We start from the raw sequence: 288358 nt of genomic DNA on the forward strand, positions 1-288358 counted from the left end.
GCCTTCCTCTCTCTGCCCCTCCCCTGCTCATGCTCTCTCTCTCTCTCTCAACATAAATAAACATTAACAAAAAAAAAAGTTTTTTCTCCCCACTGAAAATGAATAATTTGGTGTCCAGATGTAGAGCCAATCTTGCATAAGTTTAGGCCCCAGGAGGCAGTTTCTCAGGTTATCACCGTGGGGCTCAGAGTCTGAGACGCTTGGATTCCATAGCGACCTCGCCGTGGTAAAGCTCAGTGACACTCACGGCCAAGAGCCACCTGACCGGATGTGTTGCACCAGTTAACCCCAGCTTTACTACTGGTGAAGTCCTAATCCGGAATCGGGAAATCTCTGCCTACCTTTCCTTTAGGTCCCCAATTATTTTAGAAGGCCCCGGAAGAGCAGAAATTCGAAGTCGGTTATCACAGCCTGTATGTATGGATACGCTTTACAGGAATTGTAGTGTGTCCTACAAATCATTGGCCCTAGAATGTGGAATTCTGGGGGAAAGGAGACGACTGTAAGAAATGGAAGTGACCAGAATTCTACCTATGGTGGATTGAATATTCCGGGACTGACCCATTCTTGCCTAAATCCATTTTTTTTTAAGTTTATTTTTTAGTAATCTGTACACCCAGTGTGGGGCTCAAGCTCACAAGCCCGAGGTCAAGAGTCCCACGCTCCTCTGACTGAGCCAGCCAGGGGCCCCTCAATCCATTTTTTATATCGGCCTAAGGCCAAGAAATCCTTACCGCAAATGTTTGTCCTTGAAACACAGTTCATCGCAGCCTATCCGGTCACATGCTCTGAGGGCAGACCCATTCTTGCTCTTGACTTCAAACTAAACTCGAAGATTTGGAAAAATGTTTCAAAATCAGCCTGCTGTCAGCAACTAAAAACGTAGAGAAGCCTTGAAGGAGAACTCAAAAAACGATTTCATAAACCCCCATACACTGTATCACAGTAGAGGAAGGGGAACTTGTAATTGTTTTATTTACAAGGACAACATTGGGGAAGTGGAACTTGCATTCAAAAGAGATAGCCCGCCAGGGCCAAAGGGAAATATGTTTTGCTCACAATGTACCAGGGGCTGGAGAAGAAGATCTTTTTTTTTTTTTTTTTTTTTTAAATTATTTATTTTGAGAGCGAGCACGAGCACGAGCTGGGGAGGGGCAGAGACAGGGGGACAGAGAGAGAATCCCAAGCAGGCTCTGCTGACAGCGAACAGCCCAACTTGGGGCTCCAACCCACGAACTGTGAGGTCGAGACCTGAGCGGAGACCAAGGATCAGATGCTGAACTGAGCCACCCAGGTGCCCCTGGAGCAAAAGATCTTTAATGTGCCTCCTAAACTTAAGATATATAGATATATATCCCTCAAGGCTTATTAAAATACTATCACCTTTACTTGTTCCTTTATCCTTTTTCTCTCTTATCTCCATATTAGAAAATGGCCATAGATTTAGTTTATAATAAGAAAACACGAAACGTATTTAAACACAGACAACAAAATTAGGCTCCGGTGATCTTTTCGTAACTTAAGTCCGATCACGTCAACCTGTTCATAACGCTGCGAGTGTTCATAAAGTCCTTCCTGAGCTTCTACGTGATCCCAACCTTCCCTACCTCGCCGATTTCAACCTTGACCCCTCTCCCTGCGTTTTCCTCACACCACGTTCCTGATAGTACCTCCAGTGAGCCATACAAGCTCCTGTCTCCGGGTCTGTGCCTTCGATGTTCCCACTGTCAGAATTCCCCTTCATCCAAAGGGCTCACGTTGTGAGTTCAAGCCTGCGTCGGATGTAGAGGTTAGTTAAAAAAAAAAATAAAAGCCTTGTAAAAAATGTATATTTTCAGGGCACCCGGGTGGCTCGGTCAGTTAAGCATCCGACTTTGGCTCAGGTCATGATCTTGAGGTCCAGGAGTTCGAGCCCCAAGTCCGGCTCTGTGCCGACAGCTCAGAGCCTGGAGCCTGCTTCCGATTCTGTGTCTCCCTCTCTCTCTCTGCCCCTCCCCTGCCTGCACTCTCTCTGTCGCTCTCAAAAATAAAATACAAACATAAAAAAAAAATTTTTAAATAAACAAAAAAATAGGAATTTTAAAAAATGTATTTATTTTGAGAGAGAGAGTGAGTGGGGAAGGGGGAGAGAGAGAGAGCGGGAGAGAGAGAGAATCCCAAGCAGGCTCTGAGCTGTCAGCATGAAGCCCAATGTGGGGCTCGAACTCACAACCCTGACATAAGAGTCACATGCTCTACCAAATGAGTCAGCCAGACGTCCTGTAACAGAATTTTATTTTATTTTTTAGTTTATTTTTTTCCAGTTTTTTTAAATGTTTATTTACTTGTTTGGAGAGAGTGTGTGTGTGCATGTGAGCAAGGGAGGGGCAGAGAGAGAGGAGAGAGAATCCTAAGCAGGCTCTGATGGCTCTGAGCTGTCACCACAGAGCCTGTGGCAAGGCTTGAACATTCGAACCCTGAGATCATGACCCGAGCCAAAACCAAGACTCGGATGCTGAACCAGCTGAGCCACCCAGGCGCCCCATATCGGAATTTTAAATGTGCACCTCCTTTGCCCCAGGAATTCTCCATCTTTGATTTTATACCGGAAGCTAATCTGGGACGTGTGCAAATATTTTTGTACACAGCGCGTTACCATGTCATTCACATTAGCAGGAGGAGGAGGAGGAAGAGGAGGAGGAGGAGGAGGACATAAATGGCCATCAGCTAGGGAATGGTTACATAGTCCTTGAATAGTTGATCCCGAACAACACGGGTTTGAACTGCACAGGTCCACTTATATGCAGATTTTTTGGTCTTTGTAAGTAAGTGTCACACCCAATGAGGGGCTTGAACTCACGACCCTGAGATCGCAACGAGAGTTGAGATGGAGAGTCAGCTGGTTAACCAACAGCGCCACCCAGGCGCCCTACAGATCTTTTACAGTACAGTACTGTAAATGTATTTTCTCTTCCTTATGACGGTATTTTTTTTTTTTTTAACATTTATTTATCTTTTGACAGACAGACACAGAGCGCCAGCAGGGGAGAGGCAGAGAGAGAGAAGGAGACACAGATCCGAAGCAGGCTCCAGGCTCCGAGCTGTCAACACAGAGACCAACGCGGGGCTCGAACTCGCAAACCGTGAGATCATGACCTGAGTTGAAGCCAGACCTAACCGACAGAGCCACCCAGGCGCCCCTCTAACCTTTTTTTCAATGTTTATTTTTGAGAGAGAGAGAGAAAGCAAGAGCGCCAGTGGGGCAGGGGGAGAGAGAGGGAGGGACAGAGGATGCAAAGCAGGCTCCACGCTGACAGCGGACAGCTCAACGCGGGGGTCCACTCACATGAGGAGATCATGACCTGATCATGACTTTGGACTGAGCCGCCGATTTTAATCTCTGCCACCCCTGTCTCCAACTCTCCGTGAAGAATCATTGGCATCGTGGGACCGTGACATCCTTAAGCCCAGGGCATGGAGAAGAGAACCGGAAGAAACTCGGGGGGCCGCAGAGGCAGCAAAGGGCATCCCGCCAGGTGCCCGCTCAGAAAGCGCCCTGGGAACTCATGTCACTCTCTGTCCTTTGCAGCCAAGCCGCCCTCAGTTCCTCTGTCATGCAAGCTTGCCACATTTGAAAATGAACGTGTAAACGACCGGAAGTATCACAGCCCTGGTGTTCTCCATAGCACTTTACGTGCAACGTGTTTCCCACAAATGAGCAGCTCTCACGGATCAACAGTGTGTATTTTGGAATTGAAACCAAAAGCGTTCACTGACAAAGTTGTAACGGGACCTCGGATGAAAGCTTTGGCCTAAGAAGAGATAGAAATACTAAACTGTGCAAATTTATTACACTTTGATTCTTTGGGAATTACTGTTTGCTTTTTGTGTTTGCATTTTTTTGATTATGAGACTAACACATGCTCATTGTAAAAGATTTGCAAACTATGCAAGAGCGTAAAGAAACAGAAGAGCATGGGGCGCCTGGTAGCTCAGTTGGTTAAGCACTCGGACTTCGGCTCAGGTCATGATCTCACGGTTTGTGGGTTCGAGCCCCGCGTCGGGCTCTGTGCTGATAGCTCAGAGCCTGGAGCCTGCTTCCGATTCTGTGTCTCCCTCTCTCTGCCCCTTCCCCGCTCAAGCTCTCTCTCTCTCTCTCTAAAGTAAATAAACATTTAAAAAAGAAAAAGAACCCAGCCTCAATTGTGTTATTCACTGGCCATGGTTAATATTACGGCATTTCCCCCCAGTCTTTTTGAGATCATACTGTTTATAATTTTGAATACTTTTCTTCACTAAGTATTAAAGTGGACTCATTTCCCACTGGCAATAGCATTTTAATAAGTGTGAAGAAAGACACGTTTAGGCTTTCAATATGAAACCAGCCAAAATTGTATTTTCAATACCACAAGGATAATCAAGGTAAAAATATATGACGCTGAAACCCAAACATTGGATTAGGCAGTATCTTTCAATCACATGGTCAGAAGATTTCTTATAATCAAAAGGAACGTCTTTGGGGGCTCGAGTATGAAATATGCTATCGGTGAACAAAATGTTATTCACACCCTTTGTGACATTTCAGTGATTGACAAGAAAGTTAAAATTCTATTTAAATTTTATATATAGGCCAATTTTAAGGCATGAAAAGAAAACAAGATAAAAATCTGTCTTCCCTTTCTAGTTCCAAACTTATTCAATAGAACAGATAATTTAAATGTCAGGAAAAGGCTTTTCAAAAGCTTCCAGAAATATTGAAAATTGCATAAATAACCTTTGCTTGACTAATATTTTTGTCATTTGAGATATATTCTTACTCTATGGAAAAAAAAAAACCCACTGAAGTCTTTACTTCAGTGTTACCTGTTAAACAATAGTACTATTCAATTAAAATTCAAAGCAAATTTATATTTAGATTTCAATAGTACATGTTCATCCTTAAAGGTTATAATTTGTTTTAAATAGCACAGCCATCTGTCCTGTGATGGCTCACATGAGTTTAATTATTGGAGAATTCTGAGTGGAAATTACACTCTTGAGTTCACCATTTTTAGTAGTGCAAATCACTAATGCCTGATCACTAATCACCTTATACATGCATACATTGTATCGTACATTTTTCAGAAATTTTTCTTTTAATGTTTACTTATTTTTGAGAGAGACGGAGACAGAATGCGAGTGGGTCAGAGGCAGAGAGAGAGGGAGACACAGAATCCGAAGCGGGCTCCGGGCTCCGAGCCGTCAGCACAGAGCCCGATGCGGGGCTCGAACTCACAGAGCGGTGAGATCATGACCTGAGCCGAAGTCGGACGCTTAACCGATAGAGCCACCCTGCCGCCCCTGTATCATACATTTATAAGGCAGTTACTACTTCTAGAATTTTCCCATTCGTGATTGTTCACCTGTTATTGTCATGAGTGTACATTTGTCCTATACATAGTTTTCACTGTATAGAGTTGTGTAACAGATTGCAGTTAAGCAAAGTTAGTTATTTTCTTAAGGTAGTCTCTACGCACAACATGGGGCTCGAACTCACCACCCCGAGACGGAGAGTTGCGTGCTGTACCGACTGAGCCAGCCAGGCACCCGGCAAAATCAGCTATTTGGAATCAATAACTTGAGTCCCATCTGAAAATGCATGCCTATCCAATTCACGGGTATCACAGAGCTTTGGGGTAACATTACTACCAGAGATGAGAGAATGAAGATTCGAAAGATCTCGGCCGGCTTCAATTAAAAGCCAGTACAGCGAGGATGGCAGCTCATACCTCAAAGCGTGTCTTCCTCAGGATTCGCCCATACGGGAGGGTATCTAGATCCGCAAGACGACCGGAGTAGCTGGGCGTCTAGAGAAAGGGCTTGCGGGGCCTCACCGGAAGGAAGTCACTTAAGGGATGTGTCAAGGCCCAGGGACAGTAATCGGGCTCGTGATCAGAAGAGAGAAAGACCTCGGGTGCAGTAGGCCCAATAGTTCATTTATTAATTCATTCCACAAACACGGAGCCCGTGTAATTTCCCAGACACCGGGCCAGCTACCGGAAGGCCTGTGGGGAGCAAACCCAGGCAGGGCTCCCATAAAAGTGACAGGGTGAGAGGAAATATGCAAACCAAGGAGGATGCTATTACTTGATCACACGTGGGCGGGGCCTCCTTGGTGCCAGGGCTCCTTCTAAGTGTGTCGCATGAGCCGCAGACACTCTTCTCGTTTCCAGCCTATGCGTGAGCAGCCTGATGCCCATGGATATTGAATGACTGGCTCAAGGCGACCCTGCCAGTAAGTGGCAGAGTCCACACGCTGAACTCTTCTGCTGTACTGAGGATGACAAGGGGTGGGTAAAGGTGACAGACAGTGAGTCCCACAACCTTCAGGAGGTGTTCACTCAGTAAAGACAGTGGTGAACAAAGCTGATGTTTTAAATGATTTTTTAAATGATTTTTTGATGTTTATTTTTTGAGAGAGAGAGACAGACAGACAGACAGAATGAGCAGGGAGGGGCAGAGAGAGAAAGGGAGACCCAGAATCGGAAGCACGCTCCAGGCTCTGAGCTATCAGCACCGAGCCCAACATCGGGCTCAAACCCATGAACCGTGAGATCACGACCTGAGCCGAAGTCGGACGCATAACTAGACTGAGCCACCCAGGTGCCCCCAAAACCGACTTAACACCTGCCCTCAATGGAGGCTGCGACCCAGCACAGAAGGAAGATGTTGAACAAGTGACATGAAAAGGAAAACACAGAGTGTGATGGGAGCAGAGAGCCTCGTCCCCTAACCCAGGTCAGGGAACAAATGTCTCTGTCACTCAGGTTGTCCTTTGGCTCAGGCCCCTCGAGGGATCAGGCCCATGGGCTGGTAAAAGAGTTTTTGCAGCTGACATTAAGTTAAGCGTGTCAAGATGAGATCACCCTGGATTATCCCTGTGGGCCATCAATTCAATGACAAGTCTTCTTATAAGATAGACACAAAGGTGAGACACAGGGAGAAGAGAAGAGAGGACCAGGTGAAAACGGAGGCAGAGATTAGAGCAATGCAGCCACAAACCAAGGAACTTCTGGAACCACTGAAAGCAGGAAGAGGCAAGGAAGTATTTTTTTTTTTTTTTGAGAGAGAGAGAGAGAGAGAGAGAGAGAGAGAGCAGGAGGGGAGCAGAGGGGGAGAGAGAGAGAGAATCTCAAGCAGGCTCCATGCCCAGGACCCTGGGATCATGACCTGAGCTGAAATCAAGACTTGGATGCTCAACTGACTGAGCCACCCAGGCGCCCCAAGGAAGAATTCTTATGGAGCCTTCGGAGTGAGTGTTGTTCTGTTGACACCTTGGTTTCAGACTTCTAGCCTCCAGAAAATATCTGGGCCAATGGCACGATGTGGGAGTCTAGTCAGAGCCAAGTGATCAGGAGGGCGATGGTTCTGGAAGGCTTGTCATAGACGATGAGTTGACAGCATTGGAGATGGGAAAGGCTGTCTTGTCAAAGAGGGAGTCATCGCGGGGCATCCGGGTGGCTCAGTCGGCCAAGTGTCTGAATCTTGGTTTCAGCTCTGGTCGTGATCTCATGGTCATGAGATTGAGGCTCTGAGAGGTCCTGAACGTATATAAATATATGTGCGTGTGTATTTAAAAAATTTGCGGGGCACCTGGACAGCCCGGTTGGTTAAGTGTTGGACTCTTGGTTTTGGCTCGGGTCACGATCTCACAGCTTGTGAGTTCAAGCCCTGTGTTGGGGTCTGTGCTGACAGTGTGGAGCCTGCTTAGGATTCTCTCTCTCCCTCTCCCTCTCTCTCTCTGCACCTCCCCTTTCAAAATAAATAAATAAACATTAAAAAAAAGAAAAGAGGGAGTCATCTTGCTTTGTGAGGCTCCGGGAGGCAACATTGCGTCCATCAGGTGGAAAGCAAAAATGGAAGAGAAGTCGTCTAACAACCACTGATTGTAGAAACTCAAGACACTGAAAGTATTTGAAAAGGGGAAAAATATCGGCTTCGTAATTCCAGAAGTATGGCATCTGGTTCTGCCTCTGCCGTTAATTGGTTCGTGGGACTCTGGACATATCATTTCCCCTTCTTTGGACCTCGGTTTTCTTCTACGTAAAATGAAGGGGTTGAATTGGATGCTTTCCCAAAGTTGGCTTGTGGCTACCTCCCATTTTAAGGTTTAATAATGATATGGATGTTTTACAATTTCTTAGTACCTAGTATGTGCTAAGGCTGGCATCTGTGCTGGGTGTTTTCACATGCATGATCTCATCGAACCCTCTCCACCCTGCGGGGTACGTATGTTACCCCCATTTTACAGATTAGATCACTGGGAGATCGTGACTTGCCCAAGGTCATACGATCTGTATGTAGCTGAGCTGAAACTTGAACTCAGGACCTGCTGCTTCAGAGCCTAGAGCAGCTTCTGATTCTGTCTCCCTCTCTGCTCCTCCCCTGTTCACGCTGTCTCTCCCTCTCTCAGAAATAAATAAACGTTAAACAAAAGATAACATGAGGGGTGCCTGCCTGGCTCTGTCGGTAGAGCATGGGACTCGTGATGCCAGCTCGTGAGTTCGAGCCCCATGTTGGGCGGAGAGCTCACTTAAAAAAAAAAATTATATGAAAGGCAGCTGTTAAGGAAATGCAGCAAATATATGTAAAAATACATTTCTGACCGCACCTAGCCCCCATCCTCCTGGGCTGCCTCAATAAAAGACTGGGTGAATGAATGAATGGAAAGCGTTCTTCCTTGGGCTCCCCTCTCCTTACGGATATTCTACACTTCTGGGAGGCCGAGGGCACCTGTGTCCTCAGTCTTCCTCCCCCCAGATTACCACCCAAGAGGTCCATTGTCCCAGTCAACCTGGTATCTCCTGGTTCTTGCCATATGGAAGCTTGGAAGTGTCTCCCGAGGCTGGGTGGCCAGGATCCTGTCAGCCTGGAGGTACCCTGTGTTGATCTCTGTTTCTGCTGTTTTCCTGAATGTGCTGCTCAGCCTGAAAGCCAAGGTCCTGCCTGTACTCTGCCCTCAAAGACCGCTTTCTTATTTCTCCCACCCACAGTCAGGGGAAAGGCTTCCGTAATCATTCATTTTCCAAGGCACTCTATGCCCATGATCCCCCTTTTCTCTCTCTGCTGCAAACCTTCTACGTTCTTTTTTTTTTTTTTTAATGTTTATTTATTTTTGACAGAGACAGAGCACGGGGGGTGGGGTGGGGGGGTGGCAGAGAGAGAGAGAGGGAGACACAGAATCCGAAGCAGGCTCCAGGCTCTGAGCTGTCAGCACAGAACCGGACGCAGGGCTCGAACTCACGGACTGCGAGATCATGACCTGAGCCGAAGCCAGATACTCAACCAACTGAGCCACCCAGGCGCCCCCAAACCTTCTACAATCTTAATGGTGTGCCTTTGGAGCACAAAAGCCACGAGGTGAGCTGTGCAGGCAATTTTGTCTCTCTGGTGCTATGTATTTTTAAGGTAATGAGCTGGGGCTGGCTGGCTGGCTGGCTGTGTGAATCCGGGGAAGGTAGAGGGGGAAATGTGAAGAACATTCTCCCCACCTGTTGTCATATTACCTCTTCCCTCTGAGTTCAGAGCAGGTTGAGAAACGGGCGAAGGCATCAATCGGAGATAAAAAAAAAAAAATGTATTCGATCAGCACAAAATACAGCAGCGCCTAAAGCAGACACAATAGCCAGCTATTCTTTGCAAAGTTACATTTTCAAACAACGGCCTCGCTGGAGGTCAAAATGACCTTCCTTGAATTGAATGTATCCATTCGGTCAGAAACTTAGTGGCTGAAAGCCTGAAGCCATCCGGTCGGCCTGCCAATCTGGTCCCCTACCCCCGAACCCCAACGGGCTACCTGCGAGGAAGATGCAGGAACAGAGAACATCTAGTAGCCTGCAAGCTGGTCGCTCTGAAAGGGAAAGGGCTATCGTGGGCTGCACACACACACACACACACACACACACACACACCCCACCCCCCTCTCCGGGCTCACCAGTTAGCTACCGGTCAGGGGAGAGAGGAGCAGACAGCCTGTTCCGCACGCTTCACGGAGCGCGAGTTCCTATTCTGCCGCTGGAGGAAGGTACATGGAGAGGGGAAAATGACTTGGCAATTAATATTTCAGATTTCTGTCCAGACCCTCACGAATTGATCTTGAATTTTAAATAAACTGTGGGTGACTTGATCTCGATAGGTTCACTCCTTCATTTAGCTCTAGCTTTTCTAACGCCAAAGGGTCTCTATTGTTACTAATTGAGAAGGCTTTATTCCACCACGGCCTTCTACTTCCATTAATCTACACATCCATAAACCATTATGTGGATCGCACTAAGTATATGACAGGAGTGGGTTCAGATGACTTTCTCCACATTTATTTGCGTCTGATTCTTGATTTCGGCGCAGGTCACCTCGTGGTTTGGGAGATCGAGCCCCGTATTGGGCTCCATGGAGCCCAGAGCTGACAGAGCGGAGCCTGCTTGGGATTCTCTGTCTCTTTCTCAAAAGCAAACATTAAAGAAAATATTTAAAAATAAAGTTAAAAGAAGCAAAGTGGCTAGAATGTAGCTCCTTAAAGTGTCACGTTTTATGTTTCTCTACATCCAGTTATAATATGGAATTTGAACCTGGCTCCTTGAGTCCTTGATGTGCTAGCTCGGAGCCTGTTTTCTGTCAGGGCCCTTCCTTGCTGGGCTCCATACTAGAAGGATAGGGAACGCCCCCCTCAACCCGTTCCCCAGGCTCTGATGGTAACTGGCTTCCAGCCAATGGAAGGCACTAGCTGGGTGGGGGTTGGGGGGCAGGTGGGAGGAGCCAGGCGGTTTCTACCTTGGGCTGCGTCCGAAACCATGCTGTGGTCCCAACTGCTCCAGACAGGGCCCCCAGGTTTCTCATTTCTACCAAATGACTAGGCCAAAGGCTCCAGGATCTTCTCTTTGTCCCCTCGGGCCTCAGAGCGCTTCTGGCCTCCTCCCCTAATCGCCGGTTTTCCAGGTTGGACCTCGACTGCAGGTTTTGGCTTGAAAAACTACCTTCAGATCATGACGATTAGTCCCATCAGGTGAGTGCGGAGGAGTGCGTTCAGTGTAGAACCCAGCTATCGCTTTATTTCTTAAAGGTGTTCCATGCAAGACTGCTGTCTGAAGAGTTGTTGTTAGATGGTCTGTGCAAAAAGTGACCCTTGGCTTGGAACATGGAGGATCTAGCAGCCAAATAGGTTTCTTTAATATTAGATCTTTCATAGACTTTAATGTCCTAGTATGCATTGTATCTTGTCTGACAGGGTGCAATCATACGTGGAACTTCCCAAAGCTGCTTAACCAGGGAACCCGTCTATCTTTTCAAGGAACACCTAGTAACATTCCCCAAGACTCTAATGTTTCCTATAACCCAGCTGGGAAAATGCTGAACCACGGTCATCTCAGCCAGGCTTTTGATACGCAGTGGGGTAGAATCATTTCAGGTCGATAGTGCTGGCCACATTCCCACGTTCTTGTTTAAGCGACGTACACACTTGAGGTACCAGGCGTAGGTGGCTAGCCTGACGCCTCATTATTGAAATTGTATGCTCACCCAGATGGCAGGAAACAGGGGTAGGAGGATACAACTTACCTCGGGAAATCCCGGAATAGGTAGTACGGGAGAAAAACCCAGTTCAACAACCATCAAAAACATTTTTTTTTAATCATTTGTTGTCAAATTGGTTTCCATACGGCACCCAGTGCTCATCCCAACAGGTGCCTTCCTTAATGCCCATCACCCACTTTCCCCTCTCCCCCACCCCCCATCAACCCTCAGTTTGTTCTCAACACCATCAAAGTTGATGAAAGGGAAAACCCTGGACTGGGGCATTTTTTTTTTTTTTTTTAAAGATTCTATTCTCAAGTAATCTCCATACCCAACATAGAACTCAAACAACCCCAAAATCAAGAGCCACACGCTCCACTAACTGAGCCAGCCAGGTGCCCCAGGGCCTGGGGCATTTTGAGGCCACCTACTTCATGGTTTCATTTGGGGTATAATGACATCTGGCCCACAGGAAAATGACTGCAGGAAGATTTGCTTTGTGATCATTCTAAATTTTTTTTTTAATGTTTATTTTTGAGAGAGAGAGACCGTGTGAATGGGCGAGGGGCAGAGAGAGAGGGAGACAGAGAATCCGAAGCAGGCTCCAGGCTCCGAGCTGTCAGCACAGAGCCCAGTGCGGGGCTCGAACTCATGAGATCATGACCTGAGCCGAAGTTGGACGCTCAACTGACCGAGCCACCCAGGCGCCTGGTTTTTCGATCATTCTAGACTCTACAAGACATGCTTTTGGGGTCCTGGACAAACTGCACAGTGTATTGTAGGGAGAAACACATTGGATCAGACCCGAGTTCAGTCCTGAAGGACCAGGGCAAGATAATTTAGCTCATCTGAGCCTCAGGTTATCTGTAAGAATCTGGAGTTTAACGTTCTCTACGTGGGGTTCTTGTGGAGATTAAATGAGGCATGTAAAAGCATTCTATGAAATGTTATGCAGATAATAGCTAACAGATTATATTTTAGTATTCTACAGCCAGCTCAATTTAATATCCCCTCCTGTTGATATTTTTATGCTTTACTGTTTGTTTTTTTGGAAACTCTACACCCAATGTGGGGCTTGAACTCACGACCCCAAGATCAAGAGTTTCATGTGCTACTGATTGAGCCAGCCAGGTGCCCCCGCTTTACTGTTTGAACTTCTTTTATTTTTTAAATGAGAAATAATTTCAGACTTACGTTGCAAAATAGTGCAGAAAATTCCCATATACTCTCAGATTCCACAAGATAGGATACATCATCACAATTTCAAGAATCATTTAACACGGATATAACCTATATGAGAACACATAACCTCTATACCATAGTCAGACTCCCAATTACCCTAGGAATGTCCAATTTGTGGTCCAGGATCCAACAGAGGGCCATATGCTGTACTTTGCTGTTAGGTCATTTTCATTTCCTTTATCTGGGTGTTTCTTAGTCTTGGGTCTCTCATGGCCTTTGTACATTTTTTTCTTTCACGTTTTAAAAAGCTGCTCATTTTTTTTTTTTTAATTTTTGTTTTTCTAAGTAAGTTCTATGCCCAACGTGGGGCTTGAACTCACGACCCCAAGATCAAGTTGCATGTTCTACTAACTGAACCGGCCAGGTGCCCCCCTGATCTTTATAATTTTGAAGATTACTAGTCAGATATTGTGCAGATTTATACCTCCGTTTTGGCCTATCATGCTTTCTTATGGCTAGTAATTATTTGCATTAAGTTTGTGGTGGCTCATGTTGACTTATGTCATCAGGGCTGGTGTGATCGTGGAAATACAGTGTCCTAGTTAAGTGCATGGACCCTACCCAGCAAACTTAGGTTCAAAATCTGGCTCTAAAAGGGATGCCTGACTGGCTCACTTGGTGGAGCATGTGATTCTTGCTCTCAGGGTTGTGAGTTCGAGCCCCATGTTGGGCACAGAGAGTAAAAAAAAAAAAAAAAAAAAAAAAATCCGGTGGCTCAGTCGGTTAAGCGTCCGACTTTGGCTCAGGTCACGATCTCACTCGAGCCCCGCGTCGGGCTCTGTGCTGACGGCTGAGAGCCCGGAGCCTGCTTCGGATTCTGTGTCTCCCCCTCTCTGCCCCTTCCCCACTCACACTCTGTTTCCTGTCTCTCAAAAATAAAACATTAAAAAAATTTATCGACAACAAAATCTGGCTCCACCAGGTAGTACAGGGCGGGACTCCTTGAAGGTTGCTTTTCTCAACACCGTTATCGGAAAAAGCTCCCTTTGCAGCTCACTTGTGTCCATTCTCCGTCTCCACTTCCCCAAGAGTCAGTAGTAAGGTCTTCCTGGAACAAGGGCCCCTTGCTGAGGTCAACTGACCTTCCGGGCTTGCCCGGAACTTTCCTAGTGTCAGCACTGAAAAGTTACATGGCCCGGAAGGCCTTTTAGTTCCCCGCCGAGTTGGTGTTCTTTGCTAAGGCCTCCGAAGGTATCCGTGCCCTTCCTAGTTCCTGGAACCCGTAAACATGTTGCCTTAACGTGGAAAAAGGGGTGTTGCAGATGTGACTTAAAGGTCTCAAGATGGAGAGATTATCCTGGATTATCCACATGGGTTCAATGTAATCGGAGGGAATGGAAGAGCGTCAGGCTCAGACAAGATGTGACCACGGAAACAGAGAGCAGAGGGACTGTGGGGATGGCCCAGGAAGGGATCACGAGACAAAGAATCACATCCCTTCTGAAAGCTGGAAAAGGCCAGGGAGCAGATCTCCCCCAGGGACTTCCAGGAAAAACACATCTTGCTTTCAGGACTTCCAGAATTAGAAGAGAAGAGATTTATGTTGGAGGGGAAAAAAAAAAAAAAAAAAGAAAAATCCGGCTGTGCCAGACTGCGTGACCTTGCTCCGTGACTCGGATTCCTCATCTGTCAAATGGAGACATGTTAGCACCTACTTCATAGGACTGTTTGGGTCCTATGAATGTATACGTAAGACGCGGGAACGGTGCCTGGCACAGAGTAAGTGCTGTTTAAGTGTTAAGACGAGGAGTTGTGACTTTAGTGGCTTTCCTGGTGGGAGATCTGTCCTGGCAGATTGACCAAGAGACCAAAGCAGCGGCAGCGGCAGGCGTTTTAAGCACGAACCTCCTGTGCCCTCCCCACACGAAGGGCCAGGGTCAAAGACCTTCTGGCCCACCGAGAGGCGCCCCATTCCGTTCATCCAGAGGCCGGCTCCCCGCACTTGCTCGTAAGCCCCGTCAGAGGACTTCCTTGATCCGCAGAGCGGCGTTTCTCCAGAACGTAAGGTCCGCGTAGGAGGATCTGAGCCCATGTTTCTTTGCCCTTGAGTCGCTGGGAAGACGTGTCAGAGGGATTTTGCAAGTTGTGCAATAACCGAGCCCCTGCTTTTCTGACAACGATTCCCGGCACTCGGGCCTTCGAGCTTCATTAGTATGCGTCCAGCCCTTCGGCCCTGGACACATTCACTGAATAACCATAGTGATAACCTCAGCCCCTAACCTTTGTATGTGCACTTCTTGTTGAAGGGGCCAGACCACTCCGACTCTCACAATACTCACTTTATTGGCCAGTCCTGGGCAGGCTAGGCAGTGAGGCGGCTCCCCACCGGGCTGGATGGGGGAAGGGAAGGAAGGAAGCCCGCACAAACTACATCCAAGACTGAAAGAATCCACCATAGTCCCATCTGCGAAAAGTCCGTAAATGACAGCTATCCATTAAAAAGATCAGGGCGATAAAAATCCCCTTAATGTAAAAGTAGCGATGATTTCATCGGAATAACAAATGGAGTCTCGCAAGGCAGTTTTGATCCTTCGCCTCATCTGACCACCCCTCACCCCCCAAGACGCCATTTTGCAGGTGACGAGAGGGTGGAGAGGAAAATGGCTCTAAGAGCAAAGCTGGAACTTTCACTCCAGTCTCACCTCCAAACACGGCCCGCTTCCCACTTCCCCCAAAATACAAGAGAGACGCCTGAAACTGACAGAACGCCGCGGGTGAGCCATACTGGCATTAAAATAAAAGATAAAGATGAACAAGAGGAAATTCACTAAGTGCAGGTCAAGGGCTTAATGTGATTAAAAGGCTACAAAAACCCAGAGACTTCCGTGTAAAAATGTAACACAACCAGCTCCCGTGGAAAAACTTTTACTTTCTCAGTAGTCGGTAACAGTGGGGTTTTTGTCTTGGAGGCAGGCCGAGCCATGTCAGAGGAATGGGGGAAGGGGAGACAGCGAGGGGCAGGGAGACGGAGGGAGGGAGGGACAGGTGCACGCGCACACACACACACACACACACACACACACACCTTTGACCAAATTTCAAGCACACCGAGACCATTCCAAAAGAGAGGCTAAAATGGCAATCGTATCATACCAAAGTTTATTGATACATCAAACAAAAATTTCTGTAATGAAAAAGGCAAGTTGCATTCATAAAAGATGGCATTCACAGTCATTATAGAAAGCAACGACGTGGATGTAAAAAACTGCTTAAGTGAAAACTGTAGTATTGCAGTCCCATGTTGCAAGCTGAAAAGTGATTTGGTTAACACTTGCATAAAATCTGCACATTTCTATACTGCATGTTATTAAAAAAATTCCATCACGAAATTATTATGGATCTTGCAAATTTTGGCTTACATTTATACTGCTGCTGGTGTAGATGTTGTAGAGAGGGAATTTATGGTTTACGCTCAGTAGGTTACACCTTCAAACAAGGGACGACGGTTGTGAAAATTACAAGGACATCTTGACAGTTTAGAGTGGTTCCAATGATGGGTATATGTGAGCCTGCTATTACATTCTCCCCCTTTCTCTGTCACAAAACAAGGTGGTTAGACTGTCGCGCTAGGAACACCGGGGGACGGCTTACTTCGAGTTGTTCCATCCGCCTCATCCCCCGCTAACCAGTTCTTACTTAGCTCGTTACTAAAATACCTTTCACAAAAGCAAAGTCAGGTCCCTCTCAAGGATCTAGGCCACGACGATCACCATCGTGAATTTGAGCTGCGGCGTAACGCGTAGCTGAGATAGGACCTTAAGTCCCCCTCAGTCACCCTCCTGGCGGCAAGGAATGCGCCACGCCACCAGTTACATGTCCGCTACCCTGCATATTCTGATGAGGCCACTCTCCAGTGGTTTGCGTTAAACGGGCCTCTCTCTGTATTGCGGGTCTCTCGCGTGTGTTCACATCCCATACGGCACTTCTGTAAAACAACAACGGCAACAACACGGCGACAGCCGCAACAAGCAGAAGAACAACAAAAAACGTCAAAAGCTTTCCTGGGTCTGACTTTTTAGCTCTTTGGAATAGGCAAAGAATGTACAGACTTTGTTTTCAGCAGACTACCTCAAACACAGGCTAGCAGAACACAGCGCACTCAGGTAAGCTGTGAAGGACATCCGACAAAAGACTCAAAGATAATACTGATAGACGAGAACAAATGAAATAACGTAAAAGGGTCACGATGATGGAATGGTTTCCGGTAACCGGAATTATGTCCTTCCTAGAATTCAAGAAAAATGACACCTAAATACGGACCCAAATTATATATGGAAGAATCAAATGGGCCACACGGACCACATAAATACACCGGTATAGATTGGGTCCAACGCTTTCCTAAAGCAAGGTACAACAGAAACACGAATAATAGTACGGGCATGCCAGAAAGACACCCAAAAAAGGAAACCGGTATGAAAACACTTTTTTAGAAAAGTAATCTCTATGCCCAACACAGGGCTCAGACGCACGACCCTAAGATCCAAGGGCCGCGTGGCCTCCCGGCCGAGCCAGCCAGGCGCTTCTGAAAACACTGTTTAAGAGCCCATTTCAAGCTAGTAGTCAAATGTAGCCATTTTTATCCCCCAAAATGTGTTTGATTTTGACATTTAATAAAGATATTTCACATTTATTCCGATGTGTTCAGTGAACTCCGTAGGAGGCTAAAGCCTCCTCCTAGTCCAGGAAGTCAAGGCCTTCACCAAGGTGAATCTCACGGTTGAGAGTCAGACCGTCACCTAACCATGTTTGCTAAGAGAAAACATTCAAGTTCAGAGTCATGGCTGCGCAGGCCGAATCGCGGTCTTGGGACGGATCCCTCCTTCCCGAATTGGCAAGTTCAAAACAAAAGTGCTGCATGTATGTACAAACGCAGTCTCTTTCCAAAAATAACCGTGAACAGTTGGAAATAAGCTATTTTTTCACCTCTCCACAGAAAATGATAAAACACGGATACTCAGATGGCTTTAGTTTTACGTGACTATGGTTTTGCCTATCCCACCTCAGACCCCAGGAAAATGAATACTGGAAAATATCCGTTAGATCTTAACTCTTTCGAGGGGCTACTTACTAAGTGACTGGAAATGTTTTATTTTGAAAATAATCTGGTAGCCATCCACGCATTAAGTGGGGTTTAATTCAGAAGAACAAAAATAAGTAGTTTTTGTTGATTCTCACAAAAATATCCAGGATTCACACTCTTTCCACGTAAGGGTTCAAGGTTAGCTTTTGGCAAGGCTATTCCATGAGGACAGAATTAGCATGTGGGTGAACAGAAAGGACGAATTATTCTGATGCACTGATACCATTTAGTCTTCTTGTACTTTCAAGTATTCCTTTCATATGTTTGAAAAAAAAATAATTTAAGATTATCACTCAGCAGGAACAAGAAACAAGAAACAAGAAACAAGGAACAAGAAACGTGATCCAAACAGCCTATGTCTTCTGCCAGGCAAAAAAAGTAGTATTAGCAAAATCTATTCATTCCCATTGTATGACTTCTACTTTATACTATTATATTTAAATCCATTCACAGAGTTCATGGGTTAAAAGAGCACCCACTTGGTAGTTATAGTCGTCTATCTAAAGCCAGACATTCTAATTATTCTTCTTGCTTTCAACTTTCATAGGATTCATAACTTAGAGCTTTGGCCATAACGGCTACTTACGATAACTGTAAATGCTTAAGAGAGTCATTTGGTATTGTAATGGACATTTATTCTGAACCCCAGACACAAGAGAGGGGTTTAGTTTGTTGCATATTGCGTATCCTGAGATGACAACTTTTCGTAGTTGTGTCTTCGTGCTTTCTTTTTTAGCTGTAACCACTGTCAATATGCTTGTAGGACAATAACATAGGCAGTTCAAGATTCGGATTCTGAAAAATTTAAAACATACAGAGTTAAAAGGTTTATTTTAACAATGGCGCGAAGCCATCTGTTTAGCATTTTCCAAAATAAATCAAGTAGTAAATTTTGTTATGAGAGTAAAGGAGCTATCTTCAAGTGCCAAGTTTTATTCACATGCAGGGGGAAAAAAAGGGCGACACAATACCCAGTTTTTCATCCTTGCTTCAATTGTTGGCCGAGTAGATTCAGACTTGCTTTTTGCTTTTGGATTGCTCCAGGGCTCTCTCAGTCATCCCTACCACCAGGACCACCTAGCACAGCCGTGGCTTAGCTCAGCAGGGTCCCTCCCTCTAGCCTGGGAGCTGAAAATAGGGACGTTTCATTGGTCTATCTCCGGCACCTAGCGCCGTGTCCCGCATGCAGCGGATACTCAGGCCCTGGTGAACCGATGAACGGATTACTGTTTTCCAGGGTGTGTAAATTTTGACAGAGGAAGTCTGAAGATCTATCTGCTCCGTTTCGAAAGACTGCTGTGAAACTGTCTTTCCTTTACTGAAAGAAACCGGTTTCTTCCCCATAATGCTGCGGTGAATTTTCTTTTTGGGAGATCATGTCTCTGTAAGTCAACCGAAGCTTCTGTTTCTCTTATTCATCCTGTTTTTTGGAAAGGCCACCACAGAAACCGCCCTAAGAAATCTGTGGATCCTTCTCTGTCCCCTGAACCTTATTCAGTGCTCTCCCAGGGAAGAAGATACACCTGACGGCCCCCTGCTAGTTGGGTTTTAAAAGGTTGGGTTGGAGGCCCCCCCCCCCCAAGACCTAAGACTCACGCCTCTCAACATACCTGATTTATACTCTACAACCCAACCTTTTTTTCCTAACAGTTTTTTTTTCAGGTGGCAGCGTCACGGTGACCGACTCTAACCAAAATAAAAATAAGGTCGCCATTCACGCCGAGAACTTATAAAAGGAGTCGCCCCCCGCTCCCTCATCGAGGGACAAACCCAGGGGCCAGGCCAATTGCCAAATTTTTTCCGTGGAGGAGAAATAACGCCACGTGAAGATATATTCCTGGAGGAAATAACTACGTTGAGGGCAAGACGACTGTTTCCTCACAAGAAAACTTCCCCACTTCTGTGTTAGGCGTTGTAGGACTTAAGGCCCTGGAGAGGCCAAAAGCACAAGCAGCGTCTCAGCCAGCCGGGTCTCCCAAACGCGGACCGAGCTGAAGAAAGCGATCCAGGGGGATACAAAATGAGCTGGGAACAGGAGAGCTAAAAGGCACCATACAGCTTAGGACAAGGCTACCTGGGACAAAAGGGTCCAAGGCTTTGAAAGCCACTGGGAGGCAGATTCGTTACCGAGGGAAGGAAGATCGAGGCAGGTGAGTCGCTCCCAACGGGGAAGGCTAAGAGGTGCGCCGGGGCCAAGGGAGTCTGCGTCCGAAGCAACACTGGGGACGCAGACTGGCAAAAGCCGTAGGGCACAGGAGAACCAGAGCACGCGCTCCATTATTCTCCTTTTTGTTCTTCGCTGGCGGGTGGGGGGGAGTTGACAGCTGACGAGAAAAACGGGCCCACGGGGAGGACTCCCGATGGGGAGTTCCAAAGGCAAGAGGCTCCCGATGACCGTCAGTTTTTCGGTGCACAGGAGAGACGGCCCTGCCCTAAGCTGTATGGAGTTGTTTCCAAGCTGATGGGCTCGGAAACCTCATTCATGAATTACTCTAAATTCCTACGGGTGGAGGAGAAGAGGCCTCTAAAGGTCTGGGACGACGGAGGCCGCCGCAGTGAGTGGGAGGGAGAAAACACACAGAGGAGAGGACACCTCCCGTGCCACGGCAATTCCCCCCCAACTCGTCTCTGAGGGTAAATGAGACAACAGGCCATAAAACGGATTTACTCGTTTTGGGGAAAATGAACTGCGAAGAAGCGTTCCACGTAATTAGGTTAGCATCCCCCTGAATGGCTGGGAAAGATTTGAGCTTTTACCTCTGACAAGTCGAAACATCTAGCTTGAATAAAACTTGACATGAATAAAAGTGATTAGGTTGGGGCATTAATTTGGGGGGTCAGACATGTACGAGTACATTAAGTGTATACCTGCAAACACACAGACACAGCACATGGAGATACAAACACACTGGATTATTTGCACCTAATTCCCAAAAGAACATGCAATGCTAAATTGACTTGACGTTATACAGATGCAATTTTGGAATATTTGTTTTCAGTTTTCCGAATGATCTTTTACAGTCGAGACTGTTATTTCCTAATCGGTATTAACGAGCACTTTCACGGGACGGCTCTGTCGCAAGTCGCCCCTCGCAAATTAAATATGTTTTTTTACCCTCCAGCTCTGCAAAAGGCCTAAAGTTTCATTTGGGAGCTTAGCAAATTTAAAATACCAATTTTCCCCATATTCCAAGTAATGCATCTTTATATTTTTGTAAAGAGTTAAGTATAAAGTTCACCACACCAACAGCAGAGAAAATTTAGAGTGATATTTTCATTTTTGTCTTTATAATGCTGTTAATCTGTTTCTTTAAAGCCAGCCCGCTCGTTTACCACTAGGTACCTGTTACAATATATTAGATTCGTCTGAGAATGTTCGTAAAAGAAGAGGTCTGACTGAAGGTCTGGCGGATAATGAGTCAGATGCCCTTTTACAGCTCAGATTTCTCTGTAATAGTGAGGTAAAGATACTTAAAGCATTTGAAGACTGGTTAACCTACCTGGTGATAAAACGTAGAAGAAAAAGAATCATTTCCTACAGACTACTCTTTTGGCCAAAAGTACAAACGATTAAGCTACAGCAGATGTGGCACATTTCAACGGATACACTTAAAGACCTAAGGAAGTCTCCAACTCGAATTGAACGGTTTTCACGGTATAAGTATACAGATATTAGTAGTATAAGGCAAACTGGGCGTTTTGAAATGACACTGGTAGGTTATGCGGGAGATGAGTCAATATGGTTGGATTAGTAAACCTTACCATCCTTTTGGTGAACACCTCTGAGAGTTGGGCCGGTGCTGTGAGTGTATCGAGCAAAGAGAGATTTGTGCAAAACATTCCTGTCTTCGTGAACACCCTAGCTCTAGCACGCCGTGGCTTCCACTGTGCACCGGGAATCAATGGGGCTAGAGAGTTACGGTCCAAGTGTTCGAACATCACCTCCTCTCCAGTGTGACCATTTGAGAAGGTGAACAAATGATTAAAGGAAAATGACAAAATACTCTTAAGTATCAACAGAAGGTAGAGAAATGAGCACTGAGAAGTCATCGTTCATAAAGAGTCAGAAAAATGGTGTCAAGCAAATGAGAAACGCAGGCAAGTCGGTACATTAAGAAAGGAAATCACCTTATTCACTCCAAGAGAAACTGTGATTGCTGGAAGTTTGAGAAAGCATGAAGATAGTAGATGTTCCTGAGGAAGGGAGGCGTTTCGTTACCTTGTTCACAATTGCACAAGGGGTGGAAAATTGCAGTAGAAAAAAGAGAAATGCAGAAACCAAAAAAAAAAAAAAAAAAAAAAAAAAAAGTAAATATTCTCTGAAATGTAAGACATTTAAAAAGAAACCTGGAGAATTCGAAGTCGAAATGACATGTTAGTTTTGAAGGCATCACTTTCTGAAGTAATAGTAGAGTCAGAGTTAGGAACAGTCCATTATATGTGCAAATGACTATTTCTCCGTATAACAATTTAAAGTTGCTTTGTTCATGGGAAGACGGACTATTCTGAATCACTTTAAAACACGCTTCTCACTAAAATATGGCTTGTTTCTAATCGTTAACTCACTAACCTACATGGTTCGAAATCCATGGGTCAGAGAGCTATGTCCAGGGTCCATCACCAATCTATCCTGAAGTAACTATCTCCCCTATCCAGCTGCACAGATTCAACACGAAGGGACTGACTGCTGTCGGGCCGTGGCATGTTACAAACCTAACAAAACTAACACAATGGGAAGACATTTGGTGAAACCACACTTCGCTCCCATTTACTGCCGGACCAGTGTTTAACTTCCCTTATTCTAACGTAGTTTTTCCAAAAAAGATTTTATTTTTAAGTAATCTCTACACCCGCCGTGGGGCTCAAACTCACAACCCCGAGAACAGGAGTAGCACATTCTACCGACTGAGCCAGCCAGGCGCCCCTATCCTAATGTCATTTGATCGGTTTTTCTCTTTTTTCTTACAGAGACCTCTTCAGCAGGGTAGGCTAAAGGGCTAGGAATTTCTCCTTTAAAATGCCTAGAGAGAGCAATTCTGCTAATCAAGATTACCCATGTTATCTACTCAGTGCCTAATGGAAAGTAGGTCTAAAAAAAAAGATATCAGCTAAAGTATCATATGTATCTAATAGCAGCGAATAAACAATAAAACTCTTACAGGCAAATACTTTGACTTATTCATAGACGTTTGAACACAGCTGTATTTGTTTTCCTGTTCGTATTTTCCTTAAATAAAGTTGGTGATATGTTGGCAACATGCAAATCCCCAATGGATAAGGCTAGAGAAATAAATATGTTGTTTCTGGGAAGAAAAATTTTAAACTGTCCTGTCTTCCATTTTGCGGGCAAAACTCTCATAGTGAGATTAACACGACACCGAGTCCCCCGCCCCCACGTTTAATATTCAACCCTATTTAGTTAAGAGTGCAACCCTAAGCACAGTTTGGTACACTCAAAACCTTATATCCAACCGTCAGAGATAAAAGTATTTCTATGAAGCAGAAATTTTAGGGGTTCATAGATTAGGCTGCTTTATAAAGGAAAGAGAAAGGGAATATGAAAGTAGAGAAGGCAGGAGAGAGCATGGAAAGAAGATCTAAAGCAATCAAAAACCGATATAGCCAGCGACTGGTGGAGGTGGAAGGAAGGGAGAGAATGAGCTAGAAGAGTATGACATTCCCACATTCCTCCGCAGTCACCTGCGTCAAAGAGGCCAATGCATAAAGGTCCGTCTCAACAGCCACAATGTGAGGATTCAACATTTTGCCTGATCCGGTCAACAGGACTGTTATCCTTAGAGGCCAAGGTTGGCTGGGACACTGTCAGAATCACGACAGTAATCAGCCTCGGCACCACCGTTTTTAACAGGATAAAGCGTATTCTCCAAAGTTTGCAAGGTGCTTTCTCTGGCAGAGCTCCCTACGTAATAGAGTCTTTCTTGTTCGTGCGGACATCCCATGCTAGGCATGGCCACGTGGCTAGGGCCACTGCCATCAGAGGACAGCAGTCCAGGGTCTAGCAGGCCAAGTCAAGCCTCCCTCTTGACAGTGGTGGGTTACGCGGGCAAACTTACTTAAAGGTACGCGGGCAAGTCCTCCATCGGAAGTGGCAAGTGGTAGCTACCACATGGCCAGAAAGGGCAGGGGTCAGTTCACTGACTACCACGGAGCCCAGCAACTGTGCTTAGGGGAGACACAACCTGTTGACGCACCCACCGGGGTTCCTACACCGGAAACTTCCTTTAAGGGGTCGTCTTGCCGTTCCGTTGTCCTGCGCTCACGGGTGCTTTCGTCACGTCCTGTCGTGACGGGGATGCAGCTCTGGCAGGGTAGGAGCTAAAGAAAAGCTTTCTGATCCTTCATGATGGGACCTGGGCCTCAAAAGCTAACCACACTGCTGAAAAGACAGCTGAGGAACAGGTAGCTGAAACTAACCTGTGAGTTTAATGACCAAGGGAACCCGTTTGCAAAGACAGCGGGATCCTCTCCGGTGCTGATGTCGGGACGGAACCCGGCTGGGCTGGAGGCTGCCACACAAGCCTTTTTACTGGCGGCTTCCGGAGGTGGCGACTTGGAATAGCTCGGATGTGTTACAACACGCCACATCCCGGAGCCTACTATTCTGCTCCGTGCCGGCCTCCCCAAGGGTTGCGTAAAAATCCTCTTTAGAACTGCGCTGGGGTGGCAGCTCCTCGTGAGCTGGGGCCACGCGTGACTCATCCCTGGATTACCATCACCTAGTGCGGTGGCTAACAGCGGACCCTCACGCGACGTGTATCGAACTGAACGGAATCCAGCAGAAGGCCGCTTCTGTAACTGTTGCGTGTACGTGGCTTAGCTTCTTTTTCAAATGCCAGAGACGTTTTCACCACCCACTGCCGCGTTCCCTCCTGGAGACAGCTGCCAAGACCCACACGAGCACGGCGCTCGCTGGCTATGTGTCCAAAGGCTCCAACACGCTTACTGGCTGAAGTCGGGGGGAATCTTCCAGGTCTAGGCGGGGACACTCACTTTACCACATCAGGGAGCGTGGCAGGAAGGAGGCTGACCCAGCGTAAGAGAATCTTTGGCCGCTCTTTAAAGTGAAGCCAATGCCTTAGCAAGGGATATTACGCCAAGTGGGAAGTCACCCAGGATGCCAGACTGGCTGGCGATGAAGATCCTCTTTCTCCTTCATCTTACAAGTGGCCTCTGCTTCTCTGAATGGCCAAACAGGGCCTCACGGAAACAGACGTGACTTATCAGGACAGCCATGGCTGTTTCAGCTGGCCTTTATGCATTCATACGCGCTACTTTGCTCTTGCGTTTCCTCACAAGGTGGGGGGGGGGGGGGAGGCAGTGCCGCTGAGTGCCCACAACTTTGCGTCTCATCTGCAACTCTCAAAATCCCACAGAGTCTGAAAAACCATTTAGCCTTTCAGACACTGGATGTAAAGAGAGATGTTCATCAGTAGGCGGTTCAACACATGTTCTGGTTCAATGAGGGTAGGGATCGATGAATGAGTGATTGGATGAATGAAGGTGATTATGGGAGTTTTCCCGGTTGTTCTAGCACACCAGCATGCCAAGCTATAGCACAGGCACTATAAATCCTCGTATCGTGGACATAACCCATGGCAAACAAATCGCATGCTGAACCGCATGCTTCCGGCAGAAGTTCGGATTCTACCGTTTGCGTGGAAAGAAAATGTTTTACGTCTTTATCTGGGACTGCTCTGTATCATCCCTCTATTTTATGGCCACTGAATTTATAGAAAAGTCACCTCCAGCCTGTGTCTAAGTTTATTTATTTTTTAATTTAAAACAAAATTTTTTTTAATGTTTCTTCTTGAGAGAGAGAGAGACAGAGGACGAGCGGGAAGGGGGCAGACAGAGAGGGAGAGACACAGAATCCAGAGCAGGCTCCAGGCTCCGAGTTGTCAGCAAGGAGCCCGATGCGGGGCTCGAGCCCACGAACCGTGAGGTCATGACCCGAGCTGAAGTCGGACGCCTAACCGACTGAGCCACCCGGGTGGCCCCCCTTTTATTTATTTTATTTTTTAAAATGTTTATTTTACTTATTTTAAAAGAAGGGGTCTAAGGAAGAGGACAGGGGTGATGTGGTCGAAGGTTTTGATTTCTGAGGTGTTTGTATCCTCTTGAGAGTGGGAAGTTGGGTGTGAGCCATCAGTTAGCAGGAGCCCCACCGACCCAACGAAGAAAAACATTTAGGAGCATTCCCAAAGTGTACTCCCAAGTAAGGAGAATGGGAGGGCACCTCAGAGATCTTTCCCAGACAAATTCTCTATCATAACAAGGCACCAAACCATTTCTTACAGTGACCGTTTTTTTATCGGGCTTGGTGGAAGTTGCTGCTCGAGCCATTCTGGGAAAAACGTGTTGTATCGACCTGTTTTTACCCCTGGTCAACTGATACGGAGGCATACTCAGACAAGCAAATGCCTCCTTCGCATCCTAAGACTAAATCTCAGGCTGGAGGGAGACGGTCAGGGGTCTACTGGAAGGATTAAAGAGTGGACCAGGGTAATGGTATCGTGTTCAGTGCCGCCCGCAAGGCATGTGGAGGCAGGGGGTTAAGGCCAGTTCCGACCACCTGACTGTACAGTGGCTGGCTTTGTGTACCAAGAATCGACGTGGCTCATGCCGCTGACAGTCGACTGCTTTTGACTGGAGCTGATGCCAACCTGTTGATCACGAAAGGTCCTCTTTAACGCGTCTAGTCGCGAAAGGTTTTCTCGTAATCGTTTCAGCTCCTACAACTGCGTGATGCCAACCACCGCATTCTATCAAATCAGTGGGCCAAAACCCCCATCAGACAAGCCAGTTTTGTGGCTCAGCTGGTTGGCAAATTTGATCCAATAGGTCAGGTAGATATACGTTAGACCATTTCCTGAAAATACTGCACTGGGGGCTGTGAGACGGAGGTGCTGTGAATAATGAGACAAACGGGGTTTTGCTTGGCAAAATGAATTAGCGTTGGCAGGAATAGGACATATTTAATTAACCTGTTGGTCAGAATGTGCCAGTTTTATTTTTCAGGCTAATCTACCCCTTTCACTTGAAAGGCTTTTTAGAAATGTTTGAAAGCTATCAGACAATGCAGGGCCAAGCAATTAGGCTGGCAGAGGGTAGTAACTTGTCGCTCCCGCAAGAATTTGGCAATTTAAGCAGCAAAACTAAAAACACACTCATAAAATAATCTGAATTTTTACAAGTGTGTTCAGGAAGGTAAGGATGCAGAAATCACACCCGGGGAGTTCTCTTTGGTTCAGATATACTGCCGGACAGACAGGGCTAGAAGCGATACAGAGATTAAGCAGCACTATAATCAGAGGAAGGGGGAGAGGTTTGAAAGAAGCAAATTGGGAGTATCGACTGAAGAAACAAAAAACAAAACAAAAAAAACCTCTGCAAACAACCCGCAGGGAAATTTCTAAGGTTAAAGCCGGAATGTTGGTGTGGAAATTCCTGGTGTGAAAAGTCTAGGCTAAAAAAAAAAACAAAAAAAAAACCAAAAAAAAACAACAACCATTTTTTCCATTTAAAATTCCATATGGAGCACATGAGATGCTCCATATGGATTGCTAAAGGTCACATAGAACACTATTAAGGAGTCTACTTACCACCTGCATTGGATAACGGAGTTTTTACTATACTTTTTATGCAGAAGAGGAAATTAAGTGATGCACCTGTAAGGAGGGGTTTAACATGCTGTAACTAACGCAGTTCTCTAAATAAGGTTTTTAGTTCATGGCAGATATTGAAGCCCCTTCCAAAAATCAAGTGATAACATAAATTTAGTTCTTACCCTGGCACTTCTTCTTCTGACATTCTTTAAGACTATCAGGAGAATCTCAGGGAAAAGGCTGATAAATATTAGAAGAACTATGGCCAACCATGTAGATACAGAAGATAGCATTTGAGCAAATACGAAATACATTCTCTGTTGTTTGAGAAAAGGCCTAGAGTGGAAAGAAAACACAGAATGGAAAAAGAAATCAGGTCCTGTCATATCAAACAGAGGTGTCATCGAAATTATCTTTTGTAGTTAAAGGGACTCTTCTAAATTACACACCTTAATAAAAACAATTTCCTTTAAGAATATCCCCAAAGTACTACACAGATTTCATGTACTAAACGTTGGGAGGAAAAAGAAAGGATAACTAAAGGGCAAAAACGACAATAAAGTGCATGCAACCTGAAAACAACTAAGCAATCAACTTTAAAACCGTCAAGTGCAGAGTATATATTTGCATTAGAAAATACTGGGGCTTCAAGATACTCAAAAAGAAATGGTTACTTCTTATGCTAAAAGGTATTTTACTTCCTCAGCTGTTTTGTTCATAGGAGAATGGACTGTGCTCTACATTCGGAAATGTAAAAGACGTTTTTACACCCCGCCCGCCCTCCCCCCCCCCCCCAACGTAAATATACAAGGGAGGGCGAGCTTCTCTCTCCACCGTTCTCATCCCCGAATACAGACGGGGTACCCAGGGTGTGCCAACCAGGCTGGCTGGACAGGAGAATGTTGCTAATAGGACACGCGGTCTTGGGGGCCAGATATCTAGGACCCTTCATCCAGATGCTGGATTTCATTCGAAGTCATTCACTGAGCTGTTTGGTGGCCACAGAGAAGCACAGCTAGTTTCCCCAGGCTGAGGCACGGAGAGCCTCAGCAGACTACACGCTGTTTGCAGCAGGGGAGGAGGAAGTGTCCAGGGTTGGGATACACAACAGATTCTCCCTGGATTAGGAGCTCTGGGCGGATAACCACTTGTCTCATTTATTAGGCGATGCAAAGGGCTCGCTGAAGATAAATTTGTTCCTCATTAAAAAAAAAAAAAAAATCGATGTTTGTGCCCTCCTTCTCATGTAACATAATAAAATCAAGCTTGCGGCTCTAGGTACATGGGGACTAGAGTGTGGCAGAGGAAGTGAGCAGAACAGTGAGGTGGAGAAATTCAGGAGGTCTGGGCTAAGTCTTCTAGGGTCCCTACCGTCCAGGAAAGAATTCTGCAGAGCTCTCACTGTAACTCTGAAGGGCACCCTGACTCATTTTCTAGGCAGTTAATGGACCCTAATCAGTGTCCAGTACACAAGTGACAGGGAGTCACAGGGCATTCCACAGAGTACCCACAATACTCTGTCATTCACCGCTCTAGAATTTTCTTTGTCTTGAGGATACCTATGGAGCTTTACAGGGGAACAGCAAAAAGCAAAAGGTATTATTCCTGGATTGGGTTTGGGGCTCAGAAATCATCGTTCTCACTGCCAATCCCCACATCACAGAGGGATGTGTCACCACGCCTCGGGGCTGAGTGTGTCCAGAGATAGTAGCTGGAAGCAGCATTCAGCTCAAGTCTCTCACAGTTTCTGGTCATATTTCGCTGGTTGCTTTATAATGTAAGTTTTATATTCATGTAGTGGCTCAACTCAGCTCTACTGAAGGACAGCACTATGGGCAACAAAATAAAAACAGATTTATCACTATTACATTTTCAGGAAGTATCTCTAATGAATGAAAACAGATGTGACAATGTCTTAATCTTTTGAAGGATTTATTTTCATCAATAAGGGACGGTCTGTGGTCAGAGTTAGAAACTAGCTGGCTAGAAACATTTCATTCTTGTGGAAATTTTGCATTAGTTCAGAAGCTGATTACACGGATTCATAGAATTATGGTGCTCTGGGCAGAATTACAATTGTATATTACATTTGATTAACCAACTTTGATTAATTTGTGGATTATTAAAGACAACAGGGACTTCCGTCAGCTTCACTGCTGCAGAAATTACCTCTTGGAGGTGCCCAACATATGCCATGATTACACTTTTTGGAACTGGTAGTTCCTTACGCGATTAGGCTTTTCATATTTTTATTTCTTAAGGCTTTCATTTTAACAGCTTCTCAAAAGCAGTAAGAGTTTCTTCTAATGAAGTCTCAAGGGACGATAAACACAGCCTCACATCTCCGTGATAACATGGAGCGTTTTGTATGCATGATTTTGCCCAAACCCGTGCAAAGAATGTCCTCCTAGAATTGCACCCTATGGCTTCCTCTAGCCATGCTCTCTGCATCCTTGTCAAGAGAAGCCTCTGGTTAATGAAGGCGGCTACACAACATTTAGGCCTCTGGGAGTAAGAAAAGGAGAGGACAACCTAACTTATTTTCATTCCTTCTAACTCTCCCGATCACAGCTTACACGCCCCTCTCGCTAGATTCTGATCTCCTTTCCGTTTCCCCCAGAGTGCTTCACACAAAAGGGATCCCAAATGAACGTCTACCGAACCAAGATGAACTCAGTGAACTAGAAGGCCACACTGTCCAGTCTGCCTCTACCCACCCCCCCCCCCCCCGCCCCCGCCAGCGAGATGGTGAGGTTAAGATACAACCCTCTGGATACTGAGTGGTATGTATTCCACACCCTGAGCACACCTGTAGGGACAAGACTGACAGTAACAGCCCAGAAACAGACAAGGGAGTCCAAATGTGTAGTAACGGATCTGTTGGCCACTGTGTCACGTAGAAATGTCACAGGATGAGTATTTCCACTGTAAATCACATGGAAGGTCCCTGCTAGAACTTGCGGTTTCACTTCACAGAGAGATGCTTACACACGTTCAAGGTGCAAGATGTGGACGGGGGCTATTAGAAGGGAGGACTTCTGAGTGACTCGTGTAGTCCATTTACTTGCCTGCGAAATCTTACCTGAAATGAGCAGCACTCGGAGCTGAAGTGACTCCCCATCCATGAATATTGAAGACCTGCCATCTTACCTGATCGGCGCTTCGGAAGTATAATTAACGTTTGCATAGACAATGTACATATACACATATCTACTTTGTTATTTACACATTACTCACACGTGTACAGCTGCTTACCAAATAATTCCTCCCCAGAAGAATGAGAAAAATACATAAAAGGCTAAAGAACCCCAAATCACAAAGTGATTTATCCACGTCCAGAAACGAGTATCCAAGGCGAGCTGAAAAGACACAACACAAGAGATGTCGTGATGGGTACAAACTGCACCGGGCAGTAAGTCCACTCTGCCACTCGAGAACTTGAATACCTTAGGATACCTACGGGAGGATCTAGCTTGGGCCAGGCAACTAGAAGAGAGGGAAACTAAAAGAAGAACAGAATCCAGACGTTTCACAGAGCCAGGGCAAGAAAGGGGTTAGCTCTGTCCCAAGGCCTCTAGACCCTACAGTATAGGCTTGGGGGCGGGGGGGGGGGGGGGGCGTGTCAAGCAAGTAGCAGGTGGGTGTGGGGCTGGAGATGCCGCACCCCTGAAGGAGAGGCAGGCATCGAGGTCACGGGAATATCCAGGAGGCTGGAGCCCCAAGTCCTCGGGGAGTGGCGGCCAAGAAGCTGATGACAAACGGACAAGGCCGAGCTGGCACTAGATGGACACAGAAAAGCAGCAGGAGATGGAAGGGTCAGTTAGGAAGAGGAGACGAACTACAGGGAGGTAGCTCCCACACAACAGCCGGGGATTATTAAATGCCAAGGGAACTAGGTCTACACGCCTGGCGCCATGTAGCAATGAATCCTGGGCCTGACCAGGTAGTGCGCCTTTCAATTGTGAAAGCCAGGTCTAGTCCGTTACACGAGTAACACTTTCAGTTGCCTTAGGTGTTAATCCCTCCACGCTTCTGCCAGGGCCGACTGTCTCTTCGGATTGTGGCACCTGAGGTTTTCAAGTGCAATCTAAAAATAAAAAGTATGGTCTGTTCTGCCTGTTTAAAATCGCTGGGCCACGTGGACTAACATCTGGGGATGTTTTTGAACTTTTTAAAGAGGAGGTGGTGTCTCCATTTTGTTACTTGCTGTGACACCCTGGTCCTCCACTCTCTGTTATAGTTTCTCATCCATAAACCTGTGGGCTGCTCGGGAAAAGGTCACAATGATGCCCATCCAAAGATGAGAGAGTGCACGTCTTTCGAGGGACACATGAAAGACAGCACGGTAAGGCCAACTCTGACATCGAAGGGCACGTGGAAGCCCTGGGGCCATAGGCAAGAGCAGGTGAAAAAAAGGTGGGGAGGCCTTCGTTTCAAATCACGATCCTGTGAATCATCGTAATAAATAGCAACAACTAGCATCTATCGTTCTGACCACATTCTATGTGCCAGACACCGTTCTAAATGCTCTGTCTTCACTGAGAGACATCCCACCAAAAACCCTAAGCAATAACGCTTATCTCCATTTTATAGAAGAAATGAAGGTACTGAGAAATGGAGTCACTTGCCCAAGAATACCAGCTAGTAAGTGGCTAAACTGAGATAAAATTGTAGCATTTTCTTTTGCAGCCCTAAAATATTACTGAAATAGTCGATGGAAAATGCAAACGCATGTTGGCTCTGTTGGGTGTGAGAAATGAATCAGGAATAAAAACTTAGAGGGGAGATGATCAGAGGTCCTTTGTCAATCATTCTTCTAGAATTCTAGTTTGGACCACTGGAATTCATTTAAAGATGCTCATTCTTGGACCCCACGTGAGGTGTTCATTACTGGAACGCTCATCAAAAGAATTTGATTATGCTTTCAAGGATAAGAGAGTCCCAAATCGGAAGTCTCAAGGGTCGAATTCAGCAAGCCTTCAGAGTATACTACATGGCTGCACGTTAATGCCAATGACTCCTGTATGCTACCTGCTGTACATTCTTATGCATTTCATCACTAATATGGATACACGTCAGTGATAAAGATATTATATAAAATTTTGTCACTACTGAGCTCTTTTGCACACATTTCTCACTCACGGACATCTATTCGATTGTCGTAAGTACCCAAACTGCTTTGAGGCCTGGTGTTGGCAAACAGATACCTAGTTTTAAAAACTATTCAACTCTTCAACACGAACACACACACACACACACACACACACACTCACACACTCACAGCCTGGCTATATACAGATTTTGAACATAACTATGTGTATGAATTTTTACGGAATGAAATGAAAGAGAACACGTTAACAGACTGGAAAAATGGTTCACAAATAGCATACAAGTGTCTAAATATCTAATATCATACACAGTTTGGTAAAGATTCACACTTGAATGAACAACCTGCAATAAAAATAAAGAGAAGACAAAAAAGACAGGACAGTGGGAGATCAGAAAGTACTACAAAAACGGTATTAAGTATATTTGAATAAATAAAAAATCTAACCTTCAGAGTTACAGTGAATACTAAGACTGTAAAAACAATGGTTCCAAAAGTCCAGTTTCCATATACCTGAAAAACATTTAACAATTACACGCACCATGAATACACGAGCCTACTTAAGCAAATAAAAAGGCAACTTTAATCTTTGGCGTAAATGCTGAGGATTTCCGTAGAAACTGTTTAGGGAAATATGTGATCAAAAGATCAGGCCAAGACGTTGGCTCTTACTGTGACCCTACATTTCCTCGGACAGCTACAGCATACTTGTGGTTGACGGGGTTTATTTCCATTACTTCACGTAGTACTGAACAGGGAACACACTGGTGTCATAAAGGCAGAGAAACAAAAAACCCACCCCTATTCCCACTAACGGTAATGTTCATCAAAACAGGGCATTTGGATGATTCGTGTCTTTGAAGCGTCTGATATGGGCTTTCTCTGCAATACAGAAGTAAAAGCTCTCCGAGGAGGACCAATCTCTAGACAAATGGACTCACATCTTAAAGATAAGGCCTAAGTTTTTGGCTGTAACTATTAGAACTGTCAACAGGTGCACATTGAAGAGAAGCAGAGAGCGTGTATAACTCCATAACTGCAGCAATGAATGGCACATATGCTTACCAAATGCTGTCAAGATCTGAATGCATAGCATTAAAACAGAAAATGAAATGTAAAACGTTTTTAAAAAAAAATCATAAAAAATTAAGATTAACAGAAGCAAAAAAAAAAAAAAGGATTTGATCCAATCATACGTGGTGTCATGTTTAATTGCTGACAACAGTTCTTACACGTACTGTAACTTCAGCAAACATTTAGAAGGATGGCGACATGCGCAGTAAAGTCTAATCCATTTGGCCTTCATGAACTCAAAATGGGTGATGAATGGGACACACGCTGGGCCAAAGCTCCCTGCGCTCCACCCAAAGTCTGCTGAGCAAATGAAACGTGGCACCAGACCGCAGGAGAGTACCCACCTACTTTGCGGCAAACTCTTTTTCAGAAACAGTCAGCTCTTTAGAATTTATGTGCCAGATGAAACTAAAATACAACGTGAACGTCACAGAAGCAGCCGTAAAGCTACGGGGAACTGAGAAATCGTGTGATGTAATCCCTTCTTACTGGTGGGCAAAGCCCAAGGGATTGGCCTACAGAGATTTAGGAAGGTACTCTCCTTGACAAAGGCTACGTGTGCCTACTCTAAAGTCCTAGATCTCTATTTCTCCAGCAGTTACTTGGTGATTTACCATTTTTCTAAAGCGATCTCCATGTCCAACCTGGGGCTCAAACTCATGACCAAGAGTCCCATGCTCTACTGACTGAGTCAACCAGGTGCTCCCAGTGATTAATAATTTTAAGGGACTCCTATTAAACTGCCTTCTGTTAGTCCAAACTGGAAAGGTTTCGTGTGTATGTAGTACCTAACTTCAAAGTATCATTCAAATTCCTTGAGCCCATTACTTCCCTAACAGATGCTGACTGTGCAGGTTGTGGACACAGTCACTGTACTCGGTAAATTCATTTTGAACCTTAGCTTCGCTCTACATGATAAAGAATGAGTGACCATTGAAGAGGAAGCCCAGGAATCGAACGAACGTAGCGAAAGCACATGTGAAGTGCTGGGCTCGACATTCAGCGTGTGGCTGTGAGAAGACCTCACCCCATCAGCAGCTCTTTCCTAGAACACAAGCCAGGGAAAAACCACCCCCACGCAGGTGCTGACTTATGTAGTCGCTTGCCAGGAAGGCACTGGTGGGATTAGTGTAGCCTTTCTGGAAAACACTGTGCTCCCATGTGGAAGGGAAGGAGGAAGAGAAAGGGATTTCCACTCTTCAACTATTGGGCGAATATTGTAAAGATACGGGGGCTACCCCCTTCAACTCTAAGCACGAAAGGCCGCTATAAACAAGAACCGAGTGGGGCCAGACTTTGCCCCTGCTTTGCGAAGTCTTGCGGCCTCTGGCTGGCTCAGTCAGTAGACCATGTGACTCCTGATCTTGAGGTCCTGAGTTCGAGCCCCACGTTGGGGGTTGAGTTTCCTTAAAAAGAAAACATCAGGAAAGGTACAGGGGTCCAAATGCTGAAGTACTAAAAACTCCGTTCAGCTATTAAAAATTACAGCCAAGTTAAGCTTCTAGAAGGTTTGTACACAAGGTCTCTAGTTAGCCATGCGCACAGGAGGTGGCTTACTTCAACACTTCTATCGTTCTAAAAAAGTTGTGGGAACTAAAGACTACACCTTAAGAAAAAGTTGGCAAAATGATTAGAGCTAGATTACGTGTATGAGAAATCCAGTGCCGATAGACAAAAGATAAGCCATGCTTACAATACCAACAGATGGAACGTATATATTTTTTTTTACCTTTGCATTTTCTTCCAGGGATGAAGTCTGAAAGAGAAAGTAGGTCCCAAAGAAGAACACTGTCCCTTCAAATGCAGCCAGAAACGTCCAATATAAGAAGGGCCCCAACTGGAGCATGGCATTGTCAGAGATTTTCCTGTTGGCAAATGGGAAAAGGCACAGGGTAATGAACCTCCAGAGGCTGTCTCTTCAAGGCCACAGTGAAAGGCACACAGGTGTGATGACCCTGTTGTAATGCAGGGCGCTATCCCTGGAGGACCGGAGGGCCATGCGGAGCCACAGGTCTACCTCCCTGCAATCGCCTCCTGACTAAGGCAGCGAGTAAACAGAGTGCCAAGTTAAAATTCTGGCCACTGACAACAACAACCTCACCAATAATAATTAGCTCCCGTTTACGGACTACTTCTTACGTGTCAGTAAGCTGGGTTAAGAGTTTTACATACATTGTCCATTTTTAAAAAATGTTTATTGATCTTTGAGCGACAGAGCACGTGTGCACGAGCAGGGGAGAGGGAGCGGGAGAGGGAGACCCAAAGAGACTCTGTGCTGTCAGCACAAAGCCCGGCACGGGGCTCGAACTCACCAACCGCGAGATCATGACCTGGGTTGAAGTCAGACACTCAACCGAGCTACCCAAGTGCCCCTGCATTGTCCATCTTTATCCACATAAAAACCACACGGGATAGGTATTTTTGTCAGTCTCATTCACAGATGAGCCTCAAAAGGAGTATCATAATGGTTCCCCAACGGTGATGCACCTTGGAATCACGTGGGGATCTTTAAAAACACTGATGCCTCACTCCCACCCTCGTTCTGGCTTCACTGGCATGAGGTGTAACCTGGGCATTAGGATAATTTTAAAGCGCCCCAGGCGACTCCAATGTCAGTAAAGTTTAAAAGTACTAGTGTAGTAGCATTCCTCTTGGGAATTTAAACTTTTTAGGTCTCGGTGTGTCCCTTATATTTTTTGCAAATGAGTCAAATAAGGTTTTTCTGTTTTTTTTTTTTTTGAAGGGGGGGCAGGGAGGGGAAGAGCAAGAGAGGATCTCAAGGCGGCTCTGGGCCCAGCGCGAGGCCCGATACAGACTCGATGTGACGTCCATGAGATCACGACCCGAGCTGAAATCAAGAGTCGGACGCTTAACCGACTGAGCCACCCAGGCGCCGCAAGTCACATAATGTTTCATAAACAGCAGGTGGATCAAAACCTTAAAATCTGTTAAAATAACACAATCTTCGGGGCGCCTGGGTGGCTCAGTCGGTTGAGCGTCTGACTTCGGCTCGGGTCATGATCTTGCGGTTCGTGGGTTCGAACCCCGGCGGCAGGTCCTGTGCTAACAGTTTGGAGCCTGGAGCCTGCTTCGGATTCTGTGTCTCCCTCTCTCTGTGCCCTCCCCCGTTCACACTATGTTTCTCAAAAATAAATAAATGTAAAAAAAAATTAAAAAAAAAATAACACAATCTTCTCAGTGCACGTCAGAACGTCAAATACGGCTACTAATTCTCATGGAGCAGAGCTGCAGAAAGGATGGGTTTATGCATGGAATTCTTCTGGCTTCTATTTCAAACTGCTCTTCACATTTATCAAAAAGGTAGCTAATCACTCAAATGGCACACCTGTTGCAATACTACCCAGAATGTCACCTGGCCGTCTTGAATAAGGAACAGCTTCATGATGGAAACACAACTGATCCTTGTCGCTTGGTACTGAGCACCGAGGGGCTTCCCGAAAACACGGCGGTCGTGCACCTTTTCCCTACTAGCGTTTCCAGGTGTACGAAGGAATGTGAAATTCGGGGGGTGCATAGAGCAACGTGTTGCTGTTTGCCCTAGAAAAACTGCAGGACAGAGGGGGCTGCTTCTTAGAAACAAGCTCTCCCCACAGACAATAAGTCACATTCTCAAGGCAACTGGGAGCCACAGGGAAGGCACCTTCCTAAAGATGCCTGCAGCGTGTGCCCGGCAAGTGCCAGCCAGTGAGGCTTCTGCGAGTGTCACTGAGTGGATCCTGTCTTTCTAGACTGTCTCCCGGAGTTACATTACGCCCCGTGGGAAGAAGGGCAGGGGCATCATGGTATGCTGGGGGATAGGCGAGGCCTTCCAGCTGCACTCGGATGAACGCCGAGGCTGCTGGAAACTCCCAACACGATCGCCGGCAAGCACGAGAACATGAGAGAGAATGGAGATTTGGGGAGCGGCCGCCCAGCAGCTCAGGCCTGAGCACCTGCCATGCTGGGAGGCGGCCGATGTACTGTCCCTCTTCCCTCTACAGACCTACGGTTTCCTATTTAAATTTCTCTTGAACACACGGAAATTAGCCACATTATGCCTCGTTTCAGGTCACGGCGTTTGGGAAGTGCCCCGAGTCACTACATCCCCGAGGGTGAAACCTGGAACGTGCCGTGCGGTTCCGAAAGAAGGATCGGAGCGATCTACACCGACAGTCACAGGCTGAGGTCGGGGTCTCGTGACAGCAGGCGAGGGGGAGGGCGGCATTTTGTGCTGGGCCACAGGTACGCACGGAGCCCATTCACGCGGGTGTGAGCAAGTGTAGCCTCTACGGGAAACCGCGCAGTAACTCCCGGGCTATACTCCTGTAGTTCCCTCACTGAAATTCCACGGAAACCCTGAAAATAATTTGTACTCACTCAGCAGCTTCCTTCGGGTTTTCAACATTCTTAATGCACGGAAGCGCGCAGCACAGGCCTGAAGCTATGGTGGGGGAGGGTGTCAGAGTCAGATTAATAGCTACCATCCCCCTGAGAGCTTCCTGTGTGCCAGGCACCGTGTGCACTTGTCTTACATGCAGTCCCTCCTTTACTCCTTGCAAAAAACGCTGCCGTCACCCGTATTTTACCGAAGATGAAACTGAGTGGTCCACACGCATCCCGGGATGGTACCTACACCCAGGACACAGGCCATCTATCTCCCGGCTGAACGGTACCAGGGGGGCCGCTGAGTCCTTCCTACCTGCAGAGGAAAGGAAACCCACGGTTTTGAGGGCCTGAAGTGGTTTTTAACTCTATGTTCCACTTACATATACAGTCGGGGATCTGAGGCCAGGGTGTCAATGTTGATGTGCTGTTCCAGTAGGCTGTAGGCCAGGATGGGCAAGGATGTGAAGCAGATATTGTACATTGTAAGGTAAGCGGCATCATACAGCGGCTGAAATGACAAATGACAGAAGAAAAAGAAATGTAGGTGTTTGGGAAAAAAAAAAAAAATCACAAGCGAAAACGAGAGAGGATCCTTTCACGTTTTCTTTTTTGTGATAGTAAAGGAAGTTCATAAATAAGGTCTCTCTGATAACTACAGAAAAGAAACATGCTGTGCTAGATCATATTCATATACCCTCCCTTTACAAAGGATCTTATTCAGGATGTTTCCATGCTATCGGCTCTATCTCCCTTTTTGTTTTTTTTAATGTTTATTTATTTTCAAGGAGAGAGAGACAGAGCGTGAGCAGGGGACGGGCAGAGAGAGGGAGACCAAGAATCTGAAGCAGGCTCCAGGCTCTGAGCTGTCAGCACAGAGCCCAACGCGGGGCTCGAACTCACAGACCGTGAGATCATGACCTGAGCTGAAGTTGGACGCTTAACCGACTGAGTCACCCAGGCTCCCCCATCAGCTCTATTTCTAACAGATACTTACTAATAGATTTTGAGAAGATTTGTCGTTGTCAAAGGCCAATTAAGTATAAGCCTGGAGCCCCTCAGGAAACTAAGCATAGGCAGTGGCCAGCCTGTGTCACAGTGGTTCTGTCGTTAATATTTTACAAGGTTTTATTTAAAAAAATCTATTTTTTGAATGTTTATTTATTTTTGAGAGAGAGAGAGCACGCTTGCGAATGGGGGAGGGGCAGAGAGAGGGAGGAGGACAAAGGATCCCAAGCAGGCCCTGCGCTGACAGCAGCAAGCCCGATGCGGGGCTCGAACTCACGAACCGCGAGATCAGGACCTGAGCCTGAGTCAGATGCTTAACTGACTGAGCCACCCAGGCGCCCATTTTTACACGGTTTCAAAGATCGCTATCACCTTCTCCAGGCTATATTTATGACAGTGAATGTGGCCATTTACTATGGATTCTAAATGTATTTGCAAAAACAAAGCTAAATATGTGTATACAGGCATGAGTTTCCCAGGCTCCAGACCAAAATTTCCAACTTTGTGCTGGCTGTCCATAGGCACCTGCAACTCATAATGTCTAAAACCAAACTCATTAACTTTCCCCTTAAATCTGCTTTCTCTTATGTTCTCTACCTCAGTGAGTAGCCCCCATAATGTCTGCAACCCTAGTATCCGCCTAGGTGCTCAAGAAATATTTTGAAATCAGTGATTCTCCTACCTCCATAGCCATTTCTTCTTCTTTTTAATGTTTATTCATTTTTGAGGATGCGCACGACAGAGACAGAGCACGAGTTAGGGAGGGGCAGAGAGAGAGGGGCAGAGAGAGAGAGGGAGACACAGAATTGGAAGCAGGCTCCAGGTTCTGAGTCGTAAGCACAGAGCCCGATGCGGGGCTCAAACACACGAACCGGGAGATCATGACCTGAGCCGAAGTCGGACGCTTAACCGACAGAGCCACCCAGGCACCCCCGCCATTTTTTCTGTCTCCTATTCTTCCCGAGCCCTCTGTTGGGAGTGTTCCAGCACTCACTGTTTGGAACCTCATACTCACTCTCTAGGTGATCCCATCAGCCCTGTGGTTTTAATACCATCCATTCGCTGAACATTCCCGAATATTTATGTTTGGCCCAGACAAGTCCCCATGTATCCAGCTGCCCACTTGACACCTCCTGAACTGAACTCCTGACTTGCCCTCACCTCAAACCTGCCCCTCTTGAAGTCTCCCTCATGTCAGCAAAGGGCAACTAAACCTTGGGTATTAATCACAACCAGAATCTCGGATTCATCCTCGACTCTTCTCTTTTTCACAGCCCACATCGAATCAACTAAGAAGTGTTTGCTGGCTCTGCCTTTAAATACGTTCAGAACCAGATCACGTCTTAGCACCTCCACAGTTACCACCCTGCAAGCTTCCTAAATGGCTCCCTGCTTTGCCTTTGACCTACCGTCTATTCTCAACACAATGGCCTGAGTAGTTCTGTTAAAAAAATAAGTTAAATCAAGTCATTGTTTTGTTCAGACTCTCCAGTGGATTCCTTGATCTCTGAAAGTTTAAAAAAAAAAGCGGGGGGGGGGGGGGAAGGGTTCCTGCGAAGGGGTGGCTATACAGTCCCCACTTTTCTGGCTTCTTCTACCTGTCTGGCTGCGTGTCGTATTTCTCCCAGTTCTTGCTCACTCCACTCCACCAATAATGCCTCCGTCACTCTACCTCCAACATGTCAGGCACACTCCCGACTTTGGACTTCCTTTGAACTGTTGCACCTGCCCGGAACACTTTTCCTTTCGACAGCCTCCCGGATGACTCCCTCACTCACAAAGATCAGCTCAAATGTCACCTTCTCAGAGAGGCCAATCTGGACTTACCTTGCCATTCCCTCTCTCATGGATGCATTTCCCCCTTTATCCTGTTTTTTATTTTCCTATAGCACTAATGGCCTTTTAGCCGATGTTATAAATTTGTTAGTTTTATTGTCTCTGTCATCACACTAGGCAGCCCCCTGCCATCCAGAAGCTCGAGTGCCAGGACAACAACACCGGAACAACAACAACAACAACAACACCAGACAAGGCTATTCTGCCAGGTCACACAATAGTGCCAGGAGCATGAATAACTTCACAGAACAGCAGCACCAGACAAGCTGCCCGGCTTTTCTCAGGCTATAGCTGACAATAAAGTAAATAAAAGTCCCTGCCCACATAGAGCTTCAATTCTAGTGTGGGGGTAATTTTGTGACTCAGCATTTCGCTATTCTGCGACCACGATGGCTCAAGACAAGAACGCAACCTCTCCGTAGTCACACTGAGCACAGAATACAAATATTGTCCAAATGACAAAGTTAACCTCCTGGGTAAGATTTACTGAAATGCTTAGTCACAAAATTACCCCCACTTAGTGACAGCACCCAATCTAGAGCAAGCCTCCTCACCCACACCCTTCCCCAATGACCTAATTCAAACCCAACCCCCCCCCCCCCCGCCCCGCCTTTGAAGATTTTAAGTAATCTCTGCAACCAGCATGGGGCTCGAACTCATGACCTCAAGATCAAGAGGCACGTGCTCTACTGAGCCAGCCAGATGCGCCAACCCCAATCTTCTAAGCCTTTTCTAATATTCTCTTCCTGAGAGGCCCCACCATTCTTCACGGTGCACACTCTTCCTTCGGCATGGAGTACTAAACCTAATATGATCAACTACAGGGGTGTTCCTGGTGGTCTTTGGCTGGTGGTCTTGACAATACAGAGCCCCTAGAACAGAACTTGGCGTACAGAAAACATTCAATAAATATTAAATGAATGAAGCAGGAGAGATTGGAAGTTATAACACACACATATATAAAGGACTGATCCGACACCATGGATCTTTTTTTTTAATGGAAAGAAAATTAAGGTATGCTATGACCCTTGCTTTACTATATTGAGTTCCACAGGTTTCTACAAAGTACTAAATGTTGTCATATAACCATTATATGTGGCCCGAATAAATGAGATCCTATATTCACATGTATGTTCCCACATATAAATGTTTTGTGATTAATAAAATGCATTTAAATGTTAGTGACACAAATGAACAGAATTAGGCGTTTTTCAACCAACGGCTACTAAAGATACAATTACTGTCATAATAGGGGCGGCTGATTCAAAAGGGTTGGGAACAACTTGACTAGAACGTTAGTTCGTTTATTAGTTGACTTCAAAAACACTTGCTGAGTGCTTACTAAGTGACAAGTACTGAGGATAGAGAAGAGTCATGCCTTCCCTGCCAAGGAGCTCAAGTTCTAGAGGGGGAGGCAGAGTGGTGAGTGTGCAAGGAACTAAGGGAGCCCAGGGGAAGGGACCTGAACTCTGGCCCGCAGTAGAGACCAAGCAAGAAAACGCATGCAACGTTCTCAACGACATTAAAAATACGGCTCCTACACAGAATACACGAAGGTTTCAACACAGCAAAAATTATCTAACGAATTAAAAAGTACCTCCAAATAGGTGTTTTGTTCCTTTTAATTCTCAAGGGAGAGGATTAGTTTGTTGGGACACAATACCATGTTTTCATCGGAAACCACCCCATTTTCACTAATGAGAACACTAAAAACAACGATAACAAACAAACAGGAAGATGGCCTGGTATGCAATTTGGTCTTGAATTTCACTCAAACAAAAGAAGCATCAATCTCTTTTTGTTCCACTACGACACTTCGATGTTACCTGAGAGAGAACGGTAATTCTTAGATGGATAATTAGGAGACAGAATGCCCTCAAAAAACCCAACAGGTTTAGTTGATAATACTTTCTTATTAAACCTCTTATAAATGTTTTCTTTTCACAAAGGAAAAAGACCAGTATTATCTTTGCTAAAGAAAAGAGCTGCTTTTTGGGGTGCGTGGGTGGCTCGGTCGGTTAAGTGTCGGACTTTGGCTCAGGTCACGATCTGGCTCTCTGCCGTCAGTGCAGAGCTTGGTTGGGATTCTCTCTCTCCCTCTCCGCCTCTCCTTTGCTTTCACGCACGTGCTTTCTCTCTCTCAAAAATAAACAAACGCTAAGAAAAAAGAAAGGGTTGCTTTTTGCTTGAAGAATCTGAATCCTGGTCCCATTTCTACATTCTCTATAATCCTGCTCTCCAAGTTCTAGGGTCGTGGAGAACATGGGATGTGGACCCGAGTTGGAAAAGGCTTACTACCTGTAGGCACTCCAAACCTAAGTACGATTAGGGCGCCTGGGCAGCACAGTTGGTTAAGCTTCTGACTCCTGGTTTTGGCCCAGGTCATGACCTCACAGTGTGTGAGTTCAAGCCCTGCCTTGGGCTCTGTGCTGGCTCTGTGATCCAGAGCTGGCCTTGGATCCTCTGTCCCCCCCACCCTCCCTCTGCCTTCCCTGCTAGTTCTATTTCTCTCTAAACAAACAAACAAACAAACAAACTTAAAACCAAAAAAACAACAACCACATTTGCAATAACGGTTGCTACATCCAGCACTAGCACAAGGTCAAAGTAAAAAATAAAGATATTGCAAACAGGCCGCCACCTTGGAGAGATCTTTTGACCCGATCCACTTTTTCTCTAAAACGTCTGCTAGCTCCCTCCCTCTGCTCCTTCAGCTCTCCACCCAAATGTCACCTCAGAGAGAACTTTCCAGATCCAGATCATCTTCTCTGAAATAGCAGACTTCTGCAGTCATCTTCTGCCCATTCATAATGCTTTACTTTTTCCTTCAGGGTCTTTATCAGTACCTGACATACTGGGATGACTTTAGTCTCTCCCCTAACGCTATACTGCAGGCTCTGCTGGGGTAAGACTTGGTTTTGATCACTGTTATATCGCCGGCACTCAGCCTGGCACACAGGAGACACTCAAGAGATATTCGTCAAGTGAACGAACCTACCATCTGAGCAACTGAGAAAACCAAACGCCACCTCCCGTGGAGAGCTGAAGAGCTAAGGTCACCTAAGCAGACCCCGGACAGACCAGAGTCCGAATCTCAGCTGGCTTTAGAAGGAAGAAGTCCTTCCTTCACACAACTTGTACATGAGATAACAAAGGACGGCAAAGCAACACCCTTTGAGTTTGAAAAATTAACAACAGCGTTTTAACCAGGTTAAGCCAATTTCCCTTTAGGGCTTTGCTACAAAATCTGAAATTCTTTTTAACACTTGCGTTCATCCAAGGACGCGAGGGATTAGAAACATGTGGTCAGCAGTGATCTGAACGTTCAGACAAAGCAGCTTCATCAGAAATTTAGAAAACTGTAACTAATACTGTTAGTCTTGGATACAAGAGACAGGTCACCTAACGAAGAGGAGGCAAGTTCTAGGGAAAGAGAGCGGTCACTTCCTATTCAGAAGGATACACTGTTTTAAAAATACTGCCCTGGTGCCTGGGTGGCTCGGTCGGTTAAGCATCCGACTTCGGCTCAGGTCATGGTCCATGAGTTCGAGCCCCACGTCAGGCTCTGTGCTGACGGCTCGGAGTCCAGAGTCTGTTTCGGATTCTGTGTCTCCCTCTCTCTCTCTCTGCCCCTCCCCTGCTCACGCTCTGTCTCTCTCCCAAAAATAAAATAAGCATTAAAAAAAATTAAAAATACCGCCAAGAAATTAAAAAAAAAACAAAAAAAAACAAAAAAAACCCAAACCAAAACCACATTGCTTCCTACCAGGAGGAATGAAGCATGCCTTGAAATTTAGAAACTTGGTCCTCTAATACCTGTGGTGATGTCAGGAGCAGCTCAACTTGGCCAAATCATGGAATTGCTTATAGATTAACCACAAAATTTCTCAGTGAGTATTACAGCTCCTGTGTTTGGCTATACTTCCACGAGAAGCAACACAAAATCCATTTTGGTGGTTAAAACTACAAATGTCCATGCCCATCCTGCCGCTTACGGGTCAAAATAACACAGAGCATATTCTTTATGTAACAGACGTTTGGCAAAGAACAAAGGGCAAAAAATGTAGAGACGCTCAAGCCATCCAAGGCTTTATCCCGGGATCACAGCTTCTTGGCCAGTTTAAGGATCGTTTTTCTAGAAAATCAATCTGAGAGGCTGCAAAGGGGTGAGGTTTTGTTCGATAAAGTATTAAACTATACTATTTTAGGATAATTGGAAAACACGGTTTATACTGATTAAAAGAAATACTCTTGGGGCACTTGGCTGGCTCGGTTAGAAAAGCATGTGACTCTTCATCTTGGGGTTGTGAGTTCGAGCCACACATGGGGTATAGAGATGACTTACAAATAAAATCTTAAAAAAAATAAAATAAAAGGAAAACTCTTAAGGTTATCTCAACTCCAACAGGACATAGCAAATAACTTTCAAAAAGATAGTTAATCATAAGAACATCACTAAAGCAAAGATATAAACGTTTGCTATTGTCAAAAGCCAGGCCAAGAAGATCAACTGTTGAATCAAAGAAGAAAAAAAATTAAAAAAAATCACTGGACTTTGAACATACCTCTCTACAGTCCAATACATAAAAAGGTAATTTATTAATAGCCAATGTCAACTACATTATAACAAATAACTAGGGAAACAAACCTGTTGTGAGAATCCACAGAAGAACTGGTACAAAAATTGTGGCAAAATGAAACAAAGGTTCTGGAAAGAAATGGAAACAAGGGTTAATGTTTTCACCTCCCAAACTTTCTAAACTAACACAGGATACTGTACTCCAAATAGTCTAGAGTCAGTCCTAAGTCCTTCTAATATCCTAACACAATCAATCTCCATTAGAGGTTTAAGCAAACAAATCAAAGGCAAACGATTCCATTTACATTAATACCAACGTTAGCTTTACAAGCAGAAAGAGGATCTCACTTTAGGAGACCCTCTTGCATACAATAAAAACACCGAACGGTACTACCCCCTACACGTGAACTTGATTTGCAAAATCGTAAACAGCCAGGATACTGTTACAGTGGATACTGACACTAACGATATCAACTGATGCTTTACTACCTGTATTTCTGTCTCATCAAACAATCAACATACTATTACCGATCACCGATTATGTGCAAAGATCGTATGGTGGGGGATACGAAAAACAGAACCAAACTTCTCACTCCTAAGGGACGTATCGTTTAATTGGGAGAAGAGGAAAAACAAACAAGCAAAAATGCAAGCTGAGAATTCATCAGGCGGTAAACGCCACCAGGCAGGACTATAGATACTGCAATTAACGTCTTCCGGCAAAATGACCAGAACTGGTATTTTCAAATGAGCGCTATCCTTCAAGGTAGGATGTGACTTTACTTCAGGGCTGCTGTCACTTCTTCTGATGTTTCTGGATTCCTCTTTAGGTAGCTCCTTCAAGAGCCCGGTTTTGAGCTGTCAGAAAACCAGTCTCCTTCCCTGTGTCACACACCGTCACTTAGCTAATTTACCCGGCCAGGAGACGCGAGGCTGTTTTGAAAACTCCAATGCATCCTCAAAGGGTGAGCATCTGCCACAGTTGAGGATATTTAGGTGAATATACTGCAGGCTCTGGATGGTGTTCCTAAAGAAAAGTGCTCTACGTGTACTGAACAAGTCCTTATGGCATCAGAGCGTCACAGCTCCCAAAGGCACCTCGTGGGACAGCAACGCTCACATGTATGCATCAGTTTGGGTAGAATGCGATATCATACTTTAAAATTAAAAAAAAAAAAGTGTTCTGAGATTGAAGAAGGGAGTACTGGGGGGGGAGGATTAGGGGGCTGCTTTGCGGGAAGGGGACGTCTGACTCTCCCTCTAGAATTTAAGTCCCACGAGAACAGAGACTTTGCCTGCCTTATTCCACTATGAATCCTTAGGTCCTAAAACAGTGCTTGACACGTGGTAACACATCCAAACACATCTGTTGACGCAATGAATAAAGAAATTAGAATTTGAAGGAGGTGTTAAAGATGGATAGGATACACCGACAGCAGGAACCAAGGCAAGGTGTATGTATTCTAAGCACAGAAGATAAGACAGGGTCAGAATGTGGCGCGCCTTAACCCCAGACGAATCCTTAGACAATGCAGAGTGAAATTTCTGGAGGACAAGTTAAAAAGTGGCATTTCCCAAACATTAATTTGGCTGAATTATGCAGGGTGGATTGAACAGAGGAACAGAAGGCAGGAACACCCGTCCCCGAGGCACTCCAGGAGAGGGGCAGTTATTTGAAGATGCGAGAGCAAGGTGAGAGGAAGGAAGGCTTTTCAGCTCAGCCTAAGAGGGCCGAGTGACAAATCGTCTTGGGACAAAAGGCAGCAGTAAAAAAGAAATCCTGCTAAGTCAGTCACTAAGATAATGGGGGCAGAGATCCGAATGAAGACAGAGGGCATTATCTATACAAATAATCCCCTAAACTGGGAACAGGGATAAGTTAATGACTGACCACAAACAGCCATTTAAATTTTTTTTTTTTTATAACGTTTATTTATTATTGAGAGACAGAGAGAGAGCATGAGCAGGGGAGGGGCCGAGAGACAGGAAGACACAGAATGTGAAGCAGGCTCCAGGCTCCGAGCTGTCAGCGCACAGAGCCCGACGCGGGGCTCGAACTCGCAAACTGTGAGATCATGACCTGAGCCCAAGTCGGACGCTCAACCGACTGAGCCACCCAGGCACCCCCACAAACAGCCATTTTAATGCCTGCTCTGTCTTCCTTAACAGAGCATTCCTTCCATCTGGTGGCAGGTGCTCGAATTGCAGGCCAAAATCTTAAAGACGCAAACCAAGCCCCAGGAATGGGAGAAGGCCAGGCAGATGCGAACGGCAAATCTTCATGGGCTCTCCTACTAGGCGAAAGTGACAGAGAATGACCACCCGTCCCGGAGCGTGATGTACAAATAGTCCTGGACTGAGAGTAAATAAACCTATCGTGGAAATCTAGCTCTGTCACTTCTGAGCTGGGGAGCGAAAGGCAAGTTACGTAAACTCTGGGCCCTGCTTTCCATATATTTTATTTTATGTTTTAAATGTTTATGTATTTTGAGAGAGCACGTGTGCGTGTAAGCGCACGAGCAGGCTGGAGGGGCAGAGGGAAAGGGAGAGAAGAATCCCAAGCAGGGCAGAGCCCAGCGTGGGGCTCGAGCTCACGAACTGTGAGATCATGACCTGAGCCGACTGAGGCATCCGGGCGCCCCTGCACGTATTTTAAATAGAAATAATACTAATTGAGGGGCGCCTGGGTGGCTCAGTCGGTTAAGCGTCTGACTTCGGCTCGGGTCCTGATTTCACGGTTCGTGAGTTCGAGTCCCGCGTCGGGCTCTGTGCTGACAGCTCAGAGGCTGGAGAGCCTGCTTCGGATTCTGTGTCTCCCTCTCTCTCTGCCCCTCCCCCGCTTGTGCTCTGTCTCCCAAAGTAAATAAACGTTAAAAAAAAATTAAAAAAAAAAAGAAAACAAATAATACTAATTGCTCACAGGAAATTCGTGAGGACTAAGAAAATAAAGGGCTTTTGTCAATCAGCAAAGTACCTTACATGTATTGGTTTAATCATCACTATCACCATCATCTGTTCGGCCTGGATACCTGCTGACACTGGATGGCACGGCCTTAGCAAATCCGTAAACCTGGGTTCACACTGATGTATTTCTTTTACAATTTTTTTTTTAAGAAGGCACTGTGCCTTGAACTCACAACCCTGAGATCAAGAGTCACACGCTGTACTAACTGAGCCAGCCAGGCGCCCCTCACAGTTATGTGTATCTTTGAGAAAACACAAAGCTAGTACGACCTGGGATTTCTCACCAAAAACCAACACACGAAAGCAGTTGCTATGCTTTCCCTTCTGCGAAAACCAGCGCATGAAATCCAAACACCGTAATGGTTTGAGTCATTAACTTGCACATGAACTTGGTAATATACCTATAAACCAGAATCTGATTAAGAATTCTGGTGGGGCGCCACACCCCAGTTTGTGGGTTAGAGCCCTGTGTTGGGCTCCGTGCTGTGGTGCGGAGCCTCCCTAGGATTCTCTCTCTCCCCCACCCTCACTCGTGTGCTCTCCCTCTCTCAAAATAAACAAACTTAAAAAAACAAAAGAACTTTGGTAAATTCTTTTCCCTGGTAGACAGAAATGGATGGGCAGGCTCGGTCTAAGATGAACTCTAATGCTTGGTGATAAAAGAAAACCCAGAGTATTGTTGGGGAAATGACCTCAGTGTCCAATCACGGGGGTCTAGGATCCTGCACCATGATCGTATTTTAGGTGAATATTTTAACTGGGTGAGAAAATTGTTCACAACATACGAAGTGAAAAGGGCAAAGCACAAAACAATATGTTTTGGGACTGACTGCTAGCAGGTAGGGGGCTTTTACTGGGGTGATGGAAATGTTCTAGAACTAGGGATGCTTGGCTGGCTCAGTTGGAAAAGCACAAGACTCTTGCTTTCAGGGTTGTGAGTTTGAGTCCCACATTGGCTGTAGAGACAACTAAAATAAATAAATAAATAAACTTAAGGAAAAAAGGGGCACCTGGGTGGCTCAGAGGGGTAAGCGACCGACTCTGGATTTTGGCTCAGGTCATGATCTCCTGATTGTGAAATCATGACATTGAGCCCCGCCCTGGGCTCTCTACTGTCAGCGTGGAGCCTGCTTAGGATGCTCTGTCCCACCCCCTCTCTGCCCCTCTCCTGCTCGCATGGTCTCTCTCAAAAATAATTAACATTAAAAAAAAAAAAAGATTCTCTCTTCCTGTCTCCCTCTGCCCTTCTCCTCCACTCACATGCTCTCTCTCTCTCTCTAAAATAAAAAAAAAAATGAATGAATGAATGAATGGCTTAAAAGCGTTCTGGAATTAGGGGCACCTGGGTGGCTCAGTCAGTTAGGCGTCCAACTCTTGGTTTTGGCTCAGGTCATATCTCACAGTTCGGGAGTTCGAGCCCCGCATCAGGCTCTGCACTGACAGCATGGAGCCTGCTTGGGATTCTCTCTCCCTCCCCGCTGCCCGCCCCCCGCCCCTCCCACGTCTCTGTTTCTCTCTCTCTCAAAATAAATAAATAAACTTAAAAAAACAAGACAAAACAAAACAAAACAAAACCCAGTAGTGTATAAAAACAATATAGGGGCGCCTGGCTGGCTCAGTTTGTGCAGCATCTGACCCTTGGTCTCAGGGTCCTGAGACAACAACAAAACAAAACAAAACACCAAAAACAATACAGACACACAATAATTTACACAGACAAGAGAATAAGTCACGTAACATGTTACCATTGGTTCTCTCTGTGCCTATGATTATCATTACAGGTGACTTCAAAAGCTTCATTTTGGAAAAAGAGCTATCTATGAGGGATTTGACAAAAGTCACCATTGCAGAATTCTCCTTTTGGTTAGAGAATTAATTCAGTAAGCAACATTCTCAGAGAACCCTGTCTTGAGAATGATGCCAATGTTTTACATAGTCAAAAAATAATTAAAATCAATCAAGATTAGAGAGGAAGGACCAAAATGGCATGCAAGTAAAAATGTAACATCACGCTATTACAAATAAATAATCTAACCACGCTGAAATGGTGGAAACGGAAAAAAAGGAACCCTGGAAACAGTATTTTGACTATACACTCCAAGGCTAAAGACAAAAACAGGTACATACAAATATATCACTCAAGTTAGTTAAGTTTGGTTGCTCACGGGGGCAGGACATAGCAATTCTGAAACGACTTTAGGAGTGTCGTAGGACTGAGCAAATCAGTGGACGGACTGAGCATCAGGAGAAGTGGGGTTCTCACCACTGGAGAAGGGAGGCCCTAGACAAGGAAAGGGGAAGGGCAGAAGGAAACCTCGTGGTGTTGGCTGCGATCCAAGGGTTAGGAGAGACTGAGTTCACATTCTTGGTTCCAGCCCGACCTAGTTGTGTGTACGTACACATGCATCTCTACGCAGATACAGACCTGCGGGTATGTGTGCACACACGTCCTAGCTCTGGCCACCGAGAAGGTCCAGAACCAACTGCAGCAGCAGCGATGAGCATAATTAGCACACAGATCTTGAGTTCTAAGTGCCATCTTTTTTTTTTTTTTTAAAGTTTATTTATCTATTTTGAGAGGGAGAGAGAGCACACGTGTGAGTGGGGGAGGGGCAGAGAGAGAGAGAGAGAGAGAGAGAGAGAGGGAGAGAAAGAAGCCCAAGCGGGCTCCATGCTGTGAGCGCAGAGCCCGACGATGCGGGGCTTGATGCTGCGAACTGAGATCATGACCCGAGCCAAAAATCGAGAGTTGGACACTTAACCGAATGAGCCACCCAGGTGCCCCCCTAAATGCCATTTTCGAATAAAAGGAACCAATGTTCCTTGGAGAATGTCTGAATCCAGGACTGGAGCACGAAAAATGTAAGATGCACCTCAGAGGGGCGCCTGGCTGGCTCAGTTGTTTAAGTGACCAACTTCGGCTCAGGTCACCATCTCGCAGTTTGTGAGTTCGTGCCCTGCGTGGCGCTCTGTGCTGACAGCTCGGAGCCTGGAGCCTGCTTCGGATTCTGTGTCTCCCCCTCTCTCTACCCCTCTCCTGCTCACGCTCTGTGTCTGTCTCTTAATAATAAATGTTAAAAAAAATTAAAAGAAAAAAAGTAAGATGCGCCTAGAATATCATGCGGACCAGGAAGTAGGTCTTCGAAGAAGGTTGGGGGTGGGGCAGAGAAGGGAATGGGGAGTTGCTCATGCTAAGCATTCTTATCCCAATCAAAGACAAATGAAAAACGATGGGGACACGTGGAAAGGACACAGGCTACATCTGTGACAATCTAAGTAACAGAATAAAGAACCATAGTCATGGATTTTTCATTCACAAAACAAAGTATCTGTTTTAGTGGCTGAATGCTCTTTTCCAAGGAAATTACACAGACCGATGTCGAAGGGTCTTTAGACTCCCAAACCGCCAGCTGAATTAAGCTGTCAAAGTGAACATGGTCATGAGTGAGACATACGGACAACATGTGCCTCCATCATGATATGATGCACTGAGCAGGTTAGAAACTGCTTCCGGGGGACTGGTGCTAACAAAACGTAACCCGAATCTAATGATAAGCAAACATTAGAGAAACCCAAATTGAGGGGCATTCCACAAAGCAGCCAGGACTCTTCGAGTATGCTGAGATCGTGAAGACAAAGAAGACAGGACATACTCCAGACTAAAGAAGACTACGGAGGCGTGATAACTATGGATCTTCAAAACTATGTCGTGTGTTATCTAAGGCGTTAACAGTAACTCCGCAACTTTTGGAAAGTCTGAAATTATTTCAAGGTGGGAAGTGAAAAAACAAAAACCCTTAAAAGCTATACCGAACAGAACACAGGACAAGAGATCAAGTTCCGGCCCATGTCCGCTGACGAGGATTTTCATACTTTAGACGTTACTTCACCTTCATGCATGCCAAGTTCATTACGCGTACAACCAGCGGCTTGAGCTATACTCATGCGCTCCAAATTGCGCTCTGAGGAAATCTCTGTGCAAGACAAGGAGGTGGCCCGAGGCCGCGGCCCTGGCCCCGGCATCCTTCAGTGAGTGCAATTCGGCTTCTGTCTGCTTTGCCTGTACAATCTCACCTGGAAAGAGGGCTCTGCTACTAACGACAGCAGTTCAGAATACCGTTGAGGATAAAAGGGGAACCAACCATTGATACGGGACACATGGGTGAACCTCAAAAACGCTACGCTAAGCGGAACAGGCATGAACGAGCAGGTGTGATTTTATTCACAGGAAGTTCTTCTAAAACAGGCAAATCTCACGTGCAGAACCGCAGAAGTGGTCTCTAAATTTATACAGGTTGTAAGCATCCTTATATACCGTACAGTAATATAAATCAGATTAGTAACTGGTGCACAGTGGAGCAGACTGACCGGGAAGGAGCACAGGGGAGCTTCCTGGGGTGGTGGCTATGGGGTTGTAAACATCTGTCAAAACGGAACTGGAAGCTTTTCCTGGGTACATGTTGTGGTAGTTAAACTATACTTCGGGAAGGCGGACTTAAACATTTCATCCCCAAACTCTTGCATGGAAAGGAATTCGTAGTTGCTGGTTCATTAGATCACGTATGTTTTGTAGGCCACGAATCTCAGTGCTAGGACAGCAGAAGAAATGTGTAAAATGGAGGAAAACCCTAAGACGATGCCGGGCTAAACGGTGATACGTCAAATTGGAAATACTTTAATAGATACCTTGTAGAAGAAATACTGTACAAGGTGTGCTATTCTCACGTAATATAGATGTCCGTGAGCCAGTAGCAATTTCTTTAAATGTTTAAACTTCGGAACGGCATAATCGCTATTCCTGGCTGCTTGGCGACCTTCTTTGCCTTTAATACCTAAAAAACAAAACAAAACACACAAGAAAAATCTCCATGGCATGAATATTTTATAAAATAGGCAGCCCCCTAATTTGTTATCTGCACACTTTTAACTTGTTAACATGTTAACTTGCTCACTTGTATCGTTTAGCTTTGTTTTTTTTTTTTTTTTTAACCAAACGGAGCTGTAACAGTGAGACTGATCAATACAAAGTAAAATGAAGTTTAACTGGTAAGCACCTAACTATAACACAATATAAAACAACGAACCTGAATCGCTGCTGTAATCATTACTGGGCAAAAATTATCCTGAGGAGAAAATTAAATCTGAAAATGATTTGAGAGGCACTTAGGAAGTGCTTACATGGCCATGCCACTAGATAAGGGGCTGTAGCGAACCAACGAGAGCCCTGGGCTTTGTGGTCTAGGAGCTCGAAACTGAAGAGCTCCAGCGGGACGGTGGAGTCCTCTCGCTGAATGAAACTCTCGAGTACGGAGTATCGAGCTCAAGCAGCTTTAGGCCATGTCCACACCGAATAACCAACGAGTAAAACAGAGGGGCTCCGAAAAGGGTGCCTTCCAAATGGGAAGCGTTTGGGAGGGCAAACTGCGGTGATTATAATCGCCAAGATACTTAATTCGATGATTTCTTCTCTTAACCCCCTCTCCCCAAAACCTGCCGGGCTATGAGGATTGCTGCCTATCGGCAGCCTGGCATGGAGAACAACGGTGCAGGCAGGAGAAAAAGCTGTTGCTGCGTGCCCACAAATAAATTCAACGCTATGGCCCAAAGCGCCCGTAAATACTGCCGCGTGGAAAAGCAGCCAACCAATGAGCATCTCTTAGTCCCAACCGGTTAAGAATCTCAGAAGATACAGTGCAGCAACATAAGCAGGCGATGTGGCCAGGGGCGGAGAATCACTAAACTTTCATGCATGCCGTCAAAGGGAGCGCTGAAGGATCGACTGTACCGCCCGCGGGTTGGGGAAATTCCGCCTACTTGGCTGATATAAAGATGTCCTCTAATTTTACGCTGCTGTGTTCCCACCGGGGGTAGGGCTTTGGGGTGGACATGCTTAGGCGAGGACCTTCATTCAATTGGTGATTATCACTCCCAAGTTAAAAATCCAAGACGGGCAACCAAAACGTTCCCTCTAGAATGTGAGACCATCTACCTGCGGGCGCTGCAGATACCTTACGGATGCCATCTCGTTACGGGCTTCTTACCTATTCCCACGTGGGATTCCAAGATCATACTAACATCGTTGGCACCGTCGCCTATCGACAGTGTTATCGGGCTGCCCTTCAAATTCTTCACCATTCTGACAATCTGGACATTAAGTGCGAAAGAGGTAAAGAAAAGGTCAGAGCAGAACGTGAGGCTATACCACACTGGGGGTCGATGCCTTCTTCACACCTGTAAATGGAGGCCTTGGAAACAAGCAGAAAGGGAGTCGATGCATAGACGTACAATAGGCTTCAATTCTCAGAGGCAAAAGAACACAGCCTTCCCCCCCCCCCCCCCCCCGGTAACACCAGGGTCCACCTGGTTCTAAAGGTTCCGTGCGCACATTAGGTGTCAGAAAACCTTGCCCCCTACCTACAGGAGAGGCCAACGTGTCCCTGTTTTGTCACTGCTTCACACACATCCTTTCAGATGAGGTGTTGAGTGTGAGAGTCAGAGTTACCCAGAAAGCTGGTTTGGGGTAACACGCATAGGGCTACCGGAATAAGAGTGGGTAGTGAGAGAACAACGCTTCTAGAAGCTCTCCATCTCTCCTCCCCGCGGACACAACCACTTCCTTCGGCGCATTCCCATATCCCCGGGGACTTACCTCATGTTAAGTTCTTACACCCATCCGGCGGCCAACTAAACTTCACTAGACCTCCCAGTGCCCGGTATGACTTAATCTCTGCTACAGGCAGCTGCATTTGTAGATGGGGACAGCTTCAAGATGGCTGCGATTTGCAGAAAGTTCCCTGAGATATGTTTATGAAGCCTGTCCCTGTTCCCTGAGTGTCTCTTCAAGATGTGTCAATGACGGGGCGCCTGGGTGGCTCAGTCGGTTAAGCATCCGACTTCAGCTCAGGTCACGATCTCACGGTCCCTGAGTTCGAGCCCCGCGTCGGGCTCTGTGCTGACGGCTCAGCCTGAAGCCTGCTTCCGATTCTGTGTCTCCCTCTCTCTCTGCCCCTCCCCTGCTCATGCTCTGTCTCTCTCTGTCTCAAAAATAAATGAAAACATAAAAAAAAACCCTAAAAACAAAAAAGATGTGTCAATGACGCAGGGCCACTCACTGCTGTGTTCGGGGTGGGCAGCGAATAAAAGTCATCTTGCCCCGGAGGAATGACTTGTAGGAGTATATCGGGTAAGCAGTTACCCTCCCACCCTGGGTTGGGGACAATGACTGCTTTATGTGTCACCCCCCCCAAGCCCCCAGAATCTGGCAGCTTTCAAAAAGCTTACATAATGAAGTAGCTAACTAATGCCTTGCAAAAATTCTGTCCTCGGAATTGCTTTTAGCAGTTAACATAAATAAAACCCATTTCTGACATAAGCCATTAAAAATAATTTACACACGGTTAAGCCGCCCCACAGTCTTTTCTTTAAACAAAATTCAATCAGGTTTCAGTTGTACGAAATGGCGTACAAAAACCCACATCCGATTCCATTTAACACACAAATGTTATCGTGAAATGCCGTCTTTCTCCTATTCCCGCCCATCAGCTTGGTTCTCTTTAAAGTGTTTTAGAAGACTCTGAGAAATAACCTGTAAATAAGTCAAAGATGAAATTAAAGAACCCAAACTAAATTTGTGTTTTTTCTTAGTAAAGTCCAACGTATTCTTCTTTTAAATGTTTACTTATTGATTTTTGAGAGAGAGAGAGCATGCACGAGCAGGAGAAGGGCAGCGAGAGAGTGGGAGACGGGACCCGGAGCGGGCTCTCTGCGCTGTCGATGCGAGGCGCGAACTCACAAACCGGGAGACCGTGACTTGAGCCCAAGTCGGACACTTAACCAACTGAGCCACTCAGGCGCCCCCTAAATTTGATTTCGATGGGCTACAATACTGGTTACCTAACTGCACCGGGGACAGATGTGCAGTAATGATTAGCACCTCAAGGAAGAAAAACTGCAGCCAGGAAAGGTCTAGGGAAAGCAGTAACATTATCAAGGGTGACAGCGTCTGCATAAAAATAGATTAAGAAGATTAAGGGTCGTCCTTGTGGACCGATAAAAAGATATATAGCCACGGACAATCAAATCACGAAAGATTTAGACAGATAAACGTGGTGTTTTTTTCACTGTGCCCCGGGTCACCTGGATTAAGAATTTGCCTTCAATCTCTCGGATAGCTTCATGAAAAAGAAATCAATCTACTAAAAACTATTTATCGATCAACTACAACTGTACACAATCTATCAGGCTGGGCACACACCTTAAGCAACAGATAATGGAAGTACAGAGATAAAGAATGAATACAAGAATATCAGATCATCAGATTAACAAGGAATGCTAACAATGTGAAGTATCTGTGCAAGAGAAGACCTAACGCTGCTAAGTTGGCCACGCGAAAAGGCCTATGATGGCAGAGAAGGGAGAGGACACTACATGCCGGAGTAATGAGGAATGATTTTACGGAAGGAAGAGTCCTTGTATCGAAATCACGAAAGATGGTTAAAGATTTGTGGGGACAGGGGCGCCTGGGTGGCTCTGTCGGTTGAGTGTCCGACTTCGGCTCAGGTTGATCTCACGGTTCGGGAGTTTGAGCCCGGGGTCGGGCTCCGTACTGACAGCTCAGAGCCTGGAGCCTGCTTCGGATTCTGTGTCTCCCTCTCTCTCTGCTCCTCCCCGGCTCACACTCTTGTCTCTCTCTCAGAAATAAAGATTAAAAAAAATTTGTGGGGATGGGGAAAAGGGGCTTGGAGGAGTATTCCAGAGAGTGGGAATGAGCTAAGGCGCATAGCCAGGTGTATATAATATATGCTCAGAAAACCGACTGGCTTGACCACATCAGTGAGTTTTCACATGGGGGGTGGGGTGGGGCACGGACAGGTATATCGGGGTCCAGATCAACAGGGGGTAATATTCTGAAAGTAGGAGTAGGGTGCAGGAGGAATGGGAAGAAAAAGCAAGACTGCAGGCCCAGAGCGAAGTTAGGTGGCTAGTGACGAGAGGAGTTCAGGAAGCTGTTACCAGGCCTGGACCTGGCAGGAAAGCAAAGAATAGATGAATTGGACAATGTCCCAGAGAATGGAAGAATTTGGTGACTGAGACCACACGGAAGGGTAAAGCACGGGGGAGGTCAACAGAGATTTCAAGGTTTTGAATCCAGAAACCTGGAAGTACAGTGAGGTCGGTCACTGATGCGGAAGACCAGGAAGATGGCCCGCTCTAAAGCTGGGATGAGACGGTAAGGACACACCCAAGAAGACAGTTCCGGAAGCAGCTGGAGAAATCAAGTGGAAACCGAGTATCTGGACTGGGGAAGTGACTGGAAGTCACCTATATGGACATGACAGACGAGAAGGTGATATCCTGGAAGACGTGACTCTACCGAAGCATCACTTCCTGGGCAGTGGAGTAGGCAGGATCCTAGTGAGTGATTTGAACAAAAGGCAGTAAATGTAGGGGAAAAAAAGAGATATTGCCTCTGACCAAAGGGACAGGACAGATTTCTATGGATATGGTTCTGGTAGGATCCGCTTCCTCACCTGGGGTGACTGAGGCTCTGAAGGTGGAAGACAAAAAGAAAAGCATCTGATGGTGGTGGGGACTGAGAGTGAGAAGAAAGTAGATGGAGACAATGCCCTCAATTAGGATGGGCCGTGTGTGTGTGTGTGTGTGTGCGCGCGCGAAGTAGGGTGGAGGGCTTGTGTAAAGGGTGAGCGAAAGACACTGCCATCCCCTGGGTCTAGAGCAAGCGGCAGCATAAAGTGAAGAAGCAAAGTTAACACACGTGAAAGAATACAGTGTATACAGAAGCGGCAAAGTGTGTAACTGAGACTCTAAGGTTCTTTGGACCCAGTAAGTACAAAAAAGCAAGGGCAAACAGATCAACGTGGGCTTAGAGGGGCTGGAGGAAACACCGTTCGGGGAATGGCCCTTGAACTGGGTTTAATTAGGAGTAAGATTTCTGTTAGGGCCGAGAGGAATTCAGAGAAAATCCCAGATGAGGAAAGCTTTCGAGGCTGGCATGAGCACGGCATGGGGAAGGGACACAACGGGAGGAACGACCAACAGGAGTAGAGGGTTCGGGCTGGACACGGGAGTGCCAGTGGACACAGAGCACGTACAGACACAGTAAGGGCCAACAGGGGGGAACCCGGGTGCCCCTCATCCCTACTGAAAGTGCTTGAGTCAGAGCAGACGAGACGGGAGAAGCGGTTCGTTTTAACAAGATGGTACCCAAATGAGAGCTATGGCCAAAGGTGGGATCAAGGTGACCATATACAGAGTGAGGGAGGGAGGGAAGGAGAACAGAAGGGCCACAGGTGTTTGGTGACTTAGGGCGCGAGAGAAGGGGAACAGTGGCAACGAGAATAACGAAGACAAGGGAGAAAACAAACCGGCCTGCAGGAGGAAATCAGAAGACCTGTGTTGGACACTAGCATTTAATAGGACAGCGTGGGTTCCACACGGAGCTGTGAAGCAGGCAGCTAGAAATAGGAGATTTGACGTGAAGGAAAACTCAGGGCCAGAGCCTATCCACGAGAGTCATGCCAACTAGTGTGTTTAGAGAGACAGGCTGGAAGTAGAAAGCAGAAGGAAGACTTAGCCCCAGAGAAAAATGATAATTAGAGAGAAGTGAGAAGATGGAACAAAATAAAAAGACACTAGGTTGCCAAGTAGGGGAAAAAAAAAAAAAAGTCAAGATTGTGGACCACAGACAGAAACCAGGGGAGGGAAGTCGTAAGGGGGATACGGCAGAGGGTGCGAACCGCGGCAGGGAAACGAGGAGGCGCACAGAAGACCGCGGGACGGATCTGGCGAGGAGGTCACCGCTCTCCCCTAGGCCATCCCGTGGAATAGGATGAGAACAGAACACACGGGGCTAACGTGACAGGGGAGCCGGGAGCGGCGGGATGGAGGCGGCAGGCGGCAGGCGCCAAGCGCTCATTAGAGAAGGTTCGAAGGCAAGGAACTGGACAGCCGGCTTGAGGGGACCAGAAGCCCGGGTTCATTCAAATTGGCGGGCGGACTCCCGCATTTGACCGCAAAGAAGCAGCCTGCGCAGGTGTGATAAAGGAAAGGGGGCTCTGCGAAGGAAGAAGTTAGAAGTTAAGCGAACATCTGTTTGCCCGTACGTGTACAGAAACCCCCAGAATGGAACATGAACTAGTGTCCAGGTACCTGGGCTTTCTGCAGCGGGGCCATCCGGCAACAGAGCACTGCGGTACACTTCATACAGATCTGTAAGAAAATGCTTTTGTAGTTGTTAGAGCTGGAGTCCTGGCTGGAATTGAGTATGAGCGACAATGTGGAGCCATCGATGATTAATCCGTATTCCTGATGTTCTGTCCATGCTCTGGAAAAGAAAAAACAAGGCTGTAAGGGAATCTTTTATGCATTTCTATTCAGGAACCGGAGTTTTTAAAGAACCACAAAGGGGAGGGCCCCACATAAGAGTCCCCACCGATCAGGTTCCTGGACCTGTAAAGAGGCAAATGTCTCTCATAATGGCACAACAGAGGTTCTCCGTGACATCTTTGGAGACTCAAGATGCCCATATAGGTATTAAGTTGTAAAAGGTATAAAAATAATGGACATTTAGCGGGCGGGCTCTGTGTTAGAAACTCATGGTGAATTTTGGAAATTACACATCAGTTAGTCAAGCTCTGACAGGAAGACAAATCGTCAATCTGAAAACTTGTTGATAATACAGGGAAAAGACAAAATGGCTTTGGGCACAGAAACCACGGAAGACCTCTCTTCCTGAATGACAAAGCCTCGTCGACGGACCTGGCTTCTCAAAAATGATGGAGAACCTAAAAGACGCAGTGTTCATAAAAAAATACCATGGTGATGTGCTGATGTAATGACAGACGTTCCTTAAAGAAGTATCATTTTATACTGGATTAGTGGTTCTTAACCACAGCCTTCCCGTTGGAATCATCTGGTCAGCTTTAAAAAATTGCGCATGCCTGAGGTCTATTCCCAGACAAATGGAAGTCTTGGGCAGTGCTTGGTTATTCAAAGGTAGATGTTCCAGAAAGCTCTGTAGGTGATTCTCACGCACAGCCGGGACGACTAAGAGATATTAGGTGCCAGGAAAGACAAATGGAACAGGTGCCAAGTACTTAAGAAAACCATATGGGGGGACACTTACAACTGCGAAAATTCTCCCAATTAACATTTCATTTTTTTGTAATCAAGAAAAAAAACCAGTGATGAATCAAGGGAACCTTGGATGCCATTTGGGAAGTACTGCAGGATCTCATCGCTATGGATTCGTCTGTCGAATTGTACGTGTTCGGAAGGTTACCGTTTAAGGGACTCTTGGTAAAATTCCTGGGAGTTTTCTTAAAGGCTACGTTCTGACTCACTAGGGTAGGGGTGGGCCAGGAGATTCTGTATTTCTCGCAGTACTACAGTGTCTTTTGTACTCGTCCACGTTCTGCTTCGTAATTTTAGAAGTGTGTTTTATTCACTAATTAAAGAGATACCAATCATGTGTTCGCCTTTGCTTCCCTACTCACAGAGCTGACTTAATGTGCAACAAACAGTGGCTCGGTAATCCATCAAGCAATATTTGTAAACATCAACTGCAAGCAGGACATATAAGAAGAATGGAGAGAATTATTAACCCATCTTTCCTTGGAGAAGAGAAAAACCTCCTTAAGGGGACAGAAGTCTACGTGACGGAATAGACGCAAACGACACTGAAAGGCCACTAATCCAGAGGCTGGGACAATAAATGACGGGAAAGAACAGCGTCGTACAAAGACGGGGCAGAATGAGGTGAGGGGAGAAAATGCGTGCTGGGGTGCATTAGGAAAGCGAGTTGAAAAGGTCACTTGAGGCCTCTGCTGCGACCTCATTCTGCGGGTAACAGAGAACCACTTGTCTGGCAGAGGGACTTAAGGGCTTCCAGGCATGGGTTGCTAGGAATTTGATGTGCAGCACTCACAGTGAGAATGGAAACCTGAATGAGGCTTGGTGGCTGATCTGAAGCGGAAGGGGACAACGACAAAGAGGCAGAAGCTGGCGAAAGTGATCCTGGGTCCGATGCTTCTGTAACTCGAGGGAGGTCTGTGCCCAGCTCCGAGAACATGAACCGCAAGTGGGAATGTTCTGAGATGTTTCATAAGCCCTGGCTTTGCCAAAAGTGCCCCAGAGCCGCGGAATGGTGCCACGGACTGAATTACGCCCCACGCCCCCAACCACCACACGGCAAGTCCTATGTTGAAGCTCTGACCCCCGATGTGACGGCATGTGGAACTGGGACCTTTGGGAGGTGACTAGCTTTGATGAAGTCATGACGGTGGAGCCCTTATGAGGAGATCGTCGCCCTCGTAAGAAGAGACATCAGCACTTCATCCTTCTGCGGCGTGTTAAGGATACCGCGGAAGGTCGCCAGAGAGGGACCTCACCAGAACTCGGCCATGCCGGCACAGCATGACCTCACGCTTCCAGACCCCAGAAATAGGAGAAATCAGTTTCTACTGTTTAAGCTACCTGGTCTATGCTGTTCTGTTACGTTAGCCGGAGCAGACTAAGACAAATGGACAAGGAAAATGTAATTTGGACTGTCTTTATAAGTACCACTTGGCTAAAGGAAGGAAACATTTATGACAGGCAATTAATAAAAACACGTTTACTCTCACTGATGCCCAAGTACCAGAAGAACAACAGCTGGTTTAGAATTGGCCACAGACTCATGAATACGGGGAGATCACTTTGAAAGCTGGTTTAAACGCCAGAGATGGGGATCCAGACACAGCACAGTTGTTAAAACAGCCTAGGCTCTTTGGCTAGACTTGCTCCACCCCGTGTTGGCTATGTGATCTTGAGTAAGTTACCGCATCTCTCTGAGCCTCTCTCTGTAAATGTTTTATTTATTTTGAGAGAGAGAGAGAGAGAGAGAGAGAAGGAGAGAGGGCAAGCGGGGAGGGGCAAAGAGAGAGAGGGAGACACGGAATCCGAAGCAGGATCCAGCCTCTGGGCTGTCAGCAAAAGAGCCTGACACAGGGCTCGAACTCACGGACCAGGAGATCATGACCTGAGCTGAAGTCGGATGCTTAACTGACTGAGCCACCCAGGCCCCTTACGAATTATTACCTTTGTAAAAGTTTATTTATTTATTTTGAAAGAGAGACAGAGAGAGGCAGAGACAGACAGGAAGAGAGAACAAATCCCAAGCAGGTTCCACACCGTCAGCACAGAGCCCAATGCGGGGCTCGAACTCACAAACCGTAAAATCATGATCTGAGCCAAATCAAGAGTCGGACGCTTACCCGACTGAGTCACCCAGGCGTCCCTCTGGGCACTGAATTACTATGCATCAGTGGCTTTCCTGGAGACCCGTAAGTTCTACAAGTTCTTCCTAAGCAGCTAGTTGAAAGCAGAGGTGAAGTGGCCATGTTATTAGCAGGTATCTGGCTTCCTTCGGAGTTCTGGGGCACGAAAATCCACACAGAAAATGGCTCTAGGACCTCAAATTGCATAGAAAATGTTCTAGAGGCTGGTTTCATTGCATCTAATTTAAGAGACCATGAGAAGGAGTATTTTTTCTTATGAGTGCTGAGGGCTAACTACCCAGACCCTAAACATTAAGAAACGGAACCACTTTCCTAAAGCTTGAGAAATACAGGATTTTCTATTAAATTAAAAGAGAGGCAGAAGATGCCATGATCTCAAATGGGCCATTAGCCAAGTTCTCAGGGAAGGTTTTAACATATAAGGATAAAACACCTGCAAACAAAGAATGATAAATCATAGAAGATGGAGCCTTCTGCACAAACGGCTGTGCCTTACACTTACGCTAACGCCTAAATATAAGAAACTGACGCAGTTCCTTACTTTTTAAGGCTTCTAGTACTTTTAGGAAAATCATGCAGCAACTTCTTCCGATATTCTATCAACAATTCATGTAATCGATCCTCCTTCCTTTCACTTTCTTCGATGGTTTTTGTAGTCAGTTCCAAGAGCTCAGTGCTGGTTTGGAAAAGGCGGCACGCATAGCAGGTGGATTTGGCCGTCTCCATCTTGTCCCCAGTAAGCACCCAGACTTTCAGACCTGCTGCATGCAGAGCTTCAATGGTCTCGGCTGCTTGATCTTGTAGCCTGGGAATACAAAGGCAACCTTGTTATCCTCAAAAATACTGGACACAGATTCTGCAAGAAGCCTTGCTAAAGAGAATCTCTTTACAATTCACAGCAATTCTGGAGTCCTGACATGTTGTCGGTTGGTTTTCTTATATATCTTCTACTCTTTCTGATATATCTGGCATAGTTTTACTTACTAAAATGAATTTCCAACAGTGAGGTTTGAAAGAGTTCACGACATCTCTTTAGGGAGCTGGTATCCGATGGCAGAATTGAGAATCATCACTCTTAGCTAAAATGTTCATAAACTCACCAAACATTCTTATTCACTGCCACTTTCACGTATTCCATTATATTTCATGTCTCACCAAAACAAATAGTTAACATGGTTTAAAACAGAAAAGGCCAAACACATTCTACGAGAGATTGAAGCAAGTTAACCAATCCCCATTGCTGAGGAGCTCTAAGAATAGCAAAGCCGACCATCCAGAAAGACAATTTAAGCATAAATCTGGAAGGTAAGGACAGAAGAATACTTTCTTTGAGTTGCCTTTGGCCAGAGAATAACAAAGAAATTAGACTAAATGAATCCCATTAAAATTTCAGTATCTTCCAGTGTGGCTGAAACATACATATGCATGTGTAAATTTTTGTTTGGTTCAGTCTCATAATTTGCATTTATAATTTCTGAAGAACTCCTAAAATATTAAGAGTCTAAAACTTATTCTTTCAGACAGATCAATGCCGGAGCCCTACAATCATGTCTAGTGGAGCTCAGCCTGTAGAGTTAAAGCAAATTATTTGAAAGTATGCAAAAACACGCTCTAGCCTGTTAAACCAGGTTCGACTGAGCTCCTATGTTGTTTGCTCTAACTTGAATTTCCTTTCTGCTCATTTCTGTCCGTCAGAGTCTTACCAATTCTATCAGGCACGAGCTCAAATGATGCCTCGAGCACAAAGCTCTCTAGACATCTCAAGACTATTTTATAAATATTTGCATAAATAAATGGATGGCTTTGCAAACATTCAGATCTCAGAGATGATGGATTCATTCTTCTAAGCCATAAATACTTAACAAAAATCATCACCAGCATGCCTGGGTGGCTCAGCCAGTTTAGCGTCGACTTCGGCTCAGGCCATGATCTCACGGTTCATGAGTTCGAGCCCCGTGTCTGGATCAAGCTCTCTGCTGTCAGCGCAGGGTCTGCTTCGCTTCGTATCCTCTGCCATCCCGCCCCCCACCGGCCACGCATCCCCCACTCATGTTCTCTGTCTCTCTTTCTCTCTCTCTTTCTCCCCCCCTTCTTCCCTCCCTCTCCAAACAAACCTATTCCCACAAACAATTCAAAATCTGGTATATCAACAGACCTGAATAAAACATTTCAAAATTTGAGGATAAATTACCAATGTGGACAGATACCACCCTAAATGACCGGTCATTAAAATAACAGGAATATCACTGTGTAGTTACTTGTCTTCCACTGCAGTGGCTCCAATTAAATTCATATTTGTCTCAATATCATCAAAAACCTTTTCCATTTTTTCTTCTCTGTCTTGTAAGGCCATCTTCGCCTCAATGAGCTGTCTGTTAATTCTTTCATAATCATCTGGAGCGATTTCTTTGAAGGCTACACAAAGTGTCCGATACCCGTCCTAGAAGCGAAGTTATTTCCCAAATTATTTCCAAATAATTGGAAAAACCCCCACACCCTCTTTAAATACTCTTGCTTCACTGTACAAAAGAGAAATTTTGATATATTTTTAGCAAAACGCATACACTAACAGATTGCAACTAAAATGGTAACATTCAAATTAGGTTCAGAACAACAAAACAATAGCTCTCGGGGTTAAAAAAAAAAGGGGGGGGGGCGCAGAACACAAACCAAAAATTCTCGAGAAGACTTCCAGTCTACATATTCTGAACGGATACTTGCTCCAGGATAATGTTTTCCATTAAAATAAGGAAAATAGTATTACTAAATCCCCAAATGTAAAAATAGACCATAAACATGCTAAAATTCATTTAAACATGTAAGCGGCAATCCCACAAAATAGCCATCTCCAGCACTTGTGGGGGAGTGTAGGCTCACCATAGCATTACGTTCCACATGGGCTTTAGTTAACTCAATTTCATGATTTTGCACCCTGGGGAAAACCGCAGAGTCTGCTCCTTTACAAAAGAGAAGTATGTCTCCTAAAATAAAACACCAAAATACTCAACTTAGAATGGTCAGACTGGTGGGTACTGGGATTTGAAGAACAGATACCTTCATGGCGGCCCCTCCCACCCAGCTACGGTGGACCCCGGGTCTGCCCAGCAAGGCTCACCCCAATGGAACGAGACATCTTGACCTCTAACCTCTCAGGACAATGCCCACTACCTCTTTTTTAAAAAAAAATTTTTTTTTCAACGTTTATTTATTTTTGGGACAGAGAGAGACAGAGCATGAACGGGGGAGGGGCAGAGAGAGAGGGAGACACAGAATCGGAAACAGGCTCCAGGCTCCGAGCCATCAGCCCAGAGCCTGACGCGGGGCTCGAACTCACGGACCGCGCGATCGTGACCTGGCTGAAGTCGGACGCTTAACCGACTGCGCCACCCAGGCGCCCCTGCCCACTACCTCTTAAGACTAATATGTACACAAATAATAACTCCGAGTACGCAAGTAGCTCTGTTAAAATATACTTCCTTTCAGTGAATCATGGAAGAGCGTGCTCGTGTCAAGAAGCTGCTTCTGAATTCTCTTTGACAACGTGGTCAAGCCTCGTCTAAAGTGCACACACGGACGGCCTCTACAGGTGTCAAGGGCTAAATCCAAGTGCAAATAAGATAAAATCACTTAGAATACACTAGAGGTTGATTTAAAAACGGTGGCTGGGGGAGCCTGGGTGGCTCAGTCGGTTGAGCGTCTGACTTCGGCTCAGGTCATGATCTCGCGGTTCGTGGGTTTCAGCCCCACGTCGGGCTCTGTGCTGACAGCTCGGAGCCTGGATCCGGTTTCGGATTCTGTCTCTCTCTCTCTGCCCACCCCCCCCCCCTCAAAAATAAATAAACGTTAAAAAAAATTAAAAACGGTGGCTTGACCTTTTTTAATGGAAACTGGAAAACAGCCCTGTAGAGTGCGAGTACAAGTGCGGCTTGAGATCACCCATGCATCCGGCAAGGTAGGCAAGGGTGAGCATTAAGAAAGACACTTCACCCTTATAAGGCAAAGTGCTGAGTTCAACAAGTTCAAAAGAAGTGCAGCTCTGAGGTCTAGACCCTTGGCAGACCACTCCCCCCGGCCACCACGCCATCTGCGGTAGAACGCATGCGTGCACGTATATATTACCGGTAAGGATACCAAGTATTTCAAACGTTCAGCGGCTTTTAAAAACATTTCCCCTCGCACATCCACAGTGGGTTTAAAATTCACAGAGCAGATCCTGCACTCGCATAATGAAATCGATTTCATGACCTGGCAGTCACACCACAAAGTATGAATAAAGTGGGAAATGTTCCCTCAAGGGTCTGTCTCTATCTTCCCATTCTCCCACCAAGGGATGTGGGGCAGATTTAACACCGAAAAGTAAATTACTAGGATACAATCAAGGGAAATTTGAAAAACTACCCAGAGACAGACAGACACAGTCTCTCTCTCTCTCTCTCTCGCACGCACGCACGCACGCACGCATGCATCTGAGGGCCCGCAAATGAGGCAGGAGTGCTCCTCCATGGCTCTCGTTCAACCGGAGCAGAAGGGATCTCGGCCACCATGGCTCCTGCAGAAGACATGGGGACTCCTGGGATGATGGTACCGGTTCCAAAGCAAAAAGGGCAAGCCTCCGCACTCTGTCAGAGAGCCCAGTGAGCTACAGTGAAGCCACAAGACCCTTTCCCAGCAGCCTGGACCTGGGTCATCCCTAGCCTGCCTGTTCCCAGGAAGTATGAAGCAGTGGGAAATGAGGAAGATCAGGCAGGGAGAGCCAACAACTCTCTACACTCAAGAATTCTACTGCTAATGGGGCGCCCGGATGGCTCAGTCAGTTAAGCGTCTGACTTTGGCTCAGGTCATGATCTCGCGGTTCACGGGTTCGAGCCCCGGGTCTGGGGCTGCCAGCTCAGAGCCTGGAGCCTGCTTCGGATTCTGGGTCTCCCTCCCTCTCTCTGCCTCCCCCTCCCCCCCACTCGAGCTCTGTCTCTCTCCCAAAAATAAACATTATAAAAATAAATACATTAAGGCATATACAGAAATTCCTGCTTTGCAGGAGTTTAGGCAATCACATACTATGTAAAATGTTTTCCTTTCTTGAAACACCTCATTCAACATACAACGCTACGAACGGCAAAAGAGAAAAAGCCAAGTCTTTAAAATGTGTACCTGCTTGAGTTTTCACAATTACACTCATACGACGGCGGACAGAATCGAAGTTTAAGGTATGAAGGAGTTCGTACCTTTATGAGAAGACAAATGAGAAAAAGAAAACACCTAGATCACATGGGGAAAATAAAACACAACAGGAACGTCTTGAATAGACTTTCCCCTTTTGGTAAGGGCTGCTGGTTGGGTGCACAGCTGGTGTTTTCCATTTTGTCTTTGAAATTTTTCTGCGCTTAGAACATGGGGTCAGAGGCTACAGGTGTTTGTTAAGGGATATCTGTATCCTCTCGTTACGTGACTTACAATGGTAAGGAGCGAGCGACCATGTAGGAATGGGGCGCAAAGAGTTGCCCGACCAAGCCATTTCTGGAGGGGTCTAGGAACAGTCCCGCTCTGCCAATTATCTTAATCATCTATGGGTGCCTCCTGTGTGTCGAGCACAATGTGAGGGACTGGAAAACAGACAAGAATCTGCCTGAGTCTCTTCCCTCGAGAGGCTCACCGTATGAGAAAGGAAGCAGAGGGGTCATGAGATGATTACCTCTCCACCTGCCATATGATGTAGTGAAGGGAGTCACAGGGGAGACGGGAAAGCACAGAAGGAAGACATCTGCAGGAAGGCTTCCTGGAAGAGGCAGTGCCTGGGCTGTGTTCTGCAGGAGTGACATGATGAAGGTAGGGTGTCATGGCATTCGGAGTAGAGGAAAGGGCATGTGCAAAGGGGTAGGGGGACATGAAGGAGTTCACTAAAGCTTGAAATCTAGTCGATAGGGGAACAGAAAGAGGGGTGAGCAAGGGCTGGGAAATGAGAACACTGTGGGCCATTTCGGAGATTTGGAATTTGATCCTAAGAGTGCCAGGAATCCACTGAAGGGTTTAAAACAGTACAGGGACACGATCAGATCTGTGCTATTAATGAGATGAGAGAATGCAGAAAAGTAAAAATAAGACTTACCTGCAAAAACATGGGGAAATATTTTTTGAAGAGAAACAACTTGGATGTAAGTATTTCACCTACCAATAGTTACTATGAAGGCTGTTTCCTGATGGGAGCGAGCGGGTCACTGGTTCTGGGATGGGGTGTATGAACGGGACACCTACACGTAGCGTATTATTCGGTGTGGACCAGATAGGGGCACTGCTCTGAACTGGCTCCCTCTCTGACTCTAATAATGACTGGACTCTAATAGAATCTGGACTCTAATAATGACTCCGGGCTCCTGGCAGTCAGGCCAAAGCACCTTCCTCCGGCTTCTACGCATCACTTCCCCACGAGGCACATTCCCCAAACACATCCGTACATACTACTACAGGTTTCCGAGATGGGTCTCACGAGATGCTAGGGGCCAGAATGGAAATCACGTAAGCTAATTACATTTCAAATTCAGAAGCAGGAATTCAGATTAATCACAGAACCTTATTAAAATCTGCTATTAAGCCAAGGTGGTTTTGTTCACTGGGATCTCTGTAGACAAGAAGAAACAAAGCAACACTGCTGCCTCGGGGTACCCGCCCCGGGGCTCACACTTGAGCGCCTAGAAGGAGACAAAGTTTTTGACATCAAAGCTGCCATGATTGGCTGGCCTGCCACCCCAGAGTGGCTGGGTTCCGGAAAGCAGGTTTCCTACATGTTCATGGATATTTCTTACAGCATGTGTTGGAGGCCTAAAATTGGCATCTAAATTTCAGAAACAAAGTCCAGGCAGACTCTCATTCAGGCTACTGGACCCATATGTGAGCCAAATGGGGATAATTTCCACCTCAAGTCCCAGTTTCTAGCATCCTATGAGAAATGTCTTCTTTCCAACTACACTTACATAAAACTCCGAGCTGGGACAGCGGCATCTTATGCCTTCATCGAGTAAGATTCCTTTGTCGCACGGGGGACCGTGGGGTTAAGAAGTGATAAACATCGAACACGCAGGGCTACTTACACTTCTATTTCTTTTCTTTGGTTCTCTACTCTCATATGGCCATTCCGAATTCCTACAAACGTGAACCCGTACCTGTCAAAACACACAAAGAGACCTCTGTGTATCTCTAAAGAGCGATTAATTGTCCCTTGCGCTGGGGTTACTCATACTTGTTTAGTATTTTCTTTTCTTTCATGTGAAAAATCTCAGTCCATAACCATACTTCTCTGTACCAGCTGAGATGAAAACACCGAGGAAGTCAAAGCCCAGTCATGAATTATAACCAAAGGAAGAGGCAATTTGTAATTCCAATTCTGTAGCTAACACATCGGGTGACCTTTTAACCACTTAATGATCTCAGGCCTCAAGGGTAAAACGGGGCTGTCAGTTACAGAGTGACGTCAAAATTGCTGCGGACACTTCAGAAATAACATGTGTGGTACAGAAAGTGGCCACTGTTATGTAATTCGCAGAATATAATATGAACATTTGGACTTCTGGCCGGCATGCATAAATAGTCATGGAAGTTACAGCTAGGCATCGCTATTTCCTTTCTGGTCTTAATTGGCTAGGTTTGGGAATTTTTCACACACGTTCAGATAAAGCAGTTCGGGTTTTTGGTAAAGAATATTTATAAGATAAGGTGATTGAAGCAAACAGGAAAAACCACTCCGGTCCTCCCGTGATTTCGCTTTCTCCGGAGCAGTATAAGAAGTGCTTACTCTTTTTTCTTGGTCTTCAAAAATGCTAATGTATCTCTCTACAACTTATGTCGGGGTTTTTAAACCAGCTTTATGGAGGTCTGACCGATACGCAAAGCACAATACGTACTTAACACGTGCAACCTGAGAAGTCCGAACGCACGAAAATAGCCACAGTATCATCGCCACAAGCAGGCTAAGAGGCATATCCGACACGTCTCAAAATCGCCTTGTGACCCACTGGTGTTGTGTTGTCTGTGGTCCACGACCCTTAGCGGACCTCCCCTCTTAACAGATTCTGAAGTGCGGAGTACTGTGTCGTCAGCCACACGTACAGTGCTGGGCAGCAGATCTCTCGATCTCTAGAACTTACTGGTCTAGGTCTAGCGTAACAGAAACGCTTACTTTTTCGCTCCTTTCACCAAAGCGATTTCATCTGGCGAAGAGGACATATACGTCAATTCCGCTGATTCGGGAGGCCCATCCACAGCATCACTTGTTTTAACTTCTACAGTATGACATAAACACAAGGCACGCAGAAAGAGTTCTTCTCGGTTCTGTGGATCAGGAACAGAAAAACGACTCTATGATCTTCCCTTGGATCACTTGGTAGTCGGTGAACAGAGAAAAGGTACCGATGTGAGAAAATGTTACCACCTCCAGCAAACTGAAAGCTCTAAATCTCTAATACTCAAATGAGCTGGCTGTCCTCCCTTGTACCTAACAGCATCCCCGGTTCTCAAGGAAAATACCCCAGGGGCTGCGTTAACTCCTTCAGGCTACCACCGTGCCACCTAATGCTAAATCGGCGGATTCTTTATGGCCTCAAAGAGCTCATTCGCCATCGAATTCACAATCTGGCAACAGCTCAGGTGCAGGGAGACTTGGGTTCATTTAATGTCTCGACGCTCCTGGGACTTGAACGATTTGACAAGACATTATCCTTGGAGCAGCTCATATTTTTAAAGACAAAGCACAAAGGATTCTGCCCGGACAGACGGACAAGGGAAACTTCTCCCCAACTGCCATTTCCACAATTCTGTTTATAAATGCTCCTGGCTTGCAACTTCCGGGAGCGTTAGTGAAACAAGAAAGTTGCAGTCAAAACAACAAAACAACACTTAGATTGACTTTGCACGCTAAAGTGACAACGCAGAGAACGCCACCTTATCTGCTTTGTCAAAATACGTTAAGGGCCCGTCAGTTTGAGAGAGTCCATCAGTCTCCGGAGCTACGCCTTTATACTTGTGGCCGTCTATGCAGCACTCGATGAATTCCATGCTGTTTTCCGTGAGCGTTCCAGTCTTGTCTGTAAATATATAATCCACCTAAAGACAAGGACACACACATAGGCAGTTTTACCTTCTTCAGTGGGATTAGTTTTGAGTGAAGCTCTCAGGCAGGCCTGTTTTCATACCCATAGCAAAGCACGTTTTGTAAGACTTCTGGTCAAATGTCAGCTAATTTACAAAAGCGGCAGTACGGAAAGAGTGGGAAATGAACAAGTACTTTTAAAGACACTGAAACAGTATCAGATGTCCAAGGTAGAAATAAGAATATACTGACCACTTATTACACACACACACACACACACACACACACACACACGTGCGCGCGCGCACACACAATACTTGGGAGGAACCTAAATTAATAGGGATGTAACAAAACTTTTCCTTGAAAAGGAAAATTTACTATGAATATACTGGATTGAAGTAAAATGCACTGTTATACAATGCATATTGAGTCAGACAATATAGACGGTCAGGGAAAATAATAATGTTAAGAGTTAATGAGGAGACATAGTAAGTCTATAATGTTCAAAAGCATAAATGAAATTTCTTTCCACACACCGTGAATATTTTTAGATACTACTGAACACATTTTCTAAGTTTAAAAAAAAACCGTGGAGTTTATAATACTAGGTTAAAGTAGAATAGAAGCAAAAAAAGTATTAGCATACTTTCATAAATAATGGGGAAAAAAATAAGCCAGGAAATAAACTTTCCGGGCAAAATAAACCGTTTTGAGCACTTGCATTTTATCTCAATTTTTATCTCTTCTATTTATAACATCTGGCTTTTTGGAAACCCACAATTTTATCCTCCTTTTTGGTAATTGATGCTTAAATAGTTAAAATGATGGGCTGACAGGACCAAGCGTAAGCACAAGATTAAGGTTTTCATTATGTAAGGGAGAAAGAGACGAACTTCAGCAGTAGTTGCTTTCTAATTATTTTTCAAAGCCTTTCACGGCAGCAGCACTGGCACAAATATAGCATTCCAATCTTCCTTTTTTTTTTTGCTCTGTTAGCCAGCCAAGTTTGAATTCTCTCTTTAAATTAATCCAAGTGGTATTATTCCTGTATCATCTAGATTTTTCCAGTTAAAAGAAAATTCCTTGGGGCTTTTTTCCTGATCCGAATTATTTACCTTCGTATTCCCCTGAAGGTTGTCCTGGGTGATTGCACGTGGATGGGCATTAACCCATTTAGAAATCTTTTAAGAGTGTCAGAGGTGGTGGTTTTAAAAATATATAGTGCAGGGGTGCCTGGGTGGCTCAGGCAGTTAAGCGTCAGACTTTGGCTCGGGTTGTGGTCTCACCGCTCCTGGGTTCGAACCCCACATCGGGCTCTGTGCTGATGGCTTGGAGCCTGCCTGGGATTCTCTGTCTTCCTCTCTTTTTGCCCCTGTCCTGCTCTCGCTCTCTCTCTCTCTCTCTCTCTCTCTCTCTCTCTCAGAATGAATAAATAAACTTAAAAAAAAAAAAAAAACCCTTTAGAAAAATCTATAGTGCAGAAAATGTTAAAAAACAAACAAACAAACAAACAAACTGCAGTGCAGGGGAACCTGGGTGGCTCAGTTGGTTAAGTGTCTGACTTTGGCTCAGGTCATCTCACTGTTCATGGGTTTGAGCCCCACAACAGGTTCTGGGCTGACAGCGCAGAGCCTGCTTGGGATTCTCTCTCTCTGCCCCTTCCTTGTTCGTATGCTCTGTTTCTCCCTCTCTCAAAATCAATAAATAAACTTAAAAGAATATATAGAGAGAGAATGTAATTGTTTCCCTACAATATAACATTTTGTGCAGCATGGATCTATATACAATTAATCTCACAGGTACAGGCCAACAAACGATACCCTAATATAATAATTATCAAATAGTACCACCTATCACACTCACTTACAGGGCTTGTTAAAACTCGGAGTGTTGGTCTCTATTCCCCGGTTTCTGATTCAGCAGTTCTGAGGCAAGGCTAGGTAATATGAATTCTTTTTTTTTTTTTTTTAAGTTTATTTCTTTATTTTGAGAGAAAGGGAGGGAGGGAGAGAAAATCCCAAGTAGGTTCGGTATCGCCAGCACAAAGCCCTATGCGGGGCTCGAACTCACAAACCGTGAGATCATTGCCTGAGCCAAAATCAAGTCTGGATGCTTAACACACTGAGCCACCCAGGTGCCCCCAGTAATGCGCATTTCTAGTAAGTTCCTAGGTGATGCTGATGCTGCTGGTCCAGGGATTCTGCTTTGAGAACCACTGCTCTAGTTATTACGTACCCTATACTCAGGAAAGGGGGGGGGGGGGGGGAGGACAGGATCAGCTGTTACTAATATTCTCACATTTTGTTATCTAGTTTTTTTTAATGTTTATGTATTTATTTTTGAGAGAGAGAGAACAAGTTGGGGAGGGGCAGAGAGAGAGGGAGCCACAGAATCCGAAGCAGGCTCCAGGCTCCAAGCTGTCAGCTCAGAGCCCGACGCGGGGCTCAAACCCGCGAACCGCAAGATCATGACCTGAGCCGAAGTCGGACGCTCAACCGATTGAGCCACCCGGGCGCCCCAAAAGTATTATCACGTTTCATGAGCCAGAGAGCCTACTGCTTGCCCGACTTCAACAGTCTCCTCCTTTCTAGTCCAACCCACCATCTTACGGATGCGAAGCCTGAAGTGAGACAGCTGTTCTGGGGTAGAAAAGGCCCTGAGCTAAAGGTTCGTGAACACGTTGAAACATCTATTTTGTAGGTAAACAAATTTTCATTATCGTTCAACCTAATGGCTCCACCACCTATGAACCTCGTGACCCTGGAAAAAACCCTTCATCCCTGTGAGGTTTAAATATTAACCTTAAATAACCCAGCCTGCTGCACAAGCCTGTAAACTTAAGAAAATAGGGGCGGCTGCGTGGCTCAGTTGGTCAAGTGTCCCACTGCTGATTTCAGCTCAGGTCACGATCTCCTGCTTTGTGGGATCGAGCCCCGCGTCGGGCTCTGCGCCCACAGCGCAAAGCCTGCTTGGGATTCGCTCCCCCCTCTCTCTCTGTCCCTCCTGTGCTCGGGCTCGCTCTCTCAAAATAAATGAACTTAAAAAAAAAAAAAAAAAAAAGACTGGAAAATAAAGTACGATAATAAATGCTTATAAACTGTAAGGTGTCATGAAGATGCTGATCGTCGCTGCCGCTGACCTGACCCAAATCGCACAGCACCTGACTCTTTCCATCATCCCGGAGGCCCTGTCGTTCCGATCACTTATCACATCGCTGTAGTTAAGTACGATATGTGTGTTTCCCTAACTAGATGGTGAACAACTTGAGGGTTCCTTGTTTACTCTGTGATAGCAACCTCAGTACCAGCAACATATTCTTGATATGCAGTGGACGTTCAATAGCTAACAACTGGGCGGAACTTCCGGAATCAGAGTGTCTACTCAGACACGCCATTCGGCACAGCTGGAAGACCTGAAGGGGCTATTTGTAAAACATCAACGTGGGTCATTTTTAAAGAGTGTGAAGCAAGGGTCTGCAATGGTATGGATGGGAACTAACGGGCACTGCTTTTTTGTAACATTAAGTCCCACGGATCTGAAATTACGACTCACCAAAGAGGAAACGGGTTACACTTAATTTTGTGCGTACTGGTCCACTGAATGCTAAATGGCCTGGGAAACGATTTCAAGACTTCTTTGCATTTTCATTCAGGTAGTTTCCACACAGCTAGGCTGGTAATGAAGGCAAGTTGTTGTTACACTGTATAAATGGAAGTAGTGATCTGGCTATTAACTTAGTGATTTGACTCAAGGACCATCACACGGAGAAAGGCAGGTTTGGGTGGGGGAACAACATGGTGGCCGAAATGAAAACTGTGGTTTCTTTTCACTGATCAAATTTACCAGATCGTTACCCAAAGCTCTACTTGACTCTCTGCAGCGTGACTACGGCCTGAATGATAGGAACAAGATTACATTCCCATAGGCAATGTGGATCTGCTGAGGTGGAGATCTGAAAGAAAGAGGAAGAGTCCCATTTGGCGGACCTGGCCTGGACACCCTGCCTGTCCCTGGTGCGCTCGGGGAGTCACACGCAGAATGGTGGCTGTTCTGTTTGCAGTACCCTGGGGCTGTCGCCACGTTCATCCTTAGGGAGGTTAATCCCCAGGTCCGGGTCCTGGATTTGGAATAGGCAGATCTGCTCAACTAAAGCACCTGTCCAGGCAAGTTCACCAGAGGTGGCTTATCACTCAATTTTTTTTTTTTTTTTTGGCATGCAATGCTGCCGTGGAGTGATGCTTTTTATTGGGACTAAAGTAGTTCTATTCAGACAGCTCTGTTCCCGGGATGAAAACTTCTGGTTTAAAAAGGTTACGTAAGGTCAGCCGTGGCAGCTGAAGTCACCTTCAAAAGAGTCTTTCGGGAACAATATCTCAGGGAAAAGCATTTGTTCATTCGTTTCTGGTTCTCTCCTTGGTGACTCAGTATCTCTGTGGGATGCACGTCCCACAGTCGGGGGTTCTGGAGCCGTGCAGTCAGGTCTCAACAAGATGTTATCTGGAGTGTCCTTTCACCCTTGGGACTGTAGCTGTTAAGACCGTCCTGGGGTTTAGGCAGAGGCTGGATAAAGAACAGAAAGGGCAGAGGCAGAGGGGGGACTAAATTCAGGAAGAGAGTTTTGAGGTGCGGATGTAAGTCGGCACCATTTAAAACCAGAGTGAGGCCCTGTTCCAGCCGCGTGGCTCCACGCACTGAATCTGCATCACGCAGTCATAGAAATGACATTTCCGCAGCCTTGACATTCTAAATATCATGAGAATGAAATGAAAGCCAAAAAAAATTCCCACAGCTTGTGAAGATCATTACACGGCACACGGTAAATTCAGACAAAGGGAAAAACTTTCTCAATATTGGTAAGAGAAGCACCTAAGAAGTCATCCTTTGAAGAATGACAGCTAGCCTGCACCGGCTGGGAGAACGAATGAGGCCACGGCCTGGGCTGCACTGGTATATGAAGCGAAAAGCATTTTGAGGAGTGCGTGCCCTCACATTTTGCCTCCATTTAAATTCTTGCACTGGAATAAACAAGCCTGCTTGCTAGGAATGTATTCGTCTGATCAGAAACACATCGAGCAAATGTCAGCAGGACAACACTGGTCAATTCTGTTTACGGAACGAAATGCATTTGCAAAATAGCTTTGTTTACTACCCTAGAGTCCATCCCCAAATGACAACAGCCGGGGACTACTGTCTGTTCCAAAGCAATAACCCATCCTCTAACCACATCACCAGGAGAAGTGATAGGCAAATTTCTCTAACATTCAAATTTAACATACAAACCGGGATACTCCTCAAAAATGCCAACAAAATAACGTTATAGCCACGAAAACCGTGCTTGCCTTCATGATAGGCCGTATAAAGGAATATTTGAATCACATTTCCAAATGTGAAAGGGTCACGTACATTGGTGACTGGCGATCGAGGGTCTAAGAAAAGATATTTTCAATATGTTAACTTCTTGTAAGTACAAACACGTTCTAACCTGCCCAAGTTCTTCATTAAGGTCTGATGTGTTGACCAGGGCTCCTTCATTAATTTCTTCATCATAGAAATCCTTATCCCATGAAATGAAGAAAGAGCCCAAGAATTTCTGCATTTCTACTGTGACATACATGGAGACAGGAATGATGAAGTTGAATAGAACCATGAATGACAGGAAGTCAGTGAACATTTTCAAAACCTAAAACAAAGGAAATAGTTCATACTGATTAGACACACGGTTCCATCAGACAAGTACGAGACAACCAGCTTTCTTTTTATTTCAATGCTGAAAGCACTGCTCTTGCTATAAAAGAAAAATCTTCCTACCAATACTAGGTCAGTGGCCAAAATTCTTATCACAGCATGTAAAATCAACATTTAAGAATACCCCCAATTTTGGGGCGCCTGGGTGGCTCGCTCGGTTAAGCGTCTGACTCTTGGTTTCAGCTCAGGTCATGGTCTCATGGTTCGGGAGTTCGAGCCCCACGTTGGGCTCTCTGTGCTGACAGTGTGGAGCCTGCTCGGGATCCTCTCTCTCCCATTCTCTCTGCCCCTCCCATGCTCGTTCTCTCTCTCAAAATAAATAAATCAATAAACTTAAATCAAAATTTGAAAACACCCTCAATTTTATCATTATTTTTCAGTAAATGTACCTTTTGACTTCATGTTTTTTCACTTCCTTAAATTCTCTGCCCTCCCCCCAATAAGAATGTAGGATCAAAGTTTCTATGTATGGGTCGATTATGTTCCTACCATTATCACAAGCCAGGGATTTCTTGTTCAGCTGTTTAAAACTCTAAACTAAAGGGCCAGAAACAAGCACAGATGTCTAAAGTTAAAAAAAAAAACTATACAACTTCTTCAATATCTAATAGCTTAGGGCTGCCAGACGACGAGGAGAAAACTCAGAAGCTAACAAAAGGTATCACTATCTGAGCAACATTTCAATAAACGGCGGCCTGGTCAGAAAGTGCAAGGGTTAAAATGTCTAGCAAGAGTTAAAAATTGCGGCATAACACAGGTTACCTTCAAAGTCTCCCGCTCTTTCTGAGTCTTTTGGTTATACCAAGGTTCATCGTTATATGGGGTACTTTGCCAAACATACTTTAGAGTCGTGCACACTGCAGCTTTGGCCAGTAAGATGAATAAATACACAATCAGGAAGGCGTTAATGGATCTGAAAAAAATAAGACATGATGGATTTAGAAACCACAGCGTTCTTGACGATATCAACCACATGTACGTGTAACTGTTCCGCTTCCTAAAGCTCCTCCCGTGTGCAGTGTGTAACCATAGCACAAGCCGGTATGTACAAACCTCGGTCATCACCGTGGAAGCGTTATTCCCAGGTGGTAACGTGGAAAGGCCAGCCCCGACCTGTTCATTGGTCACCACTGCTCCCCCAAAATACAGTGGCTAACTAGCTTAACATACCTATGATCAGGATCCAATAGTGATAGGAGACACACACACATGCACATCACCTACTCAACCCTTATAGAAAGACTAGGTCGTTTCCGTTTCCCTAAATCCTAAGGGTTGGCAGTAGAGAGCGGGGGAGCAAATGTGAAATCCTCAAACCGAGGACGGATTCTTTTAATCTGGAAGTAGAGCTATGGAGAGGGTGCCACTGATGTACTGGGTATCCATGGCAACGACACAGTGAGGTCCAATGCTGTAGCAACTGGCTTGAAGATCTAGCAAGTACCACGTCAGTAGTCGCCAGGACACCGTTCTCTATGTTGCTGAACTTCCCCATGTACAGCCAGTAGAGGAACCCAAGCCAATTGTCTAGCAGCAAAACGGAATACATCTATATTTCAACTCAACGTTGCCCTTGAATAGCTACACGAGCTTAGGTAAGTCACTTATCATCTCGGAGACCATTTCTTCATCCGCAAAGCAGACAGGCTGATAGGAATTGCTCCGTAGAGCTGCTCAGAGGATTAGACTCAATCAGACATACAAATCACTGAGCACAAGTCAGTACGCTCGGTATGGTAGCTGCTATTATAATTGATGTTGCTTTTTTGTTATGGTTGGTGTTTGGAATTACTGAGAAGTATCTCTTTCACAGTTCAATCACTACAAAGAAATTGCGGTGTGCACTAACTTTTCAACAGCAGAACGTTTCTGAGATTTCCCTTGGTAGTTCAAAGCCATTTTGGTTTCCATCCCAGTGTAAACAGCAACTCCTAAGGAATAAAAGAATATAATGAAAACTAGGTTGCCAGTGCGACTGCCAACCAACTCCCCACCAAGTGGGAGCTATCAATTTTTTTCCATCTATAAAAGGAAGGATTCTAAGCCTTAGTCTAGTCACCAGCTGACAGAGCGTTTATAATAGAATTTTAACTCTACACGCTTTATTTCTCATACTTCAAGTTAGTTTACCATCTTATAAGTTCCCAACCCCTAAAAACAGGCGTAGGTTGAGTGGCAGTTGTCCGCAACGTTTCATTTTTAACAGGCACCATTTAGGCATGGGCTTGACAAAGCATATTTCTGATAAGCAGATCTTAAAAAATTGCTCACCATATATCTTCTTGGTGTTTTTTAGGGTAGCTCCTTTCAACAAGAGATTTTCTGGTCCCAAAGACCTAAATGAAAAATGAACACAGCTTATCCAAACAGCCCGATACACCCATCAGCATCAACCCTGGGGACGTGATCGGCCCTAACACACATCTATCTCCAAGGGGTTGAGAGTGTGTCTTTGCGCTTATGTCTTATGCTTCCTCCCCAGGATGAGCTGCAAGATCCTTCCGTGTGAAGCTCGTCGAGGGGACGGCCCCCCGCAGACGGAAGCATGGCACAGATGTAGCCAGCAACACACAGAGGTGGAGAGACGCAGAGAGAGAGAAAGGGATGAGGAGGCAGACACAGCAAGAGGGAGAAGGAAAAGGTGACAAATGAAAAGACCGGGAAAGTAGCTGGCAAGGTGGGAAAGACACACGGACACATTTATAAAAGAGCCAACCCGCCTCTGGGGCCATCGCGGGGCACCTGGCGTGGAAATTCCTTGTGGGCGTGGCTATAAAGACCAAGCGGGGACGTTGCGGTGTGGAGGACAGAAGGGGGAAGAAAACCTCCCTTTTTATATAGATTGCTTCATTATAAATGATTAGCCTTCCGTTTTATTTCAGTCCGGGTAATTCTCTCAGCTTTTGAACTGTCCCCCTCATCCCTCAATTACTCTCCCTTAAGCACGGTTCTGCACAGCCAAGAACAAAACGTACAGAGCCCCGAACAGATTTGGGGAGCTGAGTCCAAGTGCCTGGAGCTCTGAGATTTTGGACACCCTCAGGGTCACTTCCAACACCACCCCTTCCACACACACTGGGAGAGCTCCCGCCACCACAACCCTACCAATCCCGTTACTTTAAGACCTACTACCGGGACACTGGCTAGTTGATCCAGCTTTAGTCACCTTTACGTCCCTTTCTATAAAGAAAAGGATTTAGCTATTTTAATGGGCTTTCAAGAGAAATATACCCACCACCACCCAAAAAGGACCGATCAAAGGAACGACAAACTAACCTGGCGACCGCCTCAAGACTATTACTATAGATATTGATCCGCCCAACAAACCTGCGAAAAGAACATAATGGCAAATGTATCTTCTATGTCAACATGAAAATCTATACGTCACAAAAACGGGAAGGGATCGAGATACAAATAATACAAACGAGGTAAGACTGCATGAACTACAAAAACCCATTATATAACCATAAAAAAGTTATGTGGAACCAACAAGGTGTATAACACTGTCGTCTAATTTTAAAAATAGTATTACGGATTAGAAGAATGCAAACCAAGATTCTAAATCGATTTTCACAATCTACTTGGCATTGTGCATGCACATGACACCTCTGCTCATTTACACGTTATATAAATAATTGATCTCTATTTTAGATTTATGTGAAGCAAGGTTTCCGGTGCTAAAATGCAACTTTGAAAACCATCAGTTCGGGAGCTGTTTCCTTGCGCACACATCACAATCACTGAAATGCTTACTAAACCGTAGATTTCTGGGCCCCATCCCCAAGCTTATGATTCAGGTGAGAATCTGCACTTCCCACAAGTTCCCAGGTGCGGCCGCTGCTGGCCCAAGATCACCCTTTGAGAAACACTTGCGTTAGTCTCAGACAGCAAACACTTGGTTACCATCTTGGAAATTTCCAATCTGTGTCTCTCGGCTGACCAATACTGAGCCCGATCTGATCACTTAATACGGCTGCCTGGTAATCTGCGTTTCTCAACAATGGGGTACAAAGGCCGAACTCTCCTTCACGAGAGAGTTACGAGTATTTGGTAACTGGCGTTATAATTTTTTTCAGAAACACTGAACTATTATTCTATATATGTAAAGTACGATGGTCTCCTCATTCATTCGCCACATGTTACTTGTGCCAGTGCCGTGGCGGGTGCTGGAGAGGCACTAATAAGAAGGACGTGTTCCTTGCACAAAAGAGAAACAAGTAAACAGGCAATTACGATGGAAATGGTGACCACTAGGGTGGTACCAGGGCAGGCATTCTGAAGTCACACAGCAAAGGAATTCGATCTGGTCTAGAGAAATCTTCCCTGCCCTAAAACTCTCCTTCCTATTTAGGGTAAGTGAAAAATTTAGGAGTTGCCATATAAACACGCAAAAATGTGTATTATTCTCTAACACAGGCAGAAGTCGTCACTTCATTTCCTGTGATTCCATGGACCTTCTCCTCCCTTCTATTACGTCACTGTACTGTACGCTTAGCTTCAATATTTTATCTGCCTTGCAAACTGTGAGCTCCTTGAAGGCAGGGAACAGCTGGTTTGTTCTGTGGTCCCGGTTCCTACTATCAAGGTGGATACAGAAGAAGGGAAAGAAGAAAGAAGGAATGATGGGAAGGACACTGTTCTTGTAGTAGGACGAATACTTTGTTTTTCCACTACTGTGCATTGGTGTTAAGCCACATCCAACCATTTGGTCCCCCCATTAGGACAATGACTGTTAATCAGCAACTCTGCTCCAGAAGGCCTAAGCAGAGTAAAAGAGAGGAAACGATGCAACTTAGCTGTTTACTGAGGACAAGAAACAGCCCTGTCTGCAATACTCAGTTCATCGTGATCGTCACAAAAATGGATAGAGCGCGTGGCTCCACGTCCCCTTCCTCTCTGTAATGTTGAATGACACATGACGGGGGTCTGTTTTTGTTTTACTTAACTCTGATTAATGCACGAATCTGACAGATCAGCTTTCTGGGATAACATAATCTTAAAATGTGATAGATGGTCATGTTTACAAGTACCAGAAATAAAAGAAAAATCCCAAGGAAGGTCTCTGGGCCCACAATGATGTATCTTAGGCCGGTAGTGTTTGATTCATTTCCCTGCCAGAAGGAAAGAAAGGCTCATAAAAACATAAATGAAGGAAGGCTGGTTAAGGGGCGGGTGTTTTCTTTGCAACACTGGCAGCAAAGGGAAGCAGCGTCGGCCGACAGCTGTAAAGTGAAACCAGGTGAACCTTACTTGTAGAGGTCAGGTTGAGGCTGTTCACATTCAATTGCTGCTCGGAGGGTATCAATGGATTCGGCTGTACATAGCGCAATGGTATCACGCACTGCATAATGTGTCTAGATGAAAGCAGAAGAAAAAGCACAAACAAACAAGTGCTTCTTTTCAGAACCGTATACCCACCTTATTCCAGGAACACGGGATGTTTTCGTAAGAGGCTTTGCCAGGATAATGCAAAGACTGATGCACCTTTCCCACTAACTAAATTTTATGGTATTATTCTCCAAATACGTTACAAACAATTAGAAAGATAACCCTGCTGCAAAGGGATTTAAAAGATAATAAAGACGAAAAGCTTTTCCTGATAGTGACAGCAGGGAGAATTCCATGGGTAGCATGTATATCCTTAACTGAAAACCCAATGAAGAAAAGCAATCCGTTTGTTTTTTTTCTCCTAGTTATAGACCTGAGATCTATTACTTTGCTCACCATAGAGTACAGTGATATAAATATATACATATGAGTTGAACATCAATAACCCTTTTGGTCATAAGAAGGCTGACATTTTGCCAATAGAAAGAAAAAAATTCATTAATAGATACATTCCACAAATAGCATATTTAATGATCTTGAAAACGTTCAGGGGTGCCAGGGTGGCTTAGTCGGTGAAGCGTCCGACTTCAGCTCAGGTCATGATCTCACGGTTCGTGAGTTCGAGCCCCGCCATCGGGCTGTGTGCTGACAGCTCAGAGCCTGGAGCCTGTTTCGGATTCTGTGCCCCCGCCCCGCTCTCTGCCCCTCCCTGGCTCTCACTGTCTCTCTCTCTCTCAAAAATAAATACACATTAAAAAAAAAAAAAAAAAAAAAAAAAAAAAGAAAGAAAATGTTCAAAGAAGCTACATTTTATACGAGGAGCAAGGATATGATGCGTCTTGCTTTAGCCAGACAGAATATTCTACTAGCGTATACTATGCACTTGATTTACCCAGAACTCCAGGCAGGCTCCAATAAGCCCATCTATAAATCATCAAAGGAGGGCTAACACAGACCGAAAGACTGCAACCACTTATGCACAGGGGAAAGCTGTCGCACAGTCTTCTGGGAGTATGACAGAAGTGCTAGAGCTCTATTTAAAACTGTCACCTGATTTTGAAACCCGTGTACTTTTGAGCTGATTTGATCAGATCAACTCAACAGAAAAAAGAAAGCCCTAGAAAGTTTTCTGTCTCGAGGCAACTTTTTCCCCTATTAGGGCAGCTTTAGGTGCATTTCTCGATGTTTATCTGGACATTCCCTCCCTCAAATTCAACTCTGTTTCTGAACGGTTTCAACAGACGACTTCATCACCGTGCCCTTGAAGTACGGAATTCATCATCTAACAGGCGTTTCAGTTCCTGTTTCACATACTGAGCCCTGGTTCTTGACTCCAGATGGAATAAGCAAGCAGAGAGAGGCCTCAAGGGTACACACAGAGGTGAGCACATCAGTGCCCTTCTGTAAAGGCAGCATATAGAGGATGCATCTTCGTGCCCTGTGGAGCTCTGGACAACGGCCAAGAACTGACTGCCAGAAAGTACCACGGAAGTAAGTGATCTTCCAGTTTGAGCAAACTTATTTTAACACATTTATAATCCTTCCTAGTTGCCATAAAACAGACATTCGCCAAACAAAACCCTAAGGTATTTTTTTAAAGAAAGCAATCAAATTACTGCCAGGTAGAGTTTCTATAAGCCATGAGTAAGCATTGTTTAAAGAAAATATTCATTCCTTTTAAAAATAAAAATAGATCCAAGGTTAGAGTGTATGAAGTTATTTTTGTAGTTACATAGTTTAAGCCTCTGAAGACATTCATTTTAAAAAGCCCAAATAGAACACTGAATGGGAGATGTCAATATTAAATGCAAGCAGTGCTACAAAAAAGGTAGTGGCTTTTATCTGGGGCGAGTATTTTCCTCACTGAACTCCACCCTTTTCCCTCACGCTGTGTATCTGCTTAGAAATTCAAAGACGATTCCATAAAAGCGGTCTTTGAATTCAAAACTTACACAAACAGGAAAGAAGAAAAGATGGGGGGGGGGGGGGGCAGTGGGAAGGAGTGCTAGATGATGAACTGTCCCGAGCTCCGTTCGGGCAAGGTTTCCTTTCCATTACCTTGCAATTGGATTCCCCGTCAAGACTGGCCGTGGTAACGTAGCAGGTCCCATCACTGGTACAGGACGACAGAAGAATAAGATCACAGGGGAAGGTTTCATCTGCCTGTACTTCTACCACATCACCAACCTAGTATACGGAGAGAAAGAAATGTTCTTAATTCCAAACAAAGCATTCATTAGATCTCAAACTAAAGCCAAAACAGTAGCAAGAGACCTGTCCCGCTCTTAGAAGAGTGTCTGTGTCCTATGCCACGTGAAAGATAATGAGAGAGTATCACTGTTCAACATTCAGAATCCCCCTTAAGGTCACAAGGACTTAAGGATGCAGTCAGATGTCCTTACTGTTGAACTTGAATGTCAAAGAAACAATTTTGGTACCCAGGGACCCATTTGCCCTCTGATGTTTTGGGCACTGCTGTGCAGTAAGACGCCGAGTATCATCACTTCATGAAGGAATCTAGAAAATCTAAATGTCTCAACTTGAGCACTTCCGGGACACTGGGCATCGTGCATATTTCAATATGCTTTTGCCTTCCGTGTGCTCACAGCGGTTACCGTAGGGCACCAGTTCCCTCTTCAGTGCTCGGAAAAACTTAATCAGAGAGGCATCTATTTTTCCCATGAAAAAACGTTGGGACAAAAACATAATTTTCAAATAGGTCGCTTTCCAATAATCATCTGCTACCAGAACAATCCATTAATACAACCATGAGAAACCATTTCCTATCAGCAAGTCCCCAAAGCTCAAGTGTAGGAGAAACAGGAGAGAAGAAATGAACTATTTCTATTGCAGAGAATTTAATAATGTAGGGAATGAATCATAAGGGCTAAAGGGGAGGACTGTTTTTTTACAGTTCATTTATTTTGAGAGAGAGAAAGAGCACGAGCAGGGGAGGGGCAGAGAAAGAGGGAGAGAGGGAGAGAGAGAGAGAATCCCAAGCAGGTCCCACACTGTTAGTGCTGAACCCGATGCGGGGCTCAAACTCGCAAACTGCGACATCATGACCTGAGCCGAAACCAAGAGTCGGACGCTTGACTGACTGAGCCCCCCAGGCGCCCCTAAAAGGTAGGACTTTTGAACCTGACTTTACAGCTCGGCTCTGCCACTTCCCTATGAGCCTGGGCAAGGGCCTTAGATGGTTGCAACCACGTCACAGGATCGGTCTGAGCGTGACGTGAGGACACAGGTAAAGCGGTTAGCGAAGTACCTGGCACATATTCACCATCCGATGATTCTTGCGAACACCCTGCAACTACTTTACCTCCAGCCTATGGACAGTCGTAAGATGTTGGGGAAGGATGGAAGGAATGGAAAGTTCGGTGCTTCCCAACCTTTTCCGTACCGTGGCACAGAGAGAAAATGTTAGGCGTCAGTTTGGTACAGCCCCTCAGGTAAATGGAGGAAGCTGCTTGTGGCAGAACACAGCCCACTTTGGCGCGTGTGTATGTCAATATCTAGCGCACCAACCCGGACGCACTGGTTGTGAAATGCCGAATAAATGACACACCTGTCGTCTATTTGCTACACGATTTGGCAGACAGAGATGAGGATTTCGAGACCTATTCAGGAACCATTTTATTTTCTTGCCAATCTTAATCAGTAGCCAAGAGAAACAGCATCAATAACTGAACTAATTTGTAAATAATATTTTATTGGCTCTTTCCTTCCTCCCTTACATAAACACTTATGTTGCTTACATAAAACTACAATCTATGATTAAATACACAGACAAGAAACAACAAACAAAATCCTCAATCATCTGAGAAGAAGGAAACACGTATTAAAGGATGGAAGAGGATTCTTAGGCACTGATAAAGACGCGCCACAAATACACAATTTCTTCTACGCCATTTATAATTAAAAAAAATTTTTTTAACGTTTATTCATTTTTGAAACACAGAGACAGAGCACAAGCAGGGGTGGAGCGGTGAGAGAGGAGGACACAGTATCCGAAGCAGGCTCCAGGCTCCGAGCTGTCAGCCCAGAGCCCGATGCGGGGCTCGAACTCTCGAACCGAAGATCATGACCTGAGCGGAAGTCGGACACTTAACCGACTGAGCCACCCAGGCACCCCTAACGCCATTTACGATTTGCTTACGTGTGAACTATAAAGGTCCCTGTACCTAGAGTGCAAGCTGAGGCTGGTGAGGTGGTCAGAGGCCAGATCTCAGAGGGCTGGGCAGAGGCTAGGACTTACCCTGAAGGCAAGGGGGAAGGAGGAAGGGACTTTTAAGGAAAAGGAACAACACGGTCCCCTGAAGTATTCAACTCAGGTTCTACTTCCATTTAGCGTTAGTTAAAAGCATGAAGAGAACATCACTATCCCTTCTGATAAACATCAGAAAAAGCCAGATCATCTGCAAAAGTATGATTTTTTTTTTTTTTTTTAGTTCATCAGAGAGCTGAGGTTGCGAGGCAACCACGTAAACTGAATTTCAAAGGGTGAAAAGTCCTGGTGAGGAGAGACAGGAGAGACAAACTGTTTCACAATTCACAAGGCACAGGAGCACGAGATGACAGCCATAAAAGGGCAGCAGAAGAAAACAACCAGATTCTGTAGCAATTCTTCAAGGCTTGATGGGAGCTAACGTGACAGTTTCAAATCTCTGCGAACCTGACAGAGAAGACGGGATCATAACCACCCATCATTTCTTCTTTACAGGCATCCATCGGGTGCCCCTGAGAAAACACCAGGGCAGGAGGCCGAAAAGAGCCTTCCCTCACTGGTACAGGCATACAGGGTGTGACTGATGGCTGTGCGGAGACAGGTGCAAAATATGCCAGAATCCAGAATCGTGGGCCCTGCTCTCACGGGAGGCAGAAGCCATCTAGGTCTAGGGGACAGGCAAGAAGCCTTCCCTGGCACAGTCTCAGGAAACGTGACCGCTGCTAGAGGAGAGGTAGAAGCAGACACCATTTGCTGCTGGGGATGGGGCAGAAAAGCCGCTGATACCGGGGTCCTAGCGCTAATAAAAGGCAGAGTTCAACCGCCGTTGGAGGAAGGGTGGAAGGACGGCGACAAGGCATTCAGTACCGAGGCGAAGGTGCCCAAGCCCTGCTGAATACGGGAGCAGGAGAACCAAGAAGAAATCGTTCTGTTCTCACCAGGAGCCGCAACGAGTAACAGTAAGAAATAGCAATCTACCGCGGGGGGGAGGAGAAAAGGCACAGACGGGCACTCGGGGTGTCAGGGCCGTAAGGACCTGCCGCAAGCAGAGGGTGGAACAGGAACACTGACGAAGGCCCTCTGGTACCCCGGGCCCCACACAAAGCACAGGGCAATGGCAATCCAGCACTCCCGGAGCTGGAATTTCCAGCGAGGTACTGAATGGAAGTAGCAAGAGCTATACAAGCAAAAACCAAAGCCGGCTCAAGTCCCGACTGGACTCGCTTACCCTTCACACTTCAGAACATAAATACGACTGACCTGGGTCTCTAGCTTTGGTTTACATACGAGGTCCAAAACTCAATACAAAAATACAAGACACATAAAACACAAGACAAAGATGACCTACCACGAAAGAGAGAAAGGAATCAACAGGACCAGTTCCCGAAACGTTGAGATGTTGGATTATAAGACAGGCATGTAAAAATAAAAATAACTATGATTAAGGGGCGCCTGGGTGGCTCAGTCAGCAGACTGGTTGCAAAAAGGGAAATAATCAGGGAACCTGAAGAAACGCTTCTGTATTTCCAACACCAACACCCATACTCTTCCTTACAGAGAACCGTGAGCTCCTTTCACCTTGGGAATCCTCAAGTCCTGTCTGTAGGCTCTCATCTGTCTTCTAAGATTCCATCTAGGCCCATGGCTTCATGTACCATCTACACGTTGATGAAATCCAAATTTCAACTGACAGCTCAAATAGGTCTCAGTTCCAGCCTTGACAATTCCATCTGGATGTCTAATAGGTATCTCAAAATTAACACGGCTAAAATGGAATTCTTGATTTCCCCTTTACTCCCACATCTGTCACAAAACCCATTCTTCTCCCCGAATCTCCATCTGATTTAATGGCACTGGCATTTGGTTTAAATAGCTCAATTTAATTCACCCATCTCCTCAAGCCAAAACCAAGAAGGCTACCTTTATTCTTTTTTGCTCTTTTTCTCCCTCCCTGCATCCAATACATCACTGAATCCTGATGATTCTACCTCCAAAATATATTCCAAATAGATCCATTTATCTTAATCACAAGGCAGGCGGTACAAAGTTGTGGTTATAAGCATGGACTCTACAGCCAAACTTGTTTCAAATCCCAGGCTTTCCACTGACTAATCATGGACAAGTTTCTTAACCTCCCTGAGCCTCAGTTTTAATCATTTGTAAAAGGGAACAGTACAAGTACCTACTTCATAGGACTGTTAGAAAGTTAAGGATTTTTTTTTAATGTTTATTTATCTCTAAATAGAGAGCAAGCAAGAGCATGCGAGCAGGGGGGGGGCAGAGAGGGAGAGAGAATAGCAAGCAGGCTCCATTCTGTCAGCGCAGAGCCTAACGCGGGGCTTGATCCCACGAATCGTGAGATCGTTGGCCTGGGCTGAAATCAAGAGCTGGACACTCAGCTGACTAAGCCTCCCAGGCGCCCCTAAAGTAAGCATTAAATCAGTTAATATAACGTGACAGGGAATACCTGGCATATTTACGTTATATATAAATGTTAACTACTATTTTTATTATCGTTATCTCTACTAGTGTCATCCTGATATAGGCTCTTATCCTCTTTTGCAAGTGACTCCTGGCTTTAACACCCTTCGAAAAATTCCCACTGCGCTGAGGGTACACACCAAGTTACTCTCTTACTCAACAATAGTCTACCCACTCCCAGGCAAGCAATCAAACATTTAGATACTTTTGGTTTATAAGCATTTCTTGCCACACACAAATATTCCAGAAAGGGCCGAATCAAATAGCATTTCACACAATAGCATAAACTGATTTAATTAAGATTATACCTGGCTGAGATCGGCCTCCAGGCAAAGAAAGAAGCCCGAGGAACAAAAGGAGGAAGATGGGGGGCCTTTCTATGTCACACACTGAAACAAGTAATAAAAATAATTCTTCTCAAATTCTTCTTATTCTATAAGGCCAGAATTACTGATACCGTTTTATCAGGAAAAGACAGAGAAGAGAAAAAAACTACACACCAATATCCTCAATGAATACTGATGACCAAATCCTGAACAAAATTCTACCAAACCAAATCCAACAGCACATTAAAATGATTGTACACCATGACCAAATGGGGTTTATCCTTGGGAATGAAGGGATACATACAAAAGTCAATCAGTGTAATGTAACATACAAGAGCAACAACAGACGAAAGCTATATGGTCATTTCGATCAATGCAGAAAAAGTATTTGGCACAATTCAACACTCTTTCATGATAAAAACACTCAATAAACAGAAGAGAAAAAAATGACCTCGACATAATAAAATCCATGTATGAAAAGCCCACAGCTAACATCATAGTCAGTGAGGAAAGAGTGAAAGCTTTTCCTCTAATATCAGGAACAAAGCAAGGATGTCCACTCTCAGTATGACGATTCTACATTGTACTGGAAGTTCCAGCCAGAGCAATTAGACGGAAAAAAAAAGGGGGGGGGGGAGAGAAATAAAAGGCATAAAAATTGGAAAAGCAGTAAAATTATCCTGATTTGCAGATGGCATAATATTATACGTAAAAAACCCTAGATTCCACACACAAAAACCTGTAGAATTAGTAAGTGAATTCAGCAAAGTTCCAGGATATAAAACCAACACTCAAAATCAGTTGTACTTTTATACACTAACAATGACCAATCCAAAAAGGAAATTAAGAAAGCAATCTCATTTTCAATAGCATCAAAAAAGATAAAATAGTCACTGTATGTTAACTAACTGGAATTTAAATAAAAATTTAAGAAAAAAAGATAAGATATTTAGAAATAAATTTAACCAAAGAGTTAAAGGCTTGCACAAGGAAAGCTACAAAGCATTGCTAAAAGAAATCAGAGATAATAAAAATAAGTGGAAAGACATTTCGTGTTCATGAATTAGAAGATTTAAGCTTGTTCAAATGCTTGCATTATTCAAGCAATGACAGGCTCAATGGAATTCCTATCAATATGCCAAGACATTTTTTTGCAGACATGGAAAAAAAATCCTAAAATCATATGGAATCTCAAAGGACCCCAAGTAGGCAAAACACTGTTGAAAAGGAAAAACAAACTTGGGGAGTCCTCACAATCCCAGATTTCAAAACATACTACAAAGCAACAATAATTAAGACAGTATGGTACTGGTATAAAGACAAATATATGGACCAATGAAGAGAGAGCCCACAAATAAATCTTTGCACATACGGCCAAGTGATTTTCAACGAGGGTGCCAAGACTATGCGAGGGAAGGACAGTCTCTCCAATAAATGCCGTTCCTGCATGCAGAACAATGAGGTTCGACTCTTACCTTACACCATATACAACAATTATTCAAAATGAATCACAGACCTAAATGTAAGACCTAAACTTCTTTGACTCCTACAAGAACATCAGGAAAAAGCCTCAGGACACTGGGTTTGGCAATGATTTCTTGGACATACAACGTTAGAAATGGGAATACATCAAACTTAAAAACTGCACCAAAGGAAACAATCACACAAGGAAAAGGTAACCTATGGAATGGGAGAAAACACTTGTCAATCACATATCTGATAAAGAGATAATATCCAGAAAACATAAGGGACTTCTACAACTCAACAACAAATATGCAAATACCCTGGTTAAAAAATGGGCAAAGGATTTGAATAGACTTTCTCCAAAAAAGATACACAAGTGGCCAAAAAGCACATGAAGAGTGTTCCACATCTCTAATCATTTGGGAAGTACAAATGGAAACCACAATGAGAGATTTCACACACGTTAGGATGGCCACTATCAAAAGAACAGAAATTAACAAGTGCCGGAGAGGCAGAGACGCTGAAACCCTTGTACGTTCTAAGTGCAAAGGTCAAATGATACATCCGTTATGGAAAACAGAACGCAGGTTCCTCAAAAAATTAAAACTAGAATTACCACATGATTAAGACATTTTGCTTCTGGGTATTTTGCTCCGGGTATATATCGAACATAATTCAAAGCAGGATCTCAAGTGTATTTGTACACTTGTGTTTGTCCTAGCATTATTCACATAGCTAAGAAAGAGGTGGAAGAAAATGCAGGGGCGCCTGGGTGGCTCAGTGGGTTAAGGGTCTGGCTCTTGATTTCAGCTCAGGTCATGATCTCACAGTTCATGGGACGGAGCCCCACGATGGGCTCCCTGCTTGGGATTCTCTCTTTCTCTCTCTCTGGCCACTTCCCCACATCTCTGTCTCTCTCTCTCTCTTTCTCTCTCTCTCTCTCTCTCTCTCAAAAACAAATAAATATTAAAAAAAAAAGAAGAAGAAAATATAATATATGCACAAAATGGAATATTATGTAGTCTTAGTATTGAACCAGGAGTTGAGGTGCAAGTCACCATTGCAGATGCTTAAATCAACCTTTTTAATAAATTGATTATCAGTTATTTTAAAAAAGCGGGGGGGGGGGGGTCTCTGTCATATGCTCCAACATGGATGAACCTTGAAGACATAATGCCAGTCAAATAAGCCAGTCCCAAAAGGACAAATACTGTATGAACTCAGTCATGGGAAGTCTTTCTCTAAAGTAGTCGAAGTCATAGAAACAGAAAGTAGAAAGGTGTTTAGCAAGGGGTGGAGGCAGGGGGTAGTGTTTGGTGGTTATAAAGTTTTAGTGTTACAAGGTGAAAAGATTCTAGAGATTTGTTGTACAACAACGTGAATATACTTAACACTATTGCAAGTGTGCACTTAAAAATGGTTAAGACGGCGTGGGTGCCCGGCTGGCTCAGTCAAGGGAACATGTGATTCTTGATCTTGGAGCTGTGAGTTCAAGCCCCATGCTGGGTGTAGAGATTATTTAAAAAAATAAAATCTTAAAAAAGAAAATGGTTAGGATGGCTCTCTTGGGTCCTTGCTTCCAAGATGACCAAGAAAGGAAGGAATTACGGTAATGCTGCAAAGGGCCACAAACCACTGCACTCATTGCGTGCCCAAGGACAAGGCCATTACGAAGTTCGTTATGTGTAACACAGTAGAGGCCGCTGCCGTCAGGGACATTTCTGAAGCAAGGGTCTTTAAGGCCTATGTGCTTCTCAAGCTTTACGTCCAACTACATTACTGTGTGAGCTCTGCCATTCACGGCAAGGTAGTCCAGGATCGCTCTCATGAGGCTCCGAAGGCCCAAACACTCCCACCCCGATCTAGACCCGTGGGTGCTGCCCCACGACCTCCACCAAAGCCCATGTAAGGAGCTGAGTCTTTGAGGACGGAAGAAAAACTGTTCTCTGGAAAAAAAATAAAATGGAGATTACACTTTAAAAAAATGCTTAAGAAGGTCAACTTAATGTTATGTGCTTTTTAAATCACAATAACAGAATGAAATAAAAAATAAGTAATACTTTGAGATTGGGATAAAATATTTGTAAAAGACATATCTGATAAAAGACTATTATCCAGGGTATTTTATTTTATTTACTTTTCTATAGAGTATTCTTTTTCTTTTTTGAAGTTTATTTATGGAGAGAGAGAGAGAGAGAGAGAGAGAGCGCACGAGCATGAGCAGGGGAGGGGCAGAGAGAGAGGGAGAGAGGGAGAATCCCAAGCAGGCTCTACACTGTCAGCGTGGAGCCCAACACGAGGCTTGAACTCACAAACCATGACCTGAGCCGAAACCAAGAGTCAGCACTTAACCACCTGGGCCACCGAGACAGCCCCAAAATATTTTTCTAAAAACCTTAAAACTCAACAATAAGAAAATGATCACTCCATAAAACAGTGGACAAAAGACCTGCGTACACAACCTCACGAAAGAAGATATCGAGAGGGCGTGGACACATTAAGACATGTTGAACACTATACATCATTCAGGAAATGCAAATTCAAACAAAAACGAGATGCCACTAAACACCTATTAGAACTGCCAAAATCCAAAACACTGACGACAAACGTTGGCCAGGATGTGGACAAGCAGGACCTCTCGTTCACTGCCGATGGGAACGCAACATGCACAGCGTCTTTGGGGACAGCCTGGCAGTTTCTTACAAAACATGCTTTTACCATAAAATCCAGTAGGCGCGCTCCTTGATATTTACCCAAATAAATGAAAATCTCAGGTCCATGCAAAAACCTGCACATAAATGTTTACAGCAGCCTGATTCATAATTGCCATGACTCGGAAGCAACGAAGGCGTCGTTCAGAAGGTGAATGGTTGGGAAACTGGTACCTCCAGACAATGGGGTTTCATTCAGTGCTAACAAGGAAGGACGTATCAAGACACAAAAAGACAGGGCATGAACTTAAACGCGTCTTGTTAAGTAAAGGAAGCCAATCTGACAAGGCTACACATACTGTGTGTGATTCTAACAGTGTTAATATTATGGAAAAGGCAAAACTACGGAGAGAGTAAAAAGGCTAGTGGAGACCTGGTGTGGGAGGGATGAAGGGATAAAGAGGCAAAGCACAAAGGATGTTGAGGGCAGTGAAACGATTCTGTATGATATCACGATGGTGGGTACTTGTCATCAGGCATTCGTCTGAGGTCACACACAATGTCGAACAAGAGCGGACTCTAACATAAACTGTGGGCTTCGGGTGATAATGATGTGCCGGTGTAAGTTCATGGATCGCAACACATATGCCGCTATGGAGTACTGATGGCGAGGGACGTGGCGCGTGTGTGGGAAAACGGCGTGTGCGTGAACTCTGTGCTTCCCGCCCGATTTTGCTGTGAACCTAAAACTCTCAAAAGTAATGTTTATTATTAACTGAAATAAAATCTGCTGGGAACAAAAAATACTCTTCGATGTGGGGGAGTCGAAAATCTTCCTGACAGGGGTCTCATTAGGTGATAAAAATAATCCCATGGAACGCTCGTACATCGCTGGCAGGATGTAAAACGGTACAGCTGCTGTGGAAAACAGCTTGGTGGTTCATGAAAAAGTTGAACACGGACCTACCCTGTCACCTAGCAATTCTACTCCTAGGTATATACCCCAGAGAATTGACAACAGGTGTTCAAACAAAAACTTGTCCGCGAATGCTCACACCGGCCATGTTCAGAATGGCGAACAGGTGGGAAGAACCCCAAATGTCCATCAACTGGCGAACGGGTAAAGAAAAAATGGTAGAGCCGTGTGATGGAATATTAGCCATAAAAATTAGAATTACTAATATATGCTACAACAAGAATAGAGCTCGAAAACATTACATGAAGTGAGAGAAGCCAGACACAAAAGGCCACACGGCGTATGATTCCATTTATAGGAAATGTAAATACATCCATATCCATCCATCCATCCATGGATACAGATACATCCAAAGAGACAGAAAGAAGATTAGTGGTGGCCAGGGCCCGGGAGAGGGAGGACATGTGGCATAACTACGCATTGCCGATGGGGGCGACCTTTTAGGGCGATGAAAACGTTGTGGAACTAGATAGTGTGGACGGCTGCACAACGGCGTGAATGTACTACATGTTGCTAAATTGTACATTTTAAAATGCTGTGTTTTTACCATGATTAAAAAAAAAAAAAAGAATTAACTACAAACGTACCTTGATTTTTTCACTCTCTTTTCTCACTCGCTTTGCATTTTCAATAATGTAAACAGTGCTTTTGTTGACTTCATTGTCAGCTCTGTGTCTCAGCCAATCCTCATATCCCTAAGGGGATAAAAATAACTATAGTCAAGCTCACATAGAAATTCTTTTTTTTTTTTTTAATTTTTTTAATGTTTATTTATTTTTGACACAGAGAGAGACAGAGCATGAACGGGGGAGGGTCAGAGAGAGGGAGACACAGAATCTGAAGCAGGCTCCAGGCTCTGAGCTGTCAGCACAGAGCCCGACGCAGGGCTCGAACTCACGGAGTGTGTGATCATGACCTGAGCCGAAGTCAGATGCTTAACGTCAGCACAGAGCCCGACGCGGGGCTCGAACTCACGGAGTGTGTGATCATGACCTGAGCCGAAGTCAGATGCTTAACTGACTGAGCCACCCAGGCGCCCCTCACAGAAATTCTTAATAAAGTTCTATAACCCCCCTCCCTGAGTCACCAGTTGAGATTATAATATTAATCTCAACTCAGATCTCTGCTAAAGAGACAACACTGTATATTTTTACAGCAAAACTAAGATACGCTTTCAAAACACCCCTTCGGTAAATAGCTTTACTGTGTTAAAAGGTTTCGCCATTCCATAGATGAGTATCAATGAAAACACAGGCATCAGAACCGTAATATGTGAAGGACTATGACTTATTCTTCTGATTCTACTCTTATTCAAGTTAGTGCTAATTTCTCTACCTTTTCTAAAAAATGTTTATTTATTTGGGGGGGGGGGGGGGACAGAGAGAGAGGGAGAGAGAGAATCCCAAGCCAGCTCCATGCTCATATTGGAGCCTGACAGGGCTCGATCTCACGACTGTGAGATCATGACCTGAGCCAAAACTGGACACTTAACCGACTGAGCCACCCAGGTGCCCCAATTTCCTCACTTTTTAATTTGACAATTTTTTCCCCCTGGGTTTTATTTTCTTACAGACCTAATCACTTAAATATATTCCTCTACAGTAGACTGTTGGGAGCGACCATCTCTGAGGAAATAGAATTCTTTCCCAGGGATAGAGAATAGAAAAGGCAAGATCGGATTATTTTGGCAGAGAATCTATGATAAGGTTTGGACTTCAACAGTTAAACTTCTCCACTGACTTGGTGGTAAAGGAAACTATAAATTGGTGTTCATCTTTTAGAGTTAAAAGTAATCAGGGAAAGGTCTAATGGCTCATTTTTCGTTGGGTTTTTGTATGAAGTAAATTTAAGCCAAAGGAACTAAGGAAAGAGGATGTGCATTTGTTTGAGCATGACCTCTTCTCCTTTTTTTCTTTATAATAATGTCTGTACCTTTTCAAATATAACTGTTTGAAAAAAAAAAAATCCCTTGATCGCCTTCCCTTTTTTTCCCAGCGCTATATTCATTCCTGTTCTGTCCCTCTTTATGACAATGCTAGGCTATCGCTTCCGATGGTACCTTCTGTGATGTCAGTGAGGAAAGAAAGGCCCTAACATGAACTAGTATAGGGAGTAAAATGAATCAGTAAGAGCTTTTGTAAACCATGCAAGCTATTCTTGGAACTGGCAATTCTGTGATGTTAAAGAAAATAATCCTAACAGCCTAAGGGAAAGAACATTCCAAATGTCTTTATTTAGCAACCAAACACTTGATAAAATATTCTTGCAGTTCCCGGTAGGGAAGACAGAAGACCAGATAACCCCTAAGAGGACCGGTAACCTTGTTCCAAATACCATTAAGCAGACCTTCATTTCTGAAGTTCTTTAGGGTAAGTTTTAGAGCTCTTTGATAAGTACTATCTAAAAGTATGTTTGCAATTAGCCAGGTCCTACGGACTGTCCCAGGGCCTGATAAACACTGCCACCCCACTCTTCACCTCCAGTTTCCCATTTCCACTTTCAATTTCATGTGGAAGTTTTCAAAGGGACAATCGTACAAAATGCTCAAAATACTTCAAAGACATCAGCATCAGAAACCATGGCAATCGTCGGCTTTGATGACAAACAAGAATAAAAGTCTCCTCTCCCACCACCCACTTCGGCAGCATCAGGGAACATAACACATATAAAACATTTGTGTTATCGAGTTCTCTGCTTTAGGCGACGACAGCAAAAAATTCACTAGAATGGGAATTTTTCGGATAAAGATATACCACACTGGAAAAATTCGCCTCTCATTTCCTGACTGAGCTGTACCTTCTCCCGACTTTCTTTTCGGGTTACAACCCCCCACACGAATACTCAGGAGCAAACGGGCAAACGAAATTAAAGACGTACCTTCCAGTCATTTTCATGGTTTCGACAGGGGCCGAATATAAACTGAATCCATCAAGGATACTGCCCACTCCATATAAATATGAAAAAGGAACTTTGACAAGAAAATGCACACCAGACAGGAGTGAAATGCACGCGTAATTATGAATGAGAAATTTACCTGCTTGATGGCTGTAACAGTTATGACAAAGAAAAGCGGAAGTCCACTGGTAACGGGGCTCGTTGGCGTGTCTACCGTGACCTAGGGAAAGAAATTCAGTTGGACGTGAAATGAAAACAGGCCATTTGCGTGCACGCGGGACGTACCTGCTGCATCCATTTCAGGCAAAAAGTACAGACAAGACACATTCTGGCAGCAGGGTGAGTATTAACGCTCATCAAAACAAAAGCAATCCGCACAGCAGTTAGTTGAAGATAACAGTTCTAAATTCAGGCTTCGCTTTCAGTCCAGCTTGGATTCACTCCTTCGATGAAATACAACCAATCATTCACCATCCATTTGCTGAGCACCCTTCTTTCAGCCCCTGGGCTCTAAGGGGCTACGCTCTACAGATGTCGCTTTTAATAAGATAGAGAACAGTCCCTGCCCTCCTAAAGGTGGCAGCTGACAGGAAAACCAGACGTTGAAACAAGGGAGACGCTGAGACCTAAAGAGTAAGCGGAAATGAACTAGATGAAGGACGGGCTTTCAGGCACAGTGAACAGCATATGCAAAGTCTCCATGGTTGGAGGGAGTGTAAGGAAGCCAGCGGCAAGAGTGTGGTGTGAGATGGCCGCTGCAGAGGGAGACAGAGGCAAGACCAAGCGGGGCCCTCTAGGCTAGAGTTCATGCTTTACCCCACACTGGGAAATAACGGAAGCTTTTAGGCAAGGAGAGGTCCCATGAACAGCACTACAGTTTGGAGAGATCATTCTCCCTCATTTGAGGCAAGCGGAATGGAAGGGAACAGGAGAGAAGGCAGGGAATGCACTTAGCAGGCTGCTGCCATAATCCAAGTAAAAGATGTTGGCCTGGATAAGGGTGGCCGAAGGTCCACGTGGAACGAACCTCCAGAGATATTTAGGGGTTAACGAGGAATTTCTTGTCAGGGGCGATTAAAGAGATCTTCCAAGTTTCTGGTTAACATGGCTGGGTAGATGCTGTCGTCATTCACCGAAACAAAGGAATACTGAAAGCCAACTAGATCTGAGGGACAGAGGACCAGGAGTTCATTCTGCCCCCCACCGCCCCTAATCTGCCCCCCAATCTCATCTCTGATCCCCACCACGGGCTTGTCTCTGCCACATACCCTGAGTCAGAGCCATAGGCTTTCATGTGGCTCTGTGCCCTCAGGCCCACCCTGAGATACCAGTCTGGCATGCTTCACCAGGTAAACTCGCTCTGGTCTTTCAAGGCTTAGTTCAGATATCATCCACGCATTGAAGCCTTCTTAAGCTCCTTTTGGTCAGAAAGACATATTAACTTCCACCGTATCCCTGTAAGATGTTGCCCAGGCTACTTTTATGACTTGTACTGCATTAAATTAGAGGAATACAGGACCGTCTTCTTGGCTGTACCGAAAATTCCTTAAGGATAGAAAAGTCCTATCTTGATTTGCATCTATTTGCTAGAATCACTGCGAGGCGCACGGTAGGTGCTTGGTACGCATCCACCAAATCCAACAGAACTGTGCTGTGTACCACGTGGAAGGATTCTTCAAGCTTTTTCTGCCGTTGATTTCATGCTGTCCTGTAAGATATCTTACTGTGGATCTAAAGGAGCTCCTTTTCAAATGCCCCATCATTTAAGGCTGAAATTAGCTCTTTCCCATAGCATAACCCAGATTAGTTTTAAGTAGCAGAACTAAATTAAATTACAGTACCATTTACTCAAAGCCTCAAAGTGGATAAACAGAAGCATTTTCCATTAACAAGGCATTTGAGCGATTTCATTGGGATGTTTCTGCTTCGTTTGAAAAATGAAATGAGGAAAAAAAAATTCCCTTACTGTAATAAAGTTTCCTGGGGGTAATCTTGGCGAGGGAAAACTTTTGATAGCTCATAGACTTAAAGATGGAGAATGCAACGTAAGAGGTCTAAAATGTTAAACATAAAACATTAGCAGGAACACAGAGAAGATCAAGTCTGCCAGGCTTTCATACTTAAAAGTAAATGAATGAGGGAGAGCAAACCTGATAATCACAAAGAAAAAAGGATAAACTTTCAATTAAGCTGAAGCTGGTGCTCAACAAAGTAAAACTATTAATTTGAACATTTTTGATTTTGGTGTATGGCACTGAAATTAACGGCACACAATATATGTCCTTCTAGGATGAACAAAGATAGGAAATCAATGAAAGCTTTTAAAGAAAGTAACAAATTCTCAACAGGTTTTCTTTCTTTTTTTTTTTTAACAGGTTTTCTAAGTAAAAATGCTACTTTAGAAATATATAAAATCATATAAATCTTGAAATGTAATATTAGTATTTTAAAAAGTCTTAGTTTTAAATTTATTTATTTATTTGAGTCAGAGAGCGTGAGTGGGGGAGGGGCACAGAGAGAGGCAGAGAGAAAGAATCCCAAGCAGGCACAACACCTGACGTGGGGCTCGATCCCATGACCTGCACTGACATCAAGAGTCAGATCCTTAACAGACGGAGCCACCCAGGAGCCCCTAAAATATCTTATTAAAACAAGCCCTGAAACATCTTTTGGTCGCGGGACATTTGAAAATTACAAATGGATTGAGACTCTGTTTGAAGTGATTAAGTTTCTAAGAGAGGAGCTCTTACCTGTACAAGGAAAATGATGAGAAAATAGAAATTTGCAATTCTTCTAAACTGTTCAAACAGATTCTTTGGGAGGAAGTTCCAAAGTGTATACTGTATGGGAGTAAAAATAAAAAGAGTATGATTAGAAAGGAAACTTGAAAAACCCTAATAACGACTCATAGGGGTCAGATTATCAAGACACTTTGAAAGCACATTTAAAACCCAAACCTCACACATACAAAGAAGCATACACTTAGAGGCATACAGGAGAAGTGACATTTTCACTTTGAGCGTTACAACTGGGCCATCTAGTCTCCAACCTCAGCCTTCCCTGACCTGATCTACATTAGGCTCCTCGTTAGGTGCTCTCATATCATCCTATACTTCCTCGATAAAAACTCGTTACAATGAAGAAGTATATATGCGTGCATTTATTATTAAAGTTTCTCCCTCAGTAGGCAATGAGTTCTATAAGGACAGGCTGTTCATTTGTCTTTTTATTACTTTTTCCCCTGACACCTACAGACACAAGGTAGACACTAAATAAATTAGCTGAATGAATGAATGAATGAATGAACAAATTAATTGCTCTGGCTCAGCTAACGACTGGAGTCTGGACCATTGTCACCAATGTAACTCTGTCCCTATCAGTACCTCCCACCTCCATGACAGCCGAGGTATACACATAACCCTGAGGCATAGAGGGCTTTCACTTTATTTATTTAATTTTTTGAGTTTATTTATTCACTCTGAGAGAGAGAGAGAGACAGAGAGTGTGCGTGCAAATGGGGGAGGGGAGGGGGGGGGGGAGAGATAATCCCAAACAGGCTGTGCATGGTCAGCACAAAGCCTGACGTAGGGCTTGAACCCATGAACCGTAAGATCATGACCTGAGCTGAAGTCAGACACTTAAACTTAACTAAGCCATCCAGGCGCCCCTCATTGTTTATTTTTAAAACAGTATTGAGAGCATAGGAACTGTTTTTTCTTTAAAAAAATTTTTTTAATCTTTATTTTTGAGAGAGAGAGAGAGAGAGAGAGAGAGCGAGCAAGCAGGGGAGGAATAGAGAGAGAGGGAGACACAGAATCTGAAGCAGGCTCCAGGCTCTGAGCTGTCAGCACAGAGCCTGACGCCGGGCTCGAACTCACGGACTGTGAGATCATGACCTGAGCCGAAGTTGGACGCTTCACCGACTGAGCCACCCAGGTGCCCCAGGATTTAATAACTTTAGCTAAAAAGGCACTGTCCAGGGAGTCTGAAAAGATTCAAAGAGATGTCTAATAAATTCTACTGATTCTGAGTTTTAAAATAAGGGAGAATGCTGGTGTAATTTTAGGCTTGAAACTTTAATCCAAGAGTCTTTCACACAGGAGTTCTAAATTTAACCTTGGGCATGCCTTCAAAGAGTTACATGGAGCTCACTGATTCTTTTTTTTTCTTTCTTTCTTTTTTTAAAAAAAAATGTATTTATTTAAATTCAAGTGCGTTAACATGCAGTATAGTTTTGGTTTCGGGAGTAGAACCCAGTGATTCATCACCTACATTTGACACCCAGTGCTCATCCCAATAAGCTCCCTCCTTAATGCCCACCACCCATTTAGCCTATAAAGAGCTCACTGATTTTTTAAATTTTTTAATTTTTGAGAGAGACAGAGGCAGTGCGAGTGGGGGAGGGGCAGAGAGAGAGAGAGAGAGAGAGAGAGAGAGAATTCCAAGCAAGCTCCACACTACCAGCATAGAGCCCGACACGGGGCTCGAACTCCCAAAACCGTGAGATCGTGACCTGAGCCAAAACCAAGAGTCTGACACTTAACCAACTAAGCCATCCAGGCACCCCGAGCTCACTGATTCTTAACCCACTGAAGTGCCTCCAAGATCAAAGCTCAGGGTTTTTAAAGGAAAAAAAAAAAAAAGTATGATGGAAAAATATAGTGAAAACTAAAGATTCTAAAGATCCTAGCAGGATGCAGGATCCCCTCCTTTTGCTACAGAAGGGGATTTCCAAATTTCGTCCCAGCTACAAAATTCTGGTGATTCCCAAAGGTTCTTGCTGATTGTATTAAAATCAAGTAGGAAGGCTGCAGAGAACAGGTTTTGCTAAAGAAAAGTATTGTGTCCCCCGAAGAAGAAAGGAACACTAACTTTGTTACTAAAAAATTTAAAGCAGGTCAAAGTTTCTCTTCAGTGTTCCTGCATTAATAAGACTTATTCCCAGCGTTACACTGACATTACTGATGTCATTTGTAAACAAACAAAAAGCACCCAGTAAGACAAAGTTATTTTCATTACCGAAAGGTTCAAGAACGAAATCAACGCTTGCTACAAAGCTGGAAGGCAGGTAATGTATTCTACAAATTGTACATTTCTTCAACTAAAAGATTCTGGTGAAACATATAAGCAGCCAAAAGGCACGTGAAGAAGGAAAAGTTCACATTGTGAAAATAGTGTTCTCTCCAGAATGGACTGAAAGGCCTCTTTTAAAGATAGAGCACTCCACACAAGCAAAACCCGTGAGAGTGAGGAAATCACTAGTACTTCTCAGGAATGCAGTAATAGTAATCACAGAAACATGAATAACAATACCAGCTACCATCTACTGAGTCTGAGTTATGGAGACTGAGTTACTGAGTTACTACAGGCCAAGCGCGGGGCTTAAGGGCTTTCTGTGGATTCCTTTCTTTCATCCTCACCACAATCCTCTGCGGTAACTACTGTTAATATCTCCTTTTAATAGATAAGAAAACTGAGACACAGAAAAGTTCGATGACTTACTTTAACTTCAAACCCAGGCCTTCTGTCTATAAGGGCGAAGTTCTTCACCCCTACACTGTAAGCTATTCTCTTACAATTATTCATTGTATTAAGAATGAAATCTTAATCTTCTAAACCTTTCTGATTGAAAAAGAATGAAATCTTGCCGTTTGCAACAACATGGATGGAACTAGAGGGTATTATACTAAGCGAAATAAGTCAGTCAGAAGACAAGTATCATGTGACCTCACTCATATGTGAAATTTAAGATACAAAACAGATGAACATAAGGGAAGGGAAGCAAAAATTATATCCAAACAGGGAGGGGGACAAAACAGAAGAGACTCATAAATATGGAGAACAAACTGAGGGTTCCTGGAGGGGCTGTGGGTGGGGGGATGGGCTAAATGGGGAAGGGACATTAAGGAAGACACTTGTTAGGATGAGCACTGGGTATTATACGTAGGGGATGAATCACTGGAATCTACTCCTGAAATCATTATTGCACTGTATGCTAACTAACTTGGATGTCAATTAAAAATGAATGAATGAATGAATGAATGAATAAAATGATAAAAAAAAAGATGTCATTCTTTTTCTGAAGTTAGTATACTGTCAACTCCTCTTTTTCCGCTCTGGAGCTTTTATAAAAAAAAACACATCAGTTATAATGATCAGCAATCTAGAAAGATTGTAAACACGTAATATTTACAGAGAAAAGAGAGCTGGGTTGTGTTTCAATGCAGAAATGTTCACTTCTTTACTCTGATTTCTAATACATATGTACACTACAGAGATATATATATGCAAACCTGTTCAGAAACAATCTTTATTTGCCCCATGAGCTCTTGACTATTTAAAAAAAATATCCTGGGGTGCCTGGGTGGCTCAGTCGGTTAAGCGTCTGACTTCGGCTCAGGTCATGATCCCGTGGTTCGTGAGTTCGAGCCCCGCGTCGGGCTCTGTGCTGACAGCTCCGAGCCTGGAGCCTGCTTGGATTCTGTGTCTCCCTCTCTCTGTGACCCTCCCCTACTATCTGTCTCTCTCTTTCAAAAATAAACAAACGTTAAAAATTAAAAAAAAAAAAAAATCCTAATACATTGTTTTGCCAACTGGCAAAACTGAAGCTAGATAAAATATGGAAAGTATTATAGTAAATACAAAAAGATTTGACAATTAGATGGGAGTCTTATAGTTCTTTTAGAATGTGAAATCACAAGTATACTACAACAAAATGGTTATCGCTCGTTTAATGAAGGTGACTTTACCATCATGTGTTACATTAGCATCTTCCACATTAAACACTATGAAAAATAATTTCCTAGAAACTATTTCATATTTTACTTGATGCATAATAAGAGAGAAAAAATAGATGGGGCACCTGGGTGGCTCAGTCGGTCAAGTGTCCAACTTTGGCTCAGGTCATGATCTCACAGTTGGCGAGGTCGAGCCCCGCGCGTCCGGCTCTGTGCTGACAGCTCAGAGACTAGAGCCCAGAGCCTGTTTTGGATTCTGTGTCTCCCTCTCTCTCTGCCCCTCCCCGCTCATAGTCTGTCTCTCTCTGTCTCAAAAATAAATACAAACATTAAAAAAATTTATAAAAAAAAAAAAAAACAACAGTACGAGAGAAAACCGAGAAAGGAGCCCCCGTGGTACAATGATGTGAAAAGGGCTCTTCACTCAGAGCGACCAGTCCTTACAAAGCAGGTCTGCTCCTGCCTTTCTCCTAACTCTGCTTGGTGACCATGGCACTAACTTAATTTCTCTGCATTTGTTTTCTTCGTCTGTAAAGTCAGCAAGGTGAACAGATAATCTCTCAGGATCTTTCAGTTTTAGAAGCCTAGGAGTCTGAGTCAAAGGACTACTACTGTTATCTTGGATACTATAGGGTGAGATACAATTTTCAGTCAAAGGACTGTTCCCTATCCTGCGCAGGTATGAAAACTTCTGGCTGAGGATAAATTTTTTGCCATAAGGTTAAAGATGAACAGGAAAGACATTTCATCCAAATATACTCAGAATGTTCTATAGGCTAGTAGATACAGGCTCATTAGGCCAACACAGTTTTCACTCATTCTGTACACATTTTACATGTTAATCCCCTATGTAAGTACAATCTAAGTATAATACTACGGGGGCGCCTGGGTGGCCGTCAGTTAAGTGTCTCTTGCTCACAGCTCAGGTCATGCATGATCTCACGGTTCATGAGTTTGAGCCCCGTGTCGGGCTCTGGGCTGATGGCGTGGAGCCTCCTTGGGCTTCTCTCTCTCCCTCTCTCCGCCTCAAAATAAATATGTAAACTTAAAAAAAAAAAAAAGCATAATCTGTATTGCATCACCACGTAAAGAAAAATCACGTGTATTTGAAAACTAAATGTTCATTTTTTTTAAACGTTTATCCATTTTCAAGAAGGAGAGAGCGAGCACGTGTGCGTGAGCAAGGAAGGAGCAGAAAGAGAGGGAAACAGAGGATGTCCCAAGCAGGCTCTGTTCGGTCAGCGCAGAAGCCCCATGTGGGGCTCGAACCACGAACTGCGAGATCATGACCTGAGCTCAACCGACTGAGCCACCCAGGCGCCCCTAAATGTTACCTTTTTAAAGAAAGGGCAAAATTTTATTTCAGGTCCTAGGTGTTTGCAAACTTGCAGCGATCCAACTATCACTAACATTTTAGAACTGCCTTGCCAGGCTACACAAAGAAGTAGGGAAGATTCTCAACTGTGAATCTATCAATTATCTGCCATCTAGCACCTAGTACCTAACCTGGTTCCCAAGGTCAAGATTAGCGAACTAATATTAGTAGAATGAGGACAACTGCGTACTAGGAAGTATAAAGGGGGCTTTCACATATGGAGCATTAGCTCCATTTCATGGATGAGGACATTTAGACTCAAGAGATTAATTTGGCCAAGGTCACACAGCTAGTAAATGGTCAGGCCAGAATTTAAACATGTCTTTAAGACTTGCAGGTCACTGCTCTTAGCACTACACGATGCTGAAGGAAGATGATTATTCAAATGGTGACATAGCTACAGTGATTGAACTCTTAACTGTTCCAGCAATGTGCTGAGCAGAACATACCCTTTAGGACCCAGGAGCGTACTCAAGGATCTTGGCAGTGGAACAGAGGGATATAAATGTCATTCCAGGATAGCACCCTCCCAAAGAACGTAAATTATTTATAGCCTCTTCCATCCACTTTAAGAGCAATTCAGGAAGCTTTGGGCAAGTAAATAATTCCCACTTTTAGCACCCTTTAAGGCTTAAAGTTTTAATATGCAGAATCAACAGGCACTATGAATAATAATGGAAGGCTAGAGAATAATATGTCAGCTGTAACAAGACAAAATGATGCTTTAAAAAAACTCCAAACAAAACCAGCCTTTGGGTGGTTGCTAGACGGTGTTTAAGTGCACATCCACATATGCATATATAAATACATACACCGGCTTCCTTGGAGGCATAAGTAAGTGCATGATCTGGCTCACTATATGAATCACTATATATATCTATTGAATTAAAAAAACAACTTACCTTAGATGAGACTATTCTATTATCACAAAATCTCTGTGCAATGTAAGCTTCTGTTTCTGAAACTGGATGATTGCCAACAAACACTGTGCGTGTACCAACTCTTTTCTCTTCTCCAGCACACTGACCAAGAGAAAGGGGGGGAAAAGTCAGTTTCTTATCAGATTTCTCCATGCTTCTATAGAGCTCAGAATTCTTGCCTAGGCATGCTTCATTACAATCTAGAGAGACCACGTACTAAAGAGGGGAAAAAACCTTGTTAGACTACTCAAACTCCACTAGGCTTAGTCGCTGACTTAGTGAAGATTAGTACGAGTGCTGCTTGAGACAGCAGTTCTGAGGCCAACACGGCAATTCGGAAATGTTTAAATTTTTCTAAATTCCAGAGAAACAGTATTTGTCCTGCCATTTTTCTTTCTTCCATAGAATCTCAACCACCACCATCAAAGCAACGCACTCACTTAGAACAGGTCAGACTGGGAATATTTATCATACAATGACTGAGGGCAATCTTGTCAATTTCGTATCCAAGAGTCCAAAGCAGAGGGCAAATCACTTCTAAACACAAAATAATTACTTGTAAGTATAGAGAAACAGAATGGCTGTCTTAAATGATGACCAACGACTTCTACAAAGAGAAGTTGTTACTTCTTTGGCTTTACAGGGAAGACATCCTTTGTGATTTCTCAGAGCCTACCGTCAAAAAGTCCCATTTCACACTATATGTCTCTAATGCCGCTTCTACGTTTTTTAGAAGTAGATTTGCTGAATCTAGAAGTTCTAAGGTTGAGCTCCATTTTACCTCACCCTTTTATTTCACTGAGGCTTTACTCTGTTGTTGTTTTTTTAAAGATTCTCCAGGAAGTTTATTTTGCAAACCTTTTGCATTTCAGGTTTTATTGGCTTACACTGTTATAAAGAGAAAAATGTATACTGTTTTGAACACTGAACGATTTATCATTTTGTATGTTTCCTTTTAATTGACCTTCAAATGCAGCAGCTCATGAGTTTAGTATAAGTATTCTTGCCACCCCATCCCACGTCACTGAGTCAAAGAGTTGAAGAAGATACAGAAGATACACGTACAAAACACACCCGGGAACACACACACACAGGCCTTCTGTAAAGTAAACAAATCTTTTGTAAGGTACATAACGGTTCCTTTTTGGAACTTTCTATATGTAGTTCATGTCTTTTTTGAAACTGGGATATTCCTAGTTCTCACACACAATCTTTATAAAGCAAAGCGTTTATCTCTTTGCAAACTCAAGTAATTCTTCAGAACAATGTTTTTCTTATTGATTGGAAAAGAAAGGAGTGTGGAAGGTCAAAGAGGAAAAAATCACTTCAAATGGTCAAAACAGAAGAGGACTGAAAAAGAATACATTTAACAGTGTAGGGAGAAAAATTTCACGGACAGATGCTATTAAAAATATTGATACTCAAAGGAATCGCTTTGGACCCATTGCCAAAAACTTAGATTTTTCTCAGTTAATTAAAACCAAGAGTGGTGGTTTTATTTAGGAAGGTACACTGAAGTAAGAATGAAAGGATTGTACAATTTAATTTCTATATAAATGACTGTGTGAATATGCAAAGTATCGAAGAGAAGCACAAGATAAATTGGCAGAAATACTCAACCAAGAGCAATGATTAAGACCACCATTTCAAAGATCTTCTATGTACAAAGAATGAAAAAAATATTACTGGTAGAAGACTTTACAACAGCGCACAACTGAATCCAATCCTAATTCATTCCTCTTATACTTCTTTCTTCTTCAGTATCAGCGGACCCACATCACCTCCTGTCACTTCATTGTGTTTCTGATGTGAAGCATCACAGGCAGGACAGGTTTAGAACGCCATCGCCTATGGTAAGCTGCTTTAGTAGGACACAAATCTTCAATGTTTATTTCATTCAGCACTTTGGGATTTTCCTTTTGTATTTTAAGATTAATCAAGCTATCCTTCCGTCGTTTTTATCCTCCGGGAGGAATGGACCAATTGCAACGTAGCCAAGTGGTGAAAGTACACTAAGGAAAGGCAAGAACTGCAACTGCGAGCTGGGTGATCCCGGTAATGTTCTCAGGCCAGGAAGCCACTTTTGATATGCCGGAAGCTGCACCTGCACGATGCCTTCGCGATGTGGGCCACGCCCTCCGGCACCATCTTTCCCAGCAGCCCCCACTGCTCCCCAGTCGAACTGCCAGGCCGCTACTGGCTACTGGCTTCTTATCTTAAATCAGGGTAATACATTTTCTTATACAAATTGGGGATAGTCTCCTTTGATGGTACTATATTATCGTGTTTGAGACAACCATATATTTAAGTCAAAAAAAGGACAGGAACCAATATCCACGTATGTATTTCCATTATATTTTTTTGTCTCAAATTTTTATTTACATTCTAGTTAGTTAACATAAAGTGTAATACTGGTTTCAAGAGCATAATTTAGTGATTCGTCACTTACATACAACACCCAGCACTCAAAGTAGGTAGGCACAAAGATTCCCCTTCCTATCCTTGACCCCAAAATAATCATTTTAAAGCAAGATTACTTAGAGCTTGCAAAGTTCTCCAAATGTCACCCAAAGGATGCATTTCGATCTGAATTTTTGTATCTTATATTGATATTATAGGGAAAATTATTATTTTTTTCAGTTAAAAAAGTAAAAATCGGGGCCCCTATGTGGCTCAGTCGGCTAAGCATCTGACTTCAGCTCAGGTCATGATCTCGCGGTTCATGGGATCGAGCCACGTGTTGTGCTCTGTGCTGACAGCTCAGGGCCTGGAGTCTGCTTTAGATTCTGTCTCTGTGTCCCTCCCCTGCTCATGCTCTGTCTCTCTCTCTCTCTCTCTCTCTCAAAAATAAACACTAAAAAATTTTTTTAAAGTAAAAATCACCCCAAAGTATAAATAAGACGTCTTGACTCATTATTTTCATTTCAGCTTATTAAATAATTATTTAGTGGGATACTGCTTTCAAACTCTGTAGGGAATCAATCAAAAAGTATTGGGATAAATTGAAGTAGGAGAGATTTAAGCTGTATATAAAAAGGGCAACTTCTGGAAATCTACCCTGGCATGGGCTAACAGAATCTCTACCCATGGCAATCTGGAAAAAGTCAGTCAGTATCCGTGCTAGGCAGCATAGCCACTTACCCACTTGCCCAAAGACAGGGCATTCTAAGACCCAACAGTTCCTGGAAGACGGTAAACAACACCTTTATCAGAATGGGAGCTATATACATTTTGATTCAGGGACTGACTTCTTTGTTTGCAACTGTAATATACAGCCTACTGACACAGCCTACTGATAAGAGCACTAAATTTTCCATAATATGCATTTTGCAAATTGTAAACAGAAAGGGAGTACACCGCAGGGCGCCTGGGTGGCTCAGGTCATGATCTCACCATGATCTCACCCTTCATGAGTTCGAGCCCAGCGTCAGGCTCTGCGCTGACAGCTCAGAGCCTGGAGCCTGTTTCAGATTCTGTGTCTCCCTCCCTCCCTCTCTCTCTCTCTCTCTCTCTCTCTGCCCTTCCCCAACTTGTGCTCGCTCTCTGTCAAAAAATGAATAAACATTAAAAAAAAAAAAAAAGAGCGAGTACACCTTGCTAAAGTCTAGCTCATTCTGATTCACCCTTACCCTCACCTTCCATTGTTAGTCTTCGCTCAGTCTCTACAACAGACCCGAACCTTATAATGTACAGATTTATTTGAATTACAGAAATTGTCAAGTACATACACAGACTGCAATTTACGACCTTTAATATTTGTCTGGTTGGTTAGTTTTTCATGCAACCAAGACACGACGGTAGAGTAAATAAGGACGAGTTACCTTTTATGCCAGTTGTCAGACCATTCTACCAATGGGAAAGGAGGAAGAGGAAAAAGGAAAGGCAGAGGGTCAGTGAAGCAGGATGTCTCCTGCACTGCCAACATACATTGTTCCCCTTGGTTAACAGTGGCCACTTATTAACTTAAAACAAAAATAAACTAGTACTTCCCCACTTCTGAATGGTCTTCACCTTTCTTCTCTGGCAGTTAATAGCATTCCAGAGAACAAAAGGCAGAGACAAGCCTAACACAATTTCTGAGGTCCGTCATATTTTTAGGAATTCCCTACATGTGAGTGGCATTTTCGGTTTTACTAAGAGCTTTCCCCATGCATTATCTCTCTGATCACTTTCAAATAAGGCCTACGTGACTTCTATGTCTATGAAGTTGGGAGAAAACGGATTGAAATTGCTGTGTAGGTTTGGGAGGGCGCGGGAGGGAGGGTCCTGGCAGTGATCATCGTTAGAAGATGAAAACGGGGCCCGAGAGGAGTTGTATAACGTCTACTGAGGGTTTTTTAAAAAAGGGCAAAGTCTCCTCAGCCCCGGCAGGTTTGGGTTTGCAGCTGCCTGGGGCCGGGGCTGGAGCTGAAATAGACGACTTTTCCAGGCCTGCTTCACCCTCAAATCTGAAGAACTTGCAATTTCTGGTGGAATTTGCTCTAGCTTATAATGCTGTTTAGTTTGCATAAAAATGGCAGCGCTGAACTCATGTGTAAATTCACTGTAATTTTCCGCTTGCTGCCAACGTAGTGGTTTTAGTTCCTGTGACTGTGAATAAGGTAGGTGCCTTAGCGAGGGCAGAGAAACTCCAAGTAGGAATCATTAAAAAAAAAAAAAAAAAAAATCTCCCTTTGGGATGGCACACGATGTAGTGTGGCGTGGGAGGATATGATTCCCGCCACCTCGTGATGAATTTTAATTCATTAACAGTCCATCCTGTGTTGAAGTGCTTCCCATCCAAATGTCCTTAGAAATGGCATTTTAAAAAACTGAAATGTGCTGGCACGGATTCTATTCTAATGACACATCATACACTACAATAAAAAGTAAGGAAAAATATAAAAAAGCGCATCTATAATACATGGGCTAATAGAGAAAGCAATTCAATTTTTTTCCTCAAGATAAAAGCGCCACCCTTTTGTACCCTTGATTTATACCTCCATAGAATGAACCGAATATTATAGGGAAAAACAAAGGTAAGTAATTTATACCAAAACATCGTGTCTCAATAAAAATCAGAGTTAAAGGACACTGTTATTCAACTAGTATCATCCTAAAATCCATTCCTTTGCTAGTCATAAAACATAGAAAGCTGTTGAAAGCATAATCTGTTTCTTGATTGCCTCTAGACCAGTTACTCAATAAGAACTGAAAGAAAATAGAGACCTCGATACAAGACTGTCACTATAAAACCTGGCACAGAATCTAAAACAGCTCATGTCCCCAGCCTTTCCAGGTGTTTGCAGACTTAAAATTTTTCACGAAGTCACAGATCAGCGGTTCTTAATTCTGGCCACACGTTGGCTTTAAACGCAACACCGATGCCTGGGTCTTTTATTTAATATTTAATTTTTCGGGAAGCTCCCTAGGTGGCAACTCTAATTTGCAGCCCATGCCTGTGAAAACTGCTACAGACTCTTTCTCTTTGAATCAGTGATCGCTCTTAACTAAGAGTCTACAAGTTTTTAGTACACCAGCCATAACCCTACATTAAAAAAAAAAAAAAAGTTTATTTATTTTTGAGAGTATGCACTTGCCAGCAGGCGTGATTGGGGACGATTGGGGGCGGGGACCGGGATAGGGGGAGGTGGATGGGCGGGGCCAGAGGATCTGAAGCAAGCTCTGCGTCCCAGGCAGGGCGGGGCTGGAACCAGGGACCCAGAGATCACGACCTGAGCTAAAGTCGGATGCTTAACCAACTGAGCCACCCAGGCGCCCCGACGTTTTTAAAGTAATTATAATAATTTAAACAATTTGCTTTCCAGAGGGTAAAAATACAAATAACCCTCAAATAGTGCCCCCCCCTCCAATCACTTTAAGCTGCTCACAAAATGAGATTCTCCTTCAATACTTATTTGGCATGTGGTTAATCTCCCATCAATTATTTAGATCGTCCCTTGCAATTACACCATTATTTTTATTGGTCATCAGACTGCTCTTTGTGAGTTACTAAAGCGAATGTTAAGTAGCTGCGCACAAATGAACAAAAACGAATTATTAAAATTCTGAAAACCTGGCAATGATTTAAAACTGTTCTCGGCACCCCGGCCCCAAAGCTATTTTCCTTTCTGAAGCACTAGTATTTTTGAACGGCATAATCAGTCTTAAAAAGGCCAAATGAACTCAAAATGGAAAGAACGAACTAGCATTTCAGCAACATTTCAGGCATCTATTAAAATGCTCCTAAAAGTCAGTGTTTCTGTTCTAGGGCTGGAGGGGGGAGGTGCCCGGATGGGGTCACCACGCTGCCAGGGAACATTTCCAGCGTATTAAGCCTCTGGGTTAAAATTGCTACAATGTATTCAGTGGTCACGTTGCTGAGGTTTCCAAGCCCACTCCATTATAACAAGCCAAGAAGAATAATCTTGATGTGTAATTTATAGTCATAACTCTAAAAGGAGCCTGAAAATCACACTTTTCAGATTTTGCTTTCACTGCATCTTCTTAAGTGATTAAGCTGTCTCCCTCCTTTGCCAAAGGTAGTGAAGCCAGACCAAGACAAGACATTTTATGTCTTCTTGCCGTTAAAGCTTAATTATGGTCATATCAACCCAAATTCTCAAATACCTGACCAAAAGACAACTGAATATTTACAGCACATCCCTAGTCCCAAAGATGGTCTCTAGTTAGGCATTAGCTGATGGCGGCACACTTAAGTGAATAGAATGTGCTATATAGGAAATGGGTATTAAACCCCACAAAAACAAAAACCTCAATCAGCAACCACAATACTCAGGACCTCCATAAAAAGCCTTGTTGGGAATCTCAAGAGTTAGACTTTGATTATCCAAATGTGATCCACTGAGCAGTTTAATTTCATCAGGGGCAATCAATTCTAAGTGTTCTCCATCTAGTCCCCCTTCCCACCACGCCCTCACTTCAAGGACCTCAGGGCTACAGAAATGCGGCTCTAAAGATGAAATCCAGCTGTCTTACAGGATGGCTAATAACTGATAGACCAAAATACCGTAAGCATTTAGTGACTCAGGATTCTAACAATTTTCTTCATGATTCAGATTCTTCCATTTACAGAGAGTCAATGAGGTTCTTAAAGTTCTGGCTGGGGATCAGCAACTCCACTTTCCTTGTTGACAGACTTTCTCTTACACTAGGGCCTGACAATATGCGCACAAACTTAAGGAGAGATGAACTGAGCACACAGGTCGGTGAGGCCTGAGAAGCTACTTTTCACTTTCACTATCCATATCTACACATCACCTTGCATTCCAAACACTTAAACCTACAAACTCTAAATAAAGAGGTATAGGACTTCTCCGGATAGGAACGGTGAGGCTGGCTGATCATCTTGCTATAAGCCCGACCTGGCTGAAAAGAGATCAGAGTAAAAATATAGATCACAAACCTCAGAGGCAGGAGGGAAAGATGGGACCACCTGCATTGTGACACGCGACAATCTGCTAGCACAATGGCAGCTAAGTCCCAGAGAAAACGCTGCAGATTATCAAGCAACTCGTACCCACCCCCTGTGATCCTTGTAAAGTTTCCCAGAGTTTGGGAAGACAGCCAACTGTGGCTTGCAAGTTTCTGTACCTCCAAGGGAGGCGGCCAAGCAAGTTCTAGGAGATTGCTTTGTTCCTTACGACTCTGAAGCAGCGTTCTGGTGGCGTGGCCTCTGTTTCACACCATTGGACATCTTCTTGTTACTCTTCTCCCAACACTTGATTTGCCTCTGGAGCTTTTGCCTTTAAAGTATCCTTTAAAAATATGAGTCCCTTGCACCACACAGTATTTTTCTCATCTTGCAGCGTTCTTTTCTAACCCATGCGTACGACAGACCGACCAAGACAAGAAGTGGAATTAAAAACCAAACTTTTGACAAAAGGTCAATTGAACTTTCGGTTCTAGGCAGGTAAACAGTATAAGAGGAAGAGATACAGTGCAGATATTCTCTAGGATACCCTACCATGAGAGACGGAAATGCTTCAGAAATGTGTGCCCAAATATATATCTGGCCTTAGCAGATGGTTTTTGGGGAGAAGCCCCTCAAGGCTGGAAGATTTTCTTCACGTTTTAGAGATCTCACAGGTAAGGAAGTTGTATCTCAGCAGCAAGCAGTAATACCTAACACCTAACAATGGCAAGGAAAAGAACCCCTGGATGGATATTAGGGAGAAAAATGCCTTTACCAATATCACTACCTAGAAGAGACAAATTCTCATCCAAATATCACTTTCTAGGTCACCAGAGAAGAATTCTCATTACAGTGTAAGGAGAGAGAAAATAAACCCTGGCTGGAGCAAAAAAATATATTGTAAAAGAGGTACCTGAAGTCCTGAACAGGGCTTTATCTCCCATGTCAATGATAGCACCATTATTTTGTAAAGTGAGAATAAGTTTCCTGGAAAGGTCTAACAGTTCAAATATATGCTGGAGTATGTCCAGTGAAACCAGTGAATGCATTTTTCCCTCTGGTATTGTTAAATATCATACAGAAAGCAAACTAGCTAGAAAAAAAAAAAAAAAAAGGCCAGGTTGTAAATGTAATTAAACAGCACATCCAGGCTATACCTGTTGTTTTAACATACCCAACAAAAGAGGCAGGTAAAACCCAAAATTCCATTATGGAGGATGGCTGAGCTGAACAACCAAGAAAATAACTGGGGGGGCGGGGGGAGGGGGGCCTCTGAGCTGTGACTCAAGACTCACAGAAGGTGGTAGCCACTTCTTCACTGAAGTATTTCTAGCCTTCCATTCAACCATGGTCTCGAGGCAACTTCTTGGCTCAAATTACAGTGTCTTAGGGGGGCCTGGGTGGCTCAGTCAGTTCAGCGTCCGACCTCGGCTCAGAGGTCACGATTTCGCAGTTCGTGAGTTCGAGGCTCACATCGGGCTCTGTGCTGACAGCTCGGAGCCAGGAGCCTGCTTCGGATTCTGGGTCTCCCTCTCTCTGCCCCTCCCCCGCTCGTGCTCTGGCTCTCGCTCGCTGGCTCAAAAATAAACATTAAGAAAAAAAAAAAAAACATGACAGCGTCTTAAAGAAGTCTGTGCTTGAAAACAGCACCTTCCCTATAGGCAACGGCTTTTAGGGCAAGGTTTGGAGGGAACAGAAGAAGCAATAAAGACGTGGCCCTGGGAAGTATTGCCGATACCTATGCTTAGCGACATTATACACACACCTATGGCTTAGTTAGGTGAGCCCCCGCTTCCTTTAACAGTAAAATAGGTTCACGTAACTTAAAAGACGGCTTGCTGTAGGATTAGCAAGACACCCAGGGTTCACTTTAAAGGATCGGAAAGCCTATTTCCTTGAGAAGAGGATGAAGCTTGCAGATACTAACCAACTACGGGAAGACTGAAATTCCAGGAACCGGGTTAGCACACAACCAGGCAACGGCTTCAACGTAATTCGGGTGTAGATGTGTTATTTATAGCAAGAAGGCTTCTGGCTCTACAGCAGGGGCCCAGGCAATTCTGATGTCACCCGTCCACAGTGCGGCACGGTGAATTATGGCCCATTAGCAGACAGTGCTCGGTGCTGAAAACACTGTTCCTTCGTCTGCACAAAGAGGACTACAGTTGGTCAGGGAGGAGGGCAGGTGGCACTCGGACCACAAGTGAGGGCACTCGAGGAGGCCCCTGGAGGCTGTTGTCAATAACAGAAGCCATTCGTCCTTTGGAACTGTTGATCTGACCCCGTGGATGTAAAATTAGCAGATCACCCCTCCCTCTGTGGCAGAGCACATGGTCACTGGGGGACTGCACTGACACTACTGATATAGTCTCGAAATCTCCCTTCTCTCCCCCCAAAAGCTTTGGATCTGGGCGCTGCTATAAATTTAACGGGTGACCTGTAATTATTCCTAAAACATGCTTAAAAGACTAGAAATTAGCAATATGTTTGAAACATAATGTAAACTTTCAGTGTATGTATGGAAGAAAGAAGACCACATCAAATAAATATGGCTTTATGGCTTCATTGTGTTATTTGTGTGGATTATTACTTGTGTACCATAAAAATGGATTTGTGAAACTTTAATATGCCTTCAAGTGATGCCGACTAGAAATGCCACTGTAAGATGGACTGGGAAGACTATGAGACTACATCACGCTACGTTTCCCAAACTGCATTACGTGGGACAAGAATGAGGTTCCTCGGAGAAGGAGAAAGGCTGCTCGTATAATCCGCCCTCCTGGGCAATGCTATTCTATTTCCTACTTCTTCACAATCAGGAATATCGGCAAAGCACTCAAGAGTATGAGGTGAGATAACTATTAAATTTGTGACAATTTCTCTCCGAGTATGCCAAAAATAGATAAGGAAAATTAAGTGTTTGGCTATGATCCCAAGTGGGTGCTTCTGCTTCTGAGGCTTAATTATGAGAGGCAAGAAACCAGGAGATCTTGGTTCTAATTGCCTTCCCCCGATTAGTCTGTGTGTGTCTTGGGGAAGTCCCAGAATCGGTTTCTTCCCAGGTAACGCCAAGGAGAGCTTGACTAAATAATCTAAAAGGACACACGGGAGTTGGGGCCAGATTTCTAGCAATAAAACATGAAATGTGGTTTTGGATGTTGTTACCATTTGCCACCTGGCTTCGGCATGGACCAAAACAAACCAAAAAAATGGTTCAAGGGTGGGAAAGAGATTATCCGCTCGAGGATAAAGAGTAATTTACAAACCAATACACTTGAGAAGATAATGTATTCAGGATGAAATGTATTCGTGAGCTTCAAAGTAGAAAAGGAGAGAAAAATAAAGGAAACATGAAAAGTCACAAAGACCAGGGAAAGACTCCTGTGTCCTAAGGGTGCTAATTTTGGTACGCTAAAAAGTACATTAGCTTTTGGGGGCTTTAAGGATGCCCATTTAAAGCACCACAGTGTCACCTGCTTTAATAGTAACCTTTACATGTGAAAAAACGTATTCCTCCTCAAATGTGCCGGTTACCCAAGGGAGACAGTTTGTTCTTCTGATAAAATAGGATGAACTTCATGTCCCGGCATCCAGGGTGTAAACAACTTCAAATTAGAACAGGTTAGGATTGACCACCATAAGCACAATTAGAAAAATTAATGAACCACTTAGAATTACAAATTTTACCTTTACAAAACGTTTTTACTATAAAATGAAACACACACCCAGATATAAATCCACTGGAAAGAATTCGTATTAGAGCAGACACATTCAGAATCTATGACTTCTCAAAAACAAGCACTACTCAACATTAAAGGTCATACCACCCCCAGACCAAACATTTTTTGTGTGTTTTTTACCAAACAGGACAAGCAGTAGTTTCAGGTTCTGTTCAAGTACATGATTGAAAATAGCAATGAGATATTTCCAAAGCACACACAGGGGGTATTTAGAACAATTATAAGAATTTACAGCCAACATTCAAAATACCTGGCAAGCTTTGAACAGGAAAAACACTTTTAGCTAAATCATGGAACAACACAGTGGTTATAGCATTAAGTGTTTGTTGCCCAGTGGAACACGGCAGATTAGTCATGACGAATACTCGATAATTAAATGTGCACAAAGAATTCTCCCGACTACAATGCATTTCACTCTACTTCACATTATAAAGGGCATATGTGTATCCAAATGTGTGAATACATTTCCAAGTCTATTCTTACTCTACTCTGTAAACTCTAATATGATGTAAAACTTTTTAAACACTAACAAAGAAAACAATGACAGCATTAGTTAAGGGTAGAAAAAAATGGCAGAACCCGACAGAACACAGATGATTCCCAAAGGTCAGAAATGAAAGTGCACCTGCAGATTTCAACCGTTATTAATTAATGAAGGCCAATTACGGGTGGACTGTGGACTGATGACTGTGGATGGGCAGGAATAATCTTACAGGGTATCTGAATATCCTAAGATGGCCTACTTGTGTCCCTGTTTGGTTCCCCGACATTTGCTACAGTCTCTGCCCGAGACCAAAAGCAAGCAGGTACATTTCTTCCCTGGGTGCTGGGCACAGTTCGCTTCAAAAAATTAAAAAAGAGGAATAAAGGGAAACAGAAAGGAAAAGGCAGAAAGATAAATGTGTCAAACCAAAAGAAAATTATCTGTGATGAGAACATTCTGCTGTAAGACTGCATGGGGCTTCCTGATCATTCTCAGCGCAACTCTCAAAAGACACCTCCCAAAGAGAAGAGTTTCTAAGCAACACATACGTTCAGAAGGAAGAAATTTTTTTAGATGTCAGGATTTTAGACCTCATCTTCGATCCTAAAAATGTGGGCAACGGGAAAAGGTAGGGTTCTCCTAATAGTTCCAAGCCTTTCTTAGAATGATGCTGGACACTGATTTTATGGATTTAGAATCCAATTCAGTCCAGTGTGCCTTTGAGCTTCACTGTAACTTTTCATAATACTGAGCAACGATGTGACAAGGTACCAAAATATGAAATAGTCAATGCAAATAAAGGGGAGGTTCACTCATGCATTTTAAAGGTGGAAAACAGTTTGGTGGTTCATCAAAAGGCTAAACAAGGTGGGGGGGGGGGGGGAGCACCGGTCTGGCTCAGTCAGTAGAGCATACAACTCTTGATCTCAGGATCATGAGTTTAAGCCCCACGCTGGGTGTAAAGATTATAAATAAATAAACTTAAAAAAAAAAAAAGCTAAACAAGGAATTATCATGAGTCAGCAATTTTACTCCTATGTCTACATCCCAAAAGAACTGAAAGCAGGGGCTCAAACAAAAACGTGTACGCTGATGTTCAGAGCAACACGATTTATTTACAGGAGCCAAAAACCGGAAACCACTCAAATACCATCAACAGATAAACAAAATATGGCATATCCGTAGAATGGAATATTATTCAGGCATAAAAAGGAATGAAGTCCCGATGCGTGCTACACAACATGAATGAACCTTACAAACATTATGCTAAGCGAGAGAAGACAACAAAAGGTCACATATTGCATGATTCCATGTATATAAAATATTCAGAATTGGTAAGGCCATAAAGACAGAAAGCAAGTTGGTGGTTGTCAGGAGCTGGAAGGAGGGGAGACTGGGGAGTGACTACGTAAATGGTTATGAAGTTTCCTTTTGAGATGATGAAAATGCTACAGAACACGATGGATTTGGTGGCTTCACATGTGAATGTATGAGATGCCACTGAATCATTCACTGTAAAATTACGAATTTTGTTATGTGAACCTCACCGCAATAAAAAAAAAAAAAGTTAACACTCTTGCCTTATAGCAGGTCAAGGGGCAAAGCTGTTAATATGGCTGATGCATCCATTCAACAAATGTTTACTGAGTCCCTACTATGCAAGACACTGCAGATAAAGTGATGAATAAAAACGTGACGCTGTCTCTGCCTTCAAGGAGCTCGGAGTGTAGTGACGGAGACCAGATAGGAAACAAATACTTCTACAAATCAGCTAAGTACCATGAATGATGGCCGTGCAGTGTCCTGAGAGCTGACCCGGCCAGGACCACATTCACAACCACACAACAACGCAAGCCTGATCAGATCACTCCTCCAGTCCCCTGCTTTCATAGTTTCCCACTGATCTTAAAACCGAAAATTAAAAACTTTACTCTGACCTGCAAGGTCTGGCACTGTCAGGTCTCTTCCTCCGGCTCCTCCAGCCTTGTAGTGCCCCCAGGCTCTCCTCCTTGTTTTCTCAGTTAGAGCCCATTGGCCTTCCTTCCATTCTAGGTGAGCCCCAGGCCCCGCCCCCGCTTCACTCCACACGGAATACTATCCCCTCTCCGAGACCTTGACTGTCTTAACCTGTAATTACCCTTCAGATCTCTCAGCTGTCACTTTCGCCTGAAAGCCTTCCCTGATGGCAACTCAAATGAAGAGAGCCCAATGACCTTTTCTCCAAAATCTATGTCTGCTACACAGAATTTACAATGAACAAAGCAAAAAGAAAATCTCAACTCAGCTTTTCAAAAAGCCGTAACTCCAAGTGTCCCCTAAATTCTCCTCCAACATTCTGCCCAAGAAACCCTTTATGAATTCCTTGACTTTGCAGAAAGTGTGTTTTTTTTTAAAACCTTCTGGTTAGTTTCAATAAAAAACAAGGCCGTGATTGTGACAATAAGAACTTTGTCGGTAGACAAGCTCATTAAACACTAATTTAATGTGACTGGTTATTGTGATGCCTTGTTAGCTGATCTATATACACTTCAGACAATTTTATGCAGAGCAGTATTCAGATTCATCATTTCCAGTTGATTAAACATGGTGGTTATGGTCATTTCTGGCAAAAAAAAAAAAAAAAAAGTCAGGCATCAGGCCAGCAATATAATCCTCAATGTAATATTGTTTCTGTGAAGAAAATCAGATTAGACTTCTATTACTTTGACTTCCATGGACATAACCTGCCATAACGTACAAGGACAAGGTATAGAAGGTCTTCAGGAGGGCCCGTCATCCAGCTAGTATGCACTATGGAACAGAGGCTAGGTCCAAGGCAAATACAATTCCAGTCAGCCAGCCATGCACTGGGCTCTTTCCCAGTCTACCTCATTTAATAATCATAAACTGGGGCAGGGTATTTTTTGCAACATTGATTTCTCTGCGAGCAGCAGAGAGAAGTATCACTGACATATATAAAGTCCCCCCACACAAAAGACTGCTGAAGTTGTCAAAGGACGTTTATACAATATTAAGATTATCCCTGTGCTTCTTGGAAGTAAAAATAAACTGCATTTTTTTTTACTTTTATTATTTTTTTTAATGTTTATTCCTTTTTGAAAGACAGAGAGAGACAGAGCACAAGCAGGGGTGGGGCAGAGACAGAGAGGGGGGACACAGAATCCGAAGCAGGCTCCAGGCTCCGAGCTGTCAGCACAGAACCCGACGCGGGGCTCGAACTCCCAGATCGCGAGATCGTGACCTGAGCCGAAGTCAGACGCTTAACCAGCCGAGCTACCCAGGCGCCCCAGAAAATAAACTGCATTTTTGAAAATAACATCTCAGTGATTAACAGATATTTTTTGTATAGTCTTTGGGAGAACAACTTGTAATGAAGCTTGCACAAAGGGTTTACTCGTAAGTGAATCAACAGCAGCATGTAACCGGCACCACTAATTCTTAGATCGCAGCTTCCAGTCTGTAAGAACGCTATCGAGAAATCAACCCCAAATCCGGATACCCTCCTGTGAGTGGAAAACAAGACTAGTAAATTCTTTCAGCAGTTTTCAGGTTGATATGCCTGTTGGTTCAACGGGCTGGGAAAGAAAGCTATTTGTTCAAATGAAACTTCAAATAAGAAGATTAACACCTAACACTCAAGAGCAGCACAGCTGTAAGGAAAATCTCTCCTTCATCAATGCTCAAAACCCATCCTAGTGAATTTCCTCCCTTCAGTTTTTGCTACCCCAAGGCTGAGACTACAGTGGATCTTTTGTGGGAAACAACTCAAACACATAACAAGTGGTCTATTTCAGCCACGAAAATCGACTTACCAAAATTTTTAGCCATTCTGATAGTACGAAAGTAGAAATGAGAAAAGTAGAAACGAGAAAAGTAGAAAGAAAGAAAGAAAGAAAGAAAGAAAGAAAGAAAGAAAGAAAGAAAGAAAGAACGAACGAACGAACAGGTTAAATGCTCTGGAGCTGACAAATAATGGATTTTTTTTTTTTAAGTGGTAATTTCCCTAGGAAAAATCCTTCTTTCTTCCTATTTCCCTTGGCTAACCGTGTTCCCGAGACTGAGAAATCTCTGGTTATCACGCAAAGAAGATGAGCCCCTGGCTCCGTCGGCCCCCCACACCTGGCCTTGCCCAGAGTACATGAGCACATTTGAAATGCCATTGCCTCCACCTGCCCCCCTCCAAGGCTACCGATCCCCCCCCCCCCCCGCCACCCTGCCAGTCAGAGGCTTTCCCCCTCATCTCACTCTTTCACCAGTCACCACCATGGCAGGTCTCTAGTCAGCAAGCAGGGGCAGACTGGAGGACACCCCAATCACTTAGCTCCTTGGTCCTCTGCATGCTACCTCCCACTGGCCTCTGAGCTGGGGTCGCACCCCAATGCAGGCGTCTCATCTCACGGGGTTGACAGGAGAACACGGGAAGGACGGAAGCGAAGGGAGTGTCCAAAGCCATGCGAGGCACACTACGTGACCACGGAAGCAGGAAGGAAGAAGGGGGGCTGCTGAAATGCAGAGACTGACTAGGGCCAGGGAGAGTTGGTCTGGGAAGATTTCCAGGTTGATGCACGTCAGAGCCTTGGGTAACTCTGGCCTCTTTTAATCCCGACTATGATCAAATTCATTTCCACGTCGATTATATATTTCACACGTGCCGTGCTACCAAACCGGAATCTGGATACAGTGACAGGATTTTACTTGTAGTCATGTACTGTGCTTGGTTTCAGGGCTTCTCTAACACAGCCTGACCTTTCCTAGTCATTCCAACTACATTTTCTACTAGTCATCCCCGGCGAGAAGGCTCCGCTCCTACCAAACTGGTCTCCCTCCTCATTTTCCACGCATCTCAGTTTATTCCCAACTGCTGTTCTCCTGGACTGAAATTACCTGCACGAGTCTCCGTGAAAGTAAACTGAAGGTTCAACTATGCCAAATTCAGCCGTCTCATCAAGAGACCCTGTAACATTCAGAGGGCTGTAGATACATAAAACTGGCAAACCTTTACATATTGGCTTCCCCCCTCAAGGTGATTAGCCATTGATTCTTAGACCTCTGTGTCTGATACTTTGAGTATACATTCGTGATTTGCTTCCTCAATAAGGATAAGCCACACCTAGGGGCGCCTGGGTGGCTCAGTCGGTGAAGCGTCCGACTTCGGCTCAGGTCATGATCTCACAGTCTGTGAGTTCGAGCCCTGCGTTGGGCTCAGTGCGGACAGCTCAGAGGCTGGAGCCTGCTTTGGATTCTGTGCCTCCCTCTCTCTCTCAAAAGTAAATAAACATTAAAAAAAAATTAATAGGATAAGCCACACCTGAGTGTGTGTTATAAAGAGATGAAGACTTCTGTAGATGGATAGAAAAATAGATGGACAGAGTGACAGGAGTACAGACAAATCAATATGACTCATCATCTGACTAAACAGCCTGGCCCCATAATCACTATACCATTTAGAGGCATTTGAGATCACCAAGGATCATCAAGCTATGAGCTGAGATGAGGATATGATTTGACCACGACTAGAGTCTCAAAGTTTAACCGTGTCATAAATATCTTCTAATGGGTGTACTTTTGATGTTCAAAATTCAGAGGCATTCTGACCTTTTCATTCTAATTACCTTCTTTCAGAGAGCCTGGAAATTACCAAGTGGTTTCAAAGTGGTTACACAGGGGCACCTCGGTGGCTCAGTCGGTTGAGCGTCTGACTTCGGCTCACGTCATGATCTCACGGTTCGTGGGTTCGAGCCTCACACCGGGCTCTGTACTGACAGCTTGGAGCCTGGAGCCCGGTTCAGACCCTTTGTCTCCCTCTCTCTCTCTGCCCCTCCCCCACTTGTGCACGCACGTGCGCTCTGCCTCAAAAATAAATAAACATTAAAAAATATACATATTCCAAAGAGATGGGGAAGGAAGAGGAGCATGCTGGCTGGGCATGTGGGTTCTGGAGCCAGATACATGGGTTCAAATTCTGGTTCTGCCACTTATTTACAAAGTGACCTTGGGCAAATTCCTTAACCACATCATGTCTCGATTTCCCTATCTATATAAATGAGGATGATGTTGGTAACTTACGAGACAATTAAGAGGCAGTGCCTTCAAACACTAAATACTCAAATGTTAGTTGCTGTTACATAGCACAGGGGAATAGGAAATTCTTTGCTGCCACTAACCTGTTGCTTCCAACACAGATAAAAAAAATGTCCACATAAAAAAATGCAATCCTAAAACAGATAACTGAAATATATCTTCAGGGTTATTATACTTGCAATACGGTGGCACAGATGAATTCAATGTGAACATTTGCGCAACCGGAATAAAAACAGAGATACAATCTTTGTAAAATGGAAGCAGAGGGAAAAAAGCATGCTTATAAAATCAAAATGATCACAAATATTTCCTTAAATGACCTATGCCACACTGACCAGATAATACTTAATGAGCACAGGAGCATAAAACAGAACAGTACATTATGACTTTACTCAGGATTTCAGTGGAACGAGAAGACCTATAGGTCATTCAAAATGCTTGCAAAAAGAACTAAAGCGAATTTCAAAAGGCTCCTCAAAGGTTATGATAAATGACTCAGCTTAGGGTTGGAATTCAGGGAGTATCAGAGAGTGGGAGGGCTCTGGCTGAGGCACTAGGTTGAAAGCAGAAATAAACAGCAAGTGTAATCAAATGTCCACAACGACGAAATAGCACAAGGCTGGGTGCTGAGAGTGACAGGAAAGCACATATGCAGGCAGACAGGGTGAGAAAACGTCCCATCCCGGGAAGAAGGTCCTCAGAAGCAGTGAGCTGCTGGGGACACAGACAGGGCCACAAGGTTAGACCTGGAAACAGCCGGCCTCTGACATTCACCTTCTACTGCCCTTTCAAACCAGGTCAATTAATATGTGCAAAGGGAAGACCCCCAAAACCAAAGCCCTGTCCTTTTCTAGAAGTGAAACAAGTATTTAAAGAGCATCAGAAGAGCTGAGAGCACAGTGATGACCATCATTCCTATGCTAAACATGGAGGCTCTTTCAACAGAAGCCTCATGCTTCACCCTGTTTTCCCATTCACAAAATGTGGCTCCCGGTGAACGGGGGGGGGGGGGGGCACTACGGGGCACAATGCAATCAGGAATCAGGAATCCCTCCAGAGCTTAGATTTAGAGAAACCGCCAGAAATAGTTCTGCTTTCCTGTTAATGTGTTTAACAGTTGATCTTTGTGAATCTTTGGAATCGCTTTTAAAACATGCTTATGCTTGCCAAGCAGGCAGTCCCATTCATCTTTGATATGTGTGAATGGATTTGCTTTGCGAATAATTAAGTTCAAGAAAGAAACTCCGACAGCAAGATGAAAGTTGTAGGCCACTCCGGATTGCTCAGGCCGTGTGATAATCTCTATCATATAAACGTCACTACGAACCTTCTAATTTTAATGTGCTCTTCCAAAAGTAAGATTATCTTATATATTTATACTTAAAGGTTCATAGTAAAGGACTGTACATCGCTTGACCTCAGCCTCTAGCTGTTACCTGGTATATTATATGACAAACAGGAGAAAGATTTACCTTCTTAAATAATACCCCCCACCCCCAAGAATTCCTAAACAGCTACATTGTACAATTTTGTGGTATCTGTGGCTATAAATCTCCCTAATAATCACCACTGGACCTGGGTTAGTAGACTGAAGTCTACCTGATAATCAGGATTAAAGAGCTAATCAAAACTGGCTTTGTAAATGTTGAAGTAAAGTTGAGTTCAGTAAATGTGGCATAATGCAATCCACCAGGTAACTCGTAAGATTTACTTTTGCCATCATTCTTTCTGTTTTCTTTGTAAATAGATAAATGGATATTTATTTAGATGAATAAACACCCAACCACCCAATTGCTATAGTGAAAACAGGATTTGGGCTCTGAGGGTGACCATAAAACACTATGAAGAGACTTCTTCATTTACTCCCAGGAATAAACATTTAAAGCTTGATTAAAAAAAAAAAACGTCACTGCGAGGTGATGGATATGTCAGTGAATCTCATTGTGGTAATCATGTGTGTATATATATATATATATATATATATATATATATACACACATATATATATACACACACATATATATGTATGTATATGTGTATATGTGTATATGTATATGTGTATATATATATCTCTTTTTTAATCATCACGTTGTAAGCCTTCAATTTACACAATGTTATATGCCAACCAAATTTCAATACAGTGGGGGAAAAAATTAAATGTGAAAGTAACACAAAGTATACCAAAACTAAGGATTTTGGCTACACTTCTAAAACAACATGTTTATCGTTACAATTTGTAATTCGAACAAAGCGGACTCACGGTAGTTAAATAAAATGAACGTCAGGGTTTGGGGCAAGAAACACATCAACTCGAACTCTAGTCAGGCTCAGACCCAGACACCAACTGAGGAGGTTAAGGGCTGGTGGGAGGTTCTCCCTTGGCACTCTGGGCTACTCGCCTGGCATCTCCTGCAGATGTCTTTATCCCCCCAAACTTGGCAACCTCCAAACCAATTAGTCCAACCCAGGTCTCCCACCCAACTGCCCATCCTCATGCTGCTACTACTTGGCCCTTTTCTCCACCTCCTGCCCCTGGAGTCCACTGTTCCCCTTCCTTCCCTCTCTCCTAACCCACTGATTAAACTGAGGGCTACCCACTCCGCCATCCTGGTTAATCACAGTCTACACCCTTAACATCAGGAAACCTTCCCTACAAATACTTGCCTTCCCTAAGACTTGGCTTGCTTTCTCTTTTGAATAGAACCATGTTTCATTGACAAGTTAGGGCCACGACGGACAGCTTCCAGAACAGAAAGAAGACCGTCCCAAGGCGATGGAGTTTAAACTTGCGGCAGCCAGGTTAAATATTCCTCCTCACCCTCTCTCAGCACGATCCGCTCCAATCCTCTCCTAATCCTTCTCAAGGGCAGCCAGGTCCTCACGGGCCTCAGAAAACTCTCCTTCCTCCACGCCCTCGTCCACACTGCAGTGAACAAAGGCACGCCTGGCATACGTTAAAGTCAAGCTTGCAGTTCAGGGGAACCCAGGCCTCATCAATGGCTGAGGTGCTGCTCAGTGGGCACATGGCCCGCTGCATTTTGGGACACCTGGCTCTCTTCTGAAGACTCTTTCCCAGAGGGGTATGAGTCAACCTCTCTCGCCTCCTGTGGCTTAAACAGGCCATTAATCCAACCTCATGAAAAGTCCTCCCTTTGGGCTCACGCCATGTGGAGATACAAGCTTTCTCGCCTCTCCTCGTTATGGATATCATGTCTCCTGGACGTTTCCCTTCGTCTGGGTCATTGGCAGCCTTTCCATCCCATCTCCTGCCATCATCCTATGAAATTTTAATGTTCATGTGAACAATGTACTCCATATTCCTTTCATAGTTCTTGGACTTCCTTATCTCTAGTGACCTTCATCATTTCTATCTATCATCTCTGGTCACATAGTGATATCGACTGGAGACTTTGAAATTTAGCCTTCAGTCCTTATTCTCTAGGCCAACTCTTGCCACACCCTTAGAAATTCCATAGTTCACATGGACAACTCACCCAGAAACCTAGATTTTCAAGTCCCACGCTTGTGCTCCGAGGATCTTCATCTTTGCTCTTCTTTAGCCAACTATGCTTTGGTGACGGACTGGGATTTGTTATCGCCTACTGTTTCACCTCTGACACCTCAAAGAACAGCAGCTCTCTCTCGCTCTCTCTCCTTCTCTCCCCCCTCTCAGCTTTTCAGCTCTTTCACTCGCACTACAAAAACACTCTTTAAAAACCTCTAGTCTCTTGATCCCACCCTGTTTCTCAAACTCCTTCCTTTCACTTCCCTATGAAGTCTGAACATCGTGCTGACTCGTGGAACCTATTCTCTCACTAGCTCCCTCAATTCTTTCCCAAAGTGGCCTTCTGCCATAATTCACCTACAAAGCCCTACATCTAGGACCAATCTCAGAAACTGCTTTCTCTACTCCCGCAAGAAGGAAGCAGAGAACAGGTTTGATGAAACCACACTAACGTGAAGAATGATGCCGTTACAAATTCCTCGGGGTCATTCCACAAACTTAGGTGTTGTTCATCCCACTCTCCACTTACACTCGACATCCAAAGCTCCATGACTCCTCAAGCCCCCTGCCACACTCCTCTCTATGTGGGTGAGCTTGCTCCTATATCCCTTAAAAAACTCACGGTCAACTGGTGGGCCTTTCTTCACATTTCCTTGTGCGTGCACATCAACTGTTTCCCTCGTTCCAGAAGACAGGACCTCTTCGCCTGTTCAACACCGCTAATGAGCTTCCCCCTATGTTCCTGATCTCCATGTTCCCATCTTTTGGCACCAATGATGATCCCATCTCCCCTATGTTGTCAGCTGCTTCACATCCACTCTATCTCCCCCTGGTTCCTTAACTTTAAGGTCCTTATTTTTCTCAAACACAAACACACTTTCCTTGATAGAGAACCCGCTTTCACCCTTACCTCACTCCTGCCCTACAAAGGCCCAGTATTCAAAGTAAAGCTCCTTTCAAGCCTGGGTGGCTTGGTCAGTGGAGCCCTCAAGTTTTTTTTTTTTTTTTTAATGTTTTGTTTTTGAGAGGGAGAGAGAGAGAGAGAGGGAGAGAAAATGAGCGTGGGGGAGGGGCAGAGAGAGACCCAGAATTCAACGCAGGCTCCAGGCTCTGAGCCGTCACCACAGAGCTCCATGCGGGACTTGAACCCACAAACCGTGACATCACGACCTGATCTGAAATCGGACACGTAACCTACTGAGCCAGCCAGGCGCCCTGAGGGTCTGACTCTTGATTTGGGCTCAGGTCATGATCCCAGGGTTATGGGATTGAACTCCACCCATGTCAGGCTCCGCACTGAGCATAGAGCCTGCTTGAGATTCTCTCTCTTTTCTCTTTCTTTGTCCCCCCTCTCCCCAGCTCGTGCTTTCTCTCTCTCTCTCTAAAAAAAAAAAAAAAAAAAAGTAAAGCTCCTTTAGGGCAGGGATTTGGGGTTTGTTTTGATCACTGGCACATGGTAGGAGCTCAAGTACTCATTGAATGACGCTTTCTCTCACCTTCTCTTCCTTCTCTCAGCCTGCTGTCCGGAAGCTGCTTCCTGCCCCCATACTCCCACAGCTCTAACTTGCCAGATTGAATGGACACGTCCGTATTTAAGCTTTCTAATACTGACACTAGTAAACTGTCATCTCCTTAGTGCTTTCTCCTTTGCTTCCAGAACATCGCACCTTCTCTTACCTCTCTAGACATTCCTTTTAAGTCTCCCTTGCCAAATCTGCTTGTCCGGCCCCCACACTAAACGACCACAGGTTGGTGTTTCCCTGGATTCAGTCCTCAGCTATGTCTTTCACTACTCTGTGTGCTCTTGCTAAGTAACCTAATCCACATGAGTGGCTTTAACTATCATCTACATGCTAGCACCGAACAAGCTGTCTGTCTTTAGTCCGGACTTCTCTTCTGAGCTCTACAGACATAGAAAACAATGACAACCACTGGCATTTTTAAAAATGTTGATATTTATTTATTTTTGAGAGAGAGAGAGAGAGAGAGAGAGAGAGAGAGAGAGGGAGGCAGGCAGGAGGAGACAGAGGGAGACAGACAGAATCCCAAGCAGGCTCTGCACTGTTGGTGCCGAGCCCAATGTGGGACTCGATCTCACAACCATGAGATCATGACCTGAGCAGAAGTCGGACGCTTAACTGACTGAGCCACCCAGGCACCCCAGCACTGGCATTTTTGAGGGCTTACATTCCAAAGCACAATTCTAAGCTGCTTCTATGTACTTACTCACCACGTAAAGGTGAGGGAGTCAAGGCAGAGAACGGAAAGCAACTTGCTCAAGGTCACATAGCCAGCTAGCAAGCAGTGGAGCTGGTAAAAGAGGACCATGAGTACTTTTTAAAACAACAGCTTTATGGGTATAATTCACATATCATAGAATTCATTTGTTTAATGATGCAATAGTTTTCAGTATGTTCACAATGTGCAACCATCCTCACAATCTAATTTTCGACCATTTTCATCATCCTAAAAAGAAACCTGGTACCCTTTCATTAGTAGTCACTGACACGAGTACTTTTTAAAAAAAGGAATCTCTACACCCAACATGGCTCGAACTCAGCACTCCGAGATCAAGAGTTGCGTGCTCTTTCGGGGGCGCCCGGGTGGCTCAGTCAGTCGAGCGTCCGACTTCGGCTCAGGTCATGATCTCACGGTTCGTGAGTCCGAGCCCTGCATGGGGCTCTGGGCTGATGGCTCGGAGCCTGGAGCCTGCTTCGGATTCTGTGTCTCCCTCTCTCTGCCCCTCCCCTGCTTGCGCTGTCTGTCTGTCTCTCTCTCTCTTTCAAAAATAAACATTAAAAAAAATTGTTTTAATGTACATATATCAGCTGTCACAATAATAAAGATTATTTTTATGTGTTTTCAAGGGAGCTTTCTACCAGGATTCGATTTACGTGTATGCTACACCAAACCCAAAGAAGAAAGAGCTACATATTCCTAAAACTAGACAAATATTGCAGCCTTAATGTGCTACCGGGAGGCAGCCACACTCAATCCTCACAGGAATAACAGTAAAAAGGAGAGTATCTTTAGTAGACTGAAAAATGACCTCTCCTTACAGACACAATTTTACACGACACGTGTCTAGTTACATGAAAAATGAAACCGATTGTTTAAAGCCAGGGAGTCTATAAATGGCAATTATCAACCGCATACATGACACAAATGAAAAGAAACTGCTTAAAAGAATAAAATGAAAAAGGCTTTTTCCAAACGGAGGCGTTCATCAGCCTTCTAATGAGTGTAATTAGAGAATGTATTTCCATGCTGTTCCAGGTGGAAAGATACAACATGAGTAAAACTGCCCTGCTGACGCTCCTTGCCCAGGGACTGCAGAGCACGAATGCGTTATTTCCGATCTAATGTGCCATTTGAAGACTCGGGAGAGACCAAGAAAGAAAAAGAAGTAAGATAGGTATGTAGTTTTTAAGCGATAGGAGGAAAGAACAACCACTAAAGAAAAGCAGCAGCATCTAATTTTATGGAACAATTCTTTCAAACGTCTTGTTTCGCGTTCTTCCCTTTCATATAGACTGTGCCTCGTTTGAGGTTCAAAATGCATTACTTTAAAGTTAATCAGATTCAGATCCCACAGCTCCTAATGATCTTGAAACCATCATTGGTGTAAAAGGGTAGCTCTTTATTCCCATCTGGGATGAAGTATGATAAGGATGAACTCATCTATCAGAGACCTGTAGACATGTTGTTCAATTTAACAATCATTAACTGAGCACCTACTATGCCCTAGTTTCCACACTGAGTGCTGGAGACTAGAGAGGAAGAAGACAGAATCCCTTACCTCACAGGTAAGTAGGGGAGGAGACATATATCTAAGGGAGGCAGAATATCAGACTATAAGTAGCACAGCATGGATTGAACAAGACTACTCTGTTTTTAGACCAAGTTTCGACCCCAAATTTTGTTCTAAAAAACATGGTCAACCCAGCTGCAAAAGCCATGTGAGTCACGGCAGAAAGAGACTGTTCCAGAGGAAATTGAGAGGGGGGGAAAGGGTAAATCTGAGAAAGCATGATGGTATTCCTTCACTCACTAACTCAACCATTCCAGATAGCTGAAGATTAAGTACCTGCTATCTGGCAGGTTCAGAAGATATAAAGAAGAATGAGATGCTGTCTAATCTTCCAAGGCAGTCTCGATTTAGTGAGCACAGGAAACAGTGATACTGCAGGCTGACAAATGGAGGTAATGATGATGATGACCATATTTAGCATCTAGTAAAGATCTCCCGTGTGCCAGGTACTGTCCCGTGTACTTCATTCTATTAACTAATTTACCCCTTCTGACAAACCTATGATGGAGGTAGCTATTAGTTCCCCCATTTTATAGATGAGGCAACTGAAGCACAAAGAGGTTACAGTAAAACCTCTGTTTGGGAGCATAATTCGTTCCGGAAACATACTTGTCATCCAAAGCACTCGTCTATCAAAGCGAATTTCCCCATAAGAAATAACGGAAACTCAGATGATTCGTTCCACAACCCAAAAATAGTCATATGAAAATGATTACAATCCTGTCACAGAATACAAAATAACAAAGAAAATACAAGTTAACCTGCACTTCCCTTTGAAAACTTTCGTGGCTGGTGTGAGGGAGACCAGAGAGAGGAGGGTTATCGTGTAGGACGACTTTCACTATCACGAATGGATGTTGCCTACAGTAGAGGATTAATAAACTCTGGTCTTATACCGTATTTAATGTACGTGGCGATAAGGCAGCAGAGCAAAGGGTCTCTCTCTGCAGGCAGCCTGACCTAGAAAGAAGCAAAGCATCCTAAGCTTACTCTTGTCTGGATAAGCAAAGGACTGTCCGTAGGGGCCTTGAAGGGACAAAAGATACACTAGGGCCAGCTGTGGGCACCTTCCAACGTTCTGAAAAATCACGGATCTCTGCCAAACACTGCACCTGAGACCAAGCATCTGAGCATGGGAGACAATCACCCACAATCCCGCAGAGAGAGACACACACACACACACACACACACACAAAGAAGAACCGTTGGCTCAGTTGTGATCATGTGACATCCAGTGTCATGCACTACTCGTTATTGTAAGACATCGCTCGTTTATCAAGTTGAAATTTATTAGAGACGTTTGCTCGTCTTGTGGAACCCTCACAGAACAAGTTACTCGCAATCCAAGGTTTTACTGGCTGTGACTTATCCTCGGCCGGGTCGGCTAGAGAAGAACAGAGCCAAGATTTGCACGATGACAAACTGACTCAAGCTTAAAACCTTAACCCCAATACCACGCTGTCTTCAACAAATGCCTAAGTCAAGATCCTGTATATCCTGGATAATCAGCATCGCCGCAGAGCTATAAAGTAGGTTTCATCAGCCCCAATTCAGAAAGGAGGAAACTGAGGGGCAGAGGAGATCACTAAATCGCCCCAAGTCTTCCGGCCACGTAGCAGAGCCACAGTACAAATTCAAATCGGCGCTAAATCTCTTTCAGCGTTAGAGACGCCAGCTCTAACCACGCTGGAAAAGTAAACCACCACGCAGATCGTTCTTCCAGAGGAACAGCGTGACACCGAAAACATACTAGTTGTACAAATGCCTCGGGCACACAGTACCTTGGGGAGTACCTGGTGCAGCCTCTGCGTCTGCATTAAACAGCTTCCACAGAAACTAGTCATTCTCCAGGACCAGCAATACACCCTGCACTTTGATTTGCTCTGATAAGAACAGACACCCCCCGGGGAGGGGGAGTAGAAGACAGGCTGAAGGGTTGACATTCCGATGTAGTTGGCAGTGTGCTTGGGTCTGCCGTGGTTACACTGTGTGCCATGCGGCCACTTGTTCGGGGACGAGGCTTCTAAGTTACCTGGGGACTTTAATTTCAAAGTGATTTTACCTATGAATTCTACCACTTAGGAAAACAGATTTGTTCGCATCATTCCCGGGAAGCATGTAAAAAAACATGCTAGGAAGGTTTTATGTTTTTATTTTTATTATTACTAAAAACTTTTTTTTTGATGTTTATTTGTTTTTGAGAGAGGGAGAGAGAGAGAGACTGATCCAGAGTGTGAGTGGGGGAGGGGCTGAGAGAGAGGGAGACACAGAATCCGAAGCAGGCTCCAGGCTCTGAGGTGTCCGCACAGAGCTCGACGCGGGGCTCGAACCCACAAGCTGGGCGATCATGACCTGAGCCGAAGTCAGACACGTAACCGATGGAGCCACCCAGGTGCCCCACTAGGAAGATTTTATTAATGGAAAATGCAATGTTTCCAAAAATTGTTGAAACCACAAGAAAAAATTCCTCAACGTATTCTTAAAGAAAAAGTTATTAGCAAAAAAAGTATTTTAGAATAACAAACATATGTAACCAAGTTGAGGATTCTTTGCATATCAAAAATAATTCTGTAGTTACATTACATAAAATGAATCACAGTGTATGTGTGATATAAATACTAAAGTAGTTTTAGACCTATTAATTTTTACTGTACACATCCAACATACTTTCCAGTATGTTTTTAGGATTTAACTTCTTACAAATAGGGTTACAAGTTTTTTAACTTTAAGAAACGCAAGGTTGGAGGGGGGGAACACCTGGGTGGCTCAGTCGGTTAACCATCTGACTCCTGGTTTCAGCTCAGGTCATGATCTCACGGTTCGTGGGTTTGAGCCCCACTTCGGGCTCTACACTGGCAGCGTGGAGCCTGCTTGGGATTCTCTCTCTCTCTGCCCCCCCCACCCCAATAACTAACTAAATAAAAACTCAAAAAAAAAAAAAATAGCAAGGTTGTTTTTACTTTGTGCCAATTTTTGACAAGTAGCCCAAACTTGCCATTCAGGACAGATTAGCAACCTTTGGGATGAACAACAATGGTATGATTTCTTACCGGAGTATGTCACAGGATACAGACACTGGGGGGGTCAAAAACACCTTGGGCCACAACCCTAGCTCTGCCTCTAATTAGCAAGGTATGTCATATTTTGGCAGGCTACTTAACCACTCTGTTTTCCTCTATGTAAATTGGAGCTGTACTGTATTCCTAAAAGGATTAAACAAAATAACACACATACAGTGCCTGACCCATACATAGTTGGCACTCAGTAAGTGTTCATTTCTATCACCACCACCCACGTCTCCATTTTCTGGGGAGAAAAAAATTAAATACTACTTTTGCCAGATGGAGCTTAGTACACACACAGTTCCACTTTCCAAAATACCAAGATGAATAGTTTTCTGCCTTTTCAGCTTCGGGTTTCAGGAAAAAGAGTGTTTGGCCATCCTGGGCACATGCCAGTCTTTACAAGCCTGGAACAGTTTCTTTCCTACCTGCGAAAGACGGAGGGCTCTGAAGTTGGTGAGAATAAAGCAAGGGGTTAAAAAGGGTCTCTAACGGAACAGAGCCACCAGCCCAGAGCCAGCCTGGAATACCACGACAGCATCAGTATTCCTCCAAAACGGAAAGGGCTCCTAATCTCAGACTCTGAGTGGGCTTACTATTCTCATGAAAGTCAAAGTTCGACGGTTCCCCTTTTCGCCTAAAATGTTCACGGTATTCCTTGAGGTAGTCGCATATCTAAGTTAAGCACAAGCTGCGACAGTAATCATTAAAAATCCCAAACACTAATATGCGGAAGATAAGAGAGTTTGATAAATCTGTTTAAATGCCACTCAAACGTTTATTTCACCAGGAACGACCCGATACCTTCAAGTGTACAATACTAGACCAAGCTTTGGAAACGCAAAGACACACGTGCAGCTGTACTAAGTATCGGGAAGGCCAGCACCCTGAGAGAGGAGTAACGACAGCGAATGCTTACTGAGCATTGACTATCTACCAGGTTCTCCTGTAAGATGCTATACAGACCTATTTAATCTTCATGACAGCTTTGTAGTAAAAATGACTATTAGCCCCGTTGTACAGAAAAGGAGACCGAGGCACAGAGTGATCAAGTAACCTGTCCGCGGTTACACAGATAAAAAGTCACGAGTAGAACTTCCCTCGTGGAGCTGCTGTTCTAGTGCGAGCAGACAGACAATAAACGAGAAGGAAAATATATAGTAATAGCGCTAAGGAGAGCAGTAAATCAAAGAAGAAAAGTGTTGGGGGGCGGTCACAATTTCGAAGGCGGCCTCCCTGAGGAGACATCATGACTAAAGAAGGGACTCCCCACCTTGCTCACACACAGACACGAAGAAACCAAATGAAGATTTCCCCCGTGGCGATAGTCTCTAAAAACTCCAGAGGCAGCAGTGAAGACAGGCACTCACATAGATCATTATAATCCGGTGATGAATGTGAATTAATAATGAAGAGCTACAGGGAAGAGGGGGCAAAAAGGGTGCCTGACTCAAACCCAATTAGGGGTAGGCAACAACTTCCTGAATGTGATGCCCGAAGCAAGTCGTACAAAGATGAGCAGGGGTTTAGACTGAGAAGAGGGCAGATCTAGCAGAGGATGCGGCATGTGCAAAGGCCCAGGGGCAGGAGATGGCATGGAATGATTGAAGGATCTACAGGAGTTGTCCTGTTGCTGAAGGAAAACGTGTAAGGAGAATGGCAAGAGGCAAGGCAGGACAGGGACCAAGCAGTCTACAGTGCGGATGGCGGCACACGTTCCCCTCCAGCAGGTACGGCTGAAGGACTGGACCACAGGCTGCCGCTGCGAGCATGGGAGAGTGAACGGGAGTTATTGGAGCAAAGCACAGACAGGACTTGGAGGTCTAGTGCTGGGAAGACAGTAAATGAGGATACCATCCACTCAACCAGGGAAGGCAGGAGGACCAGAGCTGGGAACGGAGGTGACGAGCCGTTCTGGACGTAGCGCTGCTTCTGGGGAGCCTAAAGGAAAGCCCAAGGGACCTCTTCAGTAGGCAGCCCCAAATACCGGTCCAGGGCTTAGGGGAGGACTGGGGCGGTGATAAGGTCGATGTATTCTTCATCTGCTTACATTTAGCAACTGGGGGCATGACTTTGCAGATCCCCCACAAAAAGAGAGTCAAGGACAGATCTTTTTTTTTTTTTTCTTCTTCTAATAATACTATCGTCAAATTGGCTGACATACAGTGTGTAAAGTGCGCTCTTGGTTTTGGGGGTAGATTCCTGTGGTTCATCCCTTAGATACAACACCCAGTGCTCATCCCCACAGGCGCCCTCCTCAATGCCCATCACTCCCTTTCCCCTCTCCCCCACCCTCCATCAACCTTTAGATTGTTCTATGTATTTAAGAGTCTCTGATGGTTTGCCTCCCTCCCTCGCTGTGACTATATTTTTTCCCCTTCCCCTCCTCCATGGTTTTCTGTTAAGCTTCTCAAGATCCACATACGAGTGAAAACATAGGATATCTGCCTTTCTCTGACTTGTTTCACTCAGCATAATACCTAAGGACAGACCTTGAAGGAACAATATTTTAAGGGTCTTCTGTGGTTTTATAACCTGGACAATATAAACAACCTACACATTTAAGATGTATATAATTCAGTGGTCTATAGTATGTTCAAAGTCGGGCAACCATCACCATGATTCAGTTTCATAACATTTTCATGCCCTATAATAAACCTCTGTAAACCATTACACTCACTCCCCGCCACTGACCCCCTAAACCCCAGCGAATCAATAATTTACTTTCTGGGGCGCCTGGGTGGCTTGGTCGGTTAAGCGTCTGACTTCGGCTCAGGTCATGATCTCGCAGTTGACGAGTTCGAGCCCCGCGTCGGGCTCTGTGCTGACTGCTCAGAGCCTGGAGCCTGTTTCAGATTCTGTGTCTCCCTCTCTCTCTGTCCCTCCCCTGTTCACAGTCTGTCTCTGTCTCAAAAATAGACGTTAAAAAAAAAAGAAAATTTACTTCCTGCCTATTCTGAGCCTTTTGTATAAATGGAATCATACACTGGGTGGTCTTTTGTGTCTGACTTCTTTCACTTAGTGTAATGTTTTCAAGGTCCATCCATGTTGTGGCATGTATCAATACTTTGTTCCTTTCTATGGATGTACAGTACCCATTGTATGGATGTACCACATTTTCTTTAGGTATGCATTCATGGGTTGGTGGACATTTAGGTTGTTTTCACCTTTTGGCTACTATGAATAATGCTGTTATGAACATCTGTGTACCAGTTTTTGTATGGACAGGTTTTCACTTCTCTTGGGCATACACCCGGGAGTAGAACAGCTGGGTCCTAGGGTAATTTCATGATTAACTTTTTTTATTAAAAACATTTTTTTTTTAAGTTTATTTCTTTTGAGAGACAGAGAGAGCAGAGGAGGGGCAGAGAGAGAGGGAGAGAGAGAATCCCAGGCAGGCTCTGTGCTGTCAGCATGGAGCCCAGTGCGGGGCTTGAACTCACTAACTGTGAGATCATGACCTGAGCCGAAACCAAGAGTCAGACACTTAACCGGCTGAGCCACCCAGGTGCCCCTAAAAACACTTTTTAAAATGTTTATTGTGGAGGGGGTTTATTGCGGGGGGGGGGGGGGGGGGAGGGAGGCAGAAAATCCCAATCAGGCTCCTTGTTGTCAGCACAGAGCCTGACACAGGACTCGATCCCATGAACTGTGAGATCCTGACCTGAGCTGAAACCAAGAGTGAAATGCTTAACCAACTGGGCCACCTAGGTGCCCCATCACGATTAACCTTTTTAAGGAACGACCAAACCATTTTTCGCAACGGTTACACCATTTTGCATTCCAAATAACAATGTAGGTGGGTTCCAATGCCTACGCATCCCCACCAGCATTACTTCTTTCCCTTTTTTCTTCTAAACGGTAATCCTAGTGGGCACGAAACAGCGTCTCGTTGTAGTTTTGATGTGCACTTCCTGAACAACTAACGATGTTGAGCACTTTCTCGTGTTCGCTGGCCAGTCGTAGATCCTCTTTGGAGAAATGTCTATTAAAATCCTTTGCTCAGTTTCCGATTGGACTATTTGTCTTTTTGTTGTCGAACACACACTGTTCTGGAGGCTTCACTCTGATGCTTACTACCTGTGGGACCTTGCACAAGTCATTTAACCTTTTCCTAATCTGTTACCTCATCTGCACATTGGGAACAATTTATACCGATCCCCTAGCGTTGTGAGGATTGTATATGACAATGTTAGTAATCATTAAATGACAGCTATTATTGTTCAAAAGAGTATTTAAACGCATTTTTAGATACCTATGTTCAAGTGTGTAATGGTCTTCATTCTTACCGTTCCAAAAGTTCTTTTTACACTGATTTCAAAATTATGAACTCTCAAATAGAACTATCAAAATGTAAACTTTTAATAACATCGTTAGTCCAACTTTTAAAAATAGCTTGTGTGATTCTACAAACAAGAGTAAAGAAAGACGTAGGGCTGTCTGGGTGGCTCAGTTGGCTTAAGCATCCAAATTCAGTTCAGGTAATGATCTCACAGTTCGTGGGTTTGAGCCTCACACTGGGCTCTCTGCTGTCAGCACGGAGCCCTCTTGGGATCCTCTGTCTCCCTCTCTCCCTGCCCCTCCCCCGTCCATGCTTTCTCTCTCAAAAATGTATAAACGTTAAAAAAAAAAGTAAATAAAAATGTAAAAGGATGTTTAATAGCACTGTTTATAACAGTAAAAACATTAACTAAATGAATCCAAGTGTCTCTCAGGAAAGTACTGTTTAAACTAACTACGGAATATCCAAATAATGGACTACTGTGCAACTGTTAAAATACAGGAGTGGCCTGATATGTACCAATATGAAATCATCTCTAACGTGTATCAGGTGAAAAAGCAAATTGAAAAATATGATACTTTGAATGATACCAACCATACATAAAAAAAATCTATGTTACGTGCATGTGTGTGTTTATGCTCACACAAACATGAAAATAATCTGAACACCTAGACAAGAAATCTAACAGTGGTGCCAAGCTTTTTATACCTTCTAGTTTTAAAAATGTTTCGGGGTGCCTGGGTGGCTCATTCGGTTAGGTGTCTGACTTCTGCTCAGGTCATGATCTCACAGTCCGTGGGTTCGAGCCCCACAGTGGGTTCTGTGCTGACCGCTCAGAGCCTGAAGCCTGCTTCGGATTCTGTGTCTCCCTCTCTCTCTGGCCCTCTGCTCATGCTCTGCCTCTCTCTGTCTCAAAAATAAATAAAAACATTTGAAAAAAATTTAAAAATGTTTAACCACAGGGCACCTGGGTGGCTCAGTCAGTTAAGCCTTTGACGTGATTTTGGTTCAGGTCACGATCTCCCAGACTGTGAGACAGAGCCCCATGTCGGGCTCTGCGCTGACGAGGAGTCTGCTTGGGATTCTCTCTCCCTCTCTCTCTGTCCCTACCCTGCTCATGCTCTCTCTCTCAAAATGAATAAATATTTTTAAAATGCTTAACCGCATATAATACTTTGCAATTAACAACACTGATTATTGACTGCCAATCAATTTTGTCTCAATCACATCTGTCCTAGTTATATAAGATACAAATGAAAGAGACAGACCCTAGATGAAATCACTGTTATTAATTTTTAGGATAAAAATTGATCTAAATTTTGTGTTACTAATAAAGTACACTTTAGTCCCTGCTTGGCTGACACAACTTGAGTGCTTTAAGACAATCCAAGGAATTAAAATCCAGGTGTGACATCTTTAAACAACTAAAAATGGATTTTGTCCACAATAACTTTCGAAACAACTGCATCTGAAATGAGCAACAGTAAACTTGATGTAAACGAAGACTCACCAAAACACCGGGTAAAAATCCAACTTTATAACAGTTCCTATAATCTACCAAATACTCCCCCCCCCCCGTAGGTTTCGCGTGGTTCTTTTTTTTCTTTAACTTTTTAAAAAGTTTATTTATTTATTCTGAGAGAGACCGTGACTGCGCAAGCAGGGGAGGGGTAGAGAGAGACAGAGAGACAGAGAATCCCAAGCAGGCTCTGCACTGCCAGTGTAGAGCCTGACGCGGGGCTCGCACCCATGAAGCAGTAAGATCATGACCTGAGCTGAACCACGAGTCTGATGGTCAACCGTACTGGTACTGCCCGCCGATCTGCTCTACAATTTTCAAAGAAATTTGTACTTTCAGGATTTTCCCAGAAAAGACAAGGAAGAGAGGGTGGGGTGGGGTAACTGTTATCTTCCAATGCTTCTGGACAATTCACTTAACAAACTGATGGGGGGAAACAGTGACGTGGGGCTGCCGTGAAAAAGTGGGGCTTGAGCTTCAGAATCAGCACTTTTAGCACAGAATGCTTTGCCTTGTCCAAAGCATCCCCAGATATACAATCTAATTATTTAAAGTTACTGAGCATAATGGATTTTTTAGTCTGATGCAGCAATTTGCATGAATTCATGTGACCAGAAATGTGTTTATTTTCCAAAGAAAATGACCTCCCAAGAGGAAAGGAAACCACCCAGCCAGAGGGCCTGTTTTTCTTTTCAACACAGCTTTCTCATCTCCAAGTTGCCCAATATTAATCTCTGTCTAGTTTTATATAGTGGAGCGGACCTCAAGTGCTTTAAGAGATATGGTCACATGTTGTTTAAGGCATGCGAAATTCTTTTTAAAATGTCTATGGCTTTTTATTTCAACACCGAATACATGTTTGTAAATCTGGGTTTGATGCATAGTTTTTTTTTTTCTTCCTAAAAAAATCACTAGCATGACTATAGAGATTAACATAAAAGTTGACTGGCTCCATCATAAAGACAGAAAGTAGAGCGGTGGCTGATAGGAGTTAGAGGAAAGGGAGAATGGTGGATTATTATTTAATTAGTACAGTTTTGCAAGATGAAAAGAATTCTGCAAATGGATGGTGGCGACTGTTGCAAAACAGTACGAACGCACTTAATGCCACAAAACTGTACACGTACAAGTAGTTAAGGGGCGCCTGGGTGGCTCAGTCAGTTGAGCGTCCGACTTCGGCTCCAGTCACGCTCTCGCGGTCCGTGGGTTCGAGCCCCACGTCGGGCTCTGTGTTGACAGCTCCGAGCCTGGAGCCTGCTGTGGATTCTGTGTCTCCCTCTCTCTCTACCCCTCCTCCTCTGTTCATGATCTCCCTCAAAAATAAACATTAAACAGTAGTTAACATGGCACTTTTCGTCTGTTATGTGTACCACAGTTAAAAGTGGTTTTACAAAACTAAACTTCCTTCTTTCGGAAGCATCATTACCAAAAAAAGTCGACTGTCTCCAAGGACACTGGGGTTAGAGTGCCGCCCCCCCCCCCCCATGAGTCCTGAACCACGATTCCAATTCCTCGAGCCCGAGGACCAGGAAGATCAGAAATACAGAGCTGATGGCAGCAGCTGTGTGCAAGAACTCCCAGCTCTGCTCCAAACTACCGACTTGGACGAGTCGTTTGAACTCTGTCCTTCAGTTTCCTTGCCTGTAAAATATGGAAAATGACAGTACTTCAACCTCACCAGGTGTTTCTGAAGATGTACTGAGAGAATTCCGGTGGAGCACCCACGACACTCGGTTGATTTCCCCCAAATGAAGGGAGAGGCATTCGTGCCCGTCTTGGCAACGGGGTTAAGAGGACAAGTGGATGTGTGTCACTGTATGTCGCCACTCAGGGCCGATTCCAGGCCTTCTCCCCAGTGGCTGACCGATTACAGGGATCTGGGGGCTCTAGGCTGAATCCAGGTTTTCTCAAAGGATGCTTCTGAGACGGTCAGCAAGACACTCCCCGGGGAACCTGGTCAAAATGCAGAGCCCTCTGTCCCGAGCCAAAAACCCAGTGAATCCCAATCTCTGGGGGTGAGGCCTGGGAATCACAACCATACCCGTCTCTAATCGGACTAAATGAGGGGAAGGGGAAACCAAAGGGGGTCTGGCTCTGCAGTAAGGCTTCCTCATTTCTCCCGCTCTGATTAACTTTACTAGCAGATGGTACATGGATCTTGACATCTATTTCCATGACCAGCCAAACGTCTTGTCTATTTTTCTTCTTCCTCCTCCTCCTCCTCCTCCTCCTCATCTCGTTCTTTGATGGAAAAGCATACCAGCCAAATTTAGGACTCAATCCTCTCGCTATCATATCACTTTCATTACCAAATGTCATGTCCTCAGAATAAAATCGCACAGACTTAGGTGACTAGAACGTCTGTCCATCTCTAGGATCTGCCTCGCTTCTCGTCTGGCCACCAGAGTTCTGGTATTTATTGCTCTTCTCACGCTCTTTAGCCAAGGAAAGAAAAGGACCTTTGAAGGACCTTCCTCAGGGTAAACAAGATAACAGCCCGGGGATTCTTTTGAGAACAATGACAATAATCCTGGAGGAGTATTAAGGTGAAGAGCGCCCCGGCCTTTGGGGAAGTGTGGAATTTTCTTAGGAGGCAGGAGGACAAGGTTGTAAAATGAAAAAGGAAAGGTCACAGGTTGGCTCTGAAACGCCCTTCTCGGAGAAGTGCTTCTAGCTCATTCTTCCCGTCCGGTGACCTGCAGCCTTACACGTTTTCCCTGACAAGAAAACACCGTGTTTCATCCACAGTATCAGGAACTGAGCCAAACTCTCCCCATCGGCCACGAAATCCTCCTCTAGTGCTTGGGCTCTAACAGCAAGTAGGGTAGTCTGGGAAAACAAACAACAGCAACAGCACGTAACCTTGAACTCCCATCCCCAGCTTGCTAGAAAAAGTTTTGATAAAGAATCAACCGGAAGAAAATGCCACAGTCGCTTTTCTAACGAGAAGAACGCCAACCAAAGCGGTGGGTCGTTTTCCTCGAATGGCGACATGGAAGTGATCCGAGGGAAAACCGTGATCTCCAGAAGCAGGCTCCGGGCCACACCGAGGTGTTCAAGTTCTCCTTCCCAACGAAGCAGCACGTGAGGCAGAGAGCGTAGTTCCGGTGCCTAACACCACGGATTTCTTCCGAAGGAGAAACCTAAAGCTGCGAGCGGTAACACACTAGCATCCCGAGCTTTCCGGCAGGAACAGTAACACTACGTACCTCCAGGGGTCTGGGACAGGGCTCCAGGAGGTGACCGTGTGCGGAGCACTTTCAACAGCCCCTGGCACTTGCTAGGACAACTGGAAAAAGTCAGCCGCGGTTACTGGTGTCAGCTTTAAGCGAAAGTGACACGCAATAGAAGTCTGGCACAGCCACACCTTCCGGATGCGGCCTGGCGATTTACTGAGATGGAAGGGTGACTTTAAAAGCCAAAATGCAGTAAGAGAGCTCTTCAAAATGCACAAGAAGTGCCAGCAGGTGAGCACTGACCCATCTGTGGCCATACGAACAAGAGGAAGAAAGAAAACACTGACGCTCCCATACACATGCCACATGGGACCAGGCGGCGCGCATCTGTGTTTGTCTCTGCCCACCCGCCAGTGCCCAGCGAGGGCTGAGGTGCCACGGCTGCTGTCCCGGACCCGATCCCTCCAGGCTCCCTGGTCTGGGTGTCCGTGAGGACCGTGGCTCCAGTGTGCTATCAACTAGCGAACCATTCCTGCGCCGGAAGGCACTCTTCCCCGTCATCGCTTCCTTAATTGTTTACGCTTGGATTTCCTTTTAGCGCCTCAAAGGGAAGTTAAGAAATAGCAATTAACGTGAATGATGGACATCATCCTAAAAAGGCACAGTGTCTCACCTGGCCAAGCACAGGCTGCATCATCCGTGGATCTCAGCAACCTCATCTTAGCAACCTCTGAGGCGGCAGCCACGGGCTAAATAATACATGTGGCCGAGACGACCCATGGGGCGACACGAGAGCCATCTCCTTCCTGGTGGCTCAGCGAGCAGCACTGACCAGGCCGCCGCCCATTAGCCACAAGATACACGTCCCTGCCGGCCGGAGAACCCACCGGGCCCTGAACGGGAGCAGTCTGGGAAAGGGGAATAGAGTCAAAGAGCTGACTAGAATCCAGGGAGACCTTGAGTAACACGCTTCCACAAATAATCCATACGCCGCAGATGCCTTTGCAAAAACCCACTGTGTTGCAGCCGGGGACACAAATGTTTTCTTAACGAGAGGGGACGCAGAATGGTAACCGGACCAAGAGTGTTACGTTTCCAGTTGGGCTCCGAACCCTAAGCTCCACCTGGGGTTAAGGCTTTATGACTTGAACTTGTTTAACTTCTCTAACTTTCAGCTTCTGGTGAAAACATGGAGGGGTCAGGAAATAATGCACAGACAGGCCTTAGCACAAGGCACACAGTGGACACTCAATAATTACTAGCCGTTACCACGAAAACCATAAAAATGGCGTGTAGGTTGTCAGAAGAGCCCACAAAGGCCTGTTTGACCAATAATGCGGGCAGAAGAGCAAACGTTAATAGAGGGGAGAGAAAAAAAAAACCAGTAAAACCAGATACTGGAAATATTAGTTACTAACAAAATAAAATCCACTTTAAACAAAATGTGTGTGAAACAGGGATACTTAAGGAAGAGCAAGCTTGATCACAATAAAGTGTATGATTTCTGTGTCAATTCTGAAGAAACCCTGACACCCTGAAAGAGCTTCAAAGGTCGACTGCATAGGTTCAGTCATTCAACAAACATTTATTGAGCATTTACTATATATATCGAGCAAAGTGAGGGACCAGAGACTACGGTAAGTGCTAAAAACAGACGCGTGTAAAATGCTGCAGTGGGGTAGAGCACAGGGGTGGAAGAGATTCATTCTGTCCCAGGTATGTCAGAGACGGGAGACCCAGGACGGCTTCATGCAAGAAATGACATGTGAGTTAGGCCCAGTACTTCCTCAGGGAATGGGAAAAAGGCCACTCCAGAAAGGGGGAACAGCAGGAGCAAATGCCTGGAGGTATCAGGCAAATACCTAGAGGCATCTGAGTTACCTGGGAGCCGGCGAAGAATCCAGTATGGCCGGACTAGGGTACTGAGGAAAGCACCAGTTGTGGACAGGAGGCTCCATGCTAAGCTCAAGAAAACATGAGCGAGTTTCAGCTCCCTCGGGCTTTAGCACAGAGGTAAGTGAATAGGGCAAGACTGATGTTTTGAAAAGGCACCCTCGTGATACAGAACCCCAAAAAAAAATAACTACCCTGAAAGTCAGGGTAGGAGTTATTCTGGATGAGGGCAGGTTGATGATTGGGATAAGGCACCTGGAGGGACTTCTGGGGTGGCTCTCAATGTCTTGTTTTTTGATCTGGATGGAGATTGTAAGTATGCTTGCCTTGAGATACTATAGTAAGCTACATATTTTTTGTTTGGTGTTTTGAATCCTTGCGGAATTTTATACTAAAAAAAAGCTGAAAAAGAAAACACCCTCTTGTGACACTGTGGTCAGACTGGGGAAAAGAGGGAACTGGAAGGAAGATCAGGAAAGAAGTTCTTGCCTCTCAAGAAAAGATGATGAGGGCCAGGGCAAGGACATTGGGAGCGAGAAGGAGATAAACCCGTTCGAGAAACATCTTACCAGCTGACTGCCAGAGGCTTAGAGGAGAAGAGCTAAGTGAGTTCAGATTGGAACATACTGATACCTTTGAGACTTCAAATACTACTTTCCCTCTTTTTAAATTTATGGCTTTCCTTTGCCTTGGTGCATTTATCGATAGTAATATTCTATTCCCTGTCACTCGTAATTCAGTTCAAGTCCTATTTTTGGCTTTCAAGTAGAGAAGACGGGAGTGGTTCTCGATGTAATGTCAAGACTTGGAAGAAAGGAGGAAGACAGATGGTCAAGAGAAATGTGTATAAGCACATAGAAAGGGGAAGCTCGCTGGTGAAATTAAAAACTGATGGGGCGCCTGGGTGGCGCAGTCGGTTAAGCGTCCGACTTCAGCCAGGTCACGATCTCGCGGTCCGTGAGTTCGAGCCCCGCGTCAGGCTCTGGGCTGATGGCTCGGAGCCTGGAGCCTGTTTCCGATTCTGTGTCTCCCTCTCTCTCTGCCCCTCCCCCGTTCATGCTCTGTCTCTCTCTGTCCCAAAAATCAATAAAAAAAAAAAACGTTGAAAAAAAAAACTGTTAGTGAAAGAGGTACACGGATAACGTCGCAAGCGAACTCTTCCACTAACATGGAAAAGATACGTAAGGCAAAGGCTATGAGGTCAAAGCCTCCCAACCTGACCACCAAACATCAGGGAAAGGAACGCATCATGCAACCATCGTATTCTCACATGTCTGGGTCTCGTTAGTTATACGTTCCCTGAAGAATTCGAATCGAAGTTTGAGGGTGAGAGAGACGGGTCGATGAGAAAGAGAAGAAGGTATTCCACACCAGGTCAGAGCACAGTTGAAGAGCAAGTGGGTTTGCAGGTGTATAAGCCAAAATGAACGGTCTCCGCGTGAGACAAGAGCTGGGTATCGGCAAAGGTGTTTGATTCGTTACAGAACGAGCGTAACAGCCCAGGTCCCTAGAGCCCCAGGCCGCCCACCGTATCACAGAACAGGCACTCGCCAAATGCAGGAAGAACCAACTTGGAGAATCCGCACAGAAAAACAGTACCCCTTTACCCTCAGACCCCTGCTTCTACTGCAGAAGGATGATAAAACCTAGCTACCACTTGCGGGATAAATACTCTGTGTCAAGCACCGTCTAAGCCCTTAGCATGAATTACCTGGGGGAACCCTAACAGCAGGCCCATGGTGGAGGCACCATTATTCATTCCCACCTCAAGAAGAAGCAGCCTGCCTCCCTCCAGGTGGGAACTCCGGAGAAACAGGACAGGAGGGACACTGCACAGGACAGACGTGGACCTGGGCGAAGAGGGGCACCTGCTTCGTACGTGGTCGCGCCTCAGGTCACGGGTAGAAGACGACGCAGGGATAAGGGGCTAAATCTCTAGCCGCTGCCACAGTGACTCCGTCGGACCCTGTCATCAGCACGTCTCTGTCCTCCGGCAACACGTGCCGGAGGCAGGCAGGCGGCGGTACTGAGATTTGGAATCCTGGCCAGCGCTCTGTTTCTTTCCATCGAAAATATGACCAGCATCTGGCAGTCGGCAAGCGGCAAGGGTCTCCGCGAATCCATACATCACGGACCGGAGTGTCAGAGCCGGTCCAATTCCATTCCAGAATTACAGTTCAGCTGCACCAAAAGCTAAATACACAGGAGCCATTAGGTGGGACTTTGAAATCCCTCTGCTCGGTGGAAATTTCTATTCTGGTAGTGGTTGTAGGAGACTTGATCTTTATCGCACTTTTCCTGGCAGCAGTAAAATTCCATTTCCATCAACTCCGTTTCCTCTCAGGAAAGAAGTCTCTCAGGAAATATTCAAAACATTGTTCTCAACGAAGTTCTCAAATATGAATCATTTTCAAGTGCCAGGAAGACACTCCTTCCCCCACTGTCTTGCATCATAATATACTCTCCCCCAAATGACGGGCTTTGGACAAGATATTTGCAAAAAAAAGACAGAAACAGAATAGGGTCTTCGTTCTTTCCCCAATATGGCTTTGCTCAAGCAGTTCGCTCTGCCTGGACGAGCTTCAAAGAGCTTCTCCTTTGATCTGCGTAGCCAAGTGCTACCAATTCAGCCATTCATTCAACAAATACTTCCTGAGCACCTGGGTTTTTTTTGGTCCCGTAATAGATGGCTGGGATTCCAATAAGCGTATTAGGAATTAAGTGGGTGGAAGTTAGGGGACGGTCATTGTAGGCCGTGGGACCATCATGTGACATGCTGAAAATTTCCTTCACCAAGTTTCCCAGAAAGAGGAGGGAACATTTAAAGCTGGCCTTTTCGGGACAAGTAGGAGGAAGTCAACGGAAGAAGAAACGCATTAACGGAGGCCAAGAGGAAGGCCTCCGACTGAGCGGCTGCCTCAGAAATCCATTCTAATGTTTGCGTTGAGGCCCTATTTCCCACGGGCTGCACCTGACCAACGAGTGAGTGCGGCAGGGACAGGGCTCCACAGACCTGGATTACCCAAAGGCTTTCCAGAACCTTCCTTCCACTGCGCGGCAGCCTAGAAAGCTTCTCTGCCTAAGCTGCTCTTCTCTTCACTAGGGGTCAGACTTGCATCATGGACTAATGGCACTCCCATCCCTCCCACCTCCCCATCGTCTCTCACCCGGGTGGTGGTTTCCCTTAATAAGATCCTTGCCAGTTTCATCCTAAAAATTGCTGCTTCTCAGAGGACCCACACTAACACAGCATTCTCCGGAGGGCCCGGCAGGAGTAAAACACTCAGAGGCAAGAAAAACCATGGCGCGTTCTGAGCACTGCAAGGACCGGTGTGTGCCCGGTGCTCGCCGTGGAGGTGTGGGTACAGGGGGAGGAGAACCTGGGCCAAATCAGAGAAGGCCTTGTAGGTCTGAGAAGAACCCTGGACGGGGTCCTCGGAGAGACAGGCAACCACCAGCAAGTTTCAATCAGGGAAAGGGTACGTGTTTTCTAAAGACTGTTCTGGCAGCCCGGAGGACGGACTGGGGTAACCATAATATGGAGGCACCTCCACGTACACGTCCATCCGGTCGGCCAGCTCGTGAGGTCCTTCTGAGTAGAATCATACGGCTTGTGTTCATCTCTGTGCCCCTGGAATGACCAGACTACTGTTTAGCACAAAGTAGCTACTCAAGAGGCCCTACACCGAAGCTATCAGGCTCGGCCTCACCTCACGGCCCAACACTTCAAATTCAACCACCTCCCAAAAGTTCGGTGACCAGCCTCTGAACATTCCTGCTCAGGCACTGGAACTCTGTCTAGCCAATCTAGAAAAAGAAAGTTACAGGCGTGAAGAACGGTAGACGTTACTCCCCAAACTGTATCTTCAAACTGTATCTTCTGCTAATTAGTTAGCTCGTGAGCTCTCTTTGAAGCTGGGAATCTAATCACATTTGTTGATACTAATTGTAAGGACAAAGGTCATTAGGTATTTAGTTTCGGAATGTTTACCAGGTCAATGAAGTTTAGAGTCACAACAGGCTCAAGGCCCAGAGGTCTTATGCAAAGAACACGGAACAAAAATCAGAAGTGGATTCTGGACACTGGTGCAATTATCTAATGGTGATCTTTGGGGAAACACATTGCTAAGGTTCTATTTCTTACATCATAAAGTAGAAAGAAGACCTACCTTAGTTGGTAAGGGGAAAACTGAACCAGAAGATGTGGTCAGTGTGCTCTGAAATACTGTACTGTCACTTTGTTAGGACGGTGGATCTCAAGTGAGTTCTTACTCCCCCACGCCCCAAACAAATCTAAGGGCAGGAGCAGTCTGTTGGAGACGGTGAATATGCACATTACCCTGACTGTGGTGATGACTTCGGGGGTGTATGCATATGTTCAGAACTCCTCAAACTGGAGACATGCAATATATACAGTATTTTGTTAACAATCGCACCTCAGTAAACCTGTTTAAAAAAGACTAGTGATTACCAATTCTGATTTACAACACCACCAAGCAGTGCTGTGATAGTCTCCAAAAATTCTCAAAATACAACAGATTTTCCTTTACTTTCATCTGTCACACAGCACTTTTAGTTGGAAGGGTACTGCTAGGAAATCAAATAATAATGAGAATCAGTTCCCAGAAGCGATGGACTGCTGGAGCCAACAGCCTTCCTGAGGTCCTGGGCACTGAAAGGTCCTTTGATGATGGCCTGACGCCCTTTCTCAGACTCAGCCATTTTTCTCATTGCTGCCTCCCTGACTTGACTGATGAAAACACAGCTCTCTCCGGCCCTACTTGGGATAATCAAAACCACCTTACTGAAAAAGGAATCATTACCTTCGAACAGTCTGAAATGCTTTCTGGAAGTTAGGGAAGTGAGTTTCAGTGACTCAGAAACTGTCATATCTGCATGAGCCAGGGCTCTAAAGCTAGCTATCAGTGGCCGGCTGCCCATGTAAAATGAGAAAATGGCATCTCCAGTCCTGCTGGACGAGACCATCACTTCTAGACCACACGAGGATAGACACAGAAGCGTGCACGCCCTCATTTCCAGAGCCCAAAGCATTCAGCAGTATCTTTTAAGCCTTCCAAATTTGCAAGATGATTCAGTAAGTTGGTATTGTTTGGATTGAGGAAGGAGGTGGGTAAAAAGTAGAGGAAATTAGGTCCGTTTTTATAGAAAGGAACTTGGCTCTAGGCTATTTTGGTAAAACAACTAAACTACAAAATCATCCTAAGTCTTATCTGGCATTTTCCAAACCCAAATCAATTATCTCCAGGTATAAAGTGTATTTCATGGTTAAAAAAAAAAAAAATCAATAAGAATGACAGTAATGGACACCACTGTATTGAGCACGTGCTATGTGCGAGGCACTTTACGAAAATCATCTGTATTCCTCACAACAACCTGTGCTAAGTCTGTATTTCAGGCTTAAAGAATGAGTCTCAGAGAGATATATGTGCCACGAATCAAGCAAATGGCAGAGCTGAGATATAAACTAAGATATCTAAAAGCCCAGATCTTCAAACGGCAATAAAAGGCGGTAGAACATTTCTCCCTGGGGCTCCTGGCTCAGTCACAAGAGCATGTAACTCTTGATCCCCGGGTCATGAGTTCAAGCCCCACTCGTTGGGTGTAGGGCTTACTTAACGTAAATAAGAACATTTCTCCCTTTCCTAATCTCAATCAATCTCTCTCTCACACTCCCTCGTCCCTGTCCGCCCCCTCCTGCCCCCAACACCTCCCACACACGCACGCACTACCAGAGAGAAGCAATACAATCTAGTGGGCTGATATGGGTTTTACCAAACAAACCTGCATTTAAGTTCTGACCATGTCATTTACTAGCTGCAAGACTTCAATGGTGCAAATTATTTCCTAGACCTCAATTTCCCATTAAAGAGGATTAAATAAATGTACGCACTGCTTAGTACAAAGACACTCGCTCTATTTGTTTTAATTTCCCTTAATAAAGATGGAAGTGATCCTGGTGACCCTTAAAACACACATATGATTAAGGAATTGCCAACAACTTCATGGCACCTGACCATGGTTGTTATCTATAAAATATAAGAGAATAGTATACAACGGTCACGTGGGAGTTAGTCTAGGAATGCAAGTTCAACATTCAGAACTCAAGCAATGCCAGCGATAATATCAACAAAGGAAGAAAATCCATACATCTATATAGACTCAGAAAAAGTATGACATTTGCTCAACAGCCACTCATGATTTTTTTAAATATTCAATGAACTAGAAATAAAAAAGGGAACTTCCTCGGCCTGACAGAGAGCATCTACGAAAAACACCTATAGCTAACTCATACTTAATGGTGGAAAGACTGAATGGTTTCCCCCCATGAGACCAGGAATAATGCAGGGGAACCACACTTACCACGTGTACTCAACATCATACTGGACAGAAGTTCTAACTAATGCCGTAGGGCACAGAAAAAAATTAAAGGTAGATAAAACTGGAGAGGAGAAATAAAACTGTCTTTATTCACAGAAAACATAATAATCTAAGTAGAAAATCCAAAAGAATCTATAAACAACTACTGGATCTAGTAACTTTAGCAAGGTTGGAAAATAGACGATCAGTATACAAAACTGAATTTTGTTTTTATATACAACAGTGAATAACTGGGGACTGAAATTTTTAAGCACCATCTGCTGTATAGCACCAATAAAATATGCAATACTCTGGGATCGATGTAACAAAGTACTTTAAGATTTATTATGTTGAAAACTACAGAAAACACTGGTGAAAGAAATCAAAGATATAAATAATTAGAGAGATATGTATTCATGGATCAGAGGACTCAATATCATCAATATTGCAATTCTCTCCCAAATTCATCAATAGATTCATTTCAACCCCAATTCAGTATTCAATTCAATGCTCAATAAAATCTGAGCAAGTTTCCTTTTTAAGAGATTTACAAGGTGGAAGAAAAAAAAAAAAGAAACTTACAAGGTGATCTAAAAGTTATATGGAAAAACAAATAATCTAGGACAACCAAAGCAATTTGAAAAAGAAAAATCTGGAGGGCTCAAGCCCACTAATTTCAGGACTTACTATAAAGCTACAAACTTCTCAAAACAGTGAGGTATTGGCAAAAGAATAAACACACAGATCAATGGAGCAGAGTGGACAGTCCAGAAATTGATCCACACATAATACAGTCAATTGATTTTTGACAAAAATGCCAATTTAATTCGATTGACAGAGGATAGTCTTTTAGTCTTTGAATAAATGACAATGGAATGATGGGGCATATTTATATTTCAGTGAACCGCAACTCAAACCTCTCTCGAAACATATAACTTGAAATTCATCACAGACTGAAACTGTAAACCCTAAAGCTAAAAAACTTCTAGAAAAAAATAGGAGTAAATCTTCATGAACCTTGTACTGCCAGTAGGAATCAAAAACAGTACAGTTTGACAATTTGTTATAGAGTTAAATACACACTTATTAGCAAACTCAGGGATCCCACTCCTTCGTATTTACTTAAGAGAAATAGGGCTAGATATCCACACAAAAACTCGAATATAAATGCCTATAGCAACTTTATTCATAATCACGAAAACTTAAATGACCCCAATGTCCATCATGGTGAATGGACAAACAAATTTTGGCACGTTCGTATAATAGAATTCTACTCGGCAATAAAAGGTAGCAACCTATGGATAAATGCAACAACATGGATGACTCAAAAGCATTATGTTAAGCGAAATAAGCCAAACTCAAAAGACCACACGTTATGATTGCATTTATATGAAATTCTACAGAACTGTTATAGAGACAGAAATAACAGTGGCTGCCAGGGGTTGGTCATATAGGGAGGGGACTGATTACAAAGGAGCATGAGGACTATTCTGGGTGACAGACAATTCTATTATCTTGACTTCAGTGGTGACACAAATATAAAATTGTCAAAATTCATAGATTTGTAAATCGCTAAAAAGGGTGAATTTTACTGTATGTCAATTACACCTCAATATACCAGAAAAACAAAAACAAAAATGCATACCGCCTCAGAAATGGCCATCTATTTTAGGCAGAGATCTACAACTAATCCGAATGGAAAGTGCTGAGTTTTGATCATAAGTTTAATGGACATCATAAGTTAAAGGGCAGAAGAAAGACAGGGAAGACTGACAAAGTTCACGACAGTTTTGTCTGTGTGTCTTTCACTGCTCACTGATATAGTTGTATAAAAAAGGGCTCCGGCAGGAAAGTGATAAATGCATAATTTAGGACCAAAATACCCCATTTGCTATTTATTTGAAATAAATCACGTTAAAATGATAGATGGCCACTGACTGTCCTTACCAACTGCCTGAGTTTGTAGATGACTCATTTAAGACAACTGCTTGAGGAGACAGGAATGTTAAAGTACTCATTTTCTTCACTTTACAACTCTTCCAAATGACAAGAGCAGGGAAGAGGCATTTTCATTCTCTGCAATTTGTCTTGATTGGAGTTTTTTGCACACACAGTAGAAGCTTATCTTGGCAGCAGAGTCTGCGGGGTGCAAAAAGGTGAAGAGGTGCTCAAAACCCCCAAAGGGCCCTTCTCCCTGTTTGGCAGGCTATTTGGTGACCGTCACAGGCAGGTGTCTAATAGTGTATTAACTAGTGTGCACGGTCCTGGGTTTGCAGGGAGCCTACTGTCAGCACAGCGGTAGGAGTCTTTTAAGTGGCAGTCTCAGCGCCCAAGGGAGACCCGAAGTGAAAAGTAAACTACAGAAGACTTGCCTTCAGGAGCGCCTGGGTGGCTCAGTCGGTTAAGCGTCCGACTTCAGCTCAGGTCATGATCCCACAACTCATGGGTTCGAGCCCCGCGTCAGGTTCTGTGCGGACAGCTCCGAGCCTAGAGCCTGCTTCGGATTCTGTGTCTCCCCCTCTCTCTCAAAAGTAAACATGAAAAAAAATCTTACAAGAAAAAAAAAAGAAGATGACGACTTGCCTTCATTTGTTCAGTCGCTTGTTCGTCTAACAAATATTTTATTGTCTGCCCATTCTGGGATGGGCTCTGGTAAGGCTGAAGATGGAGAGAAATTCCGGGTCCTGAGTAGCTTACAGCCCTGCTGGTGGGCAGTGGTAGGGGCGTATGAAGGTTCAGTAGCAGCCAACGGCCCAGAGTGCCCCTTAATGGAAGAGGAAGAGTTTTGATTTACTCCTCCTTGTGCACCATTTTCTATCCGCTCTCGGTGCCCCCGAGTTCACCAAGAAGACAAAACTGACAGTCATTCCAGGTAGCAGGAGCAGCATATACAACAGAAATGTGAGTAAGCATGATACGGCCAGGAAAATGCACGAAGTTCTGGGGCAGAGGGCCTGGCAAAAATGGTGCAGAAGACCGAGAGGTAGGCATGAAGCAGAAAGGTTGAGGGCTTTCGTAAGTTGTGTCTAAGAGTTAGATGTCAGTTTGAGGGGGAGTCAATGTGAAGCCTGTTAACAGAGGAGTAACAAACCAAGACTGCATTTAGAAAGATGATATTCCAAGGGCAAGTCAGGGATCGACAGGCAGAAAGCAGAGGCAGAGGAGTTCCCCCTTTCTTTTCCGGGTGGTTGAAAAACTGGTGGTGGACCAGAAAGATGATGTCAACTGAGGCAGCAGAAAGAGCCCTTTCGCAAATCAAACCCTCAGCCATGCAGAAGAGATCACACTCACTCACTCACACACACACACACACACACACACAGTGCCTGACTGACGGTAGATGTTTAGTAACTGTGTGGACTGACTGACTGAGCACAATAAATAAATGAATGCATTCACATTTTGGGCCCAAGAAACCAGTAGAGAACCGTTGTAAAATGCCATTGGTTTTGGAAGTTGATAAGCTACTCGTTACACAGAAAGTTGAACTGGGTATCTTTGGAAATCTCTTCCAACGTGAAGATTTTATGATGCAAGGCCGCTCCCCTGTGAAAGTGAAGTAATGGCAGGAAAGGGGCCATGTGAGATGTTCTAAAGAAGGCCAAAAAAACTGACCCCATTACAAATGTCAAGGGGTGAGTTTGCCACATCAGGAAAAAACAAACAAAGACAGCTAAAAGTTGACAGATTTTTTAAATAAAGGCCCTAGAAAAAGGAAACAACCGATCGTCATAACTAAGCTTCTGAAGGCACGCAGTGTGGTACACATCAGGAGCCTCCATGTTAGAGGGAAGGAATATCAGGTGGTTGGAGGTAGACCCAGAAGCAAGGTCTAGAAGAAATGCAAGTAGGCAAGAGTGCATAATTAGAAAAGGAGAGTAGGCGGCAACAGGCAGAGGTCCACGTGGGTGAGCGGTGAGCACCAGGGTACTGAGCGAGGAGAAAGCAGACAGAAGATCAGAACGGGAAGAATCTGGTAAAAAGCAATCAGTCAGTAAGCCCCAACATCACCAATAACCAGCAAAGTCCCAATGACAGGCATGGGTCTAGGCAAAGCTCAAGTTCCCAGGAGGCCTGGCTAAAAGAAAGCATCCTTCCTAACCTTGGGGAAATTGGGGTATCAACCACTGTACCAGATTAAGGACTTCACAGTGGAGAAAGAGAACAGGGCCCAGCTTCTGGCACAGAAATACAAGGCCAGCCTCAATCACAAGGAACTAAGCAAGAGGAGCCTTACAGAAAACCTAAGCACATGACGTCAGAATGAGACTAGCAGACATGCTGACCTACGCAGCTTAAGGTTCCTGAAATTCTCCCCAACTTAGAACAGGCTGGGGCTCAAAGCCGGGTTCATGGTTGACCTGCCCCAGCTCTGTCCACTGTTAAGACATGGAAGTCAGCAGGCCCTCAGAGCCCTCCCAACATCAGAAGCATGAGGCAAGATCATGAGCAGGAAAGAATACCAATGAGAGAGAGAGAGAGAGAGAGGGGGGGGGGGGGGGGGAGTCTGTCACATGGGAAGGACCAGGGAAGAGTAATACAGAATTCTGCTTACAGAGATCTCTTCTCTGTCCACTTTCCCCACCCACCACCACACTTCCCTAATCCAGAATACGTTTCTTAAAAAGCTCTATGGCCCACAGGTATTACCCGGAATTCCACTCATTTTTATATGTGTCATCATACCTAGAAAAAATAATTAGTAGGCATCAGTCCCTTGGTCAAGAGCCATGTCCCCAGCTACATATACAACCTTTGGTGGGAAGATCAGATTCCCAGTACATTTTTTACCTAAGGTACCATCTCATGATCATGTATGATCATAAACATGTAATGGAGGGGGCAGCCCATATTGCTTTTCGTATTTCCCATTCTGAACCACAGACTTCTATGTTCCTAAGGGGTTTAAACAACGCTCTGGACTATCCACTCTCACTGTACAGACGGAAGTCTGAGGAACACTGAGGAAAGTTACATAAAAAAAAAAAAAAAAACCCTCCAAAATTACACAAGAAACTAGCAGCAGAGCCAGCAATAAATCCCTGATGTCTTTGCTCCTTCCATGTTTGTAGTGTCAACAAATCTGGTAGAGATGCCAGTCATTAAAAAGTATAATGGAGCTAAACACATTCGCTCCTGATTTTTAACCCTTCCCACGGAGCTCACACAGAGCCCAACAGAAAATCTCTTTCCATCTGCACAGACGTTCTTTGATACGTGACAGGATGGAAACCCACCAGAGGTGACGCCATTTAGATCATCCAACTCGAAAGCAAGAGAAAGCCTCAAGCAACACCATCTGATGATGAGATTTTGCTGCTTTGGAGAATGAATCAAATTCATCCTAGAGGCTCATCTGCTGCGTGACACGCTCATTGCTTGATATGGAAACTCCCTAACAAATTTCAACACAAGAAGTGCTGGTGACTTCTTTCCCTTGTACTTTCTCATTGTCATCTGTTACTATGACTAGCATTTGAAGAAATGCAAAGCAGGCGGTTGCTTGAGCCCTAATATCTATAGCACCCTTTGTACTTCTACGAAAGCTGGGAAGAGAGAAAGGGTCTCATTTATGGAAAGGATTTTCACTGTTACTTCTGAGTATAAAATAAATGGAAAGAGAAGGTGAGAAAGTCTAATAACTGGTATTAACTGAATAAATGAATTACTAATAACTGAATAAATGAACTGCTGTAACATGTGAAGAACGTGATTGGAATTACTTAACAATATCCCTCTGCAATCAAATAGAATAAGCTCGGTATATTTAGAAAAGCTAAACACATACATATTATACACCAAAAACCTGACTTTGGCCAACCTTTGTCACCTACAAAGTATGGGCTGCTCCTTTAAGTATGGTTTATTCTTCCAATTAGTGGGCCTTGAGTTTAAAAAAAAAAAAAAAAAAAAAAAATTTCCTAAAACCACATTTTCTTTAATTCACAATAACTTCTGTTGAATAAATGAAATGAACCATATTCATCTCCAGAATCACAGAGGTAAGCAAATGAATAAAAAAATCTCTATTTTAAAAAAGAGTAACTTTACAGTGAAGAAACCTGACAAATACTATCCCAGCCAGTTTACTAGCAAAAGTTAAAACCAAAGTTTGAAAATGGGTGCTGGATTCTTCCATGTGGTGAACAGATATATAAGATATAATATTGAGAAATTAAGAATATAAATCTAAATATTCTTTAGCTCTACCTTTTTGGCGTATCTCTCAAAATCAGGGAGTCCTCTTAGACCCTATTAGCCAGAACTTCCATTAAAAAATATATGCAGCAGGGGCGCCTGGGTGGCTCAGTTGGTTAAGCGTCGGCTCGGGTCATGATCTCATGGTCCATGGGTTCGAGCCCTGCATCGGGCTCTGTGCTGGCAGCTCAGAGCCTGGAGCCTGTTTCACATTCTGTGTCTCCCTCTCTCTGCCCCTCCCCCGCTTTCACTTTGTCTCTCTCAAAAATAAACATTAAAAAATTTTTTTTGGAAAAAGAAAGTACCAAATTATTAAAAGAAAAAAAAAACATATGCAGCAAAAAAAAAATCCCCAATTTTCTCTATCTACCTTATGGCAAATGTATTGTTTTCAGTTATTTGAAATATATCTTAATCTTAATGAGGCATGCTGCTCATTATTTTCTCTACTGAGGAGTCAAACTAGAACCCCAAAACTATTAATAATGTACTAAAGGTTAATTTCAGCAAAAAGCTACTTTCTGTGTGCCTTTCCCTCCGGAACAATCTTTCTGAGAAGTGCTCTAAGTTTATGTCAGAAGCCAAGAGCCTGAAGTAGGGATGGGGGGCGGGGGAGGGTAAGGAGTGAGTGGGGCTGCTGGGGACCATATTCCCGGGTAGCTGACCCTGGTCATCAGTCTTTGGGCAAGTACTATTATTTGCTTTCATTCCTTCTCTATCATCCTTTGCTCCCTCTGAATCTGGTGATTTCAAGGAACCAACTTTGTTTATGACACATGCTGTATATGATTTGGTTTGAAGCAGCTCTGTGTTTATGCGAAGTAAAGCAATGTTCTTTTTCAAAGCTCTCAGTTCTTAAAATATCGGAACTTGCAGAAAGCACATGCAGGGTTGTTATTATCCCTTCAGATCAATAGCTCAGTCACTGCTATGAGATATTAAAAAAGGAGTTAGGAAGACAAGCAAATCTTTAGACTTGCCATCTATTCTGGCAAAAGCAGCATAGCAGAGAGGCACAAACATATTAAAAGCCATTTTAGCAAGTGAGTTCTTGCCAAGCAAAAAGAATCTTGGGCCACTTTATCTACCTAAATGTTTTTACGGTGGTTTTAGCTGGCAGGCAATTGAATTCTAGGAACAGCTACAGGCAAACAGAGGCTTGGAGGTTGAGGAACAAGAGTGGATGTGGGCAAGCTGGACACGAGAACACTTGCAAAACACATTAGCTTCCCCTAACTGCCCCCAGAACAAATATTCGTGAGAATATTCATTAATTTCAAATCCCTTCACCAGCTAAACACACTTCACAATTTAAGTAAGCATTTGAAACATGTCAGTTGCATATACCTGTCTCCTGATTACAGTGAAATTTAAAAGGTCCCACTCAGCAAGAAAGATGTTATCTGAAAACTCACGTTTAAAAACAATCTACTGAAACAAACCACAAGAGACTCTTAGCTATAGAGAACAAACTATGGGTTGATGGAAGAAGGTAGGTGGGAGATGGGTTAGATGGCTGATGGGTACTAAGGAGGGTACTTGTGATGAGCACTGGGTGTTGTAAGTGATGAACCACTGTATTCTACTCCCGAAACCAGTACTGCACTGCATGTGAACTAAAACTTAAAAACGAAAAACAGCCAAATCCCAATTGATGGACATAGTATAAAACACCTGACCAGTTACTGCTCAAAACTATCAACGTCATCTAAACCAAGGGAAGTCTGAGAAGCTGTCCCAGCCACCAGGAGCCTAAGGAGACACGGTAACTAAACATGATACGGCATATTCTGGATGGGATCCTGGGACAGAAAAATGATATTAATGGAAAACTGAGGAAATAAAGTATGGACCTCAGTTAACAATAACGTATCAATACTGGTCCAGTAATTGTGACAAATACACGTTACTAGTAGTGTAAGATGTTAGTAATACAGGAATGCATGCGGGATATAGGAAAACTCTACTCTCTAAGCAACTTTTCTGCAAATCTACAACTCTTCTAAAATCAAAAGTTTTCCAAAATATTTTACAAATCTTTCCTTGGCTATCTCCCGTCCCTGTTCAAATTTTGTGCTTCTAACCAATTATCGGAAAGAGAATCAATGAGCCTTGTGCACCTGTTGTGTGAGAATAAAAACGCAATTAATTTTGTGGATCGCCTGATAGTCACCAGATGGGAATGGTTTTGTCAAAACAGTCCTTGAGTCAAACAAGGAGCAAATTTAAAGTCAAAGGCAAAATCGAGGATGAGTGACCTTTGACAACGCAGTCAATCCATCAGCAGTTTGATGGTGTAGCACAGCCCCAGAATGTAAACACAGCCAAGAATATGCACATCTGAACCTTGCTAATGCTTTAGATATAAATCTAGAAACTATGACAACCTAAGCTTTAGCAAAAAATTGTTTTGACCAATAAACGTTAAAACAATATTTTTAAGTTTATTCATTTTGAGAAGGCGAGAGCACGCGTGGGGAGGGTGAGAGAGACAGAGAGGGAGGGAGGGCGGGAGAGAATCCCAAGCAGGCTCCACACTCTCAGCGCAGAGCTCAACGGGGGCTCCAACTCACGAACCCTGAAATCAGGACCAGAGCCAAAATCAAGAGTCAGAAGAAGTCTTGAGGTTCGTGGGTTCGAGCCCCGCATCGGGCTCTGTGCTGGCAGCTCGGAGCCTGGAGCCTGCTTCGGATTCTGTGTCTCCCTCTCTCTCTGTCCCTCCCCTGCTCATGCTGTCTCTATCTCTCAAAAATAAATAAACATTAAAAAAATTTTTAAAGAAAAAAAGAGACGCTTAACGGACTAAGCTAAGCCACCCAGGCACCCCTAACATAATTTAAAAAACAGACCTCCAACACTGGAATTACGGGCATTGTCAGTTTTACAATCATTTCTTGGATTTGGAAGGCACTAGACAAAAAGTTAGATTCAGAGAGGTGAAGGTTGGAAAATACTACGTAATTTTTAAAGTCCGGGTGTGGGTTGACTGGTCAAGTCGCCCTTGTTGACATTTCAGTGGACCTGTGAAGACATCAACTGATAAAATGGCAGGGGGGAGGGGGCGCGGTGGCTGAAATGCAGTTTATTACCCACTGTTAGTGAGCAGCGGTGTAACTTCATTTCAAAGCTGGTTTACATAGTACTTCCTATTTTACTTTGCCGGAGTCCGTTTCAGTCCGTGTATTTGCGGAACACGGGCTCTCAAACCCGATTGCCTGTCAGCATCACCTGGAGGGCCCGGGAGCCACAGGTGGCCAGGCCGCAAACCCCCCCCCCCCCCCTCCAGAGGTTCCGGTGCAGCAGGTCAGGTCTGAACCAGAGGCCCCGCAGCTGCAGTCCCAACAGCTCCCAGGGGATGCTGGTGCCCGTCTTGGGTCAACATCCCACCGTTAGAAAACTTACGATCCTAAATAAAACCCAAGGCAAAACTGAAAGGATATGGGAATGTTCTGCTCTTTTTTCTCCAGCAACAAATATTTTCTGAGCATTTCTTGCAGTTCCCAGCACTACAGCAGACCCCGACTCTAGATACAGCGCAGCGAATAAGCACACACGCCCTCTTGGGTCTTGTTCCACGGGCGGGGGAGGCGGCTAATCATCAGTTCCAAGATCCATTGTGAGTTACAACTGCGGAAAGACCTGCTTTACAGCAGCACAAGGGGCCATGCGGCCCTGTGAGACTGGGGGGCCTGACCCCAGGGTGGGGGGTAAGGGAAGGCTTCCTGAAGGAAGTGCTGCTCGAGCTTCGTTCTGGAAGGGGGACTAGAAATGGGGTCTCCGGGAAGAGGATTCCACACGGTGGGAGCGGCGGCGTGCGTGCGGTGGGCCAGGGTAGAGCCCCGAGGGCCGGCCGGTGTGACTGCGAAACACAAGGGAAGGGTCAGGGGTCAGAGATGTGGTCGCACAGGCAGGCAGGGGGGTGCCACAAGGAGTCAGTGTGAAAAGGACTTTAGTGTAAATTTTTACAAAATCGGGTCTCACTGCTTTGCAGAGACGGATGAAGAGGGGCCAGGGTGGACCCAAAAGATATTCAGGAGGCGGGCTGCCCGGAACTTGGTGACGGACCGTGCAAGATAGCACGAGGGGGAGAAGGGAAGAATCCAGGGTAGCTTCTAAGACTGTAAAATGCAGTGCAGTTGTTAGAGGTGCTTTTCCAGTCTCACTTGAGGTTTTCTCTGTGCGTAGGAAAAGACTCACTAAAATAAACAGTAGGATGACAGGTCAGATGCTTCTCTTTTCCAAGAAGGAAAAATTTCCTTTGAGAGCGTTATATATGAAGCTCAAAGTAACCTTATTGTCTCCTTTCACTGTTGTGGAAGCAAAGACTGACAGAATTACTTCTCTCATTTGGAAGAGCATCTAATTTTTAGCTTTCGCATGGCATTTATCGCTTTCTGCCTGGTATTTTCGTCACATCTTCTATGTGCCTCATTCTCTTTTTCTAAACTCAAAGTTCCCTAATGAAAGATAATTACTACAACAATAAGAAATGTTAGAGGCATCTATGTACTGAAATGTAGGGGTGCTGGAGGTGGGAAGGGGAGTAGAGAAAAAACAGGCAGAAAATCCTTTTCTTTTGTCCCATTGACCAAATGGGTTGCCCTTTAAAAAATGGTGCAGAGGAGTAGAAAAAGGTGTTCACTGTGTATTTTACATTGAAATATACTTAAATCAGTAGTGGAATAGAATTAAAATAGTGAAGGGTTGTAAAGTATTGCTTTCTATAACTAGAAAAAAACTAAGCCATATTTGGATGACCAGTGGTGAACATGAAAATATTCCTTTTAAAATGTTTTTAATGTTTATTTTTGACAGAGAGAGAGAGCGCGCACACGCATGTGTGAAAGCAGGGGAGGGGCAGAGAGAGAGGAGGACAGAGGATCTGAGGTACTCTGCGCTGAGAGCAGAGAGCCTGATGTGGGGCTCGAACTCACAAACTGTGAGATCATGACCTAAGCCGAAGTCAGATACTTAACCAACTAAGCCAACCCAGACGCCCCTCCATTGTTTTTAATGTCACCATATCCTTAATTTTTTTTTACATTTATTTATTTTTGAGAGACAGAAAGAGAGCACAAGTCGGGGAGGGGCAGAGAGAGAAAGAGACACAGGATCCGAAGCAGGCTCCGGGCTCCGAGCTGTCAGCACAGAGCCCGACGCCGGGCTCAAACCCACAAACCGCGAGATCATGACCTGAGCCGAAGTCGGACGCTCAACCGACCGAGCCACCCAGGCGCCCCTTAATGTCACCATATCCTTAAAACTACACTTAACAGCTGACTAAAATGAACGAGAGTTCTATAGCAGACTCACAGGGATCATACATAATTCTGTTAGAAAGAAAATCACCCCCCCCCCCAAAGCCTATAAAACAAGTATGTGCAACACTCTTAGTGTTGCAAAGGGAGGGACCTTAGTACCTTCTCTCTTAGGGAGCTAAGCTTAGCATCTTTCGAAGAGCCAAGACAAAATCCCGCAGTCCCAAATCTGTGACAAATGCCTGGGTCCAGGCCCTAGCATTAGAACCCACCCATCCAGCGTTCATTGGTGAGGGCCTCCTAGCACTGCTTGCTCTAAGTCAACTGTGGTAGGACGGTGCCTTTCTACTAACTACTTTCAGATAAGGTCTGAGATTCAAACACGTTAAAACCAGCCCTCCCGCACAGTAGGCCTGGTAACAACGCAGAATGGTATTTCTTGCTCACGGGCGTCTGTCAGGGCTTTATTCAAATGGCACCTTTTCGGTGAGGCTTTCCTTTGTCACCCTCTGAAAAATCGCCACCTCTACCCCCATACTCCCCATCCCTTCCCTGCTTTATTTCCCCTTTACCACCCATCACGAGCATACACGACGTTACAATTATTTATCTTGTTTGTTCATGGTCTGTTTCCCTGTCTACTGGTTATCCTCCCGGTTGTCTTCCTGAGCACCTGCGTTTTCAGCTAGAAACGGCATTTCCCCGTCTCCCTTGTGGCTAGGGAGGACCGTACGAAAAAGATTTCTCCAAAGGTATGTGTGCAGTAGTGACCTGTGAAACTTCTTGGTCATTTTCCTACAGAAACTTGCACCGAACCCCCTCTTGCCTTCTAGCTGGCTGGAACTTGAAAATCCACTGCGGAGGAAGGCAAAACCACCCCATTCCCTCCCAGAACAGAGGCTGGCTCTTTGCTCCGGGCTATTACGTGCCAGAGAAACAAACACTTGCCTTTTCTGGCCACTGTAGTTTGGAGCTGTTACATCAGTTTACCCTTTGCCCTAAGAACACCCTCCCACATTAAAATGTAAGGAAGGTCAGAGGTGCCTGGCTGGCTCAGTCGGTAGAACACGCGACTCTTGATCTCGGGGTCATGAGTTCGAGCCCCATACTGGGGGTAGAGATTACATAAAAAATAAAATAAAATCTTTAAAAAATAATAAAATGTAAGCCCCGTGGCGGGAGGGAGGGGAGGGGCGGATGTTTTTGTCTGTTTTGCTCACCAGTTCATTACTAGCTAGAACAGTACCGGACACTTGGTAGAGTCCTCAGTAAATATCTACAGCTGATTAAACACACAACTCTATCATCATCACCCTTCCACATCTCCCAGTCACCTTCACGGCTTCAAGAAGTTCAGATTACAAGATTCAAATTGCTCCCAAGACAGTGACCCAGAAGTTCCTCTATACCCCACTCACTCCCATCACCCCACTCCTCCACTGGGTGCGCCCTGTACCCCCATGAGCCTCCTTTCAGGTTCCCAACGTGCCTGGCCCTCGCCCACCTCAGGGCCTTTGAACAAGCTGGTTCTAAGTCCTACTCCCAAGCCCCTTTGTAGAAAGAGTCCCTCATTCCTCCAGTTGTCTGTGCAAATGCTGTCTCCTCAGACGGAACTTGCTGGCTACTCTTATCGAAAACAGACCCCGATTCTGTCACCTGTTTCTATTCATTTTACTCATAACTTATGAAAATGAGTCAGTATAATATTTGTTGGCTTCTTTTTAAATTGTAACTTAGATTACAAGCTCCATAAGGACATGAACCGCTTGTTTTCACTCACCACTCAGTTCCTCTTTAGCATGGTGCCCGGCCAGCCATAAGAAGTCAATGGAAGGGTGAATGAATGAATGCACTGAAGATACTGAGTGGCTTTAAATATTTTGAGGTAGACAGGAGTTAAAAACTCTCCATAAAGGTGGTCTTCAAATGTCCTTGACTACTAGCCTGACAATAACCCAAGTTTCTATTTATGGGGATATAAACCAGTACACATTCTGGCATGCTTTTGAGTGTTAGAAGGATCATCATTCCTCCTTTCCACGACAAGTTTTTAGTTGCTATCGACCAGGTGGAATGTGAAGGGACTCGTGCTGGCATGACGGACCAAGAGCAGCTCTTACCAGGATGTCAAATGCAGGTTCGCATGGACCTACACAATTCAAAATAAATGATTATATTTTGGGAGCGTGTCAACTGGTCTCTCAGGACCTCAGTCCCAAGGACCAAGGTTCCTCTAGTATTTCAGGTCGTTTCAGCTCATCAATTTGCTTCTGGACTACGTAACCAGAGGTGGCCCTCCAGAACTGTAGGAGCACCGGCCAAACTGGGCACTATGGAGGCACGGTTTCCCTCTGTATCTTGTCGGTGGTGTGGATCTGCAAACCTATACACGGGATAAAGCTGTACAGACCCACCCACCACCCACACACACACCCACGCACACGAATACAAGGATAACTTGAGAAATCTGATTAAGATTGGTGGTTTCGACAGTATACTAGTTTTGAAAGACGTTACCCTGGGGAGAAAGTGGGTGAAGGGCACACAGGAGCGCTCTGTTATTTCTCACAACTGCACACATAGCTGCGATTTTCTCAATACACACGTCAATTCTAGGGCGCCCAGGCGGTGCAGTCAGTTAAGTGTCCAACTCCTGATTTCAGCTCGGGTCATGATCTCATGGTCCTGAGATCGAGCCCCGCGTCAGACTCTGTGCTGGGCACGGAGCCTGCTTGAGATTCTCATTCTCATTCTCTCTCTCTCTCTCTCTTTCCCCACCTGCCCCTCTTCCCTGCTCCCACTCTCTCTCTCTCAAAATAAACATTTAAGACCACTTCAATTTTAAAATGCCGCTTCAACATAGAAACTCTAGGATGCTGCAGAATTCAACTGGTTACATGTCTGAAGAAAACAGGAAGGAAGAGGCTGGGGAAATGAGAGAAAGAGAAGTAGGACTGAACATGAAACTTCAGAGTGGGAAAGATTACTACATCACACACACTGCAATCTCTGAAAATACAAGTACATGGCCGCACAATCTACTTCAGGTCACAGTGTCAAGGGGTAAAAGGTTGCCACAGAAAACCTAGTTCATGCCCCTGCATTTTAAAGATCTGAAAAAGGACATTCCCAATAATAATCTGCCAAGTTTTCAAACTTTTACAAAAAGGGAGAGACTAGCTTTCCAATTTTGGCATAGCCAAGGATTGCTTAAACAAGATACATACAGCACTAACTGGAAAGAAAGAGACTGAAATTTTAACTACATTAAAATTAGGAACTTGTTTATCAAAAAGACACCAAACAAAATGGCAAAAGGACAAGTCACCGAGACGGTACCTGCAACAAATATAACCAACAAAGGATTAATGCCCTGGATGTCAAAAGGACTCATAATTCTAAATCGGTCTGAAGAAAGATGAACAACGCAAGAGAAAACAGTCAAAAGACATAAATAAGTATTAAGGGAAACATTAAATGGCCCTTAAACATATGCAAAGATGCTCGACTTCATTAGCAATCAAAGACTTGGCCAAAAGAAGTCAGACAATACCAAGTATTGAAAAATATGAAGCAACAGGAATTCACACATTGCTAATGAGAGTGCATATTGGCTAAACCACTTTGGAGAACAATTTCACCTCTTCTTGTACAGCTGCACATTTCAAGACTGTCATTAATAGTGTATGTCATATATTTATGCCCATGTGTTTGTACCCGTATGTGTGAAGCCTATACATACACATACGGACTCACAGGGGAAAATCCCATCATAAATATACACCAAAAGACACATATTTTCTTTTTTTTCCTTTATTTTGAGAGAGAGAGAACGCACAGGGGAGGGAGGGGCAGAGAGAGAGAGAGAGGAAGAGTGAGAGAATCCCAAGCAGGTTCCACATCATCAGCATGGAGCCCGGCGTGGGGCTTGAACTCATGAACTGTGAGATCATGACCTGAGCCAAAACTGAGAATTGGGTACTTAACCAAATGAGCCACCCAGGTGCCCCAAGACACATATTTTCTCATCATAACAGGAAAAAACAAAAAAACAAAAAAACCCAACACCTACAAACAACCTAAAGGTTCACTGACAAAAGAATGAATAAATTCTGGTATATTTCCAAATGAGTATTATTCTGCAGCAACAATGAATGGACTATAGCTAAATAAAACCTTATAAGGAATCTTAGCAATACAATATTAAGAAAAAAAAACCAGCATACCGATTACGTAAAGCTCAAAATAAGAAAACAAAAATAATGGGATTATCTAGGTTTGCATATGTTTGTGTTAAAACTGTTTTTTAAAGCAATGGAATGACCCAGAACTAAAGTTAATTGTTGCAGAGCGGAGGGGAGGCAGAGGGATGAGACAGGAGGGTAACCCAGGCAGAATTATACTGGTGGTGGTTTAATTCTCAAGCTAGGTGGTAGGTGCATAGGTATTCATCTTACTCTTATGCATATGTTTTATATTCTGTATGCACTAAATACTCCACTTTACAAAGATGATTTCTGTAGCATCGAAGTGATTTTCCTAAAGCTATGAAGCTGGTGAGTGGAGGCACCATAACAGAAACGTTCCCAGCATGAGACTGGAAACGACTTCCACCATACTAGGTGTCTATTGGGAACAATTGTTGATGCAACATGAAATTCATGACTTAAATTATTACTTCCAAACAGGTATCCTATAAATCTCTTAACGTCTTTTGATTGATTTCATTTGATTTTATAATGATTACATGGCTTTCACTTGTATCTTTGGTAGGTCACGTGTAATATGTCTACTTTTGCACAAGAAGAGTTTAATCATACTGCCTTGGATTTCAAAACGGATATATATTCTACTGATACTTTCCATCAATGTCTAGGGTCTGACCTAAATTAACAAGTGATTATGACTCTTAAAATAGATTTACAGAATTCCATTTCATGAAACCGCTCCCTTGCTATTGGTATTATCCTCTGGTTGAATCACTGGCTATAAAAAACAGAGCAAGCACCGAATTCTACTCCATCACACTACTGGTTCTAAAATTTATACCTATGAAATGTCTACCCATTGTCTCCTATTGTCTCCCAGCTGCTGTCACTCAGGCAATCCAAGGGCTTGCCTCTCTATCTACCATGGTGCAGCTAATTGTGTTCGTAAGTACAGAGGAGTAAGAGGGTCTTCGGGAAATAATGCCAGGAGGCCACTGGCAAAGAAAACAGGGGTGGTGCTCCCCAGGAAGCTTACCCATCATATTTTAGCATCACCAAAAATGCTCTCCTCCATTAGAGCTGTTAGCTAAGAGGTCAACGTAATCAGAGTTGAGTTCTAGAACATAATACCAACACAGGCACAGGTCTACATGTGACCCTCCATCATTCGGGTCGGTGTAAAACTAAAAAGTACAACCACTGTTAAAAGACAATGAACAGCATGAACAGCCTAAAGGTTGTCATTGTGCCTATTCAAAGTATAGACAATTTAGCCTGCACTCATTAAAGAAACCGAAGTTTGGGGTAGAGTACAGTCAAATGAACAACCAAGAGATGGAGACCTGAGGAGTAACGCTGATAAACAGCCCAATAGTAAACAGTAAAAAACATTCCACTGCTTGACGGTGAAGCCTAAAACAAATACTACAAAATTATAGAAATAGAAGAGAACTTAAATATAGATGACCCAAGAGCCCTCACAATTCACAGAAGAGGAAACGGAGGACGTACGTAACAGAGCTGAGCGTAGGGTTCCCTATCTCTGAACTCCCATTCACTGAATAGTCTTGGACAAGCCATTTGCCCTCTCTGTCCATTTCCTCCACTGTAAAATGAAGAGGCTGGAGAAATGGATGGTCTCTAGGGCTCGCTGAGCCTTTACAGACCGTGTAGCAGTCCAAGCCCCTCATTTTAGAGACAGAAAGTCTAGCAAACTAGTTACTTACAGTAAGGCCTTCTATTCCTGATCTCTGTACACTTTAGATTGTTCATTCATCTGCACCTGATCCTAGGAAGTAAGTGTGATGGTTAATTTTATGCCTTCTCTTGACCGGGCCACGCAGGGCCCCGATATTTGGTCAAACATTATTCTAGGTGTGTCCGTGAGGGTATTTCCGGACGGGACGAACATCCGCATTGGCAGACAGAGTAAAGCAGACGGTCCTCCGTAAGGCTAGCGGACTTCACCCAATCAGCTGAAAGCCTGAAGACAACAAAAAAAGACTGACTTTCCTCCAGTAAAGGGGAACTTCTAATAGCCCTTGGAGCTGGGGCATTGATTTCACCTGCCTTTGGACTCGAACTGGCATGCTGGCTCTTGGATTGGAACTTACATCATCAGCTCTCCTGGTTCTCAGGCCTTCCCACTTGGACTTTACGCCATTGGCTCTCTTGGGTCTCCAGCTTGCTAACTGCAGGTCTCAGGATTTGTCAACCTCCATAATCATGAGTCATTTCCTTCAAATAAGTTTATACGTATATATACACACACACATACATGAAGTTTTACACACACACACACACACACACACACACGAGGAAGCTTATTTACATACATACATAACAGTGAACATTAAATACATAGGTATTTACATATATGTAAACACACACACAGAGCCTATTGATTTTGGAAAACCCTATCCACGGTAAGCAAATGCATATAACGAACTAATGCTTGTAAAGCACTTAAAACAATGCCAGGAACTTAGCACTCTGTCTTTAGCTGTTATTATAATAAGAAGACACAGACAACTTACAACTAAATTCCACAAACCCGCAACATATACGAAGCCAAGGATCAGTAATTCAAGGCACTGACCTGAATAATTATCTCTGCACACAGCCTAACAGAACACAAATGCCTATACTAAAGGTAAAATGAAAAATACAAAAAAAAAATTATGAAGAAAACCCATTTCAAATTTTGATCCATATAAATATGATAAGGTTACTCCCATCCTCACGTACGTATTAAGGGCTTAAACCAGGCACTGAGGCATTAGTGACACACCAATAAGCGAAGACGGTCACAGTTCTCACCTTCAAGAAATTTCCTCTGTAGAGGGAAGGTCGATACTATGTACGTGAGCAAATGAGTTTAATACGCAAATGTAAAGTCAACTGTGACACGAGTATAAAGGAAAGGCTCATAATGCTCTGAACCCGGAAAGCAGGCGTTGTCTGAGGGAAGGACAGGGGCGGCTTCCTTGGGGAAGTGATGATTAAGCTGAGCTCTGGGAGAGGAATTAAGAATGGAGGCAAATGACTGCCACAGGGCAGCTTACCAGACAGGATCCTGTGGCAGACAGAACACAAAAAATGAGGACTATTTTGTGAAGAAATTGAAAAATCCATCCAAAGATCCATACAGGACCTCAAGGGACCCTGGATAGCCAAAACAATCTTGAAAGAGAAGACGGTTGGAGGAGGTCTCGTATTTTGTGATTTCAAGACATACTACAAAGCTACAGTAATCAAAACAGGGTAGTACAGGCATAGAGACAGACATACAGGCCAAGAGAATAGAAGAGAGTCCAGAAATAAACCCTCATGTATATGGTCAAAATGATCTTCAAGGGGCACCTGGCTGGCTCAGTCAGGAGAGCACGCAACTCTTGATCTTGGAGTTGTGGATTTGATCCCCACACTGGGTACAGAGGTTACTTGAAAATAAAAAAAATCTGCAAGAAAGATGCCAAGGCCTCTCAATGAGGAAAAGACAGTCTTTTCAACAAAGGGCCCTGGAAAAACTGGATGTCCACATGCAAAAGAATGAAATTGGATCTTTCCCTTACACCATATACAAAAGCCAATGTAAACTGGATCAAAAACCCAAATGTAAGACCTGAAACGATAAAAATCCTAGAAGAAAACAGGGGAAAAGCTTCATGACCCACTGGATTTGGTAATTACTTCTTAGATATATCGCTAAAAAGCACAAGAAACAAAAGCCAAAAGACAACGGGGGTATCAAGTTTAAAAACTTCTATGCCTCAAAGGAAACAATAAACAAAGTAAAAAGGCAATCTATGGAATAAAAGAACATATCTGGAAATCACGTACCGGATAAAGGATTAGTACCTAGAATATATAAAGAACTGCTACAACCGAACAACAAAAACCCAAATAACTCAATAAAAAATTGGCAAACCACTTGGAATAGACATTTCTCCAATGATATACAAATGGCCGAAAGCATGTGAAAAGATGCTTCACTTGACTCATCCTCTGAGAAATGCAAATCTAAACCACAATGAACTATCACCACACGCCAATTAAAATGGCTGGCTCCTATAACAAAACCGCGTTGGCTAGGAAGGGGAGAAGTTGGAATCCTTCAGCTACTATGGAAAACTGTTCAGAGGTGCCTCACAAAATTAAACATAAAACCACCATATGATCCAGCAATTCTATTTGTTTCTCTCTTCTACTTAAAATCATCTGGAAGAGATATTCGCACACCTTTGTTAACAGCCGCGTTATTCGCAATAGTCAAAAGGTGGAAGCGACCCAAATATCCATCAGTGGATGGATGGATGGATGGGTGAACAAAATGTGGTATATATAGAGAGAGCCTTAAAAAAGAAGTCCTATCACATGCTACGACATGGATGAACCTCGGGGACGTTAGGCAAAGTGAAATTAGCCAGTCACAAAAAGAAAAATACAGGATGACTCCATTTATAAAAGGCATCTAAAGTAGTTGAATTCATAAAACAGGAAGTAGAATGGTGGTTGCCAGGGGCTTGGGGGGAGAGAAGAGTGAGGGGAACGGTAGAGTGGCTGTTTAATGGGCACAGAGTTTCAGTTTTGCAAGATGAAAAAGTTCTGTAGACCGGTGGCAAAACAACGTGATTATACTTAACACGGCTGAACTACACACTTAAAAAAATCTTTAGGATGTTAAATTTTATGTTATGTGCTTTTTACCACAATTCAAAATTCTCTTCGAAGGGGCGTCTGGCTGGCCTAGTTGGAAGAACATGCGACTACTGATTTCGGGGTTGTGAGTTCAAGCCTCGCGTTGGGTGTAGAGATTATAAACAAACAAACAAACTTAAGAATAATTTCTCTTTAAAAAAAAAGAAGTGAGGAAGGCTGTGGGAAAGTTCAGCAGCTTCTCAAAAAAGTTATACACAGAATTACCATATAACAAAGCAATTCTATTCCTAGGTATATACCCAAGAGAATTGAAAACATATGCCCACACAAAAGCATATACAAAAATGTTCAACACGGCATTATTCACAATAACCAAAAAGTGTAAATAATCCAAACGTCCATCACCTGATCAATGGATAAAACAAAATGTGGCACATCCATTCGATGGACTATCACTGAGCCATAAAAAAGAATGAAGTAGTAAGCAAACCATAAGAGGGTCTTAAATACAGCGAACAAACTGAGAGTTGATGGGAGAGGGGAAAACGGGTGATGGGCACTGAGGAGGGCACTTGTCGGGACGAGCACTGGGTGTTGTAGGTTAGTGATGAATCCCGGGAATCTACTCCGGAAGCCAAGACTACAACCGCCTGTTAGGTAACTTGAGAATATTTTTTTAAAAAAAGAAAAAAGAATCAAGTACGGATACAGGCTACAACATGGATTTAAAAGCCTTGAGAACATCACGCTAAAGGAGAGAAGTCAATCACAAAAGAGCAAATACCGTGTGAGTCCATTTACGCGAAATGTCCAGAAAAGGCAAATCCCCGGTGATGATAAAGTAAATGCGAGGGTTGCCGGGGCCTGCAGGGAGAGACGGGGACTAAGCACTAATAGGGACGTGGTTTCTTGTTGGGGTGATAAAAATGTTCTGAAATTAGACTGTAGTAATGGCTGTGCCAAATAGTTAATATACTAAAAACCATTTAATGATGAATCACTCAATCCCATACTTGAAACTAACATTACACTCTATGTTAACTACCTGGGATTTAAATAATAACGTGAAGGGAGAAAAAAAAAACCCACACAAAAAAACCCCACTTAAGTGTACACTTTAAAATGGTGAATTTTTTGCTATGGGAATAATCTCTCAGTTTTTATTTACTTATTTATTTTTTAAAAAATTTTTTATTAACATTTATTTATTTTTGAGAGCCAGAAAGAGAGCACGAGCAGGGGAGGTGCAGAGAGAGGGAGACACAGAATCGGAAGCAGGCTCCAGGCTCTGAGCTGTCAGCACAGAGCCCGATGTGGGGCTCGAACCCACGAACCGTGAGATCATGACCCGAGCCGAAGTCAGTTGCCCAACCGACTGAGCCACCCAGGCGCCCCTATAATACCTCAATGTCTAAAAGTGAACACGAACAACAACAACAAAAGTGCAGAAGAGTACAAGCTGATACTGGTCAGATTTTTATCCAGAGGACACAGGAAAGTCACTGAAGGCTTTCCGACACGCATCTGTGAAAGAGCCGTCTGGTGCCGCGTGGAGAATACACTGGAGAGGGCGGGGGTGGATGAGATCATCTATTGCAATGGTCCAGGCAAGTGACAGCGGCAGCTTGGACCTGGATGGCAGCAGAGGTGGACGTGCGGAGAAGTGGACAGATTTCAGAGTCCTCTGAGAAACAGAATTCTGGATTCGCAGCTAGATGTGGGAGATCCAGGGAAAGGCGGATCAAGGATGACTGCCAGGTTTCTCCCGAGAGCGAATGGACCGGGGATGAGGCCATTTGCTGAAAGGGGGAAGACCGGAGGAAGAACAAATACGAAAGAGGAGAGATGCTGACGACTTGGGCTAGCGTGGCAGTCGTGACGGTAAAAAAAAAGCGGCATCAACATCCGGGGGTGAGGCGTGCCTGGGTCGCTCGGTCGGTCAAGCATCCGACTCCCGATTTTGGCTCAGGTCACGATCGCAGTTTGTGAGATCGAGCCCTACACCCGGCTCCGCGCTCGCTGGTGGCACGGTGCCTGCTGGGGACTGTCTCTCTCCCTCTCTCTGCCCCTCTCCAGCTCGTGCTCCTTCTCTCTCAAATAAGCAGACATTAAAAAAAGAAAAAAAACAAAACCCAAAACATCACGTAGTGATACACTGGTTGTGAGGAGATAAGATGTAATTCATGTTCTGATTAAGGCATGACGATATAGTCAAGATTGAAGGTCTATTAAGAGTCATGTTGCCTAAAAAAAAAAAAAAAAAAAGTCATGTTGTCTAATGGCAGTGAAATAGAAGTGTTACTGTAAGGAACATACTTCTGGACCAAGGCCTGATCCCCAGCTTTTTAAATACAGTCATACCTCGGAAATATTGCAGGGTCGGTGCCAGACAACTACAATAAAGTGAATAGCACAATAAAGTGAGTCACATGAATTTTTTGGTTTCCTAGTGAATATAAAAGTTATGTTTACTGGGGCGCCTGGCTGGCCCAGTCAGTACAGCGTATGCCTCTTGATCTCGGGGTTGTGAGTTCACGCCCCGCGTTGGGTACACAGATTACTTCAAAATAAAAATCTTTTTAAAAAGTTATGTTTACAAAATACTGCAGGCTGTTATGTGTGCAATAGCACTGTCTAAAAAAAAATAATGCATCTACCCTCATTTTAAAATTTTGCTGCTAAAAAACCTTAGTGCGAAAAAAAACGCTAACCATCGTTTCAGCCTTCAGCCAGTCGTAATCACTTCACAGATCACCATAACAAATATAAAAATAATGAAAAAGTTTGAAATATTGTGAGAATTACCAAACTGTGACACAGAGACACAAAATGAACAAATGCTGTTGGAAAAGCGGTGCTGATAGACGTGCTCAACACAGGGCTGCAACAAACATTCGTTAAAACACATACACACACATACATACACACACACACCGGTATCTGGAAAGCACAGTAAAATGAAGCATAAGAAAACAAGGTATGCCTATATATGACCACCAGTACTCAAGATAAAAACTACCTACTGCAATGTCTCCACATAGGAAGTTTCTGAAAGTGTGCACCCATTATGTAAGCAAGACAAATAACCAATTATATTATACGAAGCAGTGTCTTGAGGCATTCCCCAAATGCTTCCATCCCAGCTCCTACCTTATTGTTCCCGCACCAGATCAGAAGACTGATGACCATCACTGGAGTCATGGATTTCAGAAGAGTCTACAGGAAGATTCCTAGAGCTGCTGCTTTGACAACCGAAAGCTGCCTGATGTCCAGTTTTAGGTTTCCCTTTTTTAAAGTTTAAATTTCAGCACAGCAAACGTAAGGCATTAAAAACCCAGGTTTCGGTCTTTCTCCAGCATTTGGAGCTGGAACCTGTGCCTTCTGCACTGACTGGCTCGGCTGCTCCAGGTACCATGAGCAATAACTTGGCCCAACTGCTCCGATGATTGCCTCTTCCTGTAATGAGGTTGCCCGTCCCTAAAGTCCCATGAACTTCAATCCTTTGGGTCCCTTACCACCCAGTTCACATGCCACCTCCTCTATAAATCCCTCCTCCAGCCACAACAGCCAGAGTGAAATTCAGCGCTCTCCTCTGAAAGTCAGCTGCACTTACTGTGTGTGCCTCTTAAAAGGACAGCACTGATGAATGACCAAATGCCTCGTAAGGAGGCTGGTCTCGTAAGCCGTCTTCTAACAGACTGCAAACTCCCGGAGGGCAGGGCTTGTGCCTCACATACTTCTACAGCACAAGTAGGGTTATGAGGGTTCAAAGGAAGCCTGTGATTCACAGCAACATTTTCAGGAAAGCCGAAGTAAATTGTGCACTATACCATAGACACCTTAATCCATATTATTGCAAACTACGTTAATTGTGAAGCTTAAAGAACATTCCCACTGCTAACGCAACAGGTGTAGCTTACATAATCTGCTCTACCCAGCTGTTACTTATTTGTGACAGTTCCCTCCTAGCTTCTGCTCCCTGTTGATCTGTAGGATTACCACATCTTTCAGTAGGAGTTCCTGATTTATTCTTTGCCCAAATCATAAAAGAATGATTAATTTTCTTTTTTGATAACGGCAAAAAAAAAGACTGAAACTTAAGAATGACCAGAGATATCCCTGGGGTTTTTCAGGACTGTAAAACTCAAAAAACACCCCTGCAATAAAACAATATTTATACATATTGCCATAAAATTCATTCATCAACCCAAGAATGTTACTCTTTTGTTTTCTTTTGGCATTTTTTCCTGTATGGTCATTCTTGACTAAATACTCTTCAGTATGCCTGCACTTTGGAATTGTTGCCCCCCCCCAACCCCCCAGCTGCCCATGAGCTAACAGCTGGCCATGTATAGAATGCGATGAAGTCATGATACAAATGAATGTTGAGACTATGGGGAAGTGAATGGGACAAGGAGGGGAGTGGGTAGTAACAAAAATCCAAAAGTCGGGAAAAACTGAAAATCCACGAACTCGGAGATGCTCCAGAGAGGAAACCAGCAAGTGTTGACGCTAAACTGGCAGAAACATCAATACTTCCTGGCTCCCCCACTGGGCGCATCAATTTACCAGCGGCAGGCGGCTCTTCTGCTGCAAGTGACAAAAAGTGGATGCGACCAACGGTGTGAAAAAGAATGACCCATAATCCAGGAGCATGGCTGTGTGCAGCAGAGAAAAGGTGGTAGCGATGGCCGGAGTCTCAGATGGTCTCAATTCTGCTGCTGATTAGCTTAATGGCCGTGGGCAAGTCATTTGCCTTCACCGAAAACTACCAGCATTTCGTAACATAAATGTGTAGCAGAGTTACCACTGCACGCCAGGGACTGCTATTCTTAAAAAGCCTTGCTTACAAAGCTGGTACCCAGCCGGCGATTTGGATCTGGGGTTCCCACCACCCTAAGTGGTAAGAGTAACTGGCTGTGCCTCAACTCTCGGTACAAACAATATGGCGTATGCTAAATACCGGTTTTCCTTCTGGGAGTCTGGAATTTTGGCAAGTACCAGACAGAGGGGGTCTACATAAACAGGTCCCAATAAAAGTCCTGGGCAATGAGCCTCTAACGAGCTCCCTTGGTGGACAACATGTTACACAAGTTGTCGCAACCCGCTGCTGGAGGAATTAAAGCACAACCCGGGTGACCACAGTGCGGAGAGGACTGCTGGAAGCCGCGCCTGGTTTCCTCCAGACTTGGCCCCATGCACCTTTTTCCTCTGCTGACTTTGCTTTGTATCCTTTTGCTCTAATAAATCAGAGCTGTGAGCACAACTATATGCAAAGTCCTGTGAGTTCTGCCAGTAAACCATCAAACCTGGGAGTGGTTTTGGGGACCTCTGACACAATTGGTACAGTGTGGAATCGTGCACCAAGCATTTTTCCAACAACCTTGTGAAATAGGTATTATTACGTTCATTCTATAGATGAGGAAAAGTCAAGTTCAGACAGGTGAACAGAGAATGTACACATTTCAGTGTTTATGACATGAGTGCTCTTACATTTTAGTGAATTTCAGAACCATCTGGAGTGCTTGCTAAAAATGCAGTTTTGTAGGACCTGAGACTCGGATTCAATAGGCTTGAGTCCTAGGAATCCATTTATAATAAGTAGCCCAGATGATTCTTTTTATGTTTATTTTTGAGAGAGAGAGACAGAGCGTGTGGGGGAGGGGCAGAGAGAGAGGGAGACACAGAATCCGAAGCAGGCTCCAGGCTCTGAGCCGTCAGCACACAGCCCGATGCGGGGCTCGAACTCATGGACTGTGAGATCGATCATGACCTGAGCCGAAGTCGGAGGCTTAACGGACTGAGCCACCCAGGTGCCCGAGTAGCCCAGATGATTCTGATGCAAGGAGTCCAAAGACTACACCTTGATAAACATTTTGAGGTATATGAAGCACGGTGCCCAATTTCCCAAGCTGGGCAGTAAAGGGCGGAACTAAGACTCACACCCACCCTTTTAAACAAGGCTGAGGCTCTTTTCACAACAAAACTGCTTCCAAATTCCTCCAACTCTACAGTTCCTCTGGTCTGCTCTGCCTTCTCGCTACAGGTATCCATCCAACTAATGGCAATGAGGTGCAAACAGGAAAGTATCTTCCATTCCCAGCACCAAATACTAAGTGAGATCCTGAGTTCAAGTAATGCACGTGTACCAGGGAACGGCAAGGCATCTACAGCTCTTGGAGGGTTAACACTACAGCTTTGTTTTTCAAAAAAGACGTGATGTGCTGGTGGCAACAGAAAATATAAGCTTGTGAACGGCATTTAACGAAAAGGATATAAATTTACTCATAATTTTAGAAGCTGAGGACAGTACAGAATTTTAGTTGTTTATGTATGGCCAAGGAAGGGGAAGGTGCTAAACATAATCTTTTGAATGAAGAAAAGAGCCTCATGTGAACGCTCAAGTTTTTCTGATTACTTTTCAAGCAGGTAGGAGAGTGTTACTTTTTTCTGATCATTTTCACCTGTCATTACAGAGTCAGGCTGTGTCTGCAGTTCAAAACAATTCAGCCAGTATTTATTGAGCATCTACTGTTTACTTGATGCTATGCTAGCTGCAAGATCATTATCAAGAAAACGGTTTTGATTTTTCCAGGATTTTTGATTTTACTTGCCGAAGAAGAGACTAGAAAAATACAGCCACCGTAATACTTTAAGACAACATATAATAAAGGAGCCTACAAAAACAAATAACTGCTTGAACAGGATGGGCCTCGCTAATCCTTCTATAATCTATTAAAGATGGGGCAAAAATCAATGACAATCTGTACTTCAGAAATACCGATGACCCTCCTAAATGTGCGATGCCCATGGTCCAACATTATCTATAAACCAGATAATCAAGAAGTCAGCCAAAGCAGCAATCCATCCATACACTGCGGTAATTGAGGGGCTGTCTGCCAACGTGCTGGCATAGGGCACCCCACACCCATACCTGCAGTGCTGAGTGCTCATTCGTCACTAAACTGCAGTGGTTTAACAGATGCTGCAGTCATGCTAATGTTTGTTTTACAATCACCACTGATCCACCCTTACACCAAGCCAAGAAGGGGAAGTGTTAAGTGAACAGAAGTAAACTTGAAAACAGCACCTGACTCACTTGTGGAAGCCCAGAAACTCCCTCCACTCAGTCAGAAAATTCCTCTCCATCTCCAAAAGTCCACATCCAAAAGATTAATCTAGATAAAGCACTACAGATGTACAGGAAACCCTTCTCCCTAACGGAAAAAAATAGTATTTTTATTTTGTGTCCCATGCTTTCACCCTCTTTGGGGAGAGCTGACAGTCCATGTTAGACAAGCAATCAGCCTTGATGATTTTCCCCACAAACCAGTATACGAATGGACTCATTGCCTAGTTCTCTGCGTATCACTTGGACGCGGGGAACTTAGTTATGGCTCTTCCAGGGGGGCCACTGGCCACCCTTTACCTCCCAGAATCCACTGCCCAGCTGGTGGTTCACTGGTAGCCTGGGTGAGGAAAGAAGCTCATTTTCAATATGAAAATGGCCAGCTTCCCCTACCCAAATCTCACCTCTGCTCAAAGTCCATTAAGAGCACTGGAAACCATCTGATATGTAGGTACTCAGTATCACCTACTCAAGGGTTGAATTAGGAGCAGTCATCAACAGGAACAGTAAACCTTTACAGAAGGTATTTAGAAGACTTTCAGAGTTTTATGTGGTTTAATCAATAATAATAATAATAATAATAAAAAGACCAGGGAAAAAAAGCACAAAATTTGTTTTCAGGCTATTTAATAAATCATAGCAAATAAATAAACAGTATTTACTTCAAGTCATAGTGAATCATCCCCAAATAGGTTTCCCATCTTACACAGAATCAGACTAGCATCTATTTGCAAAAGAGCAGTTTGCCATGCATAGGTCATACTGAAGGGTCGAATGCAACAAATTCCTTTCTGTCTGAAATCCAAACCACCAGAAAATAACTGCAATTGTACCCTCTATTTATGGTGGAAAGACAAATAAAAGCATACAACAGTAACTTATTCGTGAGAAGCAAGTTTTGTGGCATGTCACAACTGTGTTAGAGATAGGGCAGTCACCACGTCCTCTGTTATCTATAGCTCACCCATGTGTCCACAGGGTCTATCATAGTGCCCTACACATAGTAGGTGCTCAGTGAATATCTGTTGAATGAAATAACGCTCAGCAAGATCATAAATGACATAATCATCTAAGAAAGATTATACTATGGTCTGCATAGTTTAGGCATTCGATGTATTTATACTAATACTTAGAAAATTGGTAATCAGTATAAGGTATACCCCAAAGTGTGGGCCCTGATCACTCAATTCCAATGGGGGGGGGGGTCCTCCACACCAACAAGCAATTCTCAGATTGTCTTACAATTCAACTCAATTCTGGCAGTATCTACCCAGAGGTAGCATCGGGTCGCCCCACTTAAGGGCTCGGTCCTCTAAGACTTGCCCACACTTCCCCCTACTTCCGATGCCAACCTCAAGTCCACATTATCATCTGTGCTTCTGACCAACCAAGTGCAAACTGGAGGTTCCAAGGAGGCTCACCTTGGGTCTCGGGACACCAGGCACAAGTCCACAACTTGATCCTCAGGTTCTGTTAATTTGCTAGAGCCACTCACAGGACCCGGAGAAACCGCTGACTTACTAGATTAGTGGGACATTATAAAAGCCCGTTAACTCAGGAAGAGCCGGAGGGAAGAGAAGCACAGGGCAAGGTCTGGGGGAAAGGGTGCAGAGTTTCCATGTCTTCTCCAGCTGAGCCACTGTCCCCATGCTCACTTACTCGGAAGGTCTCCAAACCCTGTCCTTTTGGGTTTTGACGGAGCCTTCGTTACAGAGGCAGGACTACATTAACCCATTGGCCAGTGATGATAGAACTCTTCAGACCCTCTTCCCTCCCCTCTTGAGAGTGGGACTGAACATTCCGACCCTCTAATCACAAGGTTGGATCCCCTGGCAACCGGCCCCCTACCCGAGGTGCTTTCCAGAAGTTGCCTCATTAACATAACAAAAGATACCTTTGATTGCTTTGCTCGCAGGAAATTCCAAGGATTTTAGGAGCTCATTGCCAGAAACTTTAATCACTCTTCATAAGGAGGAATTTGCTATAAATATCACTGTCTATAAGTAAGTTATTATTTATGCAAAACACATAAAAACTGTTCATTCAAAAAATATTTATCAAACACCTACTATGCACCTGGCACACTGCCAACTGTTCCTCCCCCCACCCCCAGGAGCTTTTGGGTTAAGGCAGCCTTTCTCCTTTGGGATTCCTCATCTCCAAATGCATGCAAAGGAGATAATTTATTACACACAATAGATGCCCTAGGGCTTGAGGGCTTAATTCTTAAAAAACTGATCCGGGGTTCCAAACAAGTTAAAAGGAAATTATTGTAAGATTAAAAAGGTTGCTTTTAGTAAGGTCAAATTCAACCGTTAAACCCAGCTGTGTATGGGTTGGGGGGGGGGGGGAGGAAGGGTAGGTGAAATGGGTGAAGGGGATTAAGAATACCCTTATCTTGATGAGCACTAAGTAACGTCTAGAAGAGTTGAATCACTATATTGTACACCTGAAACTAATATAACACTGTATGTTAACTACACTGGAATTAAAAACAACCCAGCCTTGTAGGAACTACCTGGTAGGGGCCAAGATGTACAGACTACTTGTAAGGCTGGTGTGAATGCAAAAATACTGCAACACACATATTTGGGTAAATTTCTAAACATAATAAAATGAACTCATCACTATTTTCCATGCTCAGTAATGTCAGGCCAAGGTTGTTAGCAAAGTGAAACAGGGGAAGAAAAGCTTAGTACCCTGATAATTCAAGAAGGAAACCGAGAACTTTCTCGCTAAAAAAAAAGAAGAAAAAGAAGTAGAAAACCAGCAATTACCTGCATTATTTTATTAATTGATTAAATGCTTCCGATATTGCCTGACTAGACTGGCCTTGCCTTGGACTCAAAATAATGAATTAGCTACCGATGTCATTATTTTTAATATTTTTGGTCTTTGATTTTTCATTCTACCTCATTCAGTCTAGTTTCTTCCCAGTCCTGGGCCTCTTTGACTGATTCGACGACATTTTCTGTGTGATATATTACTATATGCTGCATGCTTCCTGGAACCAGAGCAGTTTGAGAGCTTCTGGAATCAGAGACAAATTTTTTCCAGTATTTCACACTCACAATTTAAGCTTTCATTTATCAATGACCTAGAAATTCATGCCTGTTTAATATGGCTCTGACAAGCTAAACTGACAGCCTCTACTTGGCCAACCTCCCTGGATCTACTTCATCAACCAATGTCTTATTTTGAATCTTGAACATGAAATAATATCAAAAAAGTGGTGGCGGGGGGCACCTGGCTGGCTCTGTCGTGAAGGACACGGCTCTTGATCTTGGTTGGGGTTGTGAGTTTAAGCCCCATGTGGGGTGTGGAGATTACTTAAAAATAAAATATTTAAAAGGGGGGGGGGAATTCTTGTTGTTTGGACTGTCATTAAACCTTTAAACCCATGTGAAAATGCTATGGTAATCACTCGGAATTTATGAAGGACAGAAGGATAACATAAAAGTCCCTGACCCCTAAATATCAACTAGTCCAGACTTCCAACTGAACATACCATTAAAGGAAATAAACTGTATAGACAAAGCTAGTAATCTTTTACTTATTGTATTTCTGGAAAATGGAGATGTCGCACTGGGAACAGGTGGTGCTTTTATTATACTCAGACATCCAACTCTTAGATCTCTGAAGTCACCCCCTACATGCCTAAACCCTAAAATCCTACACCAAATCCACCAATTTCTTTCTACCTCAAAACTGTCAAAAGGAAAGTCATAATTCATCAGAAAAAAATATGTCGATTATTAATGGCAAGGAAGTCAAGGCCATGTCTTTAAGAAATACAATGAAGTACGATTTCCTTTAGCTTGAAACTAGAGAACCTGGGGAAATAAATGGCATTTTTAAGACGATTCAGCAAAGAGTGCTGAGCCACAGAAGATGATGCTACGCCCAAGAAATATTCACTCCCCGTGTCACGTTTAAAATGGAAAGCCCAGCCGTAACACGTATCTAATTTTCAGTGACCAACAACTACAATCAACACCACTGTAATTTATGTCATGTTCAAAGTCAATCTTAGATACGTATAGGTACACACAAAAAATACCACTTGATTTTTAAAGGAATTCAGAGCCCCACGTCTGAAATACAAAAGTGATCCTAAGACAGCACACAACTTGCACTATACCCACGATGCTGTGCAAGTCTTCAAGTCCAACCTAAATCTTTAACTGTAGCCTTCTAGTGATTTAAATGGGAGTGCTCTTCAAATAATCTCTACCAGGCAAAAGATGAGGACAAAATTTGCCCCCTCAATTCTGAAGTCATTCTTTAGTAATGAGTATTCAACAGCATATTTCACATTCGGTCCAATGGCTTGCAGATGAATTCCTTGCCCTAGGCCTAGGGCTCAGGTACAACTCCTGAGAACCTTCCAGCTTATTACACTGGTACAAATTCCCGAGACTTACCATAGTCATGGTTGCGCAGGAAAATGAGAGCAGTCGGGTTATTTCAGGCGAAGAGTGAGGTCAAAGCTCATTTCGGTGTGAGCGAACGTAAGTGATTCTCTGCAGAGATCTTGGTCGGGGATGCAAAGTACTAGCCTCAAACCTGCAGGCTGGCACTGCACGACTGCTGCGAATTCTACTGCATGCCCTAGCTTCCTGGGCCAGCACTGCTTAATTACCAGACTCCCATACAATGCAGATCGTTCACTCTGAGCACCAGAAAAGCAAAGGGGGCTTTCCGACCACGTACGGTTTCAAATGGTCAAATCCTGTAACAAACGGGGCACGTCGACATGTCAATTTTAAGGTAATGAATTTATTATGAGCCAGGGTCCGGTTGTTTTCCACCAGACAAGTGCCATGTGAAAAGATTACCCTTTCCCAAAGATCACAATTAGCTCTCTGTCACCTTTCCCTTTTTGGCGGCCCCAAACAACACTCCAAGATCACGGGAATGTATGTGAAATAGAACTATGAAGTACAATGCTTTTTGTACCTTCTCGGGCTCAATGTGAGAGACCAATTTTAGCCTCTTGCTTTAGCAAAGCATCCAGCACAAGCCGATTCCTATAGATTTCAAGATCCTTGGTATGTACAACCTCTACTGCTCTGTGCCACAGGTAATCTAATCCAATTTCATAAGACATGTTTCTGGATGAGGTACACATTTCAAAAACAGTAATATAGCACTACTGTGATAATATTCTCAAAAGGGAGCCGCAATTCTTTTAGCCAGGGTACATTTGTGAAACTTTCAAACGCAGAAAAACGAGAGCAAATCCATCCGACGCCTGAGAACTGTTAGCAATGCTTTGATTTGCAATAATCACATGAAAAGGGCCGAATCGACAAGTTCTCCAAACACCTATTTCCGTGGGGGTGGGTGGGAGCGCACAGCACCGAACCATTTTTCTCAACGACTGAAAAACCAACATCTACAGAGAAGCCCTTTCTTTCACATCGTTGGCAGAAATAAAATCCTATTCCCGCCACCTCATCTTGCAATTAAGGAAGTTGCTACAAATAGCAGCACAGAAGTCAATGGTCCCTGCTTTGCTCCGTGCTGAATGTACTCTCCAGGAGTAAACAGGTTACTCAAAAAAGTCAGCAGCCAGAAATCGCTCTCCCCTAATGCCAAAGTCCCACGGAAATGCAGTTCCCTTTTCTGGGGATCGGCGAGGGCTCAACGTGGACGGTGGAGTCCAGCCGGAGCCTGCCTTCGCTCACCGGCTCGGGGTCTGGGGCGTTCAGGGCGCGGCGAGGCTCCAGACCCGGCGCCCGTGAGCGGCGGAGCAGCCTCCTGGCGGCTCCACATCCACCCAGCCCACCCTGACAATCGCCTTCGCTTTCATTACACCCTCAAGGTGAGCGGCTTAGGCTGGAGCTCCAAAGTTCGCCCGGCCTCTGGTCAGCAGCACCCCCCCCCCCACCACCCCCGCCTCCCCGCCCGGCCGATCCCCGGGCAAGGCTGAGTCCTGCCCTCGCCTCCAGCTCCCGGGTCTTTTTTTGGGACACAGTGACAGGTCTGGGTTTACCTCCATGTGCTCGTGGCAGAGGAAACAAAAGAAAGCAACCTCCCTGATAATCAAACGCCATCTTCGACTAATTGGCAAACCGAGGGGCCCCTGGACCGGTCCCCCCGCCGATCCCCCCGCCATCCGGCCCGAGGGCGGCCCCCCGTCGGAGACAGAGTTTGCAACAGCCCCGGGAAGCTCCGGTTCAACGGTCCAGGGGGGAGGGGGACTCCGGGAGCCCTACCTGCCTCCCCACCCCGGCCGCCCGGGCAACGCGGTTCAGTTAAAATCTAAAAGGGGGTGGCGGCGGCGCCTCCCAGAGATGCAATTCCCCCCTCAGAAAATTGTTCCGAGGGACCCGGCGCAGGGCGGGCGAGCAAGCAAACCGCACGCGGGGAGCCGCAGCGAGTGTACTTACAAAACGATTAAAGCTCCGGCGGAACATCGCGACGAAGGCTGCCGGGCGCCGAGCTGGGCTCTACCGGGCTGTCTGGGAAGGCGCCGTCCACAAAACACACTGCGGCGTGGGCCGGCGGCGTGAAGCGGACGGCGAGGCGGGCAGCCCCACCACCGCCTGCCCTCCTAGGCTCTCCGCGCTTCCCCCCGCCCCGCCGCCCGCGCCCTCGCGCCCTCGCGCCCGCGGCCCCCCGCCCCCGCCCCGCCTCGCTCACGGCCCGCCCCCGGCCCGCCCGTCCCGGGGGCGGCGGCCCCGCCGCTCGCCCTGCTCTGGCCCCGGCCCCGCCGCTCCCGCAGCAGCCCGCCGAGAAGGCGAGCCCGGCGCGCGGGGGAGGGACGGCGGAGGAGCGCTAGGCTCCTCCCGCGGGGAGGGGGGCGCCCCGATCTCTCCGCCCGCGCCGGGCTCGGCACCCCGCTGTCTGCACTCTTGCCCGGCGCCGCGCCACCGCCCGCCCTCCCCGCCGGCCTCGGCGGCCAGCCCGCGTGCTTCCGCGCCACTCGGGGCACGGGGGACCCTCCCGGGGCACCCCGCGCCTCACCTCGCCTCGGCCCCACACTATTCCCCTGCCCCGGCCCTAACTCGTCCGCGGCGCCGCTTCGCTCGCAGCCCCTCCTCGGTCCGCGGCAGCCGCTCCGCCCCGCGCTTTCGTCCCGCACCCGGGCTGGGGAACCACCGCGCAGTCCGCCGGCCCGCCCCGAGCACGCGAGGCAGCCTGGCTCCCCGCTTCGCGGCGGGGAGGAGCCGGGCTCGCAGCGAGGAGTGGGGACAGGCAGGGCACCGTGGAGACCCCGGGCGGGCGGGGCAGGGCGGGGGGGGGGGGGATTAGTTATGAAAACCGCCCCCTCCTCATCTGCAAAGGCGCGGGTCTCCCCACTACCCTCGCTTCGCTCCGCTCCCACCTACGCGGCTTTCCCTCCTCCAGTTCTTTTCTCGCGTCCTGCCTCCCCACCTAAGCCGTCTTACTTCCACTTTCTCTATGAGGTTGTAAAGTCAGGCTTTGTGTCGCTGCTGCTGCGCAGCGGGGCGGGATTTCCCTGCCACCCCCCACCCCAAGCCCCTCCCCCTGGCCCCCTCCTCGGAGCGTCTCCCAGAGCATCCTGGGAGTTGTAGTCCAACCGTGCCCCCTTTCAGCCTCGTACTGCGGGCCGGGAGCTCCCCCACTCGCCCGGACGGGGTTTGCCCAGAGGGTTGAAAGAGGAAGCGGCTAAGATCGCTGGGCGGAACCGCGGTTCTCGGCACCGGCAGGATGAGGGGGCCAGGAGCGCCCGGTAGATTGCCCCCGCGGTGAAAAACGTGAGAAGAATAAATGAGGCAAAGCCCCGAATGCTGGGAGCCTTCCCTAGGACGGAAAATCTATGCTCCAGGAAACCCTCTACACCCTCGACTCCTAGTTTAGAACTGGAATTTGTGAAACTTGAAACATTCAATATAAAATCTGAATCTAGAATTGCCACGAGACCAGGCATCCCAACCCCCACCTACCCCTCCCCCCCCTCCGTCTGCACCGCCCTTTTGGCTTGCCCCGAGGCTGATGGAGAAGAAATTTCAGATTCCTCTATGAAAGTAGAGGAAATGAGTGGAGGTTGAGAAACATTTACGGGAGCCTCCTGCCGCGCCACATTCTCCTGCCAGTGTAGAGCTGGGGACCGGGTCCAGCTACACCGCCGGCCTCCCCCGAGGTCGTGAAGGGCCTTTGCTACTGGGCACGGCCGCTTCTCCTTTTCCCCTCTGGGGTTCAGATTCATTTTAACAAATCTCCCCTGGGCATTTTCTTTGTACCAGGCACTGTGCGAGGGGCTGGGCACGGCGGCTTCTGGAAAGACCTTCCCGACAGGGCGGTCGCGATCCAGTCGGGGGATAGCGACATGGAAAACCCCCCTTAGAAAGTGATGGCTGCTAGAGGTCAGGCGCCAAGAGCTAATGCATCTGAAAGGGGGCTGGGGAAGCTTTCCCGAAGGCCTTGGAGATTGAACTGGACCTTGAAATGTGGGAAGGTTTCAGAGGAAGGGACGGAAGGAGCCCAGTGGGCAGAGTCCAGGCGGAGGGAGAGGTCGGCGAGAGGGCGCAGGACAAGCTAAGAAAAAGAACAGGCCCTGGGGGCAGACGCCCAGGATGTGTGGGTGGGGCGGCCCAAATAACACCACAACCCAAAAGGATCTTCAGAAACACCCCTTGAAGTTTAAACTTGATTCTGTGAGCAATGAGTAGCCCATCCTCCACGAAGTGCAAATGCAGGAGAATTAAGGTATGTTCCCAAACTGTCCTAATTGCCGAGAAGGAAAGCGGTATGTTTCCAATTCTTTCCTCATTATGGTGTCTTCTGTTTGTTCACGCTTGAGGCTATATCTAACGATTTTTAAGATTCATGTTAAACGTATATTAATCAGATATTAAGATATGTTATTGGCAAAGTGGATCTAAGGTTTTGCTATTTCAAAGATTTATTTTCTTTTTCTTTTAATTTTTAAAAATGTTTTATTTATTTTTGAGAGAGAGAGAGGGAGAGCATGAAAAGGGAAGGGGCAGAGAGAGAGGGAAACAATCCAAAGCAGGCTGCAGGCTCTGAGCTGTCAGCACAGGACCCCACGCGGGGCTCGAACTCAGTAACTGTGAGATCATGACCTGAGCCGATGTCAGACACTTAACAGATTGAGCCGCCCAGGCGCCCCTCAAAGATTTGTTTTCAAGTAGATTTTATTTTCTGGCAACTAATATGATTTAACTCACTAATTATATGTTGAACACCTACTACGTGGCAGGCACTGTTCTAGACACTGGAATTTGGAGGTGGAAGAGGTTATTATCATTTGTTCTGGGAATAAGTCTAGAATTCTTCTCAATAAAATACATTCTAAGCAGTGAAATAGGGAATAGAAAATGACTTTGGATGTTTGGCGATGCAAATACTTACTAGTAAGTAATAAGTAATATCTTTCTGTATACAATCTTGTTGAACAAATGGGAAAAAATGTACTTGTAGATTCAAACAGATCAACTTTTAATACAAGATTTTTCCTTTTTTAAAGTTGTCTCTACACCCAACGTGGGGTGTGAACTGACAGTGCCGAAGTCGAGAGTCACATGCTGTGCTGACTGAGCCAACCAGGTACCCCTAGATCTCTCGTTTTTTTCTTTTGTTTTTTGGGTTTTTTTTAAGTTGATCTGTTTGAGGGGCACCTGGCTGGCTCAATCGGTAGAGCTTGTGACTTGATCTCAGCATTGTGAGTTCACACCCCACGTTGGGTGTAAGAGATCACTTAAAAAAAGGGAAAAAAAATTTAAATTAGATGCAATTAGAGAACTAGACACCATTTCGTGGTATCCTCTCACACACCGTTGTGTGAGTATCATCTCACATGCCATTATTGCCATGGTGTCCAGCTTAAGAGCAAGGCATTTAGGAGCCCCCAGGATATAGCAGTATTGTGGGTCTAATTTTCATTTGTTATTGCAGTTTTGCGATCTCGGTGTCCTAGCTGTTTCATCACGGCACCTGTACTCACGAGTCCGGACTCATTCGCTTGACTGTAACAATGCAGTCAATCCACACAAATCAAAATACACTCAGCAAAACACGAAATCTATGCAAGGTAATTTTTTCCCGTATCCAAACCCAACCTGAAATTGGAGTTAGTCTCCCAGGCGCCCTTTAGAATTACTTTTCAACGTTTATTTATTTTTGGGACAGAGAGAGACAGAGCATGAACGGGGGAGGGGCAGAGAGAGAGGGAGACACAGAATCGGAAACAGGCTCCAGGCTCTGAGCCATCAGCCCAGAGCCTGACGCGGGGCTCGAACTCACGGACTGTGAGATCGTGACCTGGCTGAAGTCGGACGCTTAACCGACTGCGCCACCCAGGCGCCCCTAGAATTACTTTTCTTTGTGAGCTTCTTTAAGGCAAGAAGAAATTATTTTTCTTCTTTTCAGTAGCTCTTCACAGTTCCCAAAGAAAACCTAGGTGTCGAGGAAAGCTGTTGTCAATGACTATGAAAAGCAAACCATCAGCCAGCATTCTCATTTGGCCCACTGCATAAACAGAACTGCAAATCCGAACTTCCTCCTGCCAAAGCTGTCAGAACCCGTGGTCTAGAACACCAACCCTTGTGGTGTATCAGCTGACTGCGGAAGAAGCCCCGGTCCCCTGGCAGGAATTCTGAGGAAGCAGTCTTCTGTCCTTATTACCATCTTGACGACACAGAATGCTTATGGTCAGAAAAAGGGGAAGGGGTCTCCTTCCACCATTTCAGTTCTGCTGCCCCGTTCTATGCAAGCCCCTCCAGAAGCCCTTCTCTCTCGCTTCCCCTATTCTTTCCCACCTTTTACCTCAAGCCCTCAGAAATCTCAACATGGCAACTGGGCAGGACAGCAAGTAGGGCACAGGAGGCCTTCCACCTTTGGGGAGGAAGGGAGCACAGTGCTCCTGGGATCAGTTGGTCAGCAATTCATGGATCCAGCAGGAAGGGAATGGTGAGAAGGAGACACTTTTTCCATCTAATGCTTAAAAATGAAAAAAAAGAGAGAGAGAGAGAGAAAGAGAAGCTGTTATATCAGCATCTAAATCACCGCCATCAGCAAGTTGAAGAAATTTAACCTGTCTCTGCTGAGCTTTCAAACACACTTCATAAGGCTACCTTTGGCCCACTGGAAATTCCTCCCTTCCAAGTCTGGCCTTAACATTTATTTAAGGCAGATTTTATCCATATCGTCCTAATTGTTGGCTCTCTCCAATTCATTCTGCACACTGCAACCCCAGAAATCTTCGGAAGGCAGATCAAATCACTCCCCTACTTAATGACTTTTCAGTAGCTTCTCATCACTCTTAGCGTAAATCCCCAATCTTGCCTTAACATCACCTACAAGGCCCCGAATTCTCTGACCCCTGCCTTCTGCCCTAGCATGAAGGGGGGCCTGCTCTCCCTCTCAGTCACCAAAGTCCACCTCACTGGCCACCTTTCATCCCTGGAGTTCCCAAAGCTTCTGTTCCCCAGACAGCTTTTGCACACGCGATCATCTCCACTGGGATGCTTTCATGAACTTTGCTATTTATCTTTCAGATCTCAACTTAAATGTCACTTTGTCAGATAAAATCAGAGCTCCCTGTTTTAATGTGCCAAATAGCCCTTATTAATTACATCGAGGGCACTGACAAATGAGGTTAGTAATCGTGGAGAACAGTAGAAGTCCAAAGGGATTGTGGATGATCTCATATTGTTTTGTTTTTCAAAATGGGGAAGTAGGTGTATTCTTGTAATCATGATACCAAAGGCATACAAGCTAGAACTGACTATAAAAAAGGATGGGGTATTTTTAAAAAGTTTTTTTTTTTAATGTTTATTTGTTTTTGAGAGAGAGAGAGAGAGAGAGAGACAGCATCAGCAGGGAAGGGGCAGAGAGAGAGGGAGACACAGAATCCGAAGCAGGCTCCAGGCTCTGAGCAGTCAGCACAGAGCCCGACGCGGGGCTGGAACCCCCAAACTGTGAGATCACCACCTCAGCCAAAGTCAGACGCTTAACCAACTGAGCCACCCAGGCGCCCCAGGATGGAGTATTTTACTATAGTGGAAGAGAAGAGGCAGTCTCTAGGAACCACAGTGAATTCACTGAGATACAGTTTGGCCTTCAAGGTTCTGAGAAAATGATCTCTAATTCAGAATTCTGCATCCTCCCAAACTATACTGTGAGGATAGACAGAGAAGAGGTTAGAGACAGAGAAGAGGATATGGCATAAGAACAGTAAATCTCTATCTTCCATAATAAGAAGTCATTATATCAAAATATATCAGTATAGTTATACTATACTATTTAGAAATAAGGAGGTAAATATCAGAAGAAATAGCTAAAATAATGAAAAGTACTTGCCTCTAGGGGCATAGATTAAGAATGGAAAAGAATGGGATAAGGGACGTCTCTATTTTCTCTGTATAAGTCTTAAAACTTTTAGACTATGAGCATGCATTATTTTCATAAAAATAAAAATAAGTTTGAGGGGCTCCTAGGTGGCTCAGTCAGTTGAGCATCCCACTCTTGATTTAAGCTCAGGTCATGATCCCAGGGTCGTGGGATTGGGCTCTGCACTAAGCATGGAACCTGCTTGGGATCCTCTCTCTCTCTGTCTCTCTCTGTCTCTGTCTGTCTCTCTCTCTCTGCCCCTCTCCCCCGCTCACGTGCTCTCACTCTAAAATTAAAAAAAAAAAAGTTTGAAAATACAAATAGCATTTGGACATGCAGACAAGAAGTAAGAGAACATTCTAACCAAGATAAATGGCAAAGATGTGGAGGTAAAAATATTCCAGTAAATTGTAAGCGGACCTGCCTACAGGAGCAATGGATCCAGGTTGAGGAGTAGTAGATGATATAAAATGTAAACGTCTCTTCTCAGGAAGGCACTAGAATGTACATTCCTTCATATGAGAAAGTAAACCAAGAAAGAGGAAGACTTGAGACCCAGAAAATGGGATAAACATAAAAGAGAGGTGAAGGGAATCCCCCATGTGATAATGAAAGAAAGTTTGAGGTAGACGGTAGACAGCTGTGTGGCACGCCTAGAAAGCAACCAGTTGTAGGACAAAGGGAAAACAAATTGGAAAGGACGGTCTTGTAAGAGGTCTAAATCTGTATCTTCCATAATGAGGATGCAATAAGTACTATCTAAACATTGAAAGATCAAGAAACGTGAGTATAAGTACTTCATATAGAAATAAGGAAGTAAAGGGGCCCCCCGGGTGGCTCAGTCGGTTGAGCGTCCGACTTCGGCCCAGGTCATGATCTCACAGCTTGTGGGTTCGAGCCCTGCATCGGGCTCTGTGCTGATGGCTCAGAGCCTGGAGCCTGCTTCGGATTCTGTGTTTCCCTCTCTCTCTGCCCTTCCCCCATTCACGCTCTGTCTCTCTCTGTCTCAAAAATAAATAAACATTAAAAAAAATTAAAAAAAAAGAAATAAGGAAGTAAATACTAGAAGAAACAGCTAAAATCATTAGAAGTGGTTGCTTTAGTAGTATAGGTTAGAAGTTGGGAGAAATGGAGTAGGGGGTCTGCTTTTTTTCTTTACAAGTCTTATTAATCTATTTAACTTTATGAATATGCATCCCTTTCAAAACATAAAAATTAATTTAATAAAAAAAGTAAAAAGCATTTTGAATGGGCAGAAAGGAAGGAGAGCATTCTAGCCAAGAGAAAGAGCAAAGATATGAAGTAGTAAGTAGACCTCCTTAGGGGAGTGTGGGTTCACACTGGGAAACAGTGAAAGATAATTTTAATAGCTATCATTTATTGAGCGCTTGCTGTGTTAAGCGCTTTATATATACATTATCTCATTTATTCTCACTAACCCCATATGGTACCACTATTATCCTCATTTTATAGGTGAAGGAACTGAGAAGTTAGGGAACTTGCCCAAAGTCACAGATAGAAAATAGCAGAGTCAAACAGATCTGCGAGATTGCACATCCATCCCCCCTTTTTAAAAAAAAGTTTATTTCCAGGGGCGCCTAGGTGGCTCAGTCGATTAAACATTTGACTTTGGCTCAGGTCATGAGCTCACGGTTCCTGAGTTCGAGCACCTGCTTTGGATTCCCCCTCTCTCTGCCCCTCCCCAGCTTGTGCTCTCTCAAAAATAAACTTAAAAAAAAAAAAAGAAGTTTGTTTATTTGTTTTTTTGAGAGAGAAGGAGGAAGTACGAGTCGGGGAAGGGCAGAGAGAGAGGATCCCAAGCAGGCTCTGCACTGTCAGCACGGAGCACGACGCGGGGCTTCACTTGGGGCTCAAACCCACCAACCGTGAGATCATGACCTGAGCCCAAGAGTTGGACGCTTAATAGATTGAGCCACCCAGGCGCCCCTGCAAATCCATACCCTTAGCCACCATATTGTGAAGGTATAATTGACATTTGATAGCTGATTTAATTTATGGGACAAAGGAGAGAGGTGAATTCAAAATGACTCTAAGGAATTAAGGCTCTGTGAGTGGGAGAGCGATGTTTATTTTAACAATTGACTACATCTGAGCAGCGTGACGCAGCTATAGTAATGAATGTGAGCGATGCGATCCCTGTCTCGGAGAGCTTGCCAGCAGTCATACATAGGAAAATCATTTGTGGGAACTTCAGTGGAGGAAATTGGGAATTCAGTGTTAGCTGCGTTGAAATAACAATAGAAGGCTCAAAAATGTCCAGTATGCATGGAGAATGTGGTATTAGAGCTTGATACGAGATGCTCTAAACCTCAAAAATCTATCCCTGGTCGAGGGAAATCAGAACTAAGAAAAGCTGTTTCGTTTAACGCTTCAGAGATCCTGCATGAGATTTCCGAGTGCACTTTCAATGGTAGCTGGGCTGGAAGCCAGATTGTAGTTTATAGGTGGAAACCGCTCATTCTCGAAGCTTGATGGTGGAAGAAGAAACAGAGATTGTACGATAGCTAGGAGGGCCATCGGGATCAGCAACTTTTTTTTTCCAAACTAGAGGAGACCTATACGTGTGTAAAAGCAGAGAGGGCAGGATTCCGTGGAAAGGAGGAGCAAAACTTTCAGAAAGGGAAGATAATTGAGGAAGCCGGGTGTGAAACCAGGGAAGAAGGGATGAGCTGGAGAACAGGAGGCTCAGGTTTGAGGGGTAAGGAGGGGCCCTTTTTCCTCTAAGGCAGGAAAGAAAGCTGAGAGGGGAGAGAGCGAATCGAATGGTTTTCGGGGAAGACGATGCACGGAAGTGAGCAGTCCGTTTTTGAGCGGGGCTTCGTTTTTGTGACAAAGGTCAGTTGGGAAAGGAGATGGAACTTCCGACCAAATCAAAGAATAGAATTTGAAGTTCAGATCGGAAGATTAACAAGGCTTTTGGGGGCCCGACAGTCGTATTTCAGGGCTTTCTACTGTTGAAAATTATTGCAGATTGCCCCATCCTTCAGTCTTCCTGACCAATGAATTCACATTTTATCTCACCCAGGCTAACATTTAGGTACTAAGACTTAGGCAGGATGCCATCAAAATCCATTCAAAATGGCTCTCTTCCCAGCAGGGACAGTGATGCAAACTCCCCTTAGCAATCAAATCCAACCTTGAATTAATTAATATCTCTGTTGGCGTCTGTTTTAAGTCATATAGTTCTCACTGGCTCACTTTCTAGCATTTTAAGTTTCACTTGGCACTCTTCGGCAAGTATTCGTCTGTCCCGCTTGGAAAAGTATTTGCCATTTTGGTTTCACTTAATTCTTGTCCCAGGATGTAATCATGATAAGCCAACACGCACAAAACACCTAACGGACACCAGAGCTTCTTGAGGGCAGGACCAGGCCTTATTTATCTGTATCCCTATTGCCCAGGGAAGAACATGACACGTTGTGGAAGCTCGAGAAATACTGACAAAGGAATGATCATCTCTGTGCCGTTATGGGGAGAGCCCAAAACCGGGACCCAGGAGACGTCCGTTCTGACTGTTATCTAAAGTTCCCCTTGGACCCATCACATACATTCTCTGGACCTTATTTTCTCCATGGGAAGACGAGGGGACTAGATAATTTATGAAATTACTTCTGACTTACGAATTTTACATGCCATTTTTAAGCAGATAAAATTTCAGGTTTCCAAGGGGGGATATTTGGACTGCTGTTTGAAACTTGTTCTAAGTCCCTGGCTAAGCCATTGGTCACTGCCTGTGACCCAGAGTAGACCTGCACTTCGGGTCATTCCTCCTAGACAGGCCAGACAATCAGATGTGCTACCCAAAGCCCTGTCCCTTGCCTAGTATCTTTTCGGGGTCTCCCCTGGTGGGGTTGTAGTGCTGCAGTCAGCAACTTTCCCATGGTGCCAAGTCTTAACTAGGCCCAGTTATGTGTAAACCACGCTCATGTATTTCTTTTTTATCTTAAGTCATTTGGTCATAGGTGACCAACCACGAGGCCACAGGTGTGGATTGAGGAAGGGGCAGCAGTGTGGCAGGAGGAGGTGCCGTGGGAGACTGGGCCACCTGTGCATGAGACTAACATATGCCTTCAGGGCCTGCTCAGACTCTGTCACCAGCCAGACCCCAAGACCTGACCCCTATGACCTTCGTTCCGTATTTTTCCTTCAGCTCCTCTTTCCAGCTTATCTCTTTTTTTTTAAGTTTTTTAGTATTTATTTTTGAGAGAGAGAGAGAGAGAGAGAGAGAGAGAGAGAGAGAGAGAGAGAACAAGCAGGGGAGGGGCAGGGAGAGAGGAAGACAGAATCCGAGGAGGCTCCAGGCCTGAGCTGTCAGCACAGAGCCCGATGCGGGGCTTGAACCCACGAAGTGCGAGATCATGACCTGAGCTGAAGTCGGACGCTTAACCGACTGAGCCACCCAGGCGCCCTTCCAGCTTACCTCTTAACAGCAGACCTGAAGGGCATAGCATCCTGTGATGGAAACCAAAACTACCCCTCAAGCAATAGCAGCTGCCCAAAGAGTTCCGGCCAGCTCAGAACACCCAGACCAGTTTGAACTTAAGCCCCAACTCGCACCTGCACAGATGGACCATGGAGTGACTGGCGGTTATCTTGACGTCGTTATTCTACTAAAAATCTCTGCGCAAGGAGGAGCGGAAGCTCCATTTACATAACATACGATGTATGTATAAGCATGCTTCCTTCAGGCGCATGCGCAACCTTATGCCCGCCTCTACCTCCAATGACAAGGCTCCCGCTCTAAATATTCATCCTAGGGGGCATCTGGGTGGCTCAGTCGGTTCAGCGTCTGACTCTTGGGTTTGGCTCGGGTCATGATCTCATAGCTCATGGGTTCGAGCCCCGTGTCAGGCTGTGTGCTGACAGCTCGGAGCCTGGAGCCTGCTTCGGATTCTGTGTCTCCCTCTCTCTTTGCCCCTCCCCTGCTCACACTGTCTCTCTCTCAAAAATAAATAAACATTAAAGAAAATTCATCCTAGCACTAAATAAAAGGAACCCATTCACCCTTGCTCAGGGAGTCACGGCTGTGGAAATTATTCCCTGTGATCTCCTTATTTGCTGCAAATGAAGTTTCCCTTGTGTTGCCACTCTACCTGGTGTAGTTTCTGTCTGTGACTCACCAAGGAGCAAATTTACATTAGTCGGGTTCCAGCTCTGTCCCACATACACACCTTCCCCAAGTCCTTCCCACTTATACACACACCTTCCATAAGAGGATGGAATTAGTTCTCAGCACACCAGACTTCATGGGCAGGAGAACTTTATCCTCACCTAGTCGGGCATTTTAGTCTCCCCCAGAAAACTAACTGCAAATCAGGATATTGCTCTCAAAAGGAGGGCTCCTGGCAAAATAGGAAAGCAATGGAGGTGAGCAAGACAGACATCCCGACAGGTGTCTCCTAGACCTTCTCAAACTCCCCTGCCCCTCATTTCCCCACTGCCTTTGCCGAGCCCCTGCCAAATTGTTAGATTGAAGAGGTTTATCTCATTCCCCTAGTCAGAAGGGAGGATTGCAGAAGACGACTAGAGGAATGAGATAAACCTCTTCAATCTAAGAATTTGGAGACTTTTCAAAGTATTTAGGTGTTTATAAACAACCACGGGAAGTGAGCAATGCTGAACCAAAGCAATGAGTCTATGGTGATGGGATTTCATTACCAGTAGATAAGCTATTTGGGCGTGTAGTGAGGTCTCACTCACTCTCTGCCTTTCAGATCACACCTTGTGACCGCCAGCTACTCTGCACAGTACCCTCTGCTTTATAGCTGCGGGGAGAGCTAAGTGTTCTCTCCGCCCCAATCGACCTGCCTTTCGATATTCAGTACCTCATTCTTCCTCCACCCTCCTTGTACGACACTACCATACCTGTGGTTTATGAGAATCTTCCTAATTGATCCCGGGTTGAACGGAGAATACCCAACGATTAAAAAAAAAAAAAAAAGACTAAACCCACCAAATAAATTAAGTACTTACGCTGTCCATTTCATTAACATTCAGATAAAGCTGCTTCCTTCCCTATGTGTGGACACACACAAAGAGGATCCGGAATCACCAGGCAACCAGATGGAATATGGACTTCAAATAAAGAATGGTCTCGTCATTCTTCACAAGAAGTTAATTAGCTCCTCCCCTACAGAACACTTCTTAGACTGTGACTGGTAATGTCTCAACTCCTGCTCGGCTATAAAGTCGTAATTAATAATCAGTCTATTTCTCTGGTAACTGTCATTTCACGACTATTGGCAGATCTCTTATCATTAATGACTGCTTTACCCTCCCATGGGGCAGGCATAGTTCCCAACCCTCGGGCTTCCATAGGAAGTTTCAGCCCGATCTAAGCACCATGAGGTGCCATCAGATGCACTCCCCTCCCCATCCCAACATGATTATCCAGTGAAATTCGGTTCGAGGAATAGAAACACTGCAAAAGGGTTGGTAGGCCAATGGACCAAATGTTGGTGTATATTTTGTCAGGCAACGGTTTTTCTTTTTAGGCACTCACTAGATCATGATCTCCTTTGGGCTGCTCCTCTCTTTGGGCTCAGTCTACCACAAGTTTGGTATCCCGTAAAGTACAGGACTCTTGATAGCTGCCCTGTTTCACTCCAATTTAGGGATGGTGCTTCCTGGATGGTGCATTTGTAATACGTACAGAGTCCCCGACATCAGCAATTTTGTATTTGACAGAGCGATATGAGATTACTTCACTTTTTGGCAGTCTGGAAAGTGCTATATTTGTCCATGAGTCCCTTTTCTGCTTCCACGCTGACCTCAGTTCTTGAGTTGCGCCAAGGAGGAATTCAGAGCCAAACTCTCCAGTAAGCAAGAGTTTGACAGCAGTGAAAGAGCAAGTTCACTTTTGAGATAGGAGAGTGAGCAGGCCCAGGGGCGGCGACTGCAGGGGAAGGTGGGGAGGCGGTCAGGGAAGTCTTTTCTTTTTATGTTTGCGTAGGTTGTGGGTCATAAATAGAGTGGTCTCTGACTGAGGTTGCTTCCAATCATCTAAAGGACTCCGCCTACTGGTTGGGGAGGGGGAGTTTTTGGCCCTATATGGTCCTTGTCCGAACTGCCATGGCAGCCATGGGGGGTGTGGGAGCGGTGAGGAGAGAGGGGTGTCAAAACTTCAATGTCAATGTATTATAATGAAGCTCTGTAGGTTACTGTAGGGTGGTGGTTATAGAGAACAACACATTCCTATCCCGGAGGTCTTTCCCTGCTGTTTGGAAATTGGTTTCCTCTCCCCCACCTTTTTAAAAAGTTTTATTTTTGAGAGAGAGAGAGAGAGAGAGAGAGAGAGAGAGAGAGAATGTGAGTGGGGGAAGGGCCAGAGAGAGGGAGACACAGAATCCAAAGCAAGCTCCAGGCTCTGAGCTGTCAGCACAGAGCCCCACATGGGGCTCGAACTCACAAACTGCAGAGATCGTGACCTGAGCTGAAGTCGGACGCTTAACCGACTGAGCCTCCCAGGCGCCCTGGTTTCCTCCCTTTTTATCAGTCAGAAAGCATTTGTTCTCTGCTCGTATCTAACTGCCCACTCTATCATATTAATATTTGTTTTTATTATCAATTATTATTATTTACTTGGAAAAATCAGTATCTTCTTTGGTTTAAACCAAAGCTGTCTCGGGAATATATGGTAGTTTCCCTAATCGGCTTTTGTTCTTGGCCCAGATCATAAACAATATTCATGATGTCGAATGTACAGAGAATTTATTTATAGCCTTGACATACTTTTCCATGAACTGTTTAAATATCAACATAGTTCAAACGAAGCCTGCCAGGGAAATAAATGATTTATATTCATTTCTGTTGGTGACCTTCCATAGAAAGAAATTAAGAATTGTGTAACTATAAAGAACAGATAGAAACAGTCAAAAGTTCAACAAACTGCTGTGATTATGGGTGATAGAATTACATATATTTTGAGTTTTTCTGTGCGCCTTATATTTCCTTAATGTAGTTACACCATGACCTTTGGCATATTTTAAAGGAAGACGCATGCTTATTTCCATTTCTTCCTCAATCGCAGGGATGGCAAATCTATGGCACATATGTTGCCACTCCCCACTTCCAAGTTCATAGCAGACGGTGCTAGTCAATCTTGGCACTCTTTGTCACTGAATTTGGAAGCAATCCCATAATCTTTTGCAATCCAGCCCTCTACACAGCTATGTGAATAGCTCAGCGATCACCCGAGATGGAAGTCATTTGCCATTCTGGTTCTAACCTTAAGCGTTCTCACCACGTCTTAGTCGAGGATCAGTGGTGACAAGGAGTCGCTACTCATTCAAACCAGTATAAGAAAGGGGAACTTATTATAAGAATACAACAGACAATTGGGCATGCAAGCTGGTGCAGCCTCTCTGGAAAACATTATGGAGGTTCCTCAAAAAACTAAAAATGGAACTACCCTACGACCCAGCAATTGCCCTACTAGGCATTTATCCATGGCATACAGGTGTGCTCTTTCAAAGGGACACATGCACCCGCATGTTTATAGCAGCACTGTCCACAATAGCCAAAGTATGGAAAGAGCCCAAATGTCCATCGATGGATGAATGGATAAAGAAGGTGTGGTATATATATACAATGGAGTATTAGTCGGCAATCAAAAAGAATGAAATCTTGCCATTTGCAACTACGTGGATGGACCTGGAGGGTATTATGCTAAGCGAAGTTAGTCCGTCAGAGAAAGACAAAAATCATATGACTTCACTCATAGGAGGACTTTAAGAGACAAAACAGATGAACAGAAGGGAAGGGAAGCAAAAATAATATAAAAACAGGGAGGGGGACAAAACAGAAGAGACTCACAAATATGGAGAACAAACTGAGGGTTCCTGGAGGGGTTGTGGGGGGGGGGGTGGGCTAAATGGGGAAGGGGCACGAAGGAATCTACTCCTGAAATCATTGTTGCACTATTTGCTAACTAATTAGGGTGTAAATTGTTAAAAAGTTTAAAAAAAAATTTAAAAAAAAGAAACTAAAGGAAAATCGAAGTTACCACGTTCAGAAAACAGTCTTGCATTCATAATAAAACTTTATCAGTCAAAAAGAAATACAACAGACAATATCACAAATGTTTGGGCTATGAAGCACAGCCAGGCAATAGTGTAATTAAGACTGGAATTGGCAGAAACAGGTTGCTTGCTTTTTCCCTCAGTGACCACATAGTGTCTGTCTCTGTTCTACGCTTGTGTCTCTCTTTTGACTGTCATCTACTTTCCACCTAACATGCCTTCCCAGCCCTACTCTACATGTTATTTAATTCAAGCATCCATATAGTTCTCTCACTAGAGTCTCTGTGTCTCTTATTGGAAATTCTCAAGAAACAAAATCTGATGGCCCAGGGGAGTAGAATCACACAGTAGGAAGGGCTGTCCCTCTCAGAGCTATGAATACGCCAGGTTAAACCTGAAGAGGCTGGCTAGCAGATTATCTACTCTGCTCACGTATGTTCTTCTCTTTATCCTCCTTGAGTAGAATTGCCAGATGCAATAGAGGATGCCCAATTAAATTTGAATTTCCCATAAATTATGAATATTCTTTGACAGATGCATCCAAAAAAATTGTTCATTGTTTATATGAAATTCCACTTGACTGGGCATCGTATATTTTTATTTGCTACTTCTGGTGACCCTATCCCCCCTGAGTCTTCCTTTGGACTCACCCCTTGAGCTGGTCCAGTGATATTTTTTTCTAGTAAGTCAATAGCTGTTACCCTTACAGTGTGGGTAAAAATCCTACACTAAAATATCTCGATTAGAGATTCAGTGTAGCCACAGAAGTAGTGCAAGTTTAGAATATTGCATGTTTCACTATTATTGGATCTATTTTTGAAGGCTTGCTATTTTCTTTCAGGCTGACTTTGTATAGTTTTTTTGGGGGGTGGGGCTATCTCATTCACAGGATAAAGGTGTTTGGAGATAGAGTCTGACTGATGTTATGTCTGTGTGCCTCACTCAACAGTGTTCGGAGCACCACGAATATATAGCAAATGTCACAATTTCAAAAAAAAATAACTTTCCTGTAAGAGTTTCTTTTTTTTTCTTAAGTTTATTTATTTATTTCGAGAGGGAGAGAAAATGAGCAGAGTTGGGGCAGAGAGAGAGAGAGGGAGAGATAGAATCCCGAGGTTCCGTGCAGTCAGCACGGAGCCCGACCAGGGGCTTGATGTCACGAGCCTCAAGATCATGACCTGAGCTGAAATCCAGAGTGGGACGCTTACCTGACCCACCCTGGCGCCCCTCCTGTAAGAGTTTCTTAAAAGAAGTTGAAGTGGTATTGACCAGGGCTTGCGGCTCTTGGGGAGGATTTGTTTAGGGTTTTCAGCCCTACTCATTCCTCTTCAGTAACCAAATCGAAAACAACGTACTGACTACAGAGGACTGATTTATTTGTCAGTGGCTGGCCAAGACCCAGTAACCCAACAGAGTGCTCTTTCGAGATCGATTGTAGATGCCACTGTTACCCTTTCCACTTCAAAACGGAGCCCCCAACTTTCCACTGGAATTGTAATCTTGGGGCCAGCCTGCCTATTCATGTATGGAGAGAGTGTGTACTTGTGTCACGTACCCAGTCACAGGTTATGCAGATAGCATGGCAAAGACGGGTCACCCTTCAAGGGAGCGACCTTATCTACTAGGTATGAGCGACCTAATGCGTGTTAAACTCTTTACAGTCAGATTAGCCACTCCTCTTCCTGGGGAGGAAGGAGTCAGCGCAAATGATGGGGTGTAAAAGACCCTCTTTCCCTAGCACCCCCTCATCGTTGTCTATTATTTGATCTTGACTATTTTTTAGGCAGTAGCAATCTTCACCAAGTATATTAGTTTCCTAGGCTGCCATAGCAAAGTACCACAAACTGGGGGGCTGAAACAACGGATATTTATTATCTTACAGTTCTGGAGGCTACACGTCCGAGAATCAAGGTATCAGTAAGGTCATGCCCCACCCCCTGAAGGCGCTAGGGAAGGATCTTGTCCAGTCCTCTCTCCCAGCTTCTGGTAGTTTCTTGGCTTATAGGGGCCTGACTCCAAACTTCACATGGCATTCTCTCTGTTTGTACGTCTGGGTCCAACTTTCCCCATTTTTTAATAATACAAGTAATATTGGACTCTACTATGCTGTGACCTCATCTTTAATTATACCTGCAATGACCTGATTTCCAAATCAAGCCACATTCCGAGGTACTGGGGGCTCACCATATAGATTTGGTGGAGAGGCACGATTCAACCTGTAAAGGAAGGTATTCCATCATTCATAAACTGCGTATCTCTTGCAACATCTCCTGGATTTGTTTCTCCTCTTTTCTGAGTACTTCTTGCAGAATGTTTCACTGTGGATGTCTGTGTGGTAGACCGGCTGAGGCCTTACATGTCTGAATAAAACTTGATCCATATTACCTGCGGTAGTACAACGGAGGGATACAACAAAACGTGAGTTTTAGAAAAGGAAACTAAGGGGGCGCCTGGGTGGCTCGGTCGGTTAAGCATCCGACTCTTGGTTTCGGCTCAGGTCATGATCTCACGGTTCAGTCCATGAGTTTGGGCCCCCCCACCGCCCCGTCGGGCTCCCTGCTGTCTGAGCAGAGCCTGCTTCAGATCTTCTGTGCCCCTCTGCCTGCCCTTCCCCCACTTCCACGCATGTACATGCTCTCTCTCAAAAATAAAGAAAAACATCAAAAAAAAAAATGTGTTCATAAACACCAAGGAAAAAAAGAAAAGGAAACTAACAACATGTGGCATATATGCGGGACCCCTGGGATGCCATGGTCACACAAAAATGCTTTTTCCATCCCGTTCGGCCTCAAGTACCTACTCAATGAATAGGGGAGATGTTCTTTGGAAAATTGGCTACAACATAAAAGCAGCTTAAAGCTCTAGAGTAACCTAAAACTCTATTTTAGACATGTAGAGTTTAGGGCATGGTAACAGGAAATGAAACAAGAAAAGTGGGTTGAATTGGAGAGTGGTAGTCCAGACTGGTTTGCGGACTGTCTACCACTCTAGCAATTGTCATATGGGTCCTGAAACAGCTTACCCCCCATCACTTCAATATTTTTAGTGGGTATGTAATGTGTTCTCATTATGTCCTATAGTAACCTCGAGAGATCAGCACAGAAAGCTTTATTTCCAACAAGTTCGCTCTGTCAGTGCTGTTCTTTCAATGAAACTAAGGTCTATTAAAGAGACTTGTTCACGACAGAGATATATTCCTGTTGCCAACAAGTGTCACTTTCAGAAGCTGACTGCCCTAATTGCGAATAATCTATAATATCCACCATTGGTTTTGTAGTACATTAGAATTTTCTTTAACTTTGCCGTGACTGCCTTTCTACTTCTCTAGACTAACATGTAGAAATGAAAGGTGAGAAGCTCAGTCACATTCTTGTGTTCCAGTTTGTAGCCAAGCAATCAAGGAATTTGACGTTGATTTTCTTATTTTACTTATCTATTTTTTAAGAGTTAAATTTTTTTTTTTTTTACATAATCTCCATATCCAACGTGGGGCTGGAACTCACAACCCTGAGATCAAAAGTCGCATGCTCTACTGGCTGAGCCAGCCAGGCGTCCCTGGATTTTCTTATTTTTGCAAAATGGCAGAGAAAGTCTAGATATGATAGATACAATCCACTCTTAATATTTCCAGGACTTTCCAGCCATTCGTTATCATAGGCCTTCGTTTCTTCTTTTACTCTTTACAGTTACCCGTCTTTGGTCATTTCAATAAGATATTGAAAACTAGGGGGGCACCTGGGTGGCACAGTCTATTAAGCATCTCACTCTTGGGGCACCTGGGTGGCTCAGTCAGTTAAGCGTCCGACTTCACGTCAGGCCATGATCTCACTGTTCTTTGGTTCGAGCCCCACCTTGGGCTCTGTGCTGATAGCTCAGCGCCTGGAACCTGCTTCGGATTCTGTGTCTCCCTCCCTCTCTGCCCCTCCCCTGCTCGCACTCTGTCTCTGTCTCTCTCTCTCAAAAATAAATAAACATTAAAAAAATCTTTTAAGCATCTGACTCTTGATTTTGGCTCTGGTCATGATCTCATGGTTTGTGGGCTCGAGCCCCATGTTGGGCTCTGTGCTGACTGAGTGGCTCCTGCTTGGTATTCTCTTTCTCCCTCTCTCTCCCCTTCCCTGCTCTCTCTCACTCTCTCTCAAAATAAATGAATAAACATTGAAAAAAATATATTAAAAAATAGGGGCACCTGGGTAGCTCAGTCGGTTGAGCATCTGACTCTTGATTTTGGCTCGGGTCATGATCTCATGGTTTGTGGGATCGAGCCCCATGTCTGGCTCTGTGCTGGCAGCCTGGAGCCGACTTGGGAATCTCTCTCTCTCGGCCCCTCTCCAACTCGTATTTGTGCGTGCCCTCTCTCTCAAAGTAAATAAAACAAACTTTTAAAAAATAGTGTATGTTACTGGGAAAGTAGGTGACTAAGGGAAGGGCTTGATGATGGAGGATATACATGAATTTTTTTCATTTTCAGCAAATTTCTACTGTTCAGAGAAAAATGGCTATATTGTGTCTATATTTTATTTTTTTAAGTAAAATACTTAATATATAACATTTATGGCAATTTATTTTTTCTCCTGCAGCCGTCTTTGCAGCGTGTTATTTTGATTCAGGCACATGGGATTATTCTAAACAAGGAGAGCTATCTGAAAGTTCTTAGACGTAAGTTATAATTAGCCCTTGCTTATTTCAAAAATGGCCCTTTCCATGCACGGTATAAATAATTGCAAAACTAATTAATCATGCTTAACCCTTGTTTTCTAAGGTCGCAGCAGCACCGGGATAATTGAGGGTTGTATATGAGTTACCATTAAGGAGAGACTTGGCCAAACCTCCAACGTAGCTTTTTCTGACTTCTAGTTTCCTTCTTTTGCTGCTTTTAATTTTTAGGGATTGCACACAGTATGGCAGGGACTGTAGGATTTGGGGAATCGATCAAGCTGAAGACTTTTACTAAGTCCCTGCTTAACACCACCATAAACATCCCCCCTGTGTGTCACTTCTTTGTGGCCGCTTAAAAGATCTGTGACCCCCAGCCCCGCTCAGCTGGCCTCCCACCTCTGGTAAAAAGTGGTCTTTTGCTGAAGGAGCATTTCTTCAGCTCTTCCCAGCTCCTCCTCCCCACAGGAGGGTAGAAGAGAGGATCTCTAAGCATCCTTTCAGCTCCATGATGGTACAGTTCCATGTAGAAAATATATGTGAGAAATGTTGGAAATCTGACCTTTTCACACCTTTTTTTTTAACTGATGGGTTTTGCTTCGTTTTAAGTTTTTAAAAGTTTTTATTTATTTATGTTTGAGAGAGAGACAGAGTAGGGGAGGGGCAGAGAGAGAGGGACAGAGAGAGAGAATCCCAAGCGGGCTCTGCAGGCGGAACTCGAACTCAGGAACCGTGAGACCCACGACCGGAGCCGAAACCAGGAGTCAGCTGCTTAACCTACTGAGCCACCCAGGCGCCCCAGTGATGGGTTTTTAGGAAGAGCTTTACTAAAGAGAAGGAGCAAAATATGATTCATTTCAGTCCCATAGCCAGGAGTGAGGTAGGAGGTTTGGAGATGAGTGTAAGGAAGGTGGATTCAACAGAAAGAGAACGGGGATGGTCTGAGAGCGAGGGGCCGTGCTTGAAACTGGCTTCACGGTTTCTTCTGGAGAACGGAAATGCAAGGGAGCCGCGAGCCCACCGAGCACACGCTCCTGACTTGCTGAACAGAGGAAAAGGAAAAAGAGTGAGAGAGAAGGAAGGAGTAAGGTGCCAGGAGAGATGAGGCAAGGCTGCAGGAAAGGCAGGAAATAGAAATTTGGGACTCTCTTACTTAAACCAAGACATTTCCAAGAAGTGCTAAAGACTATCTCTTGTACTGATAGGACTTAGTTCTTTTATTTTTTAAAGATTTTTAAAATGTTTTTTATTTATTTTGAGAGAGAGAGAGAGAGAGAGAGAGAGAGCGAGAGAGCGGCAGAGAGAGGGAGGGAGAGAATCCCAAGCAGGCTCCGTGCTGTCAGCACAGAGCCCAATGGGTGGCTCAATCTCACAAACCTTGAGACCATGATCTGACCAAGAGTCTGACACTTAACTGACTGAGCCACCCAGCACCCCAGGACTTCATTATTTTAATTATTAGCTTGGGCAAGTTTCCACTGGTAAATTTTTTTATTTTTTATTTTTTGGCTAAAGTTCTTCTCTGACTCATGGTCCGTGTATATATATATATATATATATATATATATATATATATATATATTTTTTTTTTTTTAATGTTTATTTACTTTTGAGACAGAGACAGAGCATGAATGGGGAAGGGTCAGAGAGAGAAGGAGACACAGAATCCGAAACAGGCTCCGGGCTCTGAGCTGTCAGCACAGAGCCCGACGCGGGGCTTGAACCCACGGACCGCGAGATCATGACCTGAGCCGAAGTCGGATGCTCAACCGACTGAGCCACCCAGGCGCCCCTCATGGTCCATATTTTTATCACTTATTCTATACTGGCTTTATGTGTGAAGCCCCCATTAATGCATTAGGCTATTATATATTGAATGAGCTTCAAATATTCTCCAGATTCCTACTCTATAATTAAGTGTGGTTGAGAAAGGAACATCGATAGTCATGCAGATAACTTGTTCTTAAGATGTCATTATCATTGGTTGTCACTGGCAGTTAGTCATTTTAATTAGATATTAATATTCAGAGCTTTTAAAGTATTACAAATCTCTAGTCTTCTAAATGAGACAGGGAATAGAGCTTAGATTGGTTTTGCCTAGTAAGGCATTGGTTGAATTTAAACTGAAAGCCATACAATTTCAACTTTTACTGTTTTCTAGGCTACTAACAGCTCAGATTAACTCTAAAATCGTTGTACAGTATGAAGCCAAATTAGCCAGTAAAATTTTAATTTCAGTCTTAGATGCTGGCAAATGCTGATGAACATGATCTGAACAAAGCAGCCATAAAAAAAAATTAGGAGATAGATGAGGAAATTTGAATACTGTCTAGACAATTGTCATTAAGGAATTATTGTTAATTTTTTGGTAAGACAAAGGTATTGGGGGCATATATATTTTTAAAAATAATCTCTATGCCTGATGTGGGGCTCAAACTCACAACCCCAAGATGAAGAGTATCATGCTCTGGGTGCCTGGGTGGCTGAGTTGGTTGAGGGTCCGACTTTTGATTTGGGCTCAGGTCATGATCTCATGGTTTGTGGGGGCCTGCCCCAAGTCGGGCTTTGGGCTGACATCGCAGAGTCAGCTTGGGATTCTCTCCCTCTCTCTCTCTCTCTCTCTGCCCTGCCCCCCTGCCCCCAGCTTGTGCACACATGTGCTCTCTCTCAAAATAATGGTTAAAATTTTTTTTTGAAAGAGAAACTGTAAAGAGTTAGGATTTTTGTGGGTTAGAAAAGCCTAGTCTTCTAAATTTACACATACAAGTTACAGTTACTATTCAAATTTTAAACTATTTACTACGAAAAACAGTTCAAACATATACAAAAGTGGATAGAGCAGGTAGTGTAAAGAACGCCCACATAAGTAGTGTTCAGATTCAACAATTATCATTACATGGCCATCTTATTTCATTTTATATTCTTATCCATTCCCCTTCCCATGTATCTAAAAGATGACTTTCAAAATACATGCACGCAGGGACACCTTATGGCTCTGTCAGAGGAGCCTATCACTTTTTTTTTTTAACGTTTATTTTGAGGCCGAGAGAGAGCCTGACGTGGGGCTCGAACTCAGGAACCGTGAGATCATGACCTGAGCGGAAATCAAGAGCTTAACCAACCGAGCCTCCCAGGGGCCCCCGGAGTTTGTCTTTTAAAAAAGGGTAATGCCAGTAGGAAATCAAGTCTGTAGCTGCCACGGCGTTTTTTACTTATTTATTTTTATGTATTTTCTTTTGGTTACTGTGACCTGATTTTGTTGAATTCAACATTTTCCTTTAAATTGAAGAGTCATTGACATACAGCATTGTATTAGTGTCGGCTGTACAACATACTGCTCCCATATTTACATCCATTAGGAAATGGCCACCCCAATAAGACAGTGGTATTAGAACTTGTATGTATTTATGTATGTATGTATGTATGTATGTATTTTTCTGTCAGATTTTTCGTTTTTTTTTTTTTTTTTTAATTAACTGATTGCTTTATTTTTTAATTTCCCTCCAAGTTAGTTAGCATCTAGTGCAACAATGATTTCAGGGGTAGATTCCTTAATGCCGCCCCTTCCCCATTTAGCCCATCGCCCCTCCCACAGCCCCTCCAGGAACCCTCTGTTTGTTCTCCATGTTTGTGAGTCTCTTCTGTTTGGTCCCCCTCCCTGCTTTTATATTCTTTTTGCTTCCCTTCCCTTCTGTTCATCTGTTTTGTCTCTTAAGGTCCTCCTATGAGTGAAGTCGCGTGATATTTGTATTTCTCTGATGGACTAATTTCGCTTAGCATAACACCCTCCAGTTCCATCCACGTAGTTTGCAATACCTGTCTTAGATTGGCGTGTGCCTGTATGCTCCTGGTTCCCATTCCAGTGAGCAGATCCAAGTCAGATACATCGAAAGAGCCTCATGCCTCTAAAATACAATAATAATTACAACAAAAGCATTTGTTACATCATGCGTTTATTTATCATTTTTTAAATCACTTGCTTCCCAGATGGATAGGAGTAATCTCAATGACGATTGCAAATAGATTTCCCACTATCAGTGTTTTAGAAGACAGTGAGCATGGAAGAGTTGGTGTAAGTTTGCTTCTTCACAGGTAGCTTTTCTTTTCACCGAGTCCTTATCTTGGATGCGTTCAGGGGTGGCCTCGTGTTTCATGTTGCAAATAATGGTTACCTCCCTATCACTGTCATTACTGTCATATGTCGTAGTATCACTGTAGCTCACGTTGCCACGGAATACGTGGTCTCTGTAATCTGCCTTGAGAAAGGACTGGGCGCAAGGCTTCGCTTCACTTGGACAAAGTGGGTTTTGAGCATTTCTATTCTGTGCCTCAGAAATATTACTGATCAAAGGCTCAGAACTTTGACAGACGAGACATCTTTCCTTATAGTGCCGGCAAGCCTTGATTAACTGAGGCCTCGATAACATGTCTGCGCTACGGGCACAAACTGACCCTTTGAGTTTATGATGTCTAGGGGACTTGGTTGGTTTCTGCACACTGGATCGCTTGGGTGTCGAGATGCGACTTTGCGGGTGGGGTGGACAAAGTGGCTTGGTTGGCCTGACTGCGTATTGCAGACCGGCCGGCCGGGGTGGCCTCGCTGCCTTATTTCGGTAGGATGAAGTGGCCTGACCAACTAGCTTATGGGCATGAGCTGGCTTATATGGCTTTCCCAGATTGCGTGTTCGATATGGCTTCTCCAGGTGCGATGACTTGAATTTTTTTACTGAGCACGGTGGCCTTTTCTTCCTTTGACTTGACGGCTTGTTGAACTTTTGTGTACTAGAGGACACACACAGCTTTTCTAGACTCGAGGGCCCGACGGACTTTTGTGCGCTGGATGATATGGAGGACTTTTCCGGACATGAGACACTAGATAACTTGTCTGTAGCAGACGGCAGGGATTGGTTTTCTAGACTGCATGGGCTGGATGTCTTGGATTCGCTGAATGACATTTTGGATGGTGGTGTGGACGACTTGGCTGGCACACCTTTCTTGAGCCTGGAAACATAGAAAACTTAGAATACGACAATTTAAAACAGAAGTACTATCGCTATCACAAGACACAGGCTACTATGTCAACTTAGACTTTGGTCTTTTTTTTTTTTTTGCTTCTAGTAGGAAAAGCAAACACAGGAAGAATTGGAGTGTGGTGAAAGCCGCGACTCAGGTTACAGATATGACTTCATGCTGAATGCTTTTTATTTCTGTTAAGAGTATTTCACTCTTTCATCCACAACACTTCACCACGTAGCCTGCATAGGGAAAGACACAGAGCGGTTTCCAGTCTACCGTGGGGAAGGACAGAGGGAATTTCACTTATTCTGAGAATTAAACTTGAAAACATAAAAGGCCGCAAGTTGAGCAGCAACTTCTACACAGCTGTCACAACGTGTCATAAGAAACAAATAAACTCTTTAGACCGGAGTCATTCTTTCCTGTCGTCTCTACGCCATCGCGTTACCTATCCACGCAGATTTACATTCACGACATCCCTCGAACACTACAGGGGTAGAGCACTGGCTATATGCTCGTCCTCAGTCCTGGTATTGGGAGATTTTTAGGGAACTACTATATCAGGGTCAGCCTGACCCTCCTATATGAAAGGCAGGGACTGAGATTATGAGAACAACAATGGTGAATGATGTTTCATGCCATTAGGTCCTAAAATGGTGACCGTCCAAGAGGTTTCATTGTTTTGGGAATGCAAAGACCCCACTCCCTGTCACTCCGCTTCTTCATTCTCCCTGTCTTGGTCAGATAGTCAGGCCCTCTTTTCCTAGACTCAGTTTACAATGAAATGAATAGCCTGGGGCTCAGCTGAACCCTCGATGGGACATAGCTTTACAACAGGCTAAAATTGCTAATGTACTTGAGAATATTTCAGAGCTGATATTATTGAAGTGGAGTATCCACCCACGAGATGAGCTCTTTAGAAGTCTGGGGTTCACGGGACGTAACCACAGCACCCACAAAGCCTCCGCGATGCGTACACACACGTATTCTCAGTTTAAAGGTGCAAAACTTACGTTTCTGCCTTGGGCGCGTCGTCGCTCAGACAGTTGTAATGGATGAAACAAAAACAGGTGAATACGAAAGCTATAATCATAATACCAATTGTGATAACCAGTAGACGTCTCCTGAAGCTGTCCAGTTTGGTGTCCATTGATTCGACGTGTTTGGGTCCTGTCAAAGAGATTATATCCCCAGAAAATGTGTTAGATAATCCAGTTTTCTTCCATTTGATAGCGGTTTGCCACTCAGGGTCAAAATCACACCTTTTCCGCGGTGATTTTGGTAAAGCATGGCAAGCGTTCCCCTGTCAGTTTCCTCCCTCTACCCCATCCCCAGCCACAGTCTAGAAGCCAAATCTGGGAGGCATCTCTGGCTCATCAGTACATTCCCTGGGCTATCCCTGCATCGTGGCTTGCTCACCCCATTCATTACCTAGGTTTTTGAGTGTGTGTATGTCTTGCACGTATGAATGTACTTGAGTGTTAATGCTTGTGTGTGAAGGGGTATGGTGGAGAAGGGTCGGGACAAGAAAAACTCTTGTTGAAGCCTGCTATGTGTTAAGTGCCATGCCAGACCGAGGGCAGATTGAGGGCAGGTTGAGGGCAGAGGTTGGTGGATTGGGTGGGGAAGGGGAGTGAAGGGGGACAATATGTCTGTACTCTTTCTGCTTCTGTGTTCCTTGGGTTTTTCACACAGAACTAAAACCCTCAGGTATTTTCCTGGTAACACCCAACAGACAGCAGATTTCTTAAACACGGCTAGCTTGTCTAAGTGCTCGAGTGTATAACATAATAGAGCATAATTTCTAAATTTTCAGGTTAGGCACTTACCTGTGGTAGGAGATCCATAACTTTGGTTCGTATCTAAACAACTATTTGTCCAAATAACCAAAAGCAGGACATAAATAAAAAGATTCATGTCCAGGGCTTTGTTCAAATGTTTCTTCTACCAAGGAAACTCCTGTATTTGAGACGGCTCAGCCTGCTGTAGGAGTTTATGACATCATCACCATTTGTGACATGTTCTGACAACATACTCTCACCATGGAGAAGGATAAGCTCATGTGTATAAATATTATCAAATGATTTTTAACAACTTGTTTCTCCTTCCCATCAAATAGTCTATCAAACTCAAATCAAAAAGGTTGGGGCATTATTAAAAACACAGAGGGAGGGGGGCGCCTGGGTGGCTCAGTCGGTTGAGCGGCCGACTTCGGCCCAGGTCATGATCTCACGGTCAGTGAGTTCAAGCCCCGCGTCGGGCTCTGTGCTGACAGCTCAGAGCCCGGAGCCTGTTTCAGATTCTGTGTCTCCCTCTCTCTGACCCTCCCCCGTTCATGCTCTGTCTCTCTCTGTCTCAAAAATAAATAAACGTTAAAAAAAACACACACACACAGAGGGAGGTATTTAGAGAAGAGAGTGAAAAGGGGATTTTGCCTTAGATATTGAAGAACTATTCTGACTTCTTAAATGGTAAGGAGGCCATTTGCAGCCTTGCCACAGTAGTTCTTAAAGTGTTATAGATGAGTTAAATCATCCTGGGCATAAGTCTATAGAATCGTCTTCTTAATAAAAAATGAAGATACCACCAAGCGGTAGTAATGAAACTAGTGTGGTACTGGCATGAAAAGAGACACACAGATCAGTGGACTAGAGCAGAAAACCCAGTGGTAACCCCCCCAATTAGATGGTCAATTAATCTTTGACAAGGAGGAATGGACAGACAATGGGTAAAGGACAGTCTCTTCAACAAATGGTGTGGGAGAACTGGACAGACACATGCAAAAGAATGAAACCGGACCACTTTTTTACACCATACCCCAAAACAAACTCGAAATGCTTTAAAGACCTAAATGTGAGACCTGAAATCCTAAGAATCCTTGAGGAGGGCACAGGCAATAATCCCTCTGACATGGGCCATAGCAACCTTTTTCTAGATCTGTCTCCTGATGCAAAGGAAATAAAAGCAAAAATGAGCTATTGAGACTACATCAGAATAAGAGGCTTCTGCACAGTGAAGGACACAATCAACACAACTAAAAAGTCAACCTACTGAATGGGAGAAGATATTTGGAAATGACAGATCCGCCAAGGGGCCCGTATCCAAAATATATACAGAACTGGTACAGCTGAACACCCGAGATACAAATAATGCAATTAAATCATGGGCAGAAGACATGAACAGAGATGTCTCCAAAGAAGACATCCAGATGGCCAACACACCCACGAAAAGATACTCAAGATCACTCGTCACCCGGAAACTGCAGATCAAAACTACAATGGCGGGCGCCTGGGTGGCTTATTCAGCTGAGGTCTCACTTCGGCTCAGGTCATGATCTCACGGTTCATGGGTTTGAGCCCCGCGTCAGGCTCTGTGCTGACAGCCTAGAGCCTGGAGCCTACCTCGGATTCTGTGTCTCCCTTTCTCTCTGCCCCCCCCCCCCCCCGCTCCTGCTTAATACTCTGGCTGTGTCTCTCGAAAATGAAAACATGTTAAAAAAAAAAAACTACAATGAGATACCACCTCATACCTGTCAGAATGGCTAAAATAAAGAACACAAGAAACAACCAATGTTGGTGAAGATGTGGACAAAGAGGAACCCTTTGCACTGTTGGTGGGAATGCAAACTGGTGCAGCCACGGTGGAAAACAGTATGGAGGTTACTCAAAAAATTAAGAATAGATTTACCCTAGGATGCAGTCATTGCACTACTGGGTATTTATCACTGCTCCCCCTCCCCCAAAAAAAAACACGAATTCAAAGGGATCATGAACCCCTATGTCTATAGCAGCATTATCAACTACATAGAAAGTAAGTACAGAGAGAGCCCAAATGTCCATCGACTGCTGAATGGATGAAGTAGAGGTGGTGTATGTATATATCCAGTGGAATATTACTCAGCTGTCAAAAGAATGATGTCTTGTTGTTTGCAACGACATGGATGGAGCTAGAGTGTATGATGCTAAGCCAAATAAGTCAAGCAAAGAAAGACAAATACCATATGATTTCACTCATATGTGGAATTTAAGAAACAGAACAAATGAACAAAGAAAAAAAGAGGCAACCTAAAAACCATACTCTGAATTATAGAGAACAAATGGTGGTCACTGGTAGGGGGGGTAGGTGGAGGGATGGGGATTAAAGAGTACACTTACCATGGTGAAAAAAAATGATAAAAAAGGATGAAAAGAAATTTACAATGAAAAGTCAAATCAAGGTTTGGTATGATGCACAGAATCTCATCTTTTCTTTGTGAACTGTTAAGTTTCAGAGTGCCCCAAACTATTCTTTTATAATACAACAAGTGTTATTTTACTTCAAGATAAATTATAATGGTTAATGTAGTTAACATAAGGCTGTAAAGAATAGAACTCGGTGTTGTTGTTTTTTTTTAAGATTGTATTTTTAAGTAATCTCTACACCCAGCATGGGGCTGAAACTCACAACCCTGAGATCAAGAGTCACATTCCCTTCCAACTGAACCAGCCAGGCACCCCTAGACCTTGAGTGTTCGTAACGCTTTGAAATTAATTTTGAAAAGATGGAACCCATCCTTTTGGTTAACTTGACTGCCACACCGAGCACACCTTTGTGTATTGCTCCCTTAAAATGTTCCATTTTTGGGTGCTGATTAGGAGCTGTCTGTGTTCAACGCCTGTATTGTTAATTTTCAAGTGCTATTTGCATATTGTTATGGTGCTCTTCCTACCTTGGATCCATGACCTGTCCTCTCTCTGTTTATTAAATCTACCAATTGACAGAATGAACACCAGGTAAATCAGAGAGGTGCCTTTGTTCCCTGTGATTCTTGCACAAAGCAACTAAAGCTGCTGCCACAAGCATCCAGAATAAAACCCGACTCTGTACAGGACTAAAACGTAAGGGGCAAGCATAACCCTCCCCCCAGGGTGGCCATCTATATTTTCCAGTGTGCAAGTCCCTAAACACACTATTTAATAGGCAATTTAATATTTTGGCAAAAAAATGAATATTACAGAAGGAATGAGTCTTGTCAATTTTCCTAAGCCATACTTCCTACTCACAAAATTTAAGTTTTCAAATGAAATAACTAAAATTAACTTTTGGGGCGCCTGGGTGGCTCTGTCGGTTAAGCGTCCAACTTTGGCTCAGGCGTGATCTCCTGGTTCGTGAGTTCAAACCCCACATCTGCTGTCAGCGCAGAGCCTGCTTCAGATCCTCTGTCTCCCTCTCCGTGTCCCTCCTCTACTTGCTCTCTCTCCAAAAAAAATAAAAAATAAAAAATTAAAAAAAAATTAACTTTTCCCGCCTTACCTTTTGGTAATCTTATTTATGTCAGAAAAAAATTAAGATTTGATTCGTCCCTTAACCTTTTTATTGACCTGCTGTGAACCAGCAGGCTGAAGCTCAGTGCAATCATTCATTTATTCAACAAACATTTATGGAGTGCTCCTCTAATGCCAGATACCATGCTTAATGCTGCAGATCCCCAAATAGGCAAGATAAAAATTCCTGTATCCCTGGAACTTCTATTCAAGTAGGGAATACAAGTAATTACAAGATAGTGTGGAGTGGGCTATATGAAGACTGAACGCAGTGCTTGGGGAGAGAAAGATCATTCTAACAATGATTGGAAAGAAGGGATTAGAAGGGAACTCAGTCAGTTGGTGGAGAGACCACTTAGGAAGAACGGAGAAGATGGTTACCAAAATTGAGGTACCGAAGGTAGAGATAAATGCATGAATTTGTAGAAATGTCATAAAGGTCAGGGCGCCTGGGTGGTTCAGTCGGTTAAGCGTCCGACTTCAGCTCGGATCATGATCTCATGGTTTGTGAGTTCGAGTCCCGCATTGGGCCCTGTGCTAACAGCTCGGAGCCTGGAGCCTGCTTCAGATTCTGTGTCTCCCTCTCTTTGTTCCTCCCCTGCTCGCACTCTGTCTCTCTCTCTCTCTCTCTCAAAAATAAATAAAGATTAAAAAAAATTAAAAAAATAAATGTACAAAATGAAATGCATAGGCTTATAAAGGCAGTGAATTATACCGAAATAGTTATCTAATACAAAACTTGTGTTGTAGTAATACATGCATTTATTGACTCATTAAAGAGATCTAGCGGGGATCTAATAACTACTGTAAACTGAAATGATGATAAGCATAAACAGTATTTTGAGATATTTCCAACAAGTATAATACATTAAGCTATATATGATTTCTAATAATGGCAAAGTCACACTGGTTATACTACTGTGGTTTGTTGCCTACATTCATAATTGGGAGAAATGCTAAATTTTCATTAGAGATTGGTGGCAATAAAAATCTGTTTTTACCCGTTCAAGTTTACAGATTGTCTGGATTTGATTCATGTACCCAAGTCAGAAACCCAGTCCAGAAGCTAACCGAAGCCCATAGGAATGGATATGATCAACCCAAGGAGAGAGGGCACAGAGAGAAAAGTGCCCAGTACCAAACCCTGAGGAACCTCAACATTTAGAAATTGAATAAAGGAGGCTGATGTAGCGAAGAAAGTCAAGAAATGCCGTATGATTTTACTCATATGTGGAATTTAAGAAACAAAACAAAGGAGCAAAAAGGGGAAAAAAAGGGAACGAGAGAGGCAAACCAAGAAACAGACTCTTAATTACAAAGAACAAACTGATGGTTGCCAGAGGGAGGGGGTGGAGGATGGGTTAAATAGGTGATGGCGTCAGCTGAGGAATGGATAAAGAAGATGTGGTTTATACATACAATGGAATACTACTTGGCAATGGAAAAGAATGAAAGTTGGCCATTTGCAGCAATGTGGATGGAACTGGAGGGTATTACGCTAAGTGAAATAAGTCAGGCAGAGAAAGACAGATACCATATGTTTTCACTCATAGGTGGATCTTGAGAAACTGAACACAAGACCATGGGGGAGGGGAAGGGGGAAAAAAAGTTACGAACAGAGAGGGAGGGAGGCAAACCATAAGAGACTCTTCAATACTGAGAACAAACTGAGGGTTGATGGGGGGTGGGGGAGAGGGGAGAGTGGGTGATGGGCACGGAGGAGGGCGCCTGTGGGGATGAGCACTGGGTGTTGGATGGAAACCAATTTGACAATAAATTATATTGAATATAAAAAAAAGAGGTGATGGCGATTAAGGAGTGCAGTTGGGATGAATGCCAGGTGATGTATGGAAGTGATGAATCACTATATTGTACACCTGAAACTAATATAACACTGTGTTAACTAACTGGAATTTAAATAAAAACTTTTTTTAAAAAAAGTGGCAGAGAGGTAGGGAGGAAAACAAAGAAAGTATAAGGTCCTAGAAACCATGGAAGAGAGTTTTTTTTTAAGGTATAGGGAGTAGTCAACGATGAAAAATATTGCCAAATGTCTGGAAAGAAGTTAAAATGGATTTAATAACAAAAAGGTCGCTGGTGATCTAGGCAAGATCACTCTTTCAGTGGAAAGGTAGAGCCAGAGGCCAGATTTCAGTGGGTTGAAGGGTAATTGAGAGCTGAGTAAGGGAAGTCCAGTGTTGGAGACAATTCTTTCAAGTTTGACTGCAAAGGGGGAAGACAGGGTGGTTGCTAGAGGGGTATGGTAGCCCTAAGAGGACATTTTGTAAAGTGGAAAAGCCCAGCTCAATCAAAATCTGATGGGAAAGCTAGCATAGGGGAAGATGTTGAAGCCATCGAAGGTGGGAGATAGATCCAGGCTTTTTAGGGACAGTATAGAATGTGATAGAGCTTCTCTGCTTCCAGTGGACAGAATTGCAGATCAAAAAGTTGTAATCTGATACAGAGCCATTGCAGATAGGAGTAGGGGTGGGAATAAGGGGTTGGAGGGAGGAATTTGAAGAATTTCTATCTGATGGCTTCCATTTTCCTAGTAAATGCCAAGAGAACTCACCCTTTGAAAGGGGAAGGGGCAGAGGTGTGAGGACTGGGGAAAGTTCTGAACAGATGCTGTGGAGAACAGAAAGACCAAAGAAACTACCTGATGTGACATAGTTGGGAATTTTGCCATAACCCTTTCTCTGGGTTATGAGAAAAATATGTTTGCCTTTAATGATGAAGTTATTTCTATGGTAGTTGATGTGTTTATTAAGCTAAAAAATTATTCAGCATTGCGGTGACTGGGTGGCCCAGTTGGTTGAGCCTCTGACTCTTGATTTCAGCTCAGGTCACGATTTCATGGTTTGTGGGATCGAGCCCCGGGCCGGGCTCTGCGCTGTCAGTACGGAGCCTGCTTGGGATTCTCTCCCTCTGTCTCTCTCAAAAGTAAATATTAAAAAAAATTGATCAGCATAATGAATACTACTTGGAACGTAAATGTTAACAAGGGCTGCTACAAAACGTAGCATTCAACTTTCTGAGGGGGCATATCCATAAATATGTTGCTGAGGCTGACATCCAGGAGATTACTGCCTATGTTTTCTTTTAGGGGTTTTATGGTTTCAGGTCTCACATGTAGGTCTTTAATCCATTTGGAGTTTATTTTTGTGTGTGGGGTTAGAAGGTAGTCCAATTTCATTCTTTTGCATGTGGCCGTCCAGTTTTCCCAGCACCATTCATTGAAAAGATCGTCTTTTCTCCATTATATATTCTCGCCTCCTTTGTCATAAATTAATTTACCATATAAGTGTGGGTTTATTTCTGGGCTCTTTGTCCTGTTCTGTTGATCTATGTGTTTATTTTTGTGCCAGTGCCGTACCGTTTTGATTACTGTAGCTTTGTAGGATACTGAAATCTGGGATTGTGATACCTCCGCCTTTGTTTTTCTGCCCCCAAATTGCTTTGGCTATTAGGGTCTTTTGTGGTTCTTATAAATTTTAGGATTATTTGTTTTAGCTCTGTGAAAAAATACTATTGGTGTTTTGATAGGGATTGCATGGAATCTATAGATAGCTTTGGGAAGGATGGACATTTTAAAAATATTAATTCTTCCAGTCCAAGAGCTTGGCGTATCTTTCCATTTGTTTGTGTTGTCTTCAGTTTCAGTCACCAGTGTCTTATAGTTTTCAGAATATAGGTCATTCACCTCCTTGGTTAAATTTATTCTTAGGTATTTTATTCTTATTGGTGTAATTATGAATTGGATTGTTTCCTTAATTTCTCTTTCTGCTGCTTGATTACTAGCGTATGGAAGCAGAACAGATTTTTGTGTACTACTTTTGTATCCTGCTACCTTATGGAATTCATTTAGTCTCATTTTTTTGGTGGCATCTTTAGGGTTTTCGATATACAACATCACGTCGTCAGCAAATAGTGACCATTTCGCTTCTTCCTTACCAATTTGGATGCCTTTTCTTTTTCTTGTCTGATTGCTGCAACTAGGCTTCGCAGTACTATGTTGAATAAAAGTGGAGACAATGGACATTCTTGTCTTGTTCTTGATCTTAGAGGGAAAAAAATTCAGTTTTTCTCCATCGAGTGTGATGTCCGCTGTCGGATTTTTATATACGGTGTTTATTGTGTGAAGGTATGTTCCCTCTAAACCCACTATGTTGAGACTTTTTATCATGAACAGATTTTGTATTCCGTGGAATGCCTTTTCTGCATCTCCTGCGATGATTGTATGGTTTTTCTTCTTCCTCTTGTTAATATGATGTGTCAGATTGATCGATTTGTGAATATTGAACCATCCTTGGAATAAATCCTAGTTGATCGTGGCGAATGATCCATTTATTTATTTATTTATTTATTTATTTATTTATTTATTTATATTTTAGAGAGAGAGAGAGAGAGAGAGAGAGCATGTGAGTGGGAGAGAGGGGCAGAAGAGAGAGAGAGAGAGAGAGAGAGAGAGAGAGAGAGAGAGAGAATCTTAAGCAGACCCCACACTCAGTGCAGAGCCCAACATGGGGCTTGATCTCAGGACCCTGGATCAAGACCTGAGCCGAAATCAAGAGTCGGACACTCAACTGACTGAGCCACCCAGGCGCCCCAGTGATCCTTTTAATGTATTGCTGAATTTGGTTTGCTAATATTTTGTTGGGGATTTTTGTATCTATGTTCATCAGTGATGTCGGCCTATAGTTTTCTCTTTTTTGTCTTTGTCTGATTTTGGTATCAGAGTAATGCTGGTCTCGTAGAATGAATTTGGAAGCTTTTCTTACTCTTCTATTTTTTGGAATAGTTTGAGAAGAATAGATAGTAACTCTTAAATGTTCCAGAGCATTTACCTGTGAAGCCATCAGGTCCTGGACTTCTGTTTGCTGGGAGAATCTTGATGGCCGATTCACTTTCGTTATTTATAATCGGTCTGTTAAAATTTTCTATTTCTTTCTGAATCACTTTTGGAAGATTGTTTCTAGGAGTTTATCCATTTCTCCTAGGTTGTCCAATTTGTTGGCATACAATTTTTCATAGTATCTTCGTATAATTCTTCGTATTTCTGTGGTGTTGGTTGTTATTTTTCCTCTTTAATTTCTGATTTTATTTATTTGAGTCCTCTTTTTTTTTCTTGATGAGTCTTTATCAATTGAAGGTTTATCAATTTCTTTATCTTTTCAAAGAAGCAGCTCTTGGTTTCACTGATCTTTTCTCTTGTGTTTTTAGTTTCTTTTTTAAAAATGATATTCTAGATACTTACTTAAAAAATTTTTTTTAATACTTATTTTTGAGAGAGAGAGAGACAGAGAGCAAGTGAGAGAGGGACAGAGAGAGAGACACAGAATCCGAAAAAGGCTCCAGGCTCTGGCTGTCAGCACAGAGCCTGACGTGAGGTTTGAACCCATGAAAGGGGAGATCATGACCTAGGCCCAAGTCGCTTAACCGACTGAGCCATCCAGGTGCCCTTATGTTTTTAGTTTCTATTTAATTTATTTCCACTTTAATCTTGATTTCCTTTTTTCTACTGACTTTGGGCTTTGTTTGTTCTTCTTTTCCTAGTACTTTTAGCATAAGATTAGATCACTATTTGAGATTTATCTTGTTTCTTGAGATAGGCTCGTATTGCTATAAACTTCTCTTTTAGAACTGCTTTTATTGGGGTGCCTGGCTGGCTCAGTCGGTAGAGCCTGCAACTCTTGATCTCAGGGTCATGAGTTCAAGCCCCACATTGGGCGTGGAGCCTACTACAAACAAAGAAAAAATAACTGCTTTTGTTACGTTCCAAAGATTTTGGATCATTGTGTTTTCATTTTCATTGTTCTCCGTGCATTTTTTGATTTCCCTTTTGATTTGTTCGTTGACCTATTGGTTGTTTAGTAACGTGTTGTTTAGCTTTCACGTGTTTGTGTTCCTTTCTAGTGTTTGTTTCTCATAATTGATTTCTAGTTTTATGCCATTGTGGTCGGAAAAGATACTTGATATTATTTCAGTCTTCAATAGGCAGTACCTTAAAGCAGTATTTCAGAAATAGCTTCCAAATTAATTTGAATATTAACATCATATCCATTCTGTACCAATGGATGTAGAAGCACTTGTCTGTTTTTTGCTTTAACATGGGTATATATGATTTTATTTGTAGGTTTGTTTACCTGACCGGCATGTTAGAGAAAGTCATTTCGCTTAGAAATTCTGGGGTAGAATTTTGATTAAAATTGTGCATAATAGATGTACTTTAAAAAAATATTTATTTAAATAGTCTCTACACCCAGCGTGGGCTTGAACTCACAACGCTGAGATCAAGAGTCGCTCGCTCTTTTGGCTGAGCCAGCCGGGCACCCCTCATAGATATACTTTAAAACCTCATTTGTTGCTTCGGATTTGTTATTATTATTATTGCTGCCAGAAAGAGGCTGATGCCTCGTGAAGCGAAGCACTTGCCTCTGGCACACAATTTAAGGGGTGCTCAAACGCTCAGTAATCAAGATCAATATTTCAATGCAATATTTTAAAAACCAAGGGGCTTCTGGGTGGCTCAGTGGGTTAAACCTCCGACTCCGGCTCAGGTCTTGATGTCACAGTTCGTGAGTTGGAGCCCAACGTCTGGCTCTGTGCGCACAGCTCGGAGCCTGGAGCCTGCTTCGGATTCTGTCTCTGTCCCTCTGCTCCTCCCCTGCTTGCTCTCTGTGTGTCTGTGTCTCTCTTTCACATATAAAATAAGACATTAAAAAAATTTAAAAAATCAAAATCAATATTAATGCAAGAAATCCATGATGTACAAAATATCAAACATTTTAAGGAAAGATAGGAGCTGACCCTGAACTTGCCCCCTAATCCTGTCTCTGCATCTTCATCCTTCAGGGCTGTCGCTATCCTCGTCCACTTTAGCAATATTTAAAAAATAAATAAAAAAGAAAATCCTTGTCCGCTTCAAAAGGCAGAGAGGCAGGGTCCAAGGACTCAGCCAGGGCTTTCAACCAGGGAAGGCTGCCTTCTCAAGACCCTTAGAAATCTCTCTAGGTCATCTGCCCTAGGGCTCTGCTCCTGGGCTCCTATTTGATGATTCTCTGTAAAGAATACCTCTTCCTGGGGCGCCTGGGGGACTCAGTCAGTTAAGCTTCTGACTTCGGCTCCGGCCACGATTTCACGGTTCGTGAGTTCGAGCCCCGCGTGGGGCTCTGTGCTGACAGCTCCGAGCCTGGAGCCTGCTTCCGATTTTGGGTCTCCCTCTCTCTGCCCCTCCCCCGCTCATGCTCTGTTTTTCTCTCTCTGTCTCTCAACAATAAATGAACATTAAAAAAAGAATGCCTCTTCCTACTTTGTTTCTGCTTGGCTCTCCATGGCCAAAGCCTTGCCACTTTCTGATTTCCCCCCTTTTATCTGATTGTCTTGCTCTCAAAGTCTAACATTGGTCCCATTGGAATCAGTAGTACCCAAGCTTGTCCTGGCTCCCACAAGGCAAGTGTGAAGAATCCTCTGCCCTTTTCCTGTGAGACAGAGGGAACAACCTTCCTGTGGTTTCCACCTCACGGCTCTCTACTGCCCTCCTCTGGGCCTCAGTGGCCAGCGCAATCCTACCTCGGGCTTTCAATTCCCCCCCCCATTAGATTTTTTTTTTAATTAAAAACATAATTTATGCGCCTTATAAAATTTTCAAGCTACACAGATGTATTTCAGCATTCTCGTATCCCTTCAGTTCTTCTGACCCCTTGAAAAGTGCTCTGAATATTCCTTACTCATGGCCTGCCAAGATGACTGAAATCTTCATCTTTATTTGTAATTGCATTTTAAAATTGCATGAGGACTATATTAATCTATTCTCATTATGAAAAATAAAAAATACAGAAATATGCAGAATACAAAATTATAGAGCCCTTTCCTTTACTATCCCACTCTTTCCCCCTTCTGGAGGAAACGACTCGAAGTTTCGTGTGCGCCTCTCGGATCTTTTTCTACACGTTCACGTGCACATCACGTACACGATGCACGCACACATACTAAACCCAAAGGGGATCATTTTGTAAGTCTTGTTTCTCGGGGTTTGAAAAAGTACACAACGGTTTGCACACCCGTGTGTTCCACGGCAGCGTTATTCACGCCCCCAAAAGGTGGACACAAGCCAAATGTTCACCAACTGATGAGTAGATGCGTAAAGGGTGGCGGATGCATACGGTGGAATATTATTCGCCCTAAAAACGGAAGTCAATTCTGAGACCTGCGACAACATGAAGGAATCTTGAAGTCATTCTGCGATGAAAGGAGCCAGTCGTCAAAGGCCAATCCTGTGTGATTCTACTGTGAGGGACCTAGAGTAGGCAGGTTCATAGGAACGGAAGGTCCGATGGTGGTTAGCGGGGGCTGGGCAGAGGGAGGCACGCAAAGCTATTTTGTAATGGGTACAGAGTTTCAGTTTGGGGTGACAGAAAAGCTCTGTGATAGCTGCACGACAGTGCGAATGTACTTAATGCCACTAGGTTGTACACTCAAGAGGGTTACGGTGGTAAATTGCATGTGATGTGTGTTTTACTGCGGTAAAAAATGGAAAAACGTTGCACGGCGAATACTCACAGGCTCTCCCGAGGTAATGGCTTTCGGTCTGGTGTGTGGCCTTTGAGTTCCTTTTTCTGTGCATTTACGGATGTTACGGAGCGGAGGTCTGGAGCCAGACTGGGTAGATAAGGGCTTTTGGATGGAGGCTACGCTGAGGATGAAGTTAAATGATACATATATCGGGGCACCTGGGTGGCTCGGTCGGCTAAGCGTCCAACTCTTGGTTTCAGCTCAGGTCGTGAGCTCACGGTTTGTGGGTTCGAGCCCCATGTCAGGGCGGAGCCTGCTTGGGATTCTCTTTCTCTGCCTCTCTGCCCCTCTCCTGCTCTTGTGCACACGCGCGCGCGCTCTCTCTCTCTCTCTCTCTCTCAAATTAAATAAACTTTAAAAAATGATACATGTATAGCAGATAAGACGTGTGGCATTAAAAGCAGAACGCAGGGGCTGGAAGGAATTTGAGGATGGGGAAAGAACAGAAAGAACAGCAGAAGACCCCAAGAAGCAAACGTGAGTGGCTGGCAATCAAATCTGGCATTCGCCTTTACGGAAACAAAAAGTAGAGGAGATGCAAGGAAACAGACATGGAAGCACGGTACTAAAGGAGACTTGAATACACGACTCTCATTACAAGACAAATCGAATAGACACAGAATTAATAAGGGTGGAGGACGTGAACAACATAGAATCGATCTTACACACGTATAGGGAACTTTGCACCGCCTCTTTTTTCTCACAAGCATGATGCCTTATTATGTTTTTTTTAATCTTCTTGGAACAGGGAATCCATTATTTTGGGAAAACACCTCATCCTGGTCCTGATAAGGCCCAGCAATCTTAAAATTCCTCCCTCCAAGCCAAGAGGGTGGGCATGTGTTCCGGCGGGGCCGGTAATCGTTTTCTCTCTCTGGCCATAGAGGCTGGTTTATGGTTGGTCATATGACCCAGGAGAGGCCAACCAGAGGTCTTCACCTAGTCTTTTCAAACAATTTGGACTAAGAAGTTCCGTTACCGCCACTGGCGGTAAACCTGGCAAGGACGTGAATTCAGAATTGCCTGTGCCACGGCCCCCGTTGGCGGGAGTCAGCTAATTTGAAAGATTGAAACTGTCATAAAGAGACACATAAACACGAACGATGGAGAGAGTTTTCCAAGGAGAGTCCCAATTCCAGTTGTTCCTGAGGCCACCGCATCCCTGCCCTTTGGGTGCTTTGATTACGTGTATCCATATAGTCCCTCTTTTATCTTGCTCATTGGAATCGGGCTTAGCCACTTGCAACCACAGGACTTTGCACCAGTATAAATTGTCGGGTGCATGTAAGCCATGGGATAATACCACAGGCGTCCCTGAGCTATAAATTCAGGTCCCTGGGTCAAAGGCAGGGTCTCCACATGCTGGGTCTCCGGACAGTAGCCCTGCACCACACCTCTGGAGCACAGCACAGCCTGCGGAGGTAGAACGAGACTGAGGCCAGCGTTCACTGGAATTTTAATTCCTCCCACCAGCACTTAGCGGCACGCTTCCTCTTTGCAGGCTTGAGCTTTTCGGAAGAGAAGGCGATTATCGGCTCTCTTTCCTTACGCCCCGTGCTTGCCCACAAGGCTTCCCTGCTTGTGCAAATGTGTTCTCACCTACACACACTCACAACGTGTGTCCACATGTGTACCTCAAGTGCCTTCACAAACACAGACATCTTAACACAAACACAAACACAGACACCTCAGGCGACAACTTGTAGGAAAGCATCTGTAGGACTAGCAGTTATGTTTTGATCTCATATGCCTGTTAATGTGCTCGAGTTATTACCACAGAAGGGGTGGGAAGCAATTGTTGTCAAGTGTTTACTCGTTTGTTTTTGAAAGAGAGAGGTAGAGAGCAAGCAGGGGAGGGGCAGAGAGAGAGGGAGACAGAATCCCAAGCAATCCGCACTGCACAGGGCCCGGTGCAGGGCTTGAACCCACAGACCATGAGATCATGAGCTGAGCCGAAACCAAGAGTGAGATGCACAACTGACTGAGCCACCCAGGCACCCCGAGGGTGAAAGGCAATTTTGATCTCAACTGCCTGTCCAATCTCAATTTATTCAGTCACAGACATTAACGAGATTGCAATAGGTTGCGTTCTAGAAGGTCTTGAACATCCTCAAAAGATCTTGACAGTCCCGTATCCATTTAACTGTTCTTTGCCTGTTCTGTCATCATGTGGACAAAGGGACACCAATGCTATGGAGATAATAATCCAACTTTCATTTGAAAAGATTTCTTTTTTTTTTTTAATGTTTATTTACTTATTTTTGAGAGAGAGAGAGAACACAAGCAGAGGAGGGGCAGAGAGAGAGAGGGAGACACACATCCCAAGCAGGCTCCGGGCTCTGAGCTGTCAGCACAGGGCCCGACATGGGGCTCGAACCCACGGACTGCGAGATCGTGACGTGAGCCGAAGTCGGACACTCGACGCCGCCCAGGCGCCCCTCATTTGACAAGAGATTTCATGATTAGACATATTTTTCCTTCTGGGGGTGGTGGAGGAGGGGGGAGGACACTGGGAGAAAAGCTGAGTCCCAAATCACGGAAGATGGACTGCTTTCACTAAAGCAGTACAACCGGCTCAGGCTGCAGGGTCTGCTCTTCGGCACGGAGTGTCCCTCTGGGGAGCTAGCACTTAGGGCCACCAGGTGCCAGGCACAGGATTCATACAGTAGTCTTCCCAGTGGCCAGCTGCATAGGCATGATCACTGCATTATTTTCACTTTCAGATGAGCCTAGTGAGGCTTAGAATGGCTAAGTTGTGTGCCCGAGTTCCCAAAGCTAGTAAGTAGCAGACTGGGATGTTTTGAAAATAAACTGGGAGGATAGAGGGTAAACATAAAAGGAAAACATTTTCTTAGGGTCTGACGTACAAAGGCATATAGGTGATGTATATGTAGACTATGAAGCTAAATAATGAAACGAATGCTCACGAGTCCCCCGACTAACTCGAGAAAAGAACACCATCAGTGCCATTGCGTTTTCCTGTGCGGCCTTATGCTCCTGCCTCCCTGCCCTGAGATCCTGAACTTGTTTGCGTTTCCTTAGATTTCGTTAATGTCTTCTTTCCAGAAGTACGTGCCGCTTGTTTTGCTTCATTGTGAAATCTGTAAAAATAGAAGGACAGATTACGTTTCCTCCGTGACTTCCTTTAGTCACTCACAGTTGCTTCTGACTTCCATCTGTGTTGCTGTATGTATTTGCGGTTCTTTTGTTCACTGATGTTTTGGGCTCTGTTAAATGAGTGTGCCAGAATGTATGCATCCATTCTCTTGTTAATGGGCATTTCATCATTTCCAGCTTTCCTGTGTGACACCCAAAGTGGCCGTAAATGTCCATGTACCTGCCTCTCGGTGCATGTGTGCAAGAGGTCCTCTGGGCAATGTGCCTGGAAGGGAATGGCTGCGTGACAGGGAATATAAATATTCAACTTTTACACGATAATCTCATATTCTTCCCTAAAGTGGTTGTATTAATTGCATTCCCACGAGAATGTATGAAAGTGTCCATTGGGGCAAATCTTTGCTATCATTTGAAGTCGCCAGAACTTTAAGTTTTGACCAAATCAGTGGGTTCAAAATGGTATGCCGGTGTGATTTCTAGGAGTTTGTAAAACTTGTATGTTTTCAAGTTCAGTGGCACAAAGCTGGATCACTGGATGAGGAAAAGAGGCAGCATTGTAAACAGAGGGAACACCTGGGCAAGTGTCTCTGTCTATTCAAGTTGATATAACAAAATACCAAAGACTGGATGGCTTTTTAAAAAAAGAAATTTATTTCTCGCGATCATGTGGGCTGGAAGTCCAAGATCAGAGGATCACCGTGGTTGGGTGAGGGCCCTCTCCCAGGTCAAAGACTTCTCATTGTATCCTCACATGGCAGAAGGAACTAGGGCTCTCTGGAGCCTCTTCTCTCAGGGCATTAATCCCATCATCACCGAATCACTTCCCAAAGGTCCCACCTCCTAACACCATCGTATTGGGCGTTAGGATTTCAGCATATGAATCTGGGGGAAAAGAAACATTTGGATCATAGCACGGAGCGTCCTGGGGGAAGAGGTTGGTACATTTATAGAATAGAAAAAAAAGTCACTACAGATGGACAATAATGAGTACGGCTCTACCTCGTCAGCTAACTTCTCAGTACCTTACATCTTGCCTGAGTTGACTTGTGGAATCTGCCAGAACCCACGTACCACTCCTGATCCCTTCTGACCAGCTCTCAATTGTTGCATCATTGAATATGGTGAAATTGCGTTTTAACTTTAACCAAGCTGATTCAAGCGAGGTCTTATGCTTCTTATCTTTTGTCAGATAGCTTTAACATTTGGATGAACTTCTAGAAGTTTATTTCAAAACATCTTTCCTATCATTCCATCCAATTAGTTCATTGCCAATTCTTCTTTGATTACCAAGCAACTTTCAAATTGGCTTTTGAAATGCAGATGGGCTCTCACATGGAGTTCTGAAGGATGTGTGAGAACGCATTTTCAGGAATTTATTTTAGAACTAAAAACTATCTTTCATTTCTTTGGTCTAGGACAGGGAGAAACCCTGTAAACCCAGCAGCTGTGAATTATGGTTGTCTTTGTTCTTCGGGAGATTTAGATGCTGGTTGAGTGAGTTTGAGGGGCTACCTCAGGTTTTGCCCATTGGATTGCAACATATACACGTAAAAACCAAAACCCAAGATAAGGTTTAAAAAGTTTTTTTTCAAGTTTGTTTATTTATTCTGAGAAAGAGAGAGAGAGAGGGCAGAGAGAGAGAGAGGGAGAGAGAGAGAATCCCAAGCAGGCTCCACACCATCAGCGCAGAGCCCGATGTGGGGCTCGAATACACGAACCGTGAATCATGACCCGAGCCCAAATCAAGAGTCAGACGCTCAACCGGCTAAGTCTCCCAGGCGCCCCCACGATTTTAATAACCATGAACTAAGTGTCGTTTCCCTATGGCTCTCTATGGTGGCTAGATTCTGACGATGGCCATCAGTGAGCCACTCTAGCTGGTATTTGTGTCCTTGTACAATCCCTGACGCATTGGCCCGTGGCTGGTGCTAACCAGTAGAATACTGTGGAAAGGATGCTATGTTGGTTCCAGACCCAGTCTTTTTTTTTTTTTTCTATTCAACACTCTTTTCCAGCTTTATTGTGAGATGATCTGATAAATGCATATGTTGTGAAATGATTACTGCAGAGTAAGGTTAGCTAACACAGCTGTCGCTTCACATAGTTACCTTTTGTGTGTGTGTGTGTGTGTGTGTGTGTGTGTGTGCAGTGAGAACTTTTAAGATTTGCTCTCTTAGTAACTTTCTAGTATACAGTACAGTATTGTTAACTGTAGTCACCGTGTTATACCTTAGACCTCCAGAACTGAGTCATCTTATACCTGGAAGTTTGTGCTCTTTGACCACATTCACTCGTTCCCATTCCCCCTTCGCCCCTGGCAAACACCAGTCTACTCTGTTTCTATGAAAATTTTTTTTTAATTCCTCACGTAAGTGGGAGCGTATGGTATGTTTCCTTGTCTGTCTGACTTATTTCATTTATCATAATCCCCTCAAGGTCCATCCGTGATGTCACAAATGGCAGAATTTCCCTTTTTTTATGGCTGGATAATATTTCCGCGCCCCCTCCACTTTCTTCACCCATTCGCCTGTCCATGGACACTTCGATTGCCTCTGTGTCTTGACTAGTGTAAATAACACTGCAATGACTATGGGAGGACAGATATTTCTTTGAGGCGATAATTTTCTTTCCTTTGGATCTATACTCAGAAGTGGGACTGCTGGAATATATGGTAGTTCGGTTTTTAATTTTTTGGAAGAACCTCCATATGGTTTGCCACGGTGGCTGTATCGATTTACATTCCCACCAACAGTGCGGGAGGGCTCCCTTCGCTGCGACAGCCTTCCCAGCGCTCGTTATCTCTTGGCTTTTTGATACTAGGCATTCTGACAGGTGTGAGATGAGACCTCATGGTTGTTCTGATTTTCATTTCCCTGATGTTTCGTGATATTGATGGTGTTTTCGTGTATCTGTTGGCCATTTGTATATCTTCTTTGAAAACACGTCTATTCAGCTTCTTTGCCCATTTTTAAGCGTGCTTATTTTTTGCTCGTTAGTTGTGTGAGTTCCTTATGTATTTTGCGTATTAACCCCTTATCAGATAATAGAGTTTGCAAGCATTTTCTCCCATTCCTTAGGTTGCCTTTTCATTTTGTTGATTGCTTCTTTTGCTGATTGCTAATTTTGCTGATTGTTATTTTAGTTTGATGTTGTCTCACGTGGTGATTTTGCTTTTGTTGCTTGTGCTTTTGGTGACATATCCAGAAAATCGTTACCAAGACCAACTTCTTCTAAGGAGTTCATGTTTCAGGTCTTACATTTAGTAAGTCTTTAACCCATTTCCAGTTAATTTTTTTAATGCTTACTTATTTACTTTTGAGAGAGAGAAAGAGAGAGAGAGAGAGAGTACATGAGTGAGCAGAGAAGGGGCAGAGAGAGAGAGGGAGAAAGAGAATCCCGAGCCAGCTCTGTGCAGTCACCACAGAGACTCAATCTCATGAACTGTGAGATTATGACCTCGGCTGAAATCAAGAGTCAGACGTTTAACTGACTGAGCCACCCAGGCGCCCCCATTTCCAGTTAGTTTTTGTGAGTGGTGTAAAATAGGGGACAGACCCAGCTTTTTTTTTTATTACAATTTTTACTTAAATTCTAGTCAGTTAACATATATGGTAAGACCAGTTCCAGGTGTAGAATTAGGTGTTCATTACTTACATATAACAGCCAGTGCTCATCACAAGTGCCCTCCTTAATACCCATCGCCCATTTAGCCCATCTCCCACCCACCTCCCTTCATCAGCCCCCAGTTTATTCTCTATAGTTGAGTCTCTCATGGTTTGCTTCCCTCTCTCTTTTTTTCCCTTCCCCTATGTTCATCTGTTTTGTTTCTTAAGTTCCACATATGAGTGAAATTATGTGGTATTTGTCTTTCTCTGACTTATTTTGCTTAGCATGATACTCTCTAGCTCCGTCTATGTCATTGCAAATGGCAAGATTTCACTCTTTTTGATGACTGTGTAATATTCCATTGTATATATATACCACATCTTCTTTATCCATTCATCTGTTGATGGACATATGGGCTCTTCCCATGATTTGCCTATTGTTGATAATGCTGCTATAAGAATCAGGGTGCACGTGTCTTCGAATCAGTATTTTTGTGTCCTTTGGGTAAATACCTAGTGATGCAATTGCCAAGTCGTAGAGTAGTTCTATTTTTAACTTTCTGAGGAAGCTCCATACTGTTTTCTAGAGTGGCTGCACCAGTTTGCCTTCCCACCGACAGTGTAAGAGGGTTCCCTTATCTTTGCATCCTTGCCAACATCTGTTGTTTCCTTTGTGGTTAATTTTAGCCATTCTGACTGGTGTGAGGTGATATCTCATCATGGTTTTGATTTGTATTTCCCTGATGATGAATGATGTTGAACATCTTTTATTGTGTCAGTTGGCCATTTGGATATCTTCTTTGGAAAAATGTCTGCTCATGTCTTCTGCCTATTTCTTAACTGGATTATTTATTTTTTGGGTGGTGAGTTTCGTAAGTTCTTTATAGATTTGGGATACAAACCCGTTAGCCAATGTCATTTGCTAATATCTTCTCCCATTCCATCGGTTGCCTCTTAGTTTGTCTATTGGTTCCTTCGCTGTGCAGAAGCTTTTTATCTTGATTTGGTGCCAGAAGTTCATTTTTGCTTTTGTTTCCCTTGCCTCCAGAGGCACATCCAGTAAGAAGTTGCTCTGGCCAAGGTCAAAGAGGTTGCTGCCTGTGTTTTCCTATAGGATTTTGATGGTGTCCTGTCTCACATTTAGGTCTTTCATCCATTTTGAGTTTATTTGTGTGTCTGGTGTAAGAAAGTGGTCCAGGTTCATTCTTCTGCATGTTGCTGTCCAGTTTTCCCAATGCCATTTGTTGAAGAGGCTGTCTTTTTTCCCCGCTGGATATTCTTTCCTGCTTTCAGACCCAGCGTTTAAGAGGACTGGCAGTTTTGGGCTCCTGGGTGGCTCAGTCAGTTGAGCGTCTGACTTCTGCTCAGGTCATGATCTCATGGTTTGTGACTTTAAGCCCCATGTTGGGCTCTCTGCTGTCAGTGTAGAGCCCACTTCAGATCCTCTCTCTCTCTCTCTCTCTGCCCTTTGGGTGCTCTGTCTCTCTTTCAGAAACAAATAAACATTAAAAAAAAAAAAAGGACTGGCAGTTTCTGCTCCCCGTCTTTTGTAATGCTCAGTTCTGGGAACCCAAAGCCAACATGTAAAATATCTACCTTTCTGTAGAGACCATGTGAGGAGGTCATGTGGAGGGGAGAGGCCCTAAGATCAAATGGAAAGACAGAGAAGTCCGGTTGTATCAGTGCCCTAGTCAAGCCTCCAGATGACTTCAACCCTAGTCATTATGTAACTGCGGCCGCGTGAGAACTCCAAAGTGAGACTAGCAGAAGTTCACGGCTGAGCTTTATAAACCCATGGAACCGTGGTACATAATAGAATGGTGATTATTTAGAGCTACTAAGTTTTTGGGCAGTTTGTTGTATCAACCAAAATAGCATCGGAATGTAAAAGTCTGGACCCAATTCCAATGTGTGTGCGTTGGTTAGAGGGGGCTTCCACATCACCAAGCAATTCTTGGGAACCAGTTGTGTATCCTATAATTCAACACAATTCTGAGATTACCCAGAGAGAGCATCAGATTCCCCAGGTTAGGGGTTCAGTCCTACACCACCAGTTGTAACTGAATGAACGTGAGCTCACTCCTTGGTGAGTCACAGATAGAAGCTACACCAGGTGGAGTGGTCTCACAGGGGAAACTTTATTTGCAGCAAATAAGATCACAGGGAATAACTGGCACACCCATGACTCAGCAAGGGTGAGTAGGTTTCTGTCATTTAGGGTTAGGATGAATATTTAGATTGGGGAGCCTTGTCATTGTATGTAGAAGTAGATATAAGGTGGCACATTTGCCTTAAGGAGACATGCCTACACATACATTGCATGTTATGTAAATGAGGCTTCATTATAATGATTTTAGTATCATAATGAGGTAAAGGTAACTGTCAGTCACTCCATGGGCCACTCCATGGTTCCTCTGTGCAGGCGTGAGTTGAAGGTTAAGTTCAAACTGGTCTGGGTGTTCCGGGCTGGCTAGAATTCTTTTTTTTTTTTTTTTAAGTTTATGTATTTATTTTGAGAGAGAGAGAAAATGAGAGAGAGCATGAGTAGGGACGGGGCAGAGAGAGAGAGAATCCCAAGCAGGCTCCGCACTGCCAGCACAGAACCCGATGCGGGGCTCAAACCCACTCGAGCCCAAGTCAAGAGTCAGATGCTTAACTGAACAGAGCCACCCAGGTGCCCCTCGCTGGAGTTCTTCATCAGCATAGTCATTATTGCTTGCCGGGTAGTTTCAGTTTCCATTTTGGGGTGCTATGCCTATTGGGTCTTTTGTCTGAGTTAAGAGATAAGCTGAAAAGAAGAGTCTAAGGAAAAATGTGGGACAAAGGTCAGTAGGTACCAGCAGGTGAGCAGTAGAGGTCAGGTCTTGGGGTCTAGCTGGTGACGTAGTCACAAGTACACCTGTACTTCTGACTGACTGGCTATAAATCAGAGGTTTCCACGGCCCCTTCCTTGGGTTTGATTAATTTGCTAGAGTGCCTCCTAGAACTCAGGCAGACATTTAACTTAGTAGATCACTAGTTTATTTTAGTTTATTTATTTATTTTTAAGTAGACTCCATGCCCAATATTGGGTTGAACTCATGACCTTGAGATCGAGAGTTGCATGCTCTACTGACTGAGCCAACCAGATGCCCCAAGATCACCAGTTTATTTAAACAAAAAACTTTTTTTAATGTTTATTTATTTTTGAGAGAGAGAGAGAGACAGGGTGCAAGCAGGGGAGGAGCAGAGAGAGAGAGACACACACAGAATCCGAAGCAGGATCCAGGCTCCCAGCTGTCAGCACAGAGCCCGACATGGGGCTCGAACCCACGAACAGTGAGATCATGATCTGAACCGAAGTCGGACGCTCAACGAACTGAGCCACCCAGATGCCCCTTTTTAAATTTTTTTTAATGTTTATTTATTTTTGAGAGAGAAAGAGAGAGACACAGAGCATGAGTGGGGGAGGGGGCAGAGAGAGAGAGAGCGAGACACAGAATCTGAAGCAGGCTCCAGGCTCTGAGCTGTCAGCACAAAGCCCGACGTGGGGCTTGAACCCAGGAGCTCTGAGATCGTGACCTGAGCTGAAGTCGGACACTTAACCGACTGAGCCACCCGGGCGCCCCGATAAGACTGAAACTTCTGACCCTTTAATCACTTGGTTAGTTCCTCTGGGCAACCAGTCCCAACCCTTAAGTACTGTCCAAAAGTCAACTCATTAACATAAATCCAGTTGTAGTGGAAAGGGGAGCTCCGAATAAACAGACACCCATTTTACCTTTCTGGCTCTGAAACTATTTCAGGACAAGAGGACAAGAGACGAAATGTTATGACGCAAGATGAGCCTCCAAGGGTTTGGGGAGCTGTGAGTCAGGAACTGTGGATGAAGACTCTATATGAGAAATCTATTTTGGTCGTCTGAATGACCAGATGTCTATTTCGTATACAGCACAATATTGCCATATGTGAAAGTGCAGTGCTGTTGTAACAAGAATCCAAAACATGTGGCTGCAAGCGGAAGTTGAAATGGCCTTGGAGAAACTGGTCATGAAGGCTGAAGGAAACGTTCCTGTCTGGGGTTTCTTGGCCAAGATGTAAGAGGTCTGCCCTGCTGGAAAGGCCACCTGGAGTGGAGAGGACTTGAGCGACAAGGAGGGGGAATAAGGCCCAAGCCTTCCAGCCCGGCCTTCTGTTGATGGAAGTTATCTTGCTATGTAAGTGCAAGCAAGTCAGAAACCCCAAGTGAGACCGGCAAAAGAAATGGGCAGCTGAGTCCAGTTCACTCATAGAACATGTGACCTAATAAGATCGTTGCTGTTCTAAGCCCTGAAGTGTTAGGGCCGGTTGTCATGCAAAATAGGTCGCTGAAACTCCTCTTCTGGCTTCTGGCTTTCATTGTGCTCTGCACAAAATGACCGGAAGCTGCCATATATATACATATATATATATATACATATATATATATATATATATATATGTATATATATATATATATATTCAGGACCCACGGCCACAAAGTACCTCTGGAGAAAATAAAAAAATAAGTATACAAAAATAAATGAATAAAAATGAAAAATAAAATAAATGAAAAATCAAACAATACAATAGAAAGACAGTTTGATAATTCCAGATACTAGAAAGTAAAGGCTTTGGTGGTGCAACAGATAGCCTTGGGGTCTTGGCTGTGGAGTCAGACGGCCCTCGCAGCGAATTCCTGCTTCGTTGTAGACTTGGGTAGGTCATTTAAGCATCTCGTGAGCTTAATTTGTTAATCTGTCAAATGGGGTGCCAAATACCAAAATAATGCCGTTCGGCAATGAGTCTGAAGTTACTTAAGGGAAGACAGTTCATGGGTTGGGGGAGTAGAGTGCCTCATGGGCAGCGGGGCCCTCTTTAGGGATTTTGGGCAGGAGTGAGTCTTACGGAATGTGGCAAGAGGCGATGTGGAGACAGCACAGTTGGCTTGGGATTTCCTGGTAAGGTTAGCAGGTCCTGTAAGGTGAACCTGTAAGCAGGTAAAGGTAAACTAGCTAAAGCTAGTTTGGAGGGCCACGAGTGGCATACGTTAGGTTTCCCGGACAATGAGGCATTCCCCCTAAGTGCGGGCTGACTTAGGTTTAGACTTATGACGGGGGCCAGGCCACCGGGGCAGCCTCCATTCTGTGGGTCCTCATATGCAAAGTTCCTTCATCAGCGGGAAATTGTACCTATCCTCTCCCAGGTTTGTTATCTGGATAAAATAACCATTCACATCCCGATTACTTTAAAGCTATAGGGAATACGTGTCGTTTTTAAAAAGCCACAAAAGCTATAGGGATTCGTTTTTATTAGATGATCAGCAATGAGCCAAATTAGCCTCTTGGGAAAGCTGAAAATTAGTCAACGTACTCTCTCTCTCTGAATCCCAGTTTACGTACAATCTGCAAGAATGCTGGCTAATACTGTCCACCTGCAACGAGCAGGTTATGGTCTGAAGAGTGACCGTTAGCTCGTGTTACCATCATTGACCTATCTCCTACAGTCTTTGGCTTGTCTCCTTGCCTCAGAGACTGACCTGAGACAGAGCAGGCTCCCCAACTGGACCCAGAAAGCTCCTTCCGGAGTTTCAATCAAGATGGAGTCAACAGGGGCTGGATTTACACTCAGATGTGAAACAGTGAAAAAAAAGACATGAATCAGTGGTCTCAAGACATAAGATGTTAGGCCACAAACAGTCTCAAAGATTCCGAGATGGGAAACAAGGTAAATGCTACAGTGTCCCATCCTACTACCTTGAGGCAGTTTCCAGGCCACAGGGCGCAGAGGGGGGACCCCAGGGAGAGGCGGGCGGACTTTCCGTGGATTTATAATCTACGTAGAAGTATAGTATATCGCGGTAATAGCACAAATGATCAATAGCAGGAATGAGAAAAGTTGTATCACTACAAAGTCCACAGGTACTAAAAGGATGATAAGGAAATATGATAAACAAATGTATGTCCGTAAGTGTAACAACTTAGAAAAACACAGACGACCAAAGCTCTACCAATTATTAGGGTGAAGCCTTCAAGAAGTTAACTAAAGTGTCTAAGTAGTGGTTTCTTTGTAAAATGGTGGGGGGGGGGTTGGAAGTTCATCATCGTGATCAGCGTCAAAATCATCAGTGTTTGGACTTCAGACTTGGATAACAAATGAAGGTCTGGATGCCAGTGGGAAGGAACCATGGGATTCATGATCAGCTACTTTAGGAGCTGTTTCATTTGGGCAACTTACTCCCATTGGACTCTGATCTCAGTCTCCCCTTTCTGTCTAAAAAGGTTTCCTGCGCACTAGAGAGCGCTTCCTGGTGCCTCGTGCATTAAAAGCCTGACTAAGTGCTGTCAATAAATTGCGCTGATAGAAAGGTTTGCCGTTTAAACAACTGGAAATCTCAATGATTCAGGGTAGCCAGGGGAAAACAAGCTTTAAAGCATTCCATGTACATTCCTGGAACCAGGGCAGTAATTAAAATTCATTCAAGGGGCGCCTGGGTGGCTCAGTTAAGCATCCGACTTCGGCTCAAGTCACGATCTCGCGGTTCACGAGTTCGAGCCCCACATCGGGCTCTGTGCTGACAACTCAGGGTCTGGAGCCTGCTTCGGATTCTGTGTTTCGCTCTCTCACTGCCCCCCCCCCCCACTCATACTTCGCCTCTCTCTCTCTTAAAAATAAAATAAACATGAAAATTTTTTTTAATTCATTCAAAATATTTTACTAACTTATGACTCAGTGTAATTTAAGATTAAAAATAAAATAAAATAAACATTAAATTTTTTTAATTCATTCAAAATATTTTACTAACTTATGACTCAGTGTAATTTAAGACTTGAGTAATCAACTGATTAGGTGTGGGTTTGTTTGCCTGCTGTGTATCTGTTTTCAGCTGGGGTTCCTCAGCTGAACCACTGAACACAGAAATCTTTGGGTGACTATTTCCTCAATTTCCCCCAGGGAGAAATGACCAATACCACAAAAGATACATAGGAGAAAAGTGAATCCATTACACAGAGTGGATGTCTTGGGGATCAGGGCTTAGTTTCCTTGCGGAATTCTGGTTGCAAAATGTTGAGTCACAGAAATCAGACACCATCTTACCAACCTCACAGGGATGCTCTGGGGATTATCAAGATAAAGGCTCTCAAACTGTCATGAGAAGCAAACTTAATGTTGCACTCTCAGATAATGCCAAGTTTCTGATTCATTATGGTTAGGCTGGAAGTTTAAAAAATGTTTATTTTTTATTTATTTTTTTTTATTTTATTTTTTAAAAAAAATTTTAATGTTTATTTATTTCTGAGACAGAGCATGAGTGGGGGAGGGGCAGAGTGAGAGGGAAACAGAACCCGAAGCAGGCTCCAGGCTCTGAGCTATCGGCACAGAGCCCGACGTGGGGCTCGGACTCACAAACTGCGAGATCATGACCTGAGCCGAAGTCAGTTGCTCAACCGACTGAGCTACACAGGCGCCCCAAAATGTTTATTTTTTAAAACAAACAACGCGTGTTCACTATTTTATTGTGTCTTATTTTATCTTATTTACTTTCGAAAGAATTTGCTTAATGGCGCTGCATGGTTCTTATCCCTCAAATTAAGAAAATCATTTTCTCCTTGATAGGGACGGCGCTGAGTTAGTTCTGTCTTAATTTTTAATTTAAGTTTTCAACAACGTGTTTAATTAAAACGTAGTTTTCGTGTTTATTTATTTTGAGAGAAAGCACAAGCGTGTGTGGGAGAGCAGGGGAGCAGCAGAGAGAGAGAGAGGGAGAGAGAGAATCCCAAGCAGGCTTCCTGCTGTCAGCGTGGAGTGGGATGTGCGGCTCGATCTCGTGAACCATGAGATCATGACCCGAGCTGAAATCGAGTGTCCGACGCTCGACAGACTGAGCCACCCCGACGCCCCCAAAACAACTTATTTAACTTTTAATTGAAGAAGAGTTGACATGCAATATTATATCAGCCTCAGGTGCACAACATAGTGATTTGACATGTATATACATACAAAATACTCATCATGATAAAATAAGGACACTTACCACGTGTCACCTATTACAGTGTGACTGACTATATTCCCTATGCTGTCCTTTATACACCCCCATGATTTATTTAGTTTATAACTGGAAGTTTGTTCCTCTTAATCCCCTTTACTTCTTTTGCCCACCCCCCTATCTCCTTCCCTTCTGGCAACCATAGGTTTGTTTTTCATTTATGAGTCTGTTTGTTTTGTTTTCTTTTTTAGATTCCACATATAAAGTGAAATCACATGGTATTTGTCTTTCTCTGATTTATTTCATTTAGCATAATACCCTCTAGGTCCACCCGTGTTATTGCAAATGTAAGATCTCATTCTTTCTTATGGCTAAGATTCCATTATATATATACCACTCAGAGCCCGGAGCCTGCTTTGGATTCTGTGTCTCCTCTCTCTGCCCCTCCCTCGCTCACACTCTGTCTTTCTCTCAAAAATAAACATTAAAAAAATTAAAAAAAAATAATGCTGTAATAAACACAGGGGTAAATACATCCTGTTGAATTAGTGTTTTTGTTTTCTTCAGGTAAATACTCAGAAGCAGGATTCCTGGATCATATGGTACGTCTCTTCTTAATTTTCGGAGGAAACATCATACTGTTTTCCGCAGTGGCTGCACCAATTTGCATCCTCACCAACAGTGCATTAGGGTTCCTTTTCCTCCACATCTTTGCCCATGCTTGTTATTCCTTGTCCTTTTGGGGCCAGCCATTCTGACTTGTGTGCGGTGTTATCACACTGTGGTTTTGATTCGCATTTCCCTCAGGTTAGTGATGTTGAGCCTCTTTTCCTGTGTCTGTTGGCCATCTATGTGTATTTTTTGGAAAAGTGTGTATTCAGGGCCTCTGCCCATTAAATTTTTTTTATTCGAGTATAGTGGACACATAATGTTACATTACTTCCGGGTGTACGACATAGAGATTCAACTTCTCTATGTTATGCTGTGCTTACCATAAGCTACTATCTGCCACCATAAAACACTATTACGATATCATTGACTGTATTCCCTATGCTGTGCCCTTTATTCCCGTGACATATTCATCAGATTGTTTTCTCGGTATTGACTTGTTGTGAGTTCTTTATGTATTTTGGATATTAACCCCTTATTGGGTATGTCACTTACAAATATCTTTTTCCATTTGCTAGGTTGGTAGGTTGCCTTTTCATTTTGTTGATAGTTTCCTTCGCTGTGTATGTTCGCTGTTTAAAAAATTGGAAACACGAACAAACAATATCTCCGAGAAACACCACCTAGAGATAGTCAAATTTTACATTTAAGATGAACACCAACCCTGGTTTTGAAAACTTTATATATATTTTTAATACATCTGATATCCTAGAAGTTGGAAATTTAAAAAATAGTTTTCCCGGGGTGCCTGGGTGGCTCAGTCGGTTAAGCGTCCGACTTTGGCTCAGGTCACCATGTCACGGTTTGTGAGATCGAGTCCTGTGTTGGGCTCTGCACCGACAGCGGGGATCCTGCTTGGGATTCTCTCTTTCCTTCTCTCTCTCAAAAATAAATAAATATTAAAAAAAAGTAAAGAATAGTTTTCCCTTTAACATCAATCAGCACACAGACTTTTTAAAGAAAAATTTTTTTAATGTTTATTTATTTTTGAGACAGAGAGAGACAGAGCATGAACAGGGGAGGGTCAGAGAGAGAGGGAGACACAGAATCTGAAACAGGCTCCGGGCTCCGAGCTGTCAGCACAGAGCCCGATGCAGGGCTCGAACCCACGGACCGCGAGATCATGACCTGGGCTGAAGTCGGACGCTCAACCGACTGAGCCACCCAGGCGCCCCTAGACTTTTGAAGATGAAAGGGATTAGGAAGAGAAAACAGACCTAGAGATTGGAAATGATTTGACCAAGGCAGGGCAGAACCAGGTTGGAGACTGCAGACTTCTGCTGCATAGACTAGAGAGAATTTTGCTCTCACTTCACTGTGCTGTCCATCATTGGAGGTCTGCTAACTTTGTGCTTTAATTGAATATCTTTTCCTTAAAATATGTTTCTCTTTTCCTGTTGAGTATGCTGAAGAGAAATCAGCCAGAGAGGTGCCTGCCTGGCTCAGTTGGTAGAGTGTGCAACTCTCGATCTTGGGGTTGTGGGTTCGAGCCACACGTTGGGTGTAGAGATTACTTAAAAACAAACTCTTAAAAAAGAGAGAAAGAGAGAGAGAGAGGCACCTGGGTGTCTCAGTCGGTTGGACATCTGACTTTGGTTCAGGTCATGATCTCGTGGTTGGTGGGTTTGAGGCCCGCGTTGGACCCTGTGCCTCCCTCTCTGTGTCTCCCTCTCTCTCTGCCCCTCCCCGGCTCACACTCTGTCTGTCTCAAAAATAAATAAACATTAAAAAAAAATTTTTTTTAAAGAGAGAGAAAAAAATAGAGAAATCAGCAAGAAATTGGGGGGGAGGGAGGGAATTTGGTTAACACACTTTAATTAAGCCCTAATATCATCCATTCATTCAAAACAACTTTTGAGAAACTGGTTAGATCTTTTTTTTTTCTGGCTCACTTTTTTTTTTATTAGGAATGTGGATCAGAAGGTCAGACATAGTGCTAACGAGTGAAATAGGCCTGATTGCTTTGTAACATGTTTTTAATTTCATGCTCAACAACGGCCAGTTACCCTACCTGCAAATCAATAAACAAACAACCAAAGCTGAATTGTCAGGCAATGAAAAACACTGCAAGTTGATTGCTGCCGCCTGATTTCCTAAGCACAGCCTAATGCAATTTGAGATGACCTTGAAGCTTTACACAAGTCTTACTGAAATAGCTATTTTGAAACAGTGTAGAACGGCCTGTGAATAATTCCAGGTAGCTTATAAATTGTGTCAGACATCTCAAAGTGCCTTTCCAAATCCTGACCATGCTCAGCAAGTCTCGAAGCTCAAACAAACACAGAAATTCGTCGATGGGTAACAGCAAAGAAAGTGGGAAGGACCAAAACTGTGTGGTGTAAGGGGCACCCGGAAGGCTTTCTTGTCCAGAAAGCTCTTTCTCATCACGTGTCAAGTGCCTGACATGCTTTCATTTAAAGACTGTCTCTGTAGACTTTTTCTTTATTTGAGTTGGAGCAGGAATATAAGCCCCATCTTTCTTTTCTTAAAGTTTATTTATTTATTTATTTGAGAGAGAGAGAGAGACAGAGAGACAGAGGGAGAGAGAATCCCAAGCAGGCTCTGAGCTGTCAGCACAGAGCCCGATGCAGGGTCAGTCCCACGAACCGTGACATCGTGACCTGAGCTGAGATCAAGAGTCGGTTGCTTAACCGACTGAGTCACCCTGGTGCCCCCAAATACCCCATCTTTCTTACCGTCAACACAGCCATCCCAGGGCAGCGCTGACAATAGGCAAATATCCTAGTGGGAGGAAACAGCCGATAGGGCCCTCTGTTTATTGCACATATCCACTGGAATTGATAACACTGCAGAAAACGACCAGCAGAGAGGGGAAAGGGGACCAGTGTGTCAACATCAGCAAGCATTTGCTCACAGAAGAAAGAAGAGGGATATGGGTCTGGGCATGTGGCTAGATAAATTCCGAGTAAAAGCTGCCTTCTTTGTCAGTAGTATGAAAGAGGGTGCGGGCTTTCAGCCCCAGTGCTGACACTGGGAAACTCATATGGGTTTAACTGCAGGAAGAAGGTAGATAGAAGCCTTTCATTTAAGGATGGTAACATAAAGGTGGGTACTCGGAAGTCAAATTCTAAAATTCAGGTGGGGAAAATGACAAAATGCGTTTCTATGGTATGAGTATTGTAGTCATGTTTGAACTTTTCTCATCTATGAGCAAACAACGGGTCCACATTTGATTGACTTTTAAAAAATTCTAAGTGCCTTTAAACACACGGGGTCAGTTGTTTTTAACTTTCTGTTTTGATATAATTTCAAACTTAGAGAAGGATTGCAATAACAGTAAAAGAACTCCTATGTACCCTTTTCCAAGACTTACCAGTTACGTACATTTTCCCTCGTGTTTGTCCAGATCCTCTGAAAAGCAGATGCCAATGAAGGATTAAATGTGCAAGAATTTTATTAAGGGAAATGCCTGCATGAAAGGAAATAAGGAGGGATCTTGGAGAGTCTGAGAGTGTCATCGGACTGCCATGCAATTCTGACTGCGAATGAAGGAGACAAGGAGAAAAGCTTGAGTTGCTGTCTGGTCTGAGAAATTCCTTGCCTTCGGGGAGTCTTTGAGCCAAAGTCAGTTGACAAAGGAGTCCTGCTCCCTCATTCCCATAAGTCATTGTTGGGTAGTGGCCAGTGGGAGACGTGACCTTGGTACAGCAACCTCCCATGGATTTAAGAGCGTAGCAGCTGAGGTAGTTGGTTTATTAGGTTCCCTGTAGCAGGAGGTCTGTGAGGTATATTCTTACGGCCACCACGACCCAACCTTCGGGGTCACACAGATAAACGTCTCCACACAGGTTTGTGGAGAAGCTTCTGCATGGTTCCCATGGACATTTCTTTCTGAGAGAGAGCTCAGAAGAAGGTAGTTAGTGGGATGGACTGCAACTGCAATCAGTTGGTCTTCGGGACACAGTTGGCACTCATCCTCTCCCTCATGCACTACTTACTCGTTCTAAATTTACCTGGCCCTCTGTTGTTTCATCTGAGGCTCTTGGTCCTCACCTGGTTGGGTCCCAGACCTTTGTTCTTAAGTGGTATGAGACGTTCTCTAGGATTTCTGTATTTCTCCATCCACAGTTACAATGGGGCAAGGGAGTAATAGGAGGTACCCACGGGGATCACCTGGGATACACATGTAATTCTTCCCTGCCGCCATTTGTAAAAACCACCCTGCCTCCGCCAGAACACTGGGATCCATTACCCTTGCCAGGATTGTGACTCTTCCTCTCACTTTCTGGTCCCTGGGCACAAGGAATGCAAAGTGCTCTGGAGTCAGCACGGACTTGTACAGTGGGAACCTTGCTGTGTCCCCGGGAAAGAGTGTACCTGCTTTGGAAAACAGGACCTCCCGCCTTACAGAGCCCCGAGTTGAGGGGCCAGAAAGCGTAAGTCCCTCAGTGGGTCATTAGGAGTAAAGGTAATTGAGACCACTCTGCTTCCAACTCTAGGTTCCTGGATTCATGTATCTTTAATATTGGGGTGAAGCACCATAGGGAGGTCTGTGATTTAACAAATACACTATACCAAGGTTTGCTCTCTCTTTTCAGAGTGTTTCTTCTAAGCTGACACTTCAGCTGCATCTTTAGAAGGCTGTTCTGGCTACCTCTGCCTGGTATGGTATGTCAGTGACCAGTGGATCCCATGGTCATTGCTCCATTCCTTCACATCCTTTGCTATAAGGGGGTAGTCTGGTCAGATGCTGTGCTGTGTAGATATCAGGCCTGTGGATCAGGAATTCCGTAAGCCCACAGATAGTGGTGCTGGCTGAAGTTTCACAAGTAGGAAAGGCAAACTCATGTCTGCATAAGTACCTATCCCTGTGAGGATGAACTGTTGGCCCTTCTAAGATGAGAGGGCCCAATACAGTCAATTTGCCACCAAATGGCCATTAGGTCTCTTCAAGAAATTGTGCCATACAGCGTTGGTCTGTATGGCAAATAAGTTGGGTGTTCCATACTAGATTGGACTTCTTAAGTAGGAGTTCATGCTTCTTTTTATTTAACGTTTATTATTTTTGAGACAGAGAGAGACAGAGCATGAACGGGGGAGGGTCACAGAGAGAGGGAGACACAGAATCTGAAACAGGCTCCAGGCTCTGAGCCGTCAGCACAGAGCCCGACGCGGGGCTCGAACTCACCGACCGCGAGATCATGACCTGAGCCGAAGTCGGCGGCTTAACCGACTGAGCCACCCAGGCGCCCCAGGAGTTCATGCTTCTTAAGAAGGCTCATATATACCTTCTGTCTTTGCCACTATGACCATCCCATTCATATGTCCATCTTGGAAGTTCTGGAGTGGGTGGTGACAATGGCTGGCCAATGTTCACTGGTGGTTATCTTGTCTACTCGGTTGTTCAGTGCCACTTCTGTGCTGCCCATTTGTACTCATCCCCGTATATCCATCCACGTGCCTCGGTACAGAACCACTCATTCCTGATCTTCCAGTTCTTTTCCTTCCAGGTCCCTGACACATGGTTACCCGTTGACCACTGCCCAATTTAATCTATACATATTTTCACCTGCGGCCACTTCATCATCGACACAAACTGGTTGACCAGGTACGCTGCTTGGTCAGAGATGCTCCCTCATGTAGGCAGTCTGTGAGGCACATTTACTGTCTCTCTCCCATGAACCATTTGAGAGTAATGAGGACATCATGTTTATTTACTCCTAAATACTTCAGGTTGTATTTCCTAAGAACAAGGACATTCCGTACATAGTCACAGTATGATTATCAAAACCAGAAAAATGTACCATTGAAAAAAATACTATTATCTAAATTACAGTTTATATTCAAATTCAATTGCCCAAATAGTCTTCTTCAGAGTTTCTTTTTTCTGGGTCCTGGATCCAATCTAGGATACACATTGCATTCGGTTGACATGCCTCCTTAATCTCCATTAGTCTGGAACAGTTCCTCAGGTTCTCTTTGCCTTTGTTTTTGGACTTCAGAATATTTGAAGAATATGGCCCTGTCATTTTGCCTCTAAATTTGCATTTTCTGCTATTTCCAAATGGTTCCATCAGCAAGAATAACACAAGTCATATCAAGAGGTACGTGATGTCAGTTTGTGTCAATATTGCTTCTGTCAGCCTTGATTTCTTGGTTTAGGTAGTGTTACCGGTCTGACTGTGTCTCCCCCAGGTCCATATGTTGAAATCCTATCCCCTGAGGTAATGGTATCGGGAGGTAGGGTCTTTGGGATGTGATTAGGTAACGAGGGTAGAGCCATCATGATGGGATTAGTGCCCTTGTAAAAGAAGCCGTAGAGAGCTCCCGTGCCCTTTCTGCCTTGGGGGTACGGTGAGAAGGCCATCTAGGAGGAAGCAGCCCCGCGCCAGACACCCAGTCGGCCAGAGCCATGAACTTAGACTTCTCAGCCTCCAGAACGGTGAGAAGTAAGTGTTTATTGTTTGTAAGCTACCCAGTTTATGGTATTTTGTTATAGTAGCCCAAATGGACTAAGACAGGTGGTAACCACCAGGCTCGTCCACGGTCAAGTTACTGTTTCCCCCTCGTAATTAATAAGTAATTGTGGGGAACTACTTTGATATTAAGTAAATATTATTTTTTAAGTTTATTTATTTTTGAGAGATAGAGAGCACAAGCGGGGGAGGGATAGAGAGAGAGGGAGACCCAGAATCTGTTACATTACATTTGCTATTACAGTATCGTTGACTGTCCTCCTTGAGCTCTGCTTTGTATTCCTGTGACTTACTCATTCCATAACTGGAGGCCTGTATCTTCTCCTCTTCACCCATTTTGCCCATCCCTCACCCCCCTCCCCTCTGGCAATCATCAGTTTGTTCTGTTTGACAGCTCTGATTCTGCTTTTTGTGGGTTTATTCATTTATTTTTTTAGATTCCATTATGAGTGGAAGCATATGGCATTTGTCTTTCTCAGTCTCACTTATTTCACTTAGCATAATGCTCTCCATGTTCAGCCATGTTGTCTCAAGTGGCATGATCGCATCCCTTTTTATGGCTGTGTAATATTCCATTGTGTATATACACCACATTTTCTTTATCCATTCGTCTATTGATGGACACTTGGGTGGCTTCCATGTCTTGGCTAGTGTAAAAATGGCTAGTGTAAATGTAAACTTGGCTAGTGTAAAAAAAAATAAACACAGGGGTGCAAGTATCTTTTCAAATTAATGTTTTCATTTTCCCTGGGTAAATACCCAATAGTGGAATTATTGGATCATAGTTTTTAATTTTTGGAGAAAACTTTATACTGTTTTCCACAGTGGCTGTACCACTTTGTAGTCTCACCAACAGTGCATGACTGAGGGTTCCTTTTTCTCCACATCCTCCCCAACACTTGTTGTTCCTTGTCTTTTTTTTTAATTTTATTTTTAATTTTTTAAAATTTACATCCAAATTAGTTAGCATCTAGTGCAACAATGATTTCAGGAGTAGATTCCTTAGTGCCCCTTACCCATTTAGCCCATCCCCCCTTCCACAACCCCTCCAGTAACCCTCAGTTTGTTCTCCATATTTATGAATCTCTTCTGTTTTGTCCCCCTCCCTGTGTTTATATTATTTTTGTTTCCCTTCCCTTATGTTCATCTGTTTTGTCTCTTAAAGTCCTCACATGAGTGAAGTCATATGATTTTTGTCTTTCTCTGACTAATTTCACTTAGCATAATACCCTCCAGTTCCATACACATAGTTGAAAATGGCAAGATTTCATTCTTTTTGATTGCCGGGTAATACTCCATTGTGTGTGTGTGTGTGTGTGTGTGTGTGTGTGTGTGTGTGTATACCACATCTTATTTATACATTCATCCATCGATGGACATTTGGGCTCTTTCCATACTTTGGCTATTGTTGATAGTGCTGCTATAAACATGGGGGTGCATGTGTCCCTTCGAAACAGCACACCTGTATCCCTTAGATGAATGCCTAGTAGTGCAATTGCTGGGTCGTAGGGTAGTTCTATTTTTAGTTTTTTGAGGAACCTCCATGCTGTTTTCCAGAGTGGCCGCACCAGCTTGCATTCCCACCGACAATGCAAAAGGGATCCTCTTTCTCCGCATCCTCGCCAACATCTGTTGTTGCCTGAGTTGTTCATGTTAGCCATTCTGACAGGTGTAAGGTGGTATTTCATTGTGGTTTTGATTTGTATTTCCCTGATGACAAGTGGTGTGGAGCATTTTTTCATGTGTCAGTTGGCCATCTGGATGTCTTCTTTGGAGAAGTGTCTATTCATGTCTTTTGCCCATTTCTTCACTAGATTATATGTTGTCTGGGTATTTAGTTTGATAAGTTCTTTGTAGATTTTGGATACTAACCCTTTATCTGATATGTCATTTGCAACTATCTTCTCCCATTCTGTTGGTTGCCTTTTAGTTTTGATGATTGTTTCCTTCTCTGTGCAGGTTTTTATTTTGGTGAGGTCCCAGTAGTTCATTTTTGCTTTTGTTTCCCTTGCCTCTGGAGACGTGTTGAGTAAGAAGTTGCTGCAGCCGAAGTCAAAGAGGTTTTTGCCTGCTTTCTCCTTGAGGATTTTGGTGGCTTGCTGTCTTACATTGAGGTCTTTCATCCATTTTGAGTTTATTTTTGTGTATGGTGTAAGAAAGTGGTCCGGGTTCATTCTGCGTGTCGCTGTCCAGTTTTCCCAGCACCACTTGCTGAAGAGACTTTCTTTATTCCATTGGATAGTCTTCCCTGCTTTGTCAAAGATTAGTTGGCCATATGTTTGTGGGTCCATTTCTGGGTTCTCTATTCTGTTCCCTTGATCTGACTGTCTGTTCTTGTGCCAGTACCATACTATCTTGATGACTACAGCTTTGTAGTATAGCTTGAAGTCTGGGATTATGATGTGATGCCTTCTGCTTGGGTTTTCTTTTTCCAGATTGCTTTGGCTATTCGGGGTCTTTTCTGGTTCCATACACATTTTAGGATTATTTGTTCTAGCTCTGTGAAAAATGCTGGTGTTATTTTGATAGGGATTGCATTGAATATGTAGATTACTTTGGGTAGTATCAACATTTTAACAATATTTGTTCTTCCTGTCCAGGAGCATGGAATCTTTTTCCATTTTTTTGTGTCTTCCTCAATTTCTTTCATAAGCTTTCTATAGTTTTCAGTGTATAGATTTTTCACCTCTTTGGTTAGATTTATTTTTAGGTATTTTATGGTTTTTGGTGCAACTATAAGTGGGATCGATTCCTTGATTTCTCTTTCTGTCGCTTTATTGTTGGTGTATAGGAATGCAACTGATTTCTGTGCATTGATTTTATATCCTGCAATTTTGCTGAATTCAAGAATCAGTTCTAGCAGTTTTTTGGTGGAATCTTTTGGGTTTTCCATATAGAGTATCATGTCATCTGTGAAGAGTGAAAGTTTGACCTCTTCCTGGCTGATTTGGATGCCTTTTATTTCTTTGTGTTGTCTGATTGCAGAGGTTAGGACTTCCAATACTATGTTGAATAACAGTGGTGAGAGTGGACATCCCTGTCTTGTTCCTGACCTTAGGGGGAAAGCTCTCAGTTTTTCCCCATTGAATATGATATTAGCGTTGGGTCATTCATATATGGCTTTTATGATCTCGAGGTATACTCCTTCTATCCCTACCTTCTTGAGAGTTTTTATCAAGAAAGGATGCTGTATTTTGTCAAATGCTTTCTCTGTATCTATTGAGAGGATCATATGGTTCTTGTCCTTTGTTTTATTGATATGATGAATCACGTTAATTGTTTTACGGATATTGAACCAGCCCTACATCCCAGGTATAAATCCCACTTGGTCGTGGTGAATGATTTTTGTAATGTATTGTTGGATCCAGTTGGCTAATACCTTGTTGAGGATTTTTGCATCCATGTTCATCAGGGAAATTGGTCTATAGTTCTCCTTTTTTAAAAAAAAATTTTTTTTAACGTTTATTTATTTTTGAGACAGAGAGAGACAGAGCATGAACGGGGGAGGGTCAGAGAGAGGGAGACGCAGAATCTGAAACAGGCTCCAGGCTCTGAGCTGTCAGCACAGAGCCCGACGCGGGGCTCGAACTCATGGAACGTGAGATCATGACCTTAGCCGAAGTCGGCCGCTCAACCGACTGAGCCACCCAGGCGCCCCTAGTTCTCCTTTTTAGTAGGATCTCTGTCTGGTTTTGGGATCAAGGTAATGCTGGCTTCACAGAAAGAGTTTGGAAGTCTTCCTTCCATTTCTATTTTTTGGAACATCGTCAAGAGAATAGGTATTAACTATTCTTTAAATGTCTGGTAGAATTCCCCTGGAAAGCCATCTGGCCCTGGACTCTTGTTTTATGGCAGATTTTTGATTACTATTTCGATTTCCTTACTGGTTGTGGGTCTGCTCAAATTTTCTATTTCTTCCTGTTTCAGTTTTGGTAGTGTATATGTTTCTAGGAATTTGTCCATTTCTTCCAGATTGCCCATTTTATTGGCATATAATTGCTCATAATATTCTCTTATTATTGTTTTTATTTCTGCTGTGTTGGTTGTGATCTCTCCTCTTTCATTCTTGATTTTATTTATTTGGGTCCTTTCCTTTTTCTTCTTGATCAAACTGGCTAGTGGTTTATCAATTTTGTTAATTCTTTCAGAGAACCAGCTTCTGGTTTCATTAATCTGTTCTACTGTTTTTATGGTTTCGATAGCATTAATTTCTGCTCTAATCTTTATTATTTCCTGTCTTCTGCTGGTTTTGGGTTTTATTTGCTGTTCTTTTTCCAGCTCCTTAAGGCGTAAGGTTAGGTTGTGTATCTGAGATCTTTCTTCCTTCTTTAGGAAGGCCTGGATTGCTATATACTTTCCTCTTATGACCGCCTTTGCTGAATCCCAGAGGTTTTGGGTTGTGGTGTTATCATTTTCATTGGCTTCCATGTGCTTTTTAATTTCCTCTTTAATTTCTTGGGTAGCCCATTCATTCTTTAGTAGGATGTTCCTCAGTCTCCAAGTATTTGTTACCTTTCCATTTTTTTTCTTGTGGTTGATTTTGAGTTTCATAGCGTTGTGGTCTGAAACTATGCACGATATGATCTCGATCTTTTTGTACTTGCTGAGGGCTGATTTGTGTCCCAGTATGTGGTCTATTTTGGAGAATGTTCCATGTGCAGTGGAGAAGAATGTATATTCTGCTGCTTTAAGACGAAATGTTCTGAATATATCTGTTAAGTCCATCTGGTCCAGTGTGTCATTCAAAAGCCATTGTTTCCTTGTTGATTTTTTGATTAGATGATCTTTCCATTGCTGTGAGTGGGGTGTTGAAGTCTCCTACTATTATGGTATTAATATCGATGAGTTTCTTTATGTTTGTGATTAATTGGTTTATATATTTGGGTGCTGCCACATTTGGCGCATACATGTTTACAATTGTTAGGTCTTCTTGGTGGATAGACCCCTCGATTATGATATAATGCCCTTCTGCATCTGTTGATACAGTCTTTATATTAAAGTCTAGATTGTGTGATATAAGTATGGCTATTCTGGCTGTCTTTTGTTGACCATTAGCATGATAGGTGGTTCTTCATCCCCTTATTTTCTTTTTTTTTCTTATCCTCTTTTGTTATTTTATTACTGTTACTTTACTTTGTAGTTAAGTCCATATATTATATAAAACAGAACGGGAAAAATGAACAAATTTATAAAATAAATTGAAGTGTCTGGATGAAAAAAATACAAGAGCTTTGCCTTCTTGTCTATAGACCTCTTGATATGTTGTTGGTCTTGCACTTTAGATATCAAACAAAGATATCTAGCTTGAAACAAAAGCTGATATGCTACAAGGTTAAGCCACAGTTAGTTTGCTGGTAGGCCAGGAAATGACAGGTTTTCTAAATCTTATCCTTAAATATTGGCTATAACAAATGCTGATATGGCAAAATGCAAGCTTTTATCATCAGACAGCAAGAGGGAATCTTGAATTAATGAATGCAACTTACCTCCAAGTCTTCTGAAAGGAGGTGAAAAAATAAATACTGTATTTTACCAGTGTCCCCCCAAAAGCATTACTCTAAGCATGCAGGAGGATGCTGTGAGCAGCTACAACAGTAAGATCCAATCCAGAGGTAGGTTCAAGACCAATAGTAGGAGAGTGGTTGAAGAAATTCTCCTGGGGCCAGTACCATTTCATAGAATGACATTTTGTGCTGGGGAATGAGTCTATGGCCTATCTTGTTCTGACTCAAAAAGAACATTCCTCATTTTAACCTTGCTGGAAACAGGTATTTTTGCACCTGCTATTAAGAACAGCTAGTATACAGGATAAGGCTGGCATAAAATTATTTGGCAAGCACATGCTAGCTATTCCAGTTTGAAATCTACCAAACTATGAAATTAACGGGGAAATAAAAAGTTGAAGATGGAGTTGTTGTTCCTCAAGATGGGGGAAAAATGTCTTACAGAAAGAGGGGATTAGGCACTCACTTAACTCTATATGGAGAACATCCTTCTCAGGCTAGGTAGAAGATGAGGAAGAGCATTACCAAAGGCTGACCGGGCCACTGGGAGACCAAAGGGAGAGGGAAAAAGGCATTTAGGAAGAAAGCTAGAAGAAAATCTTCTGGGTCTGACTCGGTAAGTGAATCTAAGGCAACCACACCAAAGTATGCTATCCACTATGCCAACATGGAGCTGGTGGCAAGATATCTCAAGACATTTTAAACCCAGAGACATGTATGACAAATATGTTAACCAAGCAAATTGACCAAACTTCCAAGGGTAAAATCTCCTCAGATCTGAAATCCAAGATACTCACTTTTCATTAATTCTCTGCATTATTAGAAAAAAATAAAAAGTAACAAATGTAAAGATTTGTTTTATTTCTACTGGGGAAAGAAGGAGGATAGGTAGAAGTGTTTTCCAATTTGCTCTCCACTGTATACACACATACCCACACACATACGTACACATACACACACCAAAAATACTCCAACAAAAAACAAAACAAAACACTGAGAATCAAACACCAAAACACCCTCAAACCGCACCAATACTTCGTATTTTGGCCAAAAGAATAGATTCTGGGAGGAAGTGCAAAATGCAAAATCAAATGACCGAAAAATGCTGAACAAACAGCATTATTAGTATGCAAAATATTTACATTACTGAACGAGTAACAGTTGACGTTCTCCATGTCCGTAAAACTTCGGAACCACATAGCTGATTTGTTAAATCTAGTCCATGCCAGCTTCCAAACACCAGAAAAAATTTTTTAGTTAGCTTCATTCTTTGATGCCTCATCAAAATTTTCTACGAGATCTGGAACATCCTCCTCCTCCTCATCAATGTCTTCTGGTTTTGGTGCTTTGCTCTCCAGCACTTGCCGAGGGAACTGTTCAGCTAACTTCCTAAGACTTGTTAAGCTGTCAGCACCAAGCTGACTTAATATTCCAGGAAGCATTTCTGTGATTGGTTTGGCTTCTGCATGACCAGTAATTGCAAAGGTGTTAGCAGAAAGGGAAGCTTGGACTCTGGGATTGTTGAAATGGATAACTGTCCCATCGTTTTTAATCATGTTCACCTCTTCAATACCAGCTATATTATTCACAGCCAGTTTTTTTAGAGAACTCTGAAGTTTTTTGTCATCAGCTGTAGCTGTTCTATGTACCACCTTCTTCTTTCTGCGAGCTGTGCCCTTGCCCCCTATCCGGACCTGAGCCTGAAGTTTGGCTAACTTTTCTTGATTCATGCTGTTGGTAAATCTGAAGCGGGGAGGGTCCTTCAACAACAGCACGCGGCAAGAGCAAGATGGCTGCCTCCCATCCCCTTATCTTCAATCTGAAGGTGTCTTTAGGTCTAAAGTGGGTCTCTTGTAAACAGCATATAGATGGATCTTGTTTTCTTATCCATTCTGTTACCCTATGTCTTTTGATTGGAGCATTGAGTCCATTGACGTTTAGAGTGAGTACTGAAAGATATGAATTTATTGCCATTATGTGGCTTGTAGAGTTGGAGTTTCTGGAATATATAAAGTTCTATATATATTTATATATATATAGAATTTATAAAATTCTCTCTCTATAAAATTCTATATATTTTTTTTACCATCTTTTCTCCCCTCAGAGAGTCCCCCTTAAAATTTCTTGCAGGACTAGTTTAGTGGTCACAAATTCCTTTAATTTTTGTTCGTCTGGGAAACTTTTTATCCGTCCTTCTATTTTGAATGACAGCCTTGCTGGATAAAGAATTCTTGGCTGCATATTTTTCTGATTCAGCACATTGAATATATCCTGCCATTTCTTTCTGGCCTGCCAAGTTTCTGTGGCTAGGTCTGCTGCAAACCTGATCTGTCTTCCCTTGTAGGTTAGGGACTTTTTTCCCCTTGCTGTTTTCATGATTCTCCCCTTGCCTGAGTATTTTGTGAATTTGACTATGATATGCCTTGTTGATGGCCTGTTTTTGTTGAATCTAATGGGGGTCCTCTGTGCTTCCTGAATTTTGATGTTTGTGTCTTTCCCCAGGTTAGGAAAGTTTTCCGCTATGATTTGCTCACATAACCCTTCTACCCCTATTTCTCTGTCTTCCTCTTCTGGGACCCCTATGATTCTCATGTTGTTCCTTTTTAATGAGTCACTGATTTCTCTAATTCTTAAATCGTGCTCTTTTGCCTTCATCTCCCTCTTTTTTTCTGCTTCATTATTCTCTGTAAGTTTGTCCTCTATATCGCTGATTCTCTGTTCTGCCTCATCCATCCTTGCCGCCATGGCATCCATCCGTGATTGCAGCTCAGTTATAGCATTTTTAATTTCATTCTGGCTATTTTTTACTTCTTTCATCTCTGGAGAAAGGGATTCTAATCTATTTTTGACTCCAGCTAGTATTCTTATTATCGTGATTGTAAATTCTGGTTCAGACATCTTGCTTGTATCTGTGTTGGTTAAATCCCTGGCTGTCATTTCTTCATGCTTTTTCTTTTGGGGTGAATTCCTTCGTTTTGTCATTTTGAAGGGATAATAGGAATTAATGAGGTAGAAAAAATTAAAGAAATATTAAAATTAAAAAATTAAACACACACACACACACACACACATCTAATAAATGATGCTAGATCCTAGGTGTGTTTTGGTCCGGGTGTTGAAAGTGGCTTGACAGATTAGAGAAAAGAAAAGGGGGGGTGAAGGAAATCGTTTGAGAATTTGAAAAAATGAATACACTGAAGTAGACTAACATGAGATGATGGGAGTAAAATGGAATTTAAAAAAAATTACACAAAAGTAAAGAATATAGTAGAAAAAAATTAAAGAAAAATATTTTTAATAAAAATTAAAAATAAACATGAATTTTTTTCTCTTTCTGTTTTCAAGAAGAAGAAACGAAAAAGAGAAAAAAAATTGTTTGAAAATTTGCAAAAGTGAATACACTGTAGTAGACTAAAATAAAATGATGGAAGTTAAATAGAAACTTGAAAAAATTTACATAAAAGCAAAAAATACAGTAAAAAATTTAAATAAAAATATTTTTAATAAAATTGAAAGTAAAAACGAAGTTTTTCTCTTTCTGCATTCAAGAAAAAGAAAAGAAACGACAAAGAGAAAAAAGAAAAAAAGGAAATCATTTGAAAATTTGAAAAGGTGAATACACTGAAATAGACTAAAATAAAATGATGGAAGTAAGATGGAATTTGAGAAAATTTACACAAAAGTAAAAAATATAGTAAAAAAATTAAATATTTTTTAAAGAAATATTTTTAATAAAAATTGAAGATAAAAATAAATTTTTTCTCTTTCTGTATTCAAGAAAAAGAAAAGTAGAAGAGAAAAAGAGAAAAAAGAAAAAAAGTAAAAGAAAGAAAAAAGAATAAAAGAGAAAAAGGAAAAAAAAGAAAGAAAATTGAATAGATAGACCTGCTATCAGATTGAAATAGGACTGAAATTACTTCGTTTTCCCCTAGAAGTCAGGCTATGAAGCACTTTACAGTCCATATACTAAGCAGGCGGTGAGACCTCTGTTCTTGCAGAGTGAGTTTGGCCCCGTTGGGCTGAGCTTAGTGTAACGGCTCCGTCCTCCACTAGATGGCGCTGCTAGCCCACTGGGGTGGATTGCTGCCGCGCTCGTAGGTGTCTATGCGCATGCGCGGGAGTGGTGAAAATGGCGTCCTCCGGCTCCCCAGTCTCTGGCCTGGGAACTTTTCTCTCCGATCAGCAGTCGCGCACCCGTCCTCTGTCTTCAGCTTTCGTCCACTTCCCGCTTCTTCACTGTCCGTGACCGAGCCCCAGGCGGCACCTCTCTCCCGAGTCCTGTCTCAGATGCGGCTGTTTTCCCCGCCCCTTACTTCCGAAGGACTGGGGCCTTGACCCGCTCCGCCCCTCTGCGGGAGGGTCTCACCAAGGGACGGCCGAATGCCGGCTGCACCCAGGAACGCCCGCTGGACCCCGCCGCTGCCGGAGCCCCGAGACTGCGGCCAGGTGCCAGCCCGCCCCAGAAAAAGTCCGCGAGGCAGTGTAGCAGCGGCGTCTCGGGATGATGGAAAATCACAACACACACCTGGCACCAGGCTTCCCCCCCAACGACCCTGTTCCAGCACCAGCGAATGTGGCCGTTTTCCGGGGTCTGCCGGGACCGGGTGGCCTCAACAGTCTCTACCAAATGTCCTTCCGGCAGTGGCACCGCTTTTCTCCGTGTGGCCCTTCCCACCAGAGCACCGCCAGGTAGGGAGCTGCGGAGTTGCAGCCTTTGCGCTCCCCTTGTTTAAGGCTCGATGGGATTTAAACCCTCTCCTTTCTCCTTTCTCCCTTTTTAGTTTAGTCCCTGCGGCTGTTTCCAATTTTCCACTTTCTCTCCAGCTGCTTTTGGGGAGGGGTGCTTTTCCCGTATTCTCCCCCCTTCCCCAGTCTCCGTCCTCTCTCTGCCCGCAAAAGCACCTCCCTTCCCGCGGCTTCTCGCTCCCCAAGTTCAGCTCTCCGCGCCGTGTCCCTGCTGAATTCTGTGGTTCAGTTGTGCAGATTGTTATGTGTTAATCCTCCGATCAGTTTTCTAGGCGTGTAGGATGGTTTAGTGTTGGTCTGGCTGTGTTTCATGGAGGCGAGACACGCAAAAAACTTCCGTGCTGTTCTGCCGTCTTGGCTCCCCCCTCCAAGATAAGTGTCCTCTTAGTCCCCTTTATCTTTTTCACTCATCCCCCCACAGACCTCCCCTCTGACATACCTTTTCTTTAAAATTTTCTGCAAGTTTTTTCAAATTGTCACAAATGCCCCCCAAATTTTTCAGTGTACTTATTGAAACAAAACAATCCGTGTGTCAGTGGGCCCGTGCAGTTCAAACCCTCGTTATTCAAGAATCAGCTGTGTTCTCCGTGCTGTACATTACATTCCCATGATTTGCTCATTTTATATCTGGAAGTTTGTACCCCTTAATGCCCTTCACTTATTTTGCTCACCCCAACCCCCTCCTCACTCTGGCAATCAACAGTGTGTTTCCTGTGTCTATGAGTCTGTTTCTGTTTTGTTCATTTGCTTTGTTTATAAGTTCCATATCTCGGTGAAGTCATGCAATATTTGTCTTCCTTTGACTTAATGACTTGGCATAATATTCTCTAGGTCCATATCCGTGTTATCACAAATGGCAGGACTTCAGTCTTTATTATGGGCTGAGGAATATTCCATTGTGTGTACGTCTTCTTTATCCATTCACCTGTGGATAGACATTTAGGTTGCTTCCATATCTCGGCTATTGTAAATGATGCTGCAGTGAACATAGGGGGCCATACATCTCTTCAGATCGGTGGTTTTGTTTTCTTCAGGTGAATACCCAGAAATGAAATTGCTGGATCACATTGTAGTTCTATTTTTAGTTTGTTGAGGGAGCTCCATACTGTTCTCCATAGTGGCTGCATCAATTTACATTCCCCCCAGCAGTGTGGGAGGGTTTCCTTTTCTCCACAGCCTCGCCAACCCTTGTCATTTTTTGTATTTTTGATAACAGCCAATCTGACAGGTGTGAGGTGATAGCTCGTTGTGGTTTTGGTTTGGAGTTCCCTGGTAAGTCGTGGTATTGAGCATCTTTTCAGGTGCCTGGTGGCCATCTCTGTGTCTTCTTTGGAAGAATGTCTATTCAGGTCCTCTGCCCATTTTTGAACTGGCTTGTTCTTTTGATGTGAAGTTGTGTAAGTTCTTCATATATTTTATTTTATTTTTTTGAGAGAGAGAAAGGGGGAGGAGGGGCAGAGGAAGAGGGAGAGAGAGAATCATAAGAAGGTTCTACACTCAGCATGGAGCCTGGCGTGCGACTCAGTCTCATGACTGTGAGATCACGACCTGAGCCGAAATCGAGACGGACACTCAACAGACTGCACCACCCAGGCGCTCCAGATATTAACCTGTTATTGAATGCATGGTTTGCAAATATCTTCTCCCATTCAGTAGGTTGTGTGTTCATTTCATCGATGGTTTCTTTTGCTGTGCAAAAGCTTTCAAGTTTAATGTAATCCCATTTATTTTAGCTTTGTCACCCTTGCCTGAGGAGCCTGGTCCAAAAAATATCGCGGAGACTGATGTCAGAGAGCTCGCTGCCTTTGTTTGCTTCTGGGAGCTTTATAGTTCCAGGTCTTACGTCCAAGTCTTTAATCTATTTTGAATTTATGTTTTTACACAGTGTAAGATAGTGGTCCGATTTCATTCTTTTGCATGTGTAGTCCAGTATTCCCAACACCGTTCATTGAAGAGACCGCCTTTCCCCCATTGTATACATTCTTGGCTCCTTTGTCATAGATTAATTGACTATGTATGGTTGGGTTTTTTCTGGCTCTCTATTCTATTCCACTGATTTATGTGTCTGTTTTACATTATTTCTTAGAGAGAGCCAAAGCAAATAAGGTAAAACAGTAACATGCGCTTAATTAGGCGGTGTGATTATAGGTGTCTATATTATTTTTTGTATTTTTCTCTATGTCCGAAATATAATTAATTTGTAAATGTAATTTCTATAAAATGTGGTTTCTAAATTGGAACGCATTATACAAATGTTAGGCTATTATTATTAATATGAATACCACAATTAGTTAGTCAATGTATGGACATACCTTGACAAGATAATGCTAAAGTCGGGAGGCAGCCACGGTGTAATGCAGTTACATAGTCCTAATGTTCTAATTTCCTTTAGTTGTTTCTTTAATCACATGTGGATAAAGAAGAGTGGTTAACAAAAAAATAAAATGGTCCCAACCTGGAATATTTCCCTCAATGCCGGAAGTATCAATCGAGAAAACTTGGAGAAGATCAAACACCAGTACAGTTTTCCATCCTTAAAGTCTGCTCAGCTCTCTCCTCCTCTATGAACCCTTCTGTGGCCACCCTTCGTCCTGGTCAGAATGGGCTTTTCCTGTGCTCTTGCAACATTTCATCACAGGCCGTGTTATTAGCTTTTTGTGAGTTCGTCTCCCCCGCTGGACTGTGAAACTGAGAGCAAGGATATTTCTATTTCACCTCTTGTATCCCCTGCTGAGATGATCCTTACTTACTCACGCTTTAAGCCTCAGGTCAGGTATCACCTTGTTGAGGAAGCATTTCCTGACTCACCTGATTTAGGTTAATCTTCTTCCTCCGTGTCCTCATATTACCTTATGCCGACCTCTGCCACAGTGTGCATCACACTGAATTATTATCCCATGTTTATCTTTCTTTTTTTTTAAAACTTTGTTTTAAATGCTTATTTTTGAGAGAGAGAGATAGAGCGTGAACAAGGGAGGGGCAGAGAGAGAGAGAGAGAGAGAGAGAGACAGAGTGTGAACAAGGGAGGGGCAGAGAGAGAGAGAGAGACAGACAGACAGAATCTGAAGCAGGCTCCAGGGTCCGAGCTGTCAGCACAGAGCCTGACGTTGAGCTTGAACCCACGAACCGCGAGATCATGACCTGAGCTGAAGTCAGACACTCAACCGACTGAGCCCCCCCCAGGTGCCCCTCTCTTTCTCTCCAAAGAGACTCTGAACTCCTTGATGTTTGGAACTGTGTCCTCAAGGGTCCAGCAAAGGGATTGGTCCATAGAACGATCTTAATAATGGCATATTGAAGTGTATCTCCTTAATTAAAGAAAATGTACTAATAATGTAATTAAAAGTCTTAATTTATACTTATGTCGCAGATGCTTTGGCTGGATTGGAATTGAGATATAGCTGATGTGTGGTGTTGAGTTCTAATCGTCATTATTCATCTGGTTCTGAGCATAGAAGCACCTTTAAAATAAAGCGTAACCTAGTGGAGGGTCTATACAGAGGTGACAGTTTTCAAAATTATCATAATTAACAGGGGAGAGTAACAATTTTGTCTGATCTTTTGTTTTTGTTAATTTTCCTCAAGTCCTATCTGATCACCTGTTTAGCAGTAATGTGTAGAATACACTAGCTGGTTAAACCAAATACCTATTCTGTTAGCTTTGGAATAACATTAACGATATTTATTAAGCACTCAATAAATTCAAAGGAAGATATAGATACTCATATTTCATCCTTCCCAAAGTATCTCCCGAGTACTATTATTACTTCATGTTAAAGATGAGGAAACGGAGACTCACAGGGATTAATCAAGTAACCTGCCCAAGGTCACTCAGCACTTAAATCGGGGTAAGCCGACTACAGAATCGGTGTACTGAAACATCTCTACTATACTGCACTTGCTTTTTGGGGCACCTGCCTGGCTGGTGAGTGGAGCATGTGGCTCCTGATCTTGGGCTTGTGAGTTCGAGCCCCATATCGGGTATAGAGATTACTTAAAAATAAAACCTTTAAAAGAAGTACCGCACTTTCTTTTTAAGATGTGTGCTCGACAGGCTCTAAGATGGCCTGGAGGTGATCCCCGTGTCCAGGTATGCACTCCTCCTTCTGTGTGAGCTGGCTTCAGTGATTTCCTTCTAACGAAGAGAAAATGACACAGGTGATGAGAGATCACTTCTGTGATTAGGTTACAAGAGACCGTGACCTCTGTCTTTCTGGCCAACTCTCTACCTTGATGGCTTTGATGAAGCAAGTTGCCACGTTTGAGGAGTCCCATGTAGTAAGGAGCTTAGGATGACCTGTGGCTGACAGCCTAGCCACACATTGGGCCCTCGGTCCCACAGACCATGACAGAGAAGTTAATCTTGCTAACAGTCACGAATTTGGAGCAAATCCTTTCCCGGTCATCTGTCAGAAGGGAACCCAAGCTCAGGTGAGCACTTTCATGGTAGCCTCGTGTGGAACTCTGAGGCAGGGGACCCAGATGAGCAGTGCCCGTACCCCTGACCTACAGAAATGCTGAGATAATACGTGGGTGTTGTTTTCAGCTGTGAAACTGTGACCAGTTTTTATGCAATGACAGAAGATTAATGTGGCCATTCAAAATATTGGCAGAACTAAGTTATATACTAACTTTTGCACTTCCATGAGCTTCTATGTTATGCAGTGTTTTACGTGCCTTATATGTATTAACTCATTCAATCCCCCCAACTACACCGTGATGTAGTACTGCTACTACCTTCATTTTCTAGGTGAGAAAACAGGAAGTACCAAGGTGTTTAGTAATTTGGTGACCACGTGTATAAAATGGCCGAACTTGGATATTCATCCAGGCATTCTGGCTCTGAGAATCACATGCCCCAGCCGCTCTGCTGTATTGATTCCAATGTCATACTTTCTGGAAAAGGCGCGTGAGAGAACTTGGCTACTAAACCTTAATTAGAAATGTTATTTACGAGCATTTATTTTGAAAGCATGGTGTCTTAAAAACAGATATCACAAGGAAATCTAGTTTTATCGGTCACAGCTTTAGTGAGTAAGGTCTCCCCAAAGGCAATCATGGAATATGAGAGATTGGGATCTAGACAGAAGAATCTTTGAACAAGCTCTTGGATATTTTATCTCTTCTAATCTGGCTAAACACTCTCAACTAGGATGACAGGCTCTACTGCAGTTTACTCTTGGAATTCCTGCTATTCCAGAGATAAAAATGGAAATGATCACGTATTAGAACCTTGGCATTTCATATTTGGTTCCCAGTCATCTTTGGTTCTGGTAGTTGGGAAAAGATGGGAGGCATTTGTATTCCAAACAAAGCACTGAGATTGAAAACGGGATAAAAGAGAGGAACATTACTTTAGCCCTGGGGAAATTAGACATTATTTCCCACATCTTCCCTAGTATGCTGTCAAGTTTTACACAGGTTAAAATATCTTTCTACTGAGAAACACTTATAGTCACCACAAAGAACACCTAGCTATTATTAGAGTTCCGTATGATGGAGAACTTCTGGGTGACAGACACCAATGGCAGCCGCCTATGTCCCAGTATTTCACCATTTCATCCGAAAGCAATATAGACCAACAAGAAGAGAAAAATGAAACTACCCAAACCATACCCTCACCATAACTTGAAGAAAAAGAATAGCTCAGCCTCAACATAACTGTAGTAAGAGGAGAGAGAACACCAAATCCCAGTGTGTTATGTTTTCTCACCCTTCCACCTGCCCTCTTACAAGGTTTTGTGGTGAGCAAGGCTGATTGAGAAAACCTGAGGGGAAAAAAGAAGAGGGAAGATAGCTAAAAAAGCCTAAAGTTGTATAAAAACCACCACCAGAAAGACCAAGTTCACCCTATAGGTTTTCAAGTGGATAGGTGGAACAGAGCATAAATACAGGAAAGAAACAAGCATATGTGATTGAAGGGGACGTCCTTGAAACACATAGGTTCTGGAAAAGAAAAAAAGGTGAAAAGCGACGGAGAAGAACTCTTTGTCAATTGAGTGGTGAAGGGGAAAAGACAAAGGGCAAAATTTAGAGCTAACATGATGGCAGGGAACCACAAAATCAGAGCACATGAACTCTCTCCTATCAGAAACAGAAGCGCAAATTTATTAAGTATCTGGACTTTGTTATGCTGACAGAAGAGGGCGCCATTAAAGTAGGAATCTCAGAAAAAAAACCACAGTATAACAGATGAACACCAATAAAAAGATTAGCATATCTCTACAGAGTTGTTGCCAAGAGAGAAAAATTTATAGCACTAAATGCTTAAAACAGAAAGAGGAAGGACCTCGAATCAATCTAAGTGACCACCTCAAATAAATGAAAGAATAAAATAAACCCAAGTAGAAGAAATGAAATAATAAAGAGCAGAAAGAAATGAAATTGAAAATAGAAAATAGAGAACATTGATGAAACAAAAAGCTAGTTCTTTGAAATCATCAATAAAATTGACAATCCTCTCTAGCAAGACTGAAAAAGACAAAAAGAAGATACAAATGACCAATATCAGATATTAAACAGGGGATATTACTACAGATCCTTCAGCCTTTATTTTTAAAAATTTTTTTAAAAAAAATATGAAATCATTTTATTACGCATTAAATTTGATTTTACCGGTTGTTGAAAAAAAATCAAATAATGGTAATGAAAGCAAATATATTGTTATCCCTTAACATAAATATGGAAGCTTCACGAATTTGTGTATCATCCTTGCACAGGGGCCGTGCTAATCTTCTCTGCATCATTCCAGTTTTAGTATATGTGCTGCTGAAGCGAGCGCTCCTTCAGCCTTAAAGAACAGTAATGCAATACTATGAACATCTCTACCGACATAAATTCAAAAACATGGATGAAACAGACCAATTCCTTGAGAAACACAAGCTACCTAAACTCACACAATACAAAAGAGAAAATATGAATAGTCCTATAATTATTTTAAAAATTGAATTTGTAATTTAAAAGCTTTCATAAAGAAATCTGACCCTAATCATTTCACTGGAGAATTCTCCCAAACACTTGAGAAAAATTAGTATTAATTCTGCACAGTCTTTGTCAGAAAATAGCAGAGGACAGTACATCCACCAACTCATTGTGTGAAGCCAATATTACCCTAATAACAAAACCAGACAAAGGCAGTACAAAAAAGGAAAAAACACAGACCAGTATATTTCATGATCTTACACGCAAATTTTCTCAACAAATCTTTGCAATTCTTAAAAAAATATTATTTTAATGTTTACTTATTCTTGAGAGAAAGAGAGAGACAGAGCACGAGTAGGGGAGGGCAGAGAGAGACAAGAGACACAGATCTGAAGCAGTCTCCAGGCTCTGAGCTGTCAGCACAGAGCCTGACATGGGGCTCAAACCACGAGATCATGACCTGAGCCAAAGTCAGACGCTTAACTGACTGAACCACCCAGACGTCCCTGCAATTCTTACATAAAAAAAGAATTATACATCATGATGAAGTGGGGTTTATTCCAGGAATGCAAGTCTGGGTCAATATTGGAAAATCAAAGCAATTCCCTATGACAGGCTAAAGGAGAAAAATTGCATGATCATATCAATTGTTGCAGAAGATGCACGTGACAAAATGTGACACCCATTCACGAATAAAAAAAACCTAGGAAATTAGAAAAGAACTTTCTCAACTTGATAAAGGAGTATCTATAAAAATTTTGCAGTTATGATACTTAATAGCAAAAGTTCCCCAAGATCAGGAACAAGACAAGGATGTCTGCTTCCCCTGCTTTTATTCATCATAGTAGCAGAAGTCCTAGCCAGCTCAGTAAGGCAAGAAAAGGATATAAAAAGCATATATATTGGAAAGGAATAAATAAAACTATCCCTGTTTTTAGATTACATGATTGATAATCTGTATAAAAAAGGAATCTATAAAAAGTTTGAAGGGGCACCTGGCTGGCTCAGAAGAGCATGAGACTCTTGATCCCGGGGCCGTGAGTTTGAGCCACGTGTTAGGTGTAGAGATTACTTAAGTAAATAAATAAATACACTTTCTAACAAGTGAAGATTTTTAAAGAAAGTTTATAGAATTATTGAGCGAGTTCAGCAAGGTCACAGTGTACAAGATCAAAACACAAGTCGATCATATTCCTATATACAGCAAAGAACTTGTGGAAACAAAAATTCAAAATATAGACCATTTTCAATCATTACAAAATATTGGAACAGTTAGATATAAATCTAATAAAACAATTACAGATTCTGTATGGTATATGCTGAAAATTTTAAAACACAAATGAAAGAAATCAACTAAATAAATGGAGAGATATAATGTGTTCATGGATTAGAAGATTCAACATAGTAGAAATACCAATTCCTCTCAAATTGATCCATAGGTATAATGTAATTCCTATCAAAACCCCAACAATATATTTTGTATGTTGTTGAAAAATAATCAAGCTTTGTTTTAAAACTTTATGAAAAGGGAAGAGAAGTAGAGTGGCTAAAAAATAAAGTGGGACGATTCACTATTCCTATTTTTAAAAATTTTTTTAATATTTATTTTTGAGAGAGAGACAGAATGTGAGTGGGACAGGGGCAGAGAGTGGGGGGGACACAGAATCTGAATCAGGTTCCAGGCTCTGAGCTGTCAGCACAGACTGATGCAGGGCTCAAACTTACAGACTGCAAGATAATGACCTGAGCTGAAGTCAGATGCTTAACCCACTGAGCCACCCAGGCACCCCCACTATTCCTATTTTTAAGATGCACTATATAGGTACAGTAGCAAGACAGTGTGGTATTGACTTAGGAATAGACACATAGGTCAATGTAATAGAATAGAAAATCCCAGAAATGGTGCGACAGAAATATTCCCAATAGATTTTTTATGTTTATTTAAAATTCAGTGTTTTTTCAAAGCAGGAGGCATCACAATCCCAGACTTCAAGCTATACTACAAAGCTGTAATCATCAAGATAGTATGGTACTGGCACAAGAACAGACACTTAGATCAAGGGAACAGAATAGAGAACCCAGAAATGGACCCACAAACATATGGCCAACTAATCTTTGACAAAGCAGGGAGGAATATCTAATGGAATAAAGAAAGTCTCTTCAGCAAGTGGTGCTGGGAAAACTGGACAGTGACACGCAGAAGAATGAACCTGGACCGCTTTCTTACACCATACACAAAAATAAACTCAAAATGGATGAAAGACCTCAATTGTAAGACAGGAAGCCATCAAAATCCTCAAGGAGAAAGCAGGCAAAAACCTCTTTGACCTCGGCCGCAGCAACTTCTTACTCAACACGTCTCCAGAGGCAAGGGAAACAAAAGCAAAAATGAACTTTTGGGACCTCATCAAAATAGAAACCTTCTGCACAGCGAAGGAAACAATCATCAAAACTAAAAGGCAACCAACAGAATGGGAGAAGATATTTGCAAACGACATACCAGATAAAGCGTTAGTATCCAAAATCTGTAAAAGAACTTATCAAACTCAACACCCAGACAACAAATAATCCAGTGAAGAAATGGGCAAAAGACATGAATAGACACTTCTCCAAAGAAGACATCCAGATGGCCAACTGACACATGAAAAAATGCCCGACACCACTCGTCATCAGGGAAATACAAATCAAAACTACCATGAGATACCACCTTACACCTGTCAGAATGGCTAACATTCACAACTCGGGCAACAACAGATGTTGGCGAGGATGTGGAGAAAGAGGATCCCTTTTGCATTGTTGGTGGGAATGCAAGCTGGTGCAGCCACTCTGGAAAACAGTATGGAGGTTCCTCAAAAAAAAAATAAAAATAGAACTACCCTACGACCCAGCAATTGCCCTACTAGGCATTTATCCACGGGATACAGGTGTGCTGTTTCGAAGGGACGCATGCACTCCCATGTTTATAGCAGCACTATCAACAATAGCCAAAGTATGGAAAGAGCCCAAAGGTCCATTGATCGATGAATGGATAAAGAAGATGTGGTGTATATGTTTATGTATATGTGTGTGTAGATACACACACATATACATACACACAATGGAGTATTACTCGGCAATCAAAAACAATGAAATTTTGCCATTTGCAACTACGTGGATAGAACTAGAGGGTATTATGTTAAGTGAAATAAGTCAGTCAGAGAGAGACAAATATCATATGACTTCACTCATATGGGGACTTTAAGACACAGAACAGATGAACATATAAGGGAAGGGAAGCAAAAATAATATAAAAATAGGGAGGGGGACAAAACATAAGAGTAACATAAGGTTACTGAAGGGGTTGTGGGAGGGGGGTGGGCTAAATGGGTCAGGGGCATTAAGGAATCTACTCCTGAAATCATTGTTGAACTAGATGCTAACTAATTTGGATGTCAATTTAAAAAATTAAAATTCAGTGGTTTTTAGTATATTTACAGAGTTGTGCAACCATTACCATTATCTAATTCCAGAACATTTTCATCACCTTACAAAGAAATCTGGTACTCATTAGCAGTTATTCTTCATACCCTCCTTTCCCCATCACCCAGATTCTGGCAATGGTTAATTTATATTCTGTCTCTAGGGATTTGCTTCTTCTGGACATTTCATATAAATGGAATCCTACAGTATGTGTCTTCTGTGTCTAGCTTCTTTCACTTAGCATTAGGTTTTCAGGGCTCACCCATGTTGTAGCATGTATTAGTACTTCATTCCTTTTTATGGCTGAATAATACTCCACTGTATTCCATTTTGTTTATCCCTTTATCAGTTGATGGACATTTGCATTGTTTCCGCTTGGGACTATTATGGACGATGCTGCTATGTGCATTTGTGTGCAAGTTTTTGTGTGGACACCTATATTTTGAATTCTCTTGGGTATATGTATAGGAGTAGAATTCTTGCATCATATGGGAACTCTGACTTTTTTGAGGAACTGTCAAACTGTTTTCCAAAGCACCTATATAGCATTTATCTTTCCAACAGCAGTGTATGAGTGTTTGTTTCTCCACATCCTCACCAACACTTGTTATTGTCCATCTTTTTTTTTTTAGTTTTGAATAGCTTACTTTATTGTGCTAATACAGTATATAACACATAAAACGTACAAAATATGTGTTACTCAACTGCTAATGTTACGGGTAAGGCTTCTGGTCAACAGTAGGGGATTCGTAGTTAAAGCTGCTGTGGAGTCAAAGATCATACATTGATTTTTGACGGGGCGGGAGTGGTCAGCTGTCCAAGGTCACTTGTATTTGCTATTCAAACGTAGCTTTAACACAGTTCTCTTTTCAAACGTAATGTTGTCCCTTAGCCTTTCGAGAATGGAATGCTGAAATTGCTCTTATTAGGGGTTGTAATTTTTTAAGCACCTTGGAAGAAAAGAGGTCCACACAAGTCTGTAGGTCATTTTTCTGTTCAGCTGCCCATCCCAGTCAGACCAAATTATCAGAATTCATATTTAGGGTTTCCAAATACCTTCTGGAATCAGGCGGAGACCCCCAAGTATTGTAACAAATAGATGGGTGGTTTTCATACATAGCCGAGTGAATTCGTGATGAATATTTAGCGATGGGCTGTATTTTATGAATTTAAAATAGTTAAGAAGGTTTTAAGTGCATGGTCTAGAGTCCATTCTGAAGATGCATGACAAGCACAATGACCTTTATGTAGGTGAATAGGGAGAGCTATGAAAAAAAAGACCCTGGCTTAGTATGTTTATTTAAAACGTAGGGGCCCCTGGGTGGCTTGGCCAGCTAAGCGTTGGATTCCTGATCTCAGAGTTGTGAGATGGAGCCCCGTATTGGGCTCTGGGCTGACAGCGTGGAGCCCGCTTGGGATTCTCTCTCCCTGTGTCTCTGTCTCTCCGCCCTTCCCCCATGCGCACTGTCTAGCTCTTGTGTCGGAGGCACTCCTTCCTGGCCCCAGCGCATCCTCAGTTGATGCTGTACATTCTGGTGGTGTACAGCTTTCGGAAGCTTCCTTCCCTGCAAGGGTGAGGACGGTTCTCAGCTCCTCGAGCCCCGGTGGAGGAGTCTACCCTTTCTTCCCCAGCTGGGTCCCTAGAGAGCCAGAAAGGCAACATCTTTTTGGTTATAGGCATTCTAGGAGGTATTAACTGTTTTCTCATCGGGGTTTTCATTTCCATTTCCCTAATGACTAATTAAATTGAGGGGTTTTTTTTTTAATGTGCTTATTGGTCATTTGTATATCTTCTTTAAAAAAATTTTTTTTATGTTTATTTATTTTTGAGAGACAGAGAGAAACAGAGTGGGGGAGGAACAGAGAGAGAAGGAGGCACAGAATCCAAAGCAGGCTCCAGGCTCAGAGCTGTCAGCACAGAGCCCGATGCGGGGCTTGAACCCACGAACCATGAGATCATGACCTGAGCTGAAGTCCCGCGCTCAACTGACTGAGCCACCCAGGCACCCCCATTTGTATGTCTTCTTTGGAGAAAGGTCTACTCAAATCCTTTGCTCATTTTTCAGTTGGGTTGTCTTTTTCTTGCTGAGTTCTTTGTATGCTCTGGATACAAGTCCCTTATCAGGTATATGGTCTTCAAATATTTTCTTCCATTCTGTGAACTATCTTTTTACTTTCTTGATAGAGTCCTTTGAAGCACAAAATTTTTAATCTCGATGAAGTCCAGCTTATGTATTTTTCTTTTCTTTGTTGCAGTTTTGGTGCCATATCAAAGAAATCATTGTCTAGTCTGATTGATTTTTGATAAAGGACCAAAATCAATTCAATGAAGGAAGGACATTCATTTCATCAAATGGCACGGGCACTGTTGGACAACCACAGGGAATAAAACATGAGCCTCCATATGAAGTTCACACCATATACAAAATCTAATTCAAAATGGATCATGTGTTTAAATGTAAACATAGGCAGGCGCCTGGGTGGCTCAGTCAGTTAGGTGTCCAACTTCATTCAGCTCAGGTCATCATCTCACAGTCTGTGAGTTCGAGCCCCGCGTCGGGCTCTGTGCCAATAGCTCAGAGCCTGGAGCCTGCTTCCGATTCTGTGTCTCCCTTTCTGCCCCTCCCCCACTCATGCTCTGTCTCTTCTCTCTCAAAAACGAATAAATGTTAAAAAATCTTAAAAAGAATAAATGAATGTAAACATAAAACTATAACCATTTTTACAGAAAACATAGAAGAGTGTCTTTGGAAAATGGGGCTACATGAAGAGTCTTAGACATAACACCAAAAGAACATTCTGTAAAATAAAACATTAATAACTTGGACTGCATAAAAATTAAAAAACATTGGCACTGCATAAAATCGTGTTATGAGGATAAAAGGAAAGTTACAGACTGTGAGAAAATATTTGCAAAACACGTATCAACACAGGTCTTAATACTAGAATACATAAAGAACTTTCAAAACTCAATGGAAAAATAATTCAGTCATAAAATGGGCAAAAGAGACGAACAGATATTTTACTCAAGAAGTAATACAGATGACTAATAAACATATGAAAAGAATATTCTTGCAAATAAAGAGTGGTTGAATAAACTAGTTATATCCACAAAGTGGAATACTATGTGCCTGTAAAAAACAATGAAGAAGTTCTGTGTGAACTGCTATGAATTGATATCAAAGACATGAGCAGGGGAGGGGCAGAGAGAGATGGAGAGAGAATCCCAAGCAGGCTCCATGCTGTCAACACAGAGCCCAACACAGGGCTCAAACCCACGAACCATGAGATCATAACCTGAGTGGAGATCAAGAGTTAGATGCTTAACTGACTGAGCCACGAGGTGCCCCTCAAAGATATATTATTTTTTAAAAATGCTTATTTATTTTGAGACAGAGAGAGAGAGAGAGAGAGAGAGAGAGAGAATGCGAGCTGGGGAGGGGCAGAGAGAGGGAGGCAGAGAGTCCTAAGCAGGCTTTGCACTGTCAACACAGAGCCCAACGTGGGGCTCAGTCTCACCAACTGTGAGATCATGACCTGAGTCGAAATCAAAAGTCAGACACTTAACCGACTAAGCCACCTAGGCTCCCCTCAAAGATATATTATTAAGTGAAAAGAAAGTTCCATAGAATATCTATTATATGCTAGCCTTATATTATAAAGAGGATATAAGAAAATCCATGTTTGTGTTCATTTATAAAAAAGGAAAACAGGAAGAATAGACCAGAAACGAAGGAGATTGGTCACCTGGAGGGTTATGTGGGAACAGAGTGGAAAGAAATGGGATGGAAATGAGGTGGTAAGGATGGAAGAGAGTGACACACATCACAATAGATCTTTTTATGTGGCTCTGGTTTTTTGGAACCATGGGAATGTTTCACATTATTCATCATGAGTGGATGCTGAAGTAATGTTTCTAATGTGATTTTTCCTCTGTAATTCTTACTTTAAGAAACTTTTTTTAGATTGTAAAAGTAGTATAGGGTACAAAAATGTTCATAACAGCCAAAAAGTGGAAACAGCACAAATGTCTACTAACTAAAGAACAGATAAATAAATGTGATAAATCTATACAATGGAATATTAGTCATAAGAGGGAATGATGTGGATGAACCTTGAAAATACTATGCTAAGTAAAAGAAGCCATTCACCAAAGGCCCCATGTTGAATAACTCCATTATATATGAAATATCCATAGTACGCAGATCAGTAGAGGCAGAAAGTAAATTGATGGTTGCCAAGGGCTGGCGGGGATAGGGGTATTGGAGAGTAATGGCTGAAAGGTCCAAGATTTATTTTGAGGGTTATAATAATGTTCTCAATGGATGGTTGTGAGTATTGCACAACACTGTGAATATATTAAAAACATAACTGAATTGTATACTTTAAATAGGTGAATTTTACAGCATGTGAATTCTAGCTGAATGAAATTGTAATAAAAAATTAGTCATTGCTTACTGTCAATACATTCTCATTTCGATCCGTTTGAAAGCGACTTGCTTTTTCTTTGCAAGTTTTTGGAATTATCTCTTTATCTTCAAGGTTCTGAAATTCCACATTCATGTACCTTCACGTGTTTTTTCATTCATTCTTCGTGATGGACAGCACTTGGTGGGTCCTTTTAATATGGAGAATGAGATCTTTCAATTATGGGGAATGCTCTCCGTGATTTCTTTGATGATTTCCTCCCTTTTATTTTCTCTACCCTTTCTTTTGAGAACTTCTCTGAGAGGTAGTATGATTAATGTTCAAGTGCAATGTTTTTGAAGCCAGGCTGCCTAGGTTTTGGATCCTGAATTTACCACGTACTAACTAGCTATGTCACCTTGTACAAGTTGCTTAGCCTTTCTGTGTCCCCCTGTACCCCCCACCCACCAAATCAGTAAAATGTGGATAATAATATCATCCACCTCATAGGGCTGTTGAGAGGATTGAATGAGTTAGTCCGTATAAAGCACCTCTGGCAGTAATCAGCACAACATTTGCTATTATTATTCTGTTAGTTCCATGTTAAACCTGGAAAGATCCCCTAAACTTCTTATAATTTCTTCCTCTTATTTTCCATCTCTTTGGTATGTTTTTCCTTCCTTCCTATCTTTTTGCTTTTTACCTTCTGGGGAAGTTTTCTAGCTTTGTCTTCCAACTCTTCTATTTCAGCTATCATATTTTTAATTTTTAAGAGACTTTCTTGTCCTAGAATATTCTTTTTCTATATAGTATCCTAAACTTTTGGTATGAGTAGAATACCTTCTCTTATCTCTAATGAGGCTATCAGTTGTAATGTTTTAAAGTTTTCTTCTGCTGCCTTCATTGTCTGGGTCCTCAGAATCCCTTTGATTCTACCGTTTGTGGTGGTCTCTCTCTTTAGCATTAGGAGTTTTCTTCAGATGTCTGATGGCCATGAGCTTATATATGAGCTTTAAATGTTAGGATCTTGGGATCTTTAATCTGGACCCATTCCTTTTTTTCCCAGAGACTTCTAATCTCTCACCTAGGGGTAGAAGGTGGGATGGAGGAATATCTGGGTGCTGATATTCTGGGAGAAGAATGGGAAAAAAGGAGACTGTGTGTCCTAATTAGTCCACCCACCCACCTTTCTCCATTTTGAAGCCTGGGATCCAGCTTTCTTTGGGCTGTTGTTCAAGTCTGTTCCTTGGCTTTGCTTTCCTTCCTTCCTTCCTTCCTTCCTTCCTTCCTTCCTTCCTTCCTTCCTTCCTTCCTCCTTTCCTCCCTCCCTCCCTCCTTCTCTCTCTCTCTCTCTTCTTCTCTTTCTCTTTCTTTCTTCCAGAATAAATTGGTATTGGTTTTTAAAAACGTTTATTTATTTATTTTTGAGAGAGAAAGAGCATGCACAGGGGAAGGACAGAGAGAGAGAGGGAGACAGAAAAACCCAAGGTGGCTCCGTGCTGTCAGTGAAGAGCCCGATTCAGGGCTTGCTCTCAGGAACCATGAGATCATGACCTGAACCTGAAATCAAGAGCCAAATGCTCAACCCACTGAGCCACCCAGGCACACCAAGTCTGTGGCTTTTCTTGTTTGTCACCAGAAAATCAATTTCAGGTTTCTTGGATGTGGAGATTGGCTAAGGATAGTGTGGCCAGGCTGTGAAGTTGGGGAAAGGGACCTAAGGGTTCCACTATTTGTATTCTGACACTTAAATGTCCTTTACTAGTTTGAGCCCTGTGCTTCATCCTTGTTTTCCACTGTATTCCATGCCTCCATATTCTGAGTCTCTTCACATCCTACAGGGTGAACAGTTTACCTTCTGCTTTGTCCCCCTCTGCAGATGCTCCAGCTGTAGTGCCCTCCATGCCCCCAGGTCAATTAACCTCTCCTCCGGCCAAAGTCTATCTTTACAGTTTTTTAAAGTTTATTTGTTTATTTTGCGAGAGAGGGAGCAGTGCGCGAGCATACGGGAGGGGCAGAGAGAAAGGGAGAGAGAGAATCCCAAGCAGGTTCTGAACTGTCAGCGTGGAGCCCGATGCAGGGCTCGATGTGGGGCTCAATATCCGGCTCGGCCGTGGGACTCCATCTCATGGACTGTGAGATCGTGACCCGAAATCAAGAGTGGGACGCTTAACTGACTGAGTCACCCAGGTGCCCTTGTCTTCCCAATTTTTCTTAAACCTTCTCTTTGGCCATTTCCTCTCCTATTCTGTTTATCCATCTGTGTGTGTATGTGTATTTGTAATTACAGAAACAGCTTTAATTTTTTTTTTAATTTTGAATTTTATCCCTTCAAATCTAACCCTTCAGGTTAGTCTTTCCTCTTTCAGTGAAAACTCAAATGGTCTCAGTGGTTTTCTGATCTCTTTTTGAAGGGTAGATAGTTAATGTTTTTTTAACCTCTTAGGTTCATGTTTATGGCATTTGGGGGAGGAAGGGGAGAGGAGAAGTGTAGTTGAATCATCACATTTAACCGTATGTTCCCATGTTGTGTTGTATCGTATTGTACTGTACTGGATTGTACCACACCACACTCTGTTGCACTGCACTGTATTGTATTATACTGTACTGTACTATATTTTATTGCATTGCATCGTACCACACCGTATTGCATCACACTGTCCTGCACTGCAGTGCACTGTATTATATTGTACCGTGCTGTACCGTACCATATTGTGTTGTGTTGCACTGTATTATATTTACTGTACCATACTGCATCATGCTGTACTGTGCTGTACTATATTGTATTATATCATAGTGCACTATACTATGTTGCATTGTATGGTACTGTACCGTGTTGTATTGTACTGCATTGCACCATACGGTATCGCACTGCACTATATTGCACCGTACTGTACCGCACTGTATTGTATTGTGCCGTGCTGTACTGTATTGTATTGTAGTGTGCTATACTGTAGCGTATTGTATCACATTGTATTGCACTGTACTACACTGCACCGTACCATATTGCATTCTGTTGTGCTGTACTGCACTGTAGTGTACTGTATTATATTGTATCACATTGCACTGCACTGTATTGTGCTGTATTATATTGTATTGTACTGTGCCGTGTTGTATTATACCGCATTGTGGTGTATCGTATTGCACCGCACTGTATTGTATCGTATTGTACTATACTGCACCGCACTATGCTGTATTATTGTATTATACTGTGCCGTGCTATTGTGTCTTATTATACCGTATTGTTTTGTATTGTATTGTACGGAACTGTATTGTGTTGTGCTGCACCATACTGTACTGTACTATACCGTATTGTATTATAGTGTGCTGTATCATATTGTACTGCACTGCATTGTGTTGCACTGTATCGTACTGCACTGCGCTGTACTGTATGGTGTACTATATTGTATTGTACTGTGCTGCACTGCTATATTGCTTTGTGTTATACTGTATTTATTGTGCTACACTGTATCGCACTGCACTGTACTATATCGCATTGTAGTGTGCTGCACCGTACTGTGCTGTATTGTACTGTGCTGTGCTGTGTCGTATTCTACTGTATTGTTTTGTGTTGTGTTGTACCGCACTATACCGTATTGTATTATAGCACACTATACTGCATCGTATCGTACACCGTACCATATTGCATCGCATTGTGCTGCACTGTGTTGTATTGCCCTGTATCATCCGGTGCCGTATTGCATTATATTGTACTTGCCGTGTTGCATTGTACTGCACTGCACTGTATTACATTGCACTGTACTATACCGTATCATATTGTATTACTTTTCCAAAGACAGTTTCGATGACCTATAACTCGCATGCCGTAAAATTTACCCATTTAAAGTTGCACCAGTCAACGATTTTTAGCATGTTCACGGAGATGTGCAAACATCACAACCGTCTGCTTCCAGAACATTTTTATCACCCCCAAAACAAAGTCTACTCTTCAGCAGTTACTCCCATTTTCCCTGTCCCCCCTCCCTCCGGCCCCTGGCAAACACTAACTGCTTTCTGCCTGTACCGATTTGCTTACTCTGAACGTTTCCCATAAATGGCATCACGTGATCCGTGACCTTTTTTGTATGGCTTCTTTCTCTCAGCACAATGTTTTGTAGGTTCATCCACATTGTAGCATGTACTGGTACTTTGTTCCTTTTTTAAATTGTAATTTCATTTTTAAAAATGTTTATTTTTGAGAAAGAGAGCATGAGTGGGGGAGGGGCAGAGAGAGAGGAAGACAGGGAATCGCAAGCAGGCTCTATGCCGTCAGCACAGAGCCCGATGCGAGGCTCGAACTCATGAACTGTGAGATCATGACTTGAGCCGAAATCGAGAGTCACAGGCCTAACTGACTGAGTCCCCCGGGAGCCCCACTACTTCATTCCTTTTTATGACTGAATAACATACCAGTGTATGGATATGCCCTACTTTATTTGTCCACTTATTAGTTTGTGGATATTTGGGTTGTTTCCACTTGTTGGCCCTTATGAATAGTGTTGTTTGAACAGTAACGTATACGATTTTGCGTTGACATATGTTTTAATTCTCTTGGGTACATACCTAGGATTAGAATTGCTGGGTCATAGGGTAATTCTGCTTTAACTTATTCAAGAAATGCCCAGCTGTTTTCCACAGCAGCTGTACCATTTTTCCTTCCCACCAGCAGTGTATGAGGACTCTAATTTCTTTTTTAAAGAAATTCCTTAATGCCCCTGACCCATTTAGCCCATCCCCCCCCCACAACCCCTCCAGCAATCCTGTTTGTTCTCTATAGTTAAGAGTCTCTTAGGTTTTGTCCCCCTCTCTGTTTTTATATTATTTTTGCTTCCCTTCCCTTCTGTTCATCTGTTTTGTATCTTAAGTTCCTCATATGAGTGAAGTCATATGATATTTGTCTTTCTCTGACTGACTAATTTAGCTTAACACAATACCCTCTATTTCCATCCATGTAGTTGCAAATGGCAAGATTTCATTCTTTTTGTTTGCCAAGTAATACTCCATAATCATTCATATATATATATATATATATATATATATATATATATATATATATTCTTTATCCATTCATCCATCGATGGACATTTGGGCTCTTTCCATACTTTGGCTATTGTCGATAGTGTTGCTATAAACATGGGGGTGCATGCGTCCCTTCGAAACAGCACACCTGTATCCTGTGGATAAATGCCTAGTAGTGCAATTGCTGGGTCGTAGGGTAGTTCTATTTTTAGTTTTTTGAGGAACCTCCATACTGTTTTCCAGAGTGGTTGCACCAGCTTGCATTCCCACCAGCAGTGCAAAAGAGATCCTCTTTCTCCGCATCGTTGCCGACATCTGTTGTTGCCTGAGTTGTGAATGTTAGCCATTCTGATGGGTGTGAGGTGGTGTCTCAGTGTGGTTTTGATTTGTATTTCCTTGATGATGAGTGATGTTGAGCATTTTTTCATGTGTCTGTTAGCCATCTGGATGTCTTTTGGAGAAGTGTCTCTTCATGTCTTTTGCCCATTTCTTCACGGGATTGTTTTTTGGGTTTTGAGTTTGGTAAGTTCTTTATAGATTTTGGATACTAATGCTTTATCTGATATGTCGTTTGCAAATGTCTTCTCCCATTCTGTCGGTTGCCTTTTAGTTTTGATGATTGTTTCCTTTGCTGTGCAGAAGGTTTTTATTTTGATGAGGTCCCAGTAGTTCATTTTTGCTTTTGTTTCCCTCGCTTCTGGAGACATGTTGAGTAAGAAGTTCCTGCAGCCAAGGTCAAAGAGGTTTTTGCCTGTTTTCTCCTCAAGGATTTTGATGGCTTCTTGTCTTATGTTTAGGTCTTTCATCCATTTTGAATTTATTTTTCTGTATAGTGTAAGAAAGTGGTCGAGGTTCATGTTTCTGATTGTCGCTGTCCATTTTTCCCAGCACCATTTGCTGAAGAGACTTCTTATTCCATTGGATGTTCTTTCCTGCTTTGTCAAAGATCAGTTGGCCATATGTGGGTCCATTTCTGGGTTCTCTATCCTCTTCCATTGATCTGTCTGTTTTTGTGCCAGTACCATACTGTCTTGATGATTGCAGCTTTGTAATACATCTTGAAGTCTGTTTTTTAAATTTTTTAATGTTTATTTATTATTTTGAGAGAGAGAGAGAGAGAGAGAGAGTGTGAGCGGGGGAGGGGCAGAAAGAGGGGGAGACACAGAATCTGAAGCAGGCTCAGGGCTCCGAGCCATCAGCACAGAACCTGATGCAGGGCTCAGACTCATGGACTATGAGATCATGACCTGAGCTGAAGTGGGATGATAAACCGGCTGAGCCACCCAGGCACCCTGAAGACTCTAGTTTCTAATGCATCTTTGCCAACACTTGCTATTATTATTATATTACTATTATATTTATTTATTTATTTATTTATTTATTTAGGGGGGTATAGCCATCCTAGTGGGTGTGAAGCAATATCTCATTGTAGTTTTGATTTGATTTCCCTGATAGCTAATGATGTTGAGCTTTTCGTCATCTGCTTATTGGCCATTTGTGTATCTTCTTTGGAGAAATGTCTATTCAAATCATTTACCCATTTTTTAATTGGGTAATTTGTCTTTTCATGATTGAATTATAAGCATTCTTTATGTTTTCTAGGTACATTTGCAAATATTTTCTCCCATTCTATGTGTTATCTTTCACTTTGTTGGTAGTGTCCTTAAAAACACTAGAGTTTTTGGGGTGTGGGTGGCTCAGTCGGTTAAGCATTAGACTCTAGATTTCAGCTGAAGTCATGATCTCATGATTCATGAGTTCAAGCCCCACATCAGGCTCTGTGCTGGCAGTGTGGAGCCTGCTTGTGATTCTCTCTTTCTTTCTCTTTACCCCTACGCCAGCTCTCTCTCAAAGTAAATGAATAAACTTAAAAAAAAAAAACTTTTAAAAACTTCTTAAAATTTTCATGAAGTTCCATTTACTTCATGGAACTATTTGGTTTTTGGTTGTGTGGGCAAAGGAAACCATTGCCTAACCCAAGGTCATGGAGATTCATACCTATTTTTTCTCCTAAGAGTTTAATAGTTTTAGCTCTTATATTTAGGTCTTTGATTCATTTTGAGTTTATGTGTATGGTATGAGTTAAGTGTCCAAGTTTATTATTCTGCTTGTGCATATACCCTTGGTCCTAGCACTTGTTGAAAACACAACTCTTTTCACATTTAAGGCTCTTGGCACCTTTGATGAAAATCAATTGACCATGAATGTCTAACTTTTTAATGGAATATGATTCTCATGGTAAAATTATATAAAATCCAGTTATACTCATGTTAAATAGTAGAGTAGAATATATAAGGTCTTAAAAAATTCCTCCTGTGAACACTTTCTCTGGAAGCTATGGGAGGTTGTCCTCTACTGTGACGAGAGATAAACCGAGAAAAAGGAAGACACAGTATAAGATCTAGGAAACCAAGAACCCAACTCCAGAGAGTGGTGAGGAGAAGGCCCCGGAGTTCCAGGCCATAAGATCGCTGGCCTAGTTTGTAGCCAGAGAACAGAAAGCTGTGAGAGGGCAGTCTTCACGGGGAATAGGGAACCAGCAGATTTTAGATGGGTTGGACTGTTTGGAAAAATTATTGGTAGGTATTTTCAAGAACTGTTAGAACACTTGGATAAACATAGCATTAGAAATGCAGAAATCTCAAACAATGAGATACTGAAGTGGTTATTAACTTTGGGAAAAGAATTAAAAGACTAACAATAATATACTACTTTGCTGGGGCGCCTGGGTGGCTCAGTTGGTTGAGCATCTGACTCTTGATTTTGGCTCAGGTTCATGAGTTTGAGCCCCAAGTCTGGCTCTGTGCTGACAGAACAGAGCCTGCTTGGGATTCTCTCTCCCTTTCTTTCTGCTCCTCCCCCCTTAGAATAAATTTAAAATATACTACTTTGCTTAGCAGTGACCAGTAATTACATAGTCATATAAACTTGGCTAGTCATTTAAACAAGAATTGTGATAGATTGAGGGAAGTGAAGGATGTGGTGTTGTGTGGGGAAAGTATAAGAAATCTCCATTCTTGGGGCGTCCGGGTGTCTCAGTTGGTAAAGCTTCCGACTCTTGATCTTGGCTCAGGTCACGATCTCATGGTTCGTGAGTTCGAACCCTGCATTGGGCTCTGCGCTAACAACTCGGAGCCTACTTGGGATTCTCTCTCTCTCTCTCTCTCTCTCTGCCCCTATCCCGCTTGCGCTCTTTCTCTCTTTCGAAATAAATAAACATCAAAAAAAAAAAAAGCTAAATTCTTAATTATTGTAGAAGAAAGTCAACAGATAGCATCTACAATTGTTAAATACATAGCTGTTTAGGCATACCATTTAGATAATATATAAGCCAGAAGAGACACTTAGGACCGTGGAACAGTGTTGCTTCTTGCGAGGATGATGTGGAATGGTGGAGCTGGTTGCTATCAGCCGTGCCTCAGGACTGTTTTAACTATGTGTATGTATTACAATGAGAACAAATTGTTCTTTAATTCCCGAGAGGTCAGGAACCGCAAGGGGATCACCCCCTGGGAACAGGGGCAGACTGCAAACCAAAACTTCACCGCTGGTTATCTGAGCTGAGTTTCTGCATGGGTGAAGTACGTGGCAGAGAGGACAGGGCCTTGAGCCTTCTAGATGCCAACCTCTGATGAGGTGAATTATGCGTGCAGGTGGCTTTCAACTGGCCAGCTAATTTCTGCAATATAGGAAATGACTGTAATTTCTGTTTCTGCATCTGGCCTCAAAAAGAGAAAGTGGCCCCAATTGCCTATTGAATTTATGGAGATGAGGTCTCAAGTATCTTAGGATAATTGTTGGATGAAGGGACAGGCTTTGCCAGAAAAGCAATTTTAGTACTTCTCCCTCTCGTAAGGTACTTTGCAACAATTTTTCTATTTAAATTTTTTTTTAAGTACTGTATCTTAAAAATCTCCTTTCTCGCCTGTAACTGGCTTCTCTTTGTCAGTGCATTTTCGCGTTAATTTTAGTTTACAGTTTCACGAAAACAGGGTTCTGTGAGGCAAGCTTCGTTTCCCACGTGCCCTGCTTTATGTTATGCGTTCATCTTTCTACCTGTGTCCCACGTCCATCACCCGTTCCTGATCATTTGTTTCTGTGCCTGTTTTTGCCTTCCTCATCTCTCTCTTTCATCACCTCTCTAAACCCCATCCCCCCCTTTTTTTTTTGTGGTGCTTGTTTTCCTCCACACTCCCACGTTTTCCTCTCCATTGTCCATTCATTTCAGAAGTATTCATCGAGCAGCTATAATATGCATTAAAACATGACACTCCCTTAGACACAGGCTCTTAACAGTCTAATTGAGGTGACATACAAATGATGAATAGAAATAGTAATTAACTGTACTTAATGATGTAATGACAAAATTATTTCTATACATGATGAATGCTACGGGATTAAAAAATAAAGGTAAGACGTGCTCGTTGTAGGAAATTTGCAAAGTATAGAAAGTATAAAAAATGAAAATTGAGTTGGGCTGGCTTAACCTCTCTGAGCCCCACTTTCTTCACCCGTTAAATGGGGACAATAATATTACTTCCCTACCTCAGAGGGTTAATAGGCTTACCGCACAGCCTAGTCAATTGAAATGGTAGTAGTTGGGCTTGTCATATCCACCACTGTCAGCTCCTTCGTATGTGGCATTTAAATCTTTTGTTTCTGACATCTGACTCTTCATTGTGGTTTAACAGGTTTTTCTCCATGTTTCCGTTTTTTCCTAGATTATGCTTTATTTGCTAAGCTGCTTTTTTAAAGTTTTTTAAATGTTTATTTTAGAGAGGGACAGAGCACAAGCAGGGGAGGGGTGGAGAGAGAGGGAGACCCAGAATCCGAAGCAGGCTCCAGGCTCCGAGCTGTCAGCACAGAGCCCGATGCGGGGCTCGAACCCACGAACCGCGAGATCGTGACCTGAGCCGGAGTCGGACGCTTCACTGACTGAGCCACCCAGGCGCCCCGCTTTATTTGCTGAGGTTATTAATATTATTTCTTCTCCTTTGTTTATCTAATTTCTCCTTTTTCTTTCTGCCTGTATTTATTCTTTCTTCCCCATTATTTGTCACATAGGCAAGAAATACTTCCTAAGCTGCTACAAAGTACAGGTGCTTTGTTAAATCCCCGGGAGATTGGAAATAGGAGGTGAAGAAATTCGTTGTTTTTTGGTGAACTTGTTTGCACAGGGAACCAGACCTGACATGAGAAACAAGAGACCTGGGCTCTGGTCTCTAGCTTTGTCACCTCTACCTAGGTGACCGCTGCAGGCCTCACTTCCTCACTTGTACAAATGGGTTCCTGAATGCCAGCCCCACGTATGTCATTCGGCTGTGGGTCGTGAGTGGCGCTGAGCTTTGTAAACTGGACACATGGGAAACGTTGCAAGTACTCAGGTTTTTTTTTTTTAAATGTTTTATTTATTTTTGAGACAGAGAGAGACAGAGCATGAACGGGGGAGGGTCAGAGAGAGAGGGAGACACAGAATCCGAAGCAGGCTCCAGGCTCTGAGCTGTCAGCGCGGAGCCCGTCGCGGGCCTCGAACTCATGAACTGCAAGATCATGACCTGAGCTGAAGTTGGATGCTTAACCGACTGAACCCCCCAGATGCCCCACAAGTACTCAGGTTTATGAAGAAATTGGTTGCTGCCTTCTTTATTGAGCGGGCAAGGCAGCTTGTCTTTATTTCTTTTTAAAACATTTCTTGAAGGAGCTCATTTTAATTAGTCTTCTTGCCTTCACTCACTTTGTCAAGAATAGTTGAATCTCTGGGCAGAATTACCCTCAAGGCTGACTGGTTTAATATACTAAAGCAGCTAAACATTTGATGTTATGAATACTGTGATTATAGAAATGAGTGTGCTGCCCTCTGCATAGAGTAGCTGGAACCCCCCACTTGCTTGTCTTCCGTAGATGATTGCAATTCACTAGCCCTTGGCCTGGATTGAGGAAGTGATGTGTTACGCATTTAGATCGGAGATTCATTTTCAGAGACGTTTTAAAAGCAGAAAGACCAAGTGAAGTCAACACCAGCCTCGACTTGGCCAGATTTGAAAATAAACTTTTTCCTCAGGATTTGAGAACATCAAACAAGATTCCCTCATTCTTTTTGTCATCATAAAAATGGAGCATGATCATATGCCTTAGATTTGGCTTTAAAATCCACAGAAGAATAAAATATTGGGAGGCTATATCAAAAAAAGCAAGGCAGAGTTGATGTTCATTAAAGTCGGGTAACTGATCAGGGGGGTCCATTCTACTATTCTAGTGCTGTGTATGTTTGAAAATTGACATAATGAACAATAAAAACAAAGCAAATTGAAACAGAGGCCATATTCGTTGTTTGTTACAACTGGTTTCCATAGGCATTTTCATGGCCCAAGGATTTTGATAGCTTAATTGGAAAACCTATAAAGTCATGTAGAATTTTGAACTTTCCCAACCATTTCAAATTTGCTTTTATTTTATACAGAAGACTCCATGAGTGCTATAATTGTTTTTTGTTGTTGTTATGTAGACAAGGAAACTTTGTGTCAGGTGACTTGCCCAAGGTCACAAAACTTCCTAGACCAGAAGATGGACTAGAAGCCAGGCTTCCTGACTGCCATGCTGGAGCTCACTTTACATGAATGTTGGAGGTGCATAGTAGTTCCCAATCCAGTTTTTAAAAACTTTTTATTAGTTATTTTTAATGTTTATTTTTGAGAGACAGAAACAGAGTGTGAGCGGGGAAGGGGCAGAGAGAGAGGGAGACCCAGAATCCGAAGCAGGCTCCGGGCTCTGAGCTGTCAGCACAGAGCCCGACGTGGGGCTTGAACCCACAAACCGCGAGATCATGACCTGAGCCGAAGTCGGACGCTCGACAGACTGAGCCACCCAGGCGCCCCTTTCCCAATTAAGTATGAATAAGCCTCCTATAATTGCTGGAATTATTTGTTCATGTGACACCAGCATATTTTTGTATAGAATTTCAACTTCATAAGGGCCTGATGATGGACGAGGGGATGAGAAGTTGCCATTTACCAACCAGGCACTGTTTTAGGTGTTTATCATTCATTCAGTTACCCCCCAGTCCTTAGGTTTGAGTTCTGCCTCCTCCAACTCAGTAGCTGTGGGGTCTTGTACAATATCCGCCCCCCCCAAGGGTCTTGTACAATTTACATGACATCTCCAGACCTCAATTTCTTTATCTGTGAAAAGGGGGTGATAATACCTTCCTAACTGAGGTTTGAGGAGAGTTAATGAGATAATATATGTAAAGTGCTTAATACAGTGTCTGGAATAAGCCAAAATTATTAAATAGATTATTTCTTTAAAAAGGCAGGGAGGAGGATGGCTATTAAGACTCAGGAGAGAAGCTAAATCGTTCAGACAACTGTCAACTCTCTGGCATAGCTGCCTCCAAAGCCTCTGCCTACATGAACTCTGCAGTTTGTCTTACTCACCTTGTTTGAAGAACATGGGCATGATCATGGTAATGATCTGCTCAAAGCTCTTTTCCTTAATTTAAAAAGAAAATTTAAAATTTATTTTTGAGACAGAGAGAGACAGCATGAGTGGGGAAGGGGCAGAGAGAGAGGGAGCCACAGAATCCAAAGCAGGCTTCAGGCTCCGGGCTGTCAGCACAGAGCCCGACGTGGGGCTCGAACCCACGAACTGTGAGATCACGACCTGAGCCAAAGTTGGGCGCTCAACCCACCGAGTCACCCAGGCACCCCTCAAAACTCTCTTTTAGAAGTGTTTTTGAGAGAGAGAGAGAGAGAGAGAGAGAGAGAGAGCGCGTGAGCATGAGCAGGGGAGGGGCAGAGAGAGAGGGAGACACAGAATCCAAAACAGGCTCCAGGTTCTGAGCTGTCGGCACAGAGCCCGACGAGGGGCTCGAACTCACGAGTTGTGACATTTTGACCTGAGCCAAAATCCGGTTTTTAACTGACCGAGCCACCCAGGTGCCCCTATCTGCTCAAAACTCTTAAGTGACTCCCTTCAGTCTGTCGACACTCCAGGATCTTTGTCAGCCAAAAGCAAACCATTCCAGTGTTTACTGCCAAATTTGAACCTCTGTGACTCTCTGTAGAGCATTAGGACAATGCTGTATGAAATAGATGCTGGTGATAATTTAACAACTCAGTAAAGTAGGGAAGAGCAATTCAATAAATGTGAGATTTAAAAATACATTTTCATATCTCATATTTCACATCAAAATTAATTCCAGGTGAATAACAAACTGGAAACCATAAAAATGTGGATCAAAAGTCAAAACCATAAAAATGTGAATATTTATCACATTTCTTTCGAGAGCACGTGTGATTGTAGCAAAATCATGAAAGAAACTCCTAAAATATCTGACAATCTAAAGTGAAAAGCTTCCGGGGCACCTGGGTGGCTCAGTCGGTGAAACGTTTGACTTCAGCTCAGGTCATGATCTCGCGGTTTGTGAGTTCGAGCCCCGCGTCGGTCTCTGTGCTGACAGCTTGGAGCCTGGAGCCTGCTTCAGATTCTGTGTCTCCTTCTCTCTCTGCCCCTCCCCCACTTGTGCTCTGTCTCTCTCTATCAAAAATACATAAAATATTAAAAAAAATTTTTAAATGAAAAGCTTCATGTCAAGTATAATAAAAGAACGAGCTTGGAAAAATATTTGTCATAAATATGAGAGAAAAATAATGTCTTTAATATCTAAAGAGCACATACCAAATAATAAGAAAATACAAAGGCTCTCAATGGGAAAATGACATTAATGAACAAGTCACAAAAGAGGAAATGTGAATGGCTAATAAACATATGAATAAATGTTCACCTGCACTAGTAATCAAAAATGCTAATGGAACAACAAGAGACCAATTTTCACCTATTAATTAGCAAAGATGAGAAAAGACAATACTCTGTTAGGGAGGGCGCCATAAGAAGGCCATTCATACGCTGATAATGGGAGGGGAAACTGATGCCGTCCTTTTGGAAAGCAATTTGGCAATATGTTTCAGGAACTAAAATATAGTTCTCCACTGTTACTAGCGATCACTCCCCCGGAAGTAAGCCGAGGTCTGGACCAAATTTATGCCAAGAGATGCTCATTTATAATAACCAAATTGTCAATCAACCTAAATGTCCAACAATGGCCATGTGGGTAAATACACTATTGTATAATCTTAACACAGAGCATTACAGAGCTGTTAAAAGTTGTGCCTATGGTGACCCATTAAATGACACGGAAACTGTTATATAATGTTTAGAACTATAAAGATTATATATCACTGTACATATATGTTCTCATCTGTGTGAAAAGAGATACAGATGCATAGAAACAGAAGGAAAAGCTGTTAATGTGGTAGGTATTTCAGAGAGGCAAGATTATACTTATATTATGCGTGGCAAATGTTCTGTGTCACAGAATTTTTACAGGAGCCATGTATGTTTTCGTTACTTAAAAAGATGTTACAGACGATGAATAAGCCTGTTATCAGTATTTAACTACTATTAATATTAGTGTTTTCATGTCCAGCAGATGGAGCTGTATCCCTTAACATTCAGCTCAAATTCTGGGAATATTAAAAACTACAGCCACATTTTCATGTTTTGTGTTGTCAGAAGAAAATCTCTTCTCTCCTCCTAAAGGTTTTGTAAAGCATATGTTCTTAAAAAAAAAAAGGATCTCGTTTAAAATTTGTTTTGAGAATTTCGTGAAACCCCTCTGAGATAATTGGAGACACCCTGGGGTGTCACAAAGAGCAGGACTATGTAATGGATTTGGGGAACTAGGGAGCTTGAGAGATTAGCCGATTGTGTAGGGCCACACAGGGAGTCGGGGCAAAGCCAGGAAAAACAAGCCGAGGGTCCTGTTCACTGGGCTTCATTTGCTGAGTAAAGGCATGGTAGGGAATTGTATTCTGATGAGTAAGTGCACAGGCTTAGCATTTCAGCAGAATTTCAGAATTGATGTTTTCATTGGTCCTTACCACACATTTAGGGCGGTGATGGGAAACCCCGGCTCTGGAGTCGGAAAGACCTGGATTCCAAACCTAATTCCACAACTTCCCAGCTGTGTGACTCTGGGCAAGTCACTTCACCCTTCTGTGCCTCACTTTTCCCGTTTGTAAAACAGGGAGAGTTGAAGAAGAAACCCTACTCCTGGGGTTGTTCTGAGAGTCAGATGAGATAATGCACGTCAAAGTGCTCGGCATAGCCCCTGGCACATGGTAAGTGCAAAGTAAACGTTAGCCGCAATTAACATCCATTCATTTATTCAGCTCACATTTTGGAATACTAACTGTGTGTCAGGCAGCGGGCCCTGCTGCCCTCCCCTCCAGGAGTTCAGGGACGGGATGCTATGTGGAAGCAGTGGTGAGAGAGCTTGGAATCAGGATTTCTGGGTCTCTGTCTGCCCTTACTTTATTTTAAACCTCACATGAATTACTGAATCTGTTTTCCTCTCGGTAAAACAAGGGGTTTTGGATGACGTGGTGTCTTTGAGATCTTCCCGCTCTGAAACATTCTATGACTGTGTTTCAAAGAACATTACTGAATGAGATCAAATCAAAGTTATTATCTTTCAAATATATTCACATTATGCAGTCTCTTCCCCGGAGGTGCAAAATTCTCATCATTAGGTAAAGGTCCAAGGGCAAACACAGTGATTACAGCAGAGGCTGGATGAGACACCCATCTTTGAGAGGTTGGAGTAGACAAAAATTGGGCTTCAAAAAATAAATGGAAATAGTACTGTGCAAAATATTATATTTATGGTTAGTTTTGTTACTGAAGAACACAGATGGTTCACTTCCATGTTCACAAACTTCGCAGGCCATGAAGATGCCTTTGGTATCTTCAAATTACAACAAAATGGTATTCCATTATTACAGTGTGTGAGTGCGTGTGTGTGTGTGTGTGTGTGTGTGTGTGCACGCACGTGGACATGCCTGTGTGTATATGAGCATGTCTGTGCTTGAGGATAGATTTGCTTTTGCTTTCTTGATTTTATTCACCTAAATCAGTGATCGGCAAACTTTTTCCGTAACGGACCGGATGGCAAATATTTTAGGCTTTGTGGGCTTACATACGGCCTCAGCTGCTGCTGCTGCTTTTTCTTCTCTTCCTCCTCTGCCTCCTCCTCCTTTTTCTTCTCCCAACCATGTAATCACAAAAACCATTCTTAAATTCCAGGGTGTGCAAAAATAGACTGAGGATTAGATATGGCCTGCCGGACATTGTTTGTTGACCCTTATCATAAAGTTTTAGCCTCCTGTGTCCACTGGTTTGGTCTCATCGAATCTTCCATTTCTGCCCCGTCCCACCTCACGCAGAGCCCAGGTTGGTTCTCATCCTAGCTCCCACTTGTTCTTGATTCTGTACCCTCCCGCCTTCCCATCTCATTTCCTTCCCTCTGGTTATAATGACGCTCTGGCGACCAGTGCAGCTGCAGCAGAAAGCATTACTCCCGAGCCAAAATGGTGGTGATCTAGTCCAGTGGATTGACTGCCTCATGGACAGGGACTCGTCAACACACTTGTCCCATGAAACAGTTTGACAGGTTTCCTGGGCCCCAGCTCCCTAACCATGGCTATGGCACGAACTTCGTTTCCACCTAGAACCAAGCTTTTTATTAGTCTGCAGATCCTTACCGAGCATCACTTGTGTGCTCGGCATTGTGCTATAGGCCGGACGCGACAAAGAACAGCATGGCTGTGGTTGTGACACTCAAAGAGCTTCCGCAACATAATGAGGATGATCGACGTGGAAGCGTTTCCATGTAATAATGCCAGGATTGTTGTGTAATATCGCAAGAAGTACAGGGTGTCATGGGAGCACAGAGGACCCCCGGCCCATACGTGGAGGTCGCGGGAGGCAGCACCCGGAAGAAGTGACACTGAACTCTT

General features: G+C 43.8%; 3 protein-coding genes, 1 non-coding gene and 2 pseudogenes across 20 annotated transcripts; 1 reads left to right on the forward strand and 5 right to left on the reverse strand.

Moving 5' to 3' along the window:
- Positions 1–18177: 18177 nt before the first annotated feature.
- On the reverse strand, positions 18178–187073 carry ATP11C (ATPase phospholipid transporting 11C). Of its 17 annotated transcripts, none has more exons than XM_053201761.1 (31): positions 187055–187073; positions 186117–186215; positions 106904–107023; positions 100640–100729; positions 98029–98109; positions 95582–95689; positions 84927–85055; positions 82791–82894; positions 80817–80867; positions 79812–79876; positions 79390–79471; positions 78303–78453; positions 77278–77475; positions 71648–71809; positions 70887–71038; positions 69802–69873; positions 67868–67941; positions 65597–65700; positions 64978–65159; positions 63261–63524; positions 59592–59766; positions 54464–54566; positions 53109–53254; positions 45528–45587; positions 38419–38546; positions 35382–35517; positions 33026–33091; positions 30727–30830; positions 27654–27807; positions 21189–21293; positions 18178–18640 (listed from the first exon to the last, which is right to left on the reverse strand). In XM_053201761.1, exons 2-30 carry the CDS (start codon positions 186141–186143, stop codon positions 21192–21194), a joined length of 3390 nt encoding a protein of 1129 aa, XP_053057736.1. In that variant the 5' UTR covers positions 186144–186215; positions 187055–187073; the 3' UTR covers positions 18178–18640; positions 21189–21191. The 17 variants fall into 17 exon arrangements, 15 of the variants coding, with proteins under 15 accessions (XP_053057736.1, XP_026910577.1, XP_026910572.1 ...); XM_027054776.2 differs by lacking the exon at positions 187055–187073 and adding an exon at positions 184146–184453 and having other exon boundaries at positions 186117–186360; XM_027054771.2 differs by lacking the exon at positions 187055–187073 and having other exon boundaries at positions 186117–186360.
- LOC113597787 (CDGSH iron-sulfur domain-containing protein 2-like) lies at positions 107736–114362 on the reverse strand (annotated as a pseudogene).
- Positions 151835–151934, forward strand: LOC113597825 (uncharacterized; annotated as a pseudogene).
- A 985-nt stretch (positions 187074–188058) lies between the features above and the next one.
- On the reverse strand, positions 188059–212929 carry CXHXorf66 (chromosome X CXorf66 homolog). Its single transcript, XM_027054814.2, has 4 exons — positions 212588–212929; positions 211772–211928; positions 209852–210743; positions 188059–188229 (listed from the first exon to the last, which is right to left on the reverse strand). Exons 1-4 carry the CDS (start codon positions 212673–212675, stop codon positions 188059–188061), a joined length of 1308 nt encoding a protein of 435 aa, XP_026910615.2. The 5' UTR covers positions 212676–212929.
- A 38597-nt stretch (positions 212930–251526) lies between these two features.
- On the reverse strand, positions 251527–253770 carry LOC128311518 (transcription factor BTF3 homolog 4-like). The gene has a single exon (XM_053201958.1). It carries the CDS (start codon positions 253679–253681, stop codon positions 253205–253207), a length of 477 nt encoding a protein of 158 aa, XP_053057933.1. The 5' UTR covers positions 253682–253770; the 3' UTR covers positions 251527–253204.
- A 9602-nt stretch (positions 253771–263372) lies between these two features.
- LOC113597827 (U6 spliceosomal RNA) lies at positions 263373–263478 on the reverse strand. Its single transcript, XR_003418583.1, has one exon. It is a non-coding gene; the product is annotated as a U6 spliceosomal RNA (small nuclear RNA).
- Between the last annotated feature and the right edge of the window lie 24880 nt (positions 263479–288358).

Source organism: Acinonyx jubatus, chromosome X (assembly GCF_027475565.1).
Source record: "Acinonyx jubatus isolate Ajub_Pintada_27869175 chromosome X, VMU_Ajub_asm_v1.0, whole genome shotgun sequence".
Classification (NCBI taxonomy): domain Eukaryota; kingdom Metazoa; phylum Chordata; class Mammalia; order Carnivora; family Felidae; genus Acinonyx; species Acinonyx jubatus.

Bases quoted from the DNA above. Each gene is read 5' to 3' on its own strand.
- LOC128311518 (XM_053201958.1), bottom strand. From the start codon at position 253,681: ATGAATCAAGAAAAGTTAGCCAAACTTCAGGCTCAGGTCCGGATAGGG.
- ATP11C (XM_053201759.1), bottom strand. From the start codon at position 115,296: ATGGTGCTATCATTGACATGGGAGATAAAGCCCTGTTCAGGACTTCAG. The intron at 85,056-95,581 runs GTACGTTTGTAG...TCCGTATACTAG, and splicing joins AAGAGAGTGAAAAAATCAAG to GTTGGTGATGTGGTAGAAGT. The intron at 38,547-45,527 runs GTTTGTTTCCCT...TTGTCATTTCAG, and splicing joins TCTGTGGATTCTCACAACAG to CCGCTGTATGATGCCGCTTA.
- CXHXorf66 (XM_027054814.2), bottom strand. From the start codon at position 212,675: ATGAATCTTTTTATTTATGTCCTGCTTTTGGTTATTTGGACAAATAGT. The intron at 210,744-211,771 runs GTAAGTTTTGCA...CTATGTTTCCAG, and splicing joins GACGCGCCCAAGGCAGAAAC to GCTCAAGAAAGGTGTGCCAG. The intron at 188,230-209,851 runs GTGAAAAGAAAA...TCTTTTTCTTAG, and splicing joins GCATCCAAGATAAGGACTCG to CTTGTCCTGCGCCCTCTCGC.